The 288,358-nt window shown below is 45.7% G+C and overlaps 3 protein-coding genes across 10 annotated transcripts; 2 read left to right on the top strand and 1 right to left on the bottom strand.

Moving 5' to 3' along the window:
• Nucleotides 1-89,015: 89,015 nt before the first annotated feature.
• Nucleotides 89,016-215,493, top strand: LOC126547299 (importin-4-like). Its single transcript, XM_050195258.3, has 28 exons — nt 89,016-89,261; nt 93,367-93,453; nt 95,920-96,005; nt 98,773-98,814; nt 102,653-102,785; nt 112,403-112,539; nt 112,628-112,670; nt 115,737-115,802; nt 116,287-116,388; nt 119,119-119,202; nt 127,722-127,868; nt 135,320-135,373; nt 149,663-149,772; nt 158,207-158,315; nt 170,093-170,240; nt 174,483-174,593; nt 175,085-175,201; nt 175,275-175,398; nt 175,579-175,690; nt 177,935-178,077; nt 181,869-182,116; nt 186,368-186,561; nt 190,407-190,586; nt 205,443-205,654; nt 206,814-206,946; nt 208,018-208,122; nt 210,749-210,818; nt 215,299-215,493. Exons 1-28 carry the CDS (start codon nt 89,196-89,198, stop codon nt 215,427-215,429), a joined length of 3,294 nt encoding a protein of 1,097 aa, XP_050051215.1. The 5' UTR covers nt 89,016-89,195; the 3' UTR covers nt 215,430-215,493.
• A 3,532-nt stretch (nt 215,494-219,025) lies between these two features.
• Nucleotides 219,026-255,121, top strand: LOC126547314 (E3 ubiquitin-protein ligase MARCHF2-like). Of its 8 annotated transcripts, none has more exons than XM_055062778.2 (9): nt 221,260-221,474; nt 221,719-221,833; nt 221,929-221,955; nt 222,117-222,157; nt 222,854-222,881; nt 223,036-223,106; nt 223,536-223,566; nt 249,720-250,053; nt 254,895-255,121. In XM_055062778.2, the coding sequence occupies exons 6-9, from the start codon at nt 223,104-223,106 to the stop codon at nt 255,034-255,036; spliced, it is 510 nt and encodes a 169-aa protein (XP_054918753.2). In that variant the 5' UTR covers nt 221,260-221,474; nt 221,719-221,833; nt 221,929-221,955; nt 222,117-222,157; nt 222,854-222,881; nt 223,036-223,103; the 3' UTR covers nt 255,037-255,121. The 8 variants fall into 8 exon arrangements, 6 of the variants coding, with proteins under 6 accessions (XP_054918754.2, XP_054918753.2, XP_054918752.2 ...); XM_055062777.2 differs by having other exon boundaries at nt 221,264-221,474; nt 221,719-221,763; XR_008608994.1 differs by lacking the exons at nt 249,720-250,053; nt 254,895-255,121 and adding exons at nt 223,253-223,286; nt 224,854-224,925 and having other exon boundaries at nt 221,273-221,474; nt 221,719-221,763.
• A 2,607-nt stretch (nt 255,122-257,728) lies between these two features.
• Nucleotides 257,729-260,330, bottom strand: LOC126547304 (uncharacterized). The gene is made up of 5 exons (XM_050195266.3): nt 259,507-260,330; nt 258,615-258,775; nt 258,298-258,496; nt 257,996-258,189; nt 257,729-257,922 (listed from the first exon to the last, which is right to left on the bottom strand). The coding sequence occupies exons 1-5, from the start codon at nt 260,219-260,221 to the stop codon at nt 257,842-257,844; spliced, it is 1,350 nt and encodes a 449-aa protein (XP_050051223.2). The 5' UTR covers nt 260,222-260,330; the 3' UTR covers nt 257,729-257,841.
• Between the last annotated feature and the right edge of the window lie 28,028 nt (nt 260,331-288,358).

Raw genomic sequence — 288,358 nt, 5'->3', positions numbered from 1 at the left:
ATCTCATTTCACATTGCAATTTGTCGTGCGGGTATGCCCGTCTCGTCACAAGGAATGCACATCATGACGAGGAGGAATTGCGCTATCGGTCACAGGGGTCACAAGTGATTTTCTAAGCTGTTAAACCCTTTGTTAACAAAAAACGGGCACGTGGTAAGTGAGTGAGTGAGTGAAGAAACTTTATTGCAGGTCCGGCGAGGACGCGAACTCGTCGCGCACCCGGCTAGTCCCACGTCGGGACCGGCACGTGGTAAGTCAACCATGCTAACGGGAACATTCGTACGGCGCCTCTGTGAAAGAGGTTCTTGACAAAAGCTGTCGCACGCAAAAATAGCCTCCTTCGACACTTTTCGCCGCTAGCAAGAAAGTCATCAGTTATTGGTCAGCGCATTTACTGTATACGCGTACAACAGAAGCGGCGAGCGACAGACGCCGGCCGGTACACCGAGCGAGACTGGCCCCAAGCGCCCACTCAAAGCGCCGTTGCAAAGCCGTGCATGAAACCTGGCGATAGCTGCCCGCGTGCCTACCGCCGACAACACCGGCCAAGAAAATCCGATCATCAGCTCTTCTACACATAACATGCTTCGGGGCGTCCTCCCTGAGATGTTTATTCGAACGCAGCGAAAACATCGGACGAGCCAGGCTTTTTCATCGATCCCAAGAAAGATCACCGTGGCGAGCTGCGCAGCGCCAAAAGAAAACCAGCCATCCCCGAACGCTCGGGAGCTGCCTCTGGTCGGTTGGAGCCTGGGCGCTTCAACTTATCAAGCTTTCCACATTTCTGCCGCATTCGACCGCCAAGTTGCTTCTGCTTTGACTATAGTTCCGCTCTTCCGTAGACTTTTCTAAAGGAGAGCACGCGCACTATCGCCGTTTTCCAGTCCCGAGGAGAAACATGTGCAACCGTGGCTGCAGAGCGCTCGCTTTTTGACGTATACGCGCGATTGCTGTGTTGTTGATCAGCAGAGACTGCGATGGTAAGCCACTGGCGTCAATGCATAAACGAAGAGCACGTATAGGGAACCGGTAAGAGGAACACACACAGATCCTTTCATTCCGCAGGATGCGAGCGAAAGTCGTACGGCGGGTCCGTCAAGATAACTTGGCCAAACACTCGATCGTGTGCTATTCCGTTTGATCGCGCGCGTGTCAATTTCCATAGGACCAATCGTCATTATCGCCTATATAAATATAGCGACACAACGTATTGGCACCGTCGAAACGAGTTATGTATGAGGTGTGCACTGCAGCGGGACTCCTCTATCGCGACGCCATCTAACGCCGCCGCCGCGAAGCCTGTGCGTGGCCTCCGAAACGCATAGCTCGCCGGTGTGTGCGAGAGCTTACAAGCGCGTCATGCGGCAGCTGGGCCTCTTTCTGGTCACGCTGCACCATCTAGCGGCGCTGCCGAGAAGTTCTCGCGTGGCCTCCGAGACGAGATGCATGGCGCGCCGGTGCCTGCGAACGCTGAGAATGGCTCCCGAGCTTGCCGCACACTCAGTGGCACGTACTCAGTGACCCAAGTTGTCGAGAGGCTTATTAAAGAGCGCCACATGCACCCTGCATTCACGGCGCAGCTAGCTAAAGCGTTGGCGTGAAAGGCGTTAATTGAAAAGCAGCACATTCTCGTTGCATTCTCGTGGCGCAGCCTGCTAATGCATCGGGTGGCTGTCCTTGAGGAATCCCTGTGGCGTGGGATCGATTCTGCCGAGCATCGCATAAATTGAGGGGATCTTTTTCGTCATTGAAGAGTGACACACACCTACTGGGACACGACAGAGCGTGCGTCAACTTCGATAAGAAAACTACGGCAGAACATCACGTGGCAATATTGACACTTGTTTGAGTGACAAAGATAAAACACCTGTCTTTATATTTCGCTCGTCGTGACATGCTCACAAACGTAGCGGACGTTTTGCATTAGCTTCATTACGAGATCCAAACTCGAATACGCACCACTAATCTGGTGTCCTCACCAAGTAATTCTTGTAAACAAACTAAAATCGTTAAAGAACAATGCCGCTGGATTCATTGCAGAAGATTACTCCTCTTAGTCAAACATATCCAAAATTATACATCACCTTGACCTAGAACTATTAAAAATCAGACGGAATGTCTTTCAACTTGTCTATTTTCATAATTTATAGCACAACACTTGCACTTACACTGCAGCTTTGGGGATAGCAACGAGAATATTGTTAGGCGCATTGACCACGTATTCAAAGTTGAAACACCATTCGCATGCCTATTTTAGCCTGTTTTCACTTTTTCACTTTGCAATCCACGCGTGTAATTATCTACTAAGGTCAGCGACTGACACAACAAGTGCTAAGTTGCTGACAAACTTGTTCTGCAATTCATAGAATTTTCTTTTTAATTACCCACAAATGGGGAAAATAGCCACTGTTGATTAATTTGTTATTTATGCTCATTTGCTCATGCATTTACGTATCATGATTTAACATAGTCTGCTTCCATAACCTGCAATGCAATACCATATTATTTCTATTTCTATAACATATTATTCTATTTACAATAACTATCATTCTAATTTCATAAAACACATATTTCTTCATCGGTTCGCCATGGGTTACGAGTTATTTAAACCCGTTAGGACAAGCTTAATTATTTTTGTTTCTATTTTTGACATGCGCTATATATGACAGCTAGCTATCTGTATTACGCTATTTGCGTTGACAAATGATTTCTCTTGTCATTGCTCTTTTATTAAGCAGTATTCGAGAAGTTTTCACTATTGAGTGTAAGTTTCTTGTTCTGTGCGTGTGGGGGAATTTTCTTATATTGGTCTCTATATTTCTCGCATCTTTGGAAACCGTTGAATATCACTCAGCATTTTGTTTGGTTTTGTATCTCCCGTTCCCCCCCCCCTTTTTTTTTTCATGTCCATAAGGACCTTCTGTGTATATAAAATGTAAAGACAAAGTTTGGCGCTGTGGAGTGTGTGATCTGCGTGTGCTATGGGGAGGGGTGGGGGGGGTCCTTCTGACAGTTTGCGTGACTTTTTTTTTTACCATCAAACCTACGCAGTCGAATTCGTTTACCATATACTTACCCACAGTGCACACTGCTTGGCTGGGATCCTAATTATCCTCTTAATGACAGCCCAACAGGCTATGGGACTTTCGGCTCAGGTAGATGAGATGTTCCCACACGCGCAATGCAGATGTGTGCTTCAGTCCCATTTGCTTTCATTTCCCTTTAAGTTATTGTTATCTACATTTAAATCAAACATAACAATTAGCATATTTATTTGAATATAGGCCAACCTTTCTTGGGTGGGGGAGGGAGAGAAGGGGGAGTTACACTAAATGAGCTATCAAGCTATATTCGTGAACAAAGCTATAGCAAACGCACCGAATTAACGGAGCCATACCCCGCCGCGTTCGCCGTAAACCCAGTCTGGCGATAATCTGCGTATTTAATGCACTCGACGACACAGGAGACGTCGTCGTTTAAGGGGCCGAGGGCCCCTGCGAAGCATCCGACGAGGACGACTTCTCTGGCATTCCAACGAGAATGCAGCTTGTGGCATGGGCTAGCAAGATTCAGTAGCCGAGCTTACGGTAAATAAAGCTGTGTCATGGTCAAGCTTTTTCGTTTTTGTAAGAATATATGGGTTGACCTATCTTGGTGAGTTCAACATGTAGGGGTCGACCTATCTTCGAATAAATACGGCTATTTCTCCTGTGCTTCTTCTGGCGTCATCATCTGTTGATGCGCATGGTTATGACACAAAAACAATCGAGCCTCTCGGATTACCTCATTCTTCTGGCTATATATACTGACACTGAAGGTGGTGTGCTCCTGACCACCGTCAGTTGCACTTTGCTCCTTGAAGAGGCACGTGGTGAAGGAGGTTTAAATCAGGGATCCGGTACCTCATAGAGGTGCAACGTAATGCTTACGCATTTTATTTATTTATTTATTTATTTATTTATTTATTTATTTATTTATTTATTTATTTATTTATTTATTTATACATACTGCAGCCTCAATGAGGCTATTGCAGGAGTAGGATTTACAACATTTATAAACAAGCTTGCGTGAATTGTTTCAGTGATAGTTACCCGCTAATAACGGATGTTAACCGCTAATGAATTCCAGAGTTCAATTGTTGATGGAAAAAAACTGTGCTTAAAGGAATCAGTGCGGGCGAAAAAGGTTGAGATATTTAGAGCACCGTGACTCCTCGTACATGAGGGTTTGGAAGAAGTCAAGTATTTATCTAGAGAGGAGAAGCGAGGAGAATTGATTAACGTCTGAAGGAATTTTGGGCATTCAAGTTTGCGACGCTCTGCAAGAGGAGTGAGACCAAGTAAGGGAAGAGAGTTAGACGGCGAAAATTCCTTGTCATATCTCCTACAAACAAAACGCACCGCCTTTTTTTGCACTGATTCTGGTTTTTTGACGTCACAGTGTTTGTATGGGTTCCATACAACGCAGCCATATTCGAGGATGGGGCGAATGAGGGTTTTATATGTAAGAAGTTTAGTTTCTTGAGGAGCGAGAATGGCAGCGTACGATGTAAGTAACCTAGTCTTTTAGGAGCCATGTTACAGAAGACATCAACGTGTTTCGACTAAGACAGATCGTGTGCTAGTAGGATACCTAAATATTTGAATTCAAAGACCCTATTTCGAATTTACCGCTAAACCGCCAATGAATTACTTTTTTCTCACTCAATAAGTGGACCGTCTCGAGGCGACCACATACAACTGAGAAATGTTCCGAAGCAAACCGAAATAAATTTAAATATCTGTACTCATGAAGCATCATCAAGCTGCTACTTTATTTACATGTAAAGCGAAAATAACGTTTGAACAAAATAGATAAATAAATAAAAAGTCATAGAAGAAAGCCACCATCGTTATTGTACATTGCAAATGGCGTAAATACAATGAGTTATCATTAAACTTCCAGCAAACAGTACACGAAGCTAACGATTATCATTCTACTCACACACTCCCGAACACATTAAAGGCTGACTCAAAAAGTTTTCATACCCCATTCACCTGACAGATAATGGCAACCGATATTTAAGGAATGTAAGCGGCTGTGTTGTAGATACCGGATGAGTCCGTGCCGATTCGTTCAACAATCACTTCCGTCAGTCGTTTACAGAAGGTGCACCGGTGTACGATTCCAGAGCTCTGGCTTCAACACTCGCCATCCTCCCTCCGAGACCATAACCAGAGTCCTTCCATTTTTGTTTGGAAGGACTCTGCCATGGAAGGACTCTGCCATAACGCTACCAGAGAATGGTGTTGGGCGTGCATTAAGTCAATTTCCAATGAACGCTAGCTCTGTACCAGACGGTATCAGTCCGAAACTTATTCGCATAACTTCTCACTTGTATTCTAGTTTATTGTGTATCCACAATCACTCTGGTTGTATTTCTGGTGACTGGAGCGCATGTCGTGCCCATACTTAAATCCGATTATAGTTGTTCTCTCTCGAAATTCTACCACCTCGTTTCCCGACCGTCCCATTGCTGTAAGCTTCTTGAACACATTATATATATATATATAATAAGTTATATTTTCGGCCACTTTCATTTCCATTTTCTGCCTTCATTATTTTGCACAATGTTGAACATTTCAATTTCAGTCATAGCTAATTACCCCTGTGCTTTCTGGAGCTTCGTTGCCTGTTGGCTTTATATGTACGTGAATAACAATAATCGAGCCCCTCTGGTTTCCTTCTTGTATATATATATATATATATATATATATATATAGTCATATCATGAGAAGCCAACAAACACTGACACCAAGGACAACACAGGGAAAATTACTCGTGCTTAATAAATGGAATGAAGAAACGATAAATTAATGGAAATTGAAGTGGATGAAAAAACGACTTGCCGCCGGTGGGAACCGAACCCACAACCTTCGCATTTCGCGTGCTATGCTCTACCGATTGAGCTACCGCGGCACAGTTTCCCCATCCACTTTCTTGGGTATTTATGTGTACTAGTAGAACCCTGGGAGTGTTAGCCAGCGCCACCACTCACAGACCTTGGCGGCGGACGTGGAACGTCCTTTTTGCCGCATGCGTCACGAGAACGTGATCTCTTTTTTGGGGGGGTGAAGGCAACTGGTCAATAAACCCACTTATGCTACCTGAAGGCATCAATGTTGCCGGATTCGAGACCCTCGTCATGTAATAAACGAGAAGAAAGGGGGTTAACCGAGGGGCCCGATTTTTATTAGTCATATCATGAGAAGCCAGCAAACACTGACACCAAGGACAACATAGGGAAAATTACTTGTGCTTAATAAATGGAATATATATATATATATATATATATATATATATATATATATATATATATATATATATATATATATATATATATATATATATATATATATATATATATATATATACTATGTATATATATATACATAGGGAAAATTACTTGTGCTTAATAAATGGAATATATATATATATATATATATATATATATGTATACAAACACGCAGGGTGATCATTTCTAAGTTTTATGGAACTTTTAAAAAGAGCCTACGGCGGCCACATTTCGATGGCTGCGAAATGCGAAAACACCCGTGGGGGAGGGGGGGGGGGGGTTGCTTAGATTTAGGGGCACGTTAAAGAACCTCAGGCGGTCGAAATTTCCGGAGTGCCCCACTACGGCGTGCCTCATAATAAGAAAGGGGTTTTGGCACGTAAACCCCATAATTTTTTAGATATAGCCTAGGCCGCAGATAACATAATGCTAGTCCATGAGCTGGATTATTCAGAGGTGGACATTACTTGCGGTACAAATCGAAACACATATTCAACTAATTAACAAAAATGTACTAATTATCATTTCGGTGAATTACTTTACGGCACATAGTGCAATTTACGAATTGTAGCCGGTGAGTTTGCAAGGCGTATCCACTTGGAATGAATTTCCAGAATGACACCTGTTTGCGCCATCAGATCAAAGTTGCCTTAAAAATGCAGTGTTGTTCCACTTTCTTTTTTTTAACAGAACGCTCCTTTATGCATTGAAGCACAAAAGTAACTGTAACGCCCATGTACTCGTATTTGTTTCACAATTTAGGAAACAATATGTCGAAAATGTCATCCTGGAAATTCATTTCAAGTGGATACGTCTTTGCAAGCTAGCTCACTGGCTGCAATTCGTAAATGGCAATATGTGCGGTAAAGTAATTAATTAATGACTGAGTTAGTGAATTTTTGTTAATTAGTTGAATATGTGTTTCGATTTGTCGCGCCAGTAATGTCCGCCTTTTCGAATAATCCAGCTCAAGGGCAAGAATTGTGCTGTCTGCCACAGGCGATATTTAAAGGTTCCCTAAAACTCAGAAATGATCACCCTGTACATGAAGAGGTTTAAGGCAAGTTCACCTTAAACCTGCCTGTTCGCCGACGGCGTCATTGTAATGAAGAAACGAGACGGAACTCTCTTTCTCTGAGAGCTGTCTCTGCTACTACTCCGTCGTCTTCCGCACGCTGGTCCCCAACTCGGAGTCGGCTCTCTTTTCCTTACACAAACGGCATTGCTATTTGACGGGGAAGATCTTCCGCTAAAGATCGAGAACGTGATTCAAGATTTTACCATGCGCGCTGTACAAACCTCTCTAGGGTGATTATTCGACCACTGCCAGTGCGGACTTGACCTAAGCCCAGCAGCATATGCAGGTGTAATCCTTGTGCCTGGATAATGTCTTTTTTTTTTACCAAATTAACTTTGCTAATACAATGGATGCACTCGATGACTTTATCACATGCATCCTAGAACGACATTGCTTGGATTTCCCCCCTTTTTGTCGCGGAGACAGGTGCACCTCGGTGCAGCTCCAGTCACGTGCTGCAGATGTGAATGTGCAATTTTTTTTTATTTCTTCGGTTTTGTTTGCATTTCTCCAATCTTTTAGTTTTTTCGTATATTCCTTGGAGTTTGTCCGTATTCTACTTGCTGTCGTTGAGTTACATAGTGAATGCGATGAAGCACTTTCTGAACTGTAATTCACAGCTGATCACGGTCAAGTATCTTTTTAGCGGCGGCTACAGTTTATCGCAAGGCCTGCGTGATTTCTCAGCGGCGCAACAAAACTCCCGAGAGAGCGCAGCGAGCAGTTTTCCTCCCAGCGATCTCACATCTTCTTACCTGTCCACTTTGTATCCCCACAAATGCATATATAGTCAAGTAACATCGCCTATAACACAATCACTGGCGATCACAGAAGCGTTAGATAGATTTCGCTGGTACGATCAAAGATTCTGCGCAAGGTATTCTTTTACCTTCGTTTCCTTCTTCGCTGATTCTTTGCAGTTATACAACTGACGAAACTTCGCAACGCATCGCCTTTAGCCACTGCGAATAGGCGGGCGACGCGTATACATTTCTTCCCGCACTGACGTTGGCGGGCCCATACGAGGCACGTACGCGCGTTCCGTCTCGATACACGCTTTTCTAGCTATCGGGCTCCGTGCGAAAACTCTCGCGCTTTCCCGGAAAACATAAAGCGGGCGCCCCGGTGGGTGAGAAAGCGAGCGAGCCGCCGAGGGTTGCGCCAATGCGCCCACGAAGAGACGCGTGGAACGCGCTCAAGTGCAAAGCGTGTTTACGTTGGCGCGAGAACGCGGGGACATTTTTATCGCGCCACCGCACGCGCCTTCTGCGCCGCAGTCGACGCCCAGATCAGCCTCCATTCACCCCAGGCTTTGATTCTGTCGAAGAACTTGCTCGCGCTCGCCGCGGGCTTCGGTGGCTTTGACTTCTGACGCCCAGTGCGCGTCTTTCTTTTTTTCTTCCAAGTGGCATTTTTTTCTCTGATCTTGTGCGCGTTTCATTGCTCTCTCGGTATAACGTGGTTGGGCTATATAGTCACGTTGGGCGACCTGGTTCGGCGCTGCATGGCGGCCGAAGCTCATCCACCTTCCATCTACGGTATTCTTTTTTTTTTTTTAACGATACCTTTTCAAGTTGCTCATTTTCCCTGCTAACTCTTGTGTGGGTAGCGTAAAGCGTGCCCAATCTATGCCCCAACTGTCAGGAATTGAACGCCGGGGTACCTTCAATAAGTTAACACAACAAGCTGCCAATTTCATTCTCCATGTGCAACAGCGTGTACGTGCGTGCGTTCGTTTTTACGCGCCGAGAGCGAATCGGCATGATGGAAGTTGGAGACGTTCTGTCTTTTTTCAGTACAACATTTACGTTCCATACGCGTAGCGACCTTCAGAAGTGTTTAGTTATGCATGTTTGCAGTTATTCCAATGCCAGCTTTTTCCTAGCACTGTGAGGCATTGGTTGCAATGATAATGTTTGTTTCTAGGCTGCTTAGGTGGTCTTGCTACATGGCGTTTAAGATGCCGTAAGGGAGTAGTTTCGCGTGGTTAGGGAAAATTTCATCGAACCTGATCTCTGGGTAATTTGAATGCGTATTATTAGGAAGCACATCGCGAATGTGCACATTTAGTGGTTCAAGTAATGTTTGCACAAATATAATCTGTGGTCTATGAAACCTGGGCCAATGAACAGGAAAAAACAATTCTGGATCGGAGATGAAAATAATTTGACGACGGTTTAATGATGATTCATATAGCCTTAAGAAGGTCTGAACGGTGAGAAGGTGAAATCGGCATAATAGGGGTGGGATTCTTGCTTCCAGGTGTAATACGACATTTGCAACGTATTTTGGAAGGCCTAAGCACAGACGTAGTGCCTCTCGTTCTAACAAAACTAGCGGCCGAAGCTTGTGGGATGGAACACCTGAGAATAAAACACATCTAAATTCTAACACCGGACGAACGTACAATTTATATACCATCAAGAGCGATTTTCTTCGCATGCCTGTTCTTCGATTGCTTAACTTGCGCAAAATGCCCATTGTACGAGCTCCTTTTGTCCATATATATTCAATATGCGGCCGCCAGTTAGGATTTCCGTTGTAAATAACTCCAAGGTACTTTAGTGACTCTACTTGTGGGATATCTTCGAGATGATAGTTAAGTGATATGTATACTGGGTCTTTAACGGGAAAAACAAGTATAGCACACTTATTATCATTCAGGTTTAATTGTAAGCTATCCAGTCAGCGTTCCAGTTCCCTTAAATACGACTGCGAAATTTCGTAAAGAGAGTGTATGTCACTAGCCATACCAAAAAAGGCAATGTCATCAGCATAAACGTAGGTACTGACATCCGGGTGAACGGGGATTCTGCTCAGTAAAATATTAAATAATATTGGTGAGAGTACCGATCCCTGAGGCACACCTCTTGTTTGCTTATGTTTGCTAGAAGAATAGCCGCTTCGAAAACAATAGAATTCCCTGTCTTTTAAAAATTCATGCACCCATGCTACAATATAGCCTGGAAAACAATGGCTCTGTAACCGATTTGTTAAAATTGTTTGTTCAGTGCTGTCATAGGCTTTAGATATATCTAAGGTAACTAAAGCCGCGTATTGTTTTTTCTGTCTGGCGATGTTAATGCGACTTTCAAGGTCTACATGCGCGTGCCATATTGAATAGCCAGATCGAAATCCAATTTGGCAAGGACTCAACAATTGATTTTCAACAATAAACTCTATTATATGTCCCAGAAGCACTCTTTCAATAAGTTTCACTATGTTTGATGTCAACGCAATTGGTCTGATGTTGTCGATAGTGTACCCTGCCCCTTGCTTTTTAAGTAACGGAACAATTTTGACAATCTTCAATTCTTGTGGAATCCATGCATTACTAACAGAGTAGTTTACCAAGTTCAGAAGCTCACGTGGAGCTTCTTGAAAGAAAATTTTTAACATTGCATTTGTTATTCCGTCCGGGCCAGGCACTGTAGTTGGCAACCGTAACATAACTTGTGCTAATTCCGAATAGGATATCTCTTTGTAGTCAGAGAATGCAGGAGTAAAAACAGAAGTTTGAAGGCGCGTTGCGAATCGGCTCTCCAATCCTTTAGCCAATAGCTCTAAGGACTCCATTTCCTGTGAGGTGATTCCTGTGAGACGATTGAGTCTACATTAACGCTCATTGGGAGTCTGTTTCTAAAACGAAGGTAATTAAATAAAGCACGTTTCTTTTTGGATTTAGATAGATAATCGAAATGGTTTTTATCGTACTCATCTTTTGCGTGTTTAATAGTACGTTTGAAGGTTGCCAAAATAAATTGATAATCTTTCCAATTTTGTGCGCTCTGGGGCCCTATAACGTAAAACTATTCCAATATGTTTCTATTCCAATTTCCTGACGTCAAATTTGCGTAACCACCGACGAAAGCACCGGGCGGTCACCCGCAGTGTTGTCTGAACAGACCAATCAAACACTCTCCTCGTTCATAGGAGGTCACTTTTGTTTGCTTGAAAAACGAATAACATTGCCTACACTGAGCGGCTTGTCGTATCTAATTGGCTGACAAGAGGCGAGGAGCACGGTCAAGTGGAGAGGGATTCACTGGGGCAGAGCCACAGCACTGAAAATCGATAACCGGATGAAGAGGGTGGTGCCGGCGTCTGCGATTGGTCGGCTTTCCCTTACTTAGCTTGCGGTGGCTGGTCGAAAATCTCGGTGGCATGCAACGGAAGCTTAACAATGACGCTAAAACTGACCCTCAGGAAAGAAGAGTTGGCCGAATGGGGTGGTAAACATGCCGAAAGTGCTCCAAAACCTTACACGGCCACGCAAGAAGTTTTATTATACGCAAATACACCCATGCTCTCCGGCAGGTGTGAGTAGCCAGCGTCTCAGTGATCGGCGGCAGCCATCTTTTATTCCTTTCGGAACGGGGCAACCTGCGGCTATTCCGAAGAAAATTAAGTTTTTTTCGGCATATTAATGCATCTTTATCGCGTACACGTCACTTTGACGCGGTGAGTTTGTGCGGTTTTGTGACGTCGCGTGACAGGCAGGTGAAGTGGGTGCAGCCCTAAAGCTTTTTACCAATAGCCGAGGGCAATGGCGAAAAGGGGACAAATCAGAAATAACTGTTTTTCTTTTTTCTGTCAAATCACGCATAGTCAGTGTGTACACATCATATCAGATGGGGAACTATCGCGGTTTTCGTGACGTCGCGTGACAGACAGGTGAAGTGGGGGTGGTCGAAAAAAGTTTTTCACCAATCGTGGAGGGCTGATAGCAGAATTGGAATAGAAAAGTTTGGAATAGTTTTACGTTATATCGCCACTGATTGTGTGGAAGTTTTTTCCAAGCAGCTTTCCTTCTTCAATAAACTCGTGTGCACTCACTGTTCCACCAAGGACTAGATGGGGAACGCTTAGCTGTCTGAATTACAAGTTCAGACTTTTGTCGGGACATCTGTAACGCTGAACAAATATTCAAGCCAATTTCTTCCTATTACTATTAGTTAATGACGCAATGGTGGAGCGCAAGCAGTCTTTAAATTTTTTTGTAATTCACAAATATTCTGCCTTGTCGTTCAACTGATGTTAAGTTCAACTGATGTCGTTCAACTGATGTTCAACTGATGTTAAGTATGCCGGGAGATGATCACTGTTTGTACCGAAATCAATAGCAGCCCAAGGTGTCACGGCGACACTCGTGCTAGAAAACGTCAAATCTAACACTGAGCGAGATTGCCCACGGAGAAATGTAGGTCGCCTGACATTAAGGCATGAAAGATTTTTATCTATGGTCCAGTCCCATAGACGTGTCCCACATGCATCTGTTTTGTAACCCCCTGACACGTGATGCTAGTTGAAGTCACCAGTAAGGACGACTTCATTTTCGCAGCTGGCAAGCGCACTATCCAATTGGTATGTACTGTGTACACCCGTAGGGAAATAAGCATTTATAATCGAAAATGAACGGTAGCCTGGGATGCTAAGGTGCACTGCCAAAATTTCACATTCTGGAGACATTAACCTGAAAGCTATTCTCGCCTTATGACAAAATTTAGATGATAACAAGATCATTAACCCACTTCCTAGTGAAAGGCGATCTAATCGAAAAGATCGAAAATATTTAAAATGAATATTTTTCTAAGGAGTAAGCCAGGTTTCTTGTAAGATACTCTCGAAGAAAAAAGTCGAATTTCTAGGTGCACACATCCCATTACTCCGGTACATTCCTATGACATAAACAACAAGCAGAGTGACTATCGCTGGATCGGAAAAGCGCACGAAATTTCATTCAAAATGGCTGAATTTCAGGCTTCACTAACTGTTGTAATTAGTCGGCTCCAGAAACCCACCATATAGTTCGACATGATCAAACTCTTAAACGCTGAAACCCAAAATACACACGTGCAGCTTTTCAACACCATATGTTATACCGGAAACTTTCCATCCGCTTGGAAAGAAGCAATCATAATTTCCGTGTTCAAAGAGGGTAAGGATTAGTCTTCAGCCAGAAGTTACAGGCCTGTAGTATCGACAATCTATCTCTCCAAACTCTTCGAGAAAAATGATAAATTAGCGCCTGTTTCATTATCTTGAAAGTAACAAAATACTAAACTCCTTAGAGTGTGGTTTCAGGGAAGGTAGATCTACGACAGACAACATTGCTATCATTGAGGCGAACATCAGGGATGTCTTTACACACGTGGCGCTTTGAAATTTTTCGTTATCTCTCCAGAATGGGCATCCGTGGCAACTTGCTGAGTGTTATCGAGAGTTATCTAACACGACGTTTCGTGGAGAGTTGGCCGCGTTCTATCCCGATCATTCAGGCGAGAAGCAGGTGCACCCCAAGCCAGTGTGCTGAGCTGTACTCTCTTTATCGCAGAAATTAACTCTTTGGATACTGTCATGTCACGCACGATGCTTTATTCTGTATATGTAGACGATGTGCAGATTGGATTCAAATGATTTAATCTTGCTATCTACGAGCGGCAAGTTCAGCTTGACCTGAACAAGATGTCTAAGTGGACGGATGAGAATGGATTCAAGGAATGTACCTGGGTATTTTTCTCAAATAAAAGAGGTATAATACCGGACCCCAGCTCAATAGAGAACGACTATCTGTGAGCCCTGTACATAAAGATTTAAGTATCATATTATACCCCTGACACACAGGCACTCCAAAGGCCTTTGGACGAGGGAACATCTACTGAAAAGGCGTTCACGCGGGTTGACACCAAGAAAGGGGTATCTCCTTTTCGTTGAAAAATTCTTTGCGGGAAATTAGATATCCGAACTCCTTTATTGGCCGTGCGCAACACTTCAGCAGCACAAAACTGCACAAAACACAATGGTGCTTTATTAATAATATTAGTGCTTGCAAAAGCGATTTTAGAGTTAGCATTGACGCAGCTTAACCAGATGCACTTTTTTGCCGTTTCTTGAGCTTCAGTTTAAAGAGGCAGCGTCAAGTGCTTTGCTGCGTCGCTTACTGAAAACATATAAAGAAGTCTTTGCCGTACTGTGTCAGCGGTGAAACTCCTTTTGGTAAGGGGTCCTTCAACGTAAAACAAAGGGGTTTACTCCAGTGGGCTTTAGTTCGCTCTTGTGTCAGGAGTATTAGACTAAAATCTAATTTTTAATCTCCTTCTAAAGTACCAGAGAGCGAAGTGCTTCGAAACGATTACTTTACTCAAGCGCCTGTCACGCGCAACCTCGGGTAGCGACAGATGTCTCCGGATCTTGTGCAAAAGTCTCATACGGTCACGCCTTGACTATGGAACCATAGTGTATCGTTCTGCAGCACACAGTACCCTACAAATACTTGATATTGTCCTCTATCTCGACATTCACCTGGCGACAGGTTTATTTAGGGAATGCAAGTCGAAACCCATTATGTTAAGTCAAAAAATGGTCATTACACCTTTGTAGAACATATCTAAGTTTCTCGTACTTCGTCAAGGCGAAATCAGGTGATGAACACCCATGTCATTCAACCAGTGGCAACATGCACAGTGCCAGACGGTATCGCAACCGTTAAGCTGTGCAGGACTCTCTTGCCCCTCCGTTTGGAAGCACTGGTGGAAGAAACAGGCGTGCCACTTCTGGAAAATGTTCTAATGCCTCCCGCTCACCTTTCACCACCTTGAGATTGGCTGACCACTGAATGACTGACCATCTCCTTTTTAGAAATACCAAAGGGCGTTCACCTGAACCCTGTTACGTTTCGCCTACAACGCGCGGTAATGCCGGCGCGGATGCAACGGACGCCGGGGCTTCGTTCAAAGCGGCGGACATTTTGGCCCGTTCGACGCCGCCGCAACGCCTCCCCGCCAAGCGTGTCCAGGCGTGTTTCAGTGCCACGTGTCTTCGTATGTGCGTGTGTGTGTGTGTGCCCACGCTTGTCAAAGCGCGGCAGCCGGGGAGCGGAGCTCCCCAAGTGAGGTGCCAGGAGGTCTGTCCGTCGGCGGGTTGGCGATGCGTCACTACACTCGGCTCACCATGTCTCTCGGCTCGCCCGTGCGCGCCGTCGTGGGCTCATGCTCCGCCGTCGCGTGGGCTCATCCCGTGACCTTCCTTCTGGCCCGCGACGCCGAGAGTATAAGAGCAGCTGCCCCCGGACGCCAGGAGAGAGGCTCCGATTTGTACTGTTGAGTTACGTGCTCTCCCGTCTCTCCACTTCGGTCGACCTGACCGGCCGCTCTTTTGCTATGTTAGAATAAACAAGTTGTTCTGTTACCAGTCTTCTCATGCTTTGCCGGGACCTTCGGATGCTTCCAGTGCCCCAGGCCGCCAGGCCAACGCTACCCTTGGGGCTTGCGACCCATTTGCAATAACGGGCGTCAGCACCGAGACCCCAACAACTGGTTGCCAGCGGTGAGATCGCGACAACGGAGGCCAGCAGCGAAGAGATGCGGTTGAATGTATGCTGAGCAGCACAACGACCATCCGGGAGCAGTGCAACGAGCCCTGTGTGATGACTGGTTGCCTGCAGCGGAACGACTGCGCTGAATTCTTGGCTGCGAGGTTTGGTGAGTGCGGGACTTTCTTCTTCTGAGTTTTGCCAGGCTTTTGTTAGTGTCAGAAACAGAGCTGGTAATTGTGGTTGTCGTTGCTGCCGGGTTAGTTTGCGGCAAGACAATAGTAGGCAGTAGAGAAAGCAGCATTCAGAACAGCCATAGATTTGAAGTCGTTGCGCAAACCGAAATTGCTGGAGCTTGCAAGAGAGTTGGGTCTGGATGTCTCAGACAAACTCAGAAAACCAGAACTGCTAAGGGCTATTCTTGAGTTAGAAGCTGAGGATGACGAGCTGTCGGAATGCCTTGAGACCATTGAGGAGAGGGAGACGGCAAAAAGACAGGAGCGCGAACTTAAAGAGCAAAAAGAGAAACAGGAGCGCGAACTTAAAGAACAGAAAGAGAGACAGGAGCGTGAACTTAAAGAACAAAAAGAGAAAGAAAAAGAAGAGCGCGACCGTCAACACGCTTTGGAAATGAAGCGTCTCGAGTTAGAGATGGAACGCGCTCGTAATGGAAGTCAGGCACACGGTGCAGGAGAACGAGTATTGTTCAAAATAACTGACCTGATGCGGCCGTTTAAGCTTGGAGAGGACATTGGTTTGTTCCTGGTTAACTTTGAGCGAACGTGCGAGAAGCAGGGGTTCTCTCGGGAAACGTGGCCACAGCGCTTGCTCACTTTGTTACCCGGCGAGGCGGCCGACGTAGTCGCTCGCTTGGAGAGAGAGGAGGCAGAGGATTTCGACAAAGTGAAATCGAGTCTGCTAAAAAAGTACCGGCTGTCAGCGGAGGCGTTCCGTCGGAAGTTTCGGGAAAATGAGAAAGGCAAAAGTGAGTCATATACAGAGTTTGCGTACAGGCTTATGTCAAACATGCAGGAGTGGCTCAAAGAAGAGAAAGCGTTTGGTGACCACGAGAAAGTTCTGCAGTGTTTCGGGCTAGAACAGTTTTATAGTCGGTTACCTGAGAACGTGCGGTACTGGGTCTTGGATAGGCCAGACGTTAGTACGGTAGCTAGAGCCGCTGAGTTAGCCGAGGAGTTTGTGACGCGTCGGGCTCGCGGAGCTAAGGACGGTCAAAAGGGTGAATTTGGCTCCAAGTTTGAGAGGCCAAAGTTCACGCCCATGAGAGCAAAGGGGGACACACGTAGTTCGGATGCGAGTGAAAGCAGTCCGACCGAACGTAAGGAGACGGCGGCAACCGAAGCCGAACGCAGAAAGCGGTTCGAGACGAGGCAAGCGCGCGTTTGTTATACGTGCCAGAAGCCGGGTCACTTTTCGGCGCAGTGTCCAGAAACAAAAACAAAAGTCGTGTTTTTGTCTTTATGCAGCACTGACGAGAACATGAAGCTTCTCGAGCCTTACATGCGAGACCTCCTCGTGAACGGGAAAGAGTGCCGAGTGCTTCGCGATTCCGCAGCTACAATGGATGTAGTTCACCCCTCTTACGTAGAACCCGATATGTTCACGGGCGAGTGCGCATGGATCAAGCAAGCAGTGGAAGCTCATAGCGTGTGTCTGCCGGTAGCAAAAGTGCTTATTGAAGGACCTTTCGGAGCACTTGAGACGGAGGCCGCAGTGTCATCTATGCTGCCCCCCCAGTACCCGTACCTATTTTCGAACAGGTCCGATCACCTCCTGCGCGAGAAGGGGCTTTTGTTTGGTGAGGCTAGCGTTCAGGCCTTAACCAGATCGAAGGTTCGGGAGCTCGCTGCAAAGGCGGTAGTTGCGGGGCCGACGTTGTTGAACGATGAGAAAGGGTCAGAGGCGCAGCAAGCTGATATTCAGAGCACGCCCGAACTGAATAAAATTGAGCCTGTAGCGTTAAAGGCACCAGATACTGGAGAGGAAAATCCCGACACGGGAAGGTTAGAAGAGCTGTCTCCAGATTTGCTCATCGCGCCTACGTCAGACGGACTTAACAGGTTGCTAAAAGTCAGCCGGTCGGCTTTGATAGCCGAGCAAAAGAAGGATGGCAGCCTAGAAAACATACGCTGCATTGTCAAGGAAGGTATCGCCAAGAAAAATGCTCGCTTTGTGGAAAGAGGTGGGGTCCTGTACCGGAAGTATCTAGACCGCAGGGGAGTGGAGTTCGATCAGCTGATCGTGCCTCAATGCTATCGTCAGGATCTGTTGCGCTTGTCGCATGGGGGTTCGTGGTCCGGACACCTAGGAGTTAAGAAAACTAAGGACCGTCTCTTGCAAGAGTACTATTGGCCAGGGTGTTTTCGGGACGCAGACCACTTTGTGAAGACATGCGACACCTGTCAGCGGGTGGGCAAGCCAGGGGACAAAACGAGGGCGCCGTTGAAGTTGGTACCTATCATTACGGAGCCTTTTAGACGGCTCGTTATTGATACAGTGGGACCTCTACCGGTAACAGCCACAGGGTACCGACACATTTTGACTGTGATCTGCCCAGCGACAAAGTTCCCTGAAGCAGTGCCGCTTAAAGAACTCAGCTCAGTTGAGATAGTCAATGCACTACTGTCCATATTTGCGCGAGTTGGTTTTCCTGCAGAAATCCAGTCAGATCAGGGTACAGTGTTTACTAGCGCTTTGACGACAGCCTTTCTCGAAAGGTGCGGGGTAAGGCTGTTACACAGCTCAGTGCACCACCCCCAGTCGAATTCCGTTGAGAAGCTCCACTCCGTCATGAAGCGCGTGTTGAGAGCATTGTGTTTTGAACACCAAACTGACTGGGAGCTGTGTCTGCCTGGAGTGATGTTTGCATTAAGGACCGCGCCGCATGCGGCTACGGGGTTTTCGCCAGCTGAGCTGGTGTACGGTCGCTCGCTGCGATCTCCGCTTCGCATGCTTCGAGAATCATGGGAAGGCAGGGGCGACGACCCAGTCATGGTAGAGTACGTGCTTAAGCTCCTCGAACGCTTAAGAAGGGCACAGGAGTTGTCAGGTGAAGCAATGGCAAAGGCCCAGCAGAGGGCCAAGGTTTATTATGATCGGACAGCCAGGGCCCGTCGTTTTGAGGTGGGCGATGAGGTCATGATATTGCGCACATCGCTAAAGAACAAACTCGACGTGCAGTGGGAGGGCCCAGCACGGATTGTTCAAAAACTGTCGGACGTTAACTACGTGGTGAGTCTGCCAGGAAAGCGGAAAGCACAGCAAGTTTACCACTGTAATCTGCTCAAACCCTATAAGCAACGGGAAGCAGTGGTGTGCATGATGGTAAACGTTCCCGAAGAGCTTCCGGTCGAGCTTCCGGGACTAGGCTCAGTGACGAACAGGAAAGACACCGATCAAGTCATTAGTGACTTAATAAGTAAAGCATCGCTGTCGCCTGAGCAGAAAACCGAACTACACCAGCTCTTACAAGAGTTTCAAGGTCTGTTCTCTGAGAGGCCTGGTAGGACTTCTGTCCTTACTCATGACATAGAACTTACCTCCCCAGAGCCAGTACGATCCAAGGCGTACCGGGTGTCACCCCGCCAGAGCGATATTATGGAGGCTGAGGTAACGAAAATGCTACAGCTCGGTGTTATTGAAGCGGGTGAGAGTGATTATACCTCCCCTTTGATTTTAGTTGAGGTACCGGGCAAGGAACCTCGTCCTTGCGTCGACTACCGCAGGCTTAATTCCATCACTAAGGATCAAATTTATCCGATCCCTAACATCGAGGAGCGCCTTGAGAGAGTGAGTAGCGCTCAGTTTATTTCCACCCTAGATCTTGTCAGGGGTTATTGGCAGGTTCCACTTACAGAAGAGGCTAGTAGGTATGCGGCGTTCATTTCACCAATGGGGACATTCCGTCCTAAAGTTTTGAGTTTTGGTTTGAAGAACGCGCCATACTGCTTTTCAAGCCTCATGGATAAAGTGTTGCGGGGACAGCAAGAATTCGCTTTACCGTATCTAGACGACGTAGCGATATTCTCCGCATCCTGGCCTGAGCATATGGCCCACTTGCGGGCAGTGCTAACCCGCCTGCGCGATGCGGGCTTGACAGTCAAGGCTCCCAAGTGCCAGTTAGCACAGGCCGAGGTTGTCTACCTAGGACACGTGATTGGTCGGGGTCGCGCCGCCCCTCTGAAATAAAGGTGGCCGCTGTGCGAGACTTCCCGCAACCGCGCACGAAGACCGATATTCGGTCGTTCTTAGGTGTCGCCGGCTACTATCAGAGGTACATCCCCAGGTACTCTGATATCGCGGCTCCCCTAACGGATGCTCTAAGAAAGACAGAGCCGCAAACAGTCGTCTGGGACGAGGCAAAGGAAAGAGCTTTTAGCGCCCTAAAGAGCGCCCTAACAAGCCAGCCTGTGCTACGATCGCCCGACTACACAAAAGGGTTCGTTGTTCAGTGTGATGCTAGTGAGCGAGGCATGGGCGTTGTACTGTGCCAACGGGAAAATGGAGAAGTAGAACACCCCGTCCTGTATGCTAGTCGTAAGCTGACGAGTCGTGAGCAGGCGTACAGCGCCACCGAGAAAGAGTGTGCGTGTATCGTGTGGGCCGTTCAGAAATTGTCATGTTACCTAGCTGGCTCGAGGTTTATCATTGAGACGGATCACTGCCCTCTCCAATGGCTGCAGACCATCTCTCCCAAAAATGGCCGCCTCCTGCGCTGGAGCCTCGCTTTGCAACAATATTCCTTTGAGGTGCGTTACAAAAAGGGGAGTCTCAACGGTAACGCCGATGGCTTAAGTCGAAGCCCCTAACGTGGGAATCAGCCTCAAAATTGCTTGTTACTGATGTTTTTCTTCCTGAGGCAGGATTTTTAACCTATTGCTTTCGTGTAGTGTTTCAAAGTGATGATGTGCTTTCTAGTGCAATTTTCCGATTTGTGGACGCGTTCTGAGTGCTGCTAAACTACTGTAAGGAACTAGGCAGCAGTATAAAAGGGGAAAGAGCCTGGCAGGGCTTAGTGAGGGTTGTGCCGTGCTTGCTGACTGAGCGGTTGACTTTCGGCGTAGTTCTAACGCTTGCCGGAAACGAGAACAAAAATGTCAACTCTCCCGAAGTCACTTTGCAGTGTCCTGTGTGAACCTGAACGTGAGAACGAGGCCTTCTCTGTGCGCTGCGCTCAAGAAACGCCAAAGGACGCCCGACTTCGGTTATGAGCATCATCGAGCGACATCCCTCCGGACAGCGGATGCAGTCCCCTGACCATCGGGATCTCCTTCCCCCGGCGGGGCGGTCTGTTACGTTTCGCCTACAACGCGCGGTAATGCCGGCGCGGATGCAACGGACGCCGGGGCTTCGTTCAAAGCGGCGGACATTTTGGCCCGTTCGACGCCGCCGCAACGCCTCCCCGCCAAGCGTGTCCAGGCGTGTTTCAGTGCCACGTGTCTTCGTATGTGCGTGTGTGTGTGTGTGCCCACGCTTGTCAAAGCGCGGCAGCCGGGGAGCGGAGCTCCCCAAGTGAGGTGCCAGGAGGTCTGTCCGTCGGCGGGTTGGCGATGCGTCACTACACTCGGCTCACCATGTCTCTCGGCTCGCCCGTGCGCGCCGTCGTGGGCTCATGCTCCGCCGTCGCGTGGGCTCATCCCGTGACCTTCCTTCTGGCCCGCGACGCCGAGAGTATAAGAGCAGCTGCCCCCGGACGCCAGGAGAGAGGCTCCGATTTGTACTGTTGAGTTACGTGCTCTCCCGTCTCTCCACTTCGGTCGACCTGACCGGCCGCTCTTTTGCTATGTTAGAATAAACAAGTTGTTCTGTTACCAGTCTTCTCATGCTTTGCCGGGACCTTCGGATGCTTCCAGTGCCCCAGGCCGCCAGGCCAACGCTACCCTTGGGGCTTGCGACCCATTGGCAATAACGGGCGTCAGCACCGAGACCCCAACAACCCCCATGTGCGCGCGCACTACTTCGAAGTTGTCGAAATATTCGTGCGCATAAAAATATGCTGAGGCTTACAATTATGTCTCCCAATCGTGCGGCTTATGCGGCTCTCGGAGCGTCATTTTGACATCCGGCGCTTTAAATCCACGTGCAAATATTTTCACAGCAGAGGCACACGCGATACCTTCAGCTGTGAAACATACAAAGCCAGCAAATCTCGTTAAAGCTATTGTGTTCACAGAATCATTAACTGTCGCAAGAGCTTTAATGAGTCTTCGAAAAATCAAGGACCCCCTCTTTAACGAGCAATATACACTGCTTTTCTCGCCCGTATATGCGCAACCAAATGATCTTCTGCTGGGTACCTGACCACAGAGGCATAAAGAGACAACGTGGCGGCTGACGAAAACGCCACGTCGGTAGCTTTCCGAGCTGCAGGCACAAGGGTACCGGTCCCGGCGACAAAGCTTAAACCTTTCTTACGGCGTAAGTTGAGAAACTATTGGTAAAGGCTGTGGGTTAAACGAATATCTAATAAACTACACGCGATCAAAGGCAATTTAATCAACTGAATACCTGAATGAAGGCCAACACAAATAGAAGTATTTATTTGTATATTAAGAATGCGGCATACGTACGGCACCCACTCATACCTTTTGACTGACAGCGATCCTCCGGCATGTGTTGAGTGTGTCGATATACTCACAGTGCTGAATGTTTTATATATACTTGAGCGCGGCGAAATAGAGGTAAGATAGGAAAAAGTAAGTAAAAAGAAACACGTCGCTCTACAGCTTGATCTTTTTTTTTCTGAACAGTGAACTGCTTTTCCATATTCAAACTGTTTGGAACTTTTTACCAGACGTGGACGCGCTGAAAATCATATCCAAGCAATATGTAGCAGAACCTCCCCTCGGAGGCTGTAGCTGCAATGTAAGAGGAAGAATAACTTTAACCTCCGTTCCTTTTTCTTTAAGGGCCCCTTCGAGGCTCCAGGACTCTCTCAAATGTCATTTACATGTAATGTTTTGTCTAGCTTTTAACCGATCATCTTAAACAGTTAACGCCCCAGTAAGTGCATGCTCATATTTTCATTGAATATGGTTTTTAGGCATATCCGATAATTTTATGCCTGTTTATAGCCACGTTATCCGCGTCATGTTGCTAACACCATTTCACAATTTCAAAACATTGTCCTGGCGGTCTTCGGACATATCTGGCCCTTTCACTAATAAAATCCGTGCAGGCTTAGTAGGCAGTAGAATAAAGTGGTATACACTGCATGCATGCATTCGACGGCTAACACAAGCGGCTAACCAAGCGTATGTCATCGACGTGTTATCTGCTATACACAGAAATGTTGCATAAACGTAACTGTGTTCCAAAAGGCATCGTGCACGTATGTGGTACAATTTAAAACTATGAATGAACATCACAGAACCCTACTTTCTTTGAGGGTCCAGCGTATGACACCACCACGCAATAAGAGCACGCTAATGGCCGTGCATTCAAGTCGGCGTGCTTACAACAAATGGCTTGGGAAGTAAACTATAGAACAACTGGCTCGTTTTATGCACCCTAAACCATTATGCGCATATACACTCTTCACCACAACAATGTCGCGCGGCATATTTAATACACTTGGCCCGCTTTCAATTCATAATTTTAGAGTTTCCGTTCAAGGATGCTGAAATGTATGCAAGGAGCAGCGCACGGCGACCTGCTGGCCGTATGTTACTGCAGTATCTCTCATTTTCGACTTGCACAAATTAGTAAAGAATACCTTGGCCAAGGGTGTCAATCCAGCACCGATACTGAGTTCTGCTCTCTTGCAGACCAGGTTAACTGAGTGAACTGTACACTCCGCACCGGTTGCAAGTGCGGTGAGGAAGTAGTTGTTTGTCGGGCGTTGAAGACGACAGCGAAGGTGGCGAAGACTAGTGTGTCAGCGATTGGTCGAAGGTGCATCACAAGTGGTGTTGGGCTGCTGAGCACGAGGTCGCGGGATCGAATCTCGGCCACGGCGGCCGCATTTCGATGGGGGCGAAGTGCGAAAACACCCGTGTGCTTAGATTTATGTGCACGTTAAAGAACCCCAGGTGGTCAAAATTTACGGAGTCCTCCACTACGGCGTGCCTCATTATCAGAAAGTGGTTTTGGCACGTAAAACCCCATAATTTAAGGCGCATCACAAATGTGCAGCGTATTATGTGGGTTTCACAACCACCTCCACAGAAAGGCCGCGGAATCAAATCAAAAGACAGTGGCTAGCTAAGTAGATCCTCCCGACGTAAAATATAAAAACTATGACGGTGTTGGAAATCCCTCAAATAATCGCTTTTTGAGGCGAGGGCGTTCACTTGTTAGAGCATAAACCTGGAGAAGAACAGACGGGGTTGGTTGAACTCGTTGTCGGAGGTGGTGAAAAAGTTGAGGTGGATATGACAGTGAGATTAGTTCGACGAATACAATCTACAAGTGACCAAGTACGAAAAGAAAGCGCAGTGCACGCTGAAAAAGAAAGTTTAAGATCAACGCCTTCAGTCAATTGGCTTTAATATAGGAACTTAGCACCTCAGGTGGTTGATGAGAAAAAGGCCGGATCTACACCTTAGGATCGTAACAATAACACTGTGTTTGTGTCAATCTGCTGTCACTGGCGCGTCTCTGTCCGCCAAACTAAAGAGAACATTTTTTTCTGCTTTAATTGAAATGCTTCTGGAAATGTGCCGTCCTCCCTCTCAGTCTGGCATATTTTCCAACAAAAAATACGAAACGTACGATAGTTTTATTTGGATGGAGCATGAATATTTATTGACAAGAAAATATCTTCCTTGTACGGCTCCATGCTTTTACCTAATAATCGTCGAAGTAGACTTGCAACGCTGTTCTCTAAGGAACTGCTTGATAGCTTACGAAAGCTCTCAATTGAATAGAAGAAGCAAAGAGCGGGAAACGTCTCGGGGAGATAATCTGGTTATCTGTGAGACCCTTACAGTGCTTGTCTTTAATACTTGCCAGTCAGTTCTTTCTAGCCAATATAATGGCACTCCTGCGACGCGCATCTGAAGACCTAGAGGCCGGCGGCCTCTGCATGTGAAGATGCTGTTTCTGTTAATCGGAAACCGCTGACTGACTGCTGGCCAGTCAATGGCTTCCGCATAACAGAAAACCCAGACGCGAGCCTGCCCCATCGTACCTGTGGGCAGGCTCCGTGGAAAAGCAGAAGTGGCTGTTTTTTAATACAATACCGGAAGCATTGCTCTTCCTAGTTTTACTTGACACTCTGTAGAACTCGTCGCCTTGGCAGTCGTCGGTGCTTCCCATCGTATAAATCTCCTTGGCGATGCTCTATAGCACGTCAGTGATCTTGGATTGTGGCATTTTAACATAGCGACTGCTGTCGATAACTGATGAAAATGTGTGCCGTTGCATACCTTCCGACAACTGGCATCACTGACGTAATTAATTAACTGGTAAAAACCAACAGCACTTAACATTTCTGGGCCTAAGACCAAATTCACACCCTCTCACCACCAACACTGTTCAATCTCCTCTTCATCACTAAGTTTCTGGCTTTGCCATTCAAAGAAAGAAAAAAAAAGAAATCTTGAGAACTCGGTGCTTCGGCTTCTCCTCTCTCACCGTGCATGCGCTAAGTTATACATACAGTGCATGATGATGAAAACGAGAAGACCGATCCAGAGGACTAAATGCAATAATGCGTACATACAAGCAACGGCGAAGGAGAACATAGCGAAAAAGAAAGGAGCGCGACACGAAGGGCCTGCGGTGACGAACCGCGCCAGCGCTTGCGCTTACGAAAAGAAGCCCTGAGAGGAGGCGGCCACGCTCACCCGTCAGCCGTGCGGGTCCAATGGCATTCCGTCAAGAGTTGGGTCCACCGCCAGGACCGTGGCGTCGCGACCACGGACAGCGGAGACAGCGCTCAACCGGCGAATACAGTACGCGTCCCACCAAGGGCGTGCGCGCGCGATGTAAGTGGAGCAACCGCGGTGGGAGAAGGACGTGAAGGGAGAAGGACCGGCAGCAACGCTGGGCAGAGGCTGGAAAGAAGCGAGGTTGAAGAGAGGGAAGCGTTAGGCAATCACGCCTAAGCATGCCTCATCGACGAGCTTCGACGCATATTGTGAAAAGACCGGACGCCACCACGCGCTAGCGCTACATACCGGCATGCAGCCCAACGGAATCGCTATATATTTCGCTCAAACAATTTAGCATTAAAGAACACCGTGTGCAGTGTACAGGCGCAGGTGGTGTGTAAGTCCTTGCGGTTTCACCTTTCGCCAGTGTCCTTCGAATGGTCAGAGAGAGAGAGAGATAATTTATTATAGTAAAAACTCGCCTCGATTCTACCCTGCGAAAATGGACGCACGGCGAAGCTGTTGCCGACGTTAGACGACGTTAGACAGGCACCACGCCCACAAGCGACGAACGCCACGCGCTCGCGCGCGTGTGCGGAAGTGCAGCATACATGCTCATTCATATATAGGCAAACTTCCAAGCGCAAGTGTCTTATTGAACTAATTGAATTTCTCAAAGTAAATCGCGTCAGAAAATTCGTAAAGTACGGCTCACACACAAGCTACAGACATGATAGCTTCGGATTGTAATTCGAGTATACCAGAAAACATATTTCTGTTACATGGCAACTCAGAGACAAAGCCTATTTTCCACCTGGCGTTTGAGGTCTGTCTGAGTGGCCACGGCCGCTAGGTGGAGGTACGGTTTTTGGACAGTGTTTGCTATAATGTCGAATGCGGTGGCAGCACACGCGGTGCAACAGATGCAACGGGCAGAGCGCCCACGCATCAAGGACAGATACATCGTGAGCACACGTACGTCACGCGCGCACGCACGTGTGCGGAAGTGCAGCATACATCCTCATTCTCCTAGGCCTTCCTCCAAGCGCAAGTGCTTTATTGAACTAATTGAATTTCTCAAAGTAAACTGCGTCAGGAACTTCGTAAGGTATACGACTTACAAGCTGCAGACTTGATAGCTTTTCGAATATACGAGAATAATTCGGCATCGTCACTGGACAATATCGCCTGATGACGCAATGTGATGCCTCTTAGAGAAGCAGCAGACTGTGCGCTTTCCGCTTCTTTGCACTGTCTCCGGGATCTGCCCACATTTTCGTGTGAGCGTAGCGCATGCGCACACGAAAAATCCCGACCAACTAGAAGCTAACAGCTTCGCTGTAAAAGGCAGAGAGGTCGGCCTGAAGTGGTATGCTAACGCCAGCATGGGATGCTCTGGCGCCTCTATGAATATAAATATATGCTCAGATGAATAATCCCCATGAGAACACTCTCCAAAGAAAAACAAGCTAATTATGAGCAGACCGTGAACATGCCGCCCAAAACAATGTCCTGGGTGTGCTATACTATATCACGCTCTTCTATTGGGGTCTTTTTGTTTAAAAGGGTGCTGTGAAGACAGTATCGTCATTACGCGACAACGAATTACTAGCGGCAGGAGACATTACTAAATTTCTCATAATCGCCCATTCACTTAACAACTAAGATATTTTAGCCAGTTACCTTTTTCATTACGCATTTTGTGGCACATGTTTCATTTTAGTAATCGAATTCGACGAATTCCCATGGCATGAAGCTGGGCATTCATGCATGTAAATTGCGGAGAAATGCATCGGCTTTCTTGTTACTATTTTCACAAGAAACCTTCTTCACGCAAGCTGCCCTAAAATAACTCGTTTAAATGTTAATAAGCAATTTCATTCACTATTCGCTTTTAGTGATTATCGCGATTTACTGATGCCTGCCATCGCTACAGTTTGCGCTACAAAAAAGGACATCGTTCATTATCCCACTGTTGTTTTTGAAACCACTTTCTTCTGACGAAGCATATAACTTTACTTATTTTTACTTAACGTACTTTTCCTTACTAACTTCCCTTTACTTATTTTTTACTTACTTACATTAATTTACTTACATTACTTATTTACTTTACTTACTGTACTTACATTACTTTCTTTGCTTACTTTACTCACTTTACTTACTTTACTCACTGTAATCACATCGTCAATTACTTGCGTACTCAGTTTACTCACTTACTTTATTTTACTTACGTTGCTTTAACTTTGCTTGCTTACTTAAGCACTTCCACTAACTTACTTTTACTGACTTGCTTTTAATTATGCTTACTCTTAGTTACTTTTACTTATTTTCTTACTTTACCGATCTTACTTACTGTCCTTACTCACTTTCTGACTTTACTTACTTACGTAACCTACTTTGGTTACTTGCTTAGTTTTCTTTACTTACTTTAACGGTTCGTAACAGCTTGTATGCCGCCTGTCATGCTCTGCCACTCAAGCCCAATGTGGCTTTGGAAGGCCTGATGAATGTACTATGTTTTCTAGAAATAATAAAAAGAATTATGGTTATCATTATTATTACTATTACTACGTTACTTAATTAGTCAGTTATTCACTTACTCACTCTACTCACTCTACTTACTTACTCACTCACTTACTTACTCTACTCCCTTATATTACTTTATTTTCAATACTTTAATTTACTTACTTTATTTTAGTTACTCATTTTACTTTGCTTACTTTACTTACCTTGCTTACTTTTACTTAGCTTTGCTTACTTTTACTTACTTGCTATGCTTTCTTACTCTACTTACTTCACTTACTGACTTTAGTTACTTACCTTACTTACATTGCTTTACTTTGCTTACTTGCTAACTGTACTGCTTTACTTTACTTACATTAATCTCCTTACTTAGTTACTTACTCATTCTGGTTACTCACTCACTCTACTCACTCATTTTACTTACTTTACTTTCAATACTTTAATTTACTTACTTTATTTTAGTTACTTATCTTACTTTACTTGCCTTGCTTACTTTACTTACTTTTACTTACGTTTACTTACTTTTACTTTAGTTACTTACTTACCTTACTTACATTGCTTTACTTTCTTTACTTACTTACTTTACTCATTTACTTTATATACTTTACCAACTTAGTTTACTTACCTTAATTTACTTACTTACCCTCCTTTACATAGTTATTTCACTTACTGTACTGTTTTACTTTACTTACATTACTTTACCTAATTACTTACTTACTCACTCAGAATGGGAAATCTGTGTTAAACAATCATGCCATAAGCATACATTCCACCTCTTTTCGTGATAATGAGATGGATGGTTGCTGATACATGAGCCACTGAAGATGGCGATGTGATATGCTTCAATGATGAGCCTGGTCATCTCGTTAACGCTTTTTTCTAGGATCACTGCATCTTTAAAGAGAGGCCGGCAGGGGCGTCATTTGCAGTGCTGTGCAAGAAAACCATCGACCTGCTCTTTGTTTAGATTGTTATTGTGCTCTCTTAGCCTATCATTAAGGCATCGTCCGGTCTGGCCGATGTAGCAAGCTCCGCAGGTTATAGGTATCTGGTAGATGGCACCTGCTCCATCGACGATTCTTTTCGCAGGTCGTCTTTTATGTACCTATACGGGCGTGTTCTTTCTACATAGACTGCATAATTTGTTAGGCGCTGAAAACGCCATAGGAATGTTATTGCGTTGTGCTGTTTTCTTGAGTCGATGCGACAATCCATGCATGTACGGTATGATTGCTACGCTATTCTTTTCTGTATTAGGGCACATTGGCGAAGAAACTTTTGATTGAAGTTGCTTCAGTAATCCCTCAGCTACCGATACGATGATGTGGCTAGGGTATCCAGAGTCGCGAAGGCGTTTCACTTGTTGTGTTACATTGATTAGATGCTGGCACGATTTCTTTAGAGTATTGATTAAGCATATCCTTACGATGCCTCTCTTGACAAGCTTAGAGTGCGAACGAAATGAGAGCAATGGTTTGTTAGCGTGCAGATGATAACAACAGCATGTTTGATGGTCATTTCAACAATCTGTAGGCCTAAAAACTGTATGGCACTGTCACTAGGTAACTCAAAGGTAATCTCGAGCGGCCTAAGACACTCTCGTGCAACGCATAGTACACTGTCACATTCCTGCTCAAGATATGGGTATACTTACAATCAAGGACGAACAGGAAATCGTCAACATATCGAAATAATTTAAGAACATTTGAATCTTTCAACCTTTCGTCTAGACATCTGTCTAACATGCCTAGATATAGATCACTTAAGACTGGGGCAAGGCAGGAACCGATGCACACTCCGTTTTTCTGCGGGTGCGGTACACCATTCCAAGTCACAAAGGTAGACGACAAATAAAAAACCTAAATGTTCTAAAAAGTCAGACACAGAAGTTCCTGCTTCGTTCTGAAACCTCACAACGTCAAAGTAGGCCTCTTCTTTGCCCGTGTTCCTTTGCGCTACAATGGCTTCAAGACATATTAACCAACTCCCCAAAAAGAAGTTTCACGCATTTACGCCAGTAATGTTGTACAGGCTTATGTTCTAAATAAGTTGACTCACAGAAGTTTACATTTATTTTTACAGAATGTGAAATTTTAGGTCTCCTCGATTTGGCTGCCCTTTTTTCACGAGTGAAGTCACTTTGTGCACTGCCAAATCGAAGAGGCGAGTGCTTCACTTTCTGGCTAATGCAAGGAGTGCAGCAAATTTGAAAAGACCTTTTCTTTGCATGATGAAAGTGCGTTTGTTATTTTCAGCTTGCTTTTTTGAAGAATGCTTCTAGATGCTCAGATAGGTTGACGTGTTTGGCGCAATATACTATGCTGAATCATAAAAATTCCATCCTCATTTGTGCAGTTTATTTCTTCAATCTAATTATCACCAGAGCTGATTATGGCTACTAACGAAGTTGCCGTGTCTGTCACGCTCAAGAGGTTGCTGTGCGCTGCCTCTGGTAAAATATTTTGCTTGCGATCTTTGTAGCAGCTTTTTCCTTAAAGGGACACTAAAGGCAAATATTAATTCAAGCTAAAGTGATAGATTAGTGCTCGGGAATCTCCAAGGTGCCAATATTATCGCAAACAGGGCCTTAATAATCGAGAAATTCAGGTAAATGCAGGACATGATTAGAAACTCCCCCGGTACATTGCCCGATGACGAAAGCACTCCTCACTTAAATTATGTCACTAGTACTCAACCACTCGTTGCAAAAAATATCAATGTGTTGTACTAAAAGACGAAATAAAATGCTACTTATCCAGTTCTATTTCATTTTAGAAAAAAGAACTCATTGAAATTACCCTTGACAACGACACAGGCGGTCGAAAGGTTTCGTTTTTGCTCGACTCCGCGCCGCCCACGCCTTCGCGTTTCAGTAGCGTCGTCGTCGCGTAGTGCTGCGCTGGTTTTGCTGGCTCGCGAAGCTCGCGCAAACTGCACGTAGCAGAGTATTCAACTTGCATGTGATGTCGCAGAATGCCCGAATGCCCGAACGGTCTACGCCACTTGACCGAAACGCAACTGCAGCGGCGAATTCACCGCTTTCACCGCTTGGCTCGGTAGCGCCGTCGGTCGGGCGCCGTTTTACTCACCGACGGCAGCAAAGGGTGGCGTATGCAACGTCACCATTCCCCCGGTTGGGTGGCGGGAGATATGAATTTCGAAAAAGTTATTCGAACCCTTCAGATGCAATTTTCTCGTAAACTAAGCGTTTTCTTGCCATGAAATAAGCGTTTCGAAGTTTCCGGAATGGTATTTAAACAGTCCATGTCGACTTAGTATTTGCCTTTAGTTCGCAGCTGATCTCTGGCATGGAAACCGGACTCACATCAGAGTTCACCGATAGTGAAAGCACATCAGTGCCAAGAACGCCGGCAGAAGAGCCACCACCACCTGCACCCGCCATGCAGTCTGCACAGAGCCCTAAAGCAAGCACAGCAGCGTGTGTAGTCACCGAAATACAAAGTTCAACGCTTGCTGCGCAAAGAATGCTGTGAGAGCAACTTGAACGGGCTCAAGAAACCGAATTAGAGCTAGAATGCAGTTGTTGGTTATTTTAATAAAACCTCAGGTAGAAAGAATAGACACTGCTTTATTCACGAGTGTCAGCACAAAGCCACAAAGCATTGCATGCTGGGGCCCAATTTCTAGAAATGAGCTATCTAGGTCTACATCCGCTGACTGTAGTAATCCACGAGTGCAGAACGCACACTGACTGCATTTACCATTTGAGAATCGCTACCACGCACTGGTTGGGGCGGTTGGTTGTCAGACTTGCATTTCCTGGAGCCACAGAAACGGAACGGCATCACTGAAGTACTCGCAAATATTGTTGAACACGCAGTATGCGTGAATCACCAGGCGGGTATTGTCAATATCACATTCCATTATATTCGACGTGAAGCGAAATCTTGCTTTAAGTCTCCTAAAGGGGTTTTCCATTACACCTCGCGCTCGGCTGATGTGGTAATGGAATTTTCTCTCGTCTTCATTTAGTGGACCGTTGTGTCCAAATAGCTTAATGAGATTTGGCGTTAATGGCAAGGCTTGGTCGCAGAGTATCCGAGGTGGGACGGCAACTCCTCTGATTGCAGCAGCCGGAGCCTTAAAAATGGGACTTCCAACCATCTGGGAGAGGCTCGACATTCGCTAAACATGAGAGTCGTGGCATTTTCCAGGGGCACCCATGTTTATATACCTGAAACGGTACATATGATTCACGAGAGCCAGAAGAATAATGCTGTGCCTGTAAAAATGAACATATACACAATAGTCAAGTCAGTAAGAACACTTCTTGTCTTATATAAAAATGGTTGCAATTTTGATATTTACATGAATGTTGTGAGAACAATTGACGAACGCATTGACAAGACATTAGGATGCAAAACTGGACATGTTGGTTTTGCATATTCTGAGGTGAAAGGCGCATAGACAACACACATAAGTATATCTCTTATTTGTGTTCTCTATGCTCCTTTCGCCTCAGAACATTCAGTAATTTCCTCAGTAATTTCCTAAGATTAGTCCTATATACACAATTTCCTAAAACTCTCCTGATCATATCCTTACTGTGTACCATGCCAAGTAAATAAATTTGAGGCTATGTTCGTCTTGCTTACCATGACACTTCGTAGCATTTGACGGTTTGTGCAAGCTACCACTGCCAATTCTTTCAATTGAAGTTTTCTGTCGTGAAAATGTTTTTTAACTGCTGCAAGGCGTCTAAAGTGAATTGCAACAGACTTCTTTTCCTCCGCTCAGTTACGTGAACAATTACTAAACATTTTTTATTCTCGCTAGGCTTTTTCGTTTCCTCGCAAGCGTGTAGCGAGGATTTTCTCCTTGAATCGCTGTAATTGCAAAAAATACGCGCGCGCAGGTGCACATTCTAAGAGAAAAAAAGAATTCACTTGCCGCAGACCAATTTGTGAGCACAATTAGGGTGGGTATTCAAGCGAAACGCGGTGCTCTTATACTGCGCTTCCAATTTGTAACCTGCACACGCAGAAAAAGGCACATTCGGCGTATTTCTAGGGTGCATTGAGTGCAATGTTTTCCGCACGAAGGTTAAGTCTCCAAACTGGCGAAATCAACTTACCATCCCTTATGGTTATAATAATCAGTGGCATGTTCTTGCGGCGGTGACACCGGAAAGTGGCAGCCGTCGAGGGCTCCTGCAGCTTGGGGAAAGTCACAGACAGCCACGAATTTCCGAATGTGTTCGTCCATGTTATCTGGACGCGGCACCTTGAGCCAGTTCTTTTTCAAGACAAACGACGGCTTCGCAAAACTCTCTGTAAATGCCATTCAGCGTGATCGCCCGACGCCAAAGACAGTGGCCACGACTCGTTCCTCTGCCATGTAGCAGTTTCGATAAGCCGATGGCCACCACTTTTTCCATCGCAATGGACTCGCGCATATTCATTGTGACCCTCTCCAGCGACGGACGCAAACAGTCCACAAGGTAACGGAAGGTGGCTGGGCTCACTCGAAAACTTTGCTTAAAGTGGCCATTACCAAGGCAGAACCCTCAAACCATCATTTATAGCGCAAGTAGGCTCACCTTTCGCGGTTGACGGCTCGAGGGGACAGTGTCGAAGCAGTCAACACAAAGCTGTTCATGACACGCCGACGTTTGATGGTTTCCATATTCGCCTCTGCTGCGTTTATCTCATCTTCAAGAGATCGGAGAGCGACAAGCGCCAGAGCGACCTCAACTCTTGCTTCATCGCTAGCGCTTCGCTGAGCCATAATGCAACTATGCAGCTCTGTCACGCGATCATAATTGTGCGAATAACACACTGACTAAAACGCGTTACACCTGCACACGTAAGGAAGGTACAACAAAAACGCGAAAAAGGACGGAAGAAACGTGGGCAGCGCCATAATAAACAGCATACACAACAAAACACTGGCTGTCCATTGCTGCTGGACCAACTTAAATTACGACTAAGAACGCAAAAACACAAATAAAATAAACGAACATGTGCATTATAAGCCATCAACAATGTAAAAAATGTTTTAAGTACTACAGTCGCCAAATGTAATCTACATACGCAGCTTTTTTTTTTATGTATTGTCTCTTGCTGCTTTAACAAGCAGTGCCCTTTTTTTTGGCGGCGTTCCTCTGAGGAACCACCTAAAGAAGTTAGTTCGGTGCCGTGTGTCATTGGCCCAACTCCTTTCTGCAAAGGATCCATCATAGCAAGAAAGGGGGTTTACTGCAAAGGACTTCATTTTTGCCTGTGTGTCAGGGGTATTACTTACTTCCTTTACTTACTTACTTACTTACTTTACTTAATTACCGTACTTTAACTTTACTTGACTTTAATTACTTTACTCACTTACTCTACTTACTTACTCACTTTGCTTAATTTTACTTACTAACTTTATTTACTTACTTCAATTACTTTACTTACTTCCTGACTTTTAACAATTTGTAACCGCCTGTCATGCTCTGCCAGTCAAGACCAATGTGCCTTTGGCAGGCCTGATGAATTTACTATGTTTTCTAGAAATAATAAAAAGAATTCTATTATACTCCTTAAAAAGTTGGCACAACTCGATCTGCACCACTCTGCCACAGCGCTGATAAGAAGCTACCTACGCGAGCGGTATTGCTACGTTAGCGCAAATGGTCAGTCGTCAGAACTTTATGTGGTTACAAGTGGAGTCACGCAAGGGTCTGTCCTTGGCCCTCTCCTTTTCTCGCTATTTATTAATGATGTTTCTGCAATCATTTAACACTCTTTAATTTTGTTGTATGCTGATGACGCGAAACTTTCCAAAGCGGTATAAACGTTAGTGATTGCGCCGCTCTTCAGAAGGACATTGCGAACTTTGCGTCATGGTGCGCTGGAAACAAGCTGGTCATAAACGCATCAAAAACGAAAATTGTAAGCTTCACGCGGAAGGCTAACAGGATCTTATTTCCCTATAGCGTTAAAGGCGTTCTCCTTCCAAGAGCTCAGAGAACAAAGGAGCTTGGAGTGTACTTCGATAGCTTTGAGTTTCTCGCCCCAGGCTCAACAGACGTGGCAGCGTGCACTTCGAAAACTCTGAACAGTATGTCGCGTGACGGGAGATTTCAAACAACCTGGGCCATTTGTAACATTATATAAGAGCGTATGCATTCCAGTTATTGAGTACGCCACCGTCGTTTGAGGCGGCACTTGTAGGTCAAATTGTGAACTTGTCGAAAGTGTTCAAAAACACTTCACATCTATATTTAAACATTGATTCTGTCAAAAGCCTTCCGTCTCCATAGAGCTAACACAGGCACTCACGTTACCCATCCTCACCTGTAGACGCAATAAATCGGACGTTCTTTTTCTCCACAAATTAATACATAGAAAAATATGCTGCTCCCACTTGCTTTCTAATGTGCGCTTTTAAATCCCGCAGAGAAGCACAAGGAAACAACGCGTCGCGCCTTTCCGCCTTCCGATTTTCGTGACCCTCTATCTAGAGTGCAGGCGACATATAACGCCCATTCAGAGTGCCTGGATATCTTCATGCCTAATTTTAATATTTTTCTGAAAGGAGTTGCAGAGAAATTTCAATAACTGAACAATGACTGTCATCTGTCGTATGTTCCGTCGTTCTGTAACCCGTTTTCTGTTTCTCCACTTTTGCTTCGTATTTTCTTCGCATACACATTTTATGCTCTGTTAAAATCTGTATTTGGCAAATTATTCATTTTTTTGTGTGTGTATGTGTGTGTGGGTGTGCATTGTTTTTTCTGTGCATTGTTTTGCCGAGTACACCAGCACCAAGACCCTCGAGGTTGTTCCTGGGCACTTTACTAAATACCTTTGACTGATTGATTATTGTTATTTTTGTATTCAAGTACCCTAAATGCCCATACGGGCATTACATAGGGGTGTGACAATAAATCGGTGATAGTTACAGTATACGCATTTAAACAGATAATGCATGCTAAAATAAAGAGAACACAAGCGGAAAAACAGGGAAGAAGAAAAAATAAACAGTAAGAGCACTACAACGACACATCGTAAACGTTGAAGGTAACTATAGCATTAAAATGGGTGTTACATAATATCAACGTTACTTGGTTACTTTATAGAAGGAAAATGCTTGTTAAAAAGGTACACATACCGGCAGATACTGCATGAAACAATGAAATTACACAGCCAGAGAAATTTTTATGCAGTACAAGAAACTCGGTGCTAACCTAAAACAAAGCGATGTGCGCGAGAAACATCAAAATATGGTGAGGAAAAAAATTAAAGTAAGAAAAAGTGCACAATAACACAGTGATGGCTATAACGAATGAGCAAGAGAATCCTACGTGAGTACGTTAAAATAGTGTTTTAGTTTTGCTAGGAAATCATCATGACTTAGATCTGATACGATTTCATTTGGTAACATATTGCAGTGATATATGGCGAGGACAAGGGCCGAGTGATACAAGAAGTTAGTGCGCGCAAGAACGGGCTGCGCTTTAGACGGATGATCAAGGCGCGGGAAAATACGGTGGGCGTGCTTGATGTGGCATGCGCCGAAACATTACCTGCAGTGATAAAGCTTGTGAAAATGGGAAAGAAGTCCTATCATTGTTCGATTTTCCAGTGAGGGAAGATTTAGAGATATTTTAATGTTAGTGATGCTAGACGTTCGTGAGTAGTTTTTCGTAATGAAGCGGGCGGTCTTGTTTTGGACCGACTCAAGCTCGTTTATGAGGTACGACTGATGTGAATTCCAAATAAAAGACGCGTACTCCATTTTCGAGCGAACCAGTGTCGTATAGGCCAATAATTTAGTGGACCTGCTGCCGAGTAAAGGTTACGCCTAATGTAGCCAAGGGTTTTACACGCGCTGCTAGTAATCGCTTCGATGTGATGATTCCAAGAAACGTTTGAAGGTAAATGAATTCCCAAGTATTTTATTGTTTGCGCATGTGCAATACTAATGCAGTTCATCGAGTAATGGGTAAGCCTCGGGTTACTAGATCTAGTGAAAGCTATAGCCTCAGTTTTTGAAACATTTATTTCAATTTGTCACTCTTTACACCAGTCGGTAATTTTCGCGAAGTCACATTGCAAGGTGTCAGTGTAGGAAGAGTTATTTATTCGTCTATAAATTACGCAATCATCTAGAAATAGTCTTACTGTAGATTTAATATTATTGCTGATGTCGTTGACGTATATAGCAGGAATAAAATTGATCCCAGTACGGAGCCCTGCGGCACCCCGGATTTTACTAGTGATCGCGGAGAAGAAAATTCATTAGTAGTTACAAATTGGTACCGGTTAGTTAAACATTTACTAATCCAATTCGTTGTCCGACCATTTAAGTCAAAATAGCGAAGTTTCAATAATAGACGCTTATGAGCTACCTTATCGAAAGCCTTCGCAAAATCAATAAATATGGCGTCTATTTGTGATGAGTCTTTAATAGCTTGGTACAGGTCAGAGACTAGCTCAAATAACTGCGTCTCGCATGAGCGACCCTGTTGGAAACAGTGTTGGGTAATGAAGAGAAGATTTTGCTCGGTTAGGTATTTCATAATTGCTGATGATATAATCTGTTGAAATAGTTTACATCGAATACTGGTCAGTGAAATAGGTTTGTAGTTAGAGAAAGATGACGGGTCACCGGACTTAAAGGGCCCCTGAAACGGTTCGGACAAATTTTGTAGACGCGTATGGTACACCTAAAGTTAATCATTCGCACTGCAATTTGTGTGAAGCGTATCATATTAAGATAGCTACGGACGATTACAAGTTACCCTCATCCATAGTCATGCATTTTCTTCTCAACTCGTTCACCGAGTGATCGGGGCTAAACTCCGCCTTCACTGGCTCTGCGTCATGATGGCACGTCGTGTCGTCGACTTCCGATTCTCTAGGGGCGAGCGTGCGAAGCTTCTCCAAACTCTCCGCCAGTTGCATGGCAGTCGACCCCAAGCGAGAGCTATCGAAGCAGCGTGCGTCGCGAGCATTCTGTCGCAGCGCCGAACGTGTCTAGTACTGCGGTTACCACAGGCGAGCTGGGCGTTTCGACGTATGCGTGGAGGCATAAACTCAAGCTGATGAAGGAATTTTAGCTAGGCGTACGTGAGGGGCCTGATCGGTCTGCACGGTCCAGCTACCTGTTGGCGCAGAGCTTAACCAGCCAAACAAAACGCTAGTATATCTCTAACCAAGTGTAAAACATTTTAAACATGTACAAAAACAACGTGTTAACGATTACACTCCTGCGAAAATTTTACACCAGCACCAAAGCAGAATACATTTCGTTACAGCTACTGTGTGTGGTTGAGCTCTGTGCCACCAGGTGGCTGCATCGTGCAGACCATTCACATCGCACTGCTGCACATCCCGTGAAACGACACAGTCAAACAGCCAGGCCCTGTCCCCTTGCGCTTGCGTTTACTCTAATACCAGACTCGCGAAACGCTATTGCGTTAGTAATCTTCCGGTGTAAAGGGACGGCCTCAAACGCGTAAATCCTGGCGCCGATCGGATAGCGGTAGTACGATGTGCTGCAGCCAGTCCGCTCGTCTGCTGCCTTGCAGAGGGACACGGTGTTGCAGCTTGACATATTGCCAGTCGCTACGTTTGCAGCCCACAACGCAACAAAGTTGAATCATGGTGCCCGCGAAAAGACTGAGGCCGACTCTGACCGCGGAGCTCTCGTCGTTGTAACACAAGCAGATGACGCTTGCTGTGTGCCGGAAGTGCTTTAGTGAGAAATTGTTCTTCTGCATTCTCTTCCTGTTACTTTCTTTTTATAGAAACAAATCAACTAACATTCCAACTATTACGAACATCATTTGTTCACGATAAAGTTGGAAAAATTATCGATGACGCGCCCTGGGCAGCCAATCGGATAGCTCGTCCTACTAACGTCACTGGGGCAAATGACGTCAAATGGGTAGGGGCGACTTAAAATTCAGCCGAGCGATGTGCTGCGATCGGCAGCGATGTACAATTTTAAAACCTTAGAATAAATTACACGCTTTACGCGGAGCACTTAGATGCGTCAATTAATGATCAGAAGGACCTACTCTAACGACTCGGTACGTTTGTACAAAATCATCAAAATCGTTCCAGGGTCTCTTTAAAGATTGGCATTACTTTAGGCATTTTCCATTTCATTTCATTTCATTTCATTTATTATACCCTCAAGACCACAAGGTATTACAGAGGGGAGTGGGGTAAAAAAAAAAGTTACATAACAAAGAAAGCAAAGAAGGCAGCAAGTGATGTAGTCATACACATGTGAAGCCCGAAGCGATGGTGTTGATTATGGCCGTACGAAATTGTGCTTGGTCTTCAATTGCAATCAACTCGGCAGGAAGGTGGTTCCATTCTTGACACGTCCTAGGAAGAAAAGACTCGTGACAAGCTCTAGTGTGACACTGCAAAACTCCAACTTTGTGATGATGATCAATGCGAGGAGAAATGTAGGTTGGGGATGAAATAAGATTATCGCGCAGATATGAATTATGGAAGTATATTTTATGAAACAAAGCCAGGCGAGAGCATTTGCGACGAGCAGAAAGTGGTGAAGTTGGAGGATGTTTTTCATAGAAGTTACGCTAGCCGTGCGGTTACAATTGCTTAGGATGAAACGCGAGGCATTATTTTGAACACGTTCGAGAGAATGGATTAGTGTCTCAGCATATGGGTCCCAAATTGATGAAGAGTATTCCATTTTACTCCTAATTAGCGTCTTGTATAAAATTAACTTTAATGATGGCGGAGCGGAAGAGAAGTTTCGGCGGATATAACCTAACATGCGATTACTTTTATTGATAACGCTGTCGATGTGTAAAGACCAGGAAAGAGTAGAGGTTAAATGGACACCTAGGTATTTGTAGGATATAACTGCTTCCATGGCAGTATTACTAAGGTAATAGGTCGGAAGAGGAAGTTCACGGCGGGTTACACGCATGGTTTTGCACTTAGATGGGTTTAGTTTCATTAACCACAAGTCGCACCAGTTACAGACAGCGTTAATGTCGTTTTGCAGAATGTTAGCATCATCGGCGTCAGAAGTTTCACGAAGAATAACGCAATCGTCGGCAACGAGATAAATGTTAGAAGAAATTTCATTGGGTAAGTCGTTAATATAAATCAAAAAAAGGAGAGGGCCTAACACTGAACCTTGAGGAACGCCAGATTCAACAGGGCTATATGTAGAGAAGTGGTTATTAAATGCAACGAACTGGGATCGATTACGAAGAAAGTGCTCTAGCCATGCAAACAGATTAGGGTCAAGATTTAGTTTACTAAGCTTAAAAATGAGTAGTTTGTGACATACCTTGTCGAAAGCCTTTTCAAAGTCGAAGAAAACACAGTCTGCGCATGAACCTTTATCAAGAATAAGATGAAGATCGTGAGTGAACGAAAGCAGTTGTGTTTCACAGGACAAATGTTTGCGGAAACCGTGCTGTGCACGTGTGAAGAATGAGTTATCATCCGTGCTTAACTAAATGAGAAAACAAGATATGTTCGAGTACTTTACAAGGAATGCTAGTGAGGGAAATGGGGCGGTAGTTATGAGGTGAGCATTTGTTGCCGGACTTGTGAAGTGGAACCACCTTCCCAATTTTCCAGTCTGCAGGGAGCTGATGGGTGTCCAAAGATTGCTGGAATATTTTTGAAAGTAATAAAGATGAGTAAACAGAAGTGTTTTTCAAAAACCTTGCGGTAACCAGGTCTGGACCAGGGCTTGACGACATCTTTAGATTTTTAATTACATTTTCTACACCAAGTGGGTCGATCCTAATAAAATCCATGGCCGGGTAACTGCAGCTATTTAGGGTGGGAAACACAGGATCAGGACATACAACGAAATTACTGCAGAATACGGAGTTTAGGGTTCGGGGACATTCAGCGTCGGGTATTTTTGATCCACTAGAATCAGCTAAGGTTATTGTATCATCTTTGGAAGGGTTTATGATGCGCCAAAACTTTTTCGGGTCTTCTGTAAGCATTGTAGGCAAAGTGTGTTCTTGAAACATACTTTTAGCGAGTTTTTTAGCTGCTATGTAAGCTTCGTTGGCGTCCTTGTAAGCGTCCCACTTAGATACCACGCGACATTTTTTTGCGATGCGGTACAAGCGCTTTTTACGATTGCAAAGCCTCTTTAGGTGAGAATTAAACCAAGGCGCCTTAGAGTTCGACGATATAATACGTGACGGAATAAACTTATCAGTTAGTTCATGTACTTTGTTTCTGAATATGATCCAGTTATGGTCTACCGTGCGATCTTCGAAGTTACTTAAAAAGAGGTCGAGGAAGTTTGATAATTCCAAGTTTATATCGTTAAAGTTTGCCTTGTCGTAGTCATATATTAACTTTTTTTTAACAGCCGGCTTTGACAGAGGAGACGTAACGTTAAATGAAAGAACTAGATGGTCGCTTACACCAAGTATACATGAAACATTCGTAATAAGGTCAGGATGAGAGCATAATATCAAGTCTAAGATATTGGCAGTACCCTTTGAAATTCTTGTTGGTTCAGAGACTAGTTGAGTTAAAGAAAATAAAGAACAAAGATCAAGAAATTCATTACACTTTGAAGAATATGGATAACAAGCAGCTGGATCAGCATTCCAATTTATATTCGGGAAGTTAAAGTCCCCCATTAATATAACAGGTGCTTTTGGATGCAGCACAAAAAGTGTGTGTAGTGCGTCATGAAGTTCGGCAGTGAAAGAAGACGGGTAAGAGGGAGGGCGGTAACAAACAGCGAAAATAAATTTTCGATGGCCTAGGTCAACGCAGGCGCACACTATTTCTACGTGATGACAAGGTAAATATTTCGAAATGGCAAGCAGTGCACCTCCACCGTGGCCAGCCATGCGATCACAACGGAAGATATGAAAGCGGGATACGTCAAAAATTTCACAGTCGTACACCTGAGGATGCAACCACGTTTCAGTTAGAGCGATTATACCGGCACCGCAGTTGTCGACGAGAGAGTTAATTGCTTCGCGCTTGTTTATCACACTTCTTACATTAGCAAGAAGCACTGTGACATGTGCTGATGAAACAAGGCCACTACCCCTCGCGTGTTCCTACGTAGCAAAGGGACTGCCGGAACTGACAGCTGTGGCCGCGCCATCAGGCAGTGCATGCGTGATTTGCTTGACGCAGTCACTCGTTGGGTCGTACAGGAAGGATTGCCTACCAATAAAAAGCTTATTAAACCTTATCTGAAACGGGGGAGAATTGGGCTGGCGCTTACCAAATTCGATAAGCTTTTTCCTTGCGTGCCTTGTAGCGGGCGAGAAGTCCTCAGAAACAAAAACGTTGTTAGCTTTCAGCTTGCTCCGCGAGGAAAGTATGGTTTCCTTGACCATAAAGTTGGTTAATTTCATTATGACGGGGTGGCACTTCCCGTTTGAAAAAGCTCCGATACGATGCACGCGTTCAACCGAGTTCGGTGGCAGATCACGTTCCATCGCAGACGACAAGGCAGCGATTGTTTTCTGTTCGGTCTGCAGCCATGATTCACGGGAGTCAGGTATGCCATAAAAAATTAGGTTGTTACGCCTTGTTCTGTCCTCCAGATCATCTAGACGAGCTATAAGGGTGACCTGCTGTTTTTCCAGACTTTCCGCTGATTGTTGCACTTTGACCAAGTCACTACAGACTTTGTCAAGCGTTTCGGATTTCTTTTCTATAGCGATTCCAGGCGACGGTAAATGTTAGTTAGCTTGCTTTCAATAACTTGTTGGCTTGTTTTGACGTCCTTCACGTCCTTTTTTAACTCAGCCTGGCCTTTGGCAAGCTCACCTGTTGTTTTTTTTATGTCTTTTAGCATTTGTAGGACAGAACAAGTTTCATCGGACTGAAGTTCATTAGCACTATTAGAAGCAACGACATCTTGGCTTGATCTTTGTGGTTTTGGAGGCCCTGGGTTTTCCTCGACATCGCCACATTTTAACAACAGCAGACTCATATTAATGCAGTCGCACACAATATCAAAGAAAACAAGTTGGCAGGGGAGCAGCAATAGGGAGCGATTGTCACTCCGTCTAGCGTACAAAGCCAAATTGTTACGTACCTGAGGAGCGAAGAAATGATGCATATGAAGCATACTGTCATAAGCGCTGCTCCACTGCCCACTAAAGGGGTAGACCATCCGCGCGTTGCTTTTGAAGAAGCCGGGCATGGGCGTTTCTTCCGGTGTAGTCGTCCCAGAAGCGATGAGCTTCCTGTCCAGCAGCCAACTTTCGTCAGGAACGCATCCTGAATCAATAGATTGCTGAAAAAGAGCGGCGAAAATGCGAGATATCACTCGTGTAGTTATTTTTAGTAGTTTTGGACAGATTCCGTCTGGACCGGGAGCCGAGCTGTTAGACGATCAATAGCAGCTTCAATGCTTTTTTGGTGATTATGATATCATTTATTTATTTATTTATTCGGTATACCTACATCGCCTGTACGGCATTATCGTAGGGGGGTTAAAATACAGGTGGTCACAATGGAAACATATTCAGCAACATCAAAAGAATACATCAGTAAATAGAACATAGTTTAAGCACTGAAATTCGCAAAAGCGGAATAGAAACTAACAAAGTACAAAACAAAGTGAGTGACAAAGTAACTAACTAACAAAACAGAAAAAAAAGTAGCGTATGTGCAGAGCTGAATAACAGAACAATCAAAGAATATGACTCTCAATAGCATTTTCAAAACTAGAAGCTGCCATCACTTCATTAGGGAGCTCATTCCAATCGCTAATCGTGTTAGGAAAAAATAAATACTTAAACACATTGGTACGGCACTGATAAGCTCTAATTTTGTTAGCGTGGTCTCTCCTAGATGAAACGTAATGCGGCGCCTTGATGAACAGTGTTTTGTCGATACCAGTTTTACTTCTATATATATTGTAAAGGAATTTGAATCTTAGGATTTTCCTGCGTGAAGAAAGAGTTTTCCAACCCAACCCTTCCCTTATTCTGGATCCTCTGGTAGTAAAATTATAATTTCCTGTTACGAAGCGTGCTGCTTGCTTTTGGACGCGTTCTATTTTTTCTGTGAGGTTTATAGTGTATGGATCCCAGATAACGCATGCATATTCTAGAATAGGCCTGATGTTTGTTAAATACAAGGTTGCCTTCAGTGATGAAGGAGAATGCTTAAAATTTCGTCGGAAAAAGTGAAGAAGACGGTAAGCTTTCGCGCTAATTGAGTTAACATGATTAGTCCAGTCAAGCGTTTCAGAAAACGTAACTCTGAGGTACTGAACATCCTTAGCGGTACTGAGTGCAATATTATTTAGGCAATAGGAACTGGGGAATTTTTTCTTTTTCTTTGTAAACTGCACATGGTAGCATTTACCAGTATTCAGAGTCATCTGCCACCGCTTGCACCAAATAGAAACTTTTTCAAGGTCGTCCTGTAAGACATTGATGATGACGTCCTGTAAGATCATTGATGATGGTGATAACAGAACCGAATTCAATGTTAGCGGCAACGGGAAGTTCACTTGTAAAAACAGAACAGAAGAAAGAATTTAATGCACTAGCGACCTCCGATGATAGAAGGAACTTGTTGTCTTTCATTATGGAAATGAAGCCTGATGATGACGGTTTGGGGTTTATTACTTTCCTGAATTTCGTTGTGTTCTTCGAACATGTTGGAAATATCATGGTTGAAAAATTTGTCTTTAGCTGCTTCAACTTCGGTTTTGCATAACTTGGATTGTGCCCGATAGCACTTCCAGGCATCATCAGATGTCGAAAGCTTAGCTTTTGATAAGCGCGTTTTTTTTTTTATTGATACAGCACCTTATGTGAGAGGTGAACCACGCACTTCCAGTAGACAGAGTTATTTGTATTTTTGGTATGTACTTTTCTTTAAGTTCAGTCAGCTTGTTACAAACGATCATCCAGTTATCATTGCTATCATGATCATGCATGCCGCTCAAGAATTTTACACAAAAAACCGAGAGCTCGCTGGTGATCATTTCAACATTTGCTCGTGCATAATCATAGACTGTTTTCTTTTCTTGCACTCTTGTTTGGCGCTTTAGATCGTATTCACAATGAAGGACGTTGTAGTCACTAATGCAACCCAACGCATGAACATACACGTTGACAGGTTCAGTGGTCAGCACAAGATCCAAGATAGCATCCCCCCGTGTTGGTAAGGAAACTATTTGGCTTAATTCGTAAGAAGAAATGATGTCAAGAAAATCCTTACATTCAGCTTTCCTTGGGCCGCCTTCAGCTGTGCCCGTCGGCCAGTTAATTCCAGGGTAATTAAAATCACCCACAAGAATAATAGGTGAACCGGGAAATTTCTTACATACAAAGGTTAGCGATTGGTTTAGGCATTTAATGAATGTGTCTTGTGAGTCTGGAGGACGGTAACAAACACCAACGGCACAAGTTACACATGAAAGCTGAAGCACTACCCCCAAAATTTTAATACAGTAACCCGTGTCAAGTAGGCGTGCTTGGAATTTTTTCTTTACTGCAACACCACCACCTCGTGGTGTTATAATTATAAGTGTAACTATAATAATAATTAATAATTATAATTAATAACTATAATTATATTTATAACACCACCGCCTCGTGGTGTCTCATTTTCTCTTTATTAATTACTTCTCTCCACCTTACGGGTTTCGGTAGAACTATTACGTCAAACTCTTGCCTTTCCTTCAAGTTGTTGATGGTTTCGACTTTGCCCTGCTATCTGCTAGCCACCTGGTTAGTTCAGATGCTAGAGCGGCTGCCCCGAAAAGGCGGTTGTCCCGGGTTCGAGACCGGGACGAGGACGAATTTTTTTTCGACTACGGGGCTTTTCTTTCGAAGAATCCGTATGGATTTCCTTTGTAGGAATTGCTAGGATTGGGTGGATGTCTCATTTTCCCTTCATTAATTACTTTTACTTACTTTATTTAGTTTACTTACCTTAATTTACTTACATTGTTTACTTTCCTTACTCAGTTACTCACGTACTCTACTTACTTATGTACTTACTTCCTCTACTTACTTAGTTACACTTACTTTAACTTTACTGTAATTTTCCTTCAACTTTACTTACTTTTACGTACTTATTTACTGACTCACTTTGCTTATTTTCTTTCTTATTTAATTACCTTAATTTACTTACTTTACTTCTTTACTTACATTAGTTTCTTTACTTAGTTACTCACTTACTAACTTGCTCACGCTGCTCACTTACTTAACTTAGTTTACTTACCTACATTACTTTACATTGCTTATTTATTTAATTTACTTACTTTACTTTTACTTACTGACTTTACTTTCCTTACCTTGCTTACCTTGCTTACTTCACTTACTTACTTACATTACTTACTTTATTACCCACCTGATGTTGCGGCGCCTTCGTCGGCAGCCTCAAGGAAGCGGAACAGCCTCTCGAGCGACAGCGAGGCTACCCTGATAGACTCTACCGAGAGCGATGACAGCTGCGACGACGACTACGTGACTGTCCTGAGTCACAAAGCAAAGCGGCGGATGCTTAGGGCCTCTGTGGACACATCTACTATGAGGACTCCGCAGAGTTCGCCGAAGTACACCATCCTTTTCTTACCTGTGCTACCCTCCGACAACATGAGGTTCCTCAACAGGCAAGTTGCATCGGTTGAACTCGAGAGACTGTTGCCAAATGGCATTGAGGACGTACGAGTGAACCCTCGGAAGAATGTTGTCGCGGTAGACGTCGCCCATGCGTCGGCGTTAATTCTCTGCGAGCTGTCACTGTTCTCGGTGACATGAACGTCCATACCATCATCCCGATGGGAAAAGAGGCTACTACAGGCGTCATATATGACATTGATGTGGCCATCTCAGGCGAGGATTTACCGCTTTTGATAAAGCCTGCCAATCATGGGACCCACATACTGCAGGTGGCCCGTCTCGGAACTTCCAGATGCGTAAAAATTGTCTTTAAAGGTGACTGCCTTCCATTGCATGTGAAGGTACGTCATTTCTGACATGCTGTCCGGCCCTTTGTTCCCAAGCCGCTTCAGTGCAGAAACTGCCAGAAATTCGGTCACGTGAGCGCCGTCTGTGGAAAGTCTGCTATATGTTCCCGCTGTGCAGCACAACACTCTGCAGGCAACTGCCAGGCAAAAACTTATAAGTGTCCGAACTGTCAAGGGCCCCACGATACGGCGGTTGTCCCGGGATGTCCCGGACATCAAAGGAATGTCCTAGAGTTAAGCGAGAACTCTCCATGTTGAAGAAAATGGTGAGGGACCGGTCGACTCATCGTGAAGCAGCTGCTGACGTCAGGCGACGTCGTTCTCGTCGCAGACGCTCATCAAGGAATTCTGCTCTCCGCACATAGAATACGCGTGCCGCAAAGCTTCTTGCTGTTGAATCTGCTCCAATTCCAGTGCAGAATGTGTCCAAACCGCGTATAGATAACGGAGCAGCTGAAAAGAATGCCGTGGATGAAGAATGGCCACCACTGCCAAGGATAAGCCCTGTGGAAAAACCCCAACAAGGAGAGACACCACAATGCTCCACCCCTCACCCAGATGAGCTGACAGATCATGACCGCCGAATTGTAACAATGCTGAAGTCTTTGATATGCGATTCGCACGATTGTGGGCAACTCGAATACGCCAACAGCTCGAAGCGCAGTGCAAGTGTTGGATGCCCTGAGCCTAGTGCTTGCAAATCTTGCGTAAGCACAATGGCTCTTCCACTACCTTCACTCCGTGATGAAGTGCGTAGCGCGACGATCTTCCAGTGGAATGCCAGAGGGCTTAAATCACGGATTTCATGTTTCCGCCAATAAGTTTTTACGAACCGATTTCCTGTAGTGGTAATATGTGAACCGAACGTGTCAAAAGCGCTAAGACTCTCTGGATATGAAGCTTTTATGGCGTCGACGTGCGGGCAGTCCTGCAAAGTAATTGTTTACATCCGTACAGAACTGACTTACATTCACCACTCGGTGCAGCCTCATGATGGAAACCAATGCGTGTGTCTCCGCATTACAAAGAATAAAGGGGCATTCACCCTTATCGGCGCCTACATATCCCCATATAGTCGGTTCGACGGCGACCGACTGCGAGACATCCTGACGGCGACTTCTGGACCCTGGATTATCACGGGAGACTTTAATGCTCATCACTTGGCTTGGGGAAGCTCCAGAATAGATTCCAGGGGCCGGAAACTTGTGGAATTTGCTTCCGACCATGAACTCAGCATTATGAACGATGGCAGTCCGACGTACTTGCGTGGTTCGAACTATAGCAGTTGCTTAGATTTCACTTTGGTGTCACGGCAACTTGGTCAAAATGTTCGATGGTTCTCTGACATCGAGACTCATGGCAGTGACCATATTCCCACCTACTTAAGTATCACTGGATTTGGAAGCTTATCCTTTTCTATTTCCCGACAAGTATATATAAGGTGGTCAACATATAAGACAAAGGTTCAAGAGGCATGCAAAGAAGGGTTTACCGGCACCATTAAGAACCTTATTACAAGTGTACTGGAATCGTCTAAGTACACATTTACATCCGCTAAAGAACGTACGGATTTCGACATGGAACTTGAGCGACTTCGAACGATTCGCAGAAGAGCCGAGAGGCGATACAGGCGCACGAAGTCAATTCCTGACCTTAGAGTCGCTCGACGTATACAGAAGAAAATCCAACGTCGTATGGACAGGCTGGAGGAACAACGGTGGAAGACGTTCTGCGAATCACTTGACCCCCGCAAGCCACTGTCTATCATATGGAGGACGGTGCGCGGCCTTGGCTCGTCTCCACAGCAACGACACCCGTTCTCAGCCCTAGCCCTCCATCAAGGCCGCTCACAGGTCGATATAGCCGAAGATTTCTGTGTGAAGATTGCGGGCAGTGTGGTCACCATCAATAGCGAAATTCTGGGTGAGGTTCCTGCGACACGCTTCCCAGAATTGAATGTGTTCTTCTCACTTGAGGAATTGGACGCTGCTCTGGCCACATGCAGGCGCTCATCGTCGCCAGGACCAGAAGCACCTAAGCTGCTTTATGCCACCTAGGTGAAGATGGCCGAAGCAGACTTCTGGAATGTTATAACCAGTCATGGAATGATGGCGTCGTTCCTGAGCGGTGGAAGTCCAGCCGCTTGATACCACTCCTAAAGCCGGGAAAGTCACCACTTGACCTAGCGTCCTACCGACCCATTGCGCTGTCCAGCTGTGTTGGGAAGGTCATGGAAAGAATTATTCTCACCCGCCTAGAGTGGTATCTTGAGCGCCACAACGTATACCCCGAGGCCATGGCTGGTGTTAGAAGAGGCCGTTCCTCTATTGAAAACGTCATTGACCTCGTCACGTCTGTACAACAAGGAAAACACCACAAGCGTATATCGGTTGCACTATTCCTCGACGTGAAAAGCGCCTATGATAATGTAACGCATGAAGCCATCATAGATGCCCTGGAAAATAATGGAATTGGTGGACGCATATTTTGGTGGATTCGGAGCTATCTATTCCAAAGATCCTTCTTTGTGCACAATGCAGATTGCCGAACCGCTGACCATTACACTTGCCGTGGCGTCGCTCAGGGTGGGGTTCTTAGCCCCACTTTGTTCAACCTTGCAATCCTTGGACTTGCCGACGTTCTACCACATACAGTGAACTGTTCCATATATGCTGACGACATATGCATATGGGCCTCGGCAGTTACGCGTCTCCAGGTGCGTGCACGGCTCCAAAAAGCAGTGACCCTAACATCATCGTACCTGCGTGCTCAAGGCCTCAGCATTTCGACCGAGAAGTGCGCCTTAGTCGCTTTTACCCACAAGCCCATGACCTGGTACCCCATTTCTATTGACCACCAACCAATTTCCTACGCAAAAACTCACCGATTCCTAGGCGTTATTATAGACAGAGACCTTTCATGGAGCCCCCACATCTCATACTTGAAGAAGAGGCTTACTTCTATCTCCCATATACTAAGGTTTCTTGCCGGTAAAACGTGGGGCACATCCGTGGCCTCTATGCTTCTACTATACAGGACGCTCTTCCTAGGATACTTGCGATACAGCACACCAGTGCTGTCCAATGCTAACAAAACTAACATCCATGTCCTACAGAGCATTCAAGGCCAAGCCCTTCGAACATGTCTGGGGCTACCTCGAAATGCTTAAACTGTGGTAACAATTGCCCCCGCGGGAGACCACCCAATATTGACCTATATAGCTATCGACGCACTCCGGGCGCATGTTCGCCATATATCCAGAGTGCCTGACCACCATCTCGCTCGCTTGCCTGAGAAAAGACCCAAGGCAGCGTTCTCCAGATCAATTGCGGCTAACCGGCACTCTTTGTCTTTGAGGCACTCACCCGCAACAAGAACGCCATCCCCTATGTGGTGCTTGAAAAAGCCTCCTGTGTACCTTGCTGTTCCAGGAATAGTGAAGAAAGCTAGCCTGACCACCGCGGCTCTCAAGCAGATCACATTGGAACTTTTGCATCGTTCATACGCTAACCGAATCCATGTTTACACGGATGGTTCCGTCTCCGAAAATTCTACGGGTGCCGTTGTCCTACCATCTCAATCGGTCGTCATCAAGTTTAAGACTTCACACGTAACGACATCTACAGGTTCCGAACTGGCGCTACTGTCGAATATATTGAAAAAGGACCACCCAACAAATGGGCAATATTTTGTGACTCGAAAGCAGCCCTCCAGAGCTTGCGAAGTTTACGACGTGGCAATTATGAACAGCTGGTGTCACAAATCAACGAAACCTGCCATTGTGCTTCTGAACGAGGACATGATATCATATTTCAGTGGCTGCCGGGATATTGTGGCATCGTTGGTAATCACCTCGCCGATGACGCTGCCAGACGTGCCCAGGCTGGCTCACCGACACTCCTTATACCTTTATCGAGAGTCGACGCTGCAAAAGAGCTTCGTAGTCTCGCTCGTACCAGCACGTTAAGTTACTGGCATACACCACAGAACTCTAAGTGTCGTTTATACAGCCTCGACCCATCACTGAAACTTAAATTACCAGCGAATCTTCCACGGCGTGACGCAACACTGCTGTGTCGGCTGTGGGTAGGAGTAGGATTCACCAACTCCTACAGCTATCGTATTGGAATGGAGGATTCACCAATGTGCGCTAAGTGCAAGTGTGAAGAGACCATCAGTCACCTTTTGTGCCACTGTTCTCGCTTCGATAATCAACGTGAGACTCTCCAGTGTGCCTTGAATAGACTGGATGACAGGCCGTTTACGGAAGCGAAGATCTTGGGAGCCTGGCCCCACAGTTCATTAGCGCAGAAAGCAGTTCGAGCGCTTTTTCACTTTCACAGACTTGGCACAATGCTTTGGCGGGCTAGTTGGTGCGAATCCATGAATACTTTGTTTAGCGCGAAACAACAGACACAAGAAAGACGACAGGTGCCCGACTATAGACATCCTACACCTAAGTTCTCTCTCTCTCTCTTTCACTCCCCATTACCCTCCCCACGTGCAGGGTAGCAAACTGGACTCAGTCTGGTTAACCTCCCTGCCTTTCCTTCTTCCCTTCTCTCTCTCTCTACTTTATTTATTTACTTACTTTATAAGTGCTCTGGAAGGGAAAACTTTGTTAATGATAGTGCTATAATTCTAGATAAGTTAGCAATGCTGAATGAAATAAAGAATACTTTGTTATCGTGGCTATTCTGGAGGGTAACTCATTCCATTCCTTTATTGATAAGGTCAAAGGCGAATTCTTGTACTTATCCGTCCGGACGAAGATAGGGTTAACTTTGTAGGCTTTCCTTTACTTTACGTTATTTACTAGCTTTAATTACTTTACTTACTTACTTTAATTAGTTTACTTACTTTAATTACTTTGCGTACTTTACTTACTTGCTTGCTTACTTTCCTCGCTCGAAGGCATTAGAGAAATGTGTGGTTCGTAATACCAAATATGTTGTTACGTTTCGCCTACGACGCGCGGTATAGCCGGCGCGGATGCAACGGACGCCGGGGCTTCGTTCAAAGCGGCGGACATTTTGGCCCGTTCGGAGCTCCCGCAAAGCCTCCCCGCCAAGCGCGTCCAGGCGTGTTTCAGTGCCACGTGTCTTCGTGTGTGCGTGTGTGTGTGTGTGCCCACGCTTGTCAAAGCGCGGCAGCCGGGGAGAGGAGCTCCCCAAGTGTGAAGCGAGGAGGTCTGACAGGCGCCGGCTTGGCGGATGCGTCACTACACTCGTCTCAACGTGTCTCTCAGCCTGTCCGTGCCCGCCGTCACGTGGTCTCGTCACGAGGCCTTCCTCTTGCCCTCAACTCCGAGAGTATAAGAGCAGCTGCCCCCGGACGCCAAGGGAGAGGCTCCGATTTCTTCTGTTGAGTAACGTGCTTTCCCGTATCTCCACTTCGGTCGACCTGACCGCCCGCTCTTTTGCGATGTTAGAATAAACAAGTTGTTCTGTTAGCAGTCGACTCATGCTTTGCCGGGACCTTCGGATGCTTCCAGTTGTGCCCCAGGCCGCCAGGCCAACGCTACCCTTGGGGCTTGCGACCCCTTTGCAATAACGGGCGTCAGCACTGAGATTCCAACAACTCGTGCCAGCGGTGCGATTTCCAACAATGTATAGCAATACGCGGTTTAACAATCTGTGTTGTGCACAGGTGATTCGAAGGTTGCATCCTCAGAAATGTTGGCGATGGAAGCATACGGGCGGTTATAATGCAGACTTGTTCCTGGAATAAAAGAGTCCTAGTGTAAATTTGCTCGTCCAGACAGCACATCTACTTTCAGGCTGTAATCAGAATGGAATGTGCACAAGGTACGTGTTATAAGGTGTCTTAATCTAGAGCAGGGGCCTTCAAACCCCGGCCCTCCGGTGGTTCCCGACTGGCCTGTCGTTTATCGAGACTCTGTTTATGGCGATCGGCCGCAGCGGCGCCTCCTCGAAATGGAGACGACCACGCGCTTGTACTTGGACGCACACCATGCGGATAAAAGTGGTAAGGCAAGACATCTTCGAGTAACTAGCAATACTCGAGCTGGAGTGGGATAAACGAAAATGTGGGACAACCGATGGCAGGAAAAGGCAACTTGGAAAAAGAAAAGGTGCTTTTGGTAAAGCCATGCCCGATTAGTCGGAAAATGCCGTGGCAGGTTTTTGCTGCCCATTTTTCTACTCTGCATACTCAATGGAAAAGCACTCGGAGCAAAATATGTGGGCATGTCCTGTGAATTACACCAGTCTGCATGGAACTAATCATCATTCACTTCCGTGAACTTTGTAAAGGGGCTGAAGCAGAGTTCATGGATATGAAGAGGGAACACAATTTACTAGACTTACCAGATTCTTATCACGCTTCTTCTGCTTTAGAAAAGAAATAGTCGTTTTGTTTCTGAAAAGGACCGACCTGAGCCGTTGCTGTCCGGGTCATGAGTGGCTTTGAAAGTGAGTGGCGGCGGCGGTGGTGGTGGTGCTGCCGCAGCGGCAGAAACAGCAGCGGTATGTCAGCGTCTGGAATAATTCTGACTGGCAGAACAACTAGAAAGGAAGAAAAAATTAAAGCAGGCAAGTCAATAGAGCAAACGAAAAATTCAGTCTGGTGTCAATGGGGAAATAAGCAAGCGCATTAGTAGTGGTGCTCAGACAACAAGATGCATGCACAAAGTTACATTCGTTAATACCGAGTTCCATGCGCCAATTATCGCGTCAAGAAGAAATTATGTCGAGGTCCCTTTCTAGCTTAAGAGAGTCGTCAGGGCTAGTGAGTTTGTGGTATACTACACAATCGCTGGCAAATAGTTCAATGGAGGAAATGTGAGCAATGCCTGTTCCATTACATTCATAGGAAGTTCAGGGGTAAGTTACGATTATTTCGTTATATTCTTTAGTTAATGATCAGCCGTTTCTTGTTAAGGGTCTGACTGCATGAGATTCTATAAGTAACGTCAACGCTCCTTGTCAGATCACTATAACGATAAATTATGTCTGAGTTCTTAATTACTGCTACTCTGAAATATATCCCTAAAGAAATGCCTTCTTTTTCTGTGTTATGGTGATATTATTAAATGTCAACTGAAGTCCACGATCAACTAATTCTTGTGCAGTATACTGTATATATAGTCCACTGCAAGTGCACTTAGGCCATAGGAAGAAAAAAACGCATTCTTATCGTCCGCATACGTTGCCACTTCGTGCGATCCAGGTATGCATCTAATGTCGTTTATATGTTAGGTACAGCAAGCCGCCTAATTTGCACTCTCTTAGGACACCTTGCTGTAGTAACAGCATACTAGAAGCAATTATTTTCAACTGAATAAATTGTTTTCTATTTCACTAACTTTTAACCTACTCATATGCAACACGACATACTCCATAAGTTTCCAGGTTCTTTTTATTGTCATTATTATTTTTGTTATAATCTCATCGTCTATTGAATTAATGCTTTCTCAAATCTAAAAACAAATGATATGGCACCTCTTTTTGTTAAGAGTTAATGTATCGCTGATATCTAATAAACCTCGTTTACCTCATTTATTTTTCTGGAAGATATACTGGTATCGACTTAAATTAGACCAGTGCTCCACAACTTTACCTTAGCGTACGGGGTTAACACGTGCCACTTTTAACTAGTAGGGTAAGAGCCACTGGAAAGAGACAGGTTGATCATGTATACCAGCACTTCAGTGGTTTCATATGTCACGCTTTTAGCAACAGCCGAAGAAAGATGCCAGCCGCGACAACATATATATATATATATATATATATATATATATATATATATATATATATATATATATATATATATATATATATATATATATATATATATATATATATGTGTGTGTGTGTGTGTGTGTGCGCGCGTGTGTGTGTGTGTGTGTGTGCTAATTCATTACGTTATTATATGCATTTAAGCCATTATATATAATTGTACTAATTCATAAGAAGGGGGAGGTTAAACAATTAAAGAATTATAGGCCCATTAGCTTGATTTCAGTATTACGTAATATATTCACCAATATAATTTCCAGTAGAATCGGGGCAAAACTTGACTTCAATCAATCAAGAGGACAGGCTGCCTTCATGAAGGAATATTCTACAATGGATCACACCCATGTCATCAATCAGGTATACCTGAAAAATCTGCGGAGTGCAATCAACCTTTCTACATGGCTTTTATAGATAATGAAAAGGCATTTGATTCAGTAGAGATACCAGCAGTCATACAGGCATTGAGTAATAAAGGAGTACTGGAGGCACACGTGAATATCTGGAAATATTTACAAAAATTCCACAACTACCTTGGTTCTCCGCACGAAAAGTAGAAAATTACCTATCGAGAAAGCTATCAGGCAAGGAGACACAATCTTTCCAATGATATTCACTGAATGCCTAGAAGTATTCAAGCCATTAGACTAGCAAGACATAAGATTGAAGATGCACGGCGACTATCTCAGCAACCTTCGGTTTGCAGATGACATTGTCCTGTTCAGCAACACTGGGGACGAACTACAACAAATGATTGAGGACCTTAACCAAGAAAGTGTAAGAGTTGGGTTGGAGATTAAGATACAGAAGACAAAGGTAATGCTCAATAGCGTGGTAAGGGAACCAGAATTCATGATCACCAGTTAGCCTCTAGAGTCTATGCAGGAGTATGTTTATCTACGTCAATTACTCACAGGAGACCCCTGATAATGAGCAAGAAATTTACCAAAGAAGACAAATGGATTGGAGTGCAGACGGCAGGCATTACCAAATCCTGATTGGGAGCTTACCCCTCTCGTTGAAAAGAAAATTGTGCAATCATTGCATTAATTCCTGCGTTGTCAACATATGGGGTAGAAACTTGGAGGTTAACAAAGAAGCTCGAGAACAAGGTAAGGAGCGCACAAAGAGCGATGGAACAAAAAATCATGAGTCATTCCACTCTGCGAAGGTTGATGAGCAGCGAAGCTGTGTAGCACACGACAAAGAGGGGACACAGAATTTTGTACAAAGGTACGAACACATTTATTGTCTTGATCGGTGGTCATTACATTAAGTTTATTTCATTCATTTCATTTATTTTCACCTTAAAGGCCCGGAGGCATTACATAAGGGAGGGATTTAATCCTTGTAACAATGTTAGAACAAATGTACAAAACTATAAAAAAACAACAATAAACAAATACAAGCCAGGAACAATTGTGAAAAAAGGAAAACATCGTGTTAAAGTAAGGGTAGGTGGGATCGGTAATTAAGCAGTGTGGTTATTTAACCTTTCCCGGAACGTTTTACAGTCAGTGCATGACACGATATCTTTTGGGAGATGGTTCCAATGGGTTATAGTGTCGGGGAAGCATGACGTTTTCATGGCAGATAATCGGGTGTTAATTTTTGCTATGGGACGACTGTGGCTTAAGCGAGAGGATGTATGTAAGGGTGGATTTAACAGGGAATGCCTGGAGTGTGGATGGTAATAAAAGGTGTGAAGCAAGCAGAGACGAGAGATAATCCGGCGGGAAGCAAGTGATGGTAGTTCAAGTGTACATTTTAGTGTGGTTATGCTGGTATCACGAAAGTAATTGGAAGTTATAAACCGAGCAGCGCGATTTTTTATTGCTTCTATGTCATAGGTTAGATATGATTGGTAAGGGTGCCAGATAGATGACGCATATTCTAACTGCAGACGTACGAATGTTAGATATGCTAGCTTTCTTATTTCTGGTGATGCGGCTTTCAGGTTGCGTTTTAAGTATCCAAGAATGCGTGAAGCATTAGAACAGATGGTGTCAATATGAGTTGCCCATGATAGTGTCGATGTCATGTGAACGCCAAGGTATTTGTAAGACGGGGCATTATTAATAGGAGCTGAATTTATGGTGTAGGTGTGACTGGTTAAGCTGTGATTGCGGGTGAATGACAGAGCTTTGGATTTAGTAAGGTTAAGCGGCATGTACCATTTCTCGCACCATACCACGATGGAATCGAGATCCTGTTGTAGTGCGGTGATGTCATTCGAGCCTTTGATTGGGGAATATAGGACACAGTCATCCGCGAAAAGACGTAATTTATTCTTAATGTTAGCAGGTAAGTCATTGATGTAGATGAGGAAAAGTAGAGGCGATAAACCAGCGCCCTGTGGCACATACGATGTTACGCTGCTAAGAGATGAATTATGGTTATTTGCAGAGGTAAAATGTGTGCGCCCTTTTAAGAAGTGTTCAAGCCAGGTAAGCAAGCTATTTGGGATACCGATAGATGCGAGTTTTTGAAGTAGGTTATTGTGGGAAACGCGGTCGAATGCTTTCGAGTAATCCAAGAAAATTGCATCAATCTGCAAATGAAGGTCCATGAAATGCAGAATGTCATGGGTGAACTCGTCGGGTTGGGTCTCGCATCAAAATAGTTTTCTAAAGCTGTCCTGGTGAGGGTAAAAGTTGATAGATTCCAGGTAAGACATTAGGTTGGATGAGATTATGTGTTCGAGAAGTTTAGAAGGAATGCTGGTCAGAGAAATTGGGCGATAATTTATAGCACGGGAGCGATCGCCAGTCTTGAAGGTTGGTACGACATGGGCCTTTTTCCAGTCGCCGGGCAAGCTTTCGGTCTTTAAGGATTGCGTAAATATTAGGTGCAGTACCTTGCTAGAAATGTTACTGGTGTTAACTAGTATTTTGGCATTAATTCCATCACACCCGGCTGAGAACGTGCAGCGGTGGCGTAGAGGTAAAACACCCGCCTGACGTGCAAGAGGTCCGTGGTTCGAATCCCGGTGCCGCGCAATTTACCACCGGATTAAAAAAAAATCCGCGTGTTGATAAAATTGCATAAACAGGCCCGGAGTGTGGCCTGATCCCGGTGACCAGAACCGGTAACGCACTCCCTCACCAGAGCAGGATTGGCCACCCTGGTGCAGTACTAGGCCAATACCTCCTATATGAACACAACAATCAAACCCCGGCCCCTCAGTCCCCAGCAGCTGCGAAGCAACTGACCACGGCGGCGATCAGACCTGCGACGCAGCAGAGGGTGCTAAGAATCCCTGGCTCCGGACAGGCCGCCATTGGAATATGCACCTGGCAATGTTTAACGCTAGAACGTTATCTAGTGAGGCGAGTCTAGCAGTGCTATTGGAGGAATTAGAGGGCAGTAAATAGGATATAATAACGCTCAGTGAAGTTAGGAGGCCAAAAGAAGCATATACAATGCTAAAAAGCGGGCACGTCCTGTGCTACCGGGGCTTAGCGGAGAGACGATAACTAGGATTCGGATTCCTGATTAATAAGAATATAGCTGGTAACATACAGGAATCCTATAGCATTAACGAGAGGGTGGCAGGTCTTGTTGTGAAACTTAATAAGAGGTACAAAATGAACGTTGTACAGGTCTACGCCCCTACATCCAGTCATGATGACCAGGAAGTCGAAAGCGTCTATGACGACGTGGAATCGGCGGTGGGTAGAGTGAACAACAAGTACACTATACTGATGGGCGACTTCAATGCCAAGGTAGGCAAGAAGCAGGCTGGAGACAAGGCAGTGGGGGATTATGGCATAGGCACTAGGAATAGCAGGGAAGAGTTATTAGTAGAGTTTGCGCAACAGAATAATATGCGGATAATGAATACCTTCTTCCGCAAGCGGCATAGCCGAAAGTGGACGTGGAGGAGCCCGAATGGTGAGACTAGAAATGAAATCGACTTCATACTCTGCGCGAACCCTGGCATCATTCAAGATGTAGACGTGCTCGGCAAGGTACGCTGCAGTGACCACAGGATGGTAAGAACTCGAATTAGCCTAGACTTGAGGAGGGAACGAAAGAAACTGGTACACAAGAAGCCAATCAATGAGTTAGCGGTAAGAGGGAAACTAGAGGAATTCCGGATCAAACTACAGAACAGGTATTCGGCTTTAACTCAGGAAGAGGACCTTAGTGTTGAAGCAATGAACGACAATCTCATGGGCATCATCAAGGAGTGCGCAATAGAAGTCGGTGGTAACGCCGTTAGACAGGAAACCAGTAAGCTATCGCAGGAGACGAAAGATCTGATCAAGAAACGCCAATGTATGAAAGCCTCTAATCCTACAGCTAGAATAGAACTGGCAGAACTTTCTAAGTTAATCAACAAGCGTAAGACAGCGGACATTAGGAACTATAATATGGATAGAATTGAACAGGCTCTCAGGAAAGGAGGAAGCCTAAAAACAGTGAAGAAGAAACTAGGAATAGGCAAGAATCAGATGTGTGCGTTAAGAGACAAAGCCGGCAATATCGTTACTAATATGGACGAGATAGTTCAAGTGGCTGAGGAGTTCTATAGAGACTTATACAGTACCAGTGGCACCCACGACGATAGTGGAAGAGAGAATAGCCTAGAGGAATTCGAAATCCCACAGGTAACGCCAGAAGAAGTAAAGAAAGCCTTAGGAGCTATGCAAAGGGGGAAGGCAGCTGGGGAGGATCAGGTAACAGCAGATTTGTTGAAGGATGGTGGTCAGATTGTTCTAGAGAAACTGGCCACCCTGTATACGCAATGCCTCATAACCTCGAGCGTACCGGAATCTTGGAAGAACGCTAACATAATCCTAATCCATAAGAAAGGGGACGCCAAAGACTTGAAAAATTATAGACCGATCAGCTTACTGTCCGTTGCCTACAAAGTATTTACTAAGGTAATCGCAAATAGAATCAGGAACACCTTAGACTTCTATCAAACAAAGGACCAGGCAGGATTCCGTAAAGACTACTCAGCAATAGACCATATTCACACTATCAATCAGGTGATAAAGAAATGTGCGGAATATAACCAACCCTAATATATAGCTTTCATTGATTACGAGAAAGCATTTGATTCTGTCGAAACCTGGAGTCATGGAGGCATTACGGAATCAGGGTGTAGACGAGCCGTATGTAAAGATACTGAAAGATATCTATAGCGGCTCCACAGCCACCGTAGTCCTCCACAAAGAAAGCAACAAAATCCCTATAAAGAAAGGTGTCAGACAGGGAGATACGATATCTCCAATGCTATTCACAGCGTGTTTACAGGAGGTATTCAGAGACCTGGATTGGGAAGAATTGGGGATAAAAGTTAATGGATAATACCTTAGTAACTTGCGATTCGCTGATGATATTGCCTTGCTTAGTAACATAGGGGACAAATTGCAATGCATGCTCACTGACCTGGAGAGGCAAAGCAGAAGAGTGGGTCTAAAGATTAATCTGCAGAAAACTAAAGCAATGTTTAACAGTCTCGGAAGAGAACAGCAGTTTACGATAGGTAGCGAGGCACTGGAAGTGGTAAGGGAATATATCTACTTAGGGCAGGTAGTGATCGCGGATCCGGATCATGAGACAGAAATAATCAGAAGAATAAGAATGGGCTGGGGTGCGTTTGGCAGGCATTCTCAGATCATGAACAGCAGGTTGCCACTATCCCTCAAGAGAAAAGTATATAACAGCTGTGTCTTACCAGTACTCACGTATGGGGCAGAAACTTGGAGGCTTACGAAAAGGGTTCTGCTTAAATTGAGGACGACGCAAGGAGCTATGCAAAGAAGAATGATCGGTGTAACGCTAAGGGATAAGAAAAGAGCAGATTGGGTGAAGGAACAAACGCGAGTTGATGACATCTTTGTTGAAATCAAGAAAAAGAAATGGGCATGGGCAGGACATGTAATGAGGAGGGAAGATAACCGATGGTCAATAAGGGTTACTGACTGGGTTCCAAGGGAAGGGAAGCATAGCAGGAAGCGGCAGAAAGTTAAGTGGGCGGATGAGATTAAGAAGTTTGCAGGGACAACATGACCACAATTAGTACATGACCGGGGTTGTTGGAGAAGTATGGTATAGGCCTTTGCCCTGCAGTGGGTGTAAATAGGATGATGATGGTGACCTGGCTGAGGTGGTTAGTTTTAGTGAAGTAATGAGGCTACATATGCCATCAGGGTTGATCTTCATGTCTGGCATTAATTTCACTGGGAGTGGTGGTATTGGTTCAATGGGAGCGTCATTAGTGTTGGAGAAAACTGAGGTGAAGTATAGCTGAACTGGTTAACCTCCCTGCCTTTCCTTCTCCACTTTTTCCTTCCTTCCTTCCTTGAGGTGAAGTAGTCGATAAGAGCTGACGCGCATTTCCCAGAGTTAATAAGATTACCATCCGGATCTGTTAGTTCAATCTGTCTAGTATGTGTCTTTACTGAAAGTAAGCGCCAGAATTTATTGGAGTTTGATCGTAGAATCGTCAGAAGGTCATGATTAAAGAAGTTATCTTTCACTATCGTCAGCTCCTGAATATATTGGTTAGCACACAGTTCGTATTTTCCCCATGTTTCTGAGTTATTTGTAAGTTTGGCTTTTCTGTAAAGCCTTTTCTTTTTAGTAAGGAGAGCTTTGAGCCGTTTATTAAACCATTCATTGTTAGAGTCGGATTTCACGTGAACTGTTGGTATATATCTAGCTTCAAGGTTGAGCAATACATTCTTATAAAGTTCCCAGTTGCTAACGACAGTTCTTGATAAGTAAGACTGCTGAAAATCATTTTAAAAAATTTGGAGTTCGTTATTTATGGCGTCAAAGTCCGCCCTTTTGTAATCTTTTATTATTTTTGTTGTGAGTGACTTTTTCTTAAGCGCTATTGTCATGCAGATGTGGATGAGGTTGTGATCGCTAAGACCGGGCAGTGTTGTAACGCTCTTTAAGCTATCAGGGCAAGATGTGAGCATAAGGTCAAGGGTGTTGTCCCCTCTTGTAGGACATGATATCACCTGATGCAGGTTGAAGTCTAGAATAAGATCAATAAATTGTTTAGCTTCGGATAACGGTGACCTGTTGGTTACAGAAAGCAGAGGCCAGTTAATGTTAGGTTAATTGAAGTCGCCAAACAGGTGAATAGGTGCGTTAGGGAATTTGTCAGTGATGTCGGTTCACGGAGTAAATCGCAGAATGATGGATGGCTGTCCGGCGGCCTATAGCACACGCCAAACATTGTCTTTCCAGCACCGTTGTAAGCGCAAGTCCACAATAGCTCGAGATTATCATCCCGACTGATCAGGGAAGATGAGAAGGTGTTTCTGATAGCTAATAAAACACCCCCTCCTCTCCGGTTGCTCCGATCATGGCGATACAGAGCATAGCCGGAATTTGGAGGGAAAATTTCGCTATCTCTTACGTCTCCGTTTAGCCACGTTTCAGTTAATACTATGATGTCGCTATCGATGTCGTGAGTGAAGCTGCAAAGTTAAGATTAAGGAAATAGAGCTGGGCTGTAATGTAGTGTAATGTAATGTAATGCGTATGGTATTTAACCGGTATTTATTTATTTATTTATTTATTTATTTATTTATTTAAACCCACGCTTAGCACCGCCTGCAAACTAGCGAAGGCCGTGCGCCAAGCGAGCTTCTGAGCAGTTACGCTTTTTCTTTCTAAAGCGACGCTTTCTTTGCTTCCTCCCCCCATTCCTCGGGAGTGAGAAGATTCGGTTACACCTCCGCCTCCGAAATATATCACCACACACGCATTCTTCCTTTATCTCACAATCCCTGATATAAACAAAAAGTCTGACATGCCTGTTTCGGCCATATTCCAATTGGCTCAGTCGTACATATTCGAAAGATTTCCAGATTATCTTCAAGTAGTCACAGATGCATCTGTAAACAGCGACGGTCAAGGCGCCTCTGCAGCTTTTTGCGGTCCTTTCACTCAAGTATGATGCACATTTCATATAACCCATCCAGCCTCGTCAACAACTGCGGAGCTTGGCAATTAAGGTTGCACTGGAATACGTGCAAGAGGAGTTAACTGCATCGAAGATTGCCCGGACCTCCACGTTGCCCTTAGCAAATTACAACGCAGTCATACTGATTGTCCAATTGTGCATAGCATTACTGACTCTGCCAACAAAATTGCCTCACTTGGGACATATCTCGTTGTCCAATGGATACCTTCACACGCAGGGATCGCCGAAAATGAAGAGGCTGATCGGCTAGCTTCAACTTGTGCTCATAACGACTGTGTCTGCCCTGAAATTTTGTGCAAGCTTAATGACGCTCATCTGCTTGTTCGTTGCCACCTACTCATGCAGCATCGAGACTAGCACGTCGCCAATGGAACATTCTCACCTTGTGTTCGCGGTCGAGGCTTGCCTCGTCGCGCGAAAGCGCCAGTACTCAAACTAGGGGTTGGCTCCGTGAACGTGTGCGAATGTTTATACCGACAAAAATGCGTGGCCAGTCCATCGTGTACGTATTGCGGTTGCTGCAAGACACTTCAGCACTTGATATTGGAGTGTCCCGCTTTCATTGCGCAGCGCACGTTGCTATACGCGTAGTGGATGGATGGATGGATGGATGGATGGATGGATGGATGGATGGATGGATGGATGGATGGATGGATGGATGGATGGATGGACGGACGGACGGACGGACGGACGGACGGACGGACGGACGGACGGACGGACGGACGGACGGACGGGTGTTATGAGCGTACCCTTTGCAACGGGGTGGTGGGTGGCGCCACCAAGCTCTTGCTATTATACTGCCTAAAGTCCTATCTAGATTTAAAAAAAAAACGAAACGCACGATGAATTCCTATAACCAAATTTTCTGACCCCCTATTGTGAACTTTGTTTTTGTACGTCACCGTTTTTTTTTTCATTTCACTACTTTTCTTCCACCAATCTTCCAATCAACTCTTACTAATCTCTATTGTGGACGTGTTTACTTTCCCCCTGCTCTCGCTGAACCCAAATGCTTCAACGAGTCCAGTGGTGCCCAAATCGACCGCTCGGCAGATATCTTCACATTCTAATCAAACATGCTCCACCGTTTCCCTAGCTTTACCGCAGCAAGCACATGCTTCTTCTTCCTTCTTATATCTCGCTTTATAGGTGCGCGTTCTAGGCAACCTGACCTCGCTTCGAAAAGTAATGAGCTTTCCTTTGAGTTATCACAAATTGCTTCTTTCCTGATTTCATTTTTTCCTAAGTAGTTACTCATGGCACGTTTCTTTTCTATTGCCGCCACCCATGAGATTATTTCAGCCTCTCTGACTTTCCGCTTGACGTTCTTTGTTTCTGTGTTGCTCACCCTACAGGCCGCATACTTGCTGGTAAGCTTCCTAGTTCTTTTCCTCCACCGTGAATTTATGTTTTTCCTGTACAAATACCTCAACACTCCCCTAGCCCATTTCCTTCCTTCCATATTCCTCAGCCTTTCTTCATAATCCATCTCCCTCACTTCAAAACTTGTCCAGCCCATATCACCCTGCACAGCTTCATTTGTAGTCTTCCCGTCAGGGCCGAATGCGAGGCGTACCACTGACCTTTGGTTTCCAGATAGTCCTGATTGTATCCCTGATTTCAAGCAAACAACCGCAATTCCAAAAGTAAGTCCTGGAACCATTACACATTTCCACATACCCCGGAGCACCTCGTACCTATGTATCCCCACAGCGCTCTGTGCTTGTTTATGGCTGCATTTCTCTTCCCCTTTACTGTTATTGTTTTTTCCTGTATTTTCATATATCTCTTGCCTTCGTTTATCCATATACAAAGGTATTTGCATTCTTTTGCCCGAGGTATTTCCTGGCCCTGTATTGCCACTGTCTGTTTACTGTTTTTATTGAATACCATAACACCTGATTTTCTAACGCTAAATTTCAAACCTAAATTCTCGCCTTACTGTCCACAGATATTAGTCAGACGTTGCAAATCACTTTGCTTGTTAGCTAGCAACACAATGTCGTCCGCATAAAATAAATCTGGAAGCTGCTTCTCTACAACTGTACCCGCCTGTTTGTATGAGACATTAAATCCGGTATTACTTCCGTCTAGTGCCCTCTCCATCCTCACCACGTACATGATAAACAGCAGTGGGGATAAAGGGCACCCCTTCCTTAGTCCCTTGTTGATATCAACTTTCTCCTCGCTCCTCATCTTTTCCCATTCAACGCTAACGGTATTTTCTAGGTAAATCTCTCTCAAAAGCTGTAGACAATCGTCGCTTAACTCTTTCCTTTCCAGAATATCCCCCAAAGGTGTTGCGGTCTACGTTGTCATACGCTCCTGTAATGTCAAAAAAGGCCACATGTAACGGTCTTCCTTCTAGTCTTGGTATTTGAATAGACTGAGTAAGCATGCACAAATATATTATCATCCAAACGTCTACCTATTCTGAAGCTATTCTGAAGTTATCCCGAAATGCCATTATTCTCTGCCCATGCTTGCAGCTTTAATTTGAGTGCCTGCATTGTTAACCTGTATATTACCGACGTAATGGTCAATGGTCTATACGAGTGAATTATATATTTCTCCCCCCCCCCCCTTACCTTTACAAATTAAATTCATTCTACTTTGTCGCCGACTGTTTGGTATTCTTCTTTCTTTTAAAACTTTTTCCACTGCTTTCACCAGACATTCCTTACTTTTTGGTCCTAGTTCATTAATCAGTCTAACGGGAACTTCGTCTAGCGCTGTGGCTATGCGCTTAGAAATTTTCTCTTCGGCTTCCTTCCAGTTGTAATTTGTCATCACCAGCTCCTTTTCCATCTGGTTCTCTTTCATGCTCTTTTTTTCTTCAAATACAAGCACGTCATTGCCTTGGAAAGATTCGGCTGTTATTTTTCGGATGTAATTTAAGGCCGCTTCCCCTTCCAGTTCGTTTCCATCATCGTCTAGGATATGTTGTTGTATTGTTGTTGACTTCCTGCCTAATAATTTTATGTGGTTGCAAAACATTCTAGGTGCGGCCCTCTTTTTCTCACGTATTTTTGACAATCAACGTACCCTTTCAACTTTTATCTTTGCTTGAACCAGCATTTGAACCATAGACTTTTTCTCCCGCTATATTTCCCCTTTACTGGCCGCTTCATCCTGCGGCAACTGCGCCTTCTATGCCTGCCTGTGCTCTCGGGATGCTTTCTGTCGTTCGGCGATCGCTTCTCGTATCTCCCTGTTCCACCAGATTTTCGGTTTCTTTTTTCCTTTCCAACGAACATGTTGTTTCTCTTTCCGTATTTCTGTCGTTATTACGCTTAGAAGCTCACTATACTCCCACTCTTTACTTGGCCATTTGCAAAGTTCTTCCTAGGCTCTTGTGACTATATTTGTTATTTGTTCAGCGTTCAAATTTGGGCTGGCCATTTTGCACTCCTTGCTCTCTTGCCCAACTACAAAGTCCCATTTTCAAAATGATGCGTTTATGGTCACTCCCTATGCTGCTACACCTTTCCTCGTTAATGACCATTTCTCTCAACTTATAATGAATTCCTTCTGTCATGAGACAGTAATCAATGGTCGTTTGCCAGTTTCCCACTTCCCACGTGATCTGCCCTTCACACTTAGGCCCTGTAGTGTCCATCGGCAGTGCGCGCCGATGCACAAACCCCTGGTGGCGGCCTTGCGAAGTGCGCTCGGGAAAGAAGGCAGCCGCGCGCTGTAGTTTTCGGTGGGGTTGATCGTGCTTCTTTGTCCTATAAAAAAAAAACATTAAAGCAACACCCTTCGCATGTGTGTGGTGGCCAAAGGTTCAAGACATGTCGAAGAAGAATTCTTGCATTGTGGGGTGCTCAAATACTGGCGAAAACGCGCTGACGATGCGGTTCTAATCATTCCCCGCAAAGCCTCATCAGTGGGAGCAATGGATCGCCACCGTTCGGCGGTAAATTTCTTGTTCTCATGCTTTCTTTTGTCGTGTCTGTTTTTTTAACTCAATCTTATTTCGAGGGGTAAGCGACAAAGTCGATCACGGCCTGCCCATGTTCTGTTCACTTCGTCCGCAGTGCAGCACGTTTCGCTAAAGTTCTGAATGGCGCTTCTACTGTTTGCCGCTTCTTTAGCGCGTTGCGCTAGCTGTGGAGCACGACTGCACGAGTGAGTCGTGTGGTATGTTAACGCTATTGAAACTTTCAAGAACTTAGATTGTTGGTGCGAGTACCAAGTACTCGCACCAGCTGTGACGCACTTCATGTTCTTGAACTTATTTTATTCGCGTCTTCGTGCATGTTGAACAATTGCTAGTTGCTTCATGCAGAACTGTTGATTCCTTTTTTAGGTTTAAGGTTTCCACCTTGCCTCGTTTGTAAATTAGGATGTGTCTTATCGGTACACTAACAGGCAAGTGCTTCTTTAACAGCTTTATTCTTTTCGCCCGAGGACATCTTAGATATTGTTACGGAGCGATTGATACATGGAAAGACGCGAGGTTTGGCAGATTGACGAACATGACGATGAGGTCGCTTGCACTCGGGCTGGATCAGACATCTTCTCTTGCCCTAGATCACGGCTGCAAGATTTATAAAATTTTGTATTCAAGAAAAACATGATAAATCATGTGTATTAAATAACACCAATTTTCAGCACCTTAGATTCCCTTGGCCCAGCAGGCGGTGTTCAACAAGTAAATTTGAAGTTTCATTCGCGATAATGCGTTGCGGAATACCAAAGCTTAATTTTTATTCCCACAGGTCCGGCTTTGCACCTTCTCCTCAATGTTTTTATTGAAACGTACCTGAAACTATGGAACATTTCTTAATAGAGTGTCGTCGGATCGACGTGCACAGAAAACGACTTCTAGAAGGTCCCCTTCGCCAATTTGGGTTGGTCATTACGCTCCCTGTGATACTGTCTCTTGAGGCGTCGGCACTAGGTCACTGCAATAGGAACGTATTTGATGCTATATTCAATTTTGTAAGTGAAACAAAGAGACTGCCATGTCGATTTCATTGCTTTACTTTCTTCTATATGAACACAAAAATATTAACTTCAAATATTAAAATAATACAGCCTGAAAACTGATAATAACGACTAGTATTCATTTAATATCACTTTTAAATTACAAAATTCTATTTAAGTATTCTTCCCTTCTTACCCACTGCCGCACGATTCATCGCCGATGCCCCGTAGTGGTTTGAGCCATATTCGTAGTGTTGTGCCCGTACAACCAGCCCGGATTCCGAATCTACAAGAGGCAGAATTTATGCTGCGAACGCCCTTTGGACAAACCCGGGGCTGCGCTGAAAGGCACAGCGCCCTAACGCTCCCTTGACAAGTCAAGATGCTGCGCCGCCGGGCAGCGGCGTCCTGTGGAGGAGCATCGGCGAGCGACATGTCCAAACGTGCAACAAAGTGCTAGACAGCCCGGTGCCGTATTTCCTTTCCCCTGGAGGTCACCGCGCGCGGCAAACTCGAAGCGGGTGGCCAGCGCGGTCGCTGGTTGGACCTCTCGGACGACCGTCGAGTGCTGGCTTTGTATTGGGCCGTTTGAGTGACAATCGTTTCTCGGGGCTTTACAAGCCCCGAGAACCGGATCTACCGAACCACCGGGAGCCAAGTGCCGCTCTCGAGTGGAGTGAAATGTGTTACGCGTTGGAGTCTCGCCGGACGTCGCCGTGCGGGAACAGTCGCGTTTGCTGTTAGCTCTCGGCCCCCGTGCCAATCCGATCTTGTCCTGTATAATGACCTGTATATAGTGTATAAAGTTCCTTTTTTTATTCTCACCGACGCCTGACTCGGAGTCTTCGCTACCGACTAAAGAGCTGGCAACGCTCTGTCACGAAACGGGTGACGAGCGCTACGGGACCACCACAAAGTTGCAACAGTAGGCACCAAACCAAATGTTGTCCTAGGTTTCTTTGTAAATATTTTGTAAATATATATTTCGCCGACATCTCGTCTCCGTCTCACTCTGGTGGAAGTGCGGTGTACGTCACGCCTCGCAACGGCACTCCGCAGGGGCCGTCGTGTTGGATATCGTCTGCAAATGGCGGAAGACGCGGCGCCTACATCAGCACCCGCCACTTCAACGGTCGTGCTGGTGCAACTCCGGGATCCTGGCACGTTCTGCGATTCCGTTGCAGCGGACGTTGAAGACTGGCTGGCGGAGTATGAATGCGTGAGTGCTAGCAACCGATGGGACCCTACCCTAATGTTAGCAAATGTTATTTTCTGCCTCAAAGGCACTGCAAAAGTATGGTTCGCTAACCACGAAGCTGAGATCGGGAGCTGAGACACCTGCAAAGAAAAACTACGAGGCTTGTTTGGGAAGCCTGTTGGCCAGAAGATAGCCGCGAAAAAGATGCTCGCGTAAAGTGCGCAGACGTCTACAGAATCTTGGTTCTAGTACGTTGAAGATGTGTTATCGCTATGTCGAAAGGGCGAAGCCGAGATGCCGGAGGACGACAAGGTTGGGCATGTCTTGAAGGGGATCGCTGACGACGCCTGCAACCTTTTAATGTGAAAAAATTTCTCTGCAATCGACGCTATTACAAAGGAGTGCCGGCGCTTTGAGCAGGCTAAAAGCCGGCGCATTGGCCACGCGTTTGCTCGTCTTCCCAGCACGGCGGCAACGTCCTCTGGCGAAGACCACACGGCAACACAGCTGTCAGTTCCACCAGATCAGGTGACACGGATTGTACGCCGCGAACTTGAGGCCATGACTCTTGCGCCAGTTTATGTCGGTGACTCGAGCTCGATTACGACTCCATTAGCACAAGCAGAGTCCTTCAATGCTTTTGAAGGACTCTGGCCCAAGCCACTGTCCGGCAGGAGCTCGCCAACATGGGCATTCACTATGTGTGCACCGTGGCCAGGCCAACACAAACTTCATGGCGTCCACCCTCATAGTCCACCCTCATGGCGTCCACCCTCATAGAACCCCTAACGATCCACCAATATGCTTTACTTGTCACCGTATCGGCCACGTCGCACATTACTGCGCCACCCGCTGGTCCTCGCCGCCTCGAACGCCGTCTACCCCCTACCGCCGTTCGAAGAGCAACCGCTTCCCACGTTCAACCCAGTCGTACTTCCCCGACGCCGATGCTCCACAAGGATAAATAGTCGCTCCCCGTCGCCGCGTGGTCACCAGTAACGCTCGCCTCCAAGCTGTCGCCCGTCGTCTCGCTCACCTCAGACTCACCGACCGTCGTACCCCTTTAGACCAGCACGTGCCTGTCAGGAAAACTAAGCAGTGCAGCGTCCGGAGGTGACGCTGCATTGACGACTCCTACCACAAATCCTTTCTGACGCTTGTTAGACGTTGATGTTGATGGCTTCACTATTTCTGCGCTCATCTACACTGGGGCGCACATCTCTGTGATGAGTGCAGGTCTTCGTCGTCGCCTTCACAAAGGGCTCACACCTGCCGCATCCTCCGCGTCGCTGATGGGGGGACTCCTGCCGTTCTTGGGGTGTGCACCACCCGCGTCTGCATTGCTGGTCATCCCACTTCAGTCCAACTTACCGTCTTTGAGAAGTGACCCCATGACCTGATCCTCGGCTTAGATTTTTCGGTCAGTCATGCCGCCCTAATTGACTGTGCGACCGGTGCCCTTCAGCTTGAGGCTGCCGATCAACCCGATATTCCAATCGACATACTACCGCGCTTATGCTCTCGCCATCACGTTCGCTCGCCGCCTCAAGCTTCTACTTATGTCACTTAATTTGACGTCTTCACATGATATTCCCGACGGCGACTACGTCTTGTCTCCTATTACCGACGTTCTGTTTGCCCGCGAATTCGCCCTTGCTCACACCATTGTTTCCATTGCTGACAATTGTTACGACTTTGCACCGGTGCCACCACTATTACGACTTTGAGGTGGTCCCGTAGCGCTCGTCACCCGTTTCGTGACAGAGCGTTGGTAGCGAAGACTCCGAGTCAGGCGTCGGTGAGAATAACAAAAGGAACTTTATACACTATATACAGGTCATTATACAGGACAAGATCGGATTGGCACTGGGGCCGAGAGCTCACAGCAAACGCGACTGTTCCCGCACGGCGACGTCCGGCGAAAACGCGTGACACATTTCACTCCAGTCGAGAGCGGCACTGGCTCCCGGTGGGTCGGCGGATCCGGTTTTCCAGGCGGCGCGTCGCGGCTTATAAGCCCCGAGAAACCATTGTCACTCAAACGGCCCAATACAAAGCCAGCACTCGAAGGTCGTCCGAGAGGTCCAACCAGCGACCGCGCTGGCCACCCGGTTCAAAGTTTGCGCGCGCGGTGACCTCCAGGAAAAGGAGGTGCGGCGCCGGGCTGTCTGGCACTTGGTGGCACGTTTGGACATGTTGCTAGCCGATACTTCTCCGCAGGACACCGCTGCCTGACGGCTCAGCATCTTGACTTGTCAAGGGAGAATTAGGGCGCTGTGCCTTTCGGCGCAGCCGCGCGTTTGTCCAAAGGGCGCTCGCAGGATAAATTCTGCATCTTGTAGATTTGGAATCCGGGCTGGTGGTAATGGCACAACACAATACAGTGATCGCTCCCCTTCTCAGCGGCAGCCTGTTGACTAAGGTTATCCCGCAAGGCATGTCGCTGGCCAGCATTTTCGCGCTTGATTCCTGTAAGATCGCCGCTTTGGATGCAGATGTTTCGCCGCCTTCTTGCTCCGCCAACTTCACTCCTTCGTCTCTCCACAACATTAACAACATGATCGCTCCCGATCTGACCCAGGCTCAAACTCAAAATCTCTACCGCATTCTGGCGTCCTATCGTGACATCTTTGATTTTGACGGTCGCCCTCTAGGCCAAACGTCTGTCGTGGCTCATCGAATCAACACTGGTGACGTCAACCCTATACGCCAGTATCCATATCCCGTATCCCATCATGAACGTCAAGTCATCCAGATCGAGGTCGACAAAATCATTACAAAAGACGTCATCGAACCTTCATTTAGCCCGTGGGCCTCCGCTGTCATTCTCGTGAAAAAGAAAAACGGCAGCTGGCGTTCCTGTGTTGCTTATCAGAGTCTGAACAAAGTAACCCATAAAGACGTCTACCCTTTGCCTCGCATCAATGGCGCCCTCGACTGCCTTGATGGAGCCCAATATTTTTCGTCCAACGACCTTCGGTCCGGCTATTGGCAGATTTCAGCCGACCCTAGCTATGGACCGTGAAAAAACTGCGTTTCTAATACCAGATATGGCCTGTACAATTCAAGATCATGCCATTCGGAGTATGTCATCATCATCATCATAATCATCATCATCATCATCATCATCAGCCTGGTTACGCCCACTGCAGGGCAAAGGCCTCTCCCATACTTCTCCAACAACTCCGGTCATGTACTAATTGCGGCCATGCCGTCCCAGCAAACTTCTTAATCTCATCCGCCCACCTAACTTTCTGCCGCCCCCTGCTACGCTTCCCTTCCCTTGGGATCCAGTCCGTAACCCTTAATGACCATCGGTTATCTTCCCTCCTCATTACATGTCCTGCCCATGCCCATTTCTTTTTCTTGATTTCAACTAAGATGTCATTAACTCGCGTTTGTTCCCTCACCCAATCTGCTCTTTTCTTATCCCTTAACGTTACACCTATCATTCTTCTTTCCATAGCTCGTTGCGTCGTCCTCAATTTCAGTAGAACCCTTTTCGTAAGCCTCCAGGTTTCTGCCCCGTAGGTGAGTACTGGTAAGACACAGCTATTATACACTTTTCTCTTGAGGGATAATGGCAACCTGCTGTTCATGATCTGAGAATGCCTGCCAAACGCACCCCAGCCCATTCTTATTCTTCTGATTATTTCCGTCTCATGATCCGGATCCGCCGTCACTACCTGCCCTAAGTAGATGTATTCCCTTACGATTTCCAGTGCCTCGCTGCCTATTGTAAATTGCTGTTCTCTTCCGAGACTGTTAAACATTACTTTAGTTTTCTGCAGATTAATTTTTAGACCCACTCTTCTGCTTTGCCTCTCCAGGTCAGTGAGCATGCATTGCAATTGGTCCCCTGAGTTACTAAGCAAGGCAATATCATCAGCGAATCGCAAGTTACTAAGGTATTCTCCATTAACTTTTATCCCCAATACTTCCCAATCCAGGTCTCTGAATACCTCCTGTAAACACGCTGTGAATAGCATTGGAGAGATCGTATCTCCCTGCCTGACGCCTTTCTTTATTGGGATTTTGTTGCTTTCTTTATGGAGGACTACGGTGGCTGTGGAGCCGCTATAGATATCTTTCAGTATTTTTACATACGGCTCGTCTACACCCTGATTCCGTAATGCCTCCATGACTGCTGAGGTTTCGACAGAATCAAACGCTTTCTCGTAATCAATGAAAGCTATATATAAGGGTTGGTTATATTCCGCACATTTCTCTATCACCTGATTGATAGTGTGAATATGATCTATTGTTGAGTAGCCTTTACGGAATCCTGCCTGCTCCTTTGCTTGACAGAAGTCTAAGGTGTTCCTGATTCTATTTGCGATTACCTTAGTAAATATTTTGTAGGCAACGGACAGTAAGCTGATCGGTCTATAATTTTTCAAGTCTTTGGCGTCCCCTTTCTTATGGATTAGGATTATGTTAGCGTTCTTCCAAGATTCCGGTACGCTCGACGTCATGAGGCATTGCGTATACAGGGTGGCCAGTTTCTCTAGAACAATCTGCCCACCATCCTTCAACAAATCTGCTGTTACCTGATCCTCCCCAGCTGCCTTCCCCCTTTGCATATCTCCCAAGGCTTTCTTTACTTCTTCCGGCGTTACTTTTGGGACTTCGAATTCCTCTAGATTATTTTCTCTTCCATTATCGTCGTGGGTGCCACTGGTACTGTATAAATCTCTATAGAACTCCTCAGCCACTTGAACTATCTCATCCATATTAGTAATGATATTGCCGGCTTTGTCTCTTAACGCATACATCTGATTCTTGCCAATTCCTAGTTTCTTCTTCACTGTTTTTAGGCTTCCGCCGTTCCTGAGAGCATGTTCAATTCTATCCATATTATACTTCCTTATGTCAGCTGTCTTACGCTTGTTGATTAACTTCGAAAGTTCTGCCAGTTCTATTCTAGCTGTAGGGTTAGAGGCTTTCATACATTGGCGTTTCTTGATCAGATCTTTCGTCTCCTGCGACAGCTTACTGGTTTCCTGTTGCTTTCCATTGGTTTCCATTGCTTCAACACTAAGGTCCTCTTCCTGAGTTAAAGCCGAATACCTGTTCTGTAGCTTGATCTGGAATTCCTCTATTTTCCCTCTTACCGCTAACTCATTGATTGGCTTCTTATGTACCAGTTTCTTCCGTTCCCTCCTCAGGTCTAGGCTAATTCGAGTTCTTACCATCCTGTGGTCACTGCAGCGCACCTTGCCGAGCACGTCCACATCTTGTATGATGCCAGGGTTAGCGCAGAGTATGAGGTCTATTTCATTTCTAGTCTCGCCGTTCGGGCTCCTCCACGTCCACTTTCGGCTATCCCGCTTGCGGAAGAAAGTATTCATTATCCTCATATTATTCTGTTCCGCAAACTCTACTAATAACTCCCCCCTGCTATTCCTAGTGCCTATGCCATATTCCCCCACTGCCTTGTCTCCAGCCTGCTTCTTGCCTACCTTGGCATTAAAGTCGCCCATTAGTATAGTGTATTTAGTTTTCACTCTACCCATCGCCGATTCCACGTCTTCATAGAAACTTTCGACTTCCTGGTCATCATGACTGGATGTAGGGGCGTAGACCTGTACAATCTTCATTTTGTACCTCTTATTAAGTTTAACAACAAGGCCTGCCACCCTCTCGTTAATGCTATAGAATTCTTGTATGTTACCAGCTATATTCTTATTAATCAGGAATCCGACTCCTAGTTCTCTTCTTTCCGCTAAGCCTCGGTAGCACAGGACGTGCCCGCTTTTTAGCACTGTATATGCTTCTTTTGGCCTCCTAACTTCACTGAGCGTTATTATATCCCATTTGCTGCCCTCTAATTCCTCCAATAGCACTGCTGGACTCGCCTCACTAGATAACGTTTTAGCGTTAAACGTTGCCAGGTTCATATTCCAATGGCGGCCTGTCCGGAGCCAGTGATTCTTAGCACCCTCTGCAGCGTCGCAAGTCTGACCGCCGCCGTGGTCATTTGCTTCGCAGCTGCTGGGGACTGAGGGCCGGGGTTTGATTGTTGTGTTCATATAGGAGGTTGTGGCCAAGTACTGCACCAGGGTGGCCAATCCTGCTCTGGTGAGGGAGTGCGTTACCGGTTCTAGTCACCGGGATCAGGCCACACTCCAGGCCTGTTTCTGCAATTTTATCAACACGCGAATTTTTTTTTTAATCCGGTGGAAAATTGCCGGCACCGGGATTCGAACCACCGACCTCTTGCACGCGAGGCAGGTGTTCTACCTCTACGCCTTCCACCGACTTCCAACGCACGACTTCCACCGCACGTCCAGGGAATTCTGCAGGCTCATGTTACGCTACCTCTCGACCAACTTGCCGGGATCGCTGATCGTGTCATCGAGGTCTCCGTGCCGCCGTTGTCACCTACCGTTCAGGCTGTCGCCGCACCGCTGAACACCATGGAGCTTGCGCTCCGTATAGACGATATCAACCGACAGCTCAGCTCCATTCAACGACGACTGGATCAACACTTGCCGACGCGCCACTCGCAAAGCCGTGGCCAGGACACTACCCCGTCACAGCAGCCTGGTGACGACGGCCGATGCTACTACCATCGACGCTTCGGGGACAGAGCACGACAATGTCGACCACCCTGCTCCGCTAGAAATTGGGGAAACGCCAACGGCAGCTCGTAGCCATGGCTGCGAGCTGCCAACCTGGAGGCCGTCGCATCTTCGTCACCGACCAAATTACGAAGCAGCGGTTCCTTGTCGACAGCGGTTCCGACATTTGCTGCTACCCGCGAGCCCATCTGCAAGGTCCCCGTCCTTCTACGTCTTTGGAGCTCAGCGCGGCAAACCGGTCCACAATCAAAACTTACGGCTCGCTCCGCCTGCACGTCCAGCTTAAAAATCTACGCCGTGACCTTCATTGGAATTTTGTCATCGCCGACGTCACCGAGCCAATCATCGGCTCAGACTTTTTGGCGCATTACAACCTCCTTCCGGACTGCCGCCACGACCGTCTCATCGACGCGACGACGGGACATTCCGCGCCAGGACAGCGAACGACTACCCACCAGCCAAGCATCAAGGTACTCAGTGTCGAACATAACTCACCGTACCACGCCATCCTCGCCGAATTTCCCGGTTTGACGCGCCCCAGCGGGTTGCCACGTGATGTGCCACATAGCACTGTGCACTACATCCGGACCACCCGGTTTTCTGTCGCGCCCGTCGCCTTGCCCCGGACCGCATGCGCATAGCCAAAGCAGAGTTCGAAGCCATGCTCCGGGAGCGAATCGCCCGCCCCTCCGACGGCCCATGGGCCTCGCCACTTCACCTCGTCCCGAAGAAGACCGAAGGCTGGCGGCCCTGTGAGGACTAACGTGCCCTCAACGCCCGCACCATTCCGGACAGGTACCCCGTTCACCATATACAGGACTTCGCCCATTGCATTTCTGGCTGCCACGTTTTCTCCGTGCTAGACTTGGTCAAGGCCTACACACAGATACCCGTCAATCCAGACGACGTCCCGAAAACTGCAATCATTACTCCTTTCGGCTTGTTCGAGTTTCCCTTCATGAGCTTTGGCCTGAGGAACGCCGGACAAACCTTTCAACGCCTCATCGACGAAGCCGTCCGCGGCCTCGACTTCTGCTTCGTCTATCTTGACGACATATTGGTCTTTTCCCGCAACGCCGACGAACACCACAGGCACCTTCGTCTGCTTTTCCAACGCCTCGATGACCACGGCCTACTCGTCAATGTCCCAAAGAGCACGCTCGGCGCTTCAGTCGTCAAATTCCTCGGCCATGAAGTTTCATCAGAGGGAACTCGACCCTTACCTGAACGCATCTCAGACATGCAAAATTACACTCAACCAACCACCGCTAAAGACCTTCGCCGTTTCCTCGGCATGTTGAACATTTACAAGTGTTTCTTGCCACACGCAGCCGAGTACCAGGCTCCCCTCCATGATGCCTTGGCTGGTCTACGAGGAAACCAACCCGTCACGTGGACACCGGCTTTAACGCAACTTTTCGAAAAATGCAAAGCTGCTCTTTGCACCGCCACCCTTCTCTCCCATCCTGTGCCAGACGCTACCTTGGGGCTCTTCACGGACGCCTCCAACATCGCCGTAGGCGCCGCCCTGATGCAGCGCGTAGACGACACCTGGCATCCCTTGGCGTTCTTCTCCAAGAAACTCTCAGCTCGCAAAACGACCCCTTCTGCGGCCAGTCCCACCGACGAAACCACGACCCCCGCCCCGTCGAGTTCGCCAGCTTACTACAGAGAACTTCTGGCGATATACGAAGCAGCTCAGCACTTTCGCCACATTCTCGAAGCACAGCACTGCACTATCTACATCGACCATAAACCTCTGACCTACGCCTTTTCTCAACGCCGCGACAAACTCCCGCCGGTCCAGCAGAACCAGCTCTCGTTCATTGCCCAATTTACCACCGACATCCAACATGTTAGCGGGAAGGACAACGTGGTCGCCGACGCGCTTTCACGTGTGGCAGCTATTAGCCCTTCGCAGGTAACAGCTGATGTCCTCGCCAAGGCTCAGACTACGGACGCCGAACTGCAGGAGCTTCTTAAGGGCGGGTCCTCGCTACAGCTGCAGCAAGCCCACTTACCTGAATCGACAAGGACTATCTACTGCGACATATCAACAGCACGAAGCAGGCCTTACGTGCCCCTTTCCCATCGCCGTGGCCTCTTTAACCAGCTACATAACCTCAGCCGTCCCGGCATACGCGCCTCTGCACGCCTCGTGGCCGACCGCTATGTCTGGCCCTCCATGCAGCGGGATTGCCGCACCTGGGCGCGCTCCTGCATTCAATGCCAGCGCGCTAAAGTCACCAGGCATGTCACTTCACCACTCAGCGCATTCCCCCAGACCTTTGGTCGGTTTCAACATGTCCATCTTGATATCATAGGGCTCTTGCCTCCAGCTGGACGCTATAGCTACTGCCTCACCGCCATCGATCGGTACAGCCGATGCCCTGAGGCATGGCCCCTCGAGGGAATCAGTGCAGAATACGTCGCCTCGGCCTTCTTCGCCGGCTGGATTGCCCGCTTCGGGCCCCCTCACCGCGTCACCACCGACCAAGGACGACAGTTCGAATCGCACCTTTTCCGGCTGCTCGGGTTGACCATCGGGTTCGGACGCTCGCGGACCACCAGCTACCACCCATGCGCCAACGGGATGATCGAGCGTTTCCACCGACAGTTCAAAGCAGCCATCATGTGCCACCCGGACTCAACCTGGCCTGAAGCCATCCCAGCCGTCACCCTAGGTCTTCGCGCCACCTTCAATCCCGACATTCAGGCTACACCCGCAGAGCTCGTCTACGGGTAACCCCTCCGTCTCCCAGGCGAATTTCTTGCTGCACCGCCATCCACCACCGCGACGTCAGATCCCACCGATTTCATCGCCTGGCTCCGACGCACCATCGCTGCCCTCCGCCCGTCACCTGCAGCTCACCACTGTAAGACCGCCCCCTTCGTCTTCAAGGATCTGGCAACGTGCTCGCACACTTTTCTCCGCGACGACACCGTCCGGCGGCCTTTACAGCCACCTTACAGCGGACCCTACCCAGTTCTCCGTCGCGACGACAAAACCTTCACCCTGCGCATTAAAGGGAACTCTATCGACCGGCTGAAGCCGGCCTACACCGATTCCGCCGAACCAGGGAATACCAGTGCATCCACAGACGTCCATCCACGACCGCCGACATCGCAGCCTGCTTCTGTCACTACACGCAGCGGACGTCGGGTACGCTGCCCAGATTTTTACAAGCCCTGACGGCTCTCCACTCCGCGGGGGGGGTGATGTGGCGACACACTCCGCGCATATTTCTGCGCACCCTCCGTCTTCTTATCATCTGACCCAGCATAACACAGCTGCACGCTGGACTGCATGGTCGATAAAACATAGCGCCACCGCCACGTCACCCGAGGTATGCGTCACCGACGGTGGCTATAAAAACAGGCTGCCTGGCTGAGAAAGACCGCTTTTCTACATTCCGCTACCGGGACGAACGTAGCGTTGGTATGTCCGTCCGCTGCCATCGTTAGTCGAATAAAGAATCGTTACGTTTTTATGTTGGGATTCGTCCTTCGGCAGACATGACATCCCACATGCCGTTTCGGGCGACGCCAAATAACTATCTTCGGTCACCTTATCAGTGCTGCTGGTGTTCAACCGGACCCCGACAAGGTGCGAACAGTGCAACAATTTCCCGTGCCGTGCTCAGTCAGACGTCCGGAGTTTCGTAGGATTGTGTTCTTACTTTCGTCGCTTTGTCCGGAACTTCGTGGATATCGCCCGCCCTCTCACTGAACTCTTGAAGAAGAACGTTCCTTTCATGTGGGAACCTGAACAAGCAGCTTCGTGTTCTGCCCTCATCCGTCTACTGACTACACGTGGCCCATTTCGACCCTTCATCGCCTACAAAACTTCGCAACGATGCCAGTGGTCATGAAATTGGGGCTGTCCTTGGCCAAAAATAGCGCGGCAAGGGACGTGTCATCGCCTACCCCAGTCGCCTTCTTTCATCGTCAGAACGGAACTTTCCCATCACTGAACGCGAGTACCTGGCTTTAGTGTGGGCTGTCGCCAAATTTAGACCTTACTTGTTTCGACAAACTTTTTATGTGATTGCAGACCCTCATGCCCTCTGATGGCTCTCGTCGGTCGCTCGAGGATCCGTCTCGACGTCTCAGCCTCTGGGCACTATGGCTCCAAGAATACTCGTTTGTTGTGCACTGCAAATCTGGGCGATTACATCAAGACGATGATTGTTTGTCACGCCACCCTGTCGATGCTCCCGACCTCACTGACCCTGACTCGGACGCCTGCGTACTGTCCATCCTTGCTTCAGATGATATCCCTACCGAACAGTGGCGTGACGCGTGTTTACGGCTCATCATCGACCGACTAACGACTCCATCACCAGACTTTTCTGTTCGCCTGTTTGAGCTACACACAACGTTATGTATTGTTGTAATCTCAGCTCAGATGGCCCAGAGCTTCTGCTTGTGCTACCTCACCATCTACGCTTCAGTGTTCTTCACGAGCTTCACAACGTATCAACTGCCGGTCACCTAGGTGCCTCGCATACATACGCCCGCATCCGGTGTCGGTTTTTCCGGCCTGGCATGTACCGTTCTGTGCGCCACTACGTCGCTGCTTGCGAACGCTGCCAACGCCGCAAGCGTCCTTCAGTGCTGCCTGCAGGCCAGCTACAACCGATTGATATCCCTGCAGAGCCAGTCTTCCGCGTCGGCCTTGACATTCTCTCGAGCGTTCTTCACCAGCTTCACGACGTATCAACTACCGGTCACCTAGGTGCCTCGTGTACATACGCCCGCATCCGGTGTCGGTTTTTCTGGCATGGCATGCACCGTTCCGTGCGTCGTTACGTCGCTGCTTGCGAACGCTGCCAATACCGCAAGCGTCCTCCAGCGCTGCCTGCAGGCCAGCTACAACCAACTGATATCCCTGCAGTGCCATTCTTCCGCGTTGTCCTTGACCTTCTAGGCCCTTCCCCTACGTCCATCTCAGGAAATGAATGGGTTGCGGTCGCGACAGATTACGCCACGCGCTTAGCAATCACCCGTGCATTGCCAACAAGCTGTCCCACACACGTCGCTGGCTTTCTCCTCCACGACTGAAAGGGAAGCTGAAACACTTTTCGAAAAAAATGAGTTCTCTGCGGCATTCTACAGTTTTGAGTCCCCTGAACACGAATATCTGGTTCAAAAAGGGGCGGAAACAAACGCAAGCGGCTGTTTTTTCAAGAAAACGCGCACCAGCGCCTCGGGGCATCGCGCGAACGCCGCTGTTCCCGTGATTGGTCGGGGCCGCTGTGACGTCATTCGCGGCAGTCACCGGTCGGCCCCGCCGTTTCAGAGCGTAGCACGCTGTTCTGTTCTGGCTTCATAGCTGAGTTGTAAGCATTATGGAACGTTCTCGCTGTCTCGGACAGCTTGTATTTTCGCCGTACATGTTCGAACCGACAGCCGATACGGAAAACGATGGCGGCAACGGCGGCAACGACGATGTTGAGTGTGCCAACAGCGAGAGCGATGTGTGCACCTTCTCGCGCGTTGGAAATCTTAGCTAGTACGTATTTTTTTTTCCATGTAGCTGCACGTTCCAATGACGGGAGAAAAAATGCGCTAAAGTGTCACTGGGAACTTGCTGCTGGAAGAATGCCGAAGCACTAACTTCTCACTAGATTGTAAACACGGGTGCAATTCCGCGATGTCAAGCACCTTGCCGCTGCTTATCTAAATTCCCATGGTTTTTTTTTTTTTTAGTGTTGATACATGATCGCGAACATAAGTGCCGCGTTTCAAAGCGCGCACATGCTGTGCTGCGAGGTACAGTCAAGGAAGTTGCTTATCATACACATCCAGAGATGGCCAGAGGTATTATATGTGCAATATTCATACTATGGTTCGACGACTTTGCGATTGCGGCTCGATGAAGAATCGATATGCGTGCTCCATGCTAGTGTTGACATAAAGATATTAGGCAGTTTTAGCACCGCCTTGTGGTAAATACGATAACTGCTACCGTACGTCGAACGTCACTAGGCAAGCCTATAACTCCATTTCATACCTCAGGTGCAACGCTGTGGAAGTTACGCACGAAGTCCGGTCACCAAAATTTATTACTGCGCGCGTTTCCGTCTATGCTTCGCAGCGTGCCAGCGGCGTTTGCTCGCGCGAGCATGCACGTGAAGCTGCCGCGACGGGCTGAAATTAAAAAAATGCCGAAAAGAAAATTGATTTAAAAGAACGTGTTAGCAGCCGCATAAGTACACGGATTGTTTCTATGGGTAAATTCTTTTTTTCATTCAGAACTGAGCTTATATATGGAAAATGTTCTCAAAAATCGAGTCAAGAAACACCGAACTTTTTCTAAGTGCGAACGCAGCCACTGCAAAAAGTATCTCAAGCCTACACAACTTTGCACCTGATGTATGAAACGGAGTATAGCAACGCTAGCAACAACGCGTTTCCGCATTTGTCGTAAGGCTATCCGGCTATCACGGAAATGATCCGAGCACAGCACAGTTGATTTCGTCGGCACGAACTTCTCTCCTCACCGCACGGACCCACTGCGCTGCAAGCTTCTTGTCCTTCGGGAACCTGTGAAACACCACATCGTCTCGCCCGCCTGTGTTCGCGCAGCCGAATGCTGCACAGAACGAGGGCATGTTGGGCGCCCTTGGCTGTAGGCACTCACGCAGCACAGAAGGAAAGAACAGTTTACGAAAATCGCAAAAGAAAACAAACGTGAGCGGTGGCGGCGGCAGATCTCTCGTAGCGTCGTTCAGTAAAGCGCAGTACGGAAAGAGGCATGCCAGCACGCCGGTCCGGCAGCTCGGGCCCCGCGAATGACGTCACTCTCGCCGGTTCTCTCCTCTGGCAACCACCTCACCCGGCGCTCCGGGAAGCGATGGGGGCGTGTCCGCGGGGGTGATTTAGAAAGCGATTTCCGCCCCTTATATTAACAAAACGAAGAAAAATATTTCGGAACCGTAAATTATTAGGTCTGTTCTTTCCAATCCCAGCAATTCATGGAAATTGAAAACCGTTTTAGCTTCCCTTTAATTCTACATCATGGCGCCCCTCGGCAGCTTCTCACCGATCGCGGGAGGTACTGCCTCTCACGAGTGGTAGATGACCTCCTTCGTGACTGCTCCGCTGAACATAAGTTCGCCACCGCTTATCATCCACAGACGAATGGACTGACCGAGCGCCTGAACCGCACGCTGAGATGCTGGCCACGTATGTTTCACCTGTTCACCGTGACTGGGACAGCACGTCACCATTTGTTACCTTCGCGCACAATTCGTCACGTCATGACACCGCGGGATATTCCCCGTTTTATTTACTGTTTGGCCGACATCGTGCATTGCCATTCAAGACTCTCCTTCCGTCGGCTCCTCACTCGCCTACTGATTACGCCACTGACGTCGTTGGTCGAGCCCGTGGAGCTCGTCATCTTACTCACGACCGACTCTGTGCTTCGCAAGGCTCCCAAAAGTCCTGTTACGACAGCCGACACAGAAGTGTGCACTTCATGCCTGGCTCTCTGGTACTCCTATGGTCGCCGTGTCGCCGCGTTGGCCTATCAGAGAAGCTCCTTTCACATTACACCGGGCCTTACAAGGTGCTACGTCAACTCGCTCACGTCAATTATAAGATTATATCCCTGGGCCCTGCTTCTTCGACCTCCTCGCTGCCAACTGATGTTCACGTTTCCTGGCTGAAGCTCTATTGCCTTTATAGCTCCTCACCTTCGTAGCAAGAGTCAGGACGGCGTTTCCGCCACCGGAGGGTGATGTTACGGAGCGAGTTATACGTGGATGAACGCGACGTTTGGCACAGTGACGAAAACGACGATGAGGTCGCTTGCACGTGGGCCGGATCAGACATCTTCTCTTGCCCTAGCTTTCTTTGTAAGTATTTTGTAAATATATCCTTCGCCTACATCTCGCCTCCGTCACAATATTATGGTTTCTTGCGAAATATGTTAAGAAAATGGATAGTTCAGGGCGAGAATTGCTAATAGCTGCTACATATGGTATTTCTGTTCCGCACAGCCACGATAGGGCTAGGATCCACCCGCTCAGATGTTCTACAGACCCCCAAAAGAGGAACGCCGCAAGGTTCAATTCTTTCACCGCTACTCTTCAATATAGGTATGAAAGGACTAGCGGTGAAACTACAACGGATCCCAAACTTAGGACATGCGATTTACGCGGACGACGCAACTCTCTGGACCGCAAAAGGATCTTTAGGGGAACGTCAGGAAACCCTCCAGAAGGCAATTAGTATTGTTGAGGATCATGTAACAAAAGCTGGCATGAATTGCGCCCCGGAGAAGTCCGAACTAATCCGAGTAAGAGCGCCTTATACACGAAAGGACGATAGACTTCCGATAAAGCTTGCTCTGGGAGGTCAAACAATACAGGAGGTATCTAAAGCTCGGATACTCGGACTATGGATACAGGAAAATGGAGCAGTAGGGCACACGATCGCAAATCTCCGGAAAACGGTTAACAGCGTGTCTAGGATGATAAACAGAGTAGCAAGAAACAGAAAAGGCTTCAAGGAGGAAGAGACGATAAGGCTCGTACAGGCATTTATCATAAGCCGTGTAACCTTTGGCCTTCCTTTCCAAAAAGTATCAAACTCAGAGGAAACTAAAATAAACGCCCTTATACGCACAGCTTATAAGGCGGTGCTTGGTCTACCGATTTGCACTAGCACGACCCTTTTTAATGCAATGGGTATTAGCAACACATTTGAAGAACTCGTGGCTGCAGCACTGACTGCACAACGAGAAAGGCTCAATTCCACGGAGCAAGGTCGAACACTTCTCCGTCGATTAGGGTATCCACTCAGACCGGCACATTGTAACGACCAAACAGAACTCCTCCCACCGAACGAGCTCAGATCTCTGCGTCCCCAATTAATCCCTAAAAACATGAGCGAGCAATACCACAGACAACGGCGCCTTGCACGGGCCAGGACACTCGAACGCAGGTTCGGTAGAAATCCGGAGGTTTATTACACGGACGCGTGCAAACAGGATAGCAAAACTTTCACTGTGGTAGCCACAAACGCACAAACTACTATTTCCGCAACAGTCAGAACAGGGTCGGTGGCCACAGCAGAGGCTACTGCGGTGGCTCTGGCTATACGTGACGCTGAAAATAGAGCACGTTCTGCGTTAATACTAACCGACTCGCAGTCGGCATGTCGCCTTTTTATGGCAGGCACCCTGCCCAAACTCACCATCAAAATCCTAGGAAGAAATCTCACGGAACACCACGCTATTACGTGGTGTCCGGCGCACGCCGGAGTGAGGGGTAACGAGAGGGCGGACCGCCTCGCTCGAGAATATAGCATCCGAGCGACGGAACGCACTCTCGTAGAATCTCCGATCACAGCAAAAGATATCTTGGAAGCACAGAGACGAGGAAGGCAACGGTATAGCTTTCCAGACACATCCTTGGACTCAGCGCCAATGCGTGACTGGCGCCGACTGCAAACCCATACATACCCACACCTACTCCTACTACACCACATACACCCCACCCGGTATCCCAACACTTGCCCTTGGTGCGGAGGGCGGCCATCTCTTGACCATATCACATGGTCGTGCCAGAGTCGGCCACAAGAAATCCAATCACCCCTTATGGGGCAAAACTCCAACAGTAGGCAGTGGGAGGTGGGGCTAGCCAGCACGGTGCGGGAGGACCAAGTGGCCCTTCTCGACCAAGCCCGGCGTGCCGCGATCGCCAGTGGGGCCCTGGACTGAGGCAAACTGGGCGCTGTGTTAACAACCGAATTAGGGAACATGAAAGAAATGTAGAGCAAGATAAAGAAGGGCCAAACATTCCCAAGCACATTAAGTCCTGCCCGTCACGCTCATGTGAGCCATGTTTTGCAGGGGCGCGGATTCTAGCAAAGAGTAGAGATAAAAAAGCTCGGGAAGTAATTGAAGCTTTCTTTATCGGAAAGAAAGGAAGCATGCGCGTCAGCGACCCATCAATATCTTTATATATGGCCGAAAATAAATGTTTAACCAGTTCGCTTCCATATCAATCTTGATGTGATTGTGTTCCTTGCGTCTAAGACGGGTATATAAGTGTGTGGTGTGCATCCGAATAAAGCAGTTGTAAGTGGCGATCTGTGCCGTCTCCTTCCTTGTGTTGTGTTTGTGTTCGCGCCTAGTACCCAAGATAAACAGTTTTTATTATCGGTATTTTTAGATATGGAGAAGGCATACGACACAACTTGGCGTTTTGGAATTCTTCATGATCTGGCTTGTATGGGTGTCCGAGGCAACCTCTTGAACATGGTTCAAAGCTTCTCTCTAATCGCACGTTCCGTGTCAGGGTTGTTAATGTGTTATCTCGTCCATTTACACAGGAAACGGGTGTACCTCAAGGTGGTGTGCTGAGCTGCACCGTATTCGTTGCGAAAATGAATTCCCTATGTAGGGTCATACCATGCACAATGTTCTAATCTGTGTATGTGGATGACGTACAAATGGGATTTAAATCATGTAATATTTCTATCTGTGAGTGACATGTACAGCTTGGCCTAAACAAATTATCTAAGTGGGCTGAGGAGAATGGATTTAAATTAAACCCTCAAAAAAGCACGTGCGTTCTATTCTCGAAAAAGAGTGGTATACCGCCTGGCCCCGCTATCTTAATGGGCAACGGCTATCTGTCAGCCACGAACATATTTTTTCAGGAATTGTCTTAGACTCCAAACTAACATTTGTTCCTCACCTCAGGTATCTGAGAGCGAGGTGACTGAAGACAATGAATTTACTGAAGCTTGTCCAGCACATCTTGGGGAAGTGACAGGAGATGCCTTTTGAGCCTCTACAAAAGCCTTGTACGGTCCCGCGTCAACTACGGAGCTGTAGTGTATAGCTCGGCTGCGCCTAGTGCTTTGACCATGCTAGATCCCGTTCACCACTTGGGTATACGCCTACAGCTACAGGTGCTTTCAGGACAAGTCCCGTAGAAAGCCTGTATGGGGAATCTAATGAATGCTCATTATATATCAATATCCAAAGGATGCATATATAAGTTTTTCCTATGCTCTCAAGGTTAAATCAGATGTGGAGCATCCATGTCACTCATCTATTCGTGACGTGTCTACTGCCAGGCTATTTCGCAAGCGCCCAGGTATTAGGGCTCCATTGAACCTTCGTTTGATAGCACTGGCAGAAGGAACAGGCGTCCCATTTCTAAAGAATGTCCTAATGGCTCCCACTCACCTACTCCCCCCCCCCCCCCCCCCCCTTGAGAATGGCAGACCATTCAATGCAACGTCTTTTTTGTATAAATATCAGAGCGTGCGCCGGAAGCACATATACACTCCCATTTTCGTGAACTTCAGGAGTACTCCTGCACAGAATATTATAGAGATGCCTCCAAGTCCTCTGCTGGTCTTTCTTACGCAGCTCTAGGACCTTCATTTTCAACATCCGGGGCACTAAATCCACACACAAGTATCTTTACAGCGGAAACCTACGCTATACTCTCGGCTACCCAAAAAAAGGCTCACAAATCTCGCTAGAACTATTCTGTTTAGAGATTCATTAAGTGTAGTCAGAGCTCTAATTAATCCACGAAAACATAAGAGCTCAGTTTTTAGTGAGCTGTACAGTTTGTTGTGCTCCGCATATATGTACAATCAAGTGATTGTCATATGCTGGGTTGCTGGTCATAAAGGTATAAAAGGCAATGAAACTGCTGACGAAAACGCTGCGTCAGTAACTTATAGCGACACAGATGCAAACATTCCTATCCTTTCCACATACCTCAAGTCTTTTCTACGCCGTAAGCTGAGAAAGCATTGACAAGGACAATGGAATACCCAAGTAATGAATAAGCTGCACGTGATAAAACGAAAACTAGGAAACTGGAAAATTAGCACGATATAAGGAAGTATTTCTTTGCCAATTAAGAATAGAACACACTTACAGTACTCGTTCTTACCTCTTGATTGGCAGCGATCCTCCTACTTGTAGTAAGTGCGGCAATAATCTCACAGCTCTACATATTATTTTTCAATGCCCTGCAATAGAAGCGGATAGGAAAAAAGTATTTCCCTTCTGTATATGCGAAACCATACCTCTGCACCCGGCATTTTTTCTTAGCAGTGAACCACTTTTTAATCTCTAAATCGCCTTAGAGTTTTTAGCTGAAATAAACACCCTGGAAATCATTTGTCCAGATAATTTTAGCACCTGATTAACAGCCCTTGTATGATGATGATGAATATAGTGTTTTTTGGCGCAAGGGCCAAGCAACCCTTGTATGCAAGAGCTCCTTTGAAGCACTTTTGACACTGTTCTGTGTTTTTTTTTTTTTTCGTATCATGTTTTTAACGAAACCCAATTGCCATAACCCACATCACTAACTAGTTAGTGTCTTTATTTTAGTGCCTATATGTTTTACGCCATCTACAGCATTGTTTTATGCCCTTTTACAGCCATGTCACATCTACCATGAGGAATTCATTGTCCATGCCATCCGCAATACATCGTTAACATTACCATGTGTCATGGCGCTCTTTGGCCATAACTGCCCCTTGCGCCATAAAACATCACACATCATCAACAAATATTTTACATATAAAATACAATTTTTTTAGACATATGCATTGAAATTTTTGCTAAGCTCGTTTCGTGTATCGCGCTTTGGGTGCACGTTAAAAAAGCCGGCAGATCCCACGCCCTGTGCGAATCGATATTATGCGAAGCAGTGTGCGGGGAGCCTACCAAGCTAACGAAACGACCTTGAGAGCACCAAGGCATATAGGCAACTGTTTCATGACCTACATGACACGCATGTCATGACCTATCATTTTTGTCATACTCTTATCATACTATGCCAAATTTGGTACATACCAAGAGGTAGGTGGCTGTTTCATGACCTACATGACACGCATGTCATGATATTCATGTCATGACCTATCATTTGTTTTTGTCATACACTCTTGTCATACTATGTCAATTTTGGTACATACCAAGACGTAGGCGGCTGTTTCATGAGCTACATGACACACGTCATGATATTCGTGTTATGACCGATCACTCATGTTCGTCATACACTCTTGTCACACTATGCTAATTTTGGTACATACCAAGTTAACGAAACGACCGTGAGAGCACCAAGACATAGGCTGCTAGATAGATACTGTCAAAGTGGCAAATGTTCGCCAAGAAATGATTCGTATTTAAAACCCTGGGTTGTCTTAGTTACTTCAAAGCCCTTGCGGCGTCTCACGTTGCTTCCCAACGTTGAACTGAATGAATCAACGAATAAATCAATCCATTCTTTCACTTCAGTACCAGCTGTTGACAAATTTATGACGTTACCTGCAGCATCTAATCGGAGTTTACTAAAATCGTGCACCGAGAACGCGTGTCGTCTGGTCAAGCAGGCGACGTACTATGTTGTACAAAATTAAAATACCTTATTATAAATGTGTGCCTCGAAAATATCGCTAAATATTGTTTTTGAGAAATTAGACTGTCACACGCTCTATGAAAGTTTCAAAATTCTGCCTCATCCGGCGGCGGCGCACTACGGTAAATGTAGGCTGTTGCGTTGACCGTCTAGTCATAAGTCTAGTGGTCTAGCCGGTGTAGCAGCCACCGTACCGTATAGTCTATGGTATAGTCTTGCGCAGGTCTAGAGCGACACAACTTTTAACAAGCAGTCTAGCGTAACGCCTTAGCGTTGCTAATAGCTCCGAATCTCTTATAACCGTCACTTGCGGCGCAACGAGCTGCCAGTCAACATGGCAGCCTCCCTCGAGAGCATTTTGTTGCGCTTGTTGGTCCCTGACAATGCTGTGATTGCTCAGGTACGTTTTTTTGCAAAATATGCCGGAATTCTTCACCGAATCCACGTTGAAATGTCCTAAATAAGCACCCATCTTGGTCACTTCTCCCGGCACAGTTAACTGTGTTTAAGCATACGAGCGCATGTCACACGCACATGTCACACGTGCTTTAAGACAGGTGAAAACGCTAATAGGAGATTTAAAGAATCGCTGTTCCCTATCCTTTGAAACGCCTATTAAAAGGCTTAATGTGGCTTCTGTTCTCGTTTAACGGTTAACAGTCGCCCATTGTAACTTGCTTTCGATTTTTTTTTAATTTCCTACATTTTTATTACAAACGAGCGGAGTTCACGTACTTGAGCTGCGTGAGGTGCCCCTGCCCTCCTGCCTTCCATACGAACGAAGGTTTTGTTTTAGTAGAATGAAAGCGCTTTACGAATCTTATTGTTACTTATGTTAAAACACTGATCTGATATGTATTGTTCTCGCACCGTGATTATTTATTAGCTTTCCACGCATGCAATCATAAGCTGCTTTCGCTGATCTAGCACACGTGCAAACAATGTTACCTGTGTAGTTTGCAGTGTTAGTCACAGTTGTGAAGGCACTCTGCAGTCTAGAGAACAGCAGCATGTAGGTGGTAATATACTTGCGAATTTTTGCCGTATTTGTCCTCTCTGACAAATAGCAATTTCAGTAATTATTGGGAATTGACTGTCATCACGTTGCAACTTTGTCACCGCAATATATATGTGATGTGTGTGTGTGTGTGTCACCTGGCACGCAGTGCTTAAATGTCCGCAACAAATGGTGCACCAACTGCACATCGCTCTACTGTTTTGGCGCAAGCACAATGCCAAAAACATGAAACCTAGAATTGTGCAGGCACACTGAAAAACAGAAAAGATGTTCATGTGTCGTCACATTTTCTGTCACTATGTGTGTCTGTGATACGATTTACCATAATATGTAACCTAGGCCCACAAGGAAAATATTTTAAGTCAACTGGAACCTGAAAAAGAAACGAGAATCTCAACCCACACCCTGGCATTACTGCTACACATTGTTTGCTCCAAGGCAGTGCTTTGTAGATGTGCACTGTTGAAGGCATCAAGGGACTCAAATTTTTGCTTAATGTTCACTATTGCCGAGACATGCATAGTGACTCTAGAAGTGTCTCGCTCTGTTTGGTCATATGCTTGTCACAAAAAAAAGGGGGGTGGGGGGAAGATACCTTGGTCACATCAAAAGCTCCAAAAACCAGTACTAATGTCATCTTGAAAAGCACTGGTACATGTTGCTACATTTGGCAGGTGAAATCAAGCATCAGCAGAATGGTTTCCAGATAGCAATTCCATTCGTGAGGTTCGTGTGAGCATAGTTTGTGCTCCTGATTTCGTGACATAAGTGTAAATTGAGCCAGGAAAGCTGCTCCTGCTGGGTGTGGCACATTTCAATTTATGCTGTGTGGCACATTGCTTGCTAGGGACTGGTTTTGCTTGTGGTATGTAAGGACTGTACATTGCAAAATTCGGTTTAGTATGTATGTGAACCATCAAACTCAGCCAATTAAACTTGCCAGTGACAATACATTTGGGGTTTTGAAGAAGTCAAATTTTCCATACAGTTACAAAATTGAAGCTTCTGCGTGTCAACCGTGGGCTGCCTAATACCCTAGTCGCACGGTGCACTTTTGATTGTAATGTTGGCGAGTGGCATCAGATTTCTTAACCAGGATTGGCTCCCTTCTGCAGCTTGTGCAAAGGAGCCAATCGGCCAATCGCAATTTACAAAGTCGATCCTGGTCGGGCTCGATCACAATTGAAAGTGTCCCCTGTGACACTGCAATTTTTTTTTTGCAAAACCCAATCACAGAAACTGCACAATTCAAAACAGCATGCTAAACTTATTCAAAGGTACATTCTTAATATAAAATCCAGCTTTTTGTCTATTCAGCAGTTAAACTGTTCAGTCAGCCTGTCACCTGGGACCACTTGTAGAAGTAATTTAACACTGGTAAAAACCCTGTGTGACTAACTGTAAGTTGCCACACAGTAAGTTGTCAAAGGGCAAAGGTATAATAAAGCTTCTTACATTTTTCAGTCCTTATGCTATCTATGTACAAGCATCCCTATGAGTCATTCACAATGAGTGGTGTTTTTATAGTGCCATTGTTACATTTATTCTAATGTTATTTGTGAAATTAATCAGCTACTGTTGTTACGAATACCAACCACACATATTCATAGATGGTCTAGGTGGCTGTAATCACCAAATAACATATTTTCTCATGAACAGCAATATATGCAACTGTGCTCACGACAAAAAAAAATAATAATAAAAGAAAAGATAGCCTAGCACTGTTTGCTGTAAGGAAGATTTACCTCCGAGTTTTCTAAGGGGGCATCCAGCCATCCACATTTAAGGACCACTGGTAACCATTGAATTATGTTGCATTTAATGTATGAGTGTTGGCCTACCAGGTAATGACGTTGGAACTATGATGTGTGCTTTTAAGGGTCTTTCCAAGAAAGCAGCTGAAGATACCCCAGTTCATAGGCACCATCATTACATCATTGTAGCTTTGTTATTATAGTATAAATTGAAAATATATTAAAATTAACAACTATAGCATCTTAAGCAGTTAAGCTTGGCTTCCTAAATTGTATGGTGTGCAGATCAGTCATGTGTATGTAAACCTGTCAAAACTTATATTTTTAGATGATGGGTTTATATACAGTTTAATGTAAGATTTTAGCATTTGTAGTTGATTTTGTTGAGTTTCAGTGTATAAAACCTAGCTATAACAGTTTTTTACACAGTGTTGCAAGAAAATGAGATGTAAAATTTCGCTTCTGTGATCTAGTATTTTTGGCTTTTATACAGACGTTTTCATATTTACACTGTGGTTTTCTAACAGCACATTGGTAGGTGTGCTCTGAAATCTACTAATTAATATTAAAGTCTGGCAAAATACACACTGACCATGTGAGGTTACAGAGCTATCCAGCATGCGTTAAGTGTTGCAAGATGTAGCTTCTGCTTTTTTACTGAAATGATAACTACATCTGCTTAGTGCTTAATAGTGTAGGATTCTTTAGCCAGTGCTTGACCCAGCTTGGCACATCACATGAGTTACAGGAGTTACATGGTTACCTGAATGCTGTGCCTGTTTTGCAGGCATTGTTTCTGTGTTAGCTTAAGTTTTCTTGTTAACTGACTGCCAAATGGCAGGAAAAGTGTCAGCCTGGCTGAGAGTTGCCTGTAGCCCATCTCACCAAAAAAGAGTGCTTTATATTTGGCAAAACCATACTAAAAGCAGGAGAAAGCAATGCCACGAGGTGTCTAAAATCATTGTTGCACTTGAAACTACCATGAACACCGAATATATAGGTCCTGAAGTAAGGTTCTGAATTCTTTTCAAAGTTTTGCAAAGTAAAGTAGCAGGAGCCTAAATGATGATCCAAAGAGTTTGAAGGATGGCACATGCACATATAAAAGGACTTGGCCAGCCAATTGCTAGCTTAGCAAAATATGCAGCCAGTGTACCACATACTGTACTAATTAACATGGTGAAAGATGTGGTATACAAATTTGTTACTTTACATGGTCAAACTGTGCAGCTTTGATCAGCTGGTTGGCATTAGGACAGAACAATTAATGTGGTATTCATGCTTGAAGCAATCTTCACATATGTGAAATACCAAGGCTCAGACGTGATTTACCAATGACTGTTGTCACTAGAACATGCACCTAATCACAGTCAAAAGCAATAGTGGATTGGACAGTGGAAGCATGCTTTCTTGTAGTGTTCAGAATGTATAAACATTATATCAAAGGTGCGGTCGACTAGCATCTTAGCAGTTCTTGCTTGGCAGTGCACGAGGCCTATTGTCTGCCTATTCAAATGCCAGACCATGCTGTGCAGTCCTAATGGCGCAGTCTGTGTAGTGCTGCCTGGTGCAATACATAGTGGGAAATTTAGAAGTCACAATATCTGCACCAAAAGTCTTATTTTGAACATAAGTCAGTGAAAATGAATGCAATTGTTTTAAATGGTAGATTTGCTATGTGGGCATACTGCGCTGGATGAGTGCTATAATGTTACAATTTGGCTTGCACACAGGCAACTCAGGAGCTCAAGGAAGCATACAGAGATTCTAACATTGTGCAACACCTCTGCCATGCACTTTGCATGTCTGAGAATGTTCAGGTAAGCTCATTTCAAGATCATTTTACTTGTGCCTTTGTAGGATATTTGTCATATTTGGAAAGGTTGCTTTCTTCATATAACCTATTGTAACCCTGTGCTCTAGCCAGATGTTGCATTTGGTCTTTATGCAGGGTGTCCCAGCTAACTTTAGCCAGAGTTTAAAAATATGCGAATGTCACGTAGTTGGATAGAACAAAGGTAATGTTTGCCGTCGCTTGGAGATACTCAAACTATTTTTCTCATTCTGCCTAATTATAAAATTAGTCTTAATTAATCAACCTATCAATTATAATTAGATTAAACATGTCAACGAGAAAATTGTAGAGCGACATGAAAAACCCCCAATACAGCTTTCTGTTCCTCAATATAGGCTACATAAGTGTTTTGCCGAGCATGAAAGAAGCTCGAGAATACATGTAATGTTCCTCGAGCGGCCAGTCGCGCGGCAATTTCGCGTGCATTTGCGGGCTTCTTTCACAATCAGAAAAACACTTTTGTGTAGCACGTAAAAAAGTTGCACCATGGTAAGATCCAGCCCTTGAAGGACATCATCACCACCTTGGGCCGATGTTTGTCTCAGAACATTTGTAGCGCTGCACATTACCCCAGTAAGGGGTGAACATTTAGAGTTATGTCCCTTGCGCAAGCACAATGTTTCGCCTCTGCCACAGATGAAAATGAATCGGCCGTCGCAGGTGAAGACGTAGACACTTGTACTTAGTAGGTGTAATGTAGCCATAGCAATACAGTATCCAAGTTCGGGGGGAAGAATTGTGGCATGAGAAGATGATGAAATTAATCATGTTGTTCAATTTTTTTATGTAGCATGCTGTGATATAGTTTTTGTGAGACAGCTTTGTCTAAATAATTATTCTGGGCTTAAACAAATTTTTTTCAGAGACCCTTTAATGGGATACTGAAGAGCAACACTAAATCCATTTTATAGACAAACTATGGCTTCCGAAATTTATTGTCAATATTTAGTTGGAAAATGTTGATCACGGCCAGAGGAAATTGAGGTCCAGCTTTCCCTTCTTAAATTACATACCAAGGGCTGATACGTCAGTGTAATTTCATACATGTCAATGTCTCGTATTTGCACTGTTTCAATGCCACAGATGTTTTGAAACTTGCTGTGTGGAGTATTTGGCCCCTTTAGAATGCAATATGGTTCTTCTTTGCCAGATGAACTACTAACTTGGCCTGGGCAGAGGCTGTCAAAATCATTAATGCCATGGCAAACTGGTGTGAGAACTTCAGGCCGGCATCACTCCCGCTCTTTTTTTTTTTTTTTTTACTCCTTCAACGCTCTTGCTTACCAAGGCTCTGCTCAATATAAGAGGGCATGTTTTTCTATTGTAGAAAAGTAATTTACTATTACAGCTCAACTTAATGGATAACTTTAGTATCCCTTTTAAGTAGTACTGATGCAAACTTTGAGAGCTATTGTTTTCCTCTGATGATTACGTAGTGATGCACCAACCATTGTACAGAACCTTATAGTCTCCACTTTTTCAGAAATGATTACTTATGCCCTCCTTTATTAGTATGACCACTCTAAGTTTCCACACCACAAAACACTGTGATGCTGCTGACCCATTTGTAAATGTAGCTGCTAATGGATGACGTGATATGACAGATAGATGATGCAGACATCTTAGTGCACATATGCCCCATGAAGAAGATTATGAAGAGTGCATGAGCACTTCAAGTTCCTTCTCATTTTATAAGTGATAAGACCAGTAAGAGGAGCTGCTGTGAACAAAGGGAATGGGAGGGGTAGGTATCTATGCTTCATGCAACAGCACAGATTCAACAAAATGTTTATCTTTGGCCCATGTTGGGGGTAATGAAGAAATAAAACAGCCTTGAGATGAAGCTTGCACAAGCTAGTCTGTTGTTTGCTGCACTTGCACATTTCCATGCCCCATCCATCACCTGTAGGTCGTTACTGAAAACAAGAGCTTTGCTAGAATCATGTGCTGTGTTCATACTGTGTTGATGCCTATTTCACAGGACACTGTGGCTTGGACAGTATTTAAAGTCATAATAAAGAATGTCCTAACCTTTGCTGGCCATATATATTTGGTTGAAGGTATTCATATGTACGGATGAGTTGAGCAATGTATGTACAGTCCGCCACAAAATTTTACGGATCACAGGATCTGAGAAAAAGCTCAGTATATCCGCAAGCTCACAACGGAGTCTGGTGTTCGCATTTCCAGCCACTGCTAGTGTACAAGAGCAACATAGTGATATACGATTTTACTGGATACTTTATAGGCTGCTCAGAAATGCAATGTTTTACGAGATCCTGTGGTCCATAAACTTTTGTTGTTGACTGTACTTCAACTTTGAAATATTGTGGCAATTCTTTGAGGGCAGCTGAAGTTTCCATAATGTAGCTCTTTAGAAGTGTCTAATTACTTAATTAAATGCATGCAATTATGTGCTGTTTATGTATAGGTACGGCAATACTCAGCAGTGCTTCTGCGGAAGAAGTTGTACCGCCTAAGAGGCTGGAAGAAACTATCATTAGAGACACAAAATGGGTAAGTTTTTGAGCCTAGGTTATGCAACCTTGGTGACTTCGAATTGTTTTTCATGCCTTGGTTATTCATGTGTAGTCTTCATGTTCTCCTTGAAGCAGAGGGTAATTTGTTACAGCTCTCAACATTTGTAGACTATTCTGCATTACTTATAATGTTCTTGTATTTATCTTCAGTTACGTGTGCATAATGTAATTTTCATATTATACTTCTTCATTCTTGATGCATTTTGTGCATCAGTGTTCATGTCTTTATTGGTAAAACTGATGTTCATGTTGTGCGGCCAGTTATGACTTCACAGCCGCTAAGCCATTGGGAGTTCAAGAAGGCAAGCAAGCTTTGCTCCAGCTTTAGTTTTGCACCTGGATCACAGTGAGAAACCATTAGCTAGGATGTTGATGTGAATTGAATAACTTCGGGTGACTGAAGAATGCTGCAGGACCTGCAGCTGTCTCAGGACAAAAGCCAACTGCATGTGCTGCACTTCGAGCTAACAGAGGAAAAAAAATCCAGTCTCCGCTGCTGCTGCTAGTGCGTGATTGGCAACATCCTAATGAAATCTTGCTAATTAAGCAAATTTATTTTTATCCTGACAAGTGGAATTGAGTAGCTGGAAGCATGCTGTATTAAATCTCACCACTTAGTCAACAGTGGTGTAGCTAGTGGTTCATGATTAATATAGCAAACAGCCCTAATTTACACATGCAATTTAAAGGAAGTAACATGACATGCTGTGTTGTATCCGTCATGGCCTGTCCATAAACTTCAGCCGTACGCTATAGTACTTTCCGTTTAGACCCTCTGGTGAGACTCTCCGGTTAGCGCTATCTGCTTGGGTAAGAAGGCTTGCGTGTCCCATGATGGGGACTGCCAGAGAATTTTAACAAGTTCCTTCGTCACTACAGCTAGACATATGATTGCATGTGGGTGAGCCTGATATGCTCACCCACTTAACAAAGTGTCACTGACATTTTGTTAAAAGCAACTGTTGATTTGTACTGAGCTTCCCTTTTCATTTAAAGTTTGTTTGCCAATACCAGTTTTTATATTTTTAATGCGTGTAGGCACAAGTCTTATTAATTAAGAGGCTCCAATTAATCAAGGTGATTTTTTATCGATACTCAGCTGAGATTTGTTTGTTCATAGCAAAATCTTTTTGTTTTACTCTTCTGCAGAGTGTGGCTGTGTGATGCAGCGGTTTTAAAAATTTATTGCAGTTAAACACACTGCCTTAAGATGGTGCTACAAAGGTTTTGTTCACAGTGCATGCCTGCTCTAACATAATCACTGACATCACATGTAGGAGCTCTCTGAACTTCCTGATGTAGTTGTTTCGATGCAGGGTTTCTTTCTTACTTAAAATTATACTGAAGTCATGCAGGCAAATTTAGTGACGCTTGGAGTTAGTGCACTTCACCACATTGAGTGTCACTTTGGCGGCTCACTGCTAAACGAGAAAAGAAAGTGCCATTTGGAGTTAATGGCAGTGTCGATGGGTAACTTAGATCGCACATTACATACCTGTTATTTTAGCCAATATTTGCAAAATAACATTAAGACGATCAATTGTCACAAACAAAAACCAGACGTCATTGCATCCACCACCCAAGCAAAGCGCTGCACATTGGGACGTCCTGACAGTGGTCAAAGCGTTGGCCCTAAAAAGGCTACACAAATGTCATTGGCAGAGAAAGAAGCATTGTTTTCATGAGCAGGAATACTTGGAACATATCAAATCACAAAAGAAAATGGTTTCAGAATTAGCGCTGACTGTCTGCTGATTATTATTTTATTTATATTTGAAGCATTGCCATCGAGTCTATACACGCTTTGACGCAGTGAAGTGAGTCTGATGATCACACTTGTAGGCAAGTGTGTTCTCCAGAGAGTCACTAAACCTTTCCCTATGACAGCATGCGAATGAACACAAAATGCATTCACTTAAAGTGGCACTAAATTTGCTCATCTGACAGAAGTATTATCTCTGTATCCCCTATGCAAATTGAAGAATTATACATTTTACTGGAGCCACAGAGAAAGTTTGAAACAACCGCTTAGTATTTACATGGTTGAAAAGTTGCCATAGTTGCTCTTTAAGGCACCAATTACATCTGTCTTTTGAAGGTTTAGTTTTCATCTTTTACTGATACAGTCATCACTAGAGACAGGCAGCAGTAAAACACATTAGAAAGTAAAAAAAATATTCTCATTATGTCTAACTGCATCTGCAAATGTGGACTCCGCTCTTGAAACATCTAATATTTCAGATGCAGTAACAGATCAGCTATATTTCACGTGCGGTATACTTGGAAACGCCCAGCTCACAAATTCACCTGCTCTAAATTATTGCTGTTAAATACAATTAAACAAGAGACGCCACTATATGAACACATTACTAGTTCCACCAGCAACCATCCAGACATCTTCCATCACTTTCTTCTAAAGTGCATCTTATGTATTAAGCTGTTTCGCAGTGCAAGTTGAATGAGAAGTGTCATAAAGCGAAATTTTTAACAAATATTATTCTCATTAGTACTTGTTGTTCTGAGGTGGTATCTTGGCATGTAAAATTATAGGCACAGCACCTGAAGTAGATAATGTGGCCCAGAGGAAAACAGGTGTGAGAAGATTCCTAATTATGGTAGCAGCAGTGTATCCCCCCCCCCCCCCCCCATTTTTATCTGATGTTGTGCCCTGTTTTGGTACTTGGAGTGTATTTTATTTTTGATAAGAATTCTAATATGACTGAAGTGTTGCCTTTTTGTTTCAGGTTGAAAAGTGGCCTTCTCCAAAGACTTACTACTGAACGAGAGTATGGTTCCCATTTGTTGCACTGTTTTTCATTCATATTCAACATTTAAGCATTATAACAAAGCACATAACAAAGGGCTTTGAGGAAAATAATATCTGAAACATCACCGTATTTTCTCACACCACCCTGTAGCGCATGACAGGTTCTTGAAGAAAATATAATTTGGATCATTGCTTTATTTTGTTGCACGTTTAGTAGGTGAATGTCTCAAAACTAGTGTTTTTCTTGGGATTTTTTGCAAGTGGACTTGGCCTTAGTGCTGGCTTCAGTAAAATTATTCCAATCTGTTTTTATTCCAAATTGGCTATTAGCCCTCCGTGATAGGTCAAAATGGCTTAGGCTCTGCCCATATGGGCTGTACCCGAGCCATTCTGACCTATCGCCGAGGGCTAATGGCAGATTTGGAATAAAAACAGATTGGAATAGTTTTACGTTATACCACCCCAAGGCTGCATTTGCAGTATGTGTCTTAATTACAGTTAATTAGTATATTTTATTCATCAGAAAGTTGCTCACTTGAATTTTTTGTGCAAGTAATGCTTACATCTTTAAGTACTCCAGCCTAAGGGGCAGAAGTGAAGTATAAAAAATGTTTTATTTATAATTATGCTCTGCGATAAAGTTGAAAATGTGTTGAAATTTCGTTATTCTAATTGCTGCTTTACTATAAGTTGACGAAAAAGGGGTCAGCAGCTTTACATCCACTGCAAACATTAAAGGCACACTAAAGGAATGTTAGATGTAGATTTCTGTATCAATCTTTCAAAGTTAATACTTTAATTTTTTTTATTGGCAGAAGGTCGACTACTAGCAGAAAAATGGATGTTGAATTTGGAAGTTGAATTTCATTTTCATTTTCCAATGACATCAGTCTGACATCATGACTTTCGAAGTATTTCTGCATGTTTAAGTCATTGTTTTATGGGATGAGGTCCCCAAATGCTGCTGCATTCAGTACCTGGTTATGTTTGAGTACGGTGAAGTCTTTATTGATAAACGATGAAGTAGCACTGAGCAGAAGCTGCCACAATTTATGATATGTTGGAGAGTGTGGGAGATTTGTAGTAGTGTTGCCACCCTCTTCTTTCTTATGCATCCTTTTTTTGGTTACCAAGTGTCCGCTTAGAATAAGGCCAACTTATTTGACATTCCATATGGGTAGTCTACCAATCCAGCTTAACTTCAATGTCTCACTTTTTTGTCCCTTTAATAAAGCATGCCTAGATTACTTGTTGTTTAAAGTACTAACCTCAACATTATAGCAGCAAATTAGCTGTACTGGCTATTTCCCAGACTTTGTGGCTTGACTGTTGTTCACCACATAGACTTTGCAACAAGAAGTGTCTGATGTCTCGTTACAAAACCTCTTTTAGATAAAGGGTTACTACCCCAGAAGCACCTTTCAAGTTGAGATGGCTCCACTTGTTTGTATTTACAGCCGTGAGCAAAAGTATGTGGACTGTGGATTTCTGGAAGAAGGCAAGCTTTCTTGCAGTATAGGCTTGTAGCTTCAAATCTACAGGTGTAGTGCAGTGCTCATACCACAAACTTATTTGTCAATTTTAGGCTATATGCCTAGGTGGAAAATAAATTCAGTCTTTTTTAGTGGAAAATGTAGTCCACATACTCTTGGTCACATGTGTAAGCTAAGGTTGGGCTAAATGCACCCATGGCTAGCAGAGCAGCTTTTAGAAAAGCACTGTTATATTAGCACACAGGTATACCACACATTGTGGTGCCCAACTGTCGTATTGTCAGCTGCCAATGATAGAGCACACACTCTTGTAGAGTCTTGATAGCCGCAGCATCTTGCATGTAACCAACTCTTGTTTAGTAATTACTGAGTAAATGCTGGTGAAAACAGTAGTCAAATCAAACTATGCTGCACCGACTCATCTGTGTACCTGTTAAAAGTAACAGGCCATGTATTAACATGCTACCTGCAGCAGTAACAGCTTATAGCAGTGCACAGTGTGTGACTGTATGACATGGTGCTGTGCACAGAGTTGAGGCAAAGGAGGTTTCACAACTTTGCTGACTACGTATAAAAAAAAAATTGAAATGTTGAAATTTCATTTACCATTCGTGCTCACCAGTACTCACTGTCTTGAAGAGAATCTACCAGTTTTTTGGTTTAGAATGAATCATTTTATGTAGTGATAGTATGTGTACTATATGGTTTATCAAAATGGGGGCTGTACTGAATAGCAGTGTTTGGGTAGAATGCTCCAAGGACAATAGCATTTCCCTCATGATGATGGTCAAATGTGACCTTTTGAGGGTCAAATTTTTTTCCTAAAAGTTCATCCCACCATGGTCCCTTAATTTTTTTTATTGCAGATTTTAATTCTTGTAGGGACTTATTTTCAGAAAAATCAAGAAAATATCTTTTTAGATGGCATTAAATCAACAAAATATTTTGTAATGTGTGCATGGACAAACAGCATACTTATATATATACATATATATATATTACAAATGTAATGAAAATCTCGCATTGTGGTTTTATGTTTTAAATTGGTTTGAAATAATGAGGGCCTATATTTTATATCGTTCCATTTCATTTTCCATTATTATCATCTGTCCTGCCGAGGGGCCGACAAAGTAATCTTGAACCAACAGGAGAGCCTCCAGGTGAAAATTTCACAGTAGCGCTTTCAGAAATAAGAAATGAGATAACAATCACTTTTCGAAGTGCCCATAACTCAGTTACGTGTGCAACAATGCCGAATTTAAAGTGTGGACAAGATCATGTTGCAGTAAACTGGGCCAAGTGGGGGTGCTACTCTGGACATTTTCAAATTCTGCAATGGCTACATTTTGGTCCACTCAGAGAGGCCGTATCAGCCCTTTGCTCCAATGAGAACTGACAAGATGGCAAATTTGACAGTATGGGTTGAATTTGACAATGTCCAGAATACCACCCTGGGAATACTTCTAAACCACCATGGTGGCAGCCACCGTAGAACATGAAAATTCAGTTCTGCCAGTAGCCGAGGAACAGCAGCACATGAGGAAGTCACAGGAGGTTGCAGTACCCCCAGAGTGACATTAGGCAGCATTTAGTTCCGAAAAGGCGTGTTTTTCCAAACATTCTGTTGCCACCATATGTGCGCATCCGGGACCATTTGGGACTTGTTTCTATCGCTGTAAATGTACAGCGATAACCCTTAAAAGGGTTAACTATAGTGTAACATGTTTTTGCTTATTGTTCCCCCTCCTCCTCGTCCCTTAAATAGTTTTTTTTAAACGTCATCAGTTTTGCATATTTTGTTGTAGTGCACAGTGTCTGCATTTGCAGTATCCTCAGTAAATCGCTTCTGTAAGAAATGCACCACAAGCAGTTTTGTAATCTGTAGCCAAACCTTATCACTTTTGAAGTGTTAATATATTCAAAGTATTACTTCCTAATTTCAATAAAGCACACTTCTTCCTTTGGATAGTAGCTGTTCGTGCTTCAGGAATTTTGTACAATGCAAAAAAGAAAAGCTAGAAAATTCTGCTTGGAGTTGAGGTGTGCAGGTCACTGAAATCAAAGCTGTGGGCCCTTGAGCTTTTAATTATGCAGAACTACTTGCAGTTTATGAAATATTCATATCTAAAAATTAATTGCGCCTTTTGAATTGTATAAACTAATCAGCCATTGTGACCTATATGGTCTGTTGTGTTGCAAGGTGAGAAGTTGCCCTTTCTTCTGTTAGCATCTTGCCTCTTCTCTTTTTCTTTCTTTATGGTTTGGTAATTTAGATTTTATATCATTAATAAATGTGTGTAGCTTAAACTAAAACTGAACTTTGTTGTTCACTGTATGTGTTGGGGCCTCTTTCTTGAAACACAGAAAGCCAGTTGTCCTGGCAGTTTGTCAGCTGGTGGCAGTCATAGCCAAGCACGAATGCCAAAGGAGACCATGGACAGAGCTACAACAGCTCTTGAGTGCACTCATGCACAGCAAGAACATAGACGAATGCACGGTCAGTGCAGGCAGCCTTTTTTTTTTTTTTTTCATCTTTATTTGTGTTACCTTTGTTTTGGTTACCTAAGGTTAGTAAATTATGGTAAACATTATATGGTAGCAGTCTTTGAGTGAACAAGATTACTTTCTGTACGCTTAATTACCTTTTTATTTTGCTTGTTCTTTGCATTTTAATTGAAACATTTATCTCATTTGAATTGTTTTTGTTTATATTATCATGTCAACACCTCATTTGAAGTAGCAAGCCCTGCATATAGCTGGGCTTATAGCTCCCTTAATCTCTCTCCCTCATGTTTAAACTATAACAATTTTTGTTCTATACTGAAGCTTGCCACTGAGGCGTATTCTAATGTAAGGTCTCCTATTTGGCTGATGCAACCCACAGGGTCACCAATTAGTTCCCATACGTGTAAACTGGTGTGCCTTTAGCCTTATCCTATGAACTTGGTCCCCAATATACCTATTTGCACAAATATAATGGAAGTTTCTTTCTCAGTATTACCAGCCTGTGAAAGCACCTTGCATTATATTCTGGGCCATGACGTGAGCCTCCCACCCCCTGGGGGTAGAAAGAAGCTGTAAAGAAATAGAAACTCTTGCCTTCACACACTTTAGTAGTCTACACTTAGGTAATGGTAATAACTGTTATGACTAACATTGATATATTTAATTAAAATGTCTTGAGGGGCTAGTTGGTTCATTCTAATGACAGATTGCTAAATGCACAACATTGGGAAACGGCACCATACAAGAAAAGATACACAGAAAGATAGAGCGCAGACTACCAAGAAACCATTGGCGGTCTGCGCTCGATCTTTCTGTGTGTTTCTTCTTGTGTGGTATCCTGTTTTCCAATTTTGCGCATTTAGCAATCAGTCACTTTTATTAGTATCTCTTATTAATTTAATTTTCTGTGTGAAAGAACATTTTGCCCCATTTGTGTACCTACCAAGTTAAGAAACAGTAAATCTGACCTATAAATCTAATCTCTGAGGGGATGACTATATATAGAAGGCTGGCCACTGATGTTGCAAGAACATTTAAAGCCCATCAGACACCGTCAAAGGTATATAGTACTTTATAAAAAGTAACTGGTTCAACCGGCACGACGCTGAACAAGAGACTATTAAATACAGTGTAGTAGAGCTTGTGTAATGCTAAGGGAGCATAGGAAGCACTATGTGCCCCCTTTCAATTCAGTATGACTGTTTTCTTCTCAATATTTCACAAACATTTTAGTTCATCAAGTAAGGGAATGAACTCTGCTATTGGAAAAAAAAAAAGAAACTTGTTCTATGTCTGTGTCTCCGACACAAAGCGCACTGCATGGCTTGAGAATGTCAGCAGTGCAGTTATGGCATGCAGCCTGAAGAAGTTCACTAAAAGCATAGAAAGAAAAAAAAAGTTGCAAGTAGAAACACATAGAAAAATCTACTGTATTTGCTTGCATAAAATCACTTTTTTTCCCAAAAATTAGCACTAAGTTGAGGGATAGCTTGTTATGCAGGGTAAATATTTGAGCAAACCTTTTTTTTTTTTTTTTTTTTTTTTTTTTTTTTTTTCACGCAGCCACCATTAAAGGGGCCCTAAACCACCCCCTCGGGCTTGGTGAAAAAAAAACGCAGTCCGCACATAGCATACACTGCTGTGAATATCTCGACCAAGTTTTACAGTCGTGCGCAGCATGTGGATCTCGCAAGTGGAGCACGAAGTCACCTATCTCTTGAACGCTCTCTTTTCAACAGAAGCCTGCTCCTCACTCTTTTCTGGATGCTTCATTTCGTAATGTTGCAGATTCCCATACACGGCTGCTATTGGCCAATAGCTGACATCAATCAAGGAGGGTGTTCGATAAAGGGAAAATCACACATCGACCCGTTCGTAGCACTTGTTACAAAAGAAACCCATATGGGTTCCTCGAAAGAAAAGCCTCACATTTGAAGAAAAATTCGTCCTGGTCCAGGACTCGAACCCAGGTCCACCGCCTTTCTGGGGCAGCACGGGTCCCGGGTTCAAGTCCTGGACCAGGACGAATTTTTCTTCAACTGTGAGGCTTTTCTTTTGAGGAACCCGTATGGGCTTCCTTTGTAGCACTTGCTACAAACGGGTCGATGTCTGATTTTCCCTTTATTTATTACTTCTCTCCACCTTGCGGATTTCCGCAGAACTATTACATCAAGGAGGGTGTTTGGATTGGTGCGCTTCCTCGTACTGTTACTGTGTGTATTTATTGAAGCAGTTCAATAGACAGGATTAAGTAAGCAAAAAATCTGCTTTCGAATTTGGATAATAATCGCGTACTTCTGGAAGAAGCTGGCTGTTGTCTGCTCACGCTCAGCTGCGGTCGCGCATGTAGGAATTAAACTTTGGCCACCCTGCTTATCGGTGTCGTAGCCGTCAGGTCTTGCTAATTTCGGCTAATTTTGAACACTCAACTAGCCTTGAACCATGCAAAACTTAATGTCGGACTACACGCACGCTTGCTAGCACGTGCTCACTCTTGGCCGTTCCTGGTTAGAGACTTCGCTTCATAATGAGATATTGATAGCGCTTCAAGATGTGCAAATTGTATGTGGCTAATACCCCTCTCACAGTGGACATTTTGATGTCATTAGATCTAAATGCCATTCAGTGCAACGAATGCCATTCGACCCATGGTGGTGCTACACAGGAAAAATTAGTCATTCAGTCATGGTATATCAATGGCTATCATAGCCAAAAAAAATTGGTGAGAAAAGTCAATCTATTTATTTGAATATAAATATATGGCATTGCTTCACTGAAATCATGCATTTCAAGCTTCTATTCCAGAATGTCTGGAGACTGTAAGCCAAAACAAGGCTTAGCCAGCTTAGTAGCCATAGCCGATAAATTGAAGACAAAACAATATGATTGCCATAGCAGCACTGAACGACGACACTCAGTTGCAGTAGATGAAGCAGTTAGTTGATGCGTGCTTTGCATTGCGAGCAAAGCATACTAATCAGAGGAAGAGGCTCAATCATCGAATAGATGCAGATGCCATTCAAGACACCGAGAACATGTGCATACAGGCGCCCAATTGTTAACAATATGTCAGACTAGTAAAGCGACAGCCACCAGACGCCACTAAGGTGGAGAGTAAAAACATTGTGACAGATTGCTGTACATCTTTTTTCAAGTTAAAATGACAGATGCCCTAAACCACGCAAAATAATTACCTTTTTACATGAATGCTTCTTAAATTACGCATGCTCAATGTCATATCTTGCCTTGTCTCTGAGGCACAAAGTATACATTCACTTCGAATGTGAAGCCGAATGAGTTTCTTGACCTCATTCGATTGCGGAAGTCATTTGATTCTAATGGCATTAAATATAGCTGTGTAGCAACCGAATAATGTCATTCGATGCTAATGCCATTCGGTTCGAATGACATTAAAACGTCCAGTGTGACAGGGGTATATTATCCATCGGTCAAGCTGGTGCAGGAAAAAGCCGGTCTGCACCATGTAGCACACCCAGGCAGGAGCATATGAGTGCCAGCGCGCACTCTAGCCCTGTTGTGCACAAAGCAAACACTGCAGTTGCATGTAGCTGCGGCCTGCCGCATAGTGTAGATACCATGGCCGCCGCAGTGCGCCACACCAAGTCTACTGGCTGAGCGCACCGCGGCTCGCTGAGGACAACCGTGATTGGCACGTCGTAGGTGCCAAAATCAGAAATAGTGGCATCTGCTTGAACATCCAAAATCAAATGTGAACTCGGCACCACGGTGATGTTTAGTAGGCGGAACGTTGTGGGTGTACCCCGCTCCGCTGTAGCTTTCACACTGGAAATCATTGAAGAAGGAGCGGAAGCACTGTGAACAGTATGTTTGATTGTCCATAACTCCGCTTCTGCTGAATGCATTGAAGAACTTTTTGCGGCAAAGTATTTCTGAAATAGTCTAATTTACCTTAAGATGCATTTCTCTACTTATATAAAAAGTGGTTCAGGGCCCCTTTAAGACCAATCTACGATGCAATGAGATTGTGTCCAAAAACCAGCTACCAATGAATCAAACATAGGCGGAAGCTATGCGAAAGGGCTGCCTTCTATTTTCTCACCTTGAAAACGCTCGTTCCGAATCAGAATCTCTGCTCAAGGAATCCATACTATCGGCTGCCTCTTTGTCCGCTTCTCCTTCAATATAGTGTCGTCCTACAACAGATGGTCCTTGGTAGCATAAAGTGAGTTTGAGATGCCAGTTCTCTTGAAGCTTTTGATAATGCCGTGATAAGAAATCATCTTCCACACCTCTATACTCCATTCCATTCATAGCAGTCAATGCTGCAGAAGCTACGCAAGAAGTTCAGTCAAGAAAAGTTATCACTCCGCGCATTCTGTTTATGCTTCATTGGGTGTCACATCCATGCTTTGCTTTTTAAATCTTTTTATATGCAATAAACATCACCAAATTCAGCGGACTGGATGTCAGGCAAAATGATTTCCCCGTTTCCATGTACTTAGAGGATACTAAGGTAAAGTTTCTTTTCAAGATTAACTAGGTTGGTAGCTTATATTTCTGCAATTGCAAATAGGTTATTCTCATCATAATCTAAGACTTTACATTCCCACACCACCTCTCTCTAACATGATAGGTTTTGGCAGCATCTTCATGTTGTTTAGTAGTGAAGAGACGAATATATTGCATTCAAAACTATGCAACTCAACCCAGCAACTGGGATGGAATTTTCCTTAACATAAATGACTGAAAATACAAAAAATTGGCACTGCTGTTTAAGCGTAAAATTGAACAAAAAAATTGGCTATTTTTACCTGCTAGTAATCAAAATTTCCTTCCCAACAAATGCCAGTGTAACTTCAAGAAATATTCTTTCAGTCTAAGCTTATTTAAGGTTTCCCATTTAAACAGTCCTGTGACACTTGCAGGCTGCAGAAACTGCAAACAGTCACCGAACAGCTTTTGCTTTTCTAACCATGAAAATTGTATTGACGATAACACATACTTGAATGGTTTGTAGCTGTAAACCTTTTTCACAGTGAGGAGGAAACTACTCACAACCCAGCTTACACGTGTGTTGCTAAGCTGCTTTCCTCCTCTTTGGCTTGTGCGTTCCAGCATCAACGTGCTTGCATTACCTTGTCTCAGCCGCACGTGTAGGATTTCAAAGCCACTCTAGCTCATCTTCAGCACTTATTTTGCTAAGTGGAGTTGTTCACGGTCCATAGGAAACCACTGTGCCATTGTGGACTTCTCAAGCAACTATTAAAAGTGTAAAAAACTGGGAGATGAAGCTTGCAAGTTTCACAACCATCCTTGGTGCGTTAAGAATTGAATCACTTCCCTATTAAGGAGCTCAGTGATGCCCTTGGATCGCCATTGTGAACAGAAAAGGATTTATGCCTACAGAATGTGTGAAGCGAGAATGGAGGGCTCTTAACATAACATGATGCATTCAAAAATCAGATGTTTTCACTTTGGGCACATATTAATAGAGCTACGTTTTCTGAATGCCTGCATAGGTCGTCATCTATCTTAGATAGCCATATGCTTAAGCACCATTCGTTCAGTCGCTGAATTCTATAACTGCTGTGACAGTGTCGCATCACTAACAAGATTGAATGGGAACGCTCACAGTGGTTTTCATACTGCTGTCCCATAGTGTAAAAAATGCACATACCCATTTTCAGTCACAGTCCTAAAGCCTATTTTGACAGCTTGTTTTTATTTGCCTCTTTTTTTTTCTCTCTCTATTTTCTTTGTGTGTGTATGTGCATGCGTATGTGTGCGTGTTGGTGAAGGGAAGGGAACAGTTGTGAACCTGTAGTCAGCTTGCTTTGCCATGAAAAGCTCTCTAGCTTCATTAAAATCTTCTCACTCTGACTTTGAACAAGTCAGGAAAGTACCAACAACAAACTCATTACTGCATGCTCGCAGAATGTAAATAATTAACAAGCTAGCACTCTGCTTACAAGCTTCTGCTAAAACAGAGCATTTATTTATTCCACGAAGGAGAGCACATGCCGGAAACAAATATATATTTAAATGTACACGTGTGTGGGGAATCCTTATTTTCTTATGTCACAATAACGAAACATCAGCTTTTCAGCAATCTGGACATTTAATAATATATTACTTTTTAAAGCTAAGCAACCGTGGGATGCTACTTGGCAGAAAATTGCATAACAGAGCGGATATCTTACCAGATGACAGCATTTTCATGATAGATCTAGCCAGAGGCAGTGTGTTATGCAGTTCAGTTAACATTTTCGATAATGCAAGCATCATGCAAGAAAATGCGAAAAAAAAAATTCATTTTGCAGCTTGGCGAAGGACTTTTCTCACAACGCCAAGCACCACTGCGGCCAGATGCTAGATAGTGCCACTTTCCCAAAATCGCAACAATGCCCAAGGTAAAAAGATGTATACTAGTTGCACCCAAATGAAACCAGGGAAGGCATAAGGGAAATGAACTGTTCCTTCTAATTGAAGTGTAGAAATAATGAGGAAAAGGGGAAATAAAAGTGGACGAAAAGTCAACTTGTCACGAGTGGGAGCTAAATCCACACATTCCACATTACACATGTGATGGCATACACTATACACAAACACAAATACACAAATATCCAAGAAAGTGCATAACAGCACGGCTACTGTTGCAGCCGTGCTGTTATGCACTTTCTTGGATATTTGTGTATATGTACGCGATTAGCTCTGTGGACGTTAGCCAGTGCCACTCATGGCCATGGCAGCAGATGTGGATAATACTTTCAAACCCATGCATCACCTAGTACATGAAATTAAGGGTAGACAGCTGGCCAGTAAACCCTCGTATGCTATTTCATGGCATCAAAGATGCCAAATTCGAGGCCTCCATTGTGAGGCCCCCTCATTCCCCTTAAGAGGAAGCTTTAGCTCGGGGCCTCCTATCTAAATGCATGGGTAAGGAGACAGTTTTTTCTTGCCGACCACTGTACTGAAATTGATTAGATTTGTTACATTTAAAAGAAAAAGTTAAAATATAGCGGCTGTTGGAAGCATATTTTTTATTCAGGCTGTCAATGTTTTAATAAACATTGTGGAAAATTGCAAATTTTCTAAAAACAAAACTACGAAGTTTACAACTCTGTAGCTTAGCAATGAAAAACAATATCACTATTCTGAAAACTGCATTAAATAGTACATCTAAAGCAGACAAAATTGGTATATTATACGCCCCTGTAAAATGTATTACTAATTTGTGAATAGGACTTTTTGCAAAACTCTTGTAAACGTTGTAACAAAGCCACATAAGCTGTAAATTAATATACCAAATTTGCCCGCTTTATATGCTTTTTGGACAACTGACTGACAGATAATGGCCGCTTTAGATGCTCTAATGGTTATCTCTTTTCAATCATTAAGTTTGCAGAATAAAGTATCTCTGCTTGATTACATTATGATATTGAGTATCCCCAAGCCAAGTTGTATGTCAGCAGAGAGCTTTAGCCTGGTCATATATGTATTGCCCCTCATGGAATATGGTTACTGGAGGCAGGCATCATCAGCCACGTTGGTGGCACTATCCTGTGGTGCAGAGCTTAAAACTATTATTGCAGTGACCAACCATATTCTAGTTAGCTGCTGGTGTAAAGCATTGTAAGTGACGTGACGTAGTCATTAGTATGCAATCCTTTCCTATTAGTATTTTTCTTTGACAGGGGCATTAATGTAGTACAACATTTCTAACGCATTCTGGTTGGATTAGCATTACAGCATGTTTCTACCAGCATACCGACCACACCTCCGGTAACCCAGTATTTCGTGAAGGGTAATATGTATATATACACAAGCTAAAACTTTCCAGTATGGAAACACAACTGCAGAAATGGAAGGGCTCTTAAACATATTAAGTTTTTCTTGACTCAAAACAAGGCAAATCAGGAGGATGTAGTGTAATAAAATGTCTTTTGTTTTACTTGTGTTAGAATGTGGAAAAGGCCTCTCTTTCTCTCTCTCTCTCTCCCCCCCCTTTCAACAGTGACATTACAGGCAGTAATAATAAAGCTGAAAGTGTTACCACCTTATCATACTGCTCTAGACTAGCTGTTTGATATTTGTGCAGATGCTCCACCCCTCTAGCATCGCCTGGATACCTGCTAAAACTTACTTCCGAAGTATACCAGATGTGCCCATACAAGTTCTAAAACCATTAAAACTGGTGCACTCGAATATTACTAAACGTATTTCAGTTTAACAAAATCTGGGATGTAACAAACTTTCTTCATATACTGATCTTCATTCCATTGAAAGGCATGTGTCATCTTTTTGGAATTTAGCAAAGCAATCTTGTTTTGCAGTTTTGTTTTAATGAAGTCTGTCTACACAAATCACATGCATGTACCTGAAGATTTTATGTCAAGCAAAAGATAAGAAAACATAGCCTAAATCAGAATTTATTTGGTATAGAACCTTCTTTGTACAAATATTGGCAGTGTATGGTGAGAAATGCTGATCGCTAAGCAAAAGACAGAAAGCACTGTTGTGCTGTCTTTCGTGTAAATATGAAAACCACACTGGGCACACATCATTCATGCTTGTAGATATCGTCCCAAACACATTAACGGCCATTCAGAACACGAAAACTCCAGGAGGTGGTGAGCTTACCAGCACTTCAGTGATGATGAAAGGAACTCTCGTCTTGGTGTCATCATACCATGTTGTCTTCATTATTGTTGCGAATGACATTATGGTGATTGCATTTATAATACCTTCGTAAACAAACAAAATGACGACATAGTATTGGTGTAGCCATCACGGTAGCTCAGTGGCTACGGCGTTGTGCTGCTGAGCACGAGGTAGCAAGATTGATCCTGGTCATGGCGGCAGCATTCCGATGGGGGCAGAATGCAAAAACACCTGTGTACTGCGCGTTGTGTGCATGCTAAAGAAATTCAGGTAGTCAAAACTGATCATGAGTCTGACTGCAGTATGACTCATAATCAGATATTGGTTTTAGCACTTCAGACTCCACAATTTATATTGCAATGCTGCGTTGCGCTGCTGCTGATACATGCGTACAAATAGCGCTGTCTTATGTCAACTCTTAGCACTATGCGCAGTTCGTGTTGAAGCTTTTCTCAAAGTGTAGTCCCATCACACATGCCAGTGCTTTTGATTCTGCTTGCTGGAGTGTCTTGTATGATTTCCTTAAAAAATGGTTCTTGAGGTGATGCCATCCACTAAAACTGCTCTATGAACCTGGGGTGTGTGTGGGTTTTTTTTTTTTTTTTTTTTGAACATAGAAGTTTTGATTTGACAAAGTTGCAAGTGCTACTTTGTTATACTGAGGTTTGAGTGTATTTGGTTAAATTGAAGTTCTAATTTTCTCAAAAATTTGTGACAGTTAAGAAGGGGCAGGGTCGTCACTGTGTTCATCCATAAATTGAATGAATTTAAAAGTGCATGTGCCACATACACGCACATACGAGAAAACCGTGTCTTTTTATTTAGAGACGTAAGAACAGTTCATAAGGAAAAAATATAATATTTCTCAGCCTATTCTCTCTCATTAATCTTACACTACGTTACAGTGTTTGTAATTGAGTGTTGCATATTATGACATCATGATCATCTTTCTTTTTACCACAGCTGGGCTTCCACATGGCTAGTGTCATTTCTTCTGTGTCACCAGAAGTATTCTCAAATCACTTTAAGCCACTTTTCAAGTTGTTTGGTGATTGCTTCCAAAGCTGTGGGGATGACCAGATCTGTTTCTATGTGATCAAGTAAGTTGGCACTTACTTTTTGGGTTATTCCAGCTTTGCATACCGGCACCAGCTTAATTTTTATATTTGGCTATTTCTCTTTTGCTAGGTCTATGACGGCCTTAGTGAGCTCCATTGGCACTGATGATGCTGTGAGTATCACTATTCTGTTTAACTTGGTGCTTTACTTCTTCTTTAGCTTGTGTTTGCTTGTTGTTTAAAATGCAAGTATGCTTATTTAAATTATAATCATTGCTTTGTCTGAAGTTTCACATAATCCTGACCCAAGCACTTCTGTTTTGAACTGAATGCAGGTAAATGGTTTGATGTATTGAGAAGAGCAAACCTAATAAGTACCTTGAAGGGAACTTCAAGGTATCTGTAAGAATGGCAGTGTTTCGTATCACCTTTTCATCTCGGCCCAGCATGCTAATCGCATGTTCAGATTTTGTGCACCTCCTTGAAGACCCTTGCAATTGGAAAGTGATATACGAGGGCGAGTCCAAATGAAAGTGAGCCGACCCACCCCATGCAATAATGGTTCAGTTCATTATCTGCGAGGCATACACATAGCACACAGGCATCTCTCATTTACAAAAGTGACATGCAGGTGAGATAATAAAGGTTTTTTGATGCTCTCATACACTGTGTTGAACATGGTTGCCTGACATAATGGACGCTTCAAAAGTTGAACAGCGTGGTGTCGTGAGGCTTTTGATAGCTGAAGGTATTTCCCAAAAAGAAATTAGTCGCCATATGGCTTCTGTGTACATTGAACATTGCATTTCATTGGCCACTGTGAAACGTTGGAGCAAACGGTTCAAAGAAGGACGTGAAAGTTGCAAAGACGATCCAAGACCGGGCCAAAGCCACTGTGCAATCACCCCCAACACAACTTACAAGAACGGAGGATAAGCATTGATGAACTGGCAGAGCATGTGAACATCAGTCACAGTTCGGTTCACACCATAATTCATGAACATCTTGGTTATCGGCCCTTGTGTGCGCAATGGGTGCCCAAGATTTTCAACCACTGCCAGAAGACAGAGGTTCGGTGCTGCCTTGACTCATCTGATCCGGTATCACAATGAGGGTGACAACTTCTTGTCTGCAATTGTGACCGGGGACGAATCATGGTGCCACTACTACAAGCCTGAAACACGACGGCAAAGCTTACAGTGGAAACATTAGAATTTACCACGCCCAAAGAACGCAAAGGCCGTCATTCCCGCCAGAAAAGTGTCGACTTTTTTTTCAGATCATCAGGGGCCATTACTGATAGAATTTGCTAAATCTTGAGAGGCTATCAATTGTTTCCAATATTGTGAAACGCCAAAACGGCTGCGTGTCGCAATCAAGAACAAACGACATGGAAAATTAACAAATGGGGTCATCTTGCTCCACAACAATGCTCGTCCCCACATTGTTGATGTGGTTAACACAAGCCTGGCAAAGTTCAAGTGGGAAATGCCGCAACATTCGCCATACAGCCCAGACCTGTCGCCTTGCGACTTCCACATTTTGGGGCAAAATAAAAAACGGCTCAAGTGAACCAGATTCGGGTCGGACGATGATGTGAAAGAGTCAGTTACAGACTTTTTGAAGCAGCAACCCAAGGAGTTTTATGAGACAGGAATTGTGCGACTCGTTGGTCAGTGGGACAAATGTCTAAATGCTCATGGAGACTACTTTTAAATAAAGTACCCTGTTTGTCATATATTCGCATTGGCTCACTTTCATTTGACTTGCCCTCATACAAATGCCCTTAAAATTCATTGAAAATAAATCTGTTCCTTGAAAACTGGGGTTTGGGGCGACATTTGGAACGTTCACAAACATTGTATAGGGTCTATGCCATGAACACTGTCTATCCAAAAACAATCCTAGATAAATTTTCTTTTTGAAGGTGTCGCTAAACGATTGCTCTATGTGGCATGTCTACAGCCATCAATGACAGGCTTGTCAGAATCACCATTGCCATTGTGGAGCTAGACAAAGCCAGATCAAGCGACCAAGTCATGCTATCATTTTGTTGTTTTGCTAGTTGATTCACACTGCAGCCATCATGGCTCCACTTTTGAGCCCTAGGCTCTAGAAATGCCTGGCGAAAAATAAATTTCTACCATTTATTATTAACATCGTGAGTATCTTTGGTTTAAGTTATACACTTTGAACCATCATGCCAGGAGGCGATTGATATCATTACAATGGGAAAGCCGACTTAGCAAAGTGACCTTAAGAGTTTAAAGCCTGTGACCAACTCTGCAGCTGCATAGCTATGGAGTTGGTCCTTCTTAGCTGCAAGAAAGGGCAGCGAAGAAGGATATTTCAATATCTTTTGGCATATGTGCACGAATAAGGTTTGTTCCCTCCTCCCCCTCCCCCCCTTACCCTTTGGCATCCTTGAAATTATTGAATCGACCTTGAATTTTTAGTCAAATGTTCTGTACAAACCCTGCATCTCAAATTTCGCACAGAAAGTAATCTTCAGTATTACAGCACTCTCCTTTTGTAAATATGCCTATTGTTGTCGCTAGAGACCAGAAGTAGCTATAAGCTATGTTTAATGCCATGGTTTAGGCTGTTTGACCACGATTGCCAAGGGCTACTTTATTATGACCTTGTGTGCAGGTCCTCTCTAACCTGTTCATGGTTGCAAATATAGCAGGTGTTGCACACATGAACACCTATTTCACTCCTAATGAGAACCCCCAGAAAATTTTTGGGCCAAAGTACAAGTTAGAAGCAATTTTGTCATGCCAATATCCTTAGAAAACCTGTTATTATGCGTAAAATTTTGCACATATTTGCTCTAAGAACCAAGTCAAACTTTTTGGCTTCTTCATGTAAAACAGTGCAGCAGACAATGGCTGTCAAAAGGATGGAGGATAAAAGGAAACTTATTAGCCATGAATAGTCAAAAGGCACCTACGTGTGATATTCTGACAGCTTTGTAGTTAGGTGCCACTGGAAGGTGGTGCCTCCAAACTAACCACACATTAATTTAATATATACATATACTAAAAAATGTTTATGATATCAGAGTGGTTCTGGTCATACATGTACCCACCTGAACATAATTGGGTGTATATGTGTGTTTATATAATTATTATGGTACATATTATTGTTGTTGTTGTTGCTGTTGTTGTTGTTGTCCCTAGTTTAAATTAATATTCACTATCAGTGCATTTTAGTTCTGCTTTTTCATTCCCCAACAGAACTGTTTCCAAGTGCTAATCCCCTGTGTCATGGAAGTTATCCGAAGACTAGCAAATTCAAGTGAGGTGAGTATGAAATGCTTATAAATAGATAAGCCATGGTACTTAAAGGTAAAAATGTAGCGTGCACAAAAGTTATCTAAACTGCCCTTGTGGCTACAGCTTTCCATGGTCTGATGGTTTTTTGCATTGTTCACTATTTTTGTGCATGTAAAAGCTTTTACTTTTCTAGCACTGTTTACTTTAATCTGTCAGCACTTCCGCGCCATGCGCTATTACATTCATTGCCTGTGATAGTCTTGCGTGGAAAGTTTACTTTTCTCTATAAGTTGAAAGCAAAACATTGTCTACCTATTTTCTAGTTCTTTGCACAGAAACTTGAGACAAATTGGACAAAAGTCAAGACAGAAGTGCTACGGAGTTTTTGTGCTAATAACTAGAAAATATGTCACACAAACAAGGCTGAAACTCAACCCTTGCAAATTGTCTTCCTAGCTTTCCTTAAATGGGAGGTGAAGTGTGATTTTTGCATTTCTCGTTATGAAACCAGGACAAGGCAGTAGAAGCATTGGAGCTTTTTGATGAACTGATTGACTCTGAGATTGCCATCCTTCTGCCTCATATTAGGCCACTGATCAAGCTGTGCCTGGAGGTACGTCCTTCTACAAGAGGGTGGTTTCTAGTATAGCATTCACATTGGTTCTTGTTCTTGCCTTGTAAATTATTGCATGCCTGTTTACTTTTTATCACCCGAAATGGAAATGTACACAGTACTCAATCAATGTATTGGTTTCAGTAGCTTCGTGCTGGTGTAGTGATACCTTCTTATATTAAAATTTTAAGAGTGGAGTGCCTACAATTACCTCTTCAATACTGTATTAAAATAGTTCAGTTCATTATCTTATAATCATAGAGCAGGGCATAACGTGAAAATTTACTGTTACTAACAGTACAGATCTCTAACTTCACTGCCAGATATGCATGCAGCCTGCAGTAAAGCAGGCTGCATGCTGACCTGCTGATAAAAGAATAGTCGTACAGGTGCATATGTCACCTCACATGAGCATTAACAGAAGTATATAATTATACTGCATTAGTAGTGTGCACCCTGAGCAATGTTTTAACCCAGGAAACATACAGGCTTCCTAGGGATGTCTAATGAATATCCCTATTGGGACTCATGAAATCATGAATCATCAAATCAATCATGAATCATGAAATCGTGAAATCATGCATAACCAACTTGCCCACCAACACATGCTCAGTGCCTATTGGGACGTTGGGGACATCCTTAGGATGTACCAAAATGATCCTGAAAAGCTCCCAAGTGAAACACTGAAAGACTATCTGTAGATGCCCTGGCTACGCTTTTCTTTAGATGTCATTGGGGCATTAGTCAGTTGTCGAGTCCTGGTGTATGACTCGGTCTGGTTGTCATTGATCACTTGTTTTTTGATGCTACCCTGTGGCAAATTTTGATGCTACCCTGGAAGCAGATGCACAGCCATTTCACGTGCCATCTCTTGATGCACATCTACATAAAATATTTTGCATTTGGATTCCACATCCCAATCATGTCCACCCACGATGGTGCATTTTTCGTACCTTGCTGAGTAGGAAGTCACTAGGAAGTCAACCAGACATCGTTATTTGGATGGAGGACATGTGGATCTTTTTCGGATGTCCATGGGACTTTTTGTGTCTTCTAGCTTTGTTCAACCAAAGCAGTGCAAAAATGAAGTACTGGTGGTGAAGTCACCATCTCACTTACCAGCGCCAGGGGTGTCTTAGATTTTGCACTAGTTTTAAACTAGTTCGTTGTGCACTAAGAATAACAGATTCCATTGCTGTAGTAAAGACTTAACTTGCCAACACTTATGTACTTTTTTTGCTCAAAAGGATGCAAATGAGTGAAACTGTTACGAAATCCATGATGTCACAGTTACTTCATTGGTGCCATCAATTGAGCCGGTAAATTGAAGAAGAGATGTGCAGTCTTCAGTTTCTGCTCAAAAATAACGAGGAAGTTTAAAACACATGCACTGTGATTTTAGTTTTAGTATTTCTCGTCAGTGTCCCTTTAACCCTTTATGAACAAATGTTGCCTATGGGCAGAGACCATAAGATATTTTTTTTTCATGCCGAGATTCACCTTTGAGTACAGACTTTCTGGCTAAATTTCTTTGGCCAACACTTAATGATAGACTTGCATTGTTAGTGTTTGGCAGTACGCCTGTCGTAGTTGAATAGAATCAATACCGTATTTACTCGAATCTAACGTGCACCTTTTTCCAGATAAAACAGGTCCAAAAATTGCGTGCGCGTTAGAATCGAGTACGACCCTAAATCCACATTACCATATCGCCATCGGCATTCGAAAAATGGCCGCCTCCTACACGCTTCTAGCCTAGCTGCCGTAGCTTCCTTCATGTGCATACCTCAATGTTGTACGTGTAACCAGGCGCTGGTGTAACCTAGTCTACTGCCTGTCTTCCCGTTTTCTGTATTTATTCAATCAGCATGGAAGTGCCGACTGCGAAGACACGCCGAGTCCAGCATGATGCCGCATGGTGGTGGTGGTAACAACTTTATTTCGAGTCCTGCAGAGCTTTCGCACATTTCAAAGAAATGCCTGCCAAACGCACCCCAGCTCATTTTTATTCTGATTCTTTCAGTCTCATGATCCAGATCTGCGGTCCCTACCTGCCCTTAGATGTATTCCCTTACCACTTCCAGTGCCTCACTACCTATCGTAAACTGCTGTTCTGTTCCGAGACTGTTAAACATTACTTTAGTTTTCTGCATATTAATTTTTAGACCCACCCTTCTACTTTGCCTGTCCAGGTTAGTGAGCATGCATTGCAATTGGTCCCCTGAGTACTAAGCAAGCTTAGTATAGCTTACCAAAGTATAGCTTTCACTTAAATTTCAGTCTTCTAGTTATAGTTTGCTGCTTTAAGAGCGAGGAAGTGGTTTTACCTAAACATTTAACTACAAATTCTTTCTGATTCTCTACTGCAACAGCAGAAGAGAGACCTTGAAACTTGGTTTGCTCTGTCTGCCCTTCCATACATTCCTCCATCATTGTTGTACCACCATTGTCATGTTGTCATCATTGCATCCAGTTGTAGGAGTTTGTACAAGGTTCCAGCAATTTTGCACCAAGGAGTAGGCATTAGGCTGTGTAACTGCTGTTACAGTAAATCAGTTCAGAGCCAGAAGAATCGCTGGAGTCGCCTTATAATGTAAGGACCGTTTGAAGAGCATAAAGTGTCATTATGCAGAACAGTATTGTTCTCAGCCCTATTGCATTTGCGTAACTCTCTTTATATCACGCCTTCATGTACTTGAAGTGGCTTGAGGGTGACGACTGCCTTTTCAGGTTGCTGGTGACTCGAGGAAAGGAGATGTTCTACGCGTTCGAGCCATGTCCGTTTTAAGCTGGATGATCAACGTCAAGAAAAAGGTTATTTTTTACATCTGCTTAGTAGTGTAAACTCAATAATGCAACTCTAAAGAGACCACAAATTGTGATGGTTTCTGTCTGACTCGGAGCAGGAGGCAAAGCTTGACGAATGTTGACACATAAAAATGTAAGCAAGAAAACTGTAAAGGGGAAGGGCAGTAGGGAGCTTATCTCGATGGCACAGATGCAAATGCCATCAAAGAGGCTATCTACTCCAAAAGTTTTTTTACTGCCACTTCGTAGTGCTTCCTTTCAAGATTTTTATCAGCATTATCAATGAGCTGGAAGTTTGTGGTATGATGAGCATCAACAATGAACTTGGTTGCCATGAGCAGCAGCACATTCAGCAGTGAGGCAGCCAGTTTTGGAAAGCTTGTTCAGATATATCTGCATGCTGTGTGGCAAGAAATTTAAAGTGGTCTCAACTCCAGGTAGCGGCTGCACAATTGTGCATTATTTTTTTCAATGCAGCAATTGTTTCAATTCACAAATTCAATTGATCAGCGTGCTGATCAGTGTGTTACTTGAGAGGACTGGTGCTGTGATCTAAATTCAATATTATATATATTGCTACGGCACAATATGCGCGATCACGAAAGGCCAGCAGTGTGAAGACGACGACGACGATTAGAAGCTAGCGCGGGCTGTTGCCTCTTGGCCAAGCGCAGCGTATTTTCCTTGTAAATATATTTGTACATAGCTTTTCGTCTGCGTCTTCCTACGTAACATATCTGGTGGAGGTGGACGTTCCCTGTACCTCGTCACGGAGCTTCGCAGTGGACGGTACGTCGAGCCTTCCTTCATGGCTCCCAGCGACGACAACCCGACTCCGCCGGCTCCGACACCTGCTGCCACTTCGACGACCTACATCACTCTCCCCGCTCCCCGTGATCCTGGCGTATTCTCGGGCCAAGATGGGGAAGACGTCGATGACTGGATCAGCCTGTATGAACACGTCAGCCGCAATAACCGGTGGGACCCTACTATTATGCTCGCCAACGTAGTCTTTTACCTCGGTGGCACACCTCGAGTGTGGTATCGCACGCACGAAGATGAGCTCACCAGTTGGGATTCACTTAAGACACAGCTTCGAGACTTGTTCGGCAACCCCTACGGTCAACAACTTGCCGCGCAGAAGGCGCTTTCCGGCCGTGTGCAGACGTCAACAGAGCCCTATGTCACGTACATTCAGGACGTCTTGGCTCTGTGCCGCAAAGTTGACACCCACATGACTGAGTCAGACAAGGTTTCCCACATCCTCAAAGGCATTGCCGATGACGCCTTCAACTTGCTCGTTTGCAACAACGTAGCGACGGTGGATGCTGTTATAAGAGAGTGCCGCCGCCTGGAACTCGCCAAAAGCCGACGTATTGACCAGCAGTTTGCCCGTCTGCCCAACACCCCAGCGACATCTTCCTGTGCCGACGCTCCTCGTCCCAACAACACTGCCGATGTTACCAGGATCGTCCGGCGTGAGATCGAGGCCGCCTATCCGGCTGCCTTCGACTCCAGTCCCACCAACACATCTGCAGTCACGGTCTCACTGATCCAGGCAGTTGTCCGCCAGGAGTTTGAAAACATGGGTCTTTACACCATCTGCTCGGCCCATCGCCCTAATACCCGCCCGGCTTCTTCGATTTCGCCCCGTCCCGCATCTTCTTACCCACCACGTTTCCGCAACCCATCTGAATGGCGCACTGCTGACGACAAGCCTATTTGTTTCCACTGCCATCGAATCGGGCACATTTCTCGGCACTGTCGTAGTCGCTGGAGTTCCCCGAGCCGGCCTACTTATACTGCCTACTCTCGCCCCTCAGGTGGCCCTTCTCGTCCCTATGCCGCACGCTCCGATAATGCCGCCACTGATTCTCCTGCAACGAACCGCCCCTATTCTCGTTCGCCTTCGCCCCAACGACGACAATCTCGCTCTCCCCAGCCCCGTCGCTCCTATTCGCCGACTCCCTTCGGACGCCGCTCCCAGCCGGAAAACTAGACGATGCAGCGCCTCGAGGTGACGCTGCATTGCTCCCTACGCCGCCAAATCCTCTACTGACTTTGCCCACTCATCTGAACCTTCTTGACGTGCAAGTCGACGGTGTTTCTGTGTCTGCTCTCATAGACACTGGGGCGCATTTGTCCGTAATGAGCGCTGACCTTCGTAACCGGCTCAAGAAAATTATCACGCCCGCCACGACGCCTGTTGTCCGTGTCGCCGATGGCGGAACAGCCCCCGTAATTGGTATGTGTACCGCCCGCGTCTCCTTCGCCGATCGCTCAACAATCGTGCTATTCACAGTCATCGCCCACTGTCCCCACGACATCATCCTCGGCTTAGACTTCCTTTCCGCACATTCTGCTCTCATCGATTGTTCCGCCAGTACTCTCCGCCTTGACCTGCCTGTTCTGGATCCTGCTGAACCACACCCCAGTCGCCTCAGTTCCGCCGACTTCGTTCGCTTGCCACCTTCGGCACTGACCTACGTTGACCTAGTGTCATCCCCACCAGTCCCCGACGGTCACTACATCGCGGCTCCTATGCAAGACGTCCTCCTTACACATGGGATCACAGTACCCCATACAGTTTTATCTATTACGGCGAATTGCGTCTGCCTGCCAGTGGTCAACTTTGGCTTGACGACACAAGTGCTGCCACGTGGGATGTCTTTGGCCCAGCTTTGTTCATTCGAGGATCACTCAGTAGCATCCATTGCAGTAGACGACACTTCATCCGATACTCCTCTACCATCGCAGTCGGCAAATTGTACCATCGCTGACTTACGGAAAATGATTGCCCCCGACTTGCCCTCCGAGCACGCTCGTGAACTCTACCGCGTTCTGTTTTCCTACCACGATATTTTTGACTTTAACGATCGTCCTTTAGCCCGAACTACAGCTGTCAAACATCGCATTAATACCGGCGATGCCCCTCCTATTCATCGCCGCCCGTATCGAGTGTCCCCAGCTGAGCGTCAAGTTATTCACTCAGAAGTTCGCAAAATGCTTGCCAAGAACATTAATGAACCATCATATAGTCCATGGGCGTCACCTGTAGTACTGGTCAAAAAGAAGGATGGCTCATGGCGCTTTTGCGTGGATTATCGGCACCTTAACAGGGTTACCAAAAAGGACGTGTATCCCCTACCTCGGATTGATGACGCCCTTGACTGCCTCCTCGGTGCTCGCTATTTCTCTTCTATTGACCTTCGCTCCGGCTACTGGCAGATTGCCGTGGACGATCTCGACCGCGAGAAGACTGCTTTTGTCACACCCGACGGTCTTTATCAATTCAAAGTGATGCCGTTTGGTCTATGTAACGCCCCTGCCACTTTTGAACGCATGATGGACTCCCTTCTTCACGGTTTCAAATGGTCCACGTGCCTGTGCTACTTGGACGACGTTATCGTATTCTCCCCAACGTTCGCTACGCACCTCGAGCGCCTCTCAGCAGTCCTGGACGTTTTTCGGCGAGCCGGTCTGCAACTCAACGCATCGAAGTGCCAATTCGGCCGTCGCCAGATTACCGTCCTTGGACATCTCGTTGACGCGAACGGAGTGCAACCGGACCCAGGCAAGATCCATGCTGTTACGCACTTCCCTGTTCCGAAGTGTGTCAAGGATGTGCGCAGCTTCATCGGCCTTTGTTCGTACTTCCGCCGTTTCGTGAGAAATTTCGCCGCCATAGCACGACCACTAACCGACCTTTTGAAAAAAGACGCTCCTTTCCAGTGGGGCGATAACGAGGCCTCTGCATTCTCTCATCTAATCGACATTCTCACAACGCCTCCCGTTTTGGCCCATTTCGATCCTTCTGCGCCTACCGAAGTCCGTACTGATGCCAGCGGTCACGGAATTGGAGCAGTACTGGCACAACGCCAGCGTGGCCACGACCGTGTTATCGCTTACGCCAGCAGGCTCCTCTCACCCGCGGAGCGCAACTATTCCATCACTGAGCGTGAGTGTCTGGCCCTAGTTTGGGCGGTTGCGAAATTCCGCCCATACTTATATGGCCGATCCTTTTCCGTTGTCACAGACCATCACGCGCTTTGCTGGTTATGCTCACTGAAAGATCCTACAGGAAGACTTGGTCGCTGGGCCTTACGCCTCCAAGAATATTCGTATACTGTCACCTATAAATCTGGCCGACTGCACAAGGACGCTGACTGCCTGTCTCGCTACCCGGTCGACGAGCCTGACGACGCCGACAGTAGTAGCGCCAACGGCATTTTCTCTGTCTCTGCCTTCGGTAACATCGCCGATGAGCAGTACCGAGACCTATCGCTGCGAGCACTTATCGAGCGTCTGCGCTCTACACCTACCGACGCATCCGTTCGCCGATATGTCCTCCAGGGTGGCATTCTGTATCGAAGGAACTTCCTCCCTGACGGCTCTGACCTTCTTCTTGTCGTGCCAAAACAGCTACGACAGACTGTGCTCTTTGAGATGCATGACGCACCCACTTCAGGACATCTTGGGGTAACCCGCACGTACGACCGCGTCCGCCGCCGCTTCTATTGGCCTGGTCTCGCTCGCTCCGTTCGACGCTATGTTGCTGCCTGTGATCCCTGCCAGCGTCGGAAGACACCTCAGGTGCTACCTGCCGGTCATCTCCAGCCGATCACCGTCCCTGTGGAACCGTTCTTTCGTGTTGGATTAGACCTGCTCGGTCCCTTTCCCACGTCATCTTCTGGGAACAAATGGGTAGCCGTCGCGACTGATTACGCCACCCGATACGCTATCACTCGGGCTCTCCCTACCAGCTGCGCCACTGACGTCGCGGACTTTCTCTTGCGTGACATTATCTTGCTTCATGGCGCCCCGCGACAGCTGCTTACTGACCGTGGTCGAAACTTCCTCTCGAAAGTTATCGCTGACATTGTGCGTTCCTGCTCCATTCAACACAAACTGACTACTTCATACCATCCTCAAACCAATGGCCTGACAGAGCGGTTAAACCGTACTCTTACCGATATGCTGGCCAAGTACGTTTCCAAGGACCACCACGACTGGGACATTGCCCTTCCTTACGTAACATTTGCGTACAATTCTTCCCGGCACGACACCGCCGGATTTTCTCCCTTTTATCTACTGTACGGTCGCGAACCTACCTTGCCCCTAGACACGGCACTTCCTCCTGCTGCGGTCTCAACAAGCGAGTATGCGCGCGACGCCATCGCCCTCGCTGACCATGCACGCCAGCTTGCCCGTGCTCGACTGACGGCCTCACAGACCACTCAGCAGTGTCAGTACAACGCCCGCCATCGTGACGTACAGTTTTCACCTGGTGCGCTCGTGCTCCTGTGGTCGCCCTCTCGTCACGTCGGACTTTCAGAGAAGCTCCTTTCGCGATACACAGGGCCCTACCGCGTGCTGCGCCAGGTGACGCCTGTGACTTACGAAATTGCTCCTGTGGCCTCAACCTCGTCCTCCCCTGTGGCACCTAGTGATGTCGTACACGTCTGTAGGCTCAAGGCCTACTACACTGCTTCCGAGTCCGATCTTTAGTCGCTCCGGGACGGCGCTTTTGCAGCCGGGGGTAGTGCTACGGCACAATATGCGCGATCACGAAAGGCCAGCAGTGTGAAGACGACGACGACGATTAGAAGCTAGCGCGGGCTGTTGCCTCTTGGCCAAGCGCAGCGTATTTTCCTTGTAAATATATTTGTACATAGCTTTTCGTCTGCGTCTTCCTACGTAACAATATATATATATATATATATATATATATATATATATATATATATAGTAAGTACATATATGTGTGTTAAAGTATAACATGTACAAATATGGCATAATTACACTTTATGTGTCAGTGAAATGAAGTGCGATTCTATCGATTTCTGGCAAAGTGAATGAAAATATGAAGGTGTCAACCAACCACATGCATGTTTTGACTTTTTGGCTTGCAGCAGTTCATGCCAAGGTTGATGTAGTAGTCGGCAACTGTTTCCTCTCTTTCTGTGCAAGTAAAATGACTTGGCCCTTGCAGAATGATGCATTAGGGATCTGTAAAACATGGTCTATAACATAATTCTGAAATTGGAATTCTCTTTAGTGTCCCTTGAGGTCTATTTCAGGTATTATGGAATTTGAAATATATAACCACATTTTGTTGGTCTTGACAATATGGGCAAAAAATGTTGCTGTACTACTGCTCTTAGCTCAGTAAAGAAAGTAATGTGCAAGTATAAAGATCGTCCGAAATTGCAGGGAGGAATAACTGTTTCCTCTCTTTCTGTGTAAGTAAAATGACTAGGCCCTTGCAGAATGATGCATTAGGGACCTATAAAACATGGTCTATGACATAATTCTGAAATTGGAATTCTCTTTAGTGTCCCTTGAGATCTATTTCAGGTATTATGGAATTTGAAATATATAACCACATTTTGTTGGTCTTGACAGTATAGGCAGAAAATGTTGCTGTACTACTGCTCTTCGCTCAGTAAAGAAAGTATTATGCAAGTATAAAGATCGTCCAAAATTGCAGGGAGGAAGAACTACATTTGGAAGTTATAGTATAAAACACTGGTCTGAAACTCTCCTCTGACAGCGAGCCACATCCAGTCCACGTAACTCGAGGGCCGTACCACTGGGTGCGTGGCACCCATTTCTCACTCCTTTCTGTATATTCCTATAAAACAATGTATTGAGATCCAGTTGAATGAGGACAGCTCACATTTCTCTACATTTTTGCTTTATCACCCTCTATATCAGATTAGTTGATTGCAGCTTTATTGATATGTTCAGATTTATGTTAAAATTTTCGAACTTGAAAAAACAGGTTGTGCATTGTGAAAGAAGTATTCATTTTATCTCAAGCTAGTGAGATTTCACCAGTGAGGTGTTTGGAAGACACTTATGTGTTGCAACCGTCCAGCTTATCAGAAAAAAGATTTATCTCGTTTCACTTTCTATGCAAAAAAGAGGTGAGGCGTGCAGACAGGACACAAGAGTAGAGAAGTGGACAACACGAACGCTGACTATTAACTGAAGGGAGCACTGAGGTGAATAAAGAAAGAAGACACAAAACTAATCTGTGCAAGCTCAGGTATGGTATCACCACGTGTCAGTTGGGTACATGTGCCGGCCTGTGCGAGAGATAACTGTTAAGGCACTTAATCTCTTCCTTATGTAATGTAATCAAAGGCTGACTCACGCACGCACTTCCACCATTATAGATATGCCATGCCTCATACCTGTACAATATCGCGCATTCATCTAACTCTGGCGTGCAGTTACAATCTTGGCAATGTAGGGAAAGATTAGAAGGCAATCCACCGGTTAACAACCTTTTATGTTCCATTAGCCTCTGATTGATACACCATCCTGTTTGCCCTACGTAGAACTGGCCACAGCTAAGGGGAATTTTATAAACCACACCCATATGACAGTCAGTAGTACGTAGGGCAAACGGGACGGTTTATCAATCAGAGGCTAATGGAACATAAAAGGTCGTTAACCGGTGGATCGCCTTCTAATCTTTCCCTACATTGCCAAGATTGTAACTTCAAGCCAGAGTTAGATGAATGCGCGATATTGTACTGGCATAAGAAGGAAGATACGCGTCTTATGGTAAAGGCATGGCATATCTATAATGGGGAAAATGTGTGCATGACCCGCCGTGGTTGCTCAGTGGCTATGGTGTTAGGCTGCTGAGCACGAGGTCGCGGGATTGAATCCCGGCCACGGCGGCCGCATTTCGATGGGGGCGAAATGCGAAAACACCCGTGTACTTAGATTTAGGTGCACGTTAAAGAACCCCTGGTGGTCGAAATTTCCGGAGTCCCCCACTACGGCGTGCCTCATAATCAGAAAGTGGTTTTGGCACGTAAAACCCCACAATTTTTTAAAGTGCGTGCATGAGTCAGCCTTCGATTACTTTGCATAAGGAAGAGATTAAGTGCCTTAACAGTTATCTCTCGCATAGACCGGCTCATGTACCCGACTGACATGTGGTGATACCATTCCTGAGCTTGCGCAGACGAGTTTTGTGTCTTCTTTCTTTTTTTGCCTCAGTGCTCCCTTCAGTTGATAGTCGGCGTTCGTGTTGTCCACTTCTCGACTCTTGTGTCCTGTCTGCACACCTCACCTCTTTTTTGCATAATGAATCCTTACCAACTAGCTCAGCTTTTTGTCTTTCTAAGCTTCACTTTCTAGTTGTAATTAGGGCCGATATAATGTAAGGATGGCTTTCACTGGTTATATTACTTTCTTACCATCCATTGGCCACGATCGGCTGATTCTGGTGATGACATAGGCAAAGCACCACTTGGAGCACTGATAAGGCACGGAAGGAGTCGAAATAAATTCGTTACATTACCAAGGCTCAGGTGTGTTCTGTAATCAACCCTATCTGAAGCAATGAGCACTGCATATAGGAGTGCTGCCATCTTCAAGATTTATAAAATTTTCTCTGTCTCTCTCCCAATGTGGTTACATTTTTTTTTTTTTTTTTTTTTTTTTTTTTTTTTTTTTTTTTACTGTGGAGGATTGTGTTTTCAATCATTGCTGGTTGTGTGCAGGCAGTTGTGAAGCACAAACTGATTCCTGAGTTGCTGGATGTGCTCTTCCCCATTATGGAGGAAGTGTCAGCTGGTGACCTTGACCATGTTGAAGACGAAGAGGAAGATGAGCACTCCTGCCAGTCTCCATCTGCCTGCGCTGCCCAGGTACACTGGCACTTTTGGGAGACACAAGGAGGCATTTTATGAACGTGCAATATGTCACATTATTTCATCAGTCCCAAGTGGATTTCTTTGGTTAATTCATTGCTTTACAGTTTTTGTGCTGTCCTGCCATTATTAGTAATACTATTGACATTTTTCTGATGTGCACAAAGAGTGTGCACAAGCTCACATTCAAATTGTTCTGCTTATTCCTATCTATGTGTTGTTTGACGTTTTCTCAACTGATAGGTTTTTTTTTTCTTTTCCTAAGGCAGTGAGCAGACTTAGATGCTTGGATTTAAAACAAAAGATGGCAATAAACACCTGCAAGTTTTTCATCCAAAACAAACTGTAAAGTCAGAAACCTAATTGTACTCAAAACACATATTCATTCACAGTGGAGTTTTTCTAAGCTTTCACAAATACTCAGCTCCTAACAATATTTCGAAGACCTTATTTCACATTTTTAATTCACATGCAATTGAACCTCTTTAACTGAAGCCGGGTCCGACAGGAAAATACCTTCTGTATTCCCTCAAAGCTGCGACGCCTGTCGGAGCTTGTTTCTTCAAAAATGTAACTGTTTACATGTAATTGGTTACCGAAAAAAGCAATTGAATTACAGTGAGCATTACCAAGTGAAAAAAATTGTTAATTACAAAATTACTAAAAAGTAATCTATTACAAGTAATAATTACATGTCATTCGTTATGTACAAGTCTGGCCCGAACCCTTCTGCTCGGTCATCAGTCCAGTCGTTGCGTGTGATTTCATGCTCGGTCACCAGTGAGGTCTACAGAGGCAAACTTATTGACAGCAAACTTCCCGCGATGGCTTCTCGCTAATCACTTCTCCGGTCATTGGCATGTTTTCGTCACAGCCTTACTGTCTTTATCGTGTGGCCTTACTAGTGGCACTTTATTGGGAGTCTGCAACCAAAGTTGTGGTTTGGTGCCGTGGGGACAACTTTGTTCACAGTCGCAATGTTTTCAGCATCAAAAACAGGATAATGCACTAAGAACTGAGTAGCACTTCATATGGCGTTGGAAATTTCGTTTGTCTTTTACATTGGTCCTAGGTGTAGGAGATTGTTCCACATGGAAGTCTGAAAAATCAGTTAGCAACTGCGTTTGACATGTTCACAACCGGTATAGTACCTACATTTTGAGCCACGGGTGAACAAAAAGTTTCTTCACTATGGCCGATACTGTGTTAGATCCCACATTTTTGCTTTCATAATTAGCAGGAGAATACCCCATTGAAATAAAGCTTGACCAACCAAATTTGATATTTACTTTGCTGTACAGTAGAACCTAGTTAATTCGACCCTCGTTAACTCAGAAAATTAGATCATTCGGACTCGTTTTTTGTACCCGGCAGGCGTATGCATTATTTAATGCCATGAAAGTCTCATCAATTCAGACTTATTTGGCTGCACACTGGTTAATTCTGACAATTCTTGGAACTTTGCGAGTGCAGAGTGATGCAAAAGAGCAAAAACGGTGTTGGCATACACCGAAACGAAGTGGCGACGTTTGCATCGCTGTGGTCATCAGTGGAAATCGTACGGGAGTGACAGCAATCCCAGAATGCTTCGTGCCTGTTTGTGCCTTTAACCCTTTCAGGGTCGATTTTTTTCGCCATATGCAACCACCCAGGGTCGATTATTGTATTGCAGATTCCAATTCTTCTGAGGGACCTATTTCGAAAAAAAAATTACGTAATTTTTATAGGGTGACCGTAAAGTGAGAAAAAAATATTTTTTGTTGGTATATATGTACTCTTTATTCATGAATAACAACAATAAAAAAAAAGGAAATAAACTTATAAGAATTAAAAATTTGGTGCATTGTTATACAGTGGAACCCCGTTCATACGTTTTTCACCGGACCGGGGAAAAAAAACGCAACAGTTAGGAAAGCTCCGAAAATGAAAAAAAAAAAAAGTGCAGCTTCAACTATAGACAATTTATTTCCACAGAGTGCGCTTAGGACTTAAAAAAGTATAGAATGGTGGCTTGCCGTTTCTTTCGCTCGCTAGAAATCGCCACACGTTTCTCAATAGCCTGGAAGGCCACATTGCTGTCAGCGTCGCTGTGAGGTGCGACGTACCTGCGGAGGAGGTCCAGAGCCGCGACGGCTTCTCCAAAGCTAGGATTTGGCAACTCCCCGGCATCATGCGGCTCGTGCTCCTCGTCGTCACCGCGCCACGGCAATGGCAACGGACGAAGGAATATCCGCGGGAAATTTTGTCCTCTTTGGCATAATCATGCTAAGGTGCTAGCGATTGTTTAGTATTGCTACGGAGCGCGCGCGTCCGAGCAGCCCGGTTGCGCGCAACGCGGCGTGGGAGAAATGTAAACAAGAGAGGAGAGCTGGCCCGATAAGCGGAGCAACGCCACGAGCAACGCCAACTTCCGGCTTCACTTTAGCTTCACAAAGAATCAGGGCCTCTCCTGAGTTTCCTTCCTCCGTGAGTAGACCCGTCCAACACGTGAGTGAGAGCATTTTTCACGAATGGCCACTTAGTGGCGGCCTCTCGAACTGGCGTGAGGCCTCTTGCAGCCAGTTCCATAGCCAAGCCCTGCCAAGCCCGGCCGAAACTTGTCAACAGCCAAAATGGCGGTTGGAGCGCGTTGCCTACTTTAACCCAGGCGGGTTCGGGGTGCTAAGTTGCGACGTATCATGCGGGAACGTTTTCACAGCTACTACGTAACAGCGGGGTTCCTTATACATTGGATCCTATGGAAGCTATGCCGGGACCGGATGAAAACGACGTAGCAGCCGGGAAAACGCAGCAGTGAGGAACGTAACAGCGGGGTTCTACTGTAGTTCAAGGCTTACAATATGGGCACACAAGAATATTTCGCAAGTCTGAAATGTTCCTGCTCTTACACTAATACAGTGAAACCTCGTTAAACCATAGTCGGCCGGAGCTCGGAAAAAAGTACGTACTAAACGGTAGTACTGTTTAACCGAAATAGCATGAGATCGCCCACTTACCTGTCGAAAACGGAACTCTGAGAGAGTGCGATGAAAGGGGAAAAAACATGCAGTATTTATTCACTTCGCGCGACATCAGTGTTATTTTCGTTTGATGCCGCGGCGGCCTAGCACGACGACAGCGGCCTTAAACTTACTGAAGCTGCGTACCAGTTTTTCAGCCAGCCCCCTCCTCTTGGCAAACACTCGCACGGCAGATTCTTCGTTGGCGTTACGTATTCTCCGTGCACGCGCGCAGTAGTGTTGCATAAGTCCCGGGGCACCGTTTTCATTGCCGGGTGCCGGAGTCCGGAAATCTTTTGGTTTGGAATAGTTACGTTCTCGCGCCCCTGTTCTCGTTGCGACGATTGCATTCATGAGGCTGACGTAGCGCGCAGCTTATGCCACTGTCGGGCCTGAATCGCCCGTGCTGTCGCTTTCCGTGTCGTCCTCATCACTGTCGCTAGTCGACACTTCAGCAACAACAGAGGCAACGATGGTGAAAAGTCGAACCTCGTAGCCGACATCTCTATGCAGTCGCAGCAGCGCTGCCGAGCAACTTCGCATTCCAAATGCCACACACTGTAGTCAACAGCAGATCCATGTGTCGCGTTCGATAGCACAGACGATGTCTAATTTTTCCTCTATGCTGAGCACCCGGCGTCTTTTTTATCTGAGCTTCGGCATGACGCGAGTCCTCGCTTGCAAGACGCCACAACGCTGTCTGGCATGGCGTCGAAATGACGTTGATGTTGATGCAGCTTCACGTGCAAACACACAGGGCGCTTGGAGGCCGTTGTACCGATCTCTGAGGCTCGTTGTTCTGCTGGGCCGCCCGATGGAGACGACGCACCGCCGTATTTGCGCGACGAAAAGTGGAAACGCTACGTTTTAACCGATGCGTACGCAAAAAGCTGGTACGGTTTATGCGGATACAAAATACATTATGTTCAATGGCCGCTGAGTCGGGGAATTGACTTTACTACTTTTAAACCGAAACTACTGTTTAAGCGGGTACGGTTTAACGAGGTTTTACTGTATTTACATCCATAGCGCAATCGAACTGCGTAGGTGAGCGCACTCAAGAAAACTGTGGTTGTGTGCCCGTCAGAAAAGCAGAACATGTGACAAACTTCTGTTAATCTTCATCTTATCACCAACCAGAGGCAATTAGATATCGCGAGTCTCCAAAAAAAAAAAAAGGAAAGGAAACGCATGCACGGCGGCATCCTTCCTATGCTCACCCCTGTGAGCACTAAATGAGTGAGAAACAGGCAGCCGCTCTTCGAGCGATTAGTAATGAGATAGCCATCAGTTTTGCAAATGCAAGAAGCCGAAACCGCCAGTGGAAGAAAACCCAAACCACTGCCCTCCCACCTGCGCGCCAATGCGCGAGCGGTAATATGTAAATGCGCTGGAGGAAACTACTTCCTCTAAAACAAACCATGCAATGAAAACCGAGAGAGAGAGGCACGAGAAAAAAACTCCCTGTATTCCCACATAGAGGCAGCACACACCAAGAAAGAAAACATTTGGAAATTGGCGCACTTTTTAAACATACAGACGGCGCCGTATATTTACGTTATTGACCCTAAAGATTCTTGCGTTTACTGCCGCGCGTGGCACTGCATCGACTGCGGGCCTTCATGACTGTGTAGTCGCCATCCACGATTGTGTCGATAGCAGCTCGATTTCGACCGCAGCAGTTGCGACAAAGAGTAGTTTCTTTTTGACTCGGTGCATGCATCGACTGTGTGCCTTCATACCGTATTTACTTGAATCTAGGCCAGCCCCGATTCTAAGCCGACCCTGAATGTCTGAAGATATAAAAAATTAAAAAACTTGCCTTGAATGTAGGCTGAATAAAAAACTGAGGACAGCGTTCACAAAATGAAAACATTTATTTGATATGAACATGCCAAACTCACTCTACATCATCATCGCTGCTAGCCTAGCCTCGTACGCTTGCGTACGGGCGCCTAAACATGCACAGACAGTGCAGCATGGCTCGTATGCTTCGAAACGCACCACGATCTTGGTGAACAGGTCCTCTCTGTTATCACGTGCTTGTCTTCATTATTGCTGTCATCTCGTTGCAGCACACACAAAAAGTGTCTCCCATTGCCCCCCTCCAACAACGGACGTGTTTCTTATCGATGCTGAAGTCTCGCCCAGCTTCAACGTTTGACGATGCATCTGCGGATAGCACAACTTTTCGTTTGAAAGCGGCACTATAGTGGGATCGCCTGTTTGGTGCCATTACAATAGCGCCACACTGGTACGACACAGGTCAAACTGGCAACGTCGCTCGTGTACTTCAGTTAGCTACTGGTGCAGCTAGTAGCGACTGTGATACTGAATTTTCTAGATGGCGCTAGCTATGTACCATATTTATAGTTTTCAGTTACAAACTGGCATGTTTTTTAAAATCCTCGAATCTAAGCAGACCCTAGAGTTTGGTATATTATTGTTTGAAAAAAACTATCGGCCTAGATTCAAATAAATACGATAACTGTGTAGTCGCTATACATGATCGCGTCTGTAGCGATCGGGGTTTTGTCTGCAGTTGTTGCATCAAATGGTAGTTTTGTTTTGACTCGGTGCGTATGTTGGCCGCGTGGCTTGAGGACCACAAGGCTGCCATCCATGTTCACGTCGATAGCGGCTGCGGCTCCGGCAGCAGCGGTTGCGGCAAACAATATTTTCATTTGAACTCTGTGCAAAGCTGTCGAGGATGAAGTGCACCGGCTAAATTGCAAAAAATGGATGACCTATTGGCTACCAGCCCACCGGCTGAAAAATAATTGAGATGTGGGCGCGGCAGTGAAAAGCGTATCTCAGATGAAAACTCGCACAGCAGCTGCACTGTGAAGGAAGTCGTGAGGCCTTTGCCACTGTGAGATAATAAGGATAAAAGCATGTTGATGTAGTGAGCATTTGTTTATCGTTTTCTTGATAACCTCAATAATTAGACATTTGTTTAATTCGGACATTTCTTTCAATCCCGTAAAATCAGAATAAATGAGGTTTTACTGTATCCATGTTATATTAAAGGGCCTCTGAAACGGTTTGGACAAATTTTGTAGATGCGTAGGGTACACCTAAAGTTAATCATTCACACCACAATTTTCGTGAAGCGTCTCATATTAAGAGAGCTACAGACGATTACAAGTTACCCTCCTCCATAGTCATGCATTTTTTCCTCAACTCGTTCGCTGAGTGATAGGGGCTAAGCTCCGCCTTCACTGGCTCTGCGTCATGATGGCACGTCGTGTCGTAGACTTCCCGTTCTCTAGGGGCAAGCATGTGACGTCTCTCCAAACTCTCCGCCAGCTGCTTGGCAGTCAACCCCAAGCGAGAGCTATCGAAGCAGCGTGCGTTGCGTGCATTCTGTTGCAGCACCGCACGTATTGCGGTAACCACAGGCGCAGAGCTTAACCAGCCAAACAAAGCTATAATATTGCTCTAACCAAGTGTAAAACATGTTAAACATGTACAAAAAACAATGTGTTAACGATTACACTTCTGCAAAAAATTTACACCAGCAGTAAAGAAGAATATATTTCGTTACTGCTACTGTGTGTGGTTGAGCTCTGTGCCACCAGGTGGCTGCACCATGCAGACCATTCACATTGCACTTCTGCACATCCCGTGAAACGCCACAGTCAAACGGCCAGGCCCTGTCCCCTTGTGCTTGCGTTTACCCTAATACCAAACTCGCGAAACGCTATTGCGTTAGTAATCTTCCGGTGTAAAGTGACGGCCTCAAACGCACAAATCCTGACGCCAATCGGATAGTGGTAGTCCGATGTGCTGCAGCCAGTCCGCTCGTCTGCTGCCTTGCAGAGGGACACGATGTTGCAGTTTGACATATTGCCAGTCGCTACGTTTGCAGTCCACAACGCAACAAAGTCGAGTCATAGTGCTCGTGAAAAGACCGACTCTGACTGCGGAGCTTTTGTCAAAATGGAGCACATTGCAACACAAGCAGACGACGCTTGTTGTGTGCAGGAAGTGCTTAAGTGTACTGAGAAATTGTTCTCGTGCATTCTCTTTCTGTTATTCTTTTTATAGAAACAAATCAACTCACATTCCAACTATTTCGAACAACATTTGTTCACCATAACGGTGGAAAAATTATTGATGACGCGCCCTGGGCAGCAAATCTGATAGCTCGCCATATTGACGTCAATTGGGTGATTTACGTCTAATGGGTAGGGGCGGCTGAAAATTCCGCCAAGCAGTGTGTTGCAATCGGGAATGATGTATATTTTTTAAATCTTATAATAAATTACAGGCTTTATGCGGAGCACTTAAATGCGTCAATTAATGATCAGAAGGACCTACTCTAACGACTCAGTAACTTTATACAATATCGTCAAAATCGTTTCGGGTCCCTTTAAGGTTTGACTATTCTGTTGATATAGATGGTGCATCGGCTTCTTTCTTTAACATGTTTCCTCATGCTTACAGCTCATTGACACCATGGCTCTCCACCTTCCTCCAGAAAAGTTGCTGCCTCCTCTGGTAGGTTCCCTGTTTTTGTGAACTCTTGAGACTGAAAATACGTTGAAGTTTGATGTCGATAAGAATTAGCAGCAACCCACATTAGCTATACCAACACATGCACCAAGTGATGGGCAGTTAACGTGTGGTGTAGAATTTTTCAAACATTGTATTCTCAGTCCATACGTTATCAGTAGAACAGCGAGCAAATACATCAGCTATGTTTTAAAGGGTGTAGTGTCCGAGTTGCTCAAAGTGATCAGTTTCTCAATCAGAACTTTCTGAACCAGTGGATAAAATGAAGCAGATATGTCACCTAGCCATCAAAATCACAAGATATGTTGCCCCTTGAATTTTTTTCTTCAGGCCTATGTGAAGAAAGAAGTTTTGCATCCAAATCCACAATGTTGATGACTGTGCATGCGCATGCACACACACGCATGCACTCCATATGTGACCAAGCAAGCGTTTACTGTCGGGCACCCTTTATAGTATTAACTTAAACAATCGAAATGGCTGCAATCATTGTTTCCTATGTATGGTGGGCACACAGAAGGAGTGAAGGAGTGAAGGCTGTGGAGGCGAGGGACTTTAAGCGTAAGGAACAGGGCACAATGCGATGTGCTGCCAAGCAAAGCTCTTGACAAGGTCAGCCGTGCAGCTAGTGACAATTGTTGTCTGGATACATCAGTGACAGAGGCAAGTTCTGCAAGGCAGACTCACTACTTAAAAATAAAGAAGTGGTTGGCTTGTGTAATACAGACCATGCTGACATTTCTCGCACATGGGGTTTCATAAGCTTGCTAGGCACTCAGTTCTAGTTTTCCATGGCAAAAAGTGAAGTTTCCTCATGCTACAGGGCTTAGGGGAAGGACTTTTCATGTAATTTTAATACTGATGCCACAACAAATCATCAGTAGCAGCAAACCTTGAATTGTCAGGCGCTGCCAAACTGCAAGGATTTCTATGTATTTTGAATACTGATACTACAACAAATCATCTGCAGCAGCAAACCTTCAATTGTCAAAAGTTCTCAAAATGTAAGTAAAAATTGATATATTATCTGAAAAAATAGTAGTGAAAAAATATTAGTGAAAAAATAGAACTGATCAGATCTTTTTGTATGTCCATCGATTCTAATATTATGGTATCCAAAAAATTTTTATTTTATCTTTATTGCTCTTTAGGAACTTTTGGCAATCTACAAATGCACCTGGTATATAAAAACGCTGCACCTTGGGCAATAAGGTAACCAGGACATAGTGTGCCACTCGGAAATTTTATGTCGAGTTTTGGTAATGTCCATTTATCTTGGTGCTTCCTTTGCCAGCTTGGTAAAGATTCCTTATTCAAATATGCTGCACTTCAAATACCTTGTCATCTTCTGAGGTGCTGCCAATCAAACATACATGCCTTACATGTGATAGAGCACTCCTAAAAACCCTGTTATACGCTGTCATTTCCACTGTGATAGTGATGATCCACTTAGCTTAGATCATCACTATCACAAAATGATAAGGTAGTCAAACACTACATGTCTCCAAGGATGACCAGCCAGTGTTGCCATGTTGTCTGTCTCCTATCGTGAAGGAAAGCCATCTTACAGGTTTTCCAGTTGTTATTCTTTGCAATAGACATTGCCTGTACACCATGATGTGAAGGAACAGATGCAAATTAAAAAGCCAGTGAACATTCTTGGCAGTTTGCTCACCCTGCTAATCTGCTACATGTATCATTTGCACCTGTTGCAAGATCTTTTCTGCTGTGCTTCAGGTTAATTGTTTGAACATTGAAGTTGCTGGACACAGTTAAGCAATGTCCATTAAAAAAAGGGTGTGTTTTTCCCTGCTTTTCTTTTTCTACATGTATATGACACATGAAGTTTTAACAAGCTTCTTCAAAAAACAGTTCCCCTCCATAACAGAAATTCCTGCTCAAAATATAGCAGTTCTACTGCCCCCAGAGCTGATCCAAAAGCAATAGAGGCAGTTTTCACTTATGCATTCGCACAAGGCTGCTTTACTTTGCAGTGTGAACAACAGTTAGTCCAGATGTTTATATCTACGTAGCATTACTGTCACACCTACGGCACTTCGGTTGTGTCAGGATGCTTTTTTCTGCTAAGTGATAGCTATAGTAAGTGTGTTGCACTGGGAAGCTTTGCATTCACATGCCATACACAACAGTGGTGCTGATAGGACTGTGCATGTTGCAAGTTTTCAGATTATAAAGAGAAGTGAAATCCGTTTTGTTTAAATAACGCTATAGCATTTGAAGAAATTTGTAGCTTGTAACAGAGCCACATGTGGGTGTCAGTTGACATGCAAGCTGGGTTAAATTATTTGGCAGCTCAAACTATTTCTTATTCAAATGCGAGTTGTTCAAATTTTTTACATACTTACCTGACCTGTTAGTTTTCAAGTTCAAAAGTCAAATGTTCCCACTATTGTAGGTATGGTGCATGAAAGGTTGCTTTTGAAGTGCTTGCCAGGTCCTAATTATCTTTGGATGGCTAATTAGCAGCAATATTGTAACTTTGCCAAATACAGTGAAATCCTGATAATTACCAATCTCGTTAATTCCAATTGAAGGATAATTTGAATTAGTACCCTGTTGGTCCCAGCATAGTCCTATTTACTTGAATAGTGAAAAACTCCAGTGAATTCAAATTCCAGAAACTGCATGACCGTTACTTCTAACAAAATCACTCTCCCATGCACCGCTTTTCGAACAGACCCGAGCCAAAGGCAAAGGTTCAATCGTAAAAATGATCAGGAAAGACGTGCAGGAAGCTTCCCATTCGGCTTGAAAGGAGCAAGAAGGAGACCCCAGCACATGCACACCACGTTCACTTACGACCCCACCTCCTCTCCTCCTAGCGCACACTCGATCACATAGTCTCCAACATGGCCATGCGGGAGTACAGCAAGCGTCAAGTTACCATCCTTCTCGGCTCACCCTCGCACATTTTTTCTCACACCCACAGAAAATGGAGCGTGAGGCATGATCTTATCAGACTTGAACTTTAAAGGAACGAGGGCTTCTTCCGGCACATGTCATGGCATGCTGATGGAGGAAAGATAAGATTTTTTCAGTGCCAGACGCAGTGATGGCTTTGGTTTTGAGCTCTGTATCACACCATTGATCGGGCGCTGTATTTAAAGGGGCTCTCCTTAGTTGAACTACATTTTATTCAGATAAATTTGCAGTTCTCTTGGAGGTTGAATTAACGAGGTTCTACTGTATCACTGTTACGCATTACCTTCAAGTGAGGCCTTAAGGTTAGTACCATCATAACAAATTGAAACACAAAAAAGAAAGGGCGAATTGTATTAACGCTTATGCATAATTATTCAACAGTGCAGCTTGACATTCACCACTTGGCTATTTTCTAAGCATGATGTAGTTCCAAAACAACATAAACGCTTGAATCATGCCGCTCTCAAAAATTATGGTCTGCTGATTTGACTTTTTCTATTGTCACGGCTCACTTGAGACAAAGGCGTAGAGCTGTATTTTATCTAGACAATTAGAACAAGCGTTCTGTTTAGGCTTCTTCTTCTCTAGCACCCTCGCTTGCACACACAAGGTCATTGTCTTCATTGTCAACGTTGTTGGGCACAGACGGCGTCGCGGCATTTGCCCCCCTCCAGAAGGAGCATCGTCCCGATGCTCGGCGGGTAGCATCCGGTGTCCAGCAAACCAGAAAGTGTCCATGTCATTCAGAAAAATAAGGTTTCATGCGTACCATGTGCACAGTCTCAGGCAGGTCCTGACGGCGCCTCGAGCAGAATGGGCTGTCAGGAACTACTTCATAGTTGACGTCGCTAAGGCGTCGTAGAACCTTGTACGGTCCGAAGTATCGGCGCAGAAGTTTCTCCGCGAGGCCTCGGCAGTGTACTGGAGCCCAAACCCAGACTCTTTGGGCCGGGCATCACGGTCTTGCTATGCAAACGCGCACGAGCTGTCTTGCTTCTTTGGCGCGCTCTGTAAAATCTGCGGTGTCAGTCTCGGAATCGCTGGAATCATGAGGAAGCATAGCATCCAGCATTGTAGTCACTTCTCGACCGTGTAGGAGACTGAATGGCGTCATTCTTGTTGTTTCCTTTTTATAAGCAAACGTTACGTAGGGTAATATTTGGTCCCAGTTTTTGTGTTCCACATCGACATACATGCACAGCATGTCTGCGAGAGTCTTGTTGAGGCGCTCCGTAAGTCCATTGCTTTGCGGATGATAGGCTGTCGTCCTTCTGTGTGCCAAGCCACTGAGGGTGAGTACAGTTCGCAAAAGTTCAGCCGTGAACGTGGTTCCCCTGTCGGTTACGATGACCGCTGGAGCACCGTGCCTCAGGACGACGTTTACGATGAAGAACTGTGCGGCCTCGGCTGCTGTGCTGCTAGGAAGTGCCTTGGTTTCAGCATATCGCATGAGGTAATTTGTCGCGACTATGATCCACTTATTTCCGGCAGCAGATATTGGGAATGGGCCCAAAAGGTCCATCCAAATTTGTGCAAACGGTGTTTCCGGCACTGGAACGGGATGTAATAGTCCGGCAGGTTTCGTAAGTGGCACTTTTCGTCGCTGACAGTCAAGGCATGTTCGAATGTAGTGCTTCACCTGTGCTGCGAGCCGTGGCCAGTAATACTTTTCTTTTATCCGTGCTAATGTTCTTGTGTAGCCTAAGTGACCTGAGGTAGCTTCATCGTGACAGGCCTGCAAAATTTCATTGCGGAGAGTTTTAGGGACGACTAGTAGATATCTCTTCCCTGTTGAAGAGAAGTTCCTCCTAAAAAGAACACTGTTGCGTAGGCAGAATGATGACAGGTGCCTTCAGAACAATCTGGGCTTGTTTGTTGTGCGGCCTTCTAAGAAATCAATTAGTGACGCGAGCTCCTGGTCCTCTTGCTGTTGTTGAGAGATGGTGGCCGCATCAACAACTCCTAAAAAGCCTGCGGATTCGTCACCATCTTCGCCTGACGACTCGATCGGCGATCTAGAAAGGCAGTCAGTGTCTAAGTGCTGCCTTCCCGATTTACAGACCACTGTCATGTCGTACTCTTGAAGCCGTAGGCTCCAGCGTGCCAAACGTGCAGATGGATCTTTCATGTTGGTCAACCAACAGAGAGAATGGTGGTCAGTTATAACTTGAAATAGGCGGCCGTATATGTACGGGCGGAACTTGGTAACTGCCCATACTACAGCCAAGCATTCCTTTTCTGTGGTGGAATAGTTCGACTCGGCACGTGACAATGTTGTACTCGCTCAGCGCTGTCTTGCCGCTGAACAAGGACCGCGCCAAGACCTACGTTGCTGGCATCGGTGTGGATCATTGTCGGTGCATCCACGTCAAAGTGGGCAAGAACAGGCGGAGTTTGTAGGTGGTGCTACAATTCGTTAAATGCCGCCTCCTGCTCCTCGCCCCACACAAACGTGACATCTTCTCTGGTTAAGCAGGTGAGCGGTGAGACGATGCATGTAAAACCCACAATAAATCGCCGGTAATATGTGCATAGGCCCAGGAAGCGTCTGACTGCCTTTTTGTCTGTAGGCCTTGAAAACTTTGCGACGGCTGCGATTTTCTCAGGATCAGGTTTGACACCTGTGTGACTTACTACGTGGCCCAAAAACTGTAGTTCTTCATAGCCAAAGTGGCACTTTTCAGGTTTTAAGGTAAGCCCAGCGGACCGTATGGCTTGAAGAACTGACCGTAGCCGTCTGAGACGTTCATCAAATGTGGCAGAATAAGCAATGACGTCGTCTAGGTAGACTAAGCAAGTCTTCCACTTAAGGTCTGAGAGAACAGTATCCATTAGTCTTTGGAACATGGCTGGGGCGGAACACAAACCAAAAGGGAGAACTTTGAATTCATAGAACCCATCAGGCGTTATAAAAGCAGTCTTTTCGCGATCCCGCTCATCGACCTCTATTTCCCAGTACAGTCGAACCCGGCTATATCGAACTCGCCAAAAAACGCCTATCAGTTCGATATAGAGCATAATTCGATATAAGCCTGCTAAATAATTGGATGTCATAAAAGCACATACCATTTATAAAATCACTTTATTGATGAAACTAGCTTAGTTTCGCACTAAATAGTCCTGCATTTTCTTCTGCTTGGGCAATTTCGCTGCGTGCGACGCATGCACTTTTCCACTTGGTTTAAGAAGTCGGAGCAGCTGAGGCCGCAACATTCCGCATTCGCGCAGAAGCACCGGACTAGTGCGAGCGCACCGATCACTTCGGAGGATGTGGGCCAAAGACGGTCGTTGCTTTCTTCATTGTGCCCACTTTCACTTGTGCTCGGCACGATGTCGGCAATGTAGTCTTCGTTTCCGGGCTCTCCCGTGGTCGCGACACCGTCATTTGCGCTCACAAACTCATCCACCGTTGATTCGTCAACAGCTTCCGGAAATTCTGACAGCTCGCTCCAAACTTCGGCAACACCGGCAACGGCTCCGTCGCATTAATCAGAATTTACAGTCATCACCGAGCACGCGGAAGTCGGTGCGGCTGAAGCTATTTCGGATGAACCACTCATACACGGCCGTGCGTACGCGTCGGGCGCCACGGGCACCGGGTCGCGAGTTAGGCCGCTTTAGCCCTAATTTCCCCCTTCAAGATCGTGCCGAGAGTGCACCTCAGAATCTTGTACATTGCGGGGACATCCGACATCTCACCGCGTTCGACCCGATTTATGATTTCGAGGTTCACGACGAAAGGCAAATTCTGCCGCTCCATCACGGCAACACTGCGGGAGAAGGCGCACAAGGCGCACACAATGAACCAGAAAAGCAGCGAGACAACTCTCACTTTCGTCATCTTGCACGACGAGGGCACAAGAGCCTCTGATTGGCTCTCTGAGCATGCGCTGCGGGCGGGCCAGGATCATTTTTTGCAGGGGGGGTGTCGGCGGCTCCGAGGTAGCGCGGTCACGTAGGGAAAGCGGTTGGATGGAGCAGCGCCGCCGGGTTTTCCCGCCACCGCGAGGGAAAGCAAACTTCCGGGGGCACTTTCCGCCGCTTGACGTTCGATATATCGAGAGTCGCTACTAGTTTTGTTCGTTGTAAGCGTAATTTTTGCTATATATACTCATTGTAACTATACCGTGTCCAGAAATTGTTTGATATATGGAATAATTCAATGTAAATGGGTTCTATATAGTCAGGTTCGACTGTATCCACTTTTTAAGTCCATCGATGAGAAGTACCGTGCATGCCATAACCTGTCGAGGGAATCGTCGATGCATGGTAAGGGATACACATCCTTTTTTGTAACCCGATTGAGCTTGCGATAATCGATACAAAACCGCAGGCTACCATCCTTTTTCTTAACGAGTACCACAGGCGATGCCCAAGGGCTTTTTGACGACTGGATGACATCATCTTGTAGCATTTTCTTGACTTGCTGCTGTATTGCTTCACGCTCTTTCTCAGCCACGCGATACGGATGCTGTCGGATGGGTATTGCTGTTTCCTCCGTAATAATGCGGTGTTTCGTCAGTGGTGTTTGACGCACTCGGGACGTTGTAGAGAAGCAGTCCTTAAAATCGTCAAGCAGTTCCCTGAGACTTTGTTTCTGTTGCGGCGCTAAACCTGGGTCAACGTCGACGACGGGTGCATGTGGCATCGTATCGGTGGCCGATTCCTCTTTTACAGCAAAGCAGTGTTGAACGTGGTCAATTTCATTAAAGTATGCCACAGCGGTGCCTTTACTGATCTGCCGGCGTTCATTGGTGAAATTTGTCAGAAGTACCTCTGTGTGACCACCGATTAGGCTGACGATACCGCGAGCGATGGCAACACCTTGATGGAACAGAAGTGCAGTTAGTTGTTCGGCTACACCGTCCTTATTAAACTGTTCTCCGCAACTGACGGAGACAAGACTGCATGATAGTGGTGGTATGCAGACGTCGTCGTCGGCGACACGTAATGATGTACGTTGGCGCTCTTCGTCGTGGCTCGTCTCTGTACTAGTTGACAAGTTTATCTCGCTGTCCCCTATGTTAACCACGGCACCATACTCCCGCAAGAAGTCCATTCCAAGGATGAGTGATCTGCAGCACTCTTTTAAAATCATAAAAGTGGCGACAAAAGCTGTATTTTCTATCTGGAGTCGTGCAGTACATTTTCCTGTAGGTGTCATTATCTGGCCCCCGGCATTTCGAATAGAAGGGCCCGTCCATTGCATTTTAACTTTCTTAGGCCGGTCTGCCAACTGCTCACTCATTATCGAAAAGTCTGCGCCAGTATCAACTAAAGCTGTCACGTTGTGCCCATCAATCGTTAAGAGTAGGTCGGCCCTCACAAATTCGTCGGCGTACCGTTTCTCCGGGTTGCTCTGCTCGTTTCTCTGTAATGTTGGGGAACTTTCGGCGGTTCGACGACTTGCAACCTTCCCCCCGGAGGTCGCCGATTTCAGTTTCCCTGCCGTGGGCTTGGAGAGCGGCCTCTCACCACATCGGCGAAACTGCGACAGTTCGGCGAAGAATAACGCAACGGAGACGGCGAGCGCGATTGGAGGTTGGCTGGGCTGCCTTGTTCCCGAGTGACACTGTCGTCAAAGCGTCGATGTCTCTCTGGAAACTGTCACGGAGTGGCAGGTGACATTTCCTGGATGCCACCCTGGCGATGAGGGCAAAAACGATAAATGTGCCCTGGTTCGCGAGATTGAAAACACAATGGTCGGCGATCGGCAGTGCGCCATACGTCGGTCCTGCGAAGCTGGGGTCGCCTGAAATGCTCCCTCTGTATCCAGGCAGCAATAGGTGGCCGCTGGTGGTACTGCTGTACCGGCACGGTAGAAAGCGGGCGACGGACAGCGTCTGCGTAGCTATATGCGCGTGGCTCGAGCGCGGCTCGGCACATGGTTCAGGGAGTGGCTCAGGAGATGCTAATGCTTGCCAAATTTCATGGCGAACAACTTCAGCGCCCGAAGCAACAGTAAACTCCTTCGGCGTCACAGTTTGCTTCGCAATCTCCTCGCACACAATGTCTCTTATCAGTTGACGCAGTGAGGTCTCTCACTGCGAGTACTGCGGCTCCTGCAGGCGCATCGTTAGTCAAGCGTTCATATTGCCAACAGCGCTGCTGGAGCGCCCGCTCGATTGCTGTGGCTTCCTTAATGAACTCTTCCACTGTTGTAGGCGGGTTACGCACGAGACCAGCGAATAGCTGTTCTTTGGCGCCGCGCATGAGATGGCTCAGCTTCTTCGAATCCGGCATGTTGGGATCCGCGCGGCGAAAAAAACGAGACATGTCCTCGGCAAACATGGAGACACTTTCGTTGGGCTTCTGAATGCGCAACTCGAGAAGGCAGTGTGCATTGTCTCGGCGATCAGTGCTTCCGAAGGTGTCAAGTAGCCGACGGCAAAATTCGTCCCACGTTGTCATATGTGCCTCGCGGTTTTGGAACCACGTCCTTGCGCTACCTTCAAGAGCGAAGTACACATTGGAAAGCTTCTGTTCCGGACGCCACTAATTGACCTTAGCTACGCGTTCGTACTGGTCCAGCCAGTCTTCGGCATCTTTGTACGTGTCACCGTGGAAGCTTGTGGGGACTAGATTGTTTTGGACAGTCACCTGTGTTGGACTTGCAAGCGCCATTTCCTGAGTCGGTGAGGTCGCTAACGAAGTTCGTTGCAAGAGACCGAATTCCGGGCACAGACCTTGCAGGCGGCGGCTTGCGCGGTGCACAGGTGTCTCGACGCGTGGATGTTGTCTTGAAGGGCTGGATGCAGGGCTACTCACAGGAGTTGTCCCTATCATTAGACGATGATGCGATACCCAACACGTCCACCAGTTTCACGGCTCACTTGAGACAAAGGCGTAGAGCAGTATTTTATCTAGACAATTAGAACAAGCGTTCAGTTTAGGCTTCTTCTTCTCTAGCACCCTCGCTTGCACACACGAGGTCGTCGTCTTTATCGTCAACGTTGTTGGGCACAGACGGCGTCGCGGCACTATAATGGTGCAAGGCATAGCCAACTATGCTTGCTTAGGAAAACTTTCGTATGGAAATTGAGGGAAACTGCTGCATATTGTTGCACTAAACTAAAAGGAAATACACCCAGCAGCTATCTCAACTTTCTGTCATCTTGTTGCTTCGACAAGATCCAAGCACCTTTCGTGGCACAGACGACTTGTACGTTGAGGATTGGACTTCATGGTATGAGCATGTCAGCAAACGGAACAGGGGGGACGATATGCTTATGCTGGCGAATTTAGTATTTTATCAGAAAAGAATCGCGCGCATCTGGTACGAGACGCATGAGAACGACCTGGCCAGCATGGACCTATGCAAAAAATCAACTGAATGACTTGTTTGGCTAGCCCTTGGGTTGTCAGCTAGCCACTAAAAAACAACTTGACTCGCAAGCAGTCATTGACTGAATCGTGCATTTCATATATTCGGGATATGTTAGTGCTTTGCCATAAAGTTGACAATGTCTGAAGCGAACAGGATCGGGCACATCCTCAAAGGTATCGCTGATGACGCATTCAACCTCTTAGTATGCAGGAACTGTGCCACTGTGGATGCTATTGTCAAAGTGTGTCGGTGATTTGAACATGCAAAATTCTGCCGTATTACCCAGCAATTCACCAAACTCCCCAGTACTACGGCATCATCATCATGCAGAGTACCACCACTGACTGCAATCACAAGCTTTGGACACTTTGACACGTATCATTCGTCATGAAATAAAAACAATGTGGCCAGCCCCTCTTGTGCCCATTGTCAACTGCCAACCAGCCTATGGTTTCCTTGATTCAAGCCGTGGTTCACCAGAATGTCACAAATCTGGGATTCTCCTCTGTCGGCACTGTGCATACTCCAAACACCGACCACATTCTGCTAGTCACACTGAGGAACCAGCCCTTTTACTCATGACACCGCAACCCCACTGAGTGGAGGACACCAGATCGACCGCCCAATAAGTATTGCGTGCCCTTGAGTTGGGCACATTGCACGGCACTGCTGGAGCCACCAGACCTCGTCGACTGGCTGGAGCACCCAGAATCCTCATGCTGAAGACTATTCCCATGCAACACCATCGCGGTCTCTGTCTCTTCTTCATTAGTGCCAGCCTAATGCTGCAGTCCTCTGCTGCCTCACAGCAATAGATGTGCCTTGTGCAGTCGATCCGGGATATACTGAACTCAAAGGGGATCGTAATATAATTTAATATACTGATAGTTTGAAATATAAGATATGCCTATCCCAAGCTTATCTGATATCTCCACACGTCTTGGGACAGTTTCCTGAGATTGTGAAAAGCAGGAACTTATCGATTTGCTTCTCCAAGGCCATGTAAAATGCACAAAAGTTGACTTATTTTTTGTTCATGAACGATGCAAGTCACTCGCGTGGCGGAAGGGTTTTTGATATATCCCAGTAACAACAATGACGTCCTACTGATATCCCATAGACAACCACTGCCAGAACATGGATGTCTTAGGGATATGTTGAATATGTCCTGCAGACTTCCCTTGGATGTTTGTTTGGCTGCACTTTCCGTGTCATGGGGACACGCCGCATACATTTAACAAACAAATGCCAGGGCCTTTTGCACAGTGTTTGCTATAATGTCAATTACGGTTGCAGCATACGAAGTGTTACAGATACAACGGGCAGAGCACCTGCACATAAAGAACAAGTTGTAAAAGCAATAACATCAGAAAATTTTTGTAAAGGATGATGTACACACAAGCTGCAGGCATGATAAATTCAGATTTTCATTCCGACACGCAATTCTTTTACAAGGAAACTCGGACAAAGCCTCAATTGGAGGAAAAGTATTCACATGTATGCTGTAAAAGGTCCTTGTAGGATAACCTTAGGACTTCCATGGTAGGATATCTAAAACAGGTCCATGTGCGATATCCTTGGGGCATTGTGGCAAGATATCCAAAACTGGATGTTTGGTGGATGTCCTATTTGTGTTTGAAACAGTGGATGGACATCGGGACATGATTTGGATGTCCTACGGACAAAGTGTTTTCACTATAGGTACTGATCACAATGCTAACCTTAAAAGCCCGCATCGCCCGGGCGTGAAACTGCAGTGTGCCTTGCATGCATCAAAATGCTTGTTGCGCATTTTTATTCAAGATAAGATCGAAATAGATGCACCGTGGAAGCAAGACTAGCCTGTATCGATACACGCCCTGCTGCCATCAGCAAATTGTACTGAGAGTTGCGCATGAAAGTGCCCGGCCGCATGTCCATTACAATACCAACCATGTACTGTTTAAATGGCTGATCATCATACATGGGCAGCGAGCCAGGCAGACCATTGTGTCGTGTTTTAACGTGATAGCGTTAAGGAGCCCGTGTCGCAGAAAATCCGGTGTCGTATGTTGTTTCGGCTAAAAGATTTTCGAACCACCCATACCCAGGCCCTCCATGTGACACAAGGAGTTTACTGAATTAATTGAATTTCTCAAGCTAAAATACGTGGAAAAATTGTAAACTGCGACTTACACACAACCTACAGACATGATAGCTCTCGGCTTGTAATTTAACTGAAAACATAATTCTGTTACATGAAAACTCAGAGAAACCCCTTTTCTAGCGTTTCTACAATTCACAGACTGGCCGCGGCATCTGCCATTTGTGCGCGCTGGCGCACCCGGTTCCTTACAGTACCTCCAGCTGGCACTGACCACCGCCGCATCGAGGCCGACGCAAGAGGCCGTGTTTCTACCATAAAGCTCGCCTTCGTGCATAGTGTTGCATTGCCCAGTAAACATTGCGGTTACATACGCTCCAGTTTCCGGGAAGCGAGAGAAGTAGTCAGGGATCTTTGAATGCTGTCGCGTTCCACTCTTAAAGGTGAAGCTTAAGCGTCCTCCAAATTTTTGGAGCCCACTTCCTGTTAATATTTGTCATTCTTACTTCTCAACGGCCAAAAAAATCTGCATGTCTCTTGCATGCCGCTCAGCACTTCAACACCTCGTGACTGGTACGTCCCTTCATTCTCGGCCTCTGGTCCCCTCATCAGTAACTGCCGATACTATGCACGCGCTGTTAGTTTTGAAGGTCTCTTTCAGCTTGCAGAACAGCCAAGTTTGTTCCCACTTACATGTAAGCGAGCGAGCACAAATGCAACACGTGGAGCGTTGACCTGCGGATCACACAGTAATGACTCTTGCACGCCACTGGCCTAATAGTCTTTCCGCAAAGTGCAGATGTGGCGTGTAGTGGTTTAGTTAAATTCAAACTGTATTGTAAAGATCCATCCAAATGGAGGGGTAGAGGTTGGATTCGTTTTGGCCGCTCACAGAGTCCTAAGTGCCATTTGCCGAAAGCCCTTGTTTACAAGACAAACCCAGCAGCACAGAATCTCTAGGTAAGCATGCCATCCCCAGCGCCCACTCAATGAAAAGATTGAGTGTCATCCACACTTTCTTGTGGAGCCTTTATCAGACCAGGAGGCCTTTTGTGTTTTTGAAGCATAATGGCAATCTGCTCTTGCCAATAATGAACGGTCACAGTTAGCGCGAGCCATCTATATGTGCAGCGAGCAAAACTGAGGGCACCCTGCTCACTTTTCCTCCATGGCAAGTACTGCCCTTTAGATTCAATTTCTTGCTTGACAGCATCTGCCAAAACAGGGCTGTTTCAAATTTGTCGGGATTAAATATTTCCGATGACGCTAGAAGAGATTGCATCTCCATTAGAAGAAGAGTACTTGCATGGGCACGGTGCATTGCAGCGTTCGTTATATCGAATGGGGTGGTGAACGAGAGTTTGATGTACGTGTAGTACACTACAATACTATTGCATGGGATTTTCGAGGTGATTTTACATTGTTATGATATAGACAGTAATTCGATATATTAGAGTTAGATATAACCAGGATCGACTGTATTTGCCTCACAAGCAAGTTGCCTTATATGCCTTATATTACCTTCACAATTTCTTCTGTAGTTGTTTAAATTACACTACTAATTTGTTGTTTCTGCTTTGCCTCAATATTTAGAATGTTCAGTATGAAATAAACTAAACATCTGATTTAACAGTACTGTTCCCCACTAGATTTCACCTCTGAAAACAATGTAAAATAATATTTTTTTTCCCTGTACTCTCGCTTGGCGAACTAACGAGAGAGAAAAAAAAAATAGGAAAGTGTGTGGGGGGGGGATGATTTCTCATCATAAGATAGAAGCAGAATACAAAAACAAGATACTTTTTTCAGTGCTATACTTATTTCTTCTGTGGCTAAAAATTATTCCGCATGATGTAAGTGTTTATTGAGGTGTCTGCATTCCAACTGGCACTAATGGTTCTGATTCTTTGGTGAAATGCAGTTTCAGCATGTTGACAAGTATGTGAAAAGTGAAAAGGCCTCCCAAAGACGGGCTGCCTATCTTGCCATTGCTGTGATTGCCGAGGGGTGCTCAGAAGCCATTCGACAAAAGTGAGTGGGAATTTTGTTGTTTAGGGAGCCGTGGATGAATAATTTGTGTGTCTACATGCATTTGTGGGTAGGCAACAGAGTTTTGACCAGTCTGCCCAACATACTTGTTTCTATATTTAACAACTTTTTATGTAGGATTTAGGCATTCCATATATATGATCAATAACTGTGATATTCTACCTCTCAAGAACCAAGCTCCCAATGCATTTGGTTGTTTGACCTTAGTAGCAGATGGAACATTCTAGGTACTGTGCTAGAACCGTACCGTTATCATGTTTTCAATCAATGCAACATTGTCCCTCTCTAGTTAATATATATAAACTAAACATGTGACTAGGATTTTAGTTATTTTGAAGGAACCCAAACCACTCTGTGCATGAAATTTATTTTTTACTGGTGCTTACAGGGCACTGTTTTGTGAATATTGTTCTTTAAGAACTTTAAAGGGCCTCTAAACCACCATCAGCTCAAAAATGAGTTATATAGCGGCTTCATGTGTACTGTTCTGCAATGAACATACAACCAAAAGAGTTTTTTTAAGTGGTGCAGTAATAGCAAGGTTACAGGCATTTGACAAATGACCGCGTGGCTACTGCAGTTTCCCACTCGCCGCCTCCTCGCGTCAGGCTCTCACCAACTTCATGCTGCACAGTGAAAGCTACAGGTGACATAACCACACCAGAAGAAAGGCCCCTTCATTGTCTGCCGTTAATCACCCTCCATGAGGCGCTGACTGAATAGAAGCTCTGTAAAAGGTTCAGTGGCCCACAATGGCCAAATCCCCCTCCATTCTCTAAACATACAGTCGGCACTCGTCCAACCATTCGACACCGTTTACCCCTGGTGACGTCATCTGGAGCACCCTGTTGACATCACCATGCTCCAAGAAGCACCGGAAAGGCCAGGAGAGGAGCATAGGATTGTGCTTTTAATTTGGGATGTCCCCGTAGCACACAGCACTGCCACATTCGCTGAAGATGATCGCCACAGCATTCTGTATACGATGCACCTGTTTATTTGAAATGCATAAAAAAAATGTCAGAGTTGGTTTAGGTTAATGTAATGTAATTGCCAAATTACTTAACACTCATGTACTAGTACATAGAAGAAAAGAGCATACACAGCATGTTGTCATTTTGTTTGACGCTGTTCATGCTTCAAGATGATGAACCAACAAGCCCAAATTCTGATACATTTGAAAGGCTCACCATATTGAAGTAACTGGCTGCAGTGTGCTTTGGCTGTCATATTCTCACCACAGAGAATATCCTTACCTAATGTGACTTCCACTGAAGGCAATATGAAGGATGCTAATCCACGTGAATACTTACACCTGCTCATGGTTCCTGCTCTGCCCTGCCTTGCTTTTTTATTCTGTTTGGATGCTAAAAGCCTTTTCAATTTCTGACCACGACACACTCTCATGATAACTTCTTCCATTCTTTGCAAAATATTTCTCCCCCAGAATAAATTGCCATAGGATGCATGATACCAAGAAAAGAGGCCAACACATCTGTTTAGCATACAAAAGCGTCTTTTTAATAAAAAATCAAAGCTTAGCTGATTGAAAACTGTGAAACTTAAGTCAGCCCTGTAAAACTTGCAGTTACGGGTGCATGTTGCGTTCATTGTTATACATGTATAGTACAGTAGAACTTCGTTGACACGATGCCATATCGTACGATTTCTCGGCGCCCTTGTTCGTGATTGACAACACAAAGAATGGCTCAATACGGTTACGCTTCTTTTTTCTTTCTTATTTCTTTTTCCCCCCAGTTAATATGTTTCTAAAAGATACAATCTTTCATCACCAATGTTCAATACATTGCCAAACTGCAATCATATATGTTTGCTGGTTGTTAGATCCCATGCGAACAAAAAAAGGTCCGATGCACGCCCGATCGGGAACATTAGATGCCCTCCATGGCAGCTTACCCGCAGTACACGCACTCAGTTTCCTCTTACAGTACCAGCAAATCGTTTCGCGGGTCATTCCACTGACACTCTCGCCACCAACCCTAAAGCGACGGCAACAAGCTACAGCGATGATCAACAAATTTCGCCATCATGGAGGGCAATCCGTCGCTGTCACTTGTCACATCGCCAGTTTTTGGCCAGCCAGAAAATTTCACTTGTCGCCTGGAATTCTGCACGGCAGCTTCCACCGGGGACTGTGTGATTGCACAACATGGCAGCAACCAGTTTATCCACTTCAATCTGAATGCTCTCTGGTAAATTTCTGTCTGCTGTAACCATAGGTCGTCAGTGCGGGAGAATACTCACTGGCACTCACTCGCACTCACCTCCACTCACACTCACTGGCACTCACTCACCTCCGCTCACACTCACTGGCACTCACTCACCTCCGCTCACACTCACTGGCACTCACTCACCTCCGCTCACACTCACTGGCACTCACTCGCACTCACCTCCACTCACACTCACTGGCACTCACTCATCTCCGCTCACACTCACTGGCACTCATCTCTACTCACTCATCTCTACTCACTCATCTCTACTCACACTCACTCACCTCCGCTCACACTCACTGGCACTCACTCACACTCACCTCCGCTCATACTCACTGGCACTCACTCACTGGCACTCACTCGCACTCACCTCCACTCACACTCACTGGCACTCACTCGCACTCACCTCCGCTCACACTCACTGGCACTCACTCGCACTCACCTCCACTCACACTGACTGGCACTCACTCATCTCCGCTCACACTCACTGGCACTCACTCACCTCCGCTCACACTCACTGGCACTCACTCACCTCCGCTCACACTCACTGGCACTCGCTCACCTCCGCTAACACTCACTGGCACTCACTCGCACTCACCTCCACTCACACTCACTGGCACTCACTTGCACTCACCTCCGCTCACACTCACTCGCACTCACCTCCGCTCACTCACTGGCACTCTCTTCTGCTCGCGCTTACTGACGCTCACGTCCACTCACACTCATTGGCACTCACTCGGACTCGTACTCATCTCTACTCACAGTCACTGGCACTCACTCGCACTCGCATCTTTAAAGGGATAGTGAATAAAAAGTTTGTCGCCGAGATTTCTGTCTCGAGTGATAGCTGTCGCACCGAGAGCGACCAAAACAACACTCTTTCTGAGGAGAAGTGAGCGAAAAGTAATTATTTTAGTGAATATTTCTCAAATCACAGCACCTACCGGCCTCCTCCGAAAGCTCTGGCAAAACCGGATATCACGTCACGCTTACCCACCTCGAGGCCCATTGCGAGCGATCGTCCACACTGAGCGCGCGAAGGGGCGAGTTGACGTTTGCAGCATCGCGTTCTTTGTTCGACCGTCCTACTCGTACCGCTTCCTCGTGTGAGCTGTGTGAAAACCTTGTCTTTCATCTCGTGGATTTGTGGTTTGATGTGTGGAGCAGCCGTGCCAACGCCGCAAAATGCCGAGGGTCTGCTGTGCGCATGTGAAAACGGCAGGCAGCGGTAGTCTTTTTCTCGCGTACTTGTTCACGCTGTAGTTTTGTGCACAGGTGCCGTTTGACCGTAATTTGTCGTTCGTACGACGTTCTGAGCCAGATGTTTGACCAATTCTGCCAGAATGAATCGAAATCCGCATCGTCTGAAGATAGCCTGAAGCGACGGCTGACGAAAAAAAATTCGCCGACATGAGACTGGTGGCGCCATCTCGTGTGCACCAAGGGAAGGAGTTCTCGGCTGCGATGAAACAACGGGACGCTGAAACCGCTGCGCATGTACTCGTTCACTCCGTGAATAACAAGATGTTTCCTGCTTACAGAGGCGCATTTCAGTCACTGCACATGCCTGGCTTCAGTCCTCGCCCGTTGCTTCATCGCATCTATTCTCAAAACAGCTACTTGCGCGCATCAAGCACCTGCCGCGCGAGAGTCGGCAGCCGACTGTTATGCTCACGCCGCCGGCCACACCTGCTCCAAGGGCGTAGGTACAGGGAGGTCTACACGCGTCAATATCTTCAACGATTTCTATGTTTTTTTTTTTTTTTTTTTTTTTGTACAGTGTGTACTCACGACACCTGTATTGTGCATTGGTGGCTTTCATGTTTTACGCGCTAGCAGCTATCCATCCAAGCGGGCGGAGCAAGCCGCTTTGCGAGGAACGCAGAGTAAATTCCTTACGTCGCCTGACATTGCATAGCCTGAGGCAAAAGCGTCCTCGCTCTGTTGAAGCCAAACATGGCAAAGCGTTTGCGTGAGTGAATCACGCTGGGCGCACCGCCACGGATGCAACACTGTCAATGAGGCGTGCGCCTCTGGTCTCGCTAACTCATTCGTGACAGGTGCGAGCTTGCGATCCGAGCCACCGGAACCGCGTTTATATCTGGTTTCCACCTATGATGCCGCCCCTGATCTCTCGAGGCCAACGCGTGTACATGGAATGCACACTGTAAACACCACTTTGCTGGTCCAGACTCTCTCGGCACCGCGGAGGGGGACTGCTGCGGCGGGTCGTCGTCAATTTCGCTTGACGACGCGGACGAATCGTAGGCATACGCGTTTATCGTTTGTGGTCGTTCAGTAGGCCGCTCATCCAAGTCGGAGTCATAAGTTCCGCTCATGCTATCGCTCTCACTAGAACTTTGCATTTCGCACTGCGCAGCGCGAGGAAAACAAAACTGCGCAGCCGGCCAGCTCGCTCCGCGGCTGCTGGGGGTAGGTGTGACGTCAGATCTGCCGGCTTGTTGTCGGGAGCGCTTTGCTAGTGTCGCGGTGGCCGCTCATAGAGAGTAAAAAATAAAGCCATCCGCTCAAAAGTAACCCGAATAATGACTATATACTATAGCAATCGTGTCTTAGGAATGCAATTGTGGGGCTTTCTCTATATTCTTTGATTTTTATTCTGTATCCCTTTAAAATGAGTGCGAGTGAATGTAAGTGAGCATACAGAATTGCTAAATTGAGTTTCATGTTAAGAAGAGACCAGCAGAGTGCAGGTGGCGGTCTTGTAAAGCAAATCCAACACATTAAATAAAAGAAAGTGAATGAAAGGCGCAAAGCATTCTCATGAGCAAGCCGTTTATATCTGCTTCGTTCTCCTGGTTATGAGCGTCACCTCGTGCTTATTCTATTTTGCAGCGCATTTACATTCGTCATGCTACACTTAACTAAATACATCCGCTCCTAATGAGGTGCACGCTCAATGTGTGCCATATACAGCCCCCTAAGTGTGGACCATTGTGGTGACAAACCTGCAAGCATAGAAGGAATTGTACAAATCCCGGTGTTTACAGCACACAAACGCGTTCTCTGTGTGGCGAGTCGCTGCAATATTATCTTGCAGTTACGTAGTATGTTATAGCAGCTTAATTACCGTAATGTTGGCTAATAGCAACCAAATATCAAGCACATGGCAGACACCCGCCGCTTTGGCGCAGCTTGCACAGCGGAGAAATCCAGGGGATGGGGGGGGCAAAGCAGCGCGGCAGCGTGGCAGTTCTCCGGAAAAACTGCACCCTCCCAGTATTCTAGGTCACCCCAGCACGGTTAGGTCCAATCAGAAACGCTGGCGCAAGATCGGACCATAAATGGGCATAACCGTCTCATGCATGCACCTGCAAGCACCCGACGCTAACTTGTCACGTCTGCAGACAGGGAGAAGGGGTGAGTGCCCGAAGGAAGAGTAGGCACCGCTGGTACACACACTCGCACGTACACGGCGCGCAAGACTTCCAACACTCGCGTCTCGGCGAGTCGTCGGCGATTCCATAACGCCTCGCGCTTCCCGGCCCTTTGGCGCCGTCTGCAAAGGTCTTCCTATGCCTGATTTCGAATGTCTCTGCGCTTTGCACTTGCTAACAGTTGCAACACAAGCGAACCATAACATTAGCTACAGTGGAAATTAACATACATGCTGAGCAACTTGTGTGAACAATTTTTTTAAACCTGCATCGAAATTTTGGTTGAATAGTCTGATCGAATCATTGCGGATCCTGTCATTGTATTTTTAGTGATTTCTATTTTTTACTCATACCAAGTGCACTGCTACTAATCATTTCATCTATTAATTCTGCAAGTGTTCTCTATTGTATAAATTACTAGATTGTCCTTTTTTTGTGTTTATATGTATGCCCTCCCTGCAGTGATCTCTTGTGAGATTGGCAGTATTCCTAAAAGAATAAATAAACGCTACGCGACTTTCGTCCGCCTGCTTGTGCGCATTCACTCCACGCTCTTTTCGCTGCAGGAAAGGAAATATTTTTCCACCCTTGGCCCGCCTAACAACGAGGATTGAGCGGAAGAGCCATTCGCACAATAAATGCCGAGAACACGACAAAACTGTATAAATTACAGCAATGTGGTACGTGCAAGTTTCGCAGGGCTAGAGATAGTGACCTGGCTTCCTAACACTTTCGACGAGCAGCAGACAGCCAACGCAACGCGACAAAAGAAAAATAAATGAAACGCAAATATGCTCCTGAAATGCAAAAAAATCACATAATTTGAGCAGGTTAACAGTGCTCTCTGGTTGTTTCTCAAGCATTACACAATATAAAATACGGCAAAAACACATGCAAAAGCTTCAGAACTTATTATTTAATGTCTCAACTTGCGTAACTATATGCAAGCTGCTCCCGAGCAAGCGCAGAAACTGGGAGGGCGAGTGTCAAGTGACGAGAGGAAGTGCGGCCGCAAGGCGTTTGGGAGGAGGAGATAGGTCTCTGTGCTTAGTTTTTTCAGCCCTGAAGAAACTTGTTAATTGGAACATTTTCCCGATTTTATTTCACTTTGCTGCCAAAGCAGTTTTGGATGGAAATATCACAAACGTGGTCAACAGCCCAGAATACCTGTAACCCTAGAATTTACGTTAAACTGAGCATAATAAGATACGTTGCCTTTTGTGTTAGTGCTATCGTTTGAGACTTTTCTTGTGGTTCTTCCAAGCACCATTATATTTGAAAAGTAGCACTGCTAGGCTCGACGACAGGGGTTCAATCCCCGGCCGCCGCGGCCACATTTCGATGGGGGCGGAATGCCATAACCCCAGGTGTTCAAAATTAATCCGGAGTCTTCCACTGCACCGTGCCTCTTAATCATATCATAGTTTTGGAAAGTAAAACCCCGGCAATTATTATTATATTTGAGATGTTCGCTGAATCATGCGTAATGCATACACCATAAAAGCAAAATTTTCAAATCCCCCCCCCCCAGCCATCCCCCTCTCTTGCTACGCCTACGATCACCGAAAAACTACTTGGTCGAGTTCCAGCGGCGTGCTCGTCAGCCTGAGTCATCAAGAATGCTATTTTTGTTAGTTTCTCGCGGTGCCGCAGCAATGATGAAGAGAGCAATAGTGGCTCTGCTGCAGCTGGGTGACTTAAATGAGAAAGATGATGGCCCAAATTTCGCTTTGCCAACGTTCAATGATGGTCGCTTCACTGTTTTTAATGAATACCGTCACAGCCCCAAACTCTCTCTGCTTATCTATCTGTCATTGACATGAGATGTGTGCATGCTTGCCGCCCATGCTCACTAAGCTCCGCTTCGGTCTCATTCAGCCAAGAGAGCGGGAAATAGAGGGAGAGATTGACTGTCCGTATACTTAGCATAGGTCGGCAGTGCGGGAGAATACTCACTCACCATAATTTTTCCAGGCCCTGCACTCACTCACACTCACCTCCGCTCACACTCACCTCCACTCACTCGCACTCAAGCCTTTGAAATGAGTGTGTGTGAGTGCACTCATGAGTAAGTGTGCCGACCTATGGCTGTAACAGCAAAAAATAAATAGTAAAATCAGTCATCGATTTGTCCCATCCCAAGTTGAGGACAAAGTACAGGCATTGTCTTGTCATTATTATTGAGATTAGTTTTTTGTTTTGACACTTATGTGAGAATTCAGCTGAACAGAGTTCGTATTAACGAGAGTTCACTGTATGTTGAGAGTTGCTCAACTGCTAATCATGGTGATGCACAAATCAAAGCTTGGAATACTGGGATGTTAAAGAAATCCATCACAAGTTACCTGAAGCCAACCTCGAGGGGTGAAAGGAAATGTTGCTGGCATTGAAAAGTAAATGTTTGTGTGTGTGTTTGGGGGGGGGGGGGGGGGGAGTTTCCACAGTGTGCAGCTTTGCAGTAATTTGGCACATATAATCATGGACATTGTATCCAGTGCATTGCAATTGTTGCACCTTGTTTTTGGCCTTTTTCAATTCACTGATATGCTATACTGCACTGTGACAGCACATCAGAGGCACCAGACATGGTCTACAATACAAGGTTAACGACCCACAAGCAAATCATGCATTGTTTTAAAATACTTGCAAGATGGTTCTTTCTGCATTTGCTACCATCAGATGCTTATCCTAATTAAATTATTAAAGTGGTTCTACTTATGGAGATTGTTTTATGAAAATTGCTCAATATCATTTACTGATTTGAGTCACTATGGTTGTTTTGCCCAGGCATCTGCCAGCATTTGTCCAAGCCATCTGTGAAGGTGTCCTGGACAAGGACGTTCATGTTCGGAACGCTGCTCTCTTTGCATTAGGCCAGTTTGCTGACTTTCTGCAGGTAAGCCATACATACTTGTGCCTGGTAGGTAATGTTGGGGCAAGATTTGGTCCTGTGCATGAGTCTTGTCGAAATCATAATTCAGTTTGCTCTTCTGCTAGAGTCACATGACAACTTTAAGTAGAATTCTTCCCAAAGGCAGAGCAGGCTCGTGTGCATTTCTGTGCTCAAAAAGGTGGTCTTTATGAGAGTGTATTTATTTTATATTTATTGCTGAAATGTTGATCTGTTCACTCTAAAGCATTATGTTCTAATTAAGTACATGTATGTCACTGTCATACTAAAGTAGAATGAAGAGTACGGAATAAGCCACTGCTTTCCAGTGTGCTTCACATCAGCTAGTTAGCACTCATTTATAAATTTAAAAACAGCACAAGGAAACGGGACAAGAAAGTGACACACACAAAAACACTGGCTATTTAACAATTGTAGGTTTATTTTGCGACACGCAATATATACACTGAGGAGACAGTGTGAGGCTAACAAGAATGAGAACAAAGACAAGGCCAGGCCACCACGAAAAGAGCTGGGGGGGGGGGGTCAGGTCAGACGAGCCATTATGGCTGCTCAAACTGCCCTTCGTTGGAAGGGAAAGAAAAAGAAATGAAATGTTAGGCCTGCCACACCATTTGTAAGCGCGACGGTTGAAAGGGCTGAAGTTACCGACCTACTGGGAATTTAAGTAAGGTGTGCCCAAGGGCTGCTAAGGAGGGAGGACAATGAGCAGGGCTAACATTTAAAAATGCTATGTCAATGAGCGGTCAAGATATAAGAAGGGAAAAAAACGAGAGAAAGGTTAAATAGAAGAAGTAAAAGAAGGTGAAGGCTACCGAATCAAATTTAGGCTTTATTTTTTTGGAGGAATGTAGCAATCATGAGGCCATGCATAATAATGCTATGAAAGACAAACAATGAAAGAGGTACAGATACATGTAAGTGGGCTGTAACTAATGTTTTAGATTCCTTAAGGGCAGGTAAGGAATACTTGGGATGTCTTCTTAAATGCCGCTCAGTGTTCCGACACATCGTGGCCGGTATGTTCTTTCGTTATGGGCCCTTCCCCTCCAGTCCCTACATTGCTGACTGTCAATGCTACACATATGCTGTTAGTTTCAAAAGTATGGGGTCATTCCATGCAAAATGTCCCAGACCCCAAAAGTGACCATTGATTTTCCTGAAAAAATTTGGACTAGGTGGTTTTCGTGTGAATAAAGTTTCACCAAAGGGTTTTCGCCGAAAAAAAAATTTTAGTCACGTGAGCGCTCTGAATTTTCCGGGAAGAAGCCAAAGTTGGTTGGGGGTAAATTTTTTTTATTCAAGTCTGAAAGTAGGTGCAATAATAAAATTTATGTTAGAGCATTATACTGGCATCCTTCTTTCAATTATGTTATAATTGAATGCATTTTAGAATTTTCCGTATTTATTTGGCTCAGTACAAAAGCAAAAAAAATTTTTCGTTTTCAGAAATGTTTTGCATAAACTGCGTTAACTTTTCAGCTACAATAATTTGTCTACCGTTTCACCAATTGCTGTAGTGTATGCTAAAAATAATTCAAAATTATTAAGAAATATATTTTTTTGAAAAAAATACCTCCAAAGCTGGCAAAAAATGACTTTTTTTCAAGATTCAGGCCAAATTTAAGCGTTAAGGCCCTCCAGATAAAGATATGTCAAATAGCTCAACATACGCACCAACCTCTTAGCTTGTGATACAGAATTTCTTATTCGAGTAAATTTTGCTCGAAGCAAAAAAAAAAAATTTTTGAAGTTGGCAACCCATGTCACCAGTAGGCACTGCCGAGCTCAGTCTTCACTGCACAATGAGTATGTGGCACCAGAGAGCTTTTGGGCTTACATATGCACATTTAAATCCTTCAGAGGGACCTATTTCAAAAAAAAAAATTTGACATAATTTTCCTAGGGTGACCGTAAAGTGAAGAGTAAAGTGACCGTAAAATTTTCAACTCAATTTGGAATAGGTTTTATCATTTCTTTCGCTGTGCCCTCTGTTTTCTTTTTAAATAAAGTAGATATAACTCCTTACTATTCAAACTGGATTGTCTTTTTTATTTTTATTTTATTTTTTCAACATGCTGTGGGGTTCTCCCGTGCTCTTGGGACAAAGGAACGACAACACAGTAATGCAAACAATCACAAGGGAATTTATTGCACCTTTCATAGATCAATGCCTGCTAGCCGAGTTGCTATCCACAAAACATGCCGATGGGCGCGCGACAAATCTAGAAGTCCGACTCACCGCGACCAGATAACGAGCGAATATGTTCGCCCCATGCTGGATCCCAACGCCAGGTTGTTCGCGCGTACGGTCATGCGAACGGTGGCGCGTTCGAAGGAGGCCACGCGACACGGTCTCGCAGAAGCATGGATCGGTGCACGCGCGGGACGTTCGCGGCGTTCGCCGACCCGCAGCCAAAGAGGAAGAGCTTTCTCCTTTTAGCGCCCAAGTAACCCCGCCTGCAGGCGGCGTTAGCAGCGCAACACTCGCGCCATCTCTCGTACTGCGCCCCAACCAGACCGACTGCAGCGGGCATCACGCAAGCCACGCGGCGAAGCCGGACCGCAGGAGATGGGAGCCATGCAGGAAAACAACACATCAGGGGACGCGTGAGAGTCGTGCATCCCCACAATGCTTACTATACAGTGACAGCATCGAGCAACATGGTGTCAGCCTGTCTTGATATAATATAAAACAGTTTTGGCTCATTCATGGAATCTTGGAAAGGTGCTCAGGGAAAACCTGGAAAACTCGGGGAATTTGGAAATGTCAACGTGGTAGTGTTGGTATCGCACCGCTGGCACGAGTTGTTGGAACCTCAGTGCTGACGCCCGTTGTTGCAAATGGGTCGCAAGCCCCAAGGGTAGCGTTGGCCTGGCGGCCTGGGGCACTGGAAGCATCCGAAGGTCCCGGCAAAGCATGAGTCGACTGGTAACAAACAGAACAACTGGTTTATTCTAACATCGCAAAAGAGCGGGCGGTCAGGTCGACCGAAGTGAGAGACGGGAGAGCACGTAACTTGACAGAAGAAATCGGAGCCTCTCTCTTGGCGTCCGGGGGCAGCTGCTCTTATACTTTCGCAGTTGAGGGCAAGAAGGAAGACCTCGTGACGAGACCACGTGACGGCGGGTACGGACGAGCTGAGATACATGTTGAGACGAGTGTAGTGACTCAACCGCCGGCCGGGCGCCGGACAGACCTCCTCGCTTCACACTTGGGGAGCTCCTCTCCCCGGCTGCCGCGCTTTGACAAGCGTGGGCACACACACACACACGCACACACGAAGACACGTGGCACTGAAACACGCCTGGACGCGCTTGGCGGGGAGACTGCGGGAGCTCCGAACGGGCCAAAATGTCCGCCGCTTTGAACGAAGCTCCGGCGTCCGTTGCATCCGCGCCGGCTATACCGCGCGTTGTAGGCGAAACGTAACAGATCGCCCCGCCGGGGGAAGGAGATCCCGATGGTCAGGGGACTGCATCCGCTGTCCGGAGGGATGTCGCTCGATGATGCTCATAACCGAAGTCGGGCGTCCTTCGGCGTTTCTTGAGCGCAGCGCACAGAGAAGGCCTCGTTCTCTCGTTCAGGTTCACCCAGGACACTGCAAAGTGACTTCGGGAGAGTTGACATTTTTGTTCTCGTTCCCGGCAAGCGTTAGAACTACGCCGAAACTCAACCGCTCAGTCAGCAAGCACGGCACAACCCTCACTAAGCCCTGCCAGGCTCTTTCCCCTTTTATACTACTGCCTAGTTCCTTACAGTAGTTTAGCAGCACTCAGAACACGTCCACAAATTGGAAAATTGCACGAGAAAGCACATCATCACTTTGAAACACTACACAAAAGCAATATGTTAAAAATCCTGCCTCAGGAAGAAAAACATCAGTAACAAACAATTTTGAGGCTGATTCCCACGTTAGGGGCTTCGACTTAAGCCATCGGCGTTACCGTTGAGACTCCCCTTTTTGTAACGCACCTCAAAGGAATATTGTTGCAAACCGAGGCTCCAGCGCAGGAGGCGGCCATTTTTGGGAGAGATGGTCTGCAGCCATTGGAGAGGGCAGTGATCCATCTCGAAGCATGCGAAGCGGAGATCGCAGCGAGCGACCGTACACTAGCTCAGCTGGCGAAAACCCCGTAGCCGCATGCGGCGCGGTCTTTAATGCCAACGTCACCCCAGGCAGACACAGCTCCCAGTCAGTTTGTTGTTCAAACCACAATGCTCTCAACACGCGCTTCATGACGGAGTGGAGCTTCTCAACGGAATTCGACTGGGGGTGGTGCACTGAGCTGTGTAACAGCTTTACCCCGCACCTTTCGAGAAAGGCTGTCGTCAAAGCGCTCGTAAACACTGTGCCCTGATCTGACTGGATTTCCGCAGGAAAACCAACTCGCGCAAATATGGACAGTAGTGCATTGACTATCTCAACAGAGCTGAGTTCTTTAAGCTGCACTGCTTCAGGGAACTTTGTCGCTGGGCAGATCACAGTCAAAATGTGTCTGTACCCCGTGGCTGTTACTGGCAGAGGTCCCACTGTATCAATAACGAGCCGTCTGAAAGGCTCCGTAATGATAGGTACCAACTTCAACGGCGCCCTCGATTTGTCCCCTGGTTTGCCCACCCGCTGACAGGTGTCACATGTCTTCACAAAGTGGTCTGCGTCCCGAAAACACCCTGGCCAATAGTACTCTTGCAAGAGACGGTCCTTAGTTTTCTTAACTCCTAGGTGTCCGGACCACGAACCCCCATGCGACAAGCGCAACAGATCCTGACGGTAGCACTGAGGCACGATCAGCTGATCGAACTCCACTCCCCTGCGGTCTAGATACTTTCGGTACAGGACCCCACCTCTTTCCACAAAGCGAGCATTTTTCTTGGCGATACCTTCCTTGACAATGCAGCGTATGTTTTCTAGGCTGCCATCCTTCTTTTGCTCGGCTATCAAAGCCGACCGGCTGACTTTTAGCAACCTATTAAGTCCGTCTGACGTAGGCGCGATGAGCAAATCTGCAGATAGCTCTTCTAACTTTCCCGCATCGGGAATTTCCTCTCCAGTATCTGGTGCCTTTAACGCTACAGGCTCAATTTTATTCAGTTCGGGCGTGCTCTGAATATCGGCTTGCTGCGCCTCTGACCCTTTTTCATTGTTCGACAACGTCGGTCCCGCAACTACCGCCTTTGCAGCGAGCTCCCGAACCTTCGATCTGGTTAAGGCCTGAACGCTAGCCTCACCAAACAAAAGCCCCTTCTCGCGCAGGAGGTGATCGGACCTGTTCGAAAATAGGTACGGGTACTGGGGGGGCAGCATAGATGACACTGCGGCCTCCGTCTCAAGCGCTCCGAAAGGTCCTTCAATAAGCACTTTTGCTACGGGCAGACACACGCTGTGAGCTTCCACGGCTTGCTTGATCCATGCGCACTCGCCCGTGAACATATCGGGTTCTACGTAGGAGGGGTGAACTATATCCATCGTAGCTGCGGAATCGCGAAGCACTCGGCACTCTTTCCCGTTCACGAGGAGGTCTCGCATGTAAGGCTCGAGAAGCTTCATGTTCTCGTCAGTGCTGCATAAGGACAAAAACACGACTTTTGTTTTTGTTTCTGGACACTGCGCCGAAAAGTGACCCGGCTTCTGGCACGTATAACAAACGCGCGCTTGCCTCATCTCGAACCGTTTTCTGCGTTCGGCTTCGGCTGCCGCCGTCTCCTTACGTTCGGTCGGACTGCTTTCACTTGCATCCGAACTACGTGTTTCCCCCTTTGCTCTCATGGGCGTGAACTTCGGCCTCTCAAACTTGGAGCCAAATTCACCCTTTTGACCGTCCTTAGCTCCGCGAGCCCGACGCGTCACAAACTCCTCGGCTAGCTCGGCGGCTCTAGCCACCGTACTAACATCTGGCCTATCCAAGACCCAGTACCGCACGTTCTCAGGTAACCGACTATAAAACTGTTCTAGCCCGAAACACTGCAGAACTTTCTCGTGGTCACCAAACGCTTTCTCTTCTTTGAGCCACTCCTGCATGTTTGACATAAGCCTGTAGGCAAACTCTGTATATGACTCACTTTTGCCTTTCTCATTTTCCCGAAACTTCCGACGGAACGCCTCCGCGGACAGCCTGTACTTTTTTAGCAGACTCGATTTCACTTGGTCGAAATCCTCTGCCTCCTCTCTTTTCAAGCGAGCGACTACGTCGGCCGCCTCGCCGGGTAACAAAGTGAGCAAGCGCTGTGGCCACGTTTCCCGAGAGAACCCCTACTTCTCGCACGTTCGCTCAAAGTTAACCAGGAACAAACCAATGTCCTCTCCAAGCTTAAACGGCCGCATCAGGTCAGTCATTTTGAACGGTACTCGTTCTCCTGCACCGTGTGCCTGACTTCCATTACGAGCGCGTTCCATCTCTACCTCGAGACGCTTCATTTCCAAAGCGTGTTGACGGTCGCGCTCTTCTTTTTCTTTTTGTTCTTTTCGTTCGCGCTCCTGTTTCTGTTCTTTAAGTTCGCGCTCCTGTCTTTTTGCCCGCTCCTCAATGGTCTCAAGGCATTCCGACAGCTCGTCATCCTCAGCTTCTAACTCAAGAATAGCCCTTAGCAGTTCCGGTTTTCTGAGTTTGTCTGAGACATCCAGACCCAACTCTCTTGCAAGCTCCAGCAATTTCGGTTTGCGCAACGACTTCAAATCCATGGCTGCTCTGAATGCTGCTTTCTCTACTGCCTACTATTGTCTTGCCGCAAACTAACCCGGCAGCAACGACAACCACAATTACCAGCTCTGTTTCTGACACTAACAAAAGCCTGGCAAAACTCAGAAGAAGAAAGTCCCGCTCTCACCAAACCTCGCAGCCAAGAATTCAGCGCAGTCGTTCCGCTGCAGGCAACCAGTCATCACACAGGGCTCGTTGCACTGCTCCCGGATGGTCGTTGTGCTGCTCAGCATACAGTCAACCGCATCTCTTCGCTGCTGGCCTCCGTTGTCGCGATCTCACCGCTGGCAACCAGCTGTTGGTATCGCACCGCTGGCACGAGTTGTTGGAACCTCAGTGCTGACGCCCGTTGTTGCAAATGGGTCGCAAGCCCCAAGGGTAGCGTTGGCCTGGCGGCCTGGGGCACTGGAAGCATCCGAAGGTCCCGGCAAAGCATGAGTCGACTGGTAACAGAACAACTGGTTTATTCTAACATCGCAAAAGAGCGGGCGGTCAGGTCGACCGAAGTGAGAGACGGGAGAGCACGTAACTCGACAGAAGAAATCGGAGCCTCTCTCTTGGCGTCCGGGGGCAGCTGCTCTTATACTTTCGCAGTTGAGGGCAAGAAGGAAGACCTCGTGACGAGACCACGTGACGGCCGGTACGGACGAGCTGAGATACATGTTGAGACGAGTGTAGTGACTCAACCGCCGGCCGGGCGCCGGACAGACCTCCTCGCTTCACACTTGGGGAGCTCCTCTCCCCGGCTGCCGCGCTTTGACAAGCGTGGGCACACACACACACATGCACACACGAAGACACGTGGCACTGAAACACGCCTGGACGCGCTTGGCGGGGAGACTGCGGGAGCTCCGAACGGGCCAAAATGTCCGCCGCTTTGAACGAAGCTCCGGCGTCCGTTGCATCCGCGCCAGCTATACCGCGCGTTGTAGGCGAAACGTAACAGTAGACACCCTGGGACATAGCTACGTTATTGCCGCAAGCTTGCCGATTTTAACGATATTATTCATTGCTGATATGGAAGAAATTGTTTCAATACGCGTAATGTACTCACAAGAAAAAAAATAATCGTGTTTGGCGCGTTCAATACGCGTAATGTACTCACGAGAAAAAAAAAGTGTTTGGCGCGTTCTGCTTGCTCCGCCGGCCACCCTCTCTCTCTCTCTTTTTTTTTTTTTTTCCCCCACACTGACAGCGGCAGTCGCCTGCTTGTCATCCCGCAGCAAATGCGGGATGAAAAAAGATTATTTTCGTGGGAAATTTAACCCGCATAATAATCGCACCCCTGAATTTGCGGTTTTTTTTTACAAAGTGTGATCATTATGCGAGTAAATGTGGTATTTATCTGCTCAGTGCTCTTATGCCCCACGTATCTTAACATGAAGCATGCAAAAACTAACTAAATACGTCGGACATACTTCCATGATAAGGTTGCATGATCTTAGAACGACAGAAAGCTGAGCTAGTTGGTAAGGATTCATAATGCAAAAAAGAGATGAGGCATGCAGACAACACGGCGTTCGTGTTGTCCACTTCTCTACTCTTGTGTCCTGTCTGCACGCCTCACCTCTTTTTTGCATTATTGCATGATCCGTCTAATGTACCCGTAAAAAAAGGTCAAGAGAGATGTTGTCGTGTTTGGTGCGTTCAATACATACCTTTAGCAACAGCCAATGTAAGAACAGCTGTGTGCCATGCATTGCGTGCAGGTTAAAGAACCCCAGGTGGTCAAAGTTAGTCCCATGTCCCCCACTGTACCGTGTCTCATAATGAGGTAATGGTTTTGACGCACAAAACACCAGTTATGTTTTGTTTTTCTTTTTTTTTTTTTTTTTGCCCCAGTTTGCTACTGCTTGTGTGCTGTGTCGAGAGAAAATGAGTGTTAATAATGTGTGTGTCGTATTTACTTAATTTTAATGCGCCCTTGATTGTAATGCGCACCCATTTTCCATGACAAAAAAAAGGGGAAAAAACGCCCTTGATTGTAATGCCCGCCTGTTTGCCATGACCTAAGAAAAGTTCTTTACAGTACCACGCACCTCATTCTTTCATACGGAAGTACAACTTTCTCTCATTGGAAAAAAGGATTTACTCCCAATGCACTAAAGTTGAAGCATTGATAGCGATATTAAATTAGTAGACAGCTATACGAAAAGTAAGGATAGTAGTTTTATCGGCCGTATAAACTTTTAAACATTCGCTTACTAACTAAATTAACAAGCATGGTGTCACACACGCACAAGCAAACATAAACGCGTCTCACTCAATGACTGCGGAAACTGTTTATCAAAATGCTGTTGTAAGTAAGTGCGGTAGCAGGAGCGAGCGAATTGACCTTTGTGCAGCCTCTCGCTTCAACACGAACTAAACGACGAGAACACAGCGCGGTGCACCTAGATGCATAGACTGTCCCCACCGCAGATCGCTTTCAAGATGGAGGCCCGCACGGCCATGTTGTGCGTAGCAGCCGCTGGCATAGAACACCTCTCCTGTTTCCACCAGTCTCGCACGCAAGTTTCGGGAACTTCAAACGCCTGTGAAATGGCCCGATTTCCGTCCATCTCCGCACACGGGATCGCTTTCCCTTTAATTGCGACATCGTGATGAACTCGGCATGACCTTGCAGTCGGCACTTCCTTGCTGATAGAGCAAACGCAGAAAACGGGAAGACCGGGAAGCAGTGTTGCCAGGTCAGGCAAGGCGGCATAGCCCAAAACTAGAGAAATTGTTGCACAAATGTAGCCAAACATGAAAAAGAGCAAAAAGATTGTGTAGCCAAATATAGCCATTTTATTCTGCAGTTCTATTTGTATATACATTTTCGCATTCGACTACAGCAATCCATTTTTGTATAACCCGTCGTAACAAAATGTTCGTGACACCATGACAGTCGACCCTTAACATCAACAGGGGCATCCTGCTTGCACACCGAACACTTTTTGGTTGGCCCCGGAAACACAAGTTTCGGTGAATCACTGCAGAGGGTGAACCTATCGAAATGAATCTCGAATGTAAGCATGAACAAAAAGCTTGAAGGACGCTTCAGCTTTAGGAGTGGAACGCGATAGCATTCAAAGATCCCTGACTGCTTCTTTCACTTCCTGGCAACTGCAGCTTATGTAACTGTAATGTTTACCTGCGAATGCTGGTGGTTAATGCTATGCACGAAAGCTCTCTCCCTCTCTCTCTCTCTCCCTTCTTTTTCTTCTTCTCCTGCTTCTTCCTCTTCTTCTTCTCTTTTTTTTTTCCATTTCTTTGCACAGCGGGCGGTGCCGCTGCACACCGGGGTGCCCCAATGCACCATTTCATCCAATCATCGGCGCCCCGAGGCAACCCATTGCATGCCGGTGCAATTTGCCAAATTCGCCCTAACACAGACCTCAAATGGCAGCTAGAAAAGGGGTTTGTGGTTGAGTTTCCGCGCAACAGAAATATGTTTTCTCGTATATTCAAATCAGAATCCAACACTATCATGTCTGTAGGTTGTGTGTAAGTCGGACATTGCGAATTTTCTGATGCATTTTACTTTGAGACATTCAGTTAGTTCAGTAACACCTATGCGCCAGGTGGAAGGCGTGTGTGGTTCTGGATCACTTTTCTCATATGCATAGCAATGCTGGCACAGGGCGCTGATACAGGATTTTCTACAACACTGTCACATTATAATTCGTCTCACAGGTAAAGGGAAATGGCAGTAAAGCTTGTCATGAGAAACTTGGAGCAAGTCAAAAGCGGTACCTGGTGTTATACTTCATCCAGAAATTATAGCCATGAACACACTGGAGCGTGTCATCTATCCGCGCTTCCCTTCTTTCATGCCGGCACCATGATCGCTTGATCCTATTTTATTTCTTTCCCTCTCTGAGCATAGCCATGTTAGTACAATGTACTGTGAAAAACACCCTCTGCTCCCAGGCTCATTCCGATGCCCAGTGATCGGGTGTATGGTGACTGAAACTGATAAGACGAAGTTGAGACGATGTTGCTGGCGCAGATGTTAGCACGGTTAAACGCAGTGTAACATTAAGTGCACCAAAGATCAAAGCCGTCAGCTCGGACAACGATGCACTGAGGAGAGGGGGGGAATTTCACGCACGTACACACGCACACCCACACCGCCAGCTCGGCCATCTAAAACATGGCCTTCGAGATTTGTTGCTACTCGATGAGAGCCACCTCTGTAGCGTGGGTTAGGGTGCCACGTATAGCCCAAACAAAGCCAAGTCGCAGATTTTCAGTAGCTCAAATATAGCCACATAGCCAACTCGCCCAAGTCAACACCAAAAATATTTTTCTGTAGCCCAATTTAGCTATATATAGCCAAACCTGGCAACACTGCCGGGTAGACGGACGGTGTACTAACCCAAGCCAAAGGAGGCATTGCCTGAGCACACATACTACAGCACATGGAGGAAGCTACGGCAGCTAGGCTCAAAGCGTGTACAAGGTGGCCATTTTGAAATGCTAATGGCGATATGGTAACACGGATTTAGAGTCATACTCGATCCTAACACGCACGCAATTTTCAGACCCATTTTATTGGAAAAAGTAAACGTTTGATTCGGTAAATACGGTATATATCCCGCAATAGGTGTGCGTGACCAGGCCAGAACTTTTTATTTTAATGCATCGTATACTTTAGTAAATGTGTGGTATGGATTTTTTCATAGAAGTTGATACCAAGAAAACATGGAAACATTTGCTGATTTCTTTGTCAACCCCCATGTTTTTCTACCCTAATTTTTGCCAAAAACACATTGTGCATGCACACTTAACAATTTTCGTCTCTTTAACTGGCTAATATAAAACTTGTTTGGCAGTCGGTATCTTGCGTCTTGCTTTTAAATATGCTTTCATGCTTGGTTTGATGTTGATTTTACTCAGAGCAATAGCAAACCACTAAAAAGGTAATCGTACATAAATAATTTACCAGTTAGACAGTGAAAAATGCCTTTTTGGAATGTGGAGTGAAATTTAACTTCTTTTTAATTGAGACACTGCAGATTTTTCTTTCCTCCAGTTCCATCAAAATGATTAGAATTCTTTTTTTCCTCGTTTAGCCAGACATGGGGAAGTATGCCAATCAGGTGATGCCCATCCTCCTGAACCACTTGGGTCAAACAGCAGAGGTGATGGCTCAGACGCAGAAAGACCCACCAAACCTCAGCAAGACCTTCTATGCACTGGAGACCTTCTGTGAAAACTTAGGTCTGGCTTTCTATGCGCTGTGTTATGACCTAATATACCTTTCAACTGCTAAGAGAGGAGAAACCTACCATGGTAGCTTAGTGACTACAGTGTTGTGCTGCTGAGCTCGAGGTCCCAAGCTGCCTTGTACGTTTATCAGCCCTAAACACTTCTGATAGCGTGTTTCTGCATCACAAATTTCTGTGATTATCATGTAATCTGTTCTGTAATTGTCGTGTAAAAGCGCCGGGGGTACATTCAAATTTAAAAGGTTGTGGACTGTTGGTTAGTGATGCAAAACTATGAATACTATTGATTAGGGGTGTTCAGGTACCTAAATTTTCTAATTGAATACAAATATTTGGGAAAAAATGACTTCTGAATGTAGAATTGGATATAGAATATTTTCTTATTTCTAAACATGAAACAATGTTTTTGTTAAGTCCATTTAGTGAAAATAAGGTTTTATCACATTACAGTAAAACCTCCTTAGTAATTCAAAGTTCGCCAGACCACGTAAAATGTTGAATCAAGTATTGCCCAAAAAGAACAAAATACAGAAAAAGAAGGGCGGAACTGCACGACGCAATCACGTTGTGTTCAGTTTCAGTGTAGCAGGGCTATTCGAAGTAATCATTGATGCGAGATTGCTTGGTATGGTAGTTCACTGCACCAACGATCATGGGGCGAAATTCTTGGCGATCACTTTCAAGGAGAATGTCACTTTCATAAGAATTGGCGCTGGACACATCAGAATATACAGCCAACAGCACTCTTGGCATTGTGCAAAGATAACAAGCTTCGTGCAGTGCCAGAAATGTTGTTGGCTTTATACGTGGACATGTCCACCTCTGAGTTTCGTGAAAGTGATACCGCGCATGGTCTTTAGCTCGCTAATCATGCACAGCACCTCACAGTCACCAGCGCTACTCAACACAGCTGTGGACAATGTTCAGGGACTCACTAACTATCACAGAGCTAAAGGTTTGTCAGTACCTGGAGTTGCAACCACAGGCAAGGAACTGTAACCAACTAGAATTTCAGAGATCAGGCCAGAGCTCCACAACGCCTCTCCGAAGTGGCTATGAAGTATTTTCGGCATTCAGCAGCGTTAGTAAGTGCAAAATGCATGTTCTCAGCTATTACCGGGCATCCCTCAAGTAACTTTGTTCACCTCAAGGACCCCTGACAATTTTTGTAAAATAAATGAAGTTCAAATTGAACATGCTTGTGTATACCGACCAGAATGCTTGGCTGACACATGATTAGGTTACACATCTTACAGTTCAGTTTGATTGGAAAGAAAGCTGTTACAAATTTGTATGACTGCAGTGCAGCAAACTTCATTGTATTTTGACTTTTCTGGATTATAACATAAACTAATTTTGTTGGTGTGGTGTAACATTGGTTGTTTTGAATATTTAATATAGTGATAGCCGTATTTGTGATTTCAGCAGTGGAGACAAATCATTTAATTAATTCGCCAAAATATTGTTATAAAAATGCATGAACTGAGTGTTATAGGTACTCTGTTATCCTAAAATTTTCTGTAATACATCTAGCTAACAGTTAAAAACTATTGATGGCGCTACAGATAGCAAACGCTAGAGAACTATAGTAACACCCTCAATAATACCTTTGATGGTATTTTTTACGCTAAATGATTGATACTATGAATAGTTAATTTTTGAATAGTTTTGCATTAGTAATGTACATACTGCAAGAAAGCTTAGTAAGCATCCTGAAATAAATTGTGCTCAATGATTGGTTGGGCATCTCAATTCCGGGCTTTTAGAAAATCAGTTCCCACTTTTCCTTCTTCCTCTCTTTCTTTCGCAAACCTCATGGTTCATAACATGTGTTTGTCCTCTGTTATTTTAATGCATTAGCATTAGGAATGGCAAAGTGGAAAAAGTGTGTGTGTGTGTGTGCGTGCGTGTGTGCGTGCGTGCGTGCGTGTGTGTGCGTGTGTGTGTGTGTGTGTGTGTGTGTGTGTGTGTGTGTGTGTGTGTGTGTGTGTGATCACTACCATATGAAGCCAGCAGGCATTGAAGCCAAGAAAAGCATAGTGGTAAGTAGCTCACATGTCTCCTTGCACACACACACTCACTCTCTCTTTTGAAGTTGTAAAAACCAGGAAAGGTTTCAAGATAAGCGGAGTTTCGAGATAAGCAAATTCACAAAAATAATAAGCCCCTAGATTCCTCATTTAAATGGGCCTTCGATGTTTGGATACTTGGAAGCTTGAACTCTTGCTTTTTGCTCGAAAAACCTTATTCGAATCCATCCACGACTGTCTCCTTGTTCTTAAACACCGTCAACAGTGTGGACAAAGGAATACCAAATTTCTTGGCTATGTCGTACTTCTTTATTCCTTTCTCTACCTCTTTTATGAGGGTGCAACCTTACACTCCAACGTCAGCTATTTGCACTGCTTAGATGCTGCCATCCTGGTGCAATTCTTGCAGTATTCACTGAATCCACAGTCAAGCGTCACAACTTACGTGGTGTAGGGCCCTGATCCACAAACTTAGAAATGCAGAGCACGACGAATAAGCAAACTGACCCTCTCCCCACACATGTGAGCATGCTTGTTGCATAGGTAATTTGTGCCTACTTGTACTTGTCATACTTCATCAGGAGTAGGAGGTAGAGAAGTAAAATTTAATTGAATTTTGAGGAGCATACAAAAAAAAACTGGTTTCTTTCTTTCATTTTTTTTTCAAGAAAATACGAAAGATTGAAGAAAAGACTATTGCACACAGAGCTATGAAAAACACATTTATTTCTCTTAATACTGAAAAGAATATAATTGTTACATTACTGCATCACAAAAGTCCCAGTAGAGCTTCCGGGTTCAAAATCTAGGTACTATTTTACGTCATGGCATTGACTTCACATTAAAGGGCCCCTCACCAGTATGGCTATCTTGGGCTGACAAGCGCAGAGCATACATTGTGAAATAACAATTGTGTCTGCCAAGTATTACATCACTACGCGCACTGCGGAAAGATCTGAAATTTCAATCCGAACGCCGTTTCCCTCTTCACTCACAGGCGCCGCGCTCCAAGCCGGACGGTGACGTAATCGTGCCTCTGCGCCTACATAATCGTGTCCACAGTGCGACGTCACTCGTGGTGACACGTGACTTCAAGAATTATTCAAGACAACATCTGTTATCTGTGCGATCTGTTGCTTGAATTGACGAATTGAAGTTTAGAGAAATAACAAAACAACACAAATGGAATGTCTGCACGTTTTTTGTTTTACTTCGCACCGAAGCGAGAGAGATGGTACTTCCGCTTCACCTGCTTGTTCCCACGGTCGTGCGGTCACGTGCGCAGGTACCAAAACTATGCCAGTTTCTACCGTGTTCCAGCGCGTGATCATGCTCTACGATCCACTTGTTCTGCCTCAGTATTCGTGTAGCACTGAATTATACCGCTAGTCATGTTTCCTTGTGCACAGCGCGCAAAATCATGCGCTGGGCGAACAAGACAACAGCTCGCACGCGATGCCGTCGGTGGAGATGCATACGCCAAAAAGAAAGAAAAAAAAGTGAGGAACAAAAAAAAAAAAAAGGCGGGGCGGGGCCTGTGATGTATGCGTCACGCGATCCTCGAGTTCCGGTATGGGAGAACGCAGGGAAGGAACTTCACTTGCGTAGGCTAGACGGGGCGAGTGGAGAGAGCATCTTGCTTGGCAGTGGAGCCCGCCTGCTGAAATCATGGGTTGCACTGAAATATTTCTATCTCGGCTATTAATGAGCCCATTTGAAAAATTTCTGCGGCAAAACGCTCCCTATAGGACATGTAACAACTTCCAGCATATAACTAAAATTTGCTATGGGGCCTGGTGAGGGGCTCTTTAAAGCATCAAGACCAACATTTGTATCAATCTGTGTCCAATTCAATTCTGCTTGACGCGTCAACGCTTCATTGTGCAACGGACGAAGCCTTCTGGACATTGAGGTTCGGTGCATGTACACAAGTTTTTGCGTGCGATTCTTTGCGAGGCTGTTCCGTAGCTTGGTGTGCAATAAATGAGTGTGCATACCTTTCGTCACGAGACCACCCATCAAGACAAATGAGTTCGTACCTTTGTTCAAAATCATGTATGACCTCCGTGCCGTGTGCTAAAAAGCTTCACTGGTCAACCACTTTAACGGAGTTGAATCGCTTATCATGTTGTTATCATGGGCTCAAAGGATGTGCTTTTTACAACTCTTTGAATGTTTAAGAATCTTCTGGAAATGTTGTGCAGAGGGAGAGCTTGTGTCCTACTTGCCAGATGTCATGCGGCAAGTCCTCCTCTTCCTGACAGCGCCATCATACCGAGCTAAGGAGCTGGCCATTAGTGCCATTGGCTCTGCTGGTAAGTATTGATTTGTGTGTAAACACCCAAAATGAGCAGCATCAATTGCCATGCCACCCCGCTCCCACCTTTTTTTCTTGAAGAGGTGGGGACAGGGGGTTGCCTGCTATCCATCCTGCCACTCACTTGGCCTCTTCTATTAGGTTGTTTTTTTTTTCTGTTCTTTTCTTTTTATGTGATTCGCTAATAAAGCTGTATATCTGCACCTCTGTTTGTTGCTCTGCTTTGAGATGTCCATTTCATTCCCTCTCAGCCATATTTTCATTTTTGTCTTCGTAAAAGCATCAAAATAAACCTAGAAATTTTGAAATAGACAGATGAACAGAAACCTATCGCCGCTGATTTTGTCTAGATGTTGCTAGCCTAATTGCAATACAGTAGGGTATAGGAATTTTTATTACAAAATGAGATGCATTATTAATGAAAAGTGTCTATTAAGCTGTCTCACTTTTTGTCTAATCGTAGTCATTTCTCTTTTCCCACGAATGCAGCCAATGCTACAAAAGAGGCAATGCTACCATACTTCCCTCAGATCATAGGTGACCTCAAGCAATATCTAACGGAAAACCAGTCGGAGCAGAATGCCACTCTCCGAACTCAAGCTGTCGGTGAGGCTGCAGCAGAGCTGCTAGCACCACATTGCTTTATCATGGAAAATGAGCTTTTTAATCACATTTTCAGACACGTTGGGCTGTTTGGCTAGGACTATTGGAGCTTCCAATTTTTTGCCAATGGCTCCAGAGTGTGTGCAACTTGGGTTACACCTGATCAATGCAGTTGATGATCCTGATTTACGCAGAAGCACGTGAGTAGCGTACACTGTTTGTGCCTCTTGAAAATTCTTAATGCAGTCGCTCTCTAGATGACCTCAACTTGATAAATGTCACTTTTTGAAAGCACAACTTTCTTGCACTTACTTTTTTTTACTACCGCTGATGCTGTGTCATATCACATTGAACAGAGCTATGTAATACTTGCCTTGCAGGTATGGAATGTTTGCATCTGTGTCTTCGGTGCTGAAAGCCGACATGACACAGTATTTGGAACCTATCCTGGATCACATGTTTACTTCCTTGCAGTCAACTGAAGGTGTTGTGGTATGTTAGATTTGTAGATTTCAAGAATGTACAAGCACTACAATTTCAATTTTTTTTTAAATACTGATTCAAATATCGCTTTCATTTTGGTCTTCAAATCGTGTAATTATTTATAAAAATTTACGAGAACACTAATATTTCCAATACTTGTGAGCAATTTGTGTAGACAAGCAAGGCTGTGAACATGAAACTGATGCAAATGGGCATTAATCTTTTGTGAAATCACAGCTACTGCTGATACCTTCAGTATTGTTCTGTTACATGTATGAAAGCATGCGAACAGCATTTCAGTGGCTGGAGAACCTTCTTTGTTATCTTAAATGTATCAACACAGGAACTTAGAGCAAGCTTGACAGCAGGTCAATTTTCTACAGCTTGCAAACACAGATGCAGCATAGGTTTATTAGATAATGCTCCAAATTTACTAAATATATGGCCTTCACTCTTGGTGTCTTTGATGTCCGTAATAGTTTTTTTTTTTTCCTCACTTTTACCTTAGCATTAGAGATGTGCAAATAATTATTTTTGAGTCCAACTCGAATACGAACTGAGTAGTGCCAGAAGCAAATCGAATATTCAATAGTTGGATAGTTTTCCAACAATGAAGAGCCATAATCACAATTAATATAAAATGATTTTCACATCCTAGTATTAAAGTTAAGTTTCTGTCATTACATAGTAAGTATTAAGCATTGTTTATTACAAGCACAAATAGAGCATTAGGAGCAAACAAGTTGTTCCTTCGCATGCACACGACTCTTTAGAGAATGCGAATGATCGCTGTACAGCCTGTAAAGTATGGCTAATTAAGTGGTGTAGCCTGCTCCACTATGCAAGTTTCTATGTTTTATGTCTGTACTATGCCCTTGGGGATGAAAATTTACCATACTTTTGCTCCAATTTTATGTTTAGTTGGGCGCAATTGACGTCCTGAAGTATTCGATAAGTATTTCAAAGATATTTGCATTTATGAATCGTGACTATTCGATTTGTTATTCAAAAGTTTCAAATATTCGCACACCTCTACTTAGCATGCACGCTCATTTTTGTTCTACCCACCTCCCTTTGTAACGTGGTCTGGTGTCAACATTAAACAGAATGACAAAAAAGGCTGTTTGCCTAAACTACAACCATTAATTACGTGGGAAACAGAAAAATTATGTGTAAGGAAAATAGTTGCAGCCTTTCCTTGCTGCTTAACACCTTTGCTTCTGCCCGTTCACCTGGAGTATTGCGGCACATTTGCCTTCTTTGTTGAGCGTGTGCTGTGTTGCAAAAATTCTTCTAAAATTGGCTTCAGGCCTCGCATTTACAAAATATCTGATTTATTTTGTCCACAAAAGATTTCCTCATCAGATGCAGTAAAAAAGGCTAGAAAGTGAGCATAAAAAGTTTAAAACGTGCAGGAACACCGAGTCCAATTTTGCGATTGTTGCACTCGGGGCACCTCTTGGACTTTAAGAACTTGGCCCTTGAAAACTAAAAACAGCATCGAATGGGTCTGCTTCACAGTTTTCAGTGATATGTGCTGAAAAACATGAGCCCTCTCAAAAAGTTGTACGGTGAAGTTTTTTTTTAATAGTTTGGTACCCTGGTTGCAACAGCTACGACAAAAAAGCGGAGTCTGGCGAGCAGGAATTATTTATTGTTTTACAAACAGCTCCTGTTGAAAGTGTGGACAAATATGTCCATCTAGGGTGTGAAACCTAAAACAGCCAGAAAAGAGCCTCCGATGTGCTGTCATCTGTGAAAAATAGCTGGAAACAGCCGCTGCAGCCAGCAAATTGCTGGTCACTCTGACTTTGGCCTTGGCCGTCACAGCCGGTGAACTGCCAGCTGTGGAAGTGAATGGATTAAACCCAGAAAGCTCATACACCATTCTACATCAAGGAAAATTAAAACATCTTGATCATTTTTCTTTCGTGTCATGAAAAGTACATTCATACCAAAAGAAACTGTTATTTGAGTTAAAAATTAACTATTCTTGTAAGTAAATAATTACTAATTAGTTTGCTTAGCTATTCATAAATGAAACTTTGCTCCACCATGTCAAAAACACTACTATGACTTTTGCATTAAGTTTCCCACACTTAAATCAAGATTTTGAGGTATTGAACTCAGCAGGCTTCGTGATAAGATAATAAAATCTGAAGTATGCTGTAAAGGCTGCTATGTTGTTACTTTTTTAAAAAATGACATGTTTGTTTCTCTCTCTCTCTCTCTCTCTCTCTCTCCATGCCGTAGACACAGCCTGGAGACACTTGTGGCTCTAGCGTCCAACTCTTTGATGACCTTGAAGAGAGTGACGATGAGGCTGCTGAATTAGACACTGACAGTGCAGGAGATGCTTTTGATGATGATGACAGTGAAGATGATAATGAGCAAAGGTTGGTCCAACTAACAGCTCTCTACTTTGAAATCTGCCAGCACTTTTGACTGTCTTTTGAGCTGAAAACAAATTAGGCATTCCGGTACAGTAAAACTGATTATTCGGATTTTACGGGACCGCAAAAAATGTCCGCTAATAAACAAATGCTTACTATATCAATGTTTTTATTTACTGAATAAGTCGGTAAATCCTGTTTCTATTTTGCCCAGAAGCAGTGCGGAAGCTGCAGTTCTCATCATCTGGGGCCTTATTAGCACTCGTAGCGGCAAACACCTCGCAACTTCCTTCACAGCGTGGCTGCAGCGCACATCTTCGTCTGAGATGCACTTTTCATAACCACATGCACATCCCGATTATTTTTTCTCCAGTGAGCTGGTCACCAAGAGATCATCCGTTCATCGCAATATAGCCAGTGCTTTTTATTCTCAACAGCTTCCGCCGTGTTTGCGACATTGCAATGAGTCAAAACAAGATGACTGTTAGCCGCAACCGCTGTGGACGAAACTGTGGCCGCTATCAACGCAATCATGTACAGAGACCATGAAGTTCTGAAGGAACACAGCTAGCACATGCCCCTGGTCAAAAACAAAACTACTTTTGGCCGCAGCTGCTGCAGCTGAAACCACGGCCGCTATCGATGCGATCATGGATATCGGATATCATGGATATGGAGTTATAAGGCACACGGTCAATGTGGTGTTATGCACAGCAGTAAATGCAAGAATAAAGGCTCTAAAGGCAAAAATAAGCACAAAGCATACTGGTGACTCTGTCTTTCATGTACGATTTCCGCTGATGACTGTGGCAATGCAGGTTTTACGGCTTCGTTTCAGTTGGATTCTAGTGTCGTGTTTGGCTCTCTTGAGTTACACATTTGCAGCGCTTTGCATTCGCCGAGCTTCGAGAGTTGTCCGAATTAACAAGGGTTTGATTCCATTAAATAATACATACGCCTGTCGGGACCAGAGGACAAATCAGAATTATCCAATTTTCCCAATTACAAAGAGTCGAAATAGCGAGGTTTTACTATAATGATATTTATGCATATAGGGTGTATCAGCTCACTTCAGCCAAAGTTGAGGAATATTTAGATTTGATGTTGCGCGACGCGACCAAAAGAATGTTGTTGGCTATTCTATGAAACAAATCACAATATTTCGCATTTTGGTGCTTAATTAGTCAAGATTATTTAATGAATTCACAAGTCTTAGAGCATTCTAGGAATTGTCTGATCATTTTTTTCTCTATGTCGTAAAGGAAGCCTGTGAAATGTGAAAAAAAAAAGAGCGTGTGACTGCATGCTTGTGCACCACAATCACAGTGCTCTTTATCGTGCCATGCATGGATGAAAAGCACTTATAAGCTATTGTACTCCAAATGAGAAAGTGGCAAGGTGGTTTTTAGGCTTATTCTGCTCATCGCTGTCATGAACTACCATGTCTGTTACTTTCAGCAGTGCACCTGAGACCAATCGCTGGAGTGAATTTTCAATATCTGCTTCACTGACTTGTCACTTTCTCATCGGTAGTGATCTAGGTTAAAAATGCTGTTCGTTCATACGTGGCATGATCAGAGCACTGCAGTTGTGGTACCCAAGTGCACAGTCACATGGTTTTTTTTTCGTACTAGCATTTCACAGGCTTTCTTTATGATGTAGGAAAAGTGATGAGGCACAAGGTAAGCAGTTAGATACTGCTGAATCGGACATTTCTTAGAATGCTGTGCAACTTTCTCATTAGATATTTTCGCCTAACTTCAAATGGACCCTGAAACGATTTTTACAATTTTGTACGAACACACTGAGTCGTTCGAGTAGGCCCTTCTGATCATTAAGTGACATATTTAAGTGCTTTGTGTAAAGCGCATGGTTTATTTTAAGGTGTTCAAAATGTGCATCACTACCAATTACAGTGGCGACGCTCCCCTGAGTTTTCAGCCGCCTCATCACCATCTACATAGCGGGCGCACATGATGTCAGTCGGGCACGCTATCCGATTGGCTGCCCACATTGCATCGTCGATAATTTTTCCAACATTATGGTGAACAAAGTTTGTTCATAATAGTTGGAATATTGCTTAATTTGTTTCTATAAAAGAAAAGTAGCATAGAGAATGCCTAATGGCAATTTATCACTACACTAGAGCACTTCCAGCACACAGAAAGTGTCGTCTGCTTGTGTTACAGCATGCTCCATGTTGATGCAAGCTGCACGGTGAGTGTTGGTCTTGAGGTTTCTTTTTGCAAGCACCATGAATCGCCCTTGTTGCTTTGTGGGCTGCAAATCTTGCGATCGGTGACCTGTCAAGCTGTGACATCGTGTCCCTCTACAAAGCAACAGGCAAGCAGAGTGGCTGCAGCGCATCAGGCTGCTGGTATTTAATCTGCACCAGGATCTATACATTTGGGGTCGTAACTTCAACTTCACACCGGAAGATTACTACCACAATAGAGCTTTAGCGTGTCCATCATTCCCGTAAACGCAAGCAGAAAGGGAGTTTTGCCAGATGGGCAGAGGTGCAAATGGGAGCGGCCTGCAGGATGCAGCCACCTGGTGGCACAGAGCTCAACCAGACAGAGAGCTAATATAGTAGTAACCGAGTGTATTCTACTTTGACCTGCCGTAGTTGCTGAGTGGCTTTGGTGTTGCGCTGCTTAAGCACGAGGTTGCGGGATCAAATCCTGGTCATGGCGGCCACGTTTCGATGGGGATGAAATACAAAAACACCCATGTACTTAGTTTTAGGTGCACATTAAATAACCCCAGGTGGTTGCAATTAATCCGGAATCCCCCACTACGGCATGCCTCATAATCAGATCATGGTTTTTGCACGTAAAACCCAAAATTTAATTAATCTATTTATTCTACTTTGCTGCTGGTGTTAATTTTCGGCAGCAGCGTTATTGTGGACACATTGTCTTTCTGCATGTTTAGAATATTTTACACTAGGTTACAGCAATATTACCTCTGTGTTTGGCTGGTTGAGCTGTGCACCACCGGGTGAATGCACCGTGCAGGCCGTTCACATTTACGCCTTCCCCCCTCCATCGAAACACCCAGCTCGCCTGCATTTACCGGAATACTGGACCCACTCGGCACTGCAACATAATGCTTGCAACACACGCTGCTTGGGTTGCCCTCACTGAGGATCAACAGTCGGGCAGCTAGCAGAGAGGTTGGAGAGGCTTCGCGGGCTGGCTCCAAGATACCGGATGTAGACAACATGTCAGATCATGACGCAGAGCCAGTGAAGGCGGCGCTTGGCCCCACTTGCTTGGCAAATGAGTTGAGGAGCGAAAGCATGTCCAGGGAGGAGGGTAACTTGTAATCGTCCGTAGCCCTATTAATATGACTCTTCACTTAAAATGAACGCGAATGTATTACTCTGCCTGTACCCTATGGATCTACAAAATTAGTCCAAACCATTTCAGGAACCCTTTATAATAAACATGCAAAATTAGGTAAGTTACCTTGATGAAGATCCGACTAAACAGAATGCAAAAATTGTGGTTTGTTCCATAGGAGGACCAACAATATGCTTCTAGTTACGTCCTCCTATACCGAATCCAGATATTCTGAAACCTTAGGTTAAGTTAGTTGGAACACCCTGTATATTCATGTTGTGTCCCGATTTTCATGTTTCTGTCTGTCTATCTGCAGGTATGCCTGTACGTATGTGCATGCATGCATCTGTCCGTGCCTACGTGCAGATAAAGAACATGAAGCAAAAGCATGTCTCGTAAATGTTTATGTAATGGCTAGGGTTTAAGAAAAACATTGCGCTTATGCAGCTGCACTGTTGCAAATGCCTACCTGGAAGAGAAGGAAGACACGTGCGTGGCCCTCGCAGAGATGGCTGAGAACATTGGACCAGCTTTTGCACCATATCTGGAAAAGTGCTTCACTGAAGTATACCAGATGGCTGATTACCCAGCTCCGGATGTTCAGAAAGCAGCACTTTCCTGTCTGGGTCAGCTGACGGTGGTGCTGTTCAAGAGTGCCACTGAAGCTGGTGATGGCAACTCTGCAAGCATTTCTGGTGAGCTCATTTTCAAAGATTTCACAGATAGCGTGGGAATTTAAAGTTTTTCCTTGCTTTGTATTTCTGCTTAAAAGGGGGCTGTCTACTGCTCGGAATATGTCTTTGGATTGTGGTTGGTACGCAAAGATTGTGTATTACATTGATGGAAATGGGCATGCTTTTATTCCATAAGCAACAAATTGTATTTGGCTTTGGAAATAGTGCAAAAACGACATGTGGCATCACTTGATGGTGAAACAGTATAAACAAAATGGTGTACCATCACATGACCTCCATGTAGGGAGAGCTATATTGCTTTGATTCATTGATGCATTGCTTGAAGTTATATTTTATGCACTTCTGCCAACTTCTTTCTTTCTTTCTTTTTTTTTTTTTTTGAGAGAGTTGCATGTTGGCAAGTGGCGCTGCATTTGTGCAGACTGTCCTTCCTGGTTCAGCTGACAGTGGTGCCAAGAGTGCGAATAGCACCGTGGAAGTGGTGCAAGAGTCACTGTCTTTTTCAGGATGTCGAAAAATGCATTGCATCTTTTAAGGCATGCCGGCATTGTCACAACACGAGCGTATGCATACTTTATCATAATATACCTGCTGGACCATCACACTAAAGGCTTTTATTTCAGTAGCAGTGCCAACTGAACACATGACTAGGAAAAAGAAGCTAATGATTTATGCAACCGATTACGTGCTGAGGATGGCTCGCGAAGTAACACTTGCTGCAGAAACCCTATGCAGTTGCAGGTTCTCAATTTTACTGGCATGGCATTCCCATCGAGTCCAGAAATCAGTGTTGCAAGAATTCGTACACAATTTCAAGAAGAGACTACGCAGATAAAAAAAATTAAGGTTTAAATTTTTTACTCGTTCTTCAAAGAAACCACCACATGTTTAGACACTCCTGTACTGCTACAAAATAGGAGGTCCTTGAATAAGGTAGACAGTCTAAGGCATATGAACAGTCTGAAAAGGCTAAAAAGATACAGGGTGTTCGAATAGGGAAATTTACTAATCGAATCTGGATATTCAGGAAATATGACCAAACAATATCGAATTAAGTAACAAATATTTTCTAATTTCCAAAACTACTTGAAATAATTGTTTGAGTGCTTCTGGGTGTAGTGTTATATGATGCTTGGGGTGTCCCCCCCCTTTTTTTTTTCTAGTCGTATGCATCCTAGGGAACACATGAAGGGGCACTGTGTTGGGCAAAAAATGCCCCAACTATAGCATGCCTTCCATGCCAAGCTAAGCACTGATGGATGAGCAAGAGATGCTGAGTTCAAGTGTTAGCTATTCCATATATTCGAGAACTCTATGCTACTTGAAATTGTCGAATATTTATTTCTTTTCTAATGTAAGGGAGAACAACACTTATTCTGTAATGTTATTCTCCCTTTAGACAAAACTTATTCCTGTTTTCACAATATCACTCACGCTGTAACTTCTAGTACACTGAAGTCTTTGTAGTTTCCATTAGCACCATTCAAAATGCAGATCCAGGGCACCATACACTTCATTGTCTTCTTTAAGGTTTCTACATAAGGAAAGTCTGATACAAGTGGTGACTGTTCCGAATAATTCTGCTGCTCGGGAGGCACATTTGTTGCGCAGGGATGTCGGAGAGTAAATGCATAGGGCAGATAAACCGTGGGCTCACTAATTTCCAGTCATTCTATTAAGATGTCTTTAGACAGCCTATGAAATTGTTGTCTTGATTTGGGCAAATCAATTTATTATTTGGCCAGGGAGCAGTGCTGTAATATTACACCTAAGCATAGTGTACTGTTATGCCGGAATGAAATGCGAACAGTGAAGCACATGGCTTGTGGCACACGAAGAAAGGCTGCTTCGTAAAATGCTTTGCTACATTCAGCCAGGGGGCATTTCACATCATGAGATCGTATTTTATAATGATCCTTTTTGTTTTTTATTCCTTTCAATTTTCGTCATAGGCTCAGATGAAGCTCCACTAAATGATAAGAACAGAAAATGAGATGGATCATTACAACATACCTCTGCTGTCATGTTTGCCACTATTGCTCGGCCTATGTTTTATGCACATGCCAGCGGAGCTGTGCAATGCTCATCGCTAGACACCAGTGTAAAAAAAAGTATTTTTTGTTCTTTACAAGCATCCACTTGTATATGCTAATGCACATTGTATGAATCAGAGGCCTGCAGCATCCCAGTGGCATGCTTGTGAAACGCTGACAAGACTTGTTGTTTCACTGCTTCTGCGTGCACTATAGACGGCTGCATTAGAGAAAGTAGTCATCCTGCTGACAAAGACACTACAGAGAATGTTTTCCGCAGTTCTTCAGCAGAGCACTGCAGGCTTTTGCTGCAGCTTCAGCTTGCGCATTGGCAAATCGCAACATCGCGACAGGGCAATATTGGCTGGGAGGTTGGACAATGGTTATAACAAAGTTATAGATATTGTGAAGTAATTTTGGCTCCCCCTTTGACTCTGTTATAGTAAGCTCTTACTATACACAGTAGTTTAACGAAGTATTTCCTACGTTTACACCTTTGTGCCTAAAAAGAGAGGGAAATCTAAAGACAGAAACAAATATTTTTCATTCATTCTACTTGGCATTGTAACCCCATTTTTTGCTTGACTCAGCTAGTTTAAAGGGGCCCTGAACCACATTTTATTGAATTCGAGAAATGCATTTGAAGTTAACTTAGACTATATATATATATAAATAATTTGTCACAAGAAGGTCTTCGATGCATTCAGCAGAAGCGGAGTTATTGGCAATCAAACATACCATTCGCGGTGCTTCCGCTCCTTCTTCAATGATTTGCACTGTGAAGGCTACGGCGGAGCAGGGTGTGCCCACAACGCTCCACCTACTAAATGTCACTGTGGTGGCTCACCGACGGAAGTAGGCACATCGAACTTGCACATTTTGAAGAGCTATCAATAACTTGATCATTATGAGGCAAAGTGCATCTAACTAGGAGCGGCCAGGAGTGAGCACCCACTGGCAAGCATGCATGTGGTCTGATCTTAAGTTTCACGTGGTTCAAAGCTAGTTAAGTGTTCAAAACTAGTTGAAATTAGCGAGACCGGACGGCTAGACACCGATAAGCAGGGTGGCCAAAGTTTAATGCCTAAGTGGGCGGCCACGGCCGAGCTTGAACAGACGATAGTCAGCTTCTTCCGGAAGCATGTAATTATTATCAACATTCGAAAACAGATTTTTGCTTACTTCAGCCTGCTTATTAAACTGCGTCAATAAATGTACATACGTAATAACAGCAGGAAGAAGCATACTGATCCAAGCACCCTTCTTGATTGATGTCAGCTATTGGCCAATAGCAGCTGCGTATGGGAATCCGCCATATTACAAAATAAAGCATCCAGAATAGAGTGAGGAGCAGGCTTCTGTTGAAAAATGAGCATTTGAGAGAAAGATGACTTCGCGCTCTGTTTGCGAGATGCACGCGTCGTGCATGACTGCAAAATTTGGCCGATGTTCACAGCAGCGTATGCTATCCAAGGACTGTGTTTTTTCACCAAGCCCAAGGGGTGGTTCAGGGCTCCAAGTATGTGTACTTGGGCCATTCTAGTGTGCCGTCAGTCCACAAAGTGTACAACAAGCAGACAACTTGTAGTTTCAGGCTACACTTGTCATTTCACTGTTATGAATCAGAGTAGAGAAGAGCTATATTGGCAAAAAAGTAGTGACATTTCTTAATGGTGGAAAGAGAAAACGTGGTAGACAAATAAAAGCTGTAAAGACAAACGTTTTTGTAAAGACTGACGCACTAAGAAGCCAGGAAAGGAGTGGATGACTTGTATGATGAAGTGAAAGAAGCAGAAATATAAACTACACTTAGAAGTAGAAGATTGACGACAATAGGGGGAGTGATTATTACCATTATTTAAGTTGCCTAATTAATCATATTTTTTTCTTTTGCATGTGTTGAGTGTGTGTGCCTGTTTGCAAAATATTCAGGTAGGCCAAAGTAATCTAAGAACAGTTAGGTAATGATCTTTTTGGCTCTACAGGGGCTAAAGCATAGGCCAGTTATTGTCTTTGAGGCAACACCATCCTGTGGTGAGGAATGAACTTTCACAAGTCTAAAGACAGTGGGGCTTCTTAGGAAAAGAAAAACATACTAATGTCATGCTTGTTGTTGCCACTGTTGTGTAAAAAGATGACTGCTGCTATTTCAAGTGTGGAAAATTACTGCCTACTACATTCTCTTCTGACTTCTACCTATTTATGTATACTCTTTCAGATGCATCTAAAGCAGCAAGCATGCTTATTTCTAAGCTTGTGGAAGTTGGGCATATTGAACGAGAACGAGAGGTTGTCCTTGCAGCCCTGGAGACATTGGCTCTTCTTATTAATGAACTCAAAAGTGCAGCATTTGAAAGTGATGAGCAAATGTGTCTTGTTGTCGACTTAGTAAAGTCTGCCTTCAATAACGAGGTGCGTAACAACATTATTTGTTGCCTTGGTATATAGTTTTATTATCTCTGGAAAGCTTCCTATATTGAACAAGTCACTGACTGCAGTTTAGTATGGACTATTTGTATATGCTCAGTTGTCTCCAATTCTTCATGAAACTGTCATATGCCCCATATAGCCGGTGAATACTGGTGATTGAACTTGTCAATGCCATGATGTGTATATAAGAGTTTCCGGACGAGCTCTGCACGTACTGACAGCATAAGCCATTTCAGTGATGGGGAATTTCTGAGATGTTGTAGAGCAGTTTAGTCATAGCTAAAATGAAACAATCTTGATTGAGCTTCTACAAACCACAGCTTTCGACTGCTGAGTGACTATGTGTCCTAACGAAATTCTGAAAAGCTTGATTGTTAAGATTAAGTTTTGCCAGCCAGGAACTGACATGACATTTTCAACCAGTAATTTTTTTTCATTAAAGGAAGGTCCAAACACTAAACCCCAGAAGAAAAACTGGCAAGTGTCATAGTGGCCAAAATATTTTACTGTAATGCTTGTTTCTGTGAACTAGTTTTGCTTTCTGTACCTGGGTGGTGGACACATCATGACATCATAGTTGACTTGTTCACTCCATTTCTGCAATGGCCATGCGACTGCCACACACAAGCACCCTTGTTGATTTATTATTATTTTTTTAATGAGCAACATCATCAAACCTAACCTTACTGCAAATTTTGCACACTGTCATGACATCATGATAATGTTGATGATGCCATATATTCAGGGATGCAACAGCTGTATCAGTTGTGCCATTTTGATACAATTGCGTATTTCTGCACCAAGCTGTGCCAAAAGCGTGACATTTGTTGAAAATGCACCCTGCTGAGCCAAAATGCCTCGACTAGCCTCAAAAGTTCTCAGTCATGTGGCCGGTAGTATAAACCGATGTCTTAATTTGATCTTTCACGATAAGTGACTACCACTGTCAAATGTATAGCACAAACGAGCACTGTGGTACGAGGCAAGTTCAATTCAAAGCCCGCATCTGGCCACCGCTGCACTCCATGCAAGACGGCTCGACCACATCATGCACCTTGCAGTCTGGACACCGCAAATAGCAGTGTATCTTCTTTTTGTTCAAATTGATGCTATGAGAAAAAAAGCATTCTCGAAATGGTGGATTTTGGGATCGTCAGCTGTTGTTCTTGAGCACCGTGAGCTACGGCTTTGCTTTCAAAACTGATTAGGTCTAGCGGCACCTTCGGTGCTTGCTCAGCACTCAGCCAACAGTGGTGGGCAGATGTGGTCTGTTTGTGTGGTCAACACGAAAACGCTCCACAAACGCTGAAGGCTTGCATTTTGTGTGCCACGCGAAATGCAAGCCTTCAGCAGACACTAAACAAATTTGGGGGATGCAAAAAGAGAATGTCGAAAAAGGCGAAGTATTTATGTCATGTCAGTGATGTCTGCACTAGTCATGTATAACTGTATAAGATGCCAGTTAGCTTATAGTCATATGTAAGAGCAGTTTGGTCTTGTCTTATACGTATCTAGTGTAGTCAGATGCTGCTCAAGTGGAAGAGCTGTCTGGTAAACTAATAAGTTTGGGCTTGTCGATGTTCTAAACTAGTCAGATGCTACTCAATGGTCAGAGCACTTTGAAGTACAAAAAAAATATATATATATATATTTTCAGCTTTTTATACCAACCTTTTTCTTCTATGCTTTATGTTTATTTGCTTCATCCTATAAATATTCTAAGCATTTGAATCAACCTGCTTTGCAGGTTGCCATGAATTCACCTCACCTTGCGAGTTTCCATAGAATTCATTGGTCACTTTTGCAGGACCTTTTCCGCTGAAGCTATAAAATGATTACACTAAAGTTTAATGCTTTGTAGCTGTGTCACATTGCTGGGGTTAATTTTAAATAGTTGCTGAAAAAGTTTGCATGTTTTGTTTTCTGTAAGTAAGTAAGCTTTCTTCTGTTAACTGCTCCAGATTTCGAATTTGGTGCTCCAAAATGGAGTTTTCTTTATTTTTTCCATAACCTGCTCCATAACTAAAATTTTCCTGCTCCAAAAATTGCTCCAAATCTTACTTCAATTGACGCACCCCTGCATATATAGCACTTCGAGACTAACCTTAGTATCACACTAAAATATATTATGTTTCACAACCTTTATACTTTCCACGTGTCATCCTTTTACTTGGCATTGACCATCAAACCAGAGACAACTCACATAGGCTTGGCAAATGGCAGGGCATCAGTAATGGTGTGCTGGTCTGCAGGTGACAACTATCAAACTTCATAGGAATGGTTAAGCACTTAGATGATGAGGACATTAAAGAAGACAAGCACACAGCACTTGTTTGTGTCTTCTTTCACATCCTAGTCATCTATGCACTTATGCGTTCCTAAATATGTCATATCAACAAGCCCGAACATGCATGTTCATCGAAATGCACCCAATCCTGATTACTTCGCCCACATTCTTACAGAGGCAGCGTGGAAAAAGTTTGTGAGTTGCTGTAAAATCTGCAACTGGCACTGCCCATCATACACAGTTGGAGCACATGCGTCCCATCCATTGGGCACACATGAAGCTCGCACCAGCTGTTCCGACTAAATGTCTCCGAGAATTAAAAAATAATGTAGGGCTTTACACAAACAGCGATCACTGTGTATTGATGGACATCATTTCTGCAAGTCACTTTCTTTTTCTTTTGTTGCAAAAATGTGCAAATAGCTAGGTAACTTTTAAATAATTTGCCTAATCTATAAGGCATCAATACAAACGTTGTGGAGCAAGGTCTCGTGTGGTCCTTTTTTCGCTGAGAAAAGAAAGCCAGTGAATTTTTTTTAAATAGCATGTGACAGTGGATCCATGTGCCAGGGATTGCAGTGCTCTCAAACGTGACCTTCATCAAATAAGGGCTTAGATGTCACATTGAAATTAAGGGACTGCGCTCTTTCCCTGATGCATTAGCATCATTCAGTGCTCATCCTTGTTGCTTATCAAATGCAAAGCCCTGCCTTTCAGCATGCATAAGATACATAGTGTAATGGATGGTGAGGTGGTGAGGTGTAATGGAGTGAGGTGGCTGGTGTGCAGACAGGTATCATGTGGTATTTTATTTTTATTTTGTGCGCTGTCTTTTCTTGTCAGAAAAGAGGACCACACATCTTGGTTGCTATGAATGCGGGTATCAGTCATTTTTCAACATGCTGCACAGCTTATGCATTGACTCCTCATTTATTAGATAAAATAATTAAATGTTTACTAATTGCTAGATAAAAAGTTATGATTAGCATAAATGATGCCCATCAACATACACTGATTGCTGTTCCTGTAAAGCCCTCCATAATTTTTTTATTCTTCGTGACATTCCGTTGGGACAGCCAGTATATAAGCATTAGATTGTGGCAGCTAGATATTGCATTAATAAAGCCTTCACGCTACTTGAGGAGTAAAATACAATGAGCTATTTTATGTGCTCCCCACCTCTCTCTCTCTCTCTCACTCTCTCTCTTCTTGTGTGTGTGTTTTGACATTTTTGCTATCTTCTCTGTATCCAAAATATCAGGCAGTAACTGCATATTTTTATGGCCTATTGTATCTCCAGTAGAGCTTGCTCTTGGCCTAGTTGGTTCTTACGGAGTGACATAATTGCCACAAAAACAAAGAAAATTGAAAGAATTATCTCGGATAGTTCTTGTGAACTGCTCACACTTTTTCCCCCCTACTTTCAGAAGCCAAATTGCTGTTGCTTTTAAACATGCATACTCTGCTGAGCATCAAGTTTGCAGTGATTGTGTAAGTATACTTATCTGTGCCACCACTTCCTCCCCCTCCCCTTTTGAAGCTTAAATCACAGTGTGCAGACAGTGAGATAGAAGATGCAGATGAACACGATGAGGCTGAGTATGATGGTTTGCTCATCCAAATGGCTGGAGACTTGGTTCCTGCGATGGCTAAGGCACTACCACCTGAGCGGTTTGGTCCTTACATGGCAGGGCTGCTACCTCTGTTCATGGGCAAATTGGTAAGATATGCACCTTTGTGCTGAGGGAATGCATCTTACTAAATAAATAGAAGTTGTGACAAGTGTTTTGAAGGTATTATTTGGCCTTGAATCCTTGAGCAGTATTCTCAGGAGATTGCTTTTGGAGATAATTTCTCTTTCAGGAAACTCGGCACTGGACACATCAAAGTGTACACCCAACAGCGCTCTTGGCACTTTGTGAAGGTGCAAGCTTGGCACAGCGACAGTAACGCTGTCATCTGTACGCGCGGATGCATCTGGGGCCGAGTCAAGCAGAATCTTGTGAAGGTGAAACTATCTCCGAAGGTGATTGCTTGAGAATGCCGGGCCTGCTTTCATCTGTTCACTATGCTGTCTTGGCTCAAGTGGGAATGGGCATTTGAAAGAGCCCTCCGACGCAATTTTAGGTTGTGCTTTTTTAGATTGTGGCCGAATATACCTCAGATAGGTCTTTTAATGTCAGAGAGAGACTGGCACAAAAAAAGGAGAAATGGGTTTACATACCAATTATTCTGACGAAAAATTTCAAGTTGCTCTCAGCTTAATATTTTTTTAACTCTTATCTCCCATTTTAATTTTCTAGCTATCTTCATGATGATCTTCCACAGCCAATACCAAAAGGCTATTGTGCACACATAAAAAATTCACACACCACGGTTTCCAGTTCATTGTGGCATATTTCCTCAAGTGCTGATAGTTGCAAGACCCACACGCAGCAAGCTCAAAGAATGCTGAAATTGCAAATGGCAGTGGTTATTAATTGCTCAGAGGAACTCCAGCCAAAAGAGAGCCAGCAACGGTGCTCATAAAATGCCAAGCTATGGCAAAAACACTGCAGGAGATGCTGCCACTTGTCCACTATGTGCAAATCTCAATTTCTTCTCTGGTCTGTTCTCATGCACCTGACATTGAGCAAGATTGTGGTGTAAATTGTATATTGTGAATATGATAAGATTGTCTGCTTCATTGGCACACATGTGACATGGCATGATCTCCCTTCACTCAATAAGTTCCCTAATTTTGGGAACTTACTATGGGTCTATGTTAACATTGCATGAAGAAGGGCTACACATTGTAGTTACCTGGTTGAATGAGTTTTCCACCTACCCATATTGAAACACTATTGGCTCTTGTGGAGCACACGCACCTTGTGAGGACCTTGGAGTATATATACATGTGCTGCGAAAAATGCAACAAGTTAAGCAATAGTTGGAGCCTATAAGAGCCTTGAGAAAGTGGAGTGGTGCCCTCTCTCAGGTGACATCTGCTCAGGGACTCTGCTGCTGCAGTACACTTGCTTAATCACTTAGTGTTAAAGGGAGATGCATCTCGGAGATCCGTTTTTTTTTCATAGTAAGGCTAATTGGATGGAATTTATACACAATAAATAATTTATTCTCTTATTCATAAACATTATTTTAGTTTCTCATTATCTTACCTGGTAAGTTTTCTGCACCTCCTGGAGGTGGGAAAAGTAGGATCTCTTGTGCAAGGTTTGGGCTTCATACCACGCTTAGAAGAGCATGATAAAATATTCTATATTGCTCCTTATAAACATATTGTAAACAAGGTAAAAAAGAGATTTCATTTTAGTTTTATTATTTAAGAAATAAATTTTTAATCTCTGCTATAGTTATTGGGAACATTGATGATTGCCCTCTTAAAATGCATATAACCAGAATTGACACAAATTACAGTAAAGCCTATATCTACTTTAGGCGCTGTCTGCACAATTGTGCATGCCAAGATACTGCATCAAAAGAAAAAGCAGTGACGACAATAATGATATTGTTACGGGGTTAAAAACAGTCAGACGTGTGTTTACAGAATATTTACAATAGTTATAGCAGCTGACAAGATGGTAGACAGCGCGCGAAGACCAGAGCATCGTCTTCTTCCGACGATGATTAAAACATCTTCTTCGTCAGCGTATCACATGACCCCCGGCAGCTGAAGCACCGGCTCGGTGCTGGTTAGGAGGCGGGCAAGTGATACAACTTAAGACGCGCGACGTGGACCACGTCGGAGCGATGCTGAGCCACGGTTGGCTCAAGAGGGGCGATTTCGTACGTGACGTCAGTTACTTGACGCAAGACACGGTAAGGGCCGGAGTAGCGTGAAAGTAACTTCTCCGAGAGGCCAACGCGTCGCGACGGCGACCAAAGGAGAACCAGGGCGCCCGGTGTGTAATGGACATCACGATGGCGGGCGTCATATAAGCGCCGCTGATTGTCCTGCGACTCCACAAGTCGACGTTGAGCAATATGGCCTCATATAAGCACCGCTGATTGTCCTGCAACTCCACAAGTCGACGTCGAGCAATATGGCGTGCTTCTTGTGCTTTGAGGATGGCTTCACAGGCGCACTCGAATGTGGAATTCAGACTAGCAGGCAGAACGGTGTCGAAAGGTAACATAGGGTCGCGGCCAAACAAGAGAAAGAATGGAAAGAAGCCTGCGGTATCATGGCGAGACGAATTATAGGCGAAAGTAACGAATGGCAGCGCAACGTCCCAGTCGCGATGGTCATCGGAGACATACGTGGACGGCATGTCAGTAAGGGTGCGGTTAAGGCACTCGGTTAGACCGTTTGTTTGTGGATGGTAAGCAGTAGCAAGTTTGTGTTTAGTCACGCATGAGTGTAGAATGTCATTGACAACTTTAGAAAGTAGCAGCCTCGGTCGGTGAGGAGCTGTCGAGGGGCGCCATGGTGAAGGATGACGTTGTCTAGGAGGAAGTCGGCGACATCGGTTGCACAGCTTGTCGGAAGAGCCCGTGTGATTGCATATCGGGTGGCGTAGTCTGTTGCTACAGCAATCCACTTGTTTCCCGAAGCAGGCGTAGGAAAAGGGCCTAAAAGATCAACACCTACACAGAAGAATGGTCAAGTGGTTGAAGCCGACTAGCAGGGAGTGTGGTTGGCTTTTTGCGTCGTTGACAAAGATCACACGCAGCGACATAACGGCAGACGTCACAGTATAGACCAGGCCAAAAGAAGCGCCGACGAACGCGGTCATAAGTCCGTGACACACCAAGGTGACCTGCAGTCGGTACATCATGAAGCTGGGCGAGAACAGTCTGACGCAGATGCTCAGGCACAACGAAGAGTCGGGCAGGGCCATCCGGGCGCATGTTAGAGCAGTACAATATACCATCTTGAAGTTCAAACATGCGAAGGGAAGGATTGGGCGTCGTTGAAGTGAGCCATTGAATAAGGTGTTGCAAGGAGGTGTCCCGACGTTGTTCGGCTCCAATGTCATGAAAAGCAGCCAGAGAGAGAACGGTGACAGGTATGCCGGTCGCAGAAACATCAGGAGGGTCGACAGGATGGCGCGACAAGCAGTCCTCATCTGGATGTAACCGGCCGGTCTTGTATACAACTGAATAATTGTATTCTTGGAGGTGCAGAGCCCAGCGGCCAAGGCGCCCTGAAGGATCTTTGAGGGGCGAAAGCCAACACAGAGCGTTGTGATCAGCGATGACTGTGAATTGGCGGCTGTACAAATAGGGGCGAAATTTACCCACTGCCCAAACGAGAGCCAGACACTCGCGTTCGGTGATAGAATAATTGCTCTCCGCAGAGGAAAGCATGAGGGTTATTGCCTCCGCCAGCCCCACCGCATCACCGGTGGGGCTGGCGTAGGCAATAACACGTTCTCGCCCTTGTTGTTTCTGTGCCAAGATAGCTTCAATACCGTGGCCACTGGCATTGGTACGGACTTCTGTTGGAGCTGACGCATCAAAGTGAGCGAGAATAGGCGGGGACGTAAGCAGCCCAATCAGCTCGGTGAAAGCACCACCTTGCTCAGGGCCCCAAATGAATGCAGCGTCTTTCTTGAGGAGCTGATTGAGAGGGCGTGCACCGCTTGCAAAATTTCTGACAAACCGACGGAAGTAGGAGCAAAGGCCCAAGAAGCTGCGAACACATTGGCACGGGAAAATCTTTGACTGCCCGTATTTTGTCGTGATCAGGGCGTACACCAGAAGAATCGACGAGATGCCCAAGCACAGAAATTTCACGACGACCAAAGTGGCCTTTGGACGAATTTAGTTGTAGCGCCGCCTGACGGAAAACAGATAGGATCGTCGACAGGCACTCAAGGTGTGTCGCAAAAGTCTGAGAAAAAACTATCACATCATCCAGGTAACAGAGGCAGATGGACCACTTGAAACCGTGTAGGAGGACGTCCATCATTCGTTCAAATGTGGCCGGGGCATTACATAAACCAAAAGGCATCACTTTGAACTGATACAGGCCATCGGGAGTAATAAAAGCTGTCTTCTCGCGGTCCATGTCATCGACGGCAATTTGCCAGTAGCCAGAGTGAAGATCAATGGACGAAAAATATTGTGCTCCCTGCAGGCAATCCAGGCCATCGTCAATGCGTGGTAGTGGATAGACGTCTTTCTTTGTTACCGTGTTGAGGTGTCGATAATCGACGCAAAAATCGCCAACTGTTGTCCTTCCTTTTAACTAGTACAACAGGGGATGCCCATGGGCTGCAAGAAAGTTCGATGATGTCTCAAGAAAGCATCTTGTCAACTTCGTGTAGGATGATATGTCGCTCAGTAGGCGAGACGCGGTAGGGTCACCGATGGATCGGGCTCGCATCACCAGTGTTTGTTCGATGTTTTATGACAGATGTTTGTCCTAGAGGGCGTTCTCCAAGGTTGAATATGTCCCAGTATGAGGCAAGGAGGCAACGTAGTTCTTGAGCACGCTGGGGAGGAAGATCGGGAGCAGTCATTTTTGTTAGGGCATTAAAGTCTGAAGGGACAGGGGCCGAAGCAAGAGTTGAACACGAGGAGCTGTCGCAAGTTAAAGCCGAAATGTGGTAGTCTCTGGCTGGCGTTATTTGCGCCAAGGATATTCTGCGCGGGAGTACTTGTGTACAGAGTCCAAAGTTCACAAGCGGAATGCAGGATGTGTTGTCCGAAATGGTAACGACGGTGTGAGGAAAAGCGGTGTTGTGCGAGAGCAGGACATCCGGATTAGGAGATACGATGTAGTCACCGTCTGGTACAGGTGGGATGGGGGAGACACCTATGTAGGTAATGGCACGGTGAGGGAGGCGAAAATGCTCTGTGGAACATGGCCATATCGGAGCACTATCAGGAGGGTCAATAGCAGCAGGTAGAGCGAGTTGCACAACACCAGCAGAACAGTCTATCAAAGCGGAAGGTGTTGACAGAAAGTCAAGGCCCAGGATGAGGTCATGAGGGCAGTGCTCTAGTACATAAAACAGAAGTATGATGTCCGGTGACACTCACACGAGCCGGACACATGCCAATAACGGCTGGTGTTCCACTGTCAGCGACTTGGACCACAGGCGAAGGGGCAGGAGTGAGGACTTTCTTTACGATTCCGAAGCTGAGCATTCATCACAGATACGTGCGCGCCAGTGTCAATCAGAGCCGTAACAGATACACCATCCACGTTCACGATAATGAGGTTACGATGTGTGGGCAAGGTCAAAAGAGGATTTTTGCGTGAGGTTGGTTTGGCAGCATCACCTCCAGGTGCTGCACCTGTTAGTTTTCCGGAAGGGTGCGCCGGAAGGAGCTAGGGGACGGTGATCGGCAAGATGGGGGCGATCGGGAGAAGCGGCAACGTGGCGAAGGAGAGCGGGTAGGACGAGAAGTGTCGCCAGAATTTGCTGGCTGCGTTTGCGGGGCGAGCCAAGGAGCAGCATGAGGGCCGTGGGATGGGTGGTAGGACCAGGGGGTCGAATTCCACGAAGACCGGCAGTGACGTGAAATATGGCCGATACGGCCACAAGTGAAGCATATAGGCCTGTCGTCTGGAGTACACCATTCAGCTGGATTGCGACACCGCATTGGGGCATTCAGGCTGCGGGTGCGTATGACAGTACTGTACGGAGTGTAGTCAGGCCGATTAACTGAGCAGACGTTGGTCAAGCCTACGTTGGCCAATTCTTGGTGCACGACGGACTGTATCAATGAGACGGTCGCCTGGCAATTGTCGGGGCCATGGGTTGTAGTCGTGACAGGAGGTGCGGCTTCTATGTCACGTCGGATGACATGGAGGATGTCATCAGAGCGATTGGGTCTGGGCGGACTGTGGAGGTCTTCGCAGGTGGACATAGCAGCCGTGTTGGGAAGGCGGGGAAATGGCTGGGCAATGCGACGACTCTTGGCTTCTTCAAAGCGCCGGCATTCGGTAATGATGGCTTGCACAGTGGAAGAATTCTTGAAGACAAGGAGATGGAAGGCATCATCTGCTATGCCCTTAATGACATGTGCAACCTTATCAGGTTCGGACATCTTCGGATCCACTTTACGGCACAGAGCGAGCACGTCCTGGATGTACGTGAGATAGGATTCAGCGCACGTCTGGACACGCCAAGCGAGGTCTTTTTGGGCGGCGAGCTGACGTCCAACAGGCTTGCCAAACAAATCTTTGAGTTTCTGTTTACTAATGTCCCAGCTTGTAAGTTCCTCCTCGTGGGTCTGAAACCAGACGCCGTGCCCACAAGGTAAAATATCAGATTCGCGAGAATGTACATGCTCGCGAATCTGTACATGCTTTATCATTTGAATCAAATTTGGCACTGAGTTATGATACCTGCTGTGTTTATACTTTCCTTTTGAGCTTATTTAAAGAAAGTACTGGTGGTTTCAGTTTCATTTTTTTTTTTTTTTTGCTTCTAATTACATTATTTACATTGCTTGTTTAATATTTCCAAATGTTAGCATTGAAATAACCTTTGCCATAACACCAGCGGAGCTGTCACGGCTGAAAGTTACCTCAAAACTTAATAGTTTACTTGCCAACACATAGGTTCAGTTAAAAATAGGAGCCAGGAAAAAAAGAAAAATAGTTTAATCTTACTTTTATAAAGTTCTTTTTTAATTAACCCATAATTTTGTTGGTTAAACTACTATAATTGTTCTTCTAGCATTTATTCCCATCTTCGAATAGGTTTAGTTCACTTGGGTCTGTGATGGTAAACAAAGGAATTTTGTGTAAACATGTGAGTGTGCAGTCGACATCTGAAGTCCACAGGGCATGAGATCTCAGAAGAATCTGATAATTTCCTCAGCCTGGGTACACAGCCTAGACTTTAGACCTGCAGCCTGGACTAACAGATGTGGCCAACACAGTGATGTGCTACTCTAATGTCTGCAGTAAAAACTTGATGGGAAAATAACTTTTTTTGCACTGATTCATCCTAGAAGTTTTTTGAGCAGAAAATTAACAAATAAGTTAAACTTCTTCCCTACTTGTCCACTCTGTCTGGAATATATGTGAGTGATGTGTTGATCTTAGAGGAAATTATCTACTGCACCTTTCAGATCAAAGGTGAATACATTAGTGGCAACAAAATTTAGTTGTTTTTTTATTGGATCCCATGCTCCAGAACCTTTTGCGGCTGGGGTATTTTATGAAGGTGTGCTAGATGGCTAACTGGTTCGACATGCTTACTTAAAGGGGCCCCAAACCACTTTTTATCGAAGTCCAGAAATGCATTTGAAGTTAAATGAAACTATTTCAGAAATATTTTGCCACAAAAGTACTTCAGTGCGTCCAGCAGAAGCAGAGTTACTGGCAATCGAACACCGCATTAACGGTGCTTTTGTTCATTCTTCAATGGCTTGCACTGCGAAGGCTATGGTGAATCGAGGCATGTCCACAACGCTCCGCCTGCTGAATGTCACCATGGTGCACAGTTCAAATTTGATTTTGGATGCTCACATATACGCCACTATTTTCGATTTAGGCACCTATGACATGCCGAACGTAGCCAAGTGCGGTTGTCCTCAGCGAGCTGCAGTGCGCTGAACCAGCGGACTCATCGCGGCACACCGTTTGCTTTTCACAGCGTTTGTACAGCGCTTGCTTTGTTGCACGGCAGGAATGGAGTGTGCACTCACGCTCATGTGCTCCAGTCTGGCCATGCTACATCATGAGGACCAGCTTTGTCCTGCACTAGCTTGACCTACAGATAGTCGCCCCATCAAAGTTGCACATTTTGAAGTGCTATCAATAGCTCAATACGAAGTGAATTCTGCCAAGGCATCTAACCAGGAGTGGCCAGGAGTGGGCGCATGCTGGCAAGCATGCTTGTGCTCTGAGCTTAAAGGGACCCTGAAACGCTTTTGACGATTTTCTACTAACGTACTGAGTCGTTAGAGTAGGTCCTTCTGATCATTAATTGACACATCTAAGTGCCCCGCGTAAAGCGTGCAATTTATTATAAGTTTTTAAAAATGCACATCGCTGGCTATCGCAGCGCACTGCTCGGCGGAATTTTAAGCCGCCCCTACCCATATGACTGAAATCACCCATACGACGTCAGTGGGGCGAGCTATCCGATTGGCTGACAAGGGCGCGTGATTGATAATTTTTCCAACTTTATGGTAAGCAAATGATCTTCGCAATAGTTGGAATGTTAGTTAATTTGTTTTTATGAAAAGAAAGTAACATAAAGAGAATGCACAAGAACAATTTTTCAGCACACTTAAGCACTTCCGGCACACAGCAAGTGTCGTCTGCTTGTGTTACAACGTACTCCATTTTGACGAGAGCTCCGCGGTCAGAGTCGGCCTCACTCTTTTCGCGAGCACTATGATTCGGCTTTGTTGCCTTGTGGACTGCAAACGTAGCGACTGGCAATATGTCAAGCTGCGACATCGTGTCTCTCTGCAAGGCAGCGTACGAGCGAACTGGCTGCTGCGCATCGGACTGCCGCTATCCGATCGGCGTCAGGATTGGCGCGTTTGTGGCCGTCACTTTACACCGGAAGATTACTAACGCAATAGCGTTTCGCGAGTCCGGTATTAGGGCAAACGCAAGCGCAAGGGAACAGAGTCTGGCCGCTTGACTGTGCCGTAACGGGATGAGCCATGAGATGAGCAGGGCAAATGTGAATGGTCTGCACGGTGCAGCCACCTGGTGGCACAGAGCTCAACCATACACAGTAGCAGCAACGAAGTGTATTCTTCTTTGCTGCTGGTGTGTATTTTTCGCAGGAGTGTAATCTTCAACACATTGTTTTTATATATGTTTAAAATGTTTTACACTTCGTTAGAGCAATATTAGCGCTTTGTTTAGATGGTTAAGCGCTGCGCCAACAAGTGTGTGGACCGTGCAGACCGATCAGGCCGCTCACGTATGTCTACGCTAAAGTTCCTTCATCAGCTTGAGTTTATGCCTCCAGTCATTTGCTGAAATGACCAACTTGCCTGTGGTTACCGGAATACAAGACACGTTCGGCGCTACGACAGAATGCTCGCAACGCACGCTGCTTCGATAGCTCTCGCTTGGGGTCGACGGCCAAGCGGCTAGCGGAGAGGTCTCGCGCGGGCGGGGGCGGGCTCCAAAACAACCGGAAGTGGACGATGTGACGTCGCATCGTGACACAGAACCAGTGAAGGCGGAGCTTAGCCCCGCTCGCTCGGCGAACGAGTTGAGGAGGAAAAGCGTGGCTAGGGAGGAGGGTAACTTCTAATCGCTTGTAGCTCCATTAATACGTAACGCTTCACTTAAATTGTGGTGCGAATGTTCTACTTAAGCTGTACCCTACGCGTCTACAAAATTTGTCCGAACCGTTTCAGGGGCCCTTTAAGTTTTGTGTGGTTACAGGCTAGTTGCAAGTTAAAAGCTATTCAAAATTAGCGATAATCAACGGCTACAGCACTGATAAGCAGGGTGCCCAAAGTTAATTCCTACGCGGGCAGCTGCGGCCGAGCTCACAGTGAGCAGATGATGGCTTCTTCCCAAAATATGTAGTAATTATTATTGAAATTGGAAAGCAGATTTTCGCTTACTTCAGCCTGTTTATTGAACTGCCTCAATAAATATACACAGTAACAGTAGGAAGAAGCGCACTGATCCAAACAGCCTTCTTGATTCATGTCAGAATAACAACCACGTATAGGAATCTGCTACCAGAAAAGAGTGAGGAGCAGGCTTCTGTTGAAAAGAGAGTATTTGAGAGAAGTGACTTCGCGCCCGGCTTGCGAGATCCACGCGTCGCGCATGACTGCAAAATTAGGCTGAGACGTTCACAGCAGCATATGCTGTCCAAGGACTGTGTTTTTTCACCAAGCCCAAGGGGTAATTGAAGGCCCCCTTAACGTACACAGCTTGAACAGACTACATATCTGCCACCTCGTCTTCGATTCATATCGGTGCACACTGTGCACATTCCATAAATATCATTGTTAATGACCTGGACAAGCAAAAAAGACTATACAAAAAATTCCAACTAATTGTTTTAAAAAGAGTAGCAAAAGAGTGTCTTCAAAGTATTTTGCTTCCTATGTCTTCATACTCTAATGTGCTTTTCTAATATTAAGGGTGTTGTCATACTGAGGCACCTATCATTGTAGGGTGCAAGTTTTTGCAGCTCCACATCGTCAAACAGTGCAATGATGAAAGTGCTGCGCCAATTGCACCCTTCGAGCTGTGCCAGCCTACTCCAAAAGACAAATTTTAAATGAAGTGATTGAACTGAGCAGAATGTTTGCATTCCCTGGAACCACACAGCCATAGCCGTGCCTTGGTGCTATTCTGAAGATTGTCAAATTCCGCCACATTGTCTACTCTAATCGGCCCAAAGAGCTGCTACTGCCTCTGATTGGCTCAAAATGCTGCCATTACAAAATTTGGCATCATTGAAATTTCAAACGTGCCCTCTTATAGGAATGCTGAATTCATCAGCATCTCAATGTCCATGTTTATTCATTGGAATGTCATTCAACGTTGATACTACAACAACCCCCGGCCTCCGCTCTTCGGTGAATACACCAAACATAACAGAGCCTAAGTTCATCTTGTTGCAAACGAGCGGCTGTGCTCTTTCTCCAATGGCATCAGTTACGTTCGCCACGTATCTTCTTCCTTTTAAGCGCTAAGCTATGTTTTGAACGTGCATGAGAAGCTCAGCCTACTAGATTAAGAGGTTTGCATTTGAAATTACTGACATTGCTGGCGTCGGGGCGCATTGTCACATGGTATTTTTTTAAAATTTCTGCGGGCTGTTTTCTTTTGTTGGAAAAAGAAGAAAAAAAGAAGACGCACAAACCTAGGTTGCTTTAAAAGGCCCCACCAGGCCCCATAGCAAATTTTTGTTATATGCTGGAAGTTGTTACGTGTCCTCTAGGGAGCCTTCTGCTGCAAAAATTTTTCAAGTCGGCTCATTAATAGCAGAGATAGAAATATTTCAGTGCCACGAACCCATGACTTCAGCAGGCGGACTCCACTGCATGGCAAGACTCCCTCTCCACTCGCCCCGTCCAGCCTTCGCAAGCGAAATTCCTTCCCTGCATTCTCCCATGCCGGACCTCGAGGATCGTGTGACACATACGTCACGGGCCCCGCCTTCAATTTTTTTTTCTCCTCGCTGCCCCCCACCCCGCTCCGGCAATGCGCTTTTCCGCTGGCGGCATTACGCGCGAGCTGTTATTGTTTTGCGCAGTGCACGATTTTGTGCGCTGTGCGCAAGGACACATCACTAGTGGTATAATTCAGTGCTACACAAATACTGAGGCACAACAAGCGGATCGCAGAGCATGATCATGCGCTGGAACACGGTAATCAATGGCATAGTTTCGGTACCTGCGCATGTGATCACACGATCGTGGGAACAAGCAGACGAAGCGGAAGTACATCTCTCTTGCTTTGGTGTGAAGTAAAACAAAAAACAAGCTGACATTCCATTTGTGTGTTCTATTATTTCTCAAAGCTTCAATTCGTCAATTCAAGCAACAGATCACACAAATAACAGATGGTGCCTTGAATAATTCTCGAAGTCACGTGTCACCACAAGCGACATCACGCTGCGGAGTTGAGTACATAGGTGCAGGGATGCGACTACATCATCCTCCGGCTTGGAGCGCGGCAGCCGCGAGGAGAAGGAAAACTGTGTTCGGTTTGAAATTTCAGATCTTTCCGCAGCACGTAGCGATGTAATACTTTGCAGACACGATCGTTATCGCTCAATGTATGCTCTGCGCTTGTCAGCTCAAAATGGCCAGACTTGGGGAGGGGCCCTTTAAGCTCTGTTATCTGGCATTATTTGACATCCATCACAACCTCTGAAATGACACATTATCCATGAAGTTTGTTAATGAAACTTACCTAATGAAACCTGCATAGGGCCATATTTGCATGTAAATATCACGACCACGAATATAATACAAGGGGGCTTTTGGTCTCTCAGAAAAGGAAAACATGTATTAGTAAAGATTAGCATGCAAACGGGAATAATTACTATAGAAACAGTGATAAAAAGCAGATGGCCGGAAGGCTTTATTCATCGTTACCGCGAAGGACCATCGTAAAATAATGTGAAAAAGCGAGTGCTGACATGTTTATCACCTCAAGAAAAAAAAATGCCACGTTATATTAGTGTTATGAACCAGACTACACCACGAGGCACATTCGAAGGCCAGCAATTTCGAAATAAATCTTGTGTTATATTCGTTTAAATACGATAATATGCTCGTTATTTGCACAAAAAAGAAGCATGTATTACTAGCATAACCAATTCAAGCAACATAGAGAAAGCGCCATTCCCCAAAGCCCTACATTATTTTTTTTATTTTTTGGCTGCATATAGTTGGCACAGATGTACCAGTACATGTTCACATTTCTGTCCCGTCATGTCACTGACGTCAGATAGAAATGTGAGTACCATACCAAGAGAGCATTTGCCATTATCCGTGTCATTGTTTTCCCTCTGCATAACCAAAAATAAGTCATTATGTTCATTTTATAATATACGCTGGAGGTGCATCGCCTCCGAAAAAGCTCAACACTGAAAGGGATATAATACTGTTCTGCAAAGTAAAAAAAATAATAATAATAAGAATACCTTTTCTTTATCTGCCGGTATTTCACTCATATTGAGCTTTATCAAGCAACTCCAAAATCTGCAATTCCTGCTCCAGACATGCTCCAAAACGGGAAATTTGCTGCTCCCAGTACTGTTTCAAAACACCCTTGGCCACTTCCATCCCTGCAGTGTCTACTTTGAAGAATGTAAAGTGCACCTAGCATCTTCGATATATATTTCGGGGGGGGGATACTCGACACATACAAGACTTTTGTCGATGCAATAGTGAGACTAAAATGCATGAATAACTATAGAAGTAGAGAAATCCTATCCATCCATCTTACAAACATCTAAATTTTCACTCACCAAAACTGTTCAACCACTTTGCTCTTCCCTCGGGAACTTGTTACCCTTCTTTCAAGTTCCTAAGCCGCCATCGCCACCTTTTGATGGAGGCAAAATGCAAAAACTCTTGTGTACTTTGATTTAGGTGCACATTAGGTGGTCAAATTTTATCTGAATCTGCCACTATGGCATGCCTCATAATCATAGTGTGGCTTTGGCATGTAAAACCTCAGAATTTTTCTTTTTTTTTTTCCACGTTCCTAACTCCATCTGCTTACCATTGCTTCACTTGGTGAGCTTTCTCTGTACCAGGTGTAACCAAAATAGGTTTCAGAAAACCAAGGGCTTCTATAGACAATATGTCTTGTTCTACACATAAACCACTGCAGATGTAAATCCTATCCTCCTCTCCCATTTGCACACCTGTTAAATTGGACAGAATGGTAAAATAACAGAATTAGTGCTTCTTATAGCCACAGGGTATGTCTGTGGGCAGGCATTATCAGTCATTGTTTAGTAAATAAGACAGCACCAGAATTGATTGGAAGTAGCAGTCACCTTGAAATTGGCCCTAAGTGTCAATGTTAGACTTAACTCTCTGCATAAATGGAAATTAAGGACCTACCTGACTGATGTGTGTGTCTTTTTTTATTTATGTATACACCCATGTAACTAACCTTGTGTAGCTATTTGAATGACTGACCTGTACCTGTTATGTTAGGCTACAATAACACAAACCTATTGAAATTGGCGCTTTTTGAAAACTCTCGAGATTCCCTGAAATTTAAAGGCTGTGGAAGCTTTTCTATACAGACTACACAAATCTCTGTATAATTCCTTTCCTTCAAGAAAATCATCACAAACTGAATCCTTCAAGCAATAAGCTACTGTTAAACATGAACACAGGAAATGTAATGTGCATTCTGTCTATACAATCTGTCTGAAAACAGAACTTGTGACCTAGCACTGGATAAACTGCACAATTTCTACTACTACCGCACTGCTGCAATAATATTTGCAAATGAACACTACATTTTGGATACGTAATATGTACAATATATTCCCTTTATAGTAATGCTCACAAAACTTAAAAAATATGATTGTTATAACCAGTTATTGTTGTACTTGCTGTGACCCTAATCTGCCAGCCTTTTCTGCTTTATTTGTGGGGTGCGGCAGTAAATATGCATACGTCTTAACATGTTTCATCCTATAAATATGTACTTCTGCATTTGCCTGTATCCCAGTGCTGAAACCACATACTGAGAACTAAATGGCGAAAAAAATAAGCCTGATTGTAGTATTAAAGTACAGCTGTGTCAAATGGTGTTACTAGACAATGTCTATTGAGGGTCGGACTCCGCAATTGCATTATCTGTTACACTTAGTCACGACGTCATGCAATTCTTCGGACTGCATGCAGTTGTCCACTAAGTGGAAGAGTGTGCTTTTGTAGCTGCCTGGTGTATAAGGCACTTTAAAGCTTGAATTTCTGTTGTACATCATGTGCAATGACGGTTGCAGTGTTATAGACGGTTTATTTTTTCATGAAGGTGATGCAGAAGTATATGTTGCTTGAATGGCTTATTATTGCAAATGATGTATAGTAACATATAGTGTTGTTATAAGTGGATTGCACTGTTACACTTAATTTTTTGGGTGCCCCATGAAGCCCCTATACTCGCTGACCACCAGTCTGTTTCTTGCAGAAAAAGCAAAGCAGCACAACAGACAAATCATATGCTGTTGGCACTCTAGCCGAAGTGGCCCAAGGCTTAGGCCAAGAAGGCATTGGCCCATTTTGCCGCCCACTACTACAGGTTTTCCTTAATGGAATGCGTGACCAAGATGGTGAAGTGCGCAGTAATGCTGTTTTTGGACTTGGTGTACTCATCCGCAGTGCACCCAACATCCTTCAGCCGTATCCTTCCATACATTTATTCTTTCTTTCTTTCAATACCCGAGGCAACTTCTTTTGTGTTGCTTATGTTCTACATAAATGGAATGCAGATGTTTCCTCTGCATGTCACAACTGTGTGTTTGCGGATAGTTGCCGCTTGCCAGCTAGCAGTATCTAAAATGAACAAGAGAAAAAGTGCGCACTTTCACATAGGCATGGTCCTTATCTACTGGGTGCACACGATACTTGAGAACATGATAAGCTTAGAAATAGAAGCAATATTTCAGACAAAAGTAAATATATTAATTCGATATTTTTTTACATTGTTTATTTTGTTGCTGTTCTTCAGGATTGCTCAATAAGCCCATCTTCAGCCTTAATATTTAACTGAGTCTGGCTTCGATAATTGCTGCATTTGTGGATCAGATAGTGCTTGTTGATGTTGGCCAATGCTGCCAGAACAGCAGCCTTTGGCGAAATTTCAGCATTTTATGGTTGCTATGCTCCATCTCAGATTCTTTCCATGCATAGCAGCATAGTAGGTTTAAATGTTGAGAATGGAGATGCCACACTGAGGTTGATGTGGCCGCTGATGTTCACAGCCAGTCACTGTTTGAGCCCACAGTCCCTATGGGAGGAAGCAAATTCATTACTTAGAAATGGCACCTAATATCCACCTGTACTGAAAGCCTGACTGTTGACTTTGCAACCTAAAGCTGCTAGGCAATGGCCACAGTTGGCTTTTCAGTGTTCTCACTCACGAAGGTTTCGACTTGCTGGAGAAACTTAACCACCTAAAAGACGTCTGACTACTGGCAGGACTTGTTTCTCTTGGTCACAGATGACAATTGGCCCTGAGCTCTTGTCTCAACCCGAAAACAAAGAAATTTGCCACATTCTAGAAAGTGGCGATCTTAAGTCGCTGTGACCGGCATATAAAGAAACTGAAACTGCATGCAGTTTCATCTCCTTTGTCACATTGGTAGCTACCACCCAAGAATAAGTTTGCTAGATAGGTGGCAGAGCGGTTGATGCATGACAGCTAGATAGATAGAATGAGAATGTTAATGCCACTGGCACTCTGAAGCTGTATTTTCAAATATCTTGCGCATCCTGTGCAAGTCATCTGAATGATTTTAGTCACCAGGCTGTTGTAACATTCCCTGAACTTGAGCATTAGTGAGTATCCAGCATTGCTGGAAGCTCTCTCCACGATGCTTGCACGTGAGGACAACAGGCATGCCAAGGACAACATATGTGGTGCAGTTGCCAAGCTTATTTTGGTTGGTGTCAATGTTGTGCCCCTGGCACAGGTAAGTTGTTGAATTAAAGTTTTGTCTTACTGGGGTCTTGTAAAAATATTTCACCCTGGGAAAGATCACTAAAGGTGGCCACGGTGCATTAAAATGAACTTTTAATGTGTTTGCTAAGTTTGAATAAATGTAAAGGGTGACAAATACCACATGATAATGCATCTACGCATCAGCGATAGCAGCATTCTGAAATGCAAACCTCATCATGCAGTACACTGTGCACCTTACCCATATTGAAAGCCCATGCTTATGGGTTTCACGTTTGATAAGGACTGAAGATGCACTTTGAAAAGTGCTGCCGTGTTGGAGACAAAATTTGGCCATTCATTCGCAGTGCAATAAACTGGGACCATATTTGACGACATCTATGTTTGAGAGCACTGCAATCCCTGATGCATGGACACATTGTTGCGTGGTATTTTAAATTTTTTACTGGATTTCTTTTTTTGTCGGAAAAAAGTACCAGACAAGACCCAGGTTGCTTCAAATGCTGTTATTGGTCATTTCTCTATATACTCCAACTTTTTCTTTGATGCCTTATCGATTAGATAAATTAACTAAATATTAGCTATTTAAACTGAAATAATTTTTTGTGCAGAATGAAAAAAACACATGAACAATGCCCATCAACATACAGTAGTTGCCATTTGCATAAAGCCTTTATTTTTTTAATTTTTGGTAACATTTGTGGTTGGAACAGCTGGTATGGTGGTTGAAATTGTGAAGTGATTGCTTTTTCAGAAAAGTCAAGGCTTGAGCATTGTTTTACAGTGAAGCTACTAGGTTCTGGCTGTGGTTCATAACTCACTTTTCAAGCACTCTTTGGAATTTTTGTCTCTCATAAGAACAGAAAGGTCATGATGGCTCATTTAAGTGCAGATTACTGCTTTTCAAGGCCATTGATGTTGATAAAGCTTTGTTAACACACTCCCAAAAAGTGAAGAAACCTGTAAATACAATCATTTGAAAGTACAAATCAATTTCTTGCACTGTGGCCCCTCTTGAGAAGCATCAATGTGTAAAGTGTCATAGCAAATATCTGCTGCCAATGGTTATATCATATTTTTCCAGGTTTTTCCAGTGCTGCTTCAGCAACTTCCTTTGCAGGAAGACTTTGAAGAGAATGCGAGCATCTTCCAGTGCATCTGCTACCTCTATGGACTCGGACATGAGGAGGTATAAGCTTTTTTTTTTTTTAGTATTGCTTGCTGTCAAAACATTGGTTACATTGCGCACGTGCACACAGAAAATTATGATTCATGAAATCATGTGTTAAAATGCATTGCTTAGTCATTTGACAATGCAATGCCTGGAGCTGACACTGGCATTTGGTACATGTGCATTACACTGTACTTGCAGCAATGCCAGGTATTGGCGTTCCACCAGCCATTCTTTAAGTACTGATAAATGCAACTGTACATCTTTTCTTTAGCAGCCATGGTGCCACCTTTTCGACTTGGAAGTGAGATTACCAGCAGATCTGTGTGCTCTTACAGTGTACATATACTAATAATCTTCTGAGACAAACTTGAAGAGGCCTTGGAGGCACCTTTGTTTTATCAGATGTGCCTTGAATCTGTAGGCACATCTGATAAATATTACTGATAAATGCAACTGTACATCTTTTCTTTAGCAGCCATGGTGCCACCTTTTCGACTTGAAGTGTGATTACCAACAGATTTCTGTGCTCTTACAGTGTACATATACTAATAATCTTTTGAGACAAACTTGAAGAGACCTTGGAGGCACCTTCATTTTATCAGATGTGCCTTGAATCTGTAGGAAACTGAACAGTGATCCCCTAACTGATCAGCTTATTGTAGAATTTATTTTGACATAGCTTGCGTCAAAAGGAAAGGATGACTTTCACCTGGGGCTCTATTAATGTGCACCCAAGGCACTGTATGTGAGCAGTTTTGTATTCTGCCTCCATCAGAATGTGGTCGCTGTGGCTGAAAATTGACCCATGACCTCATGCTCAGCAGCAGAACACCATAGCCACTTAGCTACCATGGTTGGTGATCTACAATTTGTGCACAAGGAGCAAGTTTAAGTTTTTGTGTACATGCATGCATGGAATATCTAGCTCAGCAGGCAATTTGGTGTACCACATTGCAGATAAGTGTATGGTGTGCCAAGCTTTTATTGCCAAGTTTCTCTGTGCTGTGCCAAATTTCTTCACAGTTTTCTCGCGACACATCTCTAGAGCCACAGCAGTAGTGAAAAACAATAAAATATTAAGGGATATCATTCAGCAGCTACATATCATATAAAGTGAATAGCTGTCATTATCATTTAACTATTTATCTTCATGTTACTGGTTTACAACTACCACATCTGCTTTGGCATGACACGGCAAGGAGCAATGGGTTCTACTGCGCTTTCTCTCTACATTATGTAACGAATGCAAGAGCCTCATAAACTGTGGCTACACTGCACTTGTGCTTCCCTTCTGTCACCTCATTGCTGCTTTAAGACTATCTGATGCAATGTCGGGCAAACCACAACAGATCAGCTGTGAGCCATTGCTGCTTTTAGTGCACGCCTTTTGTCAGCATTGTCATGACACTGTTAATTAGAGTATATATTTTTGAGGGACGAAGGTACAACATTGGATACATGTTAAAGTGGCTTTCTTTTTATTTATATTCAATTAAATCATTATTATCTTGCTACAGACTGGACATAACTGGGCAGCTTTGGTACATAGTGAATATTAACAGCTGTTCCCAAATGAGCTTCTCAATCATTGTCATGACAACATGATGCTGATCATTTCTTGTTGCAGATATCTGGTTGTGAACGGTACGCAGATAGAGAGCTCTGGAACAAAGTGTAGCACATATCTGTTTGCTGCCAGGCTATTGGTGGCAAGCAACAGGAAACAGTCAATACTGTCTGCATAAGGGACATTGTAAGGGGTAACTAGCAGGGCCTTCAAGCACAACCAGATACAGTGGCATTCCTGTAATGGGTCTTGTCTACAGTTTTTGTCTGTACCAGTAGCTTTAGTAGCCTATATAGTTGTATATTTCAGAGTTTCATCACTAGATGGGCTCATTTATTTCTAATTGGCTTAACCCCTGAAGTGCCATAACAGAGTTTTAAAAACTTGATAAATGCTGAGTTTTTTTCAAACCTGCATTTATATTGCTTTTTCTTTCCTAAAAAATATGACACCAGGAATGCCTAAGTGCATTTACTGCTCCTGTTGAAAAAAAAGAGATCAAGATATATTGTGTATTATTTGTTTGTCAAGATTACAAAGAAGTACCTTTGTCATCATGAGCTAACTCGTCATCAGCAGTTAAGAGTCAACATGCATTATGATATCTCCACTAACAAAACACTGCATATGTGTGTTTTCATGTACACGCTTCTAGAGCCACCAACCCAACCCGCCCATCCAAGGGCCATTTGTAATACCTTTGTGAAATAGTGATGGTGACAGTTCAGAGAAGACAGATTCTTCCACATCAGCTGAAATAAGGCGCTTGAACTGCAACACGTGCTTTGATAGCGAGCATAGTCCGCCAGCCACTCAGCCTTTGATTCAAGAGGGTGGCTGTTGGACATCCCATCATAGGATGCACATTTACCACGCAGTTCACACAAGCAGGCAGTGGTGTCATATGACATAGTAGTGCATTTTGGCAAGTGTTGCTGTGGTACATGAACTTTTGTTCCTACTTGTCCCTTTAATATTTTTGCATGTGTTGCTAGTATAGTATAACCGAAGGGAGTTGACCAAATTTCTTGTAGTTCGTTCTCAGATTTTTTTATTTGGCTCTGTTTGTTGCAGTTCATCAAAAATCTTCCTTCCATTGTTCGTATCATCCTACAAGTCATCCGCACTGACCAAGTCACTGAAGGTTAGTCCATTTTTTAATATTTTAAATGACACTGTTCTCAGTTTTCAACATAAGGCATTTTGTGCCTGCAATTTAGAGCAACATAATTTATGTTCACATTACACAGCATCCGTAATCGCACACATTTACATGCAGTGCCATAGCTGGCAGTGACGTCTGTTGATTATTAGGCTATACATTACTGTGTCCTATATGTGATGGTAATTGTTACATAAGCACTGTAGCACCTTAACAGTCAAACCCAACTAATGAACTCAGATACAGCAAAATATGCTGTCTATTGAACACTCTTAAGTTCTCCTGTCATTATGCATGTAAAATGTATTTTTTATAACGAACCAGACATTGGATATATTGAACTTTGAGCGCGCACGATCTGTCACCAAACAGCCGCAAATGCACTCCTCCGCCGGCTCCGGGTAGTCTCCTAGAAGACGTGACTCGAGACACAATCCACAACACCTTCCACCATGCTGGACTGTGTCAAGAGGAGGCGGAAGTTGTGAGTGCAGTGCAAGACAACAATGACTTTGCCATGCTATGGAAAGCGCTCGCCGATGTTCCAGAGGCTGTGCCAGAAAAATGTTGCCCTCGAGAATTTTTTGACGGCTGACGACAACATACCCTGGCTGCGATGGCGAGCCCACTGTACTCGGAAATCGTTGCCAATATGCTGGCGTATGGTGCTGCCGAGGAGCCGCCGCCAGAAGACTATCACCCTCTCCTGACATTACATGAAGCCCTTTCTCTTGGCTGATGTGCTGCCACGATACTGCTCGGGGATACAGAGAAGCAGACTGGAAGTTCACTGAAATGATGTTGCATGTCGAAAATGCGATCCTCATTGATGGAGCTAAACGAAGCGTTCAGGCAAAAATCATGGCCTACTGCAAATATGTGTACTTTTCTGTGCAATAAATTACTTTTGGAGTAATTATTCGCGGTGAGTGGCATGTTTTTTTTTTTTTTTTTTCGTTAGAAAGTTTTCGCTTCACTGTTCACATCATCGCGCATAACGAATTTGGTGCTGAAGTTTGTTATAAGCAGGCTCAGTTATATCGAACTACTCCATCTATTGAACAAATAGCATTGAATTACACTGTTCGTTATAACTGGGCTTGACTGTAGTTACTTATAGTATACATATTTTATCCTTTTGCAGTACCGTTTAGTTTTATTTAAAAAAAAATGGATATATTTATTGTAGCTTCAGTACCTTAAAAACAGCTGATGTTATAAGATGGTAGCACACATACTCGCCAACTGTCCTGAAATCTTGTAAAAATGAAGAATTTGAGCTCATTCTACAGTTTTAGGAATTTTATGTCAGTTTTTACAAAAAAAATTAATTCTTTTTGCAATATGATTTCACTGATCGGTATCTGACCATATCCTTGGAATTCTCATGATGCAGGTACTCTAGAAGGGTACTTGCATCGAGTAATTTTATTCAGACCAAGTTAAAGCAACGAAAACCAGCAACAGCAAAGTTAAGAAGTTGCAGAGCAATTCTTGTCAGTTTGTGATGTGTAAATTTGCTGCTGCTTGTGTGCCAAGTCTAAAGGTGAGCCTTCATTAGTACAGTGTGCATGTACCCCGCAAAAGTTTGTGCTCAGCGCAAACTTTAAAAAATTCTACTGAAAAGGGCATAAAGCGTTTTTGGAGTGCAGCACATTCAAGTAAACACCAAAAGTGCCTCATGACAAAGCAATAGCTCACAAGTCGTAAATAAGCATAATTTCAGTAGAGTGAATGCTTCAGCTGAAGTGCAGCACTGCTGTCCTCTCTCAAAAGTTAATGTGGAATGTCAACTGGTAAAACATTCTAGAATACAGAGTTGCTGGCTGGGGTGCTTCTGTCATGCAGTGCATTCTGCACCTTTTCAGTTAAAGAGAATAAATTATGTTTTGCGAGACATTTCTCTTGCTTTTTTTCCCTCCTTCAAATGCTCCGTACTGTAAGGACAGATGAGAGCTCCTTTACCCCTTCTTCTTTTTTTTTTTTTGAATGAAGTAATTGACACTTTGCACAACCTCTCACTTGAGTACTGTTCATGTACAGTCGTGAGCCAAAGTGGAGAGACCACGGCTCTGGGCGCGGGAGCAGCTGCGGGGCCGCTACACACGCTTCAGGACTGCCCCAAATGACGACAAACTTCACCCTCGCTCTCATGCGGGTGCTTATCACACTTGATAAATTTCTAGTGCACCGTTCAGTTGCTCTGCTGCTGACGGTCACCGCGAAAGGGAGCACGCATCGCAAGGTGCCCAAAGTCTCTAGGGTGAACTGCTTCCCTCCTCCTCCATTTTCAGCGCACCTTGACGGTTACGCCAGTTATGTGTCGATGCTGTGCTTGTATCGGCATGCTGTTGGAAGGCACGCATAGCTTCCACTCGACTCACGAATGATTAGGTAGAGACGAATACATTTAGGCGTAAAATACAAGGCACTGTGGATCCTCGCTTGGAACACCCCCTTCAAATAAGTTATAAAAATGTTTGGCACTCACAGGCTCTTTATTGCCGTGAGAAATTAACAATCTGAACGTAACATTCAACTAATACTTGAGAAAGTTGCCATTAACGGCAATAACACCAACAGCTCGTAGAACACGAAGGTAGAGCATCTGTGGAACACGAAGTTCTATCAGAAATACACAGATGGAGTGACCACCAGTAGGTGCAGATCTGTACCACATCGAAAACATGTGGGGGCTGATCAAGAAGCAACTTGTGGCCCGGGATCTCCACACGGCTACAGCTGATCAACTGTGAACTGCCGTAAAACAAGAATGGAAAAGTCTTCATGCTCGCCCCGACATTGTGTCATCACTGTATGATTCGATGCTGCGCTGAGCTGTTGGTTTAATTGTCATTAATGGCAACTTCACTAAGTATTTGTTCAATGTTACGTTAGGATTATTTATTTCTCATGGCAATAAAGACCCCGTGAGTGACAAACATTTTTAATACTTATTTGAAGGGGGTATTCGAAGCGGGATCCACAGTGCAATGCATTTTACACCTTGATGTATTCGTCTCTACCTAATGATTCGGGAGTCAAGTGGAAGCAGTGCGTGCCTTCCAACAGCATGCCGATAAAGGCACGGCATCGATGCATAACCATCAAGGTGCGCCAAAAACAGACAAGAAGGGAAGCACTTCACCCTACTTTCCCTTCAGACACTTTAAGTGCTTTGCGATGCGCAATCCCCTTCGCTGCGACCGTCAGCAGCAGAGCAACTGAACGGTGCACTAGAAATTTATCAAGCATGGCAGGCACCTGCGCGAGAGCGAGGGTGAAGTTTGTCGTCACTCTGGGCACTCTGGAAGCGAGCACGCGGCGCAAGATAGAAGCGCCGCATAGCGGCCCCGCAGCTGCTTTCGCGCCCGGAGCCGTGGTCTCTCCACTTTTGCTAACGACTGTACATCACAAATAAAAACTGCAGGAATGTGTAAGCTGCCACTTCATTTTTATTGCAGTAGCAGTTATATGGACACTCGATGCATTCACATTGTTGCTACCACCGTGCTGTCACGGACTGTGTGCAGATGATTAAAAGGTCTCCAGAGTTTGAAGCAATGTGCAGTGCATTTGGCTTCAAAAACGATGAAGCCAAGTGTGTGCACTGTCGCACTCCACTTAGTCGGCCCTGCAGTAGGGAAGGGCAGTGTTGTGCTTTCTGCGGCTGGCATGGCGCACACACACTAGCATTTCTGCTGAGCAGCTGTGTGTATATCACATCATTGTGCATATGCTGAGCAGAATGGAGAGTACACTTCAATATAAAACCATCTATAATCCTTTCATTGGGCACTGACAAACACCAGCAGTTTTACGACAGTCTCATCCCGTGTGCCATCGAGGTGCAATGCCAACATTGCCGCTGGTGGGGCTGTTCATCATGCCAGCATTGTGACATGCCTGGTAGTTGCCAATGCGGGCACTGTTTTTGCTGTGCAGCAGCAGTTGCCACGTACTGCATCACACCACTGTATTGCCTTCACGTATTGTTAGAACACCATCTGAGAAGTTTGAGCGCAATGCTATACTTTACTGTTGTGGTCAGTGCTTTGCCCTTCAAGCAAAACTACAATTTTTTGTTTAGTACATCATACATTATCATTAGGAGCGTCAAAGTGTAAAAAAGTATGTGCGTGAAATGTGGGAAGCCAGTCACATGGTAGAGGTAGAGAGTGGGAGAGCTTAGAATAGTGTGTGTGTGTGCATGTGTGTGTGTATATATATATAGTGCAACCGGCGGTGGTCTGCTACGGACCACCTTCAAGGCAGGATGTGTGCTGAGTGAGCTCCTGAACAACACTTTGCAATGTGATGAACACGGTTTAAATCATGGATCCCCAGGTCCTCAGAAGTATGACGTAACAATAACGCATTTCTCTCGCATTTACCACCAAATCGCCGCTTAATTTTTCTGAATTGTGCAAATACTTGATAATTTTATTTTTCTTCATTGCAGAAACAAAGATCAACTTGCTTCATTTGCTCAAGTCTGTGAGTCTGGGCATCCCACAAGAAATTCAGGCCATCCTGCAGGCATGCACACCTGAAGAGCAAGAAACGTTTAACGCTGTATTAAAAGATTGTTAATTTAAAGATCCCGAAGTCATAGATATATTAATAGAGCATTTCAAGTAAATCAATGAATTCCGAATGTTCTTGTGTTTGTTTTGTGCCTTTCTGGTGCCTGTCTGGTACTTAAAATTGATGGTGTGATAAATAAGAAGTGGAAAATTTTCAAGGTCTGTAACGACGTTGAAATTGGAGTTACACATACAAAGGCAAGTAGGAAAGGAGTGTCGCTGTCTTCGAATTTCAAAAGTCACAAGTTCATTATTGAGAGGTTTAGAACAAGCGTTCATGCTAATAATATTTCCTTTGTTAGCTATATAGATGATAGAATGATAGGTCACATTGTAGTGCCGAATTAAATAAACACTACCCCAAGTGTGAGTTAGGCATTTAATTCTTTATTGAGCGAATTTGTGCCCAGGACGACAAGCAACACTGAAACCACAATGATAGCAGTGATCGTGGTCGTCAGTCGTCAACTCTGATCTTATAGGTAAAGTGTGTCCACTATTTATTCATGTCTCGCTGTACATCGTATTGTAATCACTGGTGCTAAGGTGAAAAATGGTCACCAGCAAAATGCAAAACAATATATATACATATATATAACCAGCTGGGCAATTTTATGTTTAAGCAAAACATTTTCAGTACTAGAATTGATAATTTGTGTAAGCTGAAGGGTGCAGTGCCTGCAGTATCATGCCTTAACCCTTGTCATTGAAAGAACTGATTTTCAGTGGTACTAGTTAGTATTTTTTTTATTTCAAGAAATTTTAGTACATACTGTAATATATCAAATTCTTGCAATTGTTAGAGAGAGGAGGCAGGGTGGTTAACCAGAGGTAGTTCCGGTTGGCTACCTTGCACGGGGGAAGGGTTAAAGGGGATAAAAAGAGAAAGATAGTGGATAGTGGATAGTGGATAGAGAGAGACGAGCACGAACAAAGTGCGTACACTATAGAGCGGTAGGGGGCGGCATTCTTAAAGTCTCGTGAAGCCCCTTAGACCGCAGGAACCTTAATAACGTGAGTTAGGCCTTCAACGTGGATGTTCTTTCGGAGCACTGACCTAAAGCTTTGAGTTCTGATAGAGGATGATTGTCCAACTGGTCCAGTACTCTGCACATCAGTTGTCTGTGGGCACTATATCGCGGGCAGACAGATAATCTGTGCGAGCGTCTCATCGCTGTTGCATGTGGCGCACGGGGGCTGTTGGCCATTCCAATAAGGAAAGCATATGAGTTCGTAAATGCAGCGCCTACCCACAGATAGTACAGCATGGTCTGTTCACGTCGTGGTAACCCAGGCGGGAGGTGCATCCATATGTCCAGAGACAACGAACGCAAACGACACATGGTGTAAACGGTCAAGTCCCACAGGGGCAAAGTACAATCACGAGACATCAATCGCAGCCCAGCCACAGCGTCTGTTAGCGAAAGCGGAATGAAGACTCGTTGACCACTTGCAATTGTTAATCTTGTAAAATAAAGCAACGTAATATATTAAGTCATCCAGAAATATTTGGGCATTAGTAGTTAAGCTTCGCATGAGTACTGCAATAAACAAAAAGCATATCCGTTTTTTACCGACAACGAACTCCCTGATGAAGTCGGGCAGCTTCAGTTCAGCTGTGGCCACTAGAGCTCGGGATAGTGCATGGGAGGCACCTTCTTGCTCAGGACCCCAGCTCCACTATGCCGACTTGTTCAACAGTGCAGTCAGGGGCACTTAGAGAGTGGTGCAACTCGGGATGAACTGTCTGTAGTACACTCTTATTAAACAAAATTGCACCCTTTGGGTCGTATTTTGCCACAGAACAATAATCGCCATCTGTCTTGTCCGTATTTCCTTTCTTTAATGCTGCGAGCCCAGTACTTCCAAGTCACGAATGGCATGCGCATTATCAGCATGACGGAGCATTCTCGACAGGAAGGTAGCCGGCCCGGCATTTTCAAGAAAGGAAACACAAGCAAGGCAGGTGACAGTTATTGTTGTGTGGCAAATATACACCCCAAATGGTGTACCTTTGCCTAAGAGTGTGGTTCACTATTCCCAAGAAGTGTCTAAGGCCCTGAATGTTTGCCAGCATTGGGTATTCGAGGATAGCTCACACCTTCTCTTCACACAGCAGAACACAACCCCTGTCAGTGGTAAATCCCAATGGGGAAATGCGAGTCTCGGCTATTTGAGCTTTCTTCGGGTTTAGTAAACCCAGCAGCACACAACCTTTCAATGACGTCCTCCAGGTGGTGGAGGTGCTCCTCGAACGTTGGAGAAAAGATGACAATGTCAGCGAGGTACGCCAGCGCCTAGCGCCACTTAGTATCCCAGAGAATACGGTCAGTCAATCTCTGGCACGTAGCTGCAGCGCCAAATGGCATACAGGTAAACTGGTAAAGGCCTCAGTGAAAGGTGAATGCAGTTTTCTATTCATCAGCCAGCTCCATATGAACCTACAGGTAGCCACAGCTATCATCCAGGGTGATGAAGTGGCGCGCATCCCCTAGATTAGCTACGATTGAGTCCACGTTAGGCATAGGATAAGCATCCTTCCTGATGACCTCGTTCAGCTGGCAGTAGTCCACAGAATTGAAAAGAGCCATTTCTTTTGGGGACCATTACCACGCACCTCAGTCCCCACAACTATGACTGTGCTCATGACAGGCCTTCTTGTACATTGCTTTTTGTACTTTAGCATGTGTGGCTCACTTTGTTGTTTCTATATTTGCTTTCTTTCTGCAGGTTTGCCTTGTTCATTGCAATGTACATATTTACTTCTATTCCCACTCCTACCTAAAGCCTGGAGAGTTGGCTGGCGGTAAATGACAAACAATAAATAAATAGGTGCTGGTGACTGCTATTTTGGGTATCGACTAGGGAGGTGACAACTTCCTACGTGTTTACCGTTCATCAGGCAGTACTGCCAATGAGTATATGCCAATGAGTTATCACTCATTGGTGGCAACACCAATGTAGAGCTCTTTGCTGCCACCAACTTTTATTTTGAGGTGTCATGTTCTCCAGAGTCTAACTTGCGTTGCATCCTGCATTGGCACATGCCACTCAAGTGCAGCGCTTTACGCTAAGCTCTTACAGATGCACACCTTTCCTACACTGTCCCTTTATCATCACATCTACCCCGATGTCTTCACACTGAGCTGCAAAACATGCCATGCGCCACCCGCAGATCTCGACCACATTATCTGGGCATGCCCTACAGCACCACACACCATCAAACAAAGCACCAATCCTACATTCAGAATCGCCACACCCGAGAAGTGGGAGGCCATGCTGCTCAGCAAATGCATGGAGGATCAAATCTGGGTAGTCTGGCTGGCCACCACTGCCACCAAGACTCAAGGTCTGGCTACCGCCTGAGGAAGGGAGGCTCCGGTGGGGCTAGTCTCCCGGCACCCCGCCTCCCTTGAGCCCAGCAAGGACTTTGAATAAAATTTTCTCTCTCTCTCTCTCTCTTACCCTAACCTGTATTGACACCATAAATCACTGCTGTGTTTGCCAGCAACTTTAATGGTGAGCACAACTTGCTAGCAGCCTGTTGATTTGTGAAGCCAGTGTAAGCCAAAACCACCAGGACCAGGTCAAGCATGTTGATACTAGGTTTACTTGTACAGGTACAGTTGAAACAGACAGACTGGTCTTGCAACAAGTTACGCTATCTCAGTGAGTGTCGTGATGTAGTCTCTCAGAGGCTGAAGAGCAACTGTGATAACCACTTCCTCTTTTTTTTTTTTTGTATCATGACACAAGATGAAGAGACTGGGAAGTCAGAATAAAAAGATTTGGCAATAGAAGCAGGGTTGAAATAATGCACCTTACTACCTCCCTAAAATAATTTACTGGAAAAATCCACCAATGGCCTTCTTCTCAACATTCCTTTCAATGTTACCTTGAACCCAAGTACAGCAGGAGAGCAGCGGCTCCTGGCATCATAGCATCATCAGTGCCAGTACACGTGTGCTCTGAACATTGTGAAATCACTCTTTCTCCTTCGCACCCCAAAAACATTTCGTAGCACTTTCACTATAAGCCCATTTTTTCATTGCGAAACCAACCTTGCTAAAACAGCCATCACTTAATTGGCAGAGTTCAAAAAAAAAAAAAATCTTGGATATTCATATCAGAACTTTTGGGAATGGATGTGTGTCAGCTATAGCACTTGTAAAAGCATATATGCTTTTAGAAGTGCATTTCTGCCACTTTGCCAGAGAACATGTATTACCTTGATCATCCTCTAAGTGTGACCAGCAAGGTCTGTATAGTGACAAGCTCTCGTTATCTAACTGTAAAGGCTATCAGGCAAGGGTCGATTGCTTTGTCTGGACTTTTCACTGTGTAAGCACATACATCCAGTAACTCAAGTTTTGAGATAAACACTGGATTCATTTCAGGAAAAGATAATCGGCCAATGATTACCAAACATTTTGGTCACTGACTTGACGTGCTTTGCTTTTGATTGGGGTGATTCCATATAATGCTAGCGTTCTTTCTCAACTTTTTTTTTTTTTTTTTTGTGCCTAAAGGTAGTTCCAAGATTACCATACTTCAGATAGGCCCACAGATCGTGTGACTTCATGGGTGGCAACAGCCATGAGCAAAATTTGTGAGAATGAAAAAGAGACGAAGCGCAATTGTAAATACTTCCATGTGGCGACATTATGGCTTTATGTATGATGATGCTCCCAAAAAACACGAGTTTACGCGCTATATATATTGTGAAGTAAAAAAAAGAAAAAAAAAAAAAGCTCAGTGCCCTTCCACTCTGGGAAGAAGGATGACCAGCGAAGCTGTGTATGTGGGCCCCTTAATGGTGAACTGCACTTCTGCCGCGGTTCGGCCCACGTTTGGGGAGTGCTTAACGCCTGCTTCAACTCCGCCGCGGGTAGGCCCGGCATTTCACTATCTTCGGGATTTTTTTTTTTTTTTTCTGCACGCCAGCTTCGCTGTAAAAAAGAAAAATCGGTCTTTTTTTTTTTTTTTCGCTTCACTTTCAGTATGCCCTCTGCAGAACACGAATATTTATAATAAAAGTGGTACACGTACGAAAGTGGGCCTGCGTGGTGAGAGCGAAATAATAAAGACTGCCCATTTTCCCAGGCTAGCGTTAACTAGGGATTAAGACGAATCAGGTCACGGCGGTTCACTAGAAGTTCAAAAATTATGCAGCTCGATTTCTGCGGTGCAGGCATAGCGCGACACTCGAAACGAATGCCACGGTGCAAACGCGGCACAGGCGTTATGTCCGACTAACGAGCACGGAATGCGTATGTTTGAGAGGTCCTGAACTCCAGGTATGATCGGCTACTGGGGCGTAAATACACACCACACTTGCGTAGACACATCAGACGTGCGTAAGCGGGGTTTTAACGGCGCTCGTGCCCGTATGCTGCGTCGTCTGCTTCGCACCTGTACGCCTGCACCAAGTCGGCACCGACAGTGGAGTGGGTGCAGCAAAATCATGAACCAGCCCTGCACCTTTTGAAACGAACAGCGTGGGTCAGCTAGCGCCATTGCTGCACCGGTGTAACAGCAGGGTGCAGTGCAGCACCTCGTGAACTGGTTCAGATGGTGCGGGCGAAGCGAACGTAGTACCATGTAGTACGTCGAACCGACCATAGATGGAAAGCAAGGAAAGCAAGCTTCTACTCAAATACAAAGAAAGGACTGAAATGGTAAAAAACAAATATATATATATATATATATATATATATATATATATATATATATATATATATATATATATATATATATATATATGTGTTTGAATCATTGAGTTTCTCACTATTTGAAGTTTATCCAATGCGGCTAGGGGGCGGTGACGTGTACTGTTACTCTATCCCGACATGCCCCTCTGTTTGGGGCCGTTGGGGCGTTGGGGCTCCTCTCTCCTTCGTAGCGCGCGCCAACCTCTTTCATTCGCATCGAACCCGTCGAACCACTTCACCATGACTGCACTCTGTTCGCACCTTGGGATGGTTTGCCGTTGCCGTGCAGTTTCTTCGGCGTCTTCGAGTCAATCCATTTTCATCGTTTCAAGTATGAAGCGGTAAGAATTATATCGCTGCTTATTATGTTATGCCCACTTAATCACCCACAATTCGGATTTTCTTTTTTTGTTTTACTCCTGCGTTTAAGAAAAATTTTACTCGCTTAGTGATGATCTTACACAGACCTGTTCCTAACTGTTTTGAAGGAATGTTATTACTGAATCTGTAAACCATGCGATTTTAAATGTTTTCTGTACACACTACGTGATGAGCTAGCACTGATCTTGTTTTTAAACTTTTCAGGGTACCTGTGGCTGTTCAGCGTGCCGGTATCAAGACGCCACGTGTGTACGTATGCTGTCTGCCTTTAGTCGTTGCTAATCGGACGTGATGCTTGTTATCCCTGACCTACTGAAAAGTGAGGAATATAAATTACTGATTCCACGTTCTATTTAGTGTTTTTTTTTATTATTAATGTAAGGAGTTCCTAATAGTTGCATGGTTTTCTTGCAGGCACCGGACAGAGGCAGCCATTGAATAGTAAGTATCGGCGCATACTGCAAGCATTTGCGCATTTGATGATAAACCTAGCTCACACTGAGTACGATGACGATATGAATGGGTCTGACTGCACATCTGTTTGTATCTGTGCTTATGCTGTTTGTCTTGGTTACTTCTAACCGCGATTTTGTATGTTGCAGCACTGTCCCTGCCGGCGTAAGCTGAACGCTCCGATGTGGAGGTGGGTGTAAACACCAATATCATCTTGCTGTCAAGTGCAATTTTTAACTATTTTTGTGACTTTCCAAAACAGGCTCGAGTTTTGTCGCCCGGTTACTCGCGGAAGGTTCTCCAATCTGAGTGCTTAGTACCCTGCAAAGTGCCCGTCACACGAAGCGACATACGAACTTCACGCTCCTCCGCGTTAGCTACCATTGTGTTCGATGAGCGAACCCCACTATTGCGTGTAAGGCTTGTGCAAGTGTTGATAGCGTGAAAACTTATAGCAAGCTAGCACGTCTCAATTTGATAAAGCGCCTCCGTGAAAATATGACAGCAGTTTTGTTGCCGTGTTCGTTTATTCCCGGTAATTCGAAAACCGGTACCCATTTGAAGCAGGACAAAACTGTTATTTATTGCTAGGTGGTGTCAGCCTGTCTCCTGCCCTGTTGCGTGTTAGTGCCATGTGGTAATTTCAATTCGTCGTACAGTGCAATATCGGGTAAAAGCAACTGCACTGTACAAGTTGCCTTTCTATAAACTAATACGGTAGTACAAAGTAACGAATTGTAGTTGACAGTCTGTTGCACTACTGTGATGATTCAGTGACAAGCATATGTCTGAAATCATTTGCGGACACACAATTTAACTGACTGCAGTTTCCATTCATGAAATCGTATTTGGTGGGCTTTGTTCTGACTTTGCTCTACACTTCCAGGGGCAACAACCTGCACTCCTGCATGCAAGTGAGTATTGCAAACAGTTGCAGTCATTAATTGCTTGTGATGACTGTTTTGACTCGTTCATATGAAAACATTCATTCCATTTAATTTTACTGATGCTTTGCTGACTTGGCGAGATTTTTTTGTGCAGTTTCAGTAATTTCACATGGTTTTTCAGGACAAGGAGGAAGTAAAACAAGATGGGTGGGCATGACAGCTTTTGGGTGAAACATCTGCCCCATCTAAATGGTTTGTGTACCAGCTCAGTTATTTTGCCTGTTGTGATGATCGTTTCATACTTCTGCATGGTGAAATAGTTGCCCTCTCTGATTCATCAGTTTTCTCATAGGTTCAGAAAGTCTACTGCTATTGCTGAACATTTTCATTTGTTCCAGGTTACCTCGAAATGCTTGTGCAATCAGCGAGAAGGTTGGTATCTTTTCCCCAAGCCTAATGTGGTTTACTGTTCTCATCAAATGTGGAAAGAGACAACCCAATTGTGTACTGCTGGTGCTTTATTATGTTTTCTACAATACCTTAGGCAGTAAATTTCTTGATGAATTTCATATCGCCCCAGTCCTACTTTTTGTGCGGATTGATGTTTCTGACATTTTCGCAGTGTGTTTTAATTGGTAAGCAACTGTACTGCTGGTGCTAATTAAGTTTTCGTTCTTCTAGCCTTTCGGCAGTGCCTCGTCCGCTCTAGTGGGTGAGTGGATCTTTATTTTAATAGTTTAATAGGGACCCCAAAGAAATAGCGTCGAAGCCACTGCGCATGCGCGAGACGCAAACTGCGTTGGGAACGCTATTTCACCGATTTAGCGGGAGCCTAATAGAGGCCCCTAAAGCTTTGCGTAGCAAACATGGCGGCACCCATCGAATCGACGGCTCTAACCTAGCACCAAACTACGTTCGATTCTGGTAACGCGTGAAGTTCGCAAGCTAGGAGAAGTGACTGCGGTTATTGCCTTCACTCAACTAGCGTGTGTTATGAAAATTGATTCATTAGACCGCGCCGATTTCGAATTCGATGGCGGATTTTTTTGGCTCGTAGGCCTACACGGCTAAGCTTGGCTGATGAAGTAGACACTTAAAGTTGGTGTGCTCAAAACTAAGCGTAACTAATTGTTTGCTGCTTACAGAATAATCTCTAAATTGTAATGAAACGCTAATACACGCAAGCCAAAATTACTATTCGTATCATAAAATGGTATATTTTATTTCTCAGCTTTTCTTTGACGCCGTAGTTGCGCTGTCGTCGCAAGACGCTATCCGCAAACGCAAAGCCCTATTCTAAAACTTCACTCGTGCTTGCCCCAATGCCCACACCCGCAAAGCTCTTTAGGGCAGCTAATCTAAGGCTAATTTGACTTTCATGCTGATAAGTTGCGTATTGCCCCAGTTAACTTTTATACCCAAGTGTTCTAGTGGATGGGCCTGGCAATGTTTTTAAGGTGTGGCCATCAGTATAAATGCCAATTCTAGCTCAATTTTCACATTATTTTTATTAGTTTACCGCCTGCAAGAGCTTTTTAAGTTCCCCTAAAGAGCTTTAAGTTTTTGTGCTCGGCGTGTGGAGAGGATGAGGACATACTGTCTTGTAAACGACTTCACCCTGCAGTTGAATGTAACGAACTATTAAAAGCTTTGGGTTTTAAAAACAGTGAAGGTAAAATAGACTTAACAGATAGAAATAACTAAACGGAGGCTATCTGATTGGTAGGTTATATCAACGCAGAAGTAAATACATAGGTATGCATGCATATAGTGCCATTCAAGGCTAGGTGGCGCGCTCCGCCGCCGCCCTATTCAAAGGGTTGAGCCTCATCCATCCATCCAAGCCACTTCTCGTGAGCCAGCCAGTAGTCATAAGCACGTCTGATAAACTCAAATTTCAAGTTTCTTGCTTATGGTGCAACTAATTTGGGCACTCGGTGGCTGTGCACCCGATTTTTGTGGAAAGTGCAAAAAATGGTTTTGATCATTGTTCCTACAGGTACAGCGGATGTAAGCCACTGCATCTTCACAAAACGGCTTTTGGTGAAATAAAGTTTTCATTCAGACTGTCCTTGTTTTCACTGCTCCTACTGGCTGCAAACCACAGGCAGTCGCTAAATGCGATAGACGAGCCTGGCCATGTTTTTGTTAAAGCTACCTTTTCAGCGCTGCATCGGCACTGTAAGCTATTGCTTGCCTTCTGTCTATAACGGTCGTAAGATCCACCCCTCCCGAGCGGCCAACTGCGGGCAGTGACTTCTACTTTGCCGTTATTCGCATCGTGTCCCGTGAAAAGTGCGAATTGTCGAATTGAATATAAGCAGCAAGGAGGGATGATTAGCGCGCGATTCTGCGGTCGTGCCCTGCTTTTCTGGCCAGGTACGAACTAGCGGCCCCGGCCGAAGCTAGCGCGTTTTCTATGGCACGAGCGGGTTTTTAGCGAATAAAAGCTCTGTTATAGGTCGATTGAGAAAGGCAGGTGACATGTTCTGGAAGGCAATCCACACCTGCCAAATGCAGTGACCCACTGTAGCAAGCAAGAATTTTGTTCCCAGATAGGTTAAAGATTCAGTAATGGAAGCCTATGGCAACGCCGATAATTTGTACTCGATTTTCTTAAAGGGGCTCTGAACCTTTATCGAAGTGGGGAAAGACATTTGGGGTGCGATCTTGTACGCGTTCCGAAATAGAACGAAGGCAGTCCGTTCCACCGAGCCGCACACGATTGGTCAATTTGAACCGTGACGAACGCCATGACGTAAATTGTGATGTGATATCTGCTGTCAATCATTCTGTGTTGTCTGCTATCGTACGAACGGAACGGACCGCCTCCGTTCGATGAACGCGTACCGCACCCTTGTCCTTGCTTCGAGTTGACAGATTCGACTTCGCCCTGCTAGCCGCCTGGTTAGCTCAGATCACGGAGCAAGAAACATTTAGGAGTGGAAACCGCTGTTTGCGGCGACCAGAAAAGGTCGCAAGCCCGCGGAGCCATTATCGTGCTGGCGGCCTGGAAAGAAATTACCGCCGTTTTCGTTGCCAGGGCAACCGGTCGAGCGTGTTGCTCCCGTTCGGCCGCTCGCGCCTGAGTAAAGGCTAAACCCCATTAGCGCGATTTTGTGCGCGACAGCGACGAGCGACGGGTTCGCGCGACGGATCGGGCCGTCGCTTGAACAGATCGCTCGGTCTTGTCGCGCGATCGCTCGGTTTTGCAAATCTAGAATTCGTCGCTCGTCGCCCGGAAGTGTTATGGGCGACTAGCCAATAGCGTAAAGCCGGAACTGGACGTACATAACTCCAGCACTTCCGATTGTCGCACGGAACGAGCAAACAATTGAATTTTTATACGTGCAAGGATAAGAACCTACTGCAAGACTTTCAGAAACATTTTATGCTGCTTTTTACAGTAAAATAGATCAACTTAAGTTAATAAAGCACGCGTCACGCTAGTTTCGGCGCCTATATACCGGCAACACTGGGGAGACGTCGCTTGAAGTCATCGCTCGCATGGGGTGCAACTTGTAGGCGACGAGCGAACGCGACAGCCATCTCCGTCGCTTGTCGCTGTCGCGTGCAAGATCGCTTGCATGGGGTTTATACTTAATTATCGGGTTTTACGTGCCAAAACCAATTTCTGATTATGAGGCACGCCGTAGTGGAGGACTCCGGAAATTTCGACCACCTGGGGTTCTTTAACGTGCACCTAAATCTAAGTACACGGGTGTTTTCGCATTTCGCCCCCATCGAAATGCGGCCGCCGTGGCCGGGAACTCGCGCCCGAGTTCTGTTGAGGCACGGAGGAAGTCGCCGGAGAGTGCGCCGGAGCCGCCTGCCTGGGCGCTGCTTGTTTCTTTTTGCTGCGGTTTTTACGACGCGCCGCCACTGCATACGGCCCCGTCGGCACTTACACCAATTGTGACCCTAGTCGCCAGCGCTCGCTCGCACTGACGGGAGTTTCACCTCCTAAATGTTTTACTCCGTGGCTCAGATGGTAGAGCGGCTGCCCCGGAAAGGCGGTGGTCCCGTGTTCGAGTACCGGCCAGGACGAATTTTTCAACCAAGGCTTTTCTTTCGAGGAACTGGTATGGGTTTCCTTTGTAGCAATTTCTACGATTAGGTGGTTGCCTCATTTTCCATTTACGTCTGTCCACCTTGCGGGTTTCCGCAGGACTATTACGTCATATTTTCCTTAGTCTTCAAGCAGCATGTATCTCGTTTGTATTTTTGCGCATGTAGTGTTGCATCGGTAGGTCTTGCGAAAGGCAACGGAAGAACATGTAGACTTCCTGCTTGCCGCTTCAAACAAATGAAACATACCTGCCCCATCCGGCGCCCTGTACTCAGATTTATGGAAAGTATCCTTATAGAAAAAAAAGCTATAGAAAGCCATTCATTTTCCCGTCTTACTCGCGTAGCAGAATGCGCAGTAATTGGTACGGGTTATTTTGTTGCGGTCAGACCTCGGGCGCCAGAAATAGTTGTAGGTAGGCATTCTATATGCTAATCTGGCCCGTAAGCCGTGTGAATGTTTTTTGTCTTGACCATGCTTAACAACGAAAAAAATGCCGGCACGGTAGCCTAATTAGTGGCTACATAGTGGATATGGCCTTGCGCTGCTAAACTCGAGCTCACGTACGGGTTCAAACCAGGTCACGGAATTAGATGGGAACGAAATGGGAAAACACTCGTGTACTTCTGTTTAGGTGAACATTCGAGAACCCCAAGTGATGAGAGCAGAACACGGTGCTTCATAATCATCGCCACATGTAAAACACCAGAAATTTTTTAATTAAAAAAAGATTATTCGAGTCTGGTTTCTGAGAAAAACATGTTGCTCTTATATTTTATACCTAAATTTAGTGCCATTCCCACTTGTATGTCCGCTCAACTAAGCAGCTACTTATAAACGGCTGCTTTCAGTGATCCGGTGCACTATCATAAGAACAATAATGAAGCAGTTAAAGGAATGGCATGTCTCACATACACGTAGATATTTGTAGATCTGCTGTGTTCGTTGAAGTAGGCAAGTGTGGCACCACATCGGACACCCAGTTTTAATGGGTTGCATACATGACGGTACTGTCAAAAAGGTGTTTTCCTTGCCTAAATCAAGTTAGCATATTTGCTAGCTGCCCCAAAACGGGGTGTTAATATTGAATGATAGCTAGAAACTTGTTCAGCCGAACCGATTAGCACCCGTGCGTTAATTCTCTCTGGAACTGGTGCGCCTCTGCGCAAAAGCGACGACTCTCCAACAGCAGTCGTCGCTTTTGCGCAGATCAGATGTTTTGCGGACAAGCCGCAAGTTATATTGTTACAAGAAACGCTATGTACAGCAGAAATTTCACTCTCGGGATACCGCACCATAGCATACAGGAGTGAAAAGGGCAGAGGTATCGCTACCCTAATCAGAAAGAACATCTCGTTCGTTGAGCACGAGGTCCGCGCGTACAAAGCGGGCCTCGAGGCCCAGTTAATATAAATCGTACCCAACAGAACAATCAATTCTAACATTTTCATTCTCAACGTGTACATCGCACCATCGGACAGGAAAAGAGACTTCAAAACATTATTAGGCACCACGTCTAGGGCGGCGAGAAGCGCGCCTCTCGTTGTCGCGGGTGACTAACGCACCCAATACGGAATGGGGGTATGGTTACAAAAGTGCAAAAGGAACGAACTTAGCCTTCAACGCTGCAGAGCTCGGCTTAATACTCGTCACAGACCCAAGGCTCGCCACCAGATCCGGTAATTCAGTCAGTCGAGATACGACCCCCGATCTCACCTTCCTCCGAGGTATCGAAGGCACGTGGGACAACCTCCAGGAGGGGCTAGGCAGTGACCATTACATACTTGAAATTCTGTTGCGTGTCAAACCCAGACCACCCGCGAGATATGAGTATGTGGACTGGGACCTCTTTCGAAAAATCAGAAATGACACAGTCCCGCCAGACGAGACATATGCAGATCTGCTAGAGTATCTGAACTTGGCAGTTAAAGGTGCAACCAAAGAAATCATTACGGATCTTGAAGTTCCTAAAATGGACTCGAGACTCGCTCACCTTCTGGAGGCCAAACACGCCCTCTCAGCAAGGTAGAAGACTCAAAAGCTTAATCGTAGACTAAGATCCAAAATCGCGCTTCTTAACAAGGAGATTGAAACCTATTCGGCCCAGCTCGCCCGGCAGCAATGGGATGAAGCGTGTACCGAAACGGACGGGCGTATGCGAAGAGGTAGCAAATGGAGCTTATTGAAAAGTCTTCTCAACGATAAACAGTCTAAGGACACCCTTAACCTTGCAATGGATAGGCTCATTAAGAAGCAAATTGCAATCGGTCTCACCGACATCGAATTAGCCAACAACTTAGCTCATACTTATCTCCCCCTCGCTAAAGACGCGGATCGCCCGGTAGAGCGTGTGAACTACATGGGATTCTCGGCACCTGATCTAGACGAACCTTTCACCGTGTCAGAGATCAGACACGTTCTCTTCAATCTAAACGGCAGGTCAGCCCCGGGACCTGATGGAATCACGAACAAACTTCTTAGGAACTTAGATGATAGGGCAATCGAGATAGTCACGGCCAAAATAAATGATTTATGGAAAAGTGGACAGGTCCCGATAGAATGGCGTACCGCAAAAGTGGTACTCATACCCAAACCAGGAAAACCCCCACATATAAATAATCTGCGGCCTATTTCCCTTACATCATGCATCGCCAAGGTTGCGGAGCACGCTATACATAACAGGATAACCGAACATATTGAAAACAAGGAGCTCTTTAGACACAACCTAATTGGCTTTAGACAGGCGTTGTCCACACAGGACGCTATGCTTTTGCTTAAGAAAGCAATCTTTGATAACCCTACTCGCGACGTGAGAGGGATCCTCGCACTGGACCTCTCCAATGCCTTCGACAAGGTCACGCATAAACACATACTGACGGAGATTTCGTCTCTCAACCTGGGCCAGCGGTTTCATGATTACACCAGATCTTTCCTCGCGGATCGCAAGGCACACCTCCGATTAGGCATGGTCACAGGAGGACCCTACGAACTAACCACCTGCGGCACCCCGCAGGGCTCGGTCCTGTCCCCACTCATTTAATATAGCCATGCACAAGCTCTCCACTCGCCTCGCTGCAATCCCAAACGTTGGTCACGCCATTTATGCGGATGATATCACGATCTGGGCACCGGGCGGATCGCTAGCCATGCTCGAACACTCGTTACAGAGCGCGCTGAAGGCTACTGAAGACTTTCTTTCAAACACGGGCCTTGAACTCTCCCCCGCTAAATCAGAGCTATTGTTATACCGCCAGTCCAGACAGGGGGTCAGAAACCTTGCGCCTCTGGAAACTCTACCGATAGAAATTCGAGCTAAAAATGGGCATCCTATACCGAGGATGGACTCGGTGAAAATTCTAGGTCTCCTCATTAATGCCAAGGGCTGTAACTCGACGGCCCTCAACAGGCTCACTGGACAGGCTAGTAATGTCCTAAGACTTGTAGCCCGCGTCTCAAATCGAAGAGGCGGTCTCAAAGAGGACAATTTGCTCAGAGCCTATCAAGCATTCTTCCTGAGTCATGTTATCTACATCGCACCGTACCTTAATTGGGGTAAAGCGGAAAAGGCCAAGCTCGACTCCCTAATCAGAACCGGCCTCAAGCGCGTGCTCGGCCTTCCGCAGTCCACAAGCACTGAGAAGCTGCTGGAGCTAGGACTCCATAACACCATCGATGAGCTAATAGAAGCTCACACAGCGGGTCAAATAATGAGACTTTCATCCACTAAGCCAGGGATCAAGATCTTAGAAGAAGCGGGAATCCAACCAAGACATGAACCGGCGACCAAAGTTAGCTTGATCCGGGAAACCAGAAATCGCATCATGGTTGAGCCCGTTCCGCGAAACATCCACCCAGTGCATAACGAGGGTAGGAGATTGGCGAGAGCCAAGTCCATCCTTAAAAAGATAAATCAGAAGAAACTAGATGCCCTCTTTGTCGATGCTGCCAGATATGACAGTGGGGGTAAGTTCGCTGTCTCGGTGGTAGACGCGGCAGGCAACCTGGTCAATGCAGCCTCTGTTTATACGAAGTTTGCCCATGTGGCGGAGGAAGCGGTGATCGCTCTGGCTTTTCACAGCTCAAAAGTTCCCGCTATCATCTCGGACTCGCGCACGGCGGTTAGATCCTTCTCGTCCGCTATCGTATCTGAACAGGCGAACAGTATTTTGCTTAAAGCACTTCAAAAGACTAGGGCGAGCAGCGAAGGATACCACATCTCGTGGTTCCCAGCCCATCTAGATAGCTCAGTTAACCCGCTTGGATGTAATCCTAACGAGCAGGCCCACCGGAGAGCGCGTGATTTCACGTACCGCGCTGTCGCGGGTAGCCAGGCTCGTAACGAGGTCAACATCCACAAAGATCCATTATGTACTTTCCATGAAATTGTTTCCCATTATCGACTGGGCAGGAGGACATTTTCACCCCCTCACCCTAAATTGAACAAACCTCAGGCTAGCACACTCAGACTTCTGCAAACCCGTTCGTATCCCTCTCCTCGGTCTCTTAACAGGATAGATCCTGCCCACTCACAGTCGTGCCCCAAATGTGGTCATGACTCATGCTCTTTTGAACACATGCTCTGGCTGTGCCCAGCCCTTAACGCCTCTCCACCCATCACGAAAGAACAATGGCAGGAATCGCTCAAGAGCAGCAATCTCCACATGCAACTCCAGGTTGTCCAGAGGGCCCACGACATTGCGGCGGAACTTCATCTCCCGGTCCCATCGTGGGTGGCGCCACCGACTTGATCTTCGGGAGCCTTCGGTTTTAGCTCCCCAAGATCTCAGTCCCTCAGGACTCAAATAAAGTTCTTGTCATGTCATGTCTCCAACAGCACAATCATTCGGAATATGAGTTCTCACTTGCATCGGCCCCTCACCTTCGAGACTTCAAAAGTGCTGTTATGCGTTACATTCGAACGGAAACGGCTATTCGATAATTTTTAATAGTGAATTCTGAAGCCGAATACGATCTGAATAGCAAACGCCATTCGATTAGACTATATATATGTTTCTACTTCGTTTCGTCTGCTGGCACGTTGAAGGAGATCGCCAGACAAGCCGCGGAGATTACATTAGTAAAGACTTCCCGGTATCCCCGATTTAGTCTGAGTACATATGCAATATATTTTGCCTAACACTTGTTAATATTTTTACTGGGGTAAAAGAAGTCAGAAATATATTTGCAGGATATTTACAATAACTGTAGCATAACAGGATGGTAGACAGCGCGCGATGTCCAGAGCGTCGTCTTCGGACCAAGCTTAAAACGTCTTTTTCGTCAGCGTGTCACAATAGTTACGCCCAATAATTGCCTTGACTCCTTTTCTCGGAAAGTCGATTGGTTCACCTGGGGGTGGTGCAGCTTTTAAAAGAAACACATTTATTCCGGTCGGGAATCTTCACTTTTTCAATCAGTGCATTTGGAATATTTGATAATTTTTCTCTTACATGTATGTCTTTATGTCTAGAAGTACATTGGTCATCTGCATCTCTTCACGCCACGCAGTCAATAAACGTGGTTTATTACACTATAATATTGTTTTCTTTGATCATTGGCCCTTATCGATATTCCACCAACAAGAAGAGCGCTTAAAATGACACGATATCAATAAAATTTTCTTTCGTAGCTGCATGTTGTTCATAGGCGGCTTCTATGGCAAAAATTACGCGTCACTTTTAGAAAGCAGTGTTAAAAATAGAAGTTCACCTTCCTAAAACTACCATTGGTACTGGCCGAAAAGAGTCGCGGGTGCACCAAAGCAAGTAAAACCACAAAAAATTTCACTGGCTTATATGCTAGAAAAACTTGGCGTCCAACAACGTCCGCGCAACGAGCGCGCACTCGCTAGCAGACGACGCACTTGACAACGACACCAAAACTGAAGACGTCACGTTGTATAACCGGTGCCTCACATATGTATACGTAGCATAAAGGTGTCAATGTAAATTTGCAGTTGAAATAAATCACCATTATAAGAGCGTACGTGCGCAATCGGTCTCGGCGCCCGCATCGAAATTACGTTGAATATGCCGGGAAGCGCGTCTCCACCCCAATCCAGTTCGCTCGCAGTGCCCTTGCAAAATGTTTCCACACGTGGCGCCTCAGCGGGAGAGCGCCGTTCGTCCCACTCGACCATTGTCTAGTACGCTCTACTGCTGCTGCTGCTGAGGCTGCTGCTGTCTGGCACACCGTGTCGGGGGGTGGTTCAGAGGTGGTTCAGGGCTAATAAAATTCACTTATTTGGTTGGAGTCAGTCTGAAAGTCCCAAGAGCGTGTTATACCTTGAAGGAGCGTGGTAGAGAAAAGGGACGCGAGGAACTCGTTTGGAGGGCACCGCATCGAATGTGCACGATGCGCTCTGGAGCTCCCGGGTCGTCGCCATATTAGCCTCTTGACAGATGTAATTATACGTGACTCCCCGCAAGCGCTTACCTTTCTACCAAGTGCAAGTCCAGAGGAGGCAGATAATAGGTAGAACCGACGCAATCGCGAAACGAGTGAATAACAGTCTTGCCACTCTAGAATTCGCTCGCAGTTCCCATACAGGGGGGGGGGGGGGGGGATAGGGAAGAGGTGACGTGAGAAGGCAAGGAAACGTTGGATAAACTTAAGTTCAAGATACGGTACGGTGCTTCTGCTATTTCTGAAAAATATACATCATGCAAATATGTCGAGCGTACAAATTACGCAGGGCGTGCAGAAGCAGAGCCGCATTAAAGTGCACCGCAAGGTCTAGGTGACACAACGGAAGCAGTTGCACGTCAAATCAACATTTATGTGCCCGCCGCGGTAGCTTTGCGGCTATGGCATTGCTCGAGGTCGCGGATTTGATCCCGACCGAGACAGGCACATTTATACTAGGGCGAAATAAAAAACGCTCGCGCACTTTGATTTGGGGACACTAAAGAACACCATGGTGCCAAAATTAATCCGGAGTGCTCCACAACGGCCTGCCTCATAACCCGATTGTGGTTTTGGCACGTACAGTCCCATAATCCAATTCAAGTTTAATGCTTCTGCCACGATGCGATGTGTCATGTGAGGCAATGACAATGCTCAACCCTCTCAGAGGTTATGAAATATGGGCCACAACAACGCCTCAAGCAAACACCTCTCCCTTTGTGTTTTGTCTACTACGCAGACGAACAGCAGTGGTGCACGCAAGGTAACGTTTAACATGAACTCGCCTCTGTCGTATTGGACAAAACGTTGAAGAAATTAAACATTCGCCGTCAACATCATGGATAATTACCGTTAAAGCAAACAGCACATAAAGCTTCGCTTACATCGATTCCCACAGTGCGTGGGAGCTGCATAATTCTTTTGTTCTCCAGCGCCATATTGGACGCCCCGGACGTGAGCCGATTAGAGGGTTTTAGAATAGGGGACCCAAGAAAATTGCGGCCGGGCCGCAAGTGCGCATGCGCAGCACCCAAGTCAGTCTCGGGTTCTTGCGTTCGCGTTGACCCAAAAATCAAACTGGCGTGGATCCCCAAGCTGTCTTGGATCGCCCTTGCGGGCTGCTAGATAGCCAAGAGAGTCGTACACCTAACGCAGTGATTATGTTCATGACATTTTATTGTTTGCACCTTTTGCTCAAAAATGTACTCTGTTGTTTTCACTTGTAAGAAAAGCTTCCCCACTGCGGCGTCCCGATCGACCGCTCGACGCAACGCGGCCTGCGTTTGACCAAATTCTCAAACTCGGTTGTTGCTCTAAACTCAAGAGCAGCCTAGCCACTCCGGCTTGGGGACTCAGAGTCTTGGGTCCCTAATTCTAAAGCTCTAGTGTGTTCGCCACAAGTAAGTTTATCCCCCCGCCCCCACAAGAACATTACTGAAGGCGCTTATGTCGTTCTCTAGAAATTAAATAGTCGCTGCTGTGCATTAGTGCAGTGTTCAAAGAGCACTGTAACAAAATGTGGCATTTGCTGCAATGTTGCATTAGCAGTAATATGTGGCGCTGGGTAAAGGTCGCACGGAGAAAGCGGGACGTGCTAAAATAGCGTGCAAACTGGCTTAGTACCAGCTGGGTCGCATGCTTACCTGACATATTTCATGAACGTACAATAAAATGATAATACGCCTTTCGTACAACAAGTGACATTTAGGAGAGTATATTATCGACTCACTACAACCGGAGGGTTTCAATACTGAAAAGTCTTTCAAACCACAGGGAGCGTCGCTGTTTACGTTTCAGTGCGTACCGCCAACCGGTCGTTGCCAAGTTTTCGGCGGTTAACAAATGTCTGGTGGAATTCTAGCTCAACGTAGCGATGTACCACTGTGCTCACACGCATAGGAAAATGAAGCTTACTCTAAAGTGACACATCGCGAAGGACTCCGCTCGGCCCGTCCACGCTGGCAGTTTCGGCGTCGGAAACGAGGAATACAATGAATACCCGACTTTCGATGCAGTTCTTTCTTTGGTCCCATCCTAATGCGCATAGTACACGGACGAGTTTTGTCCAACGATGCAAATATGCGCTTTCTTGTAACGAAAACGGGCGATAAGCAACAATAATACAATAAAACTCTAAAGATAATTTTTGGGCTTTTATTGTTTGCGAGATAAGTAACTGAAGCGCAAGACAGGCAAGGGGACGCACAAAAGCCAATAATAAATAAAAGAATAATAAATAAAAGGTTGTTTTGCTGCGTATATTCTGCGATCGAAAGAATATTTTTATTCTTGCATTGAAAAAGCGACGTTATGTGACTGTTTCATGTGAAAGTGCATTCAAAAGAACTAGTTATATCATGCTAACCAAAATTAACATTGAATTCTCGCATGGAAAAGTGACGAGATTATTTCCAGAAAGTGCGAAGATTGCGGAACATAATTAAATTTGGAGCAACTAGTGTTCGAGAGTAAGCGCTGTCAATGAAAATTTGAGAATTTCTTTCAGATTCAGATTTATTGGTTCCAAAAAAAGTAGTTACAACATCGCATATATACAAACGAGGGTCCCAAAGTGAAAACTGTAGTGGCACTCTCGGTTAATAATAACAACATTGGTGATATCTATAGACAGCAAATGAGCGTTATTATCAAATAACATCTACAGATCAAATACATTATTAATAATTTCATTTAAAATCAAACAAACCCGAAACAGCATGTTATAAAAGAAAGTCGGGAAAAAAGCATGGATGAAGTACAAGAATTGACATGTGAGACAGAAGTCAAAGATATACCGCCAGATCGTAGTACAGTTATCGCAGGAAATGATGCTTAAGGTAATTTTTAAAGATTTCGAGAGAAGTACAGGGTGTTATAGTTGATGGTCATTCATTCCAAGGAGAAATTGCAGCGAACACAGATGTTTCTTTGCCGTAATTGGTATGAACCACAGGTAACAAGAAATTGTTAGCCGCAAATCTGGTTGTATTTTTATTCTCCAAAAGGTCAGCTGCAATGAACAGAAACGTAAGGTTATTATGAAGCAACTTGTGGGATAAGACGATTTTTTAAACTGGAACAATTATTAACAGGCAAGATATAATATTGTATGCGCCAAGTAACTCAGAGGCGTTGGATTGCATGGAGCTAGAAGTGATAATGCGCATTGACTGATTTTGGATATGTTGAATTTATAAGTGACAAGCGTACGTGTTGCCCCATGAACCAATGTCGTGATTAATGTGACTGAATGAAAGCACAATACAACGCTAGCAGAGCCTCACGAGAAAAAAATGGCAGTGGCTTAGCTCGGCTATGCCAGGATATACGTAGCGAAAGCTAAGGCATAGCATGGTTAGCCTTGGTTAATCTTGATTGCAAGTCCAGGTTAGTCTGGTCGTCTATCTGTGTTGCGGCGTTTAGCCAGTCGTTCGGCGCGCTGTTCGTCTGTTTCCTGGGCGATTCGTTTCCTCTTCATCTCGTTCCGATGTCGATTCCAGGCCTCCTCCTGCTTATCAGATTTGTCGCCGTCCATACTGCCGCCTCAACTGCAGTTGGGGCGCACGCGAGCTCTCCTTTTCAATCCTCCGACATGTTATCAGACATGCGACGCAGCTGGCGAAGCGAGCGGAGGCGAACGCAACGACGAGGAACGCGGTGTGACGTCATGTGCCTCCTCGGAGCACGGCGAAATCGCAAGTTCGCGGCCAGTAAAGCTTTCGCTTTAAAAAAGGGGCGAGCTTTGATTAATGCACGGATACGAAACGCAGTCTTCTGCTTGAGATATTGGAAGTGACAGCGAAATGTAAGGTTAGGGTCAAGATGTATGCCAAGAAAAGTAACATCGTTGCAAACGGGAATTGAATGAATTCCAAGCTTTAGATCAGGAGTAGAAGTTAAGGGCCTCTGAGCACTTTTAAACAACATAAATTTAGTTTTGAGAGGATGAAGAACCAAGCAATTGTTGCTACACCATTTCATAATGTTACTCAATGCAATATTTAACTTTTAAGTAAGACCAGCAATATATTTATCAGATGAAGATATGGTTGTGTCATCTGCGTATAAAACGCAATGAACGTAGTTGGAGGAGCAGAAGCTTGATGTGGGCGAGTTGGTTTTGCATACTTGAAGAAATGAGCGCTACGAAGACGCGGACTAAAGGAGGAACATGTACATGTTCCATGAACATGAACATGTAGCGCCTTGTCCGTCGTACGTGTTCCTCCTTTAGTCCGCGTCTTCGTAGCGCTAATTTCGTCAAGTAGTTGGAGGAATTAAGTGAATCCGGAAGATCATTAATATATAGAAAGAAAAGCAAAGGACCTAGAACATGATCCCTGTGGCACACCCTGGTTAATACATTTTGTTACAGAGAAAGTATTTGCTACATGTACTGTGTATGGCCGATGAAGTATTTTTTAAGAATGTTAGCGCAGGACCGGTTATACCATAAGAGTCAAGTTTATTAAACAGGACTTGATGGTTAACCGTGTCATAAGCTTTCATCATCATCAGCAGCAGCAGTTTGTCTTATGTCCACTGCAGGACGAAGGCCTCTCCCTGCGATCTCCAATTATCCAATGAGTTGGCCCATGACTGTGCGCGAGGTCTTACACACCGCGGCGGTTCCGGTGGACTCACGGGCGGCGACTTAGGACTGTACAGGGATTCCCTTCACACCTTCCATGAAATCTTGGCACATTATCAACTTGCTCGGCGGACCTTTCCTCTACCACATCCTAAACTTACTAGACCACAATCGTCCGCCTTTCGCATGCTCCAAAAGGGGTCATTCCCCTCCAGGGGCCGATTCAGTCACTTCGCGCCTAATGTAGAACCACACTGTGGGGAGCCGTACTGCTCCTTATCTCGTATGCTCTGGCAATGCCCCGCGTTACGCAGCTCATCGCTTACCACTCTAACCGACTGGGAAGCAGTCCTTAAGAGCGGCGACCTCAGAGCAACTACGGGCTGTCCAGAGGGCCTGTGGCAGGGCGGAGGACCACGATCTTCCGACCCCGACGTGGGTGCGGCCCGCGATGGCTACGGGGACTCCCTGAAAAGGGAGGTACCCCAACGCGGTTCCTCAGGACCATTAGTAAATTTCTCTGTCTGTCTGTCTGTCTGTCTGTCTGTCTGTCTGTCTGTCTGTCTGTCTGTCTGTCTGTCTGTCTGTCTGTCTGTCTGTCTCTGTCTGTCTGTCTGTCTGTCTGTCTGTCTGTCTGTCTGTCTGTCTGTCTGTCTGTCTCCTGCGCCAACCGATTCCAACTAACGCCCGCGAATTTCTTAATTTCGTCGCTCCACCTTGTCTTCTGCCGTCCTCGGCTGCGTTTCCCTTCTCTTGGTACCCATTCTGTAACCCTATATAATGGTCCAACGGTTGTCTAACCTGCGCATTACATGACCGACCCAGCTCCATTTTTTTTCTCTTAATGTCAATTAGAATATCGGCTGTACCCGTTTGCTCTCTGATCCAAACCGCTCTCTTTCTGTCTCTTAACGCTATGTCTATTCTTCGTTCCGTCGCTCTTTGCGCAGTCCTTGTTTTCAAGCTTCTTTTTCAGTCTCCAAGTCTCTGCCCCACATGTCAGCACCAGTAAAATGCACTGATTGTGCACCTTCCTTTTCAATGATAATGGCAAGCTTCCAGTCTGGAGCTGACAATGTCTGCCGTATGCGATCCAACCCATTTTTATCCTTCTATGAATTTCCTTCTCATGATCATGGTTTCCTGTGATTAATTGACCTACGTAAACGTACTCCTTCACCGACTCTATAGAGACTGACTGGCGATCCTGAATTCTTGTTCTGCTGCCCGGCTATTCATCATTATCTTTGTCTTCTGCATATTAATCTTCAACCCCACTCTTACACTCTCTCTGTTAAGGTGCTCTATCATTTGCTGCGATTCGTCTGCGGTGTTGCTGAATAGAACAATGTCATCGGCAAATCGAAGGTTGCCGAGATATTCAGCGTTGATCCTTACTCCTAAGCTTTCCTAGTTTAATAGCTTGAATACTTCTTCCAAGCACACAGTGAATAGCATTGGAGAGATGGTGTCTCCTTGTCTGACTCCTTTCTTTACAGGTATCATCCTACTTTTTTGTGTAGAGTTAAGGTAGCTGTGCAACCTCTGTAGATATTTTCCTAGGTATTTACGTAAGCGGTCTGTACTCCTTGATTACGTAATGCCTCTATGACTGCTGGTATCTCTACTGAATCAAATGCCATTTCATAATCTATGAAAGCCATATAGAGAGGCTTATTGTACTCTGCGGATTTCTCGATAACCTGATTAATGACATGGATGTGATCCATTGTAGAGCATCCCTTCCTGAAGCCAGCCTGTTCCCTTGGTTGACTAAAGTCCAGTGTTGCCCTTATTCTAATGGAGATTATTTTGGTAAATATTTTATATCATACAGGGAGTAAGCTAATGGGCCTATAATTTTTCAGTTCTTTAACGTCTCCCTTTTTGTGGATTAGTATAATGTTTGCATTCTTCCAGTTTTCTGGGACCCTTGTAGTCGATAGACATTTCGTACAAAGAGCCGCCAGTTTTCCAAGCATTGTCTCCTCCATCTTTGATTAAATCGACTGTTATTGCATCTTCTCCTGCCGCTCTTCCTCGTTTCATGTCTTGCCAAGGCCCTTCTGAACTCATCGCTAGTTATAGGAGGAGTTTCTATATCCTATTCATTACTGTTTCTAATTGAATTATCCTGACTCCTCTGGGTACTGTATACAGGTCAGTATAGAATTCTTTCGCTGCTTTTTCAATATCTTCGAGATTGCTGATGATATTACCCTGCTTATCTTTCAGCATACATCTTGGTTTATCCTACGCCAAGTTTCCTTCTCACTGATTTCAGGCTGCGTCCATTCTTTATGGCCATAAGCTTTTATGGTCATAAGCTTTACTGAAGTCTAAAAAAACAGATCCGACTAAGTTTCCCGAATCAATACATTTGTTTTATGTAGTCGGAGACAGCACAGCTAGAGTAGTGGTACTGCCAGGGCGGAAACCAAATTGGTTGTTTTTGAGCAACTATACTTTGTTAAGTAGTTATTAAGACGTTTAACAAATAATTTCTCAATGAGCTTACTAAGGCAGGAAAGAAATGCAATTGGTCGGTAATTATTAAATGTTTGTTTGTCGCCTTTCTTAAAAACAGGAATAATCTTAGCGTTTTTTTTTTTTAATGAAGGGAATGCACCTTGTTTAAACATAAGGTTGATAATATTACAGAGCTTGTCGGAAACTAAATGCGCAACCAGTTTTAAATGCCTGACACAAATTTTCTTCAAGCCAGGCCCTGTATTTTTAATATCAGCAATCGCGGAGCACACTTCATTTGGTGTAGCTGGTAACAAGAATGATTGTGTCGTACGGCTCAAAGTATTATACAACTGTGCATGTAGGTCATTATTAGTGTACACGGAAGAAAAGTAGTCCGATAAAACATTAGCAATTAATTCGTTGGGCTCAGAAAGAGTGGGACCATTGTGTTTTGGTTATAGAGGCATCAACAGGTGAGTTCTTAAGAAAACAGTTCAGTAACTGCCACTGCTTTTAGGGGTTATTCTTTTTCTGCTCAAATTTATTTTCGTAGCAGCTTTTTTTCGCCTGTTCAAGTAAAACGTTCAGTAATTTACAGTACCTACTATATCGTCTAGCCAGTCCAGTATTAAAGGGCTGACGTTTAGTTCTCTTGTACATGTTTTCCTTCTTCCTTAAACTTTCTAAGAGACCATGCGTCATCCATGGGTTGTGCGGATATTTATATCTTTTCCTACATATTACAGTGCGTGTGTTAGTCTAGACGGCCAATAAAAATAAAGAGCACAAATCGTTCGCTGCTCCTTCGGGATTAGACAGATTTAATTGGCGACCAATCAGTTTTACTGATGGCTTCAACAAAGGTATCTGCACGAAATATCGAAGTAAAGTAGCTATTATCGTTCTCGTGAATTTCATTGATAAATGTAAGAAAAATCGGAAAATGATCGGTTATGTCAGTATCAGCAACCCCGGGGCAAGGCGATGGTGATATGTTAGATAACACGTGATCAATGAGCGTACCGCTCCCACGAGAGGCTACTCTAGTTGGACAGTCAATAAGTGATTCAAGACCAAATCCAGTAAAACAATCAGTGTAAGTTGTGTACGACGTAGCATCAGGTTCAAGTAGGTAATATTAACATCACCTATAATCAGTGCACTCTTATTTTCAAAAGTTAGCTTTGACAATGCGGCATTAAGACAAAGCTAGAAATCGTTAAGGGAAGATGACGGTGAGCGATAAATGCAACCAATAATCAAGTTCTTATTATTGCGATTAAGGAATGACCGGTCCACCTCTAGCCACACTGACTCACAATAATTCACGTCAACTGCCAGATCAAATCTGCGCGTGTAGGTGACATCTTGTGAAATAAAAATGGCGGCACCACCATGACTATCAGTTGGACGATGACAATATTCTGCTTGATAAGATAGAAAACCGCTCATGTTGTTGTCGGCATCAGAAAGCCAAGTCTCTGATATGCAGATAAAAGTGAAGGCATGCTGAAGTGAGGCGATGAAGTTATTAATTGCATCTATGTTCTTACGAAGGCAACAAGCATTGAAGTGAATGAGTGATCGTTTTTTTTTTTTTTTTTTTTTGCAGTAAGACGAGATTTTACGTCACCGGGGGAGAGCAAGGCCATGAAAAAAAAGAAAGGGCAAACAGTTTTAAAAAATTACGATGAATCGCGTGAAGATTCGAAGGTCGGATTCAGTGATAATGCGATAGACCCTGCTGTCATCAGTATTGCGGGATTTTATCTGGAAGTTTTCTGTCTATAAGTATTTCCACTTGTTTTCCTTTTTTGAGTGCCAGTGCCTTCGAGAACACCTTCTTGTTGTCAACGGTCAAGTGGTCATTCGCATAGGTGGTGCCACCAGTGAAACCAATGTGGACAGTGCGAAGCCTAGCCCTTCTCGCCTTCCTGATAAACTCATTTTTCTTATCGAGTGAGCAGAAGCGAGCAATAACGCTCTTCTCATTTGACCTAGAGGCAACACGGTGAGCCGTCTCGATATAAGCGGGTAAGGTAGGGTACTCGATAGCATCGCCAATTCGCTTCAGAATGACTCAGCAGTCTTCACCCTTGCGATGTAGGGATTCTCTTAATTTCCACATTATTCATTCTCGAATACTGCTTTAAATCAACCACTCTTCTTTCGAGTGCTTCGTTATGCGACAAGAGCGCCTTGTTTGAGGTTGCTATATTTATTTAATTATGTAGAACCATGCCAGTGACAAGTTAAACTCTAGTGACTGTATGGAAAAAAAATAATTTTGATTTATGTCCTGGAATTTTTAACAAAAGTTACCGAAAATCGATAAGTAAAAAAAAATAGAAGCGCGAAGCCTGTAAATCCGTAACTCTGCACGAAAAACGGATATCGCAGTTTTCTGTAAAGTGCATCCGTTAGAGCATCTAAAGCGGACAAATTTGATATAGTTATTTTAGTGCTTATGTGGTTTTTTTTTTTTACAATGTTTGCGGAGGTTTTGCAAAAGTCCCTCTCACACCTTAGGGTTTTTCAGGGGGGTTTGTAATACATCAATTTTGTCCGCTTTAGATAATCAGTGTAGCTTACAGAATTGTGATATCGTTTTTCATCGATGAGGTACAAAGTTGTAAACGATAGTCTAGCTTTCTTTTATATAAAAACACAAGGACAATTTTTATACAAAAAAACGACGGCCTAAATAAAGAACCTGGTCACTAGATTCTAACTTTTTCTTCTAAATGCAACAAACCTCAAATTTGGTCCAGTGGCAATTGCCGAGAAAAACGATTTCTTCCTTCTCGTGGCGTGATGTTTTGCGACTGAGCCGCGAGATGGTGTGCCTGACCGCGACGGCATTGTTTTTATGGAAGCCACAGAAAAAATATAACGTTTGTTTTGCTAAATACGCTGACGTTATAAAATAAACACTCTCAAAAATATAGACATGCGGAGAGCGCCATGTTACGCAACACACAGTTATACAAGGGCAGCAAACCTTTCCTCTCTTCCCTCTCTTATTAGAGCTAGAGCAAAGGAATGCAAGTTCCACTGGTCTCTACTATGTTCCCCTATAATATATATCAACGGCAAATTCACCTGTTGCAGACGACAAAGGAGATCCCTCCTGCTGACGTCCCAGGGTGGATGGATGGATGGATGTTATGAGCGTCCTCTTTGAAATAGGGCCGGTGGGTTGCGCCCAGCAACGGCGTTTGCAGCGCCACCCTCCGTAGTGCACGATACCAATAGTTGGCTTAGGCCATATGATCGGTCAAGGTCATAGAGTTTCCTACAATGACCAGGGTAACATATCTCCAGCATATCATTACAGTTTGCATCCATTTTCTTATCATGTTTCGCAGTTGGAACCTTCTACTGAACAAACTTTTGCGTGAAGTATTATATGTACTTAATTTGCTGTTTCGTGGCTTAGAGCCCCCTGTATCGGAGGCATGAGAACATATCGTTTACGTATAGGTTTATGCAATCGGTTAACAAATTCGACATTGAATACTACACCACAAACTGAGGTTGAGGTCGGGTTCTCAACCTCAATAATGAGGTTGGAGCTCTCAGGTCGATGGCAGCTGCTGAAAGTTGAGGTGAGGTATCCTAAATGCGCCTCAACCTCAGCGGATGAGGTTGAGTGATGTCAAATATTATGGTAGGTTGAGGTGAGGTCAAGCATTCTGAGGTTTATTGCCCACCTTTAGCATGAAACAAACGTTTCAAGAATCATACGATAGCGACGTCGACTATACAGTAAAAGCTACCTGTGTGTGCGTGTGTGTGTTTAAGCGAAGCTTTCTCGGGTTTGGCGTGGCTACATGGCTGCTGTTGGGTCGGTCGTTATCTCGGCGCATATATTTGGGGATATATATATATAGTCATATCATAAGAAGCCAACAAACCGAATGTTTGTTGGCTTCTTATGATATGACTAATAAAAATCGGGCCCCTCGGTTAACCCCCTTTCTTCTCGTTAAATATATATATATATATATATATATATATATAGTCATATCATAAGAAACCAACAAACACTGACACCAAGGACAACATAGGGGAAATTACTTGTGCCTAATAAATGAAATAAAGAAACGATAAATTAATATAAATTAAAGTGGATGAAAAAACAACTTGCCGCAGGTGGGAAGCGAACCCACAACCTTCGCATTTCGCCTGCGATGCTCTACCAATTGAGGTACCACGGCGCTGTTTCCCCATCCACTTTTCTTGGGTATTTATGTGTCCTAGTAGAACCCTGGGAGTGTCAGTGGTATAGTGTACTAGAATAATACTAGAACATTATTCTAGTACACTATAGTCAGTGGTGTCAGTGTTTGTTGGCTTCTTATGATATACTAATAAAAATCGGGCCCCTCAGTTAACCCCCTCTCTTCTTGTTTATATATATATATTTTGTCACGTGGTGGTGACGTTGAAGAACACAGTAGCAAATACTGTGAAAGACAAAACTAACTTTTATTGGGCGAACCTGTGCCCACAAAAACAGGCTACACTTATAGCACAACGATAGCGGCGAACACGGTCGGCGATCGTCGAAAATATGATCAGCGAGTCAAGCGCGTCGGCTTTTAAAGAACAGTCGTCGAATGTTCCAGACTAATCGTTCGGACCCGCGTGCCTTCCACAAAGTTCTACACCATTCGCGTCAGGTGATGAAATCAGATAGCATAAGGTTCGGCGACAACAGACAGCGGATAGAAGCATCGATAACTTTTCAGAAACTTCGCATACATGCAGGCGCGTCCCACGCTGTGCGATTACATTTGTTAGGCGGCGAAACGTGGTTGCCCGATAAAGATAAGTACACGTGTCAATACCCCCCTCCTAAAAAGCATCGTCCCGATGCTACAAATATAAGAGAGTGAAACACAAAAGGACAGTTATTAAACATAAGTAACAAAAGAACAAACTCCAAAGGTCAGTTACGCGAAGCCCCAAAGTTCATTAACGCTGGTAGTAACGGCTTGAGTCGCACAACGTGGACTATTTCAGGTCGTGAGCGGCGCCGCTGTGATAGCGAAATGCCGTCTGGCACGACCTCATAGTCCAGTGCGCCAATACGCCGGATGATCTTGTACGGTCCGAAATAGCGACGCAAAAGCTTCTCGCTACGTCCTCGTCGGCGTATAGGGGTCCAAACCCAAACACGGTCACCGGGCTGGTACTCGACGAAGCGTCGTCAGGGGTTGTAGTGTCGGCTGTCGGTCCTCTGTTGGTTCTTGATCCGTAGGCGGGCGAGCTGTCGGGCTTCTTCGGCGCGCTGGAGATAGATAGCGACGTCAACATTCTCTTCGTCAGTGACGTGGGGCAGCATGGCGTCGAGCGTCGTCGTCGGGTTCCTGCCGTAAACCAGCTTAAACGGCGTGATCTGTGTTGTTTCTTGCACCGCCGTGTTGTAAGCGAAGGTTACATACGGCAGGACCGCATCCCACACGTCTTGTGCTCGACGTCGACGTATACATTGCTAGCATGTCGGCGAGGGTCTTGTTCAGGCGCTCCGTGAGACCATTCGTCTGCGGATGGTAGGCAGTTGTCCTCCTGTGACTTGTCTGGCTGTACTGCAGAGTGGCTTGGGTGAGCTCTGCTGTAAAAGCCGTTCCTCTGTCGGTGATGAGGACTTCTGGGGCACCATGTCGCAGCAGGATGTTCTCGACGAAAAATTTCGCCACTTCGGCTGCGCTGCCTTTTGGTAGAGCTTTAGTTTCAGCAAAGCGGGTGAGATAGTCCGTCGCCACGACGATCCACTTATTCCCGGATGTTGACATCGGAAATGGCCCCAACAAATCCATTCCAATCTGCTGGAATGGTCGGCGAGGGGGTTCGATCGACTGTAGTAATCCTGCTGGCCTTGTCGGTGGTGTCTTGCGTCGTTGACAGTCTGGGCATGTCTTTACGTAACGGGCGACGTCGGCGGTCAGACGCGGCCAGTAATACCTTTCCTGTATCCTCGACAGCGTCCGGGAGAATCCGAGGTGCCCAGCGGTTGGATCGTCGTGTAGGGCGTGCAGTATTTCTGGACGCAGCGCTGACGGTACAACAAGAAGGTAGCTGGCGCGGACTGCATGGTGAGAAGTTCTTCTTCACGAGCAGGTTGTTTTGAAGCGTGAACGAAGACAACCCGCGCTTAAATGCCCTAGGGACAACGTCGGTGTTCCCTTCCAAATACTCGACGAGGCCTTTTAGCTCCGGGTCTGCTCGTTGCTGTTTAGTGAAGTCTTCCGCGCTTATTATCCCAAGGAAGGCGTCGTCATCCTCGTCGTCTTGCGGCGGGGGATCGATGGGGGCGCGCGATAAGCAGTCGGCGTCGGAGTGTTTTCTTCCGGACTTGTATATTACCGTGACGTCATATTCTTGCAGTCTGAGGCCCCACCGCGCCAGCCGTCCTGAAGAGTCCTTTAAGTTAGCTAGCCAACACAACGCGTGATGGTCGCTGACGACTTTGAATGGCCTGCTATAGAGGTAAGGGCGGAATTTAGCTATAGCCCAAATGATGGCGAGGCATTCCTTTTCAGTCGTAGAATAATTGCTTTCCGCTAATTAACTAACAAAACTAACTTTTATTGGGCGAACCTGTGCCCACAAAAACAGGCTACACTTATAGCACAACGATAGCGGCGAACACGGTCGGCGATCGTCGAAAATCTGATCAGCGGGTCAAGCGCGTCGGCTTTTAAAGAACAGTCGTCGAATGTTCCAGACTAATCGTTCGGACCCGCGTGCCTTCCACAAAGTTCTACACCATTCGCGTCAGGTGATGAAATCAGATAACATAAGGTTCGGCGACAACAGACAGCGGATAGAAGTATCGATAACTTTCCAGAAACTTCGGATACATGCAGGCGCGTCCCACGCTGTGCGGTTACATTTGTTAGGCGGCGAAACGTGGTTGCCCGATAAAGATAAGTACACGTGTCAATATATATATATATATATATATATATATATATATATATATATATATATATATATATATACAGAGGTTATATGCGCCGAGTCAAAGTAATTTTTCTTCGATTTGGCTACTCAGTATGTGCCACTGAGTGCGTGCCCGTTCTTGGCCAATCCTTCAGGATAGGCTTGTCCCACAATGGTTCCCACGCAAAACCTGAGCATATAATGCACGCTCACAGATATCTCTAAAGCACGCCGGTCTGTTAATGGAATGCTGAAGCGCATTGTAACGTATTTTTTTTATTTACTTCTTTTTAAATTTAGCCTTTCAATATGTACCACTGGGCGTGTGCCCATTCTTGGCCTATCCTCTAAAATGGGTATGTGTCGATGTTACACAAAAGGTACAGAATCCTTAAATGTATAGCTAGATATGTGTTGTATTTTCTTTGCATACACCCGTCATCGCATATCTTCCCATCGCCTATGTTCCCTCGATAAGCACCATATATCGCCTTCGTTGTCATGACATCGCTGTCAATTCGGTTGCCGGTTGCATTAATGTTCCTTTCATTTTGCCCTCTGTTCGGTAAGTTCTTCGCAAGGCACGGCATCCAGGTAAAATCATTGAGCTTCTGAAAGAGACCACGTGGAGAAAAATAACGATTCACCCGCCAACAGGTAAGCGAAAGGCCGCGTCCAATTTTCGGGGGTGCATGGGGCAAAGTGCGTACTATCACCGCGCGGCGAAGATGATGAGGACGAAGCCGCCGCGCCGGGGGCGCCTGCGGTGGCATGGACTCGCCGAGTGCCGCCTCCGCTGGGCCCTCTGGCAAGAACACGCAGCCCGACGACGCCGACATATGCCGCATCTGTTTCCGAGGGGTCAGCTGCGGTTCCCTGCTGCAGCCTTGCCTTTGCCGAGGTACGTGCCTCTCGAAGTGAAAAATCTGGACGTATTTGTTCATTGCGCCGTTCTTCCAGCGCACACAAAAGAAACATAGAAAACGGGCACAACATATGTGCACAACGCCCGTGTGTGGTGCATTTTTATATATTCCTTTGCGTCTGTTTCTTGCTTTGTTAGAACGCCCTAAATATGCAGACGAACTCTTGGCCGCTGCAGGCAGTAGTCAACAGGGCGGCTCCGCAATACCGTGGTTGTACTTAGATTATCCCATCTTGTCCAGGGATGGGCCCTACGTGAACAAACACTGTATCAACCGTCGTTCGTTGCGTGCTGGCCCGTAACGTAGTGCGCGGTTACCAAGCGTCGGGAGGTATGCGGGACTCGTACCGTTTTCTCCTTGTGCCGGCTGACGTCCGATGTCGTTGTATGGTCCTTGCAAGCCAAATAAATATCCATGCGCGGCTGGAAGTGCCGCATGCTGATCCCGGAAGGACGTCGAAGAAAGGAGCCCGTACCATTTCGTACGCTTCTAACATTCCTCAAAATGTTTTCGATTGCACGCACCCTAAAGGCGCGTTATGTTGATCAGGCTGTTTACATGAAGAGTTGAGGACTTAAAAAAATAGTCATAAAAAATAAAAATAAAAAAGGGGGGGGGGGGGAATAAGAGCTACACAAACTGCATTAGTGCAGCTCCATTACACATATACTGCATCATGAAGCGAATTCAGGAACCGCGCTGCAGAATTCTCCTCGATGTGAACATGCAAGTAAGCTAGCGTTTTGTTTTAGTCGGCCTGCTGATGAGGCCTTGTCACCTCCAGCGCATCACGATACAATATGCTCGCGTAATGTCGGTAATGGTAGCACGAGTTGACTGGCTATGTTAATTGGTTGGACATACATCACTTCGACATCAGGTTTAACATCAGCGCTTGTGGCGTCAGTTTTACATTCTTGTGTCATTTCCTTAATTCTATGCCGCCTTATTATATCAGCAAGGAAACTCGCATTTATCATGCGAGGTTCGCAAACTTGCGATGTCCATATTTACTCGATTGCTGCTTCAAAGTTATGAATCTTTAACGATTAATGTCTTCAATTTATATACTTCAATATTGTTTCCACCAGGCAAATGGATTGGCATTTTTTTTCGTTTACTGGTGAATCGGTTCAGCGGTTGCCTAATAGAACGCTTCCACGTGTCACGTGTTTGCGTTGAAGGAAGGGGAAAAAAAACTGTTGGCCACCTTTCACGGGTAGCATGTACAATGTCGACCCGCCCTCATTAACGCGGTAAGTGCCGCGTTGTATATATATTTTAGAAGTATCGGATTCGGGTGACTTGCTTACTTCGAGACGAATTTAGCACCCCAAAAAATTGTGTCAGCAGCACTTCGGCATGCGCAGATGCCGTCCTGGGTCCTTTTGTACGCAGAGTCAATGGCGTAGGCAAACCTCGAAGCATGACAACAAGCGCCGCTCGTGCAGGCAGCATTGGCTTCGCGCACAAGCCATGCATGGAACGATGGGTCTCGGAGCGTAGGGAGGAGGAGTGCAACATCTGCCACTACAACTATCCGATCCTGCGGAGGACGCGGACCTTCTGCGACCTACTTCGCCACCCGGAGGGTCGCAAGGAGCCGCTTGTGTACGCGCTGCTGGGCGTCCTCTTCAGCCTGAGCTTGCTGCACGTGTTCGCGTTCGCCTGGATACTGAGTGTGCGCATGTGGGGCCGCCTGCCCTGGACGTACCAGGTGCTGAACGCCGCTGCTCTCCTGGGCCAGTCCCTGCTCTGGTCCGTCTTCCCCTTCGTAGCCTTCAGGTGCGAGCACGTTCCCCCGAACGAGCTGGTCAGCCAGTGTCTCACTGTGAATGAAATATATAGCTGAGTGGTTCGCTGCACGTATACGTAGTGTACCTTTTACGTGGGGCATATAGGATCGTAAAGCGTTCGTCCGTGTTGTCTTGTTGATTTTGGCTATGAAAGCATTTATTCCCTGCGCATATGCATATGCTTGTGTTGGATTTTCACGCATGTTCTGTTACGCAGTTCTGCGCATGTTCCGCATGTTCTGATACACTACTGTGACTTGTATTTAATGCCCACTCCTGCCTAAAGCCTGAACTACAGGTCGGCAGTGCTTAAATAGTACTTAAATGAATACATAAATGTGAAGATATTCACTTTTTTTCGACCGCTTTAATAATCGCTGTTCGTGAATTTAGCAATAAGTTATCAGAATTTGGTGCGATCTAGAGCGCAGGGTGCCGAACCGGAACTGAACCGAAAACCATAAAAAAAGTTATTTTTGATTGAACTGGAACATTACACTTTTTTTTCACTCCGTAGCGAAACCGAAAGGAAAAAAACGGTAGTTTTAGGTTCAGGTTGGCCACCTTTTTCTGGAGCTTTTCATTCATGCATTGCCTTCACTTGTGCCTCAACTATGCTTCCTCGTCTGTAAATATACACGATCTCCGCGTGATTTCTTAAATAGCAGCACCGTGAGTACGGTTGTCAGCGTATTGCGTCAAGGGCCAGACTATAGGTGTTGTGTAAATGTAAAAAAAAAAAAAATCGCGTCGGACGCGCGGACTCGCCAGACTTTGATGCATGTAAAGTATCTGAGACAGTATACCACACATACTTGTTGCTTGCCCCCCACGGCAGGCATTGGTCTCTTCGTTAGCGTCACTTAACAACAGGCCGTTCAGTGAAAGTGTTACTCGGCCATTGACCGGACATATCAATAAAGCGAGCCATCAAGGCCCTTGTAAACTATTTAGTTAGGCCTAGATTCAAGGCTGTGATCGGGCCCTTCGAAGACGATTGTGTGTGCATGGCGTTTCTTTTTTTAGATGCACGAAAATTTTAAAAATTGCGTGGCAGAGAGTGCAATTCTAACCCTGGATCTAAATTACTCGATGAGGCGGCCATCACTTCTACGAAAAGTCAAAATGCTTCATTTAATAATTAGCATAATACGTTAATTAACTTCATGGTAAATTGTTTTACTGCACATATTTCAGTCTACCGATTGTAGAGTATGCAAGGCATATCGACTTACAACGAAAATTCCCAGGACTACGCCACTTTCGAGGTAATATGTTTAAAGTGTCCGACGAAATGCAATGGAGTTTAAATTAATTTTGCGCTTCAATGCTAAAACAACCTTTTCTTTAAAAAAAAATAAGTGTAACAACAGTGCGTTTTGCCGCAAGTTTGACTGCTCTCGAAACCGGTGCCATCCTCAGAATTCGTTCTAAGCCGATTTGCCTTGCATACTCGCTATTTACAATTCGTAGATTGAAATAAGTGCCGTGAAGTAATGAATGATAATTCCTTTGTAGCTACGTGGGGCCTGAAGAACAATAGACGACGTAATCATTCAGTGTAGCTTAGCAACAGCGTCAAGCTTTTGCACAAAATAAATTTGTGCTGTTTTCTTGTCATTAGTATTCCGTTATGCAGATGAACTTGAATCTGTTCCAACCGGTTTAAACCATTCTTTTTCTCGCTCCAGAGTTGAACCGGAACTGAACCGTTTACGGTGTACCGGAACGAAAAAGATTTCGGTTCGACACTATGCTAGAGCGTACTGTAATCAGCGCGTGCCATCTTTCCGCGCGCTTCTCGCCAAATGTTGGAGGACTCAAGATCGAGTGCGCGCTAGAAGAAGAGAGCACGCGTCTCCTCCTTTAGGGCCCGGCCGTGGCTGCGCAGAGTTCTCCGCGCGGCTGAGCTTGAGGGCTTACGCAGCCTGCGCCGTATGTTGGAGGTCGCATGCAGCGGGTTACAGCGCTAGGGGCGGTTGCGTAAACAAACTTTCGGAGATGCGGTGTAGCCACCAGCAGCACGAAGCCGGCGGCTCCCGGTACACACGGTCCAACACGATGTTTTACAGTTTCTATACTGGTCTTTCTTTGCGATAGCAATTATATGGACACTGCAGGCGAATTTTGTCGTCACCGTAGTGTTCCGTATAAGTCCAAAGGCGATAACACCCTCGCTGCGCGCCGTATGCTGTACGTGCGCATGAAAGCGTGCGAGAGTGAGCTGGCGATCACAGCTCAATCTCGCGCGCACAAGAGAGGAAAGCAGGGAGGAAGCGCGCCGTCTTCCGTAGCGCACAAGGAACCGGGGGGAGAGCCGGTAGGGTGCGTTGTACTTCAGCAGCAACGCACGGTCGCGCGGGCTTGATATTGAAAGCGAGCTGCCTTGGGGGCAGAGCCCAGGTGGGCTGACGGCTTGTATATGTAGCTTCTTGGTTACTTTACGGCACATATTGCAATGTACGAATTGTAGGCGGTGAGTTTGCAACGCGTATCCACTTGGAATGAATTTCCAAACTGACACCAGTTTGGAGATCTGCGCCATCAAACTCGCCGTAAGAATGCACTGTTGTTCCACTTACTTGTTTAACAAAACGCTCTTTTATGCATTGAGTGAGGGAGCTTAGTGATGAAATACATGTCCCACTCCTCGAGCATCGCTTAATGCGTCCAGCCAAGCTGTTACCTCATTGGGAGTGGCAGGTGGTAGAATGTGACATGTCCTTTCTAGAAGTTACAAAGCACGCACCAGAGGTCGAAATACGAATGCATTTCCTAGAACTTCAGTGCAAGCACTCGTGCACAGAGTTCTGTACAGACGCTTCCAAGTCACACGCCGGAGTGTCCTATGCAGCCGTCGGTCCATCCTTCTCGGAATACGATGTACTGCATCCAGAAACAAGTATCTTTACGGCCGAGGCCTACGCACTATTGTCGGCTGTGAAGCATATAAGGAAATAAAAACTCCGAAAATCAGTCATATATACAGACTCTCTAAGTGTCGTGAAGGCCTTGATGTCACTCTGTAAACATAAAAATCCTGTACTTATTGAGCTCTATTCCGACATGTGTAAAGCTTAGCTATCTAAACAGCATATCATTATATGCTGGGTACCTGGCCATAGGGGAATCGAAGGTAACGTTCTGGCAGACCAGATGGCCACGTCAATTGCATCACATGCTGTTAATCCTACCGCTACGGTCCCTGTCACAGATCTGAAGCCTTTCTTACGAAATAAACTGCGAAACCACTGGGAACGCATGTGCGACGACGAAATAAATAGTAAACTGCACGTGAAAAAGCCACAGTTAGGTTTTTGGCCCTCCGCAACAATATCGCGGTGAACAGATGTCCTATACTGTCCTCTCAGAATAGGACACACATTTGGGACCCATAATTTTCTACTTACTGGAAATGAACCTCTAACCTGTGGTAGATGCAGTGAGAGGCTGACCGTCCTCCACGTCCTCCTGGAGTGTCGGGAAGCTGAAGCTGAGAAAGAAACATTCTCCTCTTGCATACCGTTATTACATACCTCTTCACCCGGCTATGTTTCTTGGTAAGGAACCGCTTTTTAATACCAAAGTAGTCTTCGGTTTCTTGAATGATGTTGTCCTACATGAAATAAGCCCATTAAATTCATAGCGCATCCTCTTCCCAGAGGATGCTGCTGTGATAATGTTTTGTATAGCACATGCCTCCAGGCCCTTGTGTTTCAAGGGCTCTAATGAGGCAGTAGTGCTCTAGTAAATTTTAGCATCAGACATATTTTTTACATCATATCATTATGTCGCAATGCATCTTAAGGCTGATAGTTCCCGTCATTTGTTATCGCCATAATCTTATTACACATAGATTTTATGCACTTAGAGCGACTGTTTTTAAGGCCCCTTTACAGCCACGTCACATCAACTTCATAGAAATAATGCCTCGACTGCAAACCCATTAACACTGGTATGGCGCTCTTTGGCCATACCTGGCCCTTGCGCCAGTAAGTACCACACATTCATTCATTTCATTATGCATTGAAGCCCAAAAGCAACTGGAACGGCCGCATTTCGATGGGGGCGAAATGCGAAAACACCCGTGTGCTTAGATTTAGGTGCACGTTAAAGAACCCCATGCAGGTAGTTTAAATTTCCGGAGTCCTCCACTACGGCGTGCCTCATAATCAGAAAGTGGTTTTGGCACGTAAAACCCCATAACTTAAATTTTTATTTCGTGTAATTGTCTAATACTCTGCCATTGCTACCATTGCTTCGCCGTTTCGGGCGATGCTGCTTTTTTTTTTTTTAATATAACAGCTATATACGTGGAAACGCTTAACTAGAACGTCGACCACACGGAACGTATTTGCCACGTTTCTCCTCTGTTTGGAACATGGAGCAACTGCTAAACGGTGTAATCAATGCGTAACTTACAACCTCCAAACACACACAGCGCAGTGCAGACATTGTTATAAATGGATATAGCGGGGCGTGAGTGATTTTGCTGTTTACGAGACCTTGGTAAGCTTCCAGTTATCTCCGCAGAAGTGAAGCGGGCGAGAAAGTCGATGGCGGGCTGCTGTATATATGTACGACAAAACGGAAGCCCGCAGGTTTTCAAGTTTTTTCTCTGCGGCTGTAGTCACAAATTTAGAAATCGATTTCACCGTATATTACGCGGCAAATTATATCCACACTTGAGGAATACGATACGCATTTCTTTTATTTGAAAACGCAGAAAGCGGTCTGGCATATAGTACAGTGACATATACATATACAGGGGACACGCGCGACCATGGAGCTCGCAACAGCGCTGATAGATGCACACACACGTCCTCGCAGGATGGCGTGGGAGAGCTCGTGTCGCTGGTGCCTGCTGAACGCCGAGATGCGCATTCTGCTGCCGGAGGACAGCGAGAGCCGACCGCCACGCGGCGAACTTCCGCCCTGCCAGGACCGGAAGGCGCCGCGGGCTCCCAACTGATGCAGAGGATGCAAAGCTCGCATCAAAATTTATTTGCGCTTCTGGCAGCAAATAAAAGGCGGCTCTGCTCAACCATATGGCTGTAGATATGTGTTTCAGAATGATGGTGGATAGTGAAGTCTGTTCGCGCGAGAAGCGCTTGCGAAGTAGAGCACTCTACCAGTTCTGCTGAACTGAAAGGGACTGCAGGAGTCGTTATAGACAAAAAGGCATACGCAAGGGTCAGTATTTGTCATTTTCTCCGATTCGATGTTTCATCATCATCTGCCGCACCGAATGGCGGATCCACGGACGAGTCAATGGTGCGTAACAAAAGTAGTTTTCGTTTTTTTTTTTTTTTTTGACCAAGTACAATCTTTTTACATATAAAGAAACTAAGGTTTCTTAGTCGGTGTTGTAATTTCACTACCTCTTGCCCAAGGGCAGGTAGATTACGAGTTATTTTGGAATAAAGCCCGTCATAGTTGCAACCCGACGCGGTGGCTTAGCGGCTATGGTGTTGCTCTGCTAAGCACGAGGTCGCGGGAACAAATCCCGGCCGCGACGGCCGCATTTCGATGGGTGCGAGATGCAAAAAACGCCCGTGTCCCGTGCTTTGGGGGCACGTTAAAGATTACCTACTGGTCAAAATTAATCCGGAGTCCCCCACTAAGGCGTGCTTCATAGCCAAACCTTGGTTATAGCACGTAAAACTCCAGAATTCGATTCAGAGTGTGCATGGGCCGAAGAACTAGTTTAGGCCGTCCTCGGGAGCTTACTTGACTTTTTGACCGCAAGGAAGCACTGTAGAGCTCAAAACAATGATTGGCAGCCAAGAAGACTGCGTAGTGTCGCCAAGTGCAACAAACCCACCCTCCCTATTCAGATTTCTGGCATGTAATTTTCGCGAATCGCGTCAAGTTGGTCAAACGTTTGCTGTTACTACTATCATAAGTTACGGCGTTTTTTTTATTTTTATTTTTATTTTGACTTTTTCGTTATGACAGCATGGTGTTGTGTGAAAGTCGCTCCATCAACGCCACCCGTTCGTTTCCTACCAAACACAAAGCATTATCTTTCGTACAAGCACTTGAGTTCCGGCGTCGGTTATGAAATGCGCATAGCTTTTTGGTCGATCTACTGATGATTATAATCAACTGGTCTTGCGAACTCCGACCTGAAATTTTGTGTCATCTGCCTAGCCACCTCACATGGTGGTGTGCTTGTGCGACGACAAAGGTGTGCACATATGTGCTGATTGTTCTCGTTTCTCTGCAGAGTCTTGATGGAGAGCCCAACGTCCTGGAATCGCGTTTATCTTACTTTACCGGGTGTTTCTACGAAGGCGTCCGCCAACCACTGCAAGTCATAGGCGTCAACTTCCAGTTGAGCGTCCATTTAAGTGCTTTACAACTAACGTCGATGCGTACAATTGTGCTTATTTTTATCCTCTGCGACGTGTCAACTCGTGCAATATATATGTTTATGTTTATCCACCACGAAAATGACTACTCTCATGCAATTTTTCTGTTTATGCACTACACCGCTCACAGCTATGCCGAAATGCAAACACCAAATTAGGAGGCTGCACAGTGTCAGGTGTCCACGCAGCGATGTAACGAGGACGAAAGCGACGTTTGGTACTTGTCGACGGAAGAATAGTGATGACAGATGTATGCTAAGTAAAGTATGATACCCATCAAGCAACATTTAGAGTTTCTGTACCTCTTGTGTCACAATGGCAGGTACCCATTCTGCAAGATTGGCGCTGTTCCATTAACCGGTTGGTGTGCATTAGATACTCGTGAGCCGACATTATATGGTCAGGTTTTATGTCGCAATTTTTAATTTTACGTTACGCAGAACAGAGGTGTGCTCATTTGCGCTACCTACTTTGTCGGTCAGCACACAACGGTTATACAAGCCCATTCCCCGATAAGTCATTTCGGCGCACATAAATAACCTTCGTTTATACCACAAATATAACTGCCGAGATGTTGACCGACCCAGTGGTCAGCTCCCACCGCGCCAAACCCGGAAGGATAAGGCAAAGAAAGCTTCACTATAAAGTTGGTGAAAGCGAAAATTCAGAAAGCGGAACTGGTGTGGTGGGAAGGGTTGGTATGTGCACATTGCCCCGGGGAAGTACAGACGGCAATGACCGCTGCTGGCGTGTATTATAGCGTGTTCACCCTTTGCAATTTTTTAACCAGAACACGCGAGCGTCGACCGCACGGCATGTCAGCGGCCTTGTAGCTGCGAGGGGCACTCCTGAAGCGAACAGCGCAGCAGAATACATCCCAAGTGGACATCGTTCATGGCGAAATTTATAGCGCGCACAATAGACAAAGACGCAGAGAAGGTGAATACTGCGTCCTTGTCTATTGTGCGCGCTACAAATTTCGCCATGAATACATATTAACTCGCGCAACCATCAGTCCTGCTTGACATCGTCTTGTGCACCCGCGCATACTGTTGCCGATCCGGCCGCCGCTCGCCGCTACAAAGCCGCCGACACGCCGTGCGGTCGATGTTCGCTCGTTGCAAGGGTGTACCATTAATATATGAAACTCTATGGGGTGTACATACATGTCACGCACTCACTATTGCAGCGTCGAGGCCGGCGGCAGTTTATCTGCTTGCACTGAGGAATGATAGCGCCACTTTTTAACAGGCATCCTGCCAAGAAAGAGCGTTAAATGTGACTCGTATGTAGACAAGCCGGGAAAAGAAAAGTTTTATTCATCCCACGAGGAGAGACGAGCAGAAAGTAAGCGAAGGGTGCTCCGTCTGGCGGCGAGGTGGGATGGCTGCCTGTCGAGGCATTCAGGTCAGCTGGCGCACCAGGAAAGCTGCCACGATGCCAGTCAGGACACTGAGCAGTACCACGTTTACCAGAATGCAGGCCTGCGCAAACAGTGCCTGCGCTTAGCGAAGCGGACAGGCGGACGGTGCGTGTATGCTTATAATGTAGACTCGCCTGCTCCATGGCGCTGCGGTTGGCCAGTGAAGCGGCCGATGCTGGCAGTAGCGGAGCGGCCAGGCTGGCCACCGAGAACTGGCTGCGGCTGTCTGTGTCTTTTGTGCGGGAGGAGCTCGGCTCACGAGACGGCCGAGCGAAGTAGCCAGGCGGAGGTCCCACCGGAGGCACCGGCAGCACAGAGGCCACGCGCCCTGCGACGCGACATGCCTTTGACGGATCCCATTGGATCGCCTGCAGCGAGTCTAAAGTATTCCTGGCAGTTCGAGCACCGTACAAGACTGCTCTGTCGGAGCACTCACCTGCTGTATCGACTCGAATATCCTTGATGCGCGGAGCGTGCTGTGGGGCAGGCTTCTGCGGGTCGTCTTGCTGACGTGCCGGCTGCGGCTGGTGGAATTGCTGCGGCTGCATATGTTCTCGCATGTGCTGCATCTGCTGCATTTGTTGCATTTCCTGCATTTTCTGCATCTGGTGGATAACCTGAGGTGGCGGTGGAGCCTGCAGGGAGTTGGCGCAGTTGTGCTAAGACGCATCAGTTGTAGAGCCGATTTGATTGGCGAAATTCCCGCGGCCATTGCTCCTAGTTCGCAGCTCTGGCATTACTCGTGTGTCATACCTGATCGATTGGCACGGAGTGCTGAGATGGCACCGGTTGCTGTGGTGGCTCCGACTCAGCAGTGCTCTCGCTTGATCCACTGGTGCTCATCGATGAAATCGAGCTCAAGCTGCTCTCATTAGGTTTGTCATGGTGCTCGCTCGAGCCCTCCGAGGCAGCGCCTGAACGTTACAGTGCATCAAGTAAGTATTTGAGCCCATATAACCTGCGACTATACCCACCCTCTGTGCGTATCTTGTCATCGTCAGGGAAGGCGGCTTGTTCGAGACTTATAGCGCCTTCCAGCCCCTGTGATGCGCCTATCTTCGTGCTAACACCGACAAGAACACATGCACAAATTCGGGTACTGCAAATGCTATGACCCAGGGTAATAATAATTCGCGAAGGCTCCTTAGGTTTGTCCTTATTTATCGATCCAAGGTAACATGAACGCGCACGACGACGCCGGATCAAAGGGCCTGAAAGACGTGCAGGCCACTAGCAAGCGCTGAAACGTATGAATTACGAATTCCAGTCGTTGACTCAGCCGCAGCACTCATGTTTATAGGTTCACATTTAGCATTTCGAACAAAGTAATAAACAAGAGACAAATTGCCCACAGCTAAACCTGCAAGTCGCGGTACCAATCAACGCAGTTGATTGAGCAATTATATGTGACCACATTTTCGATAACTGCGAATAACTGGGCCGTTTTTTCATTGCTTCTAAATCATACCTCTTTCCCCGCATTTTTTTTTTTTATGGGATGCTTCCTCTCCCTAGTAGTTTTAACCTCCAACGGACACCAACTGGACCTTGCCGAGGTACGAAAGACTGCTGAATGAATTACATCAACGAAAAATAACTGGGGAATGTTTAAGTCGTCTAACAAACAAACGTACGGGCAGCGTACCAGCATAGTAAACGGCGGAGCGCGAGTCCTCCTTCAAGAGCTCCTTCGTGGGGGACCAGTCGGACTCGGCAGCGGCCTCTCCGGGTGAGCCATTCAGGCCGGGTGAGCCATTCTGGCCGGGTGAGGCCTGCTGCTTGGCGGGCAGCGTAGCGGCCGGTCCGGCCACGTCCCCGGCCTGGTGCATCATGCCCACGTGCGTCACCACGGGCTGGCGAGCCTTGCTGTCCTGCGGGGTGGCCAACTCCGGGCCGCGCTGAGTTCCTGGACTCGCTTTCCAGTCATACGAGCCCATGGCCGGATAGGCAACCACGCCGGGGACGTATGGGTGCTCGGGCACATAGTAGCCTCCCGCCTGGTACTCGCGTGGCCCATAGCCCCTGGCATGCTGCGGGCCGGCCACGTACTCCCTGGCAACCTGCGGGTAGTGACCTAGAGCCGCGTAGCTTGCGCGTCCCGTAGCAACAGAAGCAACCGTCGGTGAGGCATGCTGCACGTAGCGATAGTCGTGCGCCCCGAGTGATTTGGAGATCACGTCCCGGGACAGCCGGCGCCTCGAGTCCGGCGGGCAGGGCAGCGCGTAGCTAGAGGCCGCCTTACTGCGAGCGTCCTCGACGTGTGGCTGCCGGCGTCCCTGGTCGTTAGCGCGCCCAACGGGCAGCGAACCCACCGACGATGACTGGCGGCGTTGCTGGTCCGGGCTCTTATCCTCAGCCATGGCTTGCGGGCTCACACGATGGCGGCCCTGCGAACGTTTTCTGGAACTCTGGCTAATGCGCGAGCTGTGATATGCTCGCCCTCGCGTGCCTGAACGCGCCTCGAGCAGTGCGTGCACTTTGTCCTCGTCACAGTGCTCCGATGGGACCGCGAGGAATCGGAGAATATCCGAGATGAATAAACAACATTCATCCGGCGTCACAAAAGGAATCTGGGAGGAACCCTGACGCGCCTATCAGCCCATTTCCCCTCCCAAATAACTCTGCTTCCCACTTGGGTCTCAGGCCAGTCCTATTCATGAGCACCTTTAATAACTAATCTATCTATCTATCTATCTATCTATCTATCTATCTATCTATCTATCTATCTATCTATCTATCTATCTATCTATCTATCTATCTATCTATCTATCTATCTATCTATCTATCTATCTATCTATCTATCTAAACAGCACAAAGCAGAAGTCTGCGTGAGGTTGCTAACATCTAATGGCTGGATTCAAATTATTGACGTGTATCGGTAGCTAAACGCCTGCAATTTTTGTCCGGAGGTGTTTTTACAGAAAACGACGACAGTTGGGAAAAAGTGTTCTAGAAGATCACTCAAACATTGAAGAACACGCAAACATGTGCGACTGTGAAACTAGAGGAAGAATTTCGTTCATGGTTACGAACGACCTTATGATTTTAGGCCGATCTGCGTGCCCGAAACTTTTAAATGGAGCAACAGAGTTCGGGTGACGGCGTCGTACTGCTATAGTTCCCATTCTCATAAATTATATGTGTTAGCTGAAAATATATTTAAAATACCTTAGTTCTTGATTATTTAGAAAACGAAGGGCCCGAATGGAAAATATACCTATGCTCTGGGAATCAAGCGGCGTGGACAAAGTCCTCGAATAGCTTCGCGCGTAGGTGTTGATGCTCGTCCAGTTGCGCTAGATCTCTGGATCCTGTGTCCCTGCATGTAAATGTAGCACGCACGGTGTGCCCGCCTCCCTATAGCTGGACAAGCACCGCTGAAGTGGTGGACATTTATCTTGTTCGCCGGACCTGTGGGAACAAGCTTGATATTTTTGTCTTCAGTATGAGGGGACCACCGGAGTGACGGCGGCCCCAGGTGCAGCTTTCGGCGACGAGGAGGAGGAAAAGCGTCGGGTGATTTTTCTTGGCGATTCACACATGAGAAAAGCAGAACCAGTAGAGAGGGTAGGAGCAGGCGAGCGAGTGCAGATTAGCGCGCTTCCCGGAAAACCGACTAAAGAAGTGATAACGAAAGCCATGGAGGAAGGAAACTGAGGAGAGGCCCTACCCCCTCCGCGCGCTATGAGAAGTGAGAAGGAAATGACGTAGTAGGTTCTCCTTTCGTTTACTGTTTTTTTATTTCTTTGCTGTAGTGGCCACGCCTTTCGGGCTACAATGGCGGCTTTGTTATTGTCCTGTGCGCTCACACGTGTTGCTCCGTAGGTTTCGTACCGTGGCAAAGGCGTCGTGCGGGCAGGTTCGCGTTGGTCTCCGTGTTTTGTTGCGCTGCGTTATCTGGACCGGGCTCTACCGGATGTTGCTGTGGCCAGGTGGGACAGGAGGAACTAAAGTTCGTGAAATGAACGCGCATGCAACGCTGTACGCAATGTACCGGGCCACGGCAGTGGCGACGGACGAAGGAATATCCGCGGGAAATTTTGCCCTCTTTGGCGGAATCATGCTAACGTGCTAACGATTGTTTAGTATTGCTGCGGAGCGCGCGCGTCCGAGCATCCCGGTTGCAGGCAGCGCGGCGTGGTTTCGCGAGAAAGGTAAACAAGAGAGGAGAGCTGGCCCGATAGGCGGAGCAACGCCAACTTCCGGCTTCACTTTAGCTTCACAAAGAGTGACGTCAGGGCCTCTCCTGAGTTTCCTTCCTCCGTGACGAAAGCCAAGGAACGCATGTGGGACACAATTGAAAATGAGCGTGTGAGTAAGTGAAGAAACTTTATTGCAGGTCCGGCGAGGACGCGAACTCGTCGCGCACCCGGCTGCGCGTATTTCCACACCCGGCTGTGCGTATTTCCGGGGCGTGGCACTTGCGGAGACGACGGACGTTTGCGCGCATTTGCTCCTTGAATATACGACTCTGCCTAGGCACTACGGAGGAGTTTCTTAGCGCGTGTTCGCGTGTTGTATGCGCTTCTCCCTAGGCGCGCCGGCAGAAGTCTCGGGGCGCGGTAGTGTTGAACCTAGCATCGCAAGTTGGCGGCTCGACGCAAATATATTTATTCAATCGTGTTGTTTGCTAATTAAAACAACGTGTCACTATTTCGCATTATTGGCGGCGCCTCCAGGACACCAAAGCGGCAACGGGGACATCAAAGCTAGAAGCTGCACTGGTCCGTGGGTTGGGGCTCGCAGAGGCCTGCGCGTGCCATGGTGTATAAGATCGGCTGTCCGTTATTGCGGACAGCCAATTTTTTATGCGAACACCCGCTGGCACGCTTCGGCCTCCGCGGCCCCAACCCACGGGCCGCCCTGCTTCCAGCTTTGATCCCCCCGCTACCGCTTGGGTGACCCGGAGTTCCTGCGCCGCCTGCTTTAATATAACCTCAGGTGCTCTCCTGAGGCCTCGGTTTGCCGGTTACATGTGCCCTTCTGGAGCAGTGCTTGTAGAAAATGCAATCTATCGTCGCGACTAACAAAGTGACCCGCGACTTATACAACACCAGTCAGAACCTTGCCCCTTCAGAGACAGTGATCACCAAATGGGGCGTCCGTGCCCACTGCCTCACCGCGCGGGCTGTCAGCGGCAGTCAGCGAACCCCCTCCGCCATGCCGGCACGCCTAGGGACAAACGCACGCTACACGCGCAGAGAAACTTTTCCACCGTATATAGTGCCTAGGCAGAGTCACATATTCAAGGAGCAAAGGCCCCCAGATTTTCTCTCTCGCACCCGCTCTTACTCGCGCCTGCGCAGAAACGTCGAGCGCCGTCAAAAGCGCCATGCCGCGCTGTACCTACTAGCAATTGTAAAACCGCCACCCGGTAGTCCCACGTTGGGACCGGCAGGTCTAGCCCACTGGCCCGATCGCGGGCTCGTCGGACAGCCAGGATTTGCTTGCCTAGAGCGGGGCTACGCAGAAGCGAGTCCTACTCCTCCTTGATGAACTTGGGGTATGTAGACCCGCACTCCTAGACCATGTGTGTTAGAGTGGAGGTCTGCCCGCAGGACGGGCAGGCGTCGTCGCGATATACGTCGGGATAAGCCTTGTGTAGAACGGACAGACACGGAAATGTGCTGGTCTATAGAAGTCCAAGCGAAACGGCTTGCGCCCTATTCTACTTGGGGTGAGGGGGTGGAAAGACCGTTCTAGACATGTAGGACAATTTCGTAACTTTGTTGTGAGTAGCGGGAGCGTCCCTGTGGCCGTAGGGAGGAGGGGAGTCGACGCTTACAGAGGAAGCGCGGTCGGTGAGGTCGCGCGCAGCCTCGTGAGCAGACTCATTGAGGTTCGGGGGAGCATCCTCGACCGACCCTACGTGAGCGGGAAACCAGCGAATCGAATGATGTGTGAGAGCATATGGACTCGAGCCGCTAAGAAGACGAGCACTACTTTCTTGGTGGCCGCCGAAGCGTCGTTGCGGACGCCTTCGCACCATTCTTCGAAGGTGGCGGTTGCCCTGGCTCTCCCGGGTTCGCGAATCTTGCTTGTGACCGTTCCATCGGTGGAGCAGGGCGTTTTTGGCCTCGATCAGGTGGGCGAGTCTGCTGTCCATCCGCTCGACGTCGAGATCGGTTTCCACTTTCTTGGTGACCGCGGAAGCGTCGTTGCGGACGCCTTCGCACCATTCTTCGAAGGTGGCGGTTGCCCTGGCTCTCCCGGGTTCGCGAATCTTGCGAAAATGGTCCCAATCGATGAACGTGAATTCCCTGACCCTACTCTACTCCGAGACACCTTGAAGTTGGTCTCGAGAATGTGGTGGCGCTGCCGAACTCCATGGCGGTGTTCTCCCAGCCCACGTCCTCGACGTTCCTGACGAAGGTGAGGTCGGGTGTCGAGTCGCAGGTGACGGAGTTGCCGATGCACAATGGAGAAGAGGCACCTAGTGGTGATAATGGGCGGAGTACGTGACGTACTGCAAGGACTAGGGGCAGGGATCGCGAAGTAAATAGCCAAAGAGGTCAGCGCACTGTGCACTGAGTAGGCCGAGAAGGTGCTCTTGTACGTGACGGTACACATTTTAGCGAAAGTGTAGCAGCACCCGTTGGACTTCGATTCGCGGCGTGGGCTGTAGCTTCTTTAGGCGGGCCCCACACAATCAGGAAGGATGATTAAGTATTGTATGTAGCGACACACCAATTAAAGGGCAGAATCGGACCATAATGAGTTAGGAAAAGACGCACAAAGGATAGAATAGAGAAGGTAAAATTTGTCACATAAGCATGCAGGGTGGTCGCAAGCAGGAAAAATGGCTGGAAATGCAAACGCAGCTGGATGACGAAGCAATTAGCGTGTACGCCTTGACCGAAACGCATCTACGAGATTTGGACAGCCGCCCGTTATTGACAATTTTGTATAAGAGGAGTGCAACAGAATGACTGGGTCAAGGAAAGGCGGAAGCGTAGGCATGCTAATTAGGCGAGGTCTGAAGTGGCTAAGGGTAAACGAGACATGTAAGGAGCATTTACGGATTAGCGGCACGTGGCAAGGCAAAAAGACGTGGCTGGGAGTAGCTTACCTATGGACAGATAGTGATAGCAAAGATAAAGATAAGAAATTGATTAATTGCCTTAGAAGCGATATTAATGAGTTAAAGAAATCGGATCAGGTGATACTAATGGGAGATATATTAACGCGCACATGGATGATTTAGGCGGATATACTGATTACAACGGTTCTCTAGTGCTGGATCTGTGCGATCAACAGAACTTTACAGCAGTTAACAGGGAGAATAATTGTCATCGACAGGTAACGTGGCAGTGCGGGAAAAGGCAGTCATGTATCGATTACGCCTTATTCTCAGAAACGGTTTACGAACGACTAGACCAAATTATGATAGATGAGCACGGAAAAGATCATAAACGTCTAGCCTTAAAATTTGGAAGAGATACTAACGCAAAACACGAACCAATAGCATCATAATTTTGTAAAAATGAATGAAAATCAAATAAGAGGGATTGCAAGAACACAGAGAAAATTGAGGCGTTTCCTACAGCAGTCTGGGGATATAAGGAACTGGTAGACGTTATGCACAAGGAGATAAGACAGAGAGAGGGGAAAAATGTTGGATTGGAAAGAGGAAACCACGTAAGCGGTAGAACAAACCAAAACAAGCTGTAGAATAGCATAAGCAGGCGTCTAAGGATCATCGAGGAGCCAAAAAGTTGGGATTACACGAAGAAGAGGTGCTCCTTAGATGGAAAAAATAGCGAGAAAAGAAAAAGGGTGGCGAGTGAGCTCGTGCAAGAGAATATTAAATACACAATTAAGTGAATGTTGGGTGCATAACATTTGCAAAAGATACAAAGCTGCACCAAAAAGATTTTGGAACTATGCAAGAGCACTCGGAGCTCCAACTAAAAGTTTGCAGACGGCTATAAGGGATCAAAACGGTAACATCTTCGAAGGAGACTATGCGCTGCGGTACATCACAGACACGGTTAAGGCTAACTTCGGCACAAAAGAAAGCCTAGTTCTGACCCAAACAGATCCAGCACCAACAGAGAAAGCCTGAGACATTAAAATTTACCTTATAAAAATTTTATTGGAAAAAAGTACAAGAAAATGTCCCTAATAACACCACCGCAGGACCCGATGAAATCTCAAGACAGCTAATCAAGAACATCGGTCCAATGAGCAATGCACTGCTGACTAATGCCATTGAGCAAGTGATTATAATGAATAAAATTCCGGTTGGATGGCGTGAAAGCAAGATGAACCTACAAAGGCAAATGTGATAAGGATAAGACGAGCTCGTACAGGCCAGTTACAGTATAACATCGGTGCTATATATAGGATGTCCCAGCTAACTTAAGCTAGAGTTTAAAGATATGCGAATGCCACGTAGCTGGACAGAACCAAGGTAATGTTGTTTGACGTCGCTTGGAGATACTCAATTTTTTTAGTTCCGCCTAGTTAGATAATTACTTTTAATAAATTATCAAGTTCTTAAATAGTATAATTAAATGAAAAGTATGCGGGTGTCACGCACTGTGGGAATCGATGTAAGCGAAGTTTTCCGTGCTGGATGCTTTGATTGACGATAATTAGCGGTGATGTTAACGGCTAAAGCTTAATTTCTTCAACATTTAGGCTAACACAAGAGTGGTGAGTTGGTGTTAAACGTTACCTTGCGTGCACCATTGCTGTTTGTCTGCGTAGTACACAGAACACACAGAGAGAGGTGTTTGCTTGAGGCGTTGTTGTGCGCCATATTTTATAACTTCTGAGAGGGTTGAGCGTTGTCATTTCCTCACATGGCACATCGCATTGTGGCAGAAGTATTAAACTTGAATTGTATTATGGGGCTGTATGTTCCAAAACTACACTCAGATTATGAGGCAAGCCGTATTGGCGGACTCCGGGTTAATTTTGACACCGTGATGTTCTTTAATGTGTCCCAAAATCTAAGTGCAAGTGCGTTTTCTATTTCGCCCTCGTCGAAATGCGGCTGCCGCGATTGGGATCAAATCCACGACCTCTAGCAATGCCATAGCCGCAAAGCTAACGCGGCGGCCACAGAAGCGTTGATTTGACGGTCGACCGCTTCCGCTGTGTCTCCTGCACCCTGCGGTGCGCTTTAATCAATGCGGCTCTGCTTCTGCACGCCCTGCGTAAGTTGCCCACTTGGCATATTTTCATGGCGTTTATTTTTCAGAAATAGCAGCAACGTACTGTATCGTATCTTGAACTTAAGCTTATCCTGTTTTCCCGCAACCACTGTCGTGTAGTAGGGGGTTTCCTTGCCTTCTCACGTCACCTCCCCCCTCTCTTACTGCCTCTTCTCCCTCTCCTTCTCTTCTCTACAGTTCTATCTGCGTCCTCTCTGGTCTCGCAAGTTAGTAGAAACGGAAGCGCTGCAGTTTCTGCAATGCTTCTGAGGGGAGCTAGTCACCAATAATTACAGCTGTCAAGTGGCTAATGTGGCGACGGCCAGGGAGCTCCAGAGGGCATTGTGCACATCCGACTTGGTAGCGTGAAAACGAGTTTCTCCCGTCGCCTTTTCTCTCTTACTCGCGCTGTCATCTATATAACACTATGAACCACCCCCCGACACGGTATGCGCGACAGCAGACCACAGCAGCAGCAGCCCACAGCAGCAGCAGCAGCAGCAGCAGCTGTGGGAAAGTCGAAGGAAGAGGCAACGAAAGTTTCGTTTTAAAAGTGTCAATGAGAAAATTGTAGAGCGACATGAAAAACTCCCAATACAGCTTTCTGTTGCTCATTACGTGCTACATATAAGTGTTTCTCCGAGCGTGAAAGATGCCCTCAAATACACGCAAAGTGCCTCGAGCGGCCAGGCGCGTCTGCGACGACTTTGGCATTTAGAGTGCAGGGAAATGCTATTTATTTATTTCACAACGAAAGATGCGCAGCAGAACCGTTTACTAGGCAAACACACGACAAATAACTATCCCGCGAAAGATCTCGTCTCATCCTATATAGATGCTAGACAGCGGAACAAAAATTAGCAAGAAAATACGCACCGGAGTTTTAGGTAAGTAACAGCTGATTTGACGAAACAATAGACGACGCTCGGGCCGCGGACGGGTCTCGAGGTGAGAGTGCTGACTAACTGCGGCGGTAAGCGCAAGTGATGCTTTGAAAATAATGTCGCCATGTGTCTGGCTCCCCAGTCTTTCTCCAGGTTTCAAGGCAACGCATTCGAAACGAAGAACGACGCCCGAGGTAGCAGAAATCCACGCGTTATACTTTCTACGTGCCTCCGTGCCTTTGACGGCAGGCTCCGATAAGCCACTAATCGTTACCACGTACCAGACAAGCACGAATGGTCTGGCAACAATGTGGGCCTATCCTACCCAAAAGGCACGGCGCACAAGGCCCCGGCCATAGTCCCCGGCGAGCGGGAGGGGCGGCTTCAGAGGAGGTTGGCTTGTCGAGGTTAGCCGAAATTATGTGACGCTCCCTCCTAGTTTGTTTTCCCTTCCTGCATGCTTTCCTCCCTTCTGCAAGCCGGCGCGGTGCTGCTTGGATATGTTGTCATCGCGTAGTGTAAAACGATTTGGAGGTGCTTGCTCTGCGAAATAGGTGCGTTCTGTCGGCTCACACAAGATAGCCGGGGAAACGCTGTAGTCGTTGCGTGCAACAAAAAGTCGCAGTTTCGCACGAAATGCGAAGTATTGATAGCGCAATAGCTGAGTATTACACAACTATACGAATTAATTAGGCTCGTAGCTTTATCGGCCGTATAAATTCCAATGAACATTCGCTTACTATAATTAAATTAGCAAGCATGGTGCCAGGCGCGTACAGGCAATAATGAACAGCTCTCGCTCGATAACCGCGAACACTCGCAACGCTGGCGTGATGAAGAGCGCAGACAAAGGGGACCCTCCCTCCCCCCTTCTGCTGCATCTCCCTTCAACGCGTCTCCGAAACTTGAAGTTACGCGACCTCCAGGCACCAGGCGCGCGAGCAAGGACAGCGCACACGCAGCCGCCAGGCATCTCGACTCGCCCAATCTTTGCACACGCCGGAGATTACCTCCAAGATGGAGTTCGGGCGACAGCCGGCCGGGATATAGAGGAGAAGACGCACGCTCCACCCCCCCCCCCCCCTATGCGCGCGATCGATCACGGTACCGCGCGAACAAGAATCGCCTTGTGGCTTGTACCTTAAGTTATTAGTAACCAAAACTATTTTTTTTTCGTGGGTAAAAGCCGCGTCTAACGAGGTGGTCGCGCAGCGTATCTAAAAAATTCACGCAGAAACTCCTCTGGGAGTTGTCTAAGTATGTGTTTGTGCCACTTGCTCATCTCCACGCAGCCCGGTGGCATTACCAGTGTTATGAAACTTGATCCGTCCAGTACAAACGACAGCGCTGCGGCGACACGAACTGGTGCGCACGGAGGCGCAAGATTGACAACGCAAGCAAACTACTGCTGGCGGCGGCGCCAGGTGCGCTGATGACGTTCCTATCATTATAAGCCCTTATCGCTCTTTAGCGCCTTATCCATCCGCGTCTAACCAGTAGGAACCGTGACCAAATGTACTCCGCAGGCGGCTGCATATGGCACGGCCGCGCGGACCGTGTCTTGAAAGCGATCCGCGATGCCGACGGAGAGTGCCGACTGCTGATAGCTTGGCGCGCTTTGTTCTCGCCGTTTACTTAGCGTTGAAGCGACAGGCAGCACGAAGGTTGAGTCGCTCGCTGCTGCGGGCTCTATCTTGAAAGCAATCATCTTTCATGACGGACGGACGGGCGGTTTTCTCGTTGGGTAAGCATAGAAATGCTTACGCAATTAAAATATGTCCGCAAGTAAAAGAGACTCATAGCCCTGGAAACCGTGGAATTCGGTTGATTCACGAAGTAATTGTTCTTGCACTGCATTATATTCACTAGCAAGTCTTCTGTGTGTCCTGGAACCTGTTATTTCAGTTGTTAGTGGTATCAGGTTGCATGGGCTTAATCACTGCCAGTTTCGTGAATTTCTGAGATGGAATCTAAGTACGAGGACCTGCTGTATTACAGCGCATTTCAGTGGCTGAGCTGTGGAAACTTTCGTCTCGTTTCGTTAACCTTAGGTAAGAAAGGACGAGTTACTTGCACACAAAGATCGGCCCGAGCCACTATATAAATATATATATATATATATATATATATATATATATATATATATATATATATATATATATATATATATATATATATGCTGTCCAGTTACGACATGGCTATGGAAATTGGCCAGTATATATGAATATATAAGCTCAATGTGGAGCTGCAAGGAGAGGCACACTTCATTCATAAGCTTTACACGGACATTACAAGGCTTCAGTGCAAAATTGCAGTTTTAACGCAATGAACATGTCCTTTGCCTACTACAATCGTGAATATATACTACTACGTGAATATATCGAACATCGACCGAGAGACACAAAGTGTCTACTAGCTCGGGCCACAAGGTATGAGCTCGCGGTTGGGATGCCGTTGTGGTCGTTCCGTCGTCGTCAATCCAGCTTCGTCATCCGGCTCTCGTCATGCCGTCGTCACACGCCATTGTCGTCAGACTGTTGTCTTCATACTGTCGTCTTCAAGTTGTCATTGTACCATCGTGATTATTTCAGAAACGCCCTCAGATTGTCCTCATGCTGTCATCGTCGTACCTCTTTCGTCGTTGCATTCATATGTCGTACCTTCTCCGTCATTCCGTCATGATCATGCTGTCGTGGTCATACCATCGTAGTCATTCCAGCTTCGTCATTAAATTCTTGCGCACCGTCGTTGTCACGCTATTGTCGCACTCATGCTAGCGTCGTCACGCTGTCGTCGTTATAGCATCGTCAACATGTCAGAAACGTCATCCCATTGTCAAGGCGTCGTCGTCATACCGTCTTCTTCGTTCCATCGACGTCATTCCATCGTTGTCACTTCGTCGTCGTTGTGTCGTCATGGCCATGACCGACCCTGGCGAGCGAGTGGGCGGGTGCCGGAAACAGTGTATGCCGCATATGGCCTAACCAAGATAAATGTCAGAATGATCACTACAGAGTGTAAATAAAGGTGTCTTCACCATTACGTTGTGTCGCTACATTGCTTGAATGCTAATCGCGTCAACATCGACAGTCATCGGGAGATGGGTTCTGCGAGAATTTTATTTTTATAAATAGGTGCAAAATCGAAACGGCCAGCATTTTCGCTGCTTTCTGAGGATTAGTGCGGAGACTACATTTCCTTCTCTATATGCGACAAGAATCCTCGGCTACCAGCACACTTAATTTTGCGAGCGATTCTCTGATGTTGATGTAAGCCAGGAAGGAAGAAAAACAAACATTCCAAAATTTAGCTGCGATGTGGACGCACCGTCGGGTTCCTTTAAATTAGATCTAATTGAACTACAATGAAACACCATCTTGAAGGACAAGTAAAAAAAATTAAAACATAATTGTTATAAATTACCAATTCCCAAACTTAAGGAATTTGCTCACGGGTATACATGTCACTTTTTGGCGCTACCAAACTTTCTCAATAATTAATAACGGGAAGTCGAGATACAGAACTAATTTATCTAATGAACACCTCAATTCACTGCGTATTATTGGAGGCCTACCGCCAAATTTCAGTGGAATAATAAAGTCAAAACATCGGGTCCACCACTTTCACTAGACCCAGTCCTACGTCTTCGCAACGAGACGCAATTCGCTTGCATTCAAATACAGTCTAACGCCTTTGCGACGAACGTCTCTATACAGCGACCTGTTGTTACGATCGGCCCGCAGGGGTACCGACCTACAAAGTTTTCCCAGCCCGCCGCAGCTGCGGTGATGGCGATATTCGGAAAAGCGACCTTGGTATCCTCCCAGACCGCTGCGGCGACTCGCTTTGTAAAGACGACAATGCGCCTCGTCAACAGCCCGTCGGCGCCGGCATGTCTAGACGTGGTCGGCGGACCAAGTATTGTTAGTGGAGTCGCCGTCGCTTTCACGGTTTGATTTGAGCGGGGGAACTCCTGGAAGGAGACGTTTTGCGGTGCGGTCTCAAGGGCCTCAGAAGTCGTCACACTCAATGGACAGACGCGGCGGCCACTGACTGCGGGGTCAACTCTGGGATCAAGAGGCGCCTGCTCGGGGTAAGACTCCTGTCTGCGCGAACCCTGTCACCTCGGTGTGTTCAGTGAAACCTGTGCGGAAGTGAGTGTGTAAACCCTCCCCCTCAAAGGCTACGATGACTTTGGACGCTCCCATTGGTCGAAGGTTGAACGGCCGTTTTTCTTCACCTAGGGATCTAGGGAGGACATAGTGTCTTTAAGGAGCCGTTGCGCGGCTGCTAGGTGTGCATTCTCTTTCAGTCATGCTAGACTGATGAAATGTAACGTTCTCATGTAGACACTACATAAATCCCATATTCCTCGATGAGAACAAGTCCCTCCTTTCAACAATGTCCTCAGCGTGGATGAGTTGGACGACGGCATGGGCCAGCTACCATCTATTTCATGCCCGACCCCAATCCTTACATCTGGCTGACAACGGTGAGACGGATTTTGCGACGTAGTGCTCCGTCTACGATGAGTGCTTGGTCCTTGCTTTGGCTCTCTAGACTTCATTTTGTGGTTGTTCTATTTAGAACAGTAGGGAAGCTGGATTGTTGATTGTTAGCTAGGTTGTGTTTACCTAGGTATGTTTAGCGAGCAGGACCAAGGCAGTAAAGCAGCAATCATGGAGTTAAGGACACTGCTGAGAGACGAATTGTTGATTGTTGGTGAGGAACTGGGCCTAGAGGTACACAAGGAAATGCCAAAATCGGAATTACTTAAGCTGATTTTCGAACAGGCCAGTGAGGAGGATATTGAAATTCGGTTAGAACTTTTTAGGAAAAGAGAGAAACGGGACAGAGAGAGAAGAACGGAACACAGAGGAACGCGAGTTGAGAAAAATGCAACTTGAGCTGGAAAGAAAAGTTAGGAGTTGTGTCAGGGAAGTGAAGGGGCTCTGGAACGATCAAGTGAAGCAGAATCATACCGCATGGACAGGCTGTTAAAGCCATTTGAGGTCAGGAACGACATAGGCTTGTTCCTAGGAAATTTTGAAATGACTTGCGAGAAGATGAACTTCGGTCCGAGTACATAGCCACAGCGGTTGCTGTCTATGTTGCCGTGTGAGGCTGCGGAAGTAATCACCAGACTCAGTGCACAAGATGCATATGATTATGCAAAGGTTAAGGCTAGTCTTTTGAAGAAGTACCGCCTTTCAGCCGAAACTTTTCGGCAAAGGTTTAGAAGCACAGGCAAGAAGGATAGCGAGGGGTATCCGGAGTTTGCATACGGCTTAAAGGCCAGCCTAGTCGAGTGGTTGAAAAGCGCGGAAGCGTACGAGAGCAGAGACATGCATGATTGTTGAATGCATGTGTCTAGGGCAGTTTTACAAAAGCATCCCACAATCTGTGAAGCTGTAGGTACAAGACAGAGGAAATGTAAACACTGTGGAAAGGGCGGCTGAATTAGCCGAAGAGTACGCAACGCGTAGAAAGCTGAACGCCGAGGACGGAAATTGGGACGGTCGAAATCGACCGCGGAAACCCATTTCCGTTCAAAAAGGGTTCGCAGACTAGACAACCGGAGCCTGTAGACGTGGAGGAAGAGACCTCAGAAAAGAGCGAGAAGTCAAACGGGCAAGCCGGGTAAAAAGAGCAGAAAAGAAAATTCGAATCTTTTAGACCGATCCGCTGCTATAAGTGCAACAAACTCGGACATATCGCAGTAAACTTCGGGAAGCCTAGCGTAGTTTTCTCCTACGTGGATGAAAAAGACGAGAATATGGAACTTTTAAGTCCATATCTTCACGACCCGCAAGTTAATGGCAAACCATGCCGGGTGCTGCGAGACAGTGCCGCCACTATATGGACATTGTCCATCCGTCTTAATTGACAGTAGATGACTTTACGGGAGAAGTATCATGGATCAAACAGGTTGTAGAAGAACACAGCGTGTGTCTGCCCATGGCCAAAGTCAAAATCAGTGGACCGTTCGGGGATCTCGTGACCGAGGCTGCAGTTTCCAAATTCTTGTCGCTGCAGTACCCTTACATTTTTTCGAATCGGTCGGATGAATTACTGCGTGACAAAGGGCTTATTAAACGGGGAGAGGGCGTAGTACAGGTATTGACGCGAGGCCAAGCTCGTAAAATGGCGTCGCTTTCCGCTGACAATGCACAAGCTGCTCCAGCGGAAGTAGCAAAAGAGGTAACTTCAGTAACCGAATCCGAGCTAGGCTCGAGGGACGAAAAAACGGTTGAGGAAACCCTGCCAGCTGACCAGTTCAATGAGAGCATATCACTAGGGTGTCAAAGTTCACGCCTGCAGGAAGAGCCAGCTGACGCACTCGCAAGCGAGACAGGGTCGTTACTATCACCGGCCTCGGAGAACTTTGATCGGCTCTTACGTGTGGACAGAGGGTCACTGGCAGCCGAGCAAAAGAATGATGGCAGCTTAGCTAAATTGCATCACACAGCTAAAGAAGGCATTGCTAGGCGCAACGTGACGATACAAGAGAGAGGAGGATTGTTGTATCGGCACTACAGAGACCGAAAGGGCAGGATTTTAGATCAGTTAGTCGTACCTACTAGGTACAGGGAGGACCTTTTGAATCTGTCATGGAAATGGGTGGTCCGGCCACCTAGGCATAAACAAATCAAAGGAAAGATTGCTTATGGAATACTACTGGCCTGGCTGTTTCAAAGACGTAGAAAACTTTGTAAGATCATGCAACGCCTGCCAGCGCTCAGGTAAACCAGGAGAAACCTGGAAAGCTGTACTAAAGGTAGTGCCCTTAATTTCAGAACCTTTGTTGTGAGTTGTGATAGACACGGTAGGGCCTCGACCAAAGACAAAGTCGGGTTACAGGTACTTGTTTACCATGCTGTGTCCGGCTACAAAGTTTCCCAAAGCAATCCCTCTGAAAGAGCTCAGCTCCACCGAAGTAGTAAACGCGCTTTTGACAGTATTCGCACGAGTTGAGTTTCCAGCCGAAATTCAGGCGGATCAAGGGTCAGTATTCACCAGCTCACTGACTTCCACATTCTTACAAAAGTGTTGACACACAGTTCCGTCTATCACCCTCAGTCAAATAGTGTAGAGAGGTGGCGTTCAGTGCCTAAACGAGTTTTGCAGGCGCTGTTACGAGCACAAGGAGGACTGGGAGAATTGTCTGCCGGCCACTTTGTTTGCTTTGCGAACGGTTCCTCATGAGGCTACGGGGTTCTCGCCAGCAGAACTAGTGTACGGGAGGACACTCCGTTCGCCACTGAGAATGTTAAGAGAGACGTGGGAGGAAAGAGGAGATAGTCTAACAGTGGTAGAATACGTGCTAAATCTGCTGGAACCCAAGAACTAGTCTAAAAGAACATGGAAGTAGCTCAAAAGAACGCCAAGTTCTATTACGACAAGAATGCGAGGCTTCGTACGTTTAACGGCGAAGACCAGATAATGATCCTCAAACCTTCAAGAAAGAACAAGCTTGAAGTTCACTGGGACGGACCCGTTAAAGTGTTGCACAAACTTTCAGATACTAACTATGCTCTGAAAATGCCCGGTCGCACGACGATGAAGCCGTACGTAGAGCGGAGCGGAGTCGTTAACTTTACCATCAAGAAGCAGGATGACACTACAAAATTTTCCCAGCCCGCCGCAGCTGCGGGGGTGGCGATATTCGGAGAAGCGACCTTGGAACCCTCCCCGCCGGCTGCGGCGACTCGCTTTGTAAGGACGACATTGCGCGTCGTCAACAGCCAGTCGGCGCTGGCACGTGTAGACGCGGTCGGCGGACCAAGTATTGTTAGTGGAGTCGCCGTCGCTTCACGATTTGATTGGAGTGGGGGTACTCCTGGAAGGGGATGTTTTGCGGTGCGGTCTCACGGGCCCCAGAAGTCGTCACAGTCAATGGACAGACGCGGCGGCCACTGACTGCGGGGTCAACTCTGGGATCAAGAGGCGCCTGCTCGGGGCAAGACCCCTGTCTGCGCGAACCCTCTCACCTCGGTGTGTTCAGTGAAACATGTGCGGAAGTGAGTGTGTAAACCCTCCCCCTCAAAGGCGGGTCGGCTACGATGACTTTGGACGCTCTGAATTGGTCTACGGTGAACTGCCGTTTTTCCTCACCTAGGGTTCTAGGGAGGACAGTGTTTGTAGGGAGCCGTTGCGCGACTGCTGGGTGTGCATTCTCTTTCAGTCATGCTAGACTGATGAACTATAACGTTCTCATGTAGATACTGTAAATAAATCACATATTCCTCGTTCTCGATGAGAACATGTCCCTCCTTTCAACAACGTCCTCAGCGTGGATGAGTTGGACGACGGCATGGGCCAACTACCATCTATTTCATGCCCGACCCCAATCCTTACACTGTATGACCTAGCTGACAACGAAGGATTGATTAGGTCCCGGTCGAATTCCTATTTTTGGTGTGTATTGTTATTGCCTCAAAAACAAAGAGCTACAACGAATTTATTTGCACATCGAAATAATTTAGGCGCTCCCGGCGGAAGGCTGATTTGTTGCTTCACAATTATACGAATGCCACGGATCAGTGCCGCGGCTTTCCGCAGACCTCACTGAAGTGTGCTCTGCGCTAGCGCTAACGGAAGCGCTATAGCGACGCACTTGACAAGTGTGCCGACGTCAGAAGTAGTCCTGCTGCAGTGCTCCAGGAATCACTCAACTCGTTGGCTGCTTGTAACGCTACTTGTTGTAGAGAGTTCGACGTTTGACGAACGTGCAACACAGTTGATGACGACCTGATGATGTAATCGTAATTGGTGACAAAGCCATCTAGTGCGGACAGGATGCGAATGTCAACGAAGGCAACAATGATGATCTTGTAAACGAACAAATAATTTTGAGAGCAAGGTAGGCGATCGATAGCGGCATTCGGCGATCCACAGCTAGCTTTATTTTGTGTAGCTGCTGCGTTTCGCCGCTGAGCACGCTGTGAACCTCTGTGCAAGAACCTGCAGTAACATCTGTCAAAGTGTGCACAAAGAAATTAGCGACTTATTTTACTAAGTCCCCGTTGAATTTACGTTAAATAAAGGTTGTCTTTAGTTGAACGTGCTTCGCCTGCTCTATATTGTCAGCGGTACGGTGCGCAACCTCTGCAACGAAGTGCCCTATATAACGAAGGATTTTGGAGGTCCCGAGCACTTATTTATGAAAGCATTTCTCTATTCGGTCATTCCAGCGACGCAGGCGGCGCCACGCGGCCCTCCTCCGAAGCAGTCACCCGGTGATAGAAATCTGCGACGCACTTCGGCCTGCTTCGCCGGTTTGGTCTGGCGGTGTGCATGGACGCGCCGATGAGGAAAAAAGGGAATGGTAATCACATGTGCAGCTTGCCGCAGTGCTCAAACTGTGCCGTAGCGAGTGTTCTCTGCTAAGGTATCTTTAAAATGTACTTTAAGACAGGCGTAACGACCTGAGGCACTGGAACCAGTTACGAAGCTTGTACTACATTTGCAAGATACTGAATCGCATAAAGAGGTGATCCCACTTGTCTACAGCGATCGAGCCGAGCACTGCATGCGCAAGGAAGAAACAAATTTTAAGGGAGGTACCGAGTTACGAAGAAACTCGAAATGCAAGTGGAAAAACGTGAAACCCGTTCAGGCACAAGCACTTTGTCCTTAATTAGTCAAACATCTATGTTAAATTTCGGTTCATTTGCTCCGCAGTACGCTGCTCGAGGCTCTAGACGAGCGTGATCACCCCTGTACGTTACGAGTTTCGTAAATTGTTGTATTTTGCAGCAGTGTTTTCTTTTAGTTTACATTTAGAAATGCACTAAAATTTCTTTCTTACTGCACAGATTAATTTGTTGAAAATAGGAGCGCTTGAAAGTCAACTCACGTCTGTTACCAGTATGCGCTTGCGTTTACTAAGTGTGTGCGAAAACACAAATATATGGCTTCATTTTCGTGAGCATTTCAAGGCTAGTAACGACATACTGACTTTTACAGAGCCTGTACCTTCACGTACTGCGGCGTTAACGCAGTGCAGCGGGCCCTTGATTGCACTCGTCTGCAGGCAAAGCGATTCGACACTGACCTCGGTGTCTCTAATGGAATCGTAAGCTGTTGGGTTAGTTGCTTTGACATGATTTTTGCAAAGGCGAGCGCAGAAGCGTTGCGGAAAAAGGAGACGTGGACAGGAAAGACGCTCACTTGCAACTAAGTATATTTTCAGTGACAAAACGATTTCACACTACCTAAAAAGAATCGGAAAAAAAACACGGCGTTGACCTCGTCTTCACAGCTCCTCTCAAGCTTTCTCGGTTGTGCGCCCTTGCAAAACGGCCATAAGAAGAACAAGACTCGTGAGAAACACACGAAACCGCTCGGCTCGTGTGCTACCGAAGTGGTATATAAGATACCACTCGACTGTGGGAAAGTTTACACTGGGCAGACGGGGCGCTGTCTAAATGACAGGCTAAGAGAGCATACACCCGCCGTGGTTGCTCAGTGGCTATGGTGTTAGGCTGCTGAGCACGAGGTCGCGGGATCGAATCCCGGCCACGGCGGCCGCATTTCGATGGGGGCGAAATGCGAAAACACCCGTGTACTTAGATTTGGGTGCACGTTAAAGAACCCCAGGTGGTCGAAATTTCCGGAGTCCTCCACTACGGCGTGCCTCATAATCAGAAAGTGGTTTTGGCACGTGAAATCCCATTAATTTAATTTTTTAAGAGAGCATTCTTCATCTTTAAAGGCCCTGAGCAACAACGCGCACCTTTCTGTGCACTGCAGGGATTGTGGCTGTGAGCCCCTCTTCGATAAAACCGAGATTAAAAGCAGATCCAAAGACAAACTCGAAAGGGAAATCCTCGAGGCTTGTCAGGTTCACGCTCGTGCTAACCTTTGTATTAGTGCCCCGTCATTGCATCTGATGGATAAGGAATTTACGTTCCTCGCCCTGGGCTGGAGTTTCTACGCCACCTCCTCTGTCACTCTCCCTCCGAAGGTCTTTTTTTTTTTTAATGACTTCTGTCAGGCCACTTGCACATGCCGTTGTTGCTATCATCTACACTATAGCTGTCATTATTAATGTAGTGATGCGTGCCCCGTTGTTAGGCGAATTTTATATATATAAGCAATGTAAACATATTTTTTTTTTTACAATTCTCGATGACAGCGCACGCGCACTAACGTTCTTGATGGTTAATCTCTGAAAATATACTTAGTCGCAAGTGAGCGTTTTTCCTGTCCACCTCTTTTTCCGCAACGCTTCTGTGCTCCCCTTTGCAAAAATCGTCTCTAATGGACTTAGCCGCAGCATATGATGAGACCGGCGTTGAACGTAGCTTCGCCTTCATTTCGCCTTCTTGTGTGCATTTGTATGTTCTATAAAATTGTTTCAACACGGTACGCATCGACTCAGGTTTCGTTACTTGATGTGCGCGGTAAAATTGGCACCAAGTTATTTTAGGGATATTTGGGCGGTATAATATAACTGCGCGTTACAATCGGGGCGCGGTATACAATCGTGCAAATACGGTATTTCCTTCTGTCCTAAATTTCTTGGTGATAATTCTACTTCAAATGTATTTATTGGCGTGATTATTACCATTTTAATTTTTGTTAATATAATTTGGTTAACCTTGTTTCTGCCTTAATATGTTGCAATTTGTATCCGTTCCGATTGGTGCCAGTCGGCGGATACAGTCGGATAGCATACATGTGTGTCTTACGTATTGAACTTTGTAGGCAACGGCCACTATCGTTCTTAGTCGCAAATTTAAAGCCGTCGTAATTATCTCAGGTTTTCTTTCCGCTCTCATGCATATTGTGCTTCGTGTCTTGTTCCAGTGTTGCCGTATGTGCCGTTTCGATCTTTTTTCCGCTCAAACCCGCTCGTGATAGCTGGCGACCTTAAAGCTGCGCATCGCACCTGGGATTACGTGCATGACACCCCCAAGGGTGCCGCTCTGTGGCAGCATGCGAACGACCTGGGTTTCACCCTACTGACAGACAAGGCGTTCCCCACCTGCATCGGCACGTCCACGCACAGAGATACCACCCGGATCTCTGCTTCGTGAAGAGCACAGCCGATGCCCGTTGGTCCAATCTCGCGGAGGATCTTGGCAGCGACCATCTCATACTGGCCGTGCACTTACCCACCGTCATCATGAAGCCCAAGTCGTACACGTGGGTCTACTGGGACCTCTTTCGCAAGACTCGCGCCGCACGACTCCCTCCCGACACTGCCCCGAACCTCGAGACGTGGACGGCTCAGCTCAAGGCCGACGTGGGTAAGGCCACGAAAACAGTCAATATGAACATGCCCACCGAGAAGATGGACAGCCGCCTCGCCCACTCCCTCGAGGCCAAACAATCTCTACTGACTCAATGGAAGAGCCAGCGTCTCAACCGCAGGCTCCGCAAACGCATTACAGCACTGAACAAGGACATAATGGAACATTGCAGCACTCTATCCAAACAGCAGTGGGACGAGATCTGTAACTCGGGCCACGGACAGGTCCGCAACGGGAAGACGCGGAACCTCTTCAGACCCCTACTTCAGCACATGAACACCCGCACGAACCAGCGCCACTCGTTCACTGAAGTCCTTCACCAGGCCAAACGCATCGCTTCGCCGGATGACGTCGTAAAGACCCTCGCACAAAAATACCTATCGATACCCACAGGCCCGCCGACCCTATACATCCCGAATACACCGGTATCTACAAAACATGCACTCTCCTCGACGTCGAATTTTCCGTCGAAGAGGTGCGCCGGGCTCCCCACGAACTCAACGGCCTGTCCGCACCGGGCCCCGATGGCATAACCAACAAGCTCCTGCGAAACTTAGAAGACACCTCGGTCGTGTATCTCACGGACGCCATCAACGACGTGTGGGGGCGGGGCGAATTACCCGACGCCTGAAAGTCGCCCTCGCGATCCTCATTCTACAACCGGGAAAAGCGCCTGGCGTCGATAACCTTCTCCCCATCTCGCTCGCGTCGTGTGTGGGTGTCGTACTCAACAGAGTCGGCCGGTATCTTGAATACCAAGACTGTTTCACACACCGCATGATCGGCTTCCGACCCGGGCTTTCGACGCAGGATACGATGCTTGTCCTGAAACACCATATCATAGACGTCGGGGCCACTTGGGACACCCGTGCCATACTCGGCCTCGACCTGGAGAACGCGTTCGATAACATCGAGCACTCGGCATTACTTAATACGATCGTGGACCTATAGGGCTTGGGCGCCGGTTCTACGAGTTCGTCCGCTCCTTCCTAACCCGTCGCAAGGCCGTGCTCCGTGCCGGAGACCTCACGTCGGAAGAAGCCAAGCTCGGACAGCGTGGCACCCCCCAGGGCTCCGTCCTCTTGGCGACGCTGTTCAGCCTGGTGATGATTAGGCTCTCCGAACACCTCTCGAAGATAGAAGGCCTCAACCATACATCACCATCTGGTGCTCCGTGGGGTCGGACGGCTTTATCGAATCCGCTCTGCAGGAGGTAGTCGAAATCGCCGAGTCCTATCTCGACCACACGGGCCCCAAGTGCTCCTCCGCCAAATCCGAGCTGCTGCTGTACTGTCCAAAACGACAAGTCAAAAGGCCCAAGGGGTGGAAACCCCCGACCGAGCGCAACATCACCGTCCGCACCAGAGACGGTCGCCCCATCCGCAGGGTCAATTCCATCCGAGTCCTGGGAAGGAAAATCGAGGCGGGCGGGTCAAACATTCAAACGGTCCACAAGCTGACAACAAAGACGGACAACGCGATACGACTCGTACGCAGAGTGGCCAACCGTCACCACGGCCTCAAAGAAGACAATCTGCTACGTCCCGTGCACGTGTTCGTCCTATGTCACTTTACCTACCTCGTAGCAATGCACAAGTGGAAACAATCGGAGCGTGAAGAGCTCAATACACTCATCCGAAAGCTAGTGAAGCGGGCCCTCGGGGCTCCCCATCACCACGCCGACGCATCCACTCCTCGAGCTCGGGGTGCACAATACTCCCGAAGAGATCGCTGAGGCTCAGGAGAGAGCGCAGGTGATACGACTTACGACCACCAAGACGGCCCGCCACATTTTGCACGAGCTCGGCTACTTTCCACCGACCACGCAGGATCCACCGGAGTTTACGCCGGTTTACCCACGATCGCACCCATTCCGCGAAATGTATACATCCGGAACACAATTGTGGCAGGCGCCTATAGCCCGAGCGACGGCTTTCCTCAAACGCATAAATAAAAAAGCGGACGACGTCGCGTTCATGGACGCCGCCGCCTACCGCGGTCGCGGTTTCGTCCTTGCAGCGGACCCTAAACGCCGCCACGGTATACTCGCACGCGACCCCGAGGTGGCGGAGCAAGTGGCCATAGCCCTGGCAATGCTCGATGACAAGCGAGATGTAATATTCAGCGACTCGAGTCCGGCCATCAAAGCGTTCGAGAGAGGAGTAGTCTCCGACCAGGCGTTACGGGTCCTCCGCGGCGCTGATCCGAGCACCCTCAAGCACCACACCGTCATCTGGTTTCCCGCCCACCTAGCTCGGATCCCGGGCGCCCCGCCCAACCTCAACGGGACAGCCCACGACGCTGCGCGCGCGCTACCGACCGCGCCGTCACCCCCGGGCAACCACGTCTCGACGAGTTGGAGGCGAACATGGACGCCCCAGTAACGTACCACGAAATCACTAAACACTTTTGCCTGAGACGACGTCTCTTTCCGTGATCAAAAATAACGTACAGCGCGAAGGACAAGGACAGCGATAGACGACATACACAGCGCTGACAGCGCTGTGTATGTCGTCTATCGCGGTCCTTGTCCTTCGCGCTGTACGTTATTTTTGATCATGAATTACCAGCTAGCACAAGCAACCACCCTGGTCTCTTTCCGCCCCCGCACCCCAAACTAAACAGGCCGCTGGTGCTAACGCTACGCTTGTTACAACATACCTATCCAAACCCCGCCACGTTACACATCATCTACCCGGACATTTACCCCGACGACGCGTGTCCCTCGTGTGGCGACACGCGCACATGTGTTCTGGAAGTGTAGAAACGCTCCGTCCGACTCTATATCGGACAAGTGGGAGAAGGCCCTACGAAGACCGCTACTGCAAGACCAGCAATGGGCCGTCCAGCAGGCCAGCGCGACAGCCGCTAGCTACTCCCTGTCGGTCCCTGCGTGGGAGACGCCCGCTGCGCGCTGACGCGCGTCCTGCAGAATCTTTCATAAAATTATCCAATCCAATCCAATCTGTAAATATTGTAACTTTTCAACGCGCTATTGGGCAGTGGAATTGCTGCTCACTGCGGAGAAAGCTCGCCAATTTCACAAAATTCATTGAATCGTCTCCAGTCCCTCCCGATGTTATATGCGTACAGGAGGTAGGCAAACACCAAGTAATCTGAAGGGCTACGTGTGCTACAAGACCCAGAGTACCCACAAATTGCTACCTTCGCAAAGAAGGACGTGGCACTGAGTATTAGCTATGCAGGGAACGAGCCTATCCAACATCACGTAATCACGGTCTGGCCTCGAAAGCGCTGCCGACCTAAAACGGTAATTATCAATGTTTACAGCCCTCCCAGAGAGAAACAGGCCGACTTCGAGAATATACTAGTGCACTCATTGGGCCGTCTAAAATGAAAGGACACTTATATTTCTGGGAGACTTTAATGCACAACACTCTAACTGGGGCTATTGCAAAGAGAACCCCAAAGGAGTAATGCTAGCGGACCTAGTGGAAAGGTACGACCTACACCAGTTTACACAGCCAGATCTCCCCACAAACATTGGTAATAGTGTCTCAAAAGACACGTCACCAGATCTGACATTCACGAACACCGCAAGGAACACGATGTGGACGAATCTAGGAGAAAATCTTGGCAGCGACCATTTCATTTTGAGTATACCGCTCAGTGCGGCCACGCGTTAAGAAGGGTGATCGGGAAAGCCAAGATCTCGGACTGGGTGAAATTCCGCGAAGGGCTAGACATTCACGGAGACCTGACCGACGTCAGCACATGGACAGCACAAATCAAAAGGACACACGCGAGGGTAACGAAGGAGATTGAAACAAACACTGAAACTCCGGCGGTCGATAAGCACCTACTTCATTTGTGGGATGCCAGAAGAAGCCTCACCAAACGTTGGAGGAGACAGAAACTTCACCGAAAGCTGAAAATACGTATAGCCCAGCTAGCACAGCAAGCTAATAAGTATGCGCAACGTTTGAGTAACACCATTTGGAGACAGTTTACTGACTCGCTCAGAGACACACAGAATACTAAGTGGACATGGCACGTCTTGCGAAGCATGATGGACCCCGGAGGTACAAAAACAGTGGCGAACAGGACACTCAAAACCCTAGAGAACGAGTTTAAAGGGGACGACATCAAGTTAATAAACATGATCAAGGAGATATATGTCGGGCACAACCTTACTACAGAGCTGCTACACACGGAATACAAAGGAATAGCGCAACCCGATTTAGACGCACCTATAACCTTGGAAGAAATATACGCGGCAGCCCAATCTTGTCGGGGAAACACGGCTCCAGGAAATGATCAGATTACCAATGCCATGATCCGACACCTCAGTGAGGCAGCCCTAACAAAAATCATGGACTTCTTTAATGAGAAAATCTGGAGTGGTGGCGGAGAACTCCCAATAGAATGGAAAGAGTCAAATATCACCCTAATACCCAAGCCGGGTAAATCCAGGGATATCCAGAACCTAAGACCGATTTCGCTGACATCATGCGTGGGAAAGTTGTTTGAAAAAGGGATCTTAACCAGACTATCCAACTATGTAGAGACGGAAAACCTTCTACTTAGCAACATGTTCGGCTTCAGGCCACACGTATCAGCTCAGGACGTGTTCCTCCTTCTGAAGTACGATGTCCTGCACCCGATCAGAGGCTTGAATGACAATTTTATACTGGAGCTCGATATCAAGAAAGCTTTTGATACAATCTCCCATGACTCGATCATGGAAGGCCTGGAGTCCATAAACGGTGGCCGCCGCATATACGCGTACGTTAGGTCCTTCCTGACGCACCGAACCGCGACAATAGGTTTGGGATCAACTAGGTCCGACACTTTCGACCTCCCGAACAGAGGCACCCCGCAAGGAGCTATACTTTCTCCTATCCTCTTCAATGTGGGCATGCGTAAGCTTGCCATTGATCTAAAGCAAGACCCAGATTTAGGCGTCGCTATATTTACGCGGACGACGTAACCCTTTGGACACGAAGAGGGTCGTACGCGGAAAAACAGGACACACTCCAGAGAGCAGTGGACAAGATAATGGCTTTCACGGACGGAGCAGGGATGAAATGTTCCCCTGAGAAGATCGAGCTGATCAGAATCAGGGCTATACGCGAGAAAAAACTATATTGTAGCAATAACGATACATCTGGATGAACGTCCCGTTAGGGAGGCGAAAATACTGCGCATTCTGGGAATGTGGGTACAACAGAACGGATGCACCACACACATCATCAAAAAGTTGAGAGCAACATCAGGCAACGTAGCCCGTATGATACGAAGGATACCCAGCAGTAAATATGGGCAAACTGAAGTAGAAACGATCAGGCTGGTGTATACGCCTTTATAATTAGCAGGGTCACGTACGCACTCCCGTACCAAGCACTAACAAACCAGGAGATGAAACCTAATACAATTATAACGAAAGCCTTCAAGGCAGCGCTTAGCCTCCCCGAAAATGCTTACAACGAAAAAGTTGAGAAACTGGGTATCTACAACACCTTTGAGGAATACGCAAGCGCGGTCCTCATAGCTCAAGGAGAGCGGCTCTGCTCAACGAACCAGGGATGTGCAGTTCTAGAAAAGCTGGGCTTCACGCCACGACCGCTGTACTGCGACGAGGATACAGTGTTACTGGACAGGGACACGAGATCTCATATCACGGTGGTACCGATACCAAATAATATGCACCCAACGTACCATGCAGGTAGAAGACGAGCACGAGCTGCAACCTTGCGGAATCGTTCTGGGAAAGGTTCTACCGCGTACTACACAGACGCTAGCAGAGCCAGTAGAGAGACTCACACGCTAGCAGTCACTCAAAAACAACGTGTCATAACGGCCACATTCGTAACTAGGTACACGTGTGCGGCCGAAGCGGCTGCAATAGCCGTGGCCATTGCAGACGCGGAACACAGAAACGAACCGGCAGTCATACTCGCAGACAGCGTGTCGCCTGTTTCTCAGAGGGACGGTACCCAAAATGGTACGTAGAATTCTGGGACAAACCCTGACAGAACACCACGACATTATTTGGTGTCCGGCTCACGAGGGCTTGGAGGGTAACGTTGCGGCAGACCTATAGCTCGAGGATTCAACTGCGGCCGAGCCGAGCGCGGCACTTCTTCCAAGCACTCGCGACATTCTTCTACAACAGCGGGAGGTACGCAGAGAGTACGGTTGGTACGGTCATACACATAAGACCCTTAAGAGACAGCAGAGTAGGGACTGGCGACGCATTCAAACAAAGAGCTTCCCCAACCTGCATCAACTCAGTAAAATAAACCCAACTAGATTTCTGGACGTCTGTCCATGGTGTTCTAACAAACCCACACTACAACATATCACATGGGCGTGCCTGGAAAGGCCTTCACATATTACTAACCCATTGCGGTTACTAATTAACCCATTACTAATTGCGGACGAGGGAAAGGAAAGCCAAGTGGCCCTCCTGGACCAAGCCCAGCGAGCCGCTCGCGCCAGTGGAGCCAGGGGCCCAACCACGCTCGCCTAGTTTCTTTCCTTCCTTCTTTCCTTCCTTCCTTCCAACGCGCTCTATAGAAGCTAGGCCTTTGTTCTCGATGTGTTGTGTGTTCATTATGTAAATAGGGAGTTCCCACATACATAACTTATAGTTTATTCTTTTTTAAACGCACTCCGCTTTAAAACCTGCGGTGCGAGGCGTACTAAAAGGGCTTCATTAGCATCAGCAGCAGCTTATTTATGTCTACTGCAGGACAAAGGCCTTTGCCTGCGATCTCCAATTACCTTTTTTCTGCGCCAACCGATTCCAACTAGCACCCACAAATTTCCCTTTTTTTTTTTTTTTTTGTCCGACGGTTATCTAATCTGCGCATTACATGACCTGCCCCTCGTCATTTTTTTTTTCTCTTGATGGCTATTAGAATATCGTCTATACCCGTTTGCTCTTGATATTTAAACCTAAGCTAGAGCTGTCGAGGCTAATTTCTTTCAACGAAATTATTCGGCTCAACCGCAAAAAAAGAAGACAAAAATATTACTGTGCCCTCCTAAAATGCTTGTGCGCACCTAAAGACGCATATGATAATGTTACGTTGCAAAATATAACAATTAAGGCTGCGTAGCTGAGATCACCGAGAACAGAAAGAAAATCGGCCGGTTTTTAAACGCTTAGTGGCGTCGCATTTCTAAGTCTCAATTTTTTAAAATAAGCTTATGTCGAACCTACGCGAGTAAAGACGATGAGCAAAACGAGAACAAGGTAAAAGCGGGAGCCAACGTTTCGACAAGTGGACTCGTCATTGACAACAATATGTCGCTTTGTTCGTAGTTTGAACACAAAGTGGACACTCAGAACGAGGAAGCTGAGGAATAGATACCTACAGCCGAGGGAGGGGGTCCAACGTGGTTCTAGTGTGGGAAAGGAGGTGAAGGAGACGGAAAGAAAAATGTGGGAAGAAAGAATGCTCGGAAAGCCAGCGCTATCTATGTATAGGTCACAAAAACAGGAGATTAAGAGAGAGCTCTTATTTGATAACTCGCGGGGCAGATCACTATTATTCGAAGCTAGGACGGGGGTTTTGAGAACGAAAACATACAGGGCTAAATTTGAAGACGTGGACCTTCGGTGCACAGCTTGCGGAGCCGAAATGGAGACCACTGAGCATATAGTGCTGAGATGCACAGACCTTCGCCCGACCCTGGCAGAGGGAGCAGTGGCAGATATGGAAGGGGCATTGGGTTTTCCCGGGGAACGAGGGCAAATAGACGAGAAAAGAGTGGCAGTAACGAAGGGGAGGCTAGAGGATTGGTGGAGGAAGTCAAGGGAGAGATAATACCATAAATCGGGGAGATAATGTTTCCTCTACTTTTTAGATAGTTATTTTGGGGGGAGGAGGGGAGTGAAAACTAGTTTAAGGAAAAGAGGATATAAAGAAAGGAAAAAAAATAATAAAATAGGAGGGGGAGCAAAAGGCTAGGTGGCGCCAGCCGCCGCCCGTTACAAAGGGTATAGCCGCCATCCATCCATCCATGAAAAAGACCAGTCCACTTGTCGAAACGTTGGCTCCCGCTTTTACTTTGTTCTCGTTTTGATCATCGTCTTGAATTTCCATCTCCCACCTTCCCCGTGTTTCCCTACGCGAGTAAAGAATGGTGACGTCTCCCAGACCACCTCAACGTCCTGTATATGTCTGCCATAGAATGCCATAGATATGACTATAAATAAGGGG

Source organism: Dermacentor andersoni, chromosome 1, assembly GCF_023375885.2.
Source record: "Dermacentor andersoni chromosome 1, qqDerAnde1_hic_scaffold, whole genome shotgun sequence".
Lineage (NCBI taxonomy): Eukaryota > Metazoa > Arthropoda > Arachnida > Ixodida > Ixodidae > Dermacentor > Dermacentor andersoni.
The sequence above is the reverse complement of the archived record's forward strand: the minus strand, read 5'-3'. Positions and strand labels throughout refer to the sequence as shown.

What these genes read in the sequence shown, in the direction of transcription:
- LOC126547299 (XM_050195258.3), top strand. Translation starts at nt 89,196, where the DNA reads ATGGCAGCCTCCCTCGAGAGCATTTTGTTGCGCTTGTTGGTCCCTGAC. An exon ending in AGAACATAGACGAATGCACG is followed by an intron (nt 102,786 to 112,402) that starts GTCAGTGCAGGC and finishes TTTTTACCACAG; the next exon opens with CTGGGCTTCCACATGGCTAG. An exon ending in CAACTCTGCAAGCATTTCTG is followed by an intron (nt 182,117 to 186,367) that starts GTGAGCTCATTT and finishes ATACTCTTTCAG; the next exon opens with ATGCATCTAAAGCAGCAAGC.
- LOC126547304 (XM_050195266.3), bottom strand. Translation starts at nt 260,221, where the DNA reads ATGGCTGAGGATAAGAGCCCGGACCAGCAACGCCGCCAGTCATCGTCG. An exon ending in CTCCGCCGTTTACTATGCTG is followed by an intron (nt 258,776 to 259,506) that starts GTACGCTGCCCG and finishes TGTAACGTTCAG; the next exon opens with GCGCTGCCTCGGAGGGCTCG. An exon ending in ACTCCGTGCCAATCGATCAG is followed by an intron (nt 258,497 to 258,614) that starts GTATGACACACG and finishes AACTCCCTGCAG; the next exon opens with GCTCCACCGCCACCTCAGGT.
- LOC126547314 (XM_050195276.3), top strand. Translation starts at nt 248,035, where the DNA reads ATGGGGCAAAGTGCGTACTATCACCGCGCGGCGAAGATGATGAGGACG. An exon ending in GCAGCCTTGCCTTTGCCGAG is followed by an intron (nt 248,244 to 249,666) that starts GTACGTGCCTCT and finishes TTTTGTACGCAG; the next exon opens with AGTCAATGGCGTAGGCAAAC. An exon ending in TTCCCCTTCGTAGCCTTCAG is followed by an intron (nt 250,054 to 254,894) that starts GTGCGAGCACGT and finishes ACGTCCTCGCAG; the next exon opens with GATGGCGTGGGAGAGCTCGT.